The 288,358-nt window shown below is 44.8% G+C and overlaps 9 protein-coding genes across 23 annotated transcripts in view; 4 read left to right on the plus strand and 5 right to left on the minus strand.

Moving 5' to 3' along the window:
- Positions 1 to 1,053: 1,053 nt before the first annotated feature.
- LOC118506026 (serum response factor homolog) lies at positions 1,054 to 122,728 on the plus strand. The gene is made up of 5 exons (XM_036042639.1): positions 1,054 to 1,332; positions 1,809 to 3,569; positions 27,165 to 27,413; positions 121,306 to 121,921; positions 121,988 to 122,728. The coding sequence occupies exons 2-5, from the start codon at positions 3,054 to 3,056 to the stop codon at positions 122,221 to 122,223; spliced, it is 1,617 nt and encodes a 538-aa protein (XP_035898532.1). The 5' UTR covers positions 1,054 to 1,332; positions 1,809 to 3,053; the 3' UTR covers positions 122,224 to 122,728.
- A 4,180-nt stretch (positions 122,729 to 126,908) lies between these two features.
- LOC118506028 lies at positions 126,909 to 133,356 on the plus strand. Its single transcript, XM_036042645.1, has 3 exons — positions 126,909 to 127,235; positions 129,892 to 130,061; positions 130,125 to 133,356. The coding sequence occupies exons 1-3, from the start codon at positions 127,160 to 127,162 to the stop codon at positions 130,446 to 130,448; spliced, it is 570 nt and encodes a 189-aa protein (XP_035898538.1). The 5' UTR covers positions 126,909 to 127,159; the 3' UTR covers positions 130,449 to 133,356.
- Positions 133,357 to 136,307: 2,951 nt separating this feature from the next.
- LOC118506027 (muscarinic acetylcholine receptor DM1) lies at positions 136,308 to 228,692 on the minus strand. 5 transcript variants are annotated; one of them, XM_036042641.1, is made up of 6 exons: positions 228,572 to 228,692; positions 207,067 to 208,102; positions 169,758 to 170,797; positions 140,631 to 140,811; positions 140,329 to 140,516; positions 136,308 to 138,542 (listed from the first exon to the last, which is right to left on the minus strand). In XM_036042641.1, exons 3-6 carry the CDS (start codon positions 170,618 to 170,620, stop codon positions 137,726 to 137,728), a joined length of 2,049 nt encoding a protein of 682 aa, XP_035898534.1. In that variant the 5' UTR covers positions 170,621 to 170,797; positions 207,067 to 208,102; positions 228,572 to 228,692; the 3' UTR covers positions 136,308 to 137,725. The 5 variants fall into 5 exon arrangements, with proteins under 5 accessions (XP_035898534.1, XP_035898535.1, XP_035898533.1 ...); XM_036042642.1 differs by having other exon boundaries at positions 228,477 to 228,670; XM_036042640.1 differs by having other exon boundaries at positions 228,457 to 228,670.
- An 11,294-nt stretch (positions 228,693 to 239,986) lies between these two features.
- LOC118506029 (activator of 90 kDa heat shock protein ATPase homolog 1) lies at positions 239,987 to 242,666 on the minus strand. The gene is made up of 3 exons (XM_036042646.1): positions 241,476 to 242,666; positions 241,267 to 241,402; positions 239,987 to 240,864 (listed from the first exon to the last, which is right to left on the minus strand). Exons 1-3 carry the CDS (start codon positions 242,255 to 242,257, stop codon positions 240,730 to 240,732), a joined length of 1,053 nt encoding a protein of 350 aa, XP_035898539.1. The 5' UTR covers positions 242,258 to 242,666; the 3' UTR covers positions 239,987 to 240,729.
- A 149-nt stretch (positions 242,667 to 242,815) lies between these two features.
- On the minus strand, positions 242,816 to 243,687 carry LOC118506030 (pre-mRNA-splicing factor Syf2). The gene has a single exon (XM_036042648.1). The coding sequence runs from the start codon at positions 243,596 to 243,598 to the stop codon at positions 242,903 to 242,905; it is 696 nt and encodes a 231-aa protein (XP_035898541.1). The 5' UTR covers positions 243,599 to 243,687; the 3' UTR covers positions 242,816 to 242,902.
- Positions 243,688 to 244,200: 513 nt separating this feature from the next.
- Positions 244,201 to 255,376, plus strand: LOC118506032 (sex-determining transformer protein 1-like). The gene is made up of 2 exons (XM_036042651.1): positions 244,201 to 245,173; positions 252,975 to 255,376. Exons 1-2 carry the CDS (start codon positions 244,690 to 244,692, stop codon positions 254,396 to 254,398), a joined length of 1,908 nt encoding a protein of 635 aa, XP_035898544.1. The 5' UTR covers positions 244,201 to 244,689; the 3' UTR covers positions 254,399 to 255,376.
- A 157-nt stretch (positions 255,377 to 255,533) lies between these two features.
- Positions 255,534 to 256,878, minus strand: LOC118506033 (superoxide dismutase [Mn], mitochondrial). Its single transcript, XM_036042652.1, has 4 exons — positions 256,694 to 256,878; positions 256,353 to 256,455; positions 255,898 to 256,273; positions 255,534 to 255,828 (listed from the first exon to the last, which is right to left on the minus strand). The coding sequence occupies exons 1-4, from the start codon at positions 256,729 to 256,731 to the stop codon at positions 255,686 to 255,688; spliced, it is 660 nt and encodes a 219-aa protein (XP_035898545.1). The 5' UTR covers positions 256,732 to 256,878; the 3' UTR covers positions 255,534 to 255,685.
- Positions 256,879 to 257,369: 491 nt separating this feature from the next.
- LOC118506031 (protein SON) lies at positions 257,370 to 260,914 on the minus strand. 2 transcript variants are annotated; one of them, XM_036042649.1, is made up of 2 exons: positions 260,871 to 260,914; positions 257,370 to 260,802 (listed from the first exon to the last, which is right to left on the minus strand). In XM_036042649.1, exon 2 carries the CDS (start codon positions 260,722 to 260,724, stop codon positions 257,779 to 257,781), a length of 2,946 nt encoding a protein of 981 aa, XP_035898542.1. In that variant the 5' UTR covers positions 260,725 to 260,802; positions 260,871 to 260,914; the 3' UTR covers positions 257,370 to 257,778. The 2 variants fall into 2 exon arrangements, with proteins under 2 accessions (XP_035898542.1, XP_035898543.1); XM_036042650.1 differs by lacking the exon at positions 260,871 to 260,914 and having other exon boundaries at positions 257,370 to 258,536; positions 258,570 to 260,864.
- A 557-nt stretch (positions 260,915 to 261,471) lies between these two features.
- LOC118506034 (kinesin-like protein unc-104) overlaps positions 261,472 to 288,358 on the plus strand; it is a 44,614-nt gene continuing 17,727 nt past the window's right edge. For 6 of the 10 annotated variants that reach the window (XM_036042655.1, XM_036042660.1, XM_036042663.1 and 3 more), the window contains exon 1: positions 281,103 to 281,496. The gene's annotated coding sequence lies outside the window, so the exon portion shown is untranslated. Of the gene's footprint in view, positions 261,776 to 281,102; positions 281,497 to 282,598; positions 282,711 to 288,358 lie in introns of those variants that run through there. The other 4 variants (XM_036042653.1, XM_036042658.1, XM_036042654.1 and 1 more) reach the window with 3 other exon arrangements.

Here is a 288,358-nt window from a genome sequence, read left to right on the forward strand (position 1 = left end):
TATAAATCAAAGTCTTCATCCGATTAAAATGTCTAGAAGATTCTACATCGACAAAATAAATTTAATTTATTGAACAACTATTGAACGTTTTTTTAGCAATTTCCGGTGTTTTTGTGTTAGGAAAAGGTCTTAGGTCTGTAGTAAAAACCGGAACATATGATTGTTATTGACTGCCATCGAACATGTGTTTTACTATTTAAGGAAAGTTTTAAAATTATATTCACCATCTTTTTCTTCTTTGGATCGGCATCGTCAATTGGTCTCGACTTCCGTGAATTAGTTAACCCGAATAATCCTTGATAAACCTGGTACATGGAAAAGTCCTGTTTCTTGGCACTTTCTTTAAAAACTTGATATAGATTTTGTAAAATTTGGAATAGTTGCTTTGGACCAACACTTTTCAGTTAAATATTTGTCGTTATCATGTATATGCTAAGCCATCGTCTCATAACTTATATTTTCATACCCAGCCAAAGCAAACAAGGTGAAAAAAGCCTATATGAGCGACAGAGACGGTTATAGCTTTCGGGGCGTACCCAAAGCGACACTGATTGTGCTTTCAGCGGATCACATTGGCAGAGGGTGGTAATGCTTGGATGCTGCCGAGGGGTGTGTGCTTTATAAGCTGGGGAAAACTTTCATCACTCAACCGCTTCGCGATCGCATAGTCGAAGAGGGGAAATCGTAAAGCTTTACTACGGTAGTGTAGGTGTGTGAGCAGCACAGCGCTCATAAACGTAACGTGAACGAGCAGTGAACAAGAGTGAGAAAGATAATCGCGAAGTGCGTACAACACACAGGCACATCTCGCCCGAAACCGAAGATCGCGCACGATCTGTCGTCGATCGCACCAACACAGCCGCGAGCATACGACGAACCACCCCAAGCGAACGATGTACGTATGCGAACCACCCGCGTTAGTGCTCCCCACACACAAGGAACACATACGCACCCCACACGAGTGTGGCCCCCACACGCACACACCGGCCAAACCACGAGCGCACGATCGCGCCTTCGGCTTGATATTATTTTATTTTCGTAATTTTATTATATCGACAGCGGTCAGCTCGAATCATATGTCGAATGTTGGCAGGTCCACGTGGTGCGCTTCCCGGTCTCGCTCGACAGTGTACGTTGGTCGATTGGTCGTTTTGGGCGATTGTTTGTGATCGTTTTTGGTTTTGGCGCCCCCGAAACTAGTTTCGTCGTTTCTGGATCTATACTCGCCTGCTGCCCGTGTGACAAACTGCCCTCCCTCTGGTGTGCTGTTTGGCGTTTTTTTTTCGTCTGCCTGCCCCAATCGAGTATATCGTGTGCGTGCGTGTCGTTAAGGTGTGTTGCACTTGTTGCCGTTTTTGTTTTGCGAGTGATATCCGTTTGCCACCACGGTCTAGGATTCCCGGCCGCAAGCGCACTAACGTGACTGATGAGATCGCATCTGCAGTGTAACTTTAGTTTCGTGCCTCGGTGTGACGCTCCGGACGGTGACAGCATTTCGGTCTGCTGTGCAAAACTGTACGACCACCTGTCGCTTCTTTCGTTTGGTGAGAGTGCAATATTTACTCGAAATACTCGATCGAGCGTACATGTGAAAGGATCTACCAAAAAGTGACCATCCTGAAGAAATTCTACCTTAAAGAGCATGTGATACGTTCTGTTCAACGGAGGGGAAAAAACACGCACACAAAATCTGTGTAGTGTGCATCATTTGGAGAAACGAAACTGAAATGAAATTTACACCGAATTGTGCAAAGTAACACTCGTTACAAGAAATATAAAGTGATACTATCAGTTCTATCAATCAGCAGTTTCTGTCGCAACATGTTTTCTAGTTAAATCTCACTTATCGAGAAGTTAATGAAACTCGTGTGAGAGCCTGTTAAAAAATTGGAAAAAGTGAATTAGTGCTCAGAAGAGCTAAATATATCGTTAAAAATAAAAATCGTCCTGTTCCAACATCGATGCTGAAGAAGAATTGCTGATTTCATCGTCTCGTTCCTGTTGCTGTTCGTCGTGGGAATCGAACCTGGTTGCTGCGGTTGCCGAAGCGAGTTTCCTGTGCTGTTTGCTGAAGTTCCCGGTTGCTGTGGAAGCTGTTGCTGTTTGCTGTCATCGAGTGCTGCGCAAGCTGTTTTTGCTGAATATCTCATCAACTTCACCGAGGAAAACATCGTGTACCGTCGTCAGCGAGGGAAAATCCACGTGCTCATCGTCAACTTTACAACATCTTTAGAAGCAACGCAAACCGTCCCGTACCGCATCAATTTCCGCAAACACAAAACCACCACATCGGAACCACCCTGTGCCACACGCGCAATTCCACAACACCGGAGCTGTCAAACGTGCGGCGCGCGTTGACGTTTTAGAACAAGGGGTTTGTTTTGAAGTTTGATTGTTTTGGTTTCGGTACGCCGTGTTGTTGTGCGGCTCGCGAAACCGGATCAATCCGTGATTCCGGTCAGTTTCGTGTGAAATCCGCGTATCACGACGTTATCGGGACCCGGGAAATAGCGTAGTGCCGCGTCGTGGTAAGAGCAGGCCATGCGATAAAACCCTTCGGCGCTGCGTAAGACAGCGAGAAAGAAAGAAAAACGGTCTATCAAAACGCTCGTTATCGGCTGCGTCTCGTTGCGATTTCGGTGTGATAATTTCTTGCCCAAGGTGGTGTGGTGCAGTGTATCGTGTGTTCGGGAGATTCTAGTGTTACTCCCGGTGTGTGTACTCCCGTAGCGGAAACGTGTCACTCTTGCCCGACACGTCGGAAACATACGCTCAAGGATTTATCTCCTTCCTTCCGCAGTAGCGCCTTCCGTTGGTTCGCCGCGTGTGTTTTTGCGTGTGTTTACGTGTGCCCCGCTCTGTGACCGCGTACCGCGATTGCAGTACCGTGAATCGCCTCTTGTCGCTAGCTTCTTTCGACCACGCGACTCAAATCCCCGCCCGTCCGTCCGCGTCGCATCGATCGATAAAACGGTGCGAACCAACGGCAGCCCGTGCCAACCCTTTTCTTTGTGACCCCCGGTACCGTAAAAGCCGCAAAAATTTGGGAAATAATGGATCCGTCCGGTGGGCGCGATTCGCGCTACAATCTGAACTACAGTATGAGCATGATGAGCGAATCGCCAGAGATCTACGGCAACCCGAACGTGTCTCTGGCGCGCCCACCGAGCGGTGGTCTGGTCGGGCAAGTGATGTCCCGCGGCGGAACCGGCGGAACGGGCCTGATGAATGCCAACGGGCCACAGTGCGGTAGTGGTGGCGGCGGTGGTGGTGGTGGTGGTGGTGGCGGTGGCGGTGGTGGTTTGTCCCGCGGTATTAAGCGCACCAACTCGGACTGCTACGACGATCGGCAACAGATGGTCGGTTCGCAGAACATGACCGGTCTCGATGGATGCACCGTCGGGTCCGAGGTGGTGGACGAAAGCTACACCTCGCTGCAGCCGAAAAAGTCCCCACCAAGCAATGGCAAAAAGACGAAGGGTCGCGTTAAGATTAAGATGGAATATATTGACAACAAATTACGGCGGTACACGACGTTTTCTAAGCGCAAAACCGGCATCATGAAGAAGGTAAGGGTTGCGTGTTATTGTTTTGCATAGTAATACCGAGCGCACTGTAGTCGGGCTCCAGCGCGTTGGAGAAATCCGCATGACAGTTCGTGAAACAGATTTCTTTACAACTTTGCTAAAGTGAAGATTGAGATATTTGATGCTAGTTGTAAAATTATTAAATCATTCCCATGCGTCTTTGCCAGTTTACAACAGAATTAACGAAACTTGTTTTCATAAACTTTTTTTTTATTTTTAAATTTTGTGAATATAAAACTTAATAAATGTATGCTAATTTTCTATTTTACTTTATTAAAACTCGTTGTCTGAAAGTAAAATCATTGATTTATTGCAATTTTACTTTGTAGATAACAAATGACAAGGTATTCAAATGGAGCATTTTGAACTATAGCCTGGGTTCTGTAAATAATATAAATGGTAGAAAAGTGGTCAATGTTTGGTCAGAAACAATGGTCAATGATGGATTGTTTTGGTTGATTTTTCTCGTCTACAAAGCTAACTTGTTGTATCAATTTTTAGTCCTGGTCATGTTTGGGATAATGTAGGACACAGTATCCGATAGGCGAAACTCTTTCGGAACATCTTTTTAGCTAGACTAATAGCTCAATTTCGCTCATTTTGCGAGTTTTTTAATTGTTCGAAAAAGTATCTTAGTAACATTTACTCGTAATGCTAAAACCCAGTTAAAAACGTTTTTCGTTATAAGCAGTTTGGCGGTGTGCTTAAGTTTGATTATCGTAAAAACTTAGTTACTATGTTGTGAGTATCTCACGGCTGTTGGACAGGCTACGGGACTGTAATTTTCATTGGTTCATGTCTATCTTATCGAATTTCTCTTATCACTTATCATACTTAATGACCGCATTCTCTGTCGAATGCCATATAAGCACAAATAAAAGCTACACCAAGCGAGGACAGTTACCGGGGACACACTTGCAAATTAATCTGCGCAGTTACTCAAAATAAAATATTTACTGTTTTGTCCAACTAGCGGGGGTATATTATTATATTTAAAAAAACCCATTAAAATTGACATTTTTAAAATTCAACTTTTAACAGTGTCGGAGTTGTCGGAGGGGTTTTTGCATGAAATAAAAATCATCGTTGGAATGTTTATTTTAATGCGCATAAATTAACATTCCCTGCAACATTACACCACCGTTCCATTCATTATCAAAAAGACTGTTACAACAGCGCCCCCAGAGTCTGGATGAACGAGCCAACAAGTAGTAAACATTTTTACTGTTTATTCTTCGCTCGCGCATGTATCGTCATGTATCCGGCTGGAAAAGTTTCGTCCGATGGGATGAGGCTGTCAAGAAAGCTTTCACCCTGATACCGTCCAAACGCATCGGGACAAATCAGGTACTAATTATATTTGGATGTTTTTTTTTTTAAATGAGCCACACCAGCGCAATAAAACCGTCATCGGAAAGTTCCTTCGCCTGGGCCGTTGGCAGGCAGGAGAACCAAAGCGAAAAATGTAACGGGTGATGATGGTGTTGCGTGCCTAAATGATGAAAATGCGAAATCTGCCAAAACACATCTTCTCGCACCTTTCGGGTAGTTCTTTTGGAGAGTGATACAAAATATTGCAACAAACACTCATTCAGGTGTTGGAGTTGATTGGTGATATTTTTATTTGCTCGCGAATAAAAAACATTGCAAACCGGCAGAAGCCACATTTGATTGCGCTCCTTCACTTGAACTTGAAATACGTATCCCCTCCTTAGAGGTTTACTGCCGAGAATGTCGTAAAGCGTCCGAAGCTGCTCCGATCTTGTTAATAATAAAATAATTACTCTCTTGCCTTCTATCGCACGTGGTCCCAGTCACCAATCGTGGGTCCAAAGTGTTCCCGATAATTAACGACACGCTGCACCCCAAACAGTGGCGATGTCGGTCAGCATCGACTGGTTTTTTTTTTTGACAAACTCACTACCTCAAAAACCTATCCTTTGGAGAGGAAAAGGATTCCCCTTGTGTTTTTTTATAGTCTCTTGAAGTAAAACTCAGAAAGAACAGAAAATTAAGCGACAATCTTGAGGCTGCTATGGGCGGGAAGCATTAGACAAGCGGACAAGCATTCGTTCGTGTGCTCGTAATTGTGGAATGGCCAATTATTCACCCTTTCTCTTTTACCTCTGTCGCCAAACCAACATAATTTCGAGCAGGCTTCCCTGCCTGATATGGCAGTACCTTCCTTTCTGGCGTGCCACATACTTAAGAAGGGTGCTTTGGCACGAGTATAGAAAGGAGCCTCAGCATCACCCATCGGACCGTGGCAGAAGGAGGAGATTAATAAATAAATAAAACACCAATAAAATGTGTTCATTAATTTTTGAGATGCCAAGCGTTCCCCGATGAGCTGTTCCGGGGAAATCGCCCGAGAGGTGATGGTTACCAGCGTGGAAGAAATGTTTGAATATTTCAACTCATTGCACTGTCAATCGAAAGGCGCTGTCTCGTTTATTGGGTGCAGAGATTTTGACATGTAAAAAACTACAAATAAATAATTACCATCATATGCGAATGATGGGGACAGTACGAAAAAAATCTCGCAAATAACGACCTTTTTGGGGGACCAGACGTAGATGTTTAAAATTTATTGCCATTGGGGTCCTTGTGTTGGATCTGTTTTTTACTGCAGTGTTTTTGTGTGTGTGTGTGTGTTTTAGCGATAGTAGGACGAACGGTGCATCGTTAGCAGACAGCATCGGGAGAAATGTACCCTTTTGGATGGCCGATGCTGGCGACGGTAACATTCAATTACCCTTTTCGCACTTTTTGATGTGGCTCGTCGTCGCGGACGTCGTCGACCTGTCACAAGGAGGGAACACCCGTCAACGCGTCTCTTGTAAACAACACCTAGTAAAACAGATCTCGATCTCGTCATGTTGTGCTGGGTCACACTTCCAGGCTCTCACTGTCGGGAACCGTCGGGGTCGGCTGCACTTCTGGACACTTGCAGTTCCGGAACACGCTTTAAACATATACATAGACACGGCCAGATACTTTGAAGTGTTGCCGAACGCCCGAGGTCGTTGCATGCTGTCGATACATTTTTGGCCTTTTGTCGCACATCCTGGGATAATAAAAAGGCACCGTTTGGTTCGCGGACTTGGCTAAAGGTCTGCTGGTGCAAGCGAGCCTCTGTTTGGAGGTGTTCTTTTTTTTTGGAGGATTGCATCGCATCTCATCATTGCTGTGTTGTGAGAAGCATCCTTCCAATGCTATAATTTAATTAATCTTTAACCATCAACTTTTATCATCGCCATCATTATCGGGCTCGTAAAATACGTGTTATCAAGTTTGGCTGGCCCGGGTTTGGTTTCTGGTTATTGTGGTGTGGGGTTGCCTCAGGATACTGGCGGAAGGTCGTAATCAGCGTTGACGGAGCCGTAAGATGGGTCAAGAAAACGTGTGGTTCCTTGCGAGAAGTTACCTGCGAGTTTGCGTAGATCCTAGCGGAGTATGCGAGTATTTTACGGATAATGTATACTTTATACTCTGATGTCTCTGAAAGTTCGTCCACGCAGAAATATTCCAATATACACTATATATGCTTATATGTGTGCACGTGGGTGTATGTGTGATGTAATCCACTTTTAGACTAAAATGTCCATTTATCCAGAGGACCTATTTTAGATTGATGAGATTTTAAGCATAGCCTCCATCCGTCCGCATCACGTGTGCGTGTGTGTGTGCGTGAGCTAATTGTATGATTGTAATTTGATGTTTACGCGCTCGCTGGTTACGCACAAAGCTTTGGCGTGAAATGAAGCGCTAAGTTTACGCGTCGGAAAGAAGTATCGTATGTTTTTTTTTTATGAACGCCTTTGCCGCTCCGAAAAACCGGATCTCTCTTTAGTGCGTGCTTGCGTGATCGGTGGCACTTATGCGAAAAGTGTTAAAGTCCTGTGGGATGGCTTAATTTTAGCAAACGGTTTGAAGGCTCGCGGTAAACACATAGTGCTGCGCCGTCGGGCGTTGTCGTGACCGGTTGACCTGGCCGCACATAACCACGATAGCCGGAGGAGATGTACGGTTTGAAGCGTCGAACGTCCCAAATGTCACACTTAAGGTGCAAAAAACATGTTCACGAACGACTGGTAGCCATCAGAAACTGCTTCATTGAACGGCAAAGCTAGCAAGACGTTCGGTTCGGTTCGGAATTTAGCGGTTAAGCATTCTGATTATGATACAATCAATTAATAGAGGGCGTCTTGCTTTCCCGACGCTTCAAAACCTACTACAACGAGCGTCAACAATCACAGTTTACGGCACATTTCCTGCCAGCGTATTGAGGAAATTTTTGGGGAATTTCTTTTTAATGAGTTTCTTGGCTTAACTCTCTCGAGCCTGGCCCAATGAATTGCTGATCTTTACTGCACGTTGTAAAATTTTTAGCTTAATGCTCCGGTGTGCAGATAATCTGGTGTTGCAGGATGCAGACGAAATTGAAGCTTTGCGTTTCGTTTTCTTCCCGGGCGCTTGGTTGTGGTGTAGTAACAGCTGATAAAAACGATCTTCTTCGTATGTAAATCTGTGCTGGAAGGGTATTCGACAGTATCTTCGTTCGAAACAACTGGGACGGTTTCTGCAAATGCCTACCAGCTATTTCGGAAGCTATGCGGGGACTGACATTTGAGGGCGCATCTAAAGGCTGCCAACAATAGGGAGTGAGGTAGTTTCCAAATGATTTCATCATCATACTCACTGGGTCGCTTGTGTTGTGAATGAATGAGTGCTCCAGATGGTCGGAACGCGGTGGTAGAACTTCGCGGGGTGGTACGCAGCCGCTGGAAGTGACCGGCGAACAGTTTCTAACTTCTGCTGCTCGGAGGGTAAAGACGCGGTGGTAAAGCACGGGAGGGACGGCAGCGTCCGATCAACCGAAACCAAGGCGAAAGCGAAACACAGGGTAAGGCGAAAGGGTGATTCGGCGAAAGGGCATCCATCGGTTAGAGAGGGTTGTATTTTTGTGTAACTGTTGAATGGGACATAGAGCGAGCGTGTGATACAAAGCGAGACAGAGTTCCGCGAACGAGATGGATAGTGCGCGGGACGTAACGTTCCAATGTAGCAATCGGCGACCAACCGTCGTTGGTGTGCGGAAATCTGCACGGCACATGTTACATCTTCGGCCCGTATGCACGCTGTCAGTCGGAAAATGGTACAAAGTATTCGGAAAATTCATTAGAACTTGCTGGAAACGATCAGTTGGGCAAGGGTGGCCCGTCGGTAGTCGCGCGAAATGCACGGAAAAGGCCACCCAACGGGAACAGTTGTAGCAGGCAGCTGGTTGACCTAACAAAACCGTTTCGGGGTCGGTTTGATCTCCTCCGGGGCATTTCTCATCCAGGGCAGAGGCTTTGCGGGGTGGGTGGCTTTGTTGGTTCGCAGATGTTTGGACCGAACGGCATGGTGAACTGAACAAATCGCCAAGCATTTTGGAATTTAAAGGTGGACACAACACAGCAACGGGAACCGCAGTAAGGTCCGGTTGTTGTACGCGCTTGGCCCATCTGGACGTGTAGGGCTTGCTGAATGTAAGTAGTCTGTCGCCGGCATGCCTTTCAGGTATCCCTTGGAGAAGATCCTCGAGGTACAGTTGACGACGAGACTAAGCTGGTACATTGGTCTTGACCTCCCCCAAACGTCCAGTATTCAGTCCGTTGAAGTTCGACCGCTTGTTTGAAAATTTCTCCCAAACCCGAACAACAACACCGCCGCCCAGAGCCAATGAATCATTCGTGCACCGACTCAGAACAGATGGTACTTGTTGGTGTGGTGGAATTTTTCGATTCAGCGACAAACACACACACACAATCTGCCACGGCGCTATCGTCGTGCGCAACCGTCCGAAAGTCCGAAAGCGTGGAGCTGCACGGAGATTAGATAAAGCGTCAAAGCTTTAAGCAACCCGGTCGAACGGTGCGCGCCAGTGGTGGTTATCTGCAATCGTCGGAGGTGCACAACTTCGAGCGCCTTCGCTGTACGAGTCGTGTGATAAGTTTTCCGATATTGAATCACGGGCCCAGCCAGACCTGCACACCATCCCGAAGGTATTAGCATTAGTATTCTCGGGCAAAAGATGTTGATACCCCGAGGCGACGACTATCTGTTATCGTTCGCCCGCCCGGCGGAACACGACCCTTTGCTCTGTGCGTGTGTTTGTTGGCCGGTCGGTTGGCTTTAATCTAGCGAAGCCCTTCGCAGCGCTGGAGTCTATCGCGAAGTGCCGAACCTAGGGTCGTCTATCACATAATTAACACTTTTTCAATTAGATGGTCCCAGATGGAGTTTGGCCGTGCGATTACTGTTCTCGCGCCCGTCCGAGGATCTCGTTGTATCTGAAGCTTCTGCAGCCATCTGGTACGCCTTCTTTAACCGCCCTCGGTTGGAGCTAACGGAGCGCTCATAAATCTGAAAGCCAACAGCTTTTTTTTGCCCCCCTCAGCAAGTGGTGGTCGTTCCACAGCGATTCGTTCCACGTCGTTTCGTTTTGTCTCGGCAGGAGCGTATAGAAAAGTGCGGCGACGACAACGACGATGCGGTCTTGTTTCTTAAATTACTTTTAAATTGTAAACCCATTGTGCGTTTGCTTCTGGCGAGAGCTATCATTTGACGAGGGGGGGGGGGGGGGGGGGGGTTGGGTACCGTTTCAGTTTCTGGAGACGGTGGCGCTTTCGTACGGCAAGTAAAGCATGGCGTAAAGATTGGCTATTTCTTATCGCTCAAAAACCGCCCTCCGCCCTATGCACACACTGCTTCAATAATGTCTGATGAATGAGTCAAGTTAAATGTTTTGATCGCTGAGCATCGGCGGCGCTGAACTTAATCATCATCATCATCATCCTCATATCTCGCATCGATCGGCGATCTAGGAGCTCATATGGACAGATTACGATCGTGTTGGTGTGAGACATTGGAGGCAGAAATAGACAGAGAGCGAAAGAGAGAAAAACCGATCGATCGTTGGATCAATCGATTTCGCTTCTTCAGTTAGCTGCTGTCCGTTTACTGTGGTGAAGAAGTCATTAACTCGTGGTATCGCTCGCGCTGATTCCGATCCTGGTGGAGAGACAGACCGCCTGGGCCTTGGGCCGGGGAAGGCATTCGCACCTTGCGCCCGGGATAGCGGGACGGTAGGAGGTTTATCAGCTTCTTTTCTTCGTAATTAAAGGCGTAGAAAATGAACTTAACGAGGAGTCAACGAGCTCTTTTTATCGGACGATCGAAATCTTTGAACGCGTACGCGATTTGGCGCACGCGCGTCCATGCTCATTCGAGCGCTTCGCCCGTTCGGCAGCTTTCGACAGCGATCCTTGGCGATGGTTTCTGATAGGAATGCGACCAACAAAAAAAAAAACGGGCCGTGCGGCTGGCGCTCGCCGAGATAAATCATTTAGAATGAGGGAATTGGGTTTCCAGCGCCCATTCAGGCGACGGTTATCGGCAGATGAAGGGACTTAATTTTTCATCTCATGTAGATTTTTTTTTTATGACAAGTGTTGTGCCCTGGCTAGCGAAAACATTGGATGGATGTGAGTGTTTTTTTTTTTGTTCGTTGCCGGCCTCGACGTTACACGCGTGCTTTCGACATTTTTTGGTGATGTTCTATCACGCCGTAGATAACGCGATTGGCTCGCTTGCTTACGGTGGTTTTCCTTTTTTTCGGTATGCGAACGTTCCCTTAAACCATTGTTGCTTTATTCAGCATACTTTTTATTTTATTTTTTTTAACGATGGAAGAAAAAAGACACTAATTGCGGAAGATTGATTAGTGGGAGAAAGAAGATAGTGAAACGACCATTTGGTAAGGTATGTTTGACAGGGCTGTAGATGTCTACTGTTGCTTCCAGCCGTTACTGACTGAAAAATTGAGCACAGGATTAATGATTATTCTAGCAGATGGCGAAGAATCAATGAATGGGATCTTGCTAATTGTTAAATACATTGCATGAAGAAGACATCAATGAACTGGACATACCTGTTGAGTAGTATAATTTAAATATGCTATTGTTTCTAACAATTCGTATCGTGAATAAATGAATTTTAATAATATTTATTTAGCAACTTCTTAATAGATCACTGAAATGCAAGGCTGTGTTTTTCTTCAAAGTACATTAAAATATAACCGAACTGACAAGCAAACATTTGCTAATCTGGTGTTCTGGCCTTCCGTGACTTGATTCTATCCCTTTGCTGAATAAGCAGTCATGTGTACAGGGAGGCTGGTGTGGATAGGATTTGATCCCCGGTCTTGCCGTGTGAAGATCGGCACCACTATCGCCTTTGCCAGCGGGCAGCACAGACTGACTGAAGACTGAGTTGTAAATTAAGGACTGACATGGATTATTGAGTTTCTCACTAACTTGCCACTAGTCTCTTAAGGCCATTTTTAATCATTGAGCTTGATTTGATATTAATCTTATATTTTACGGTCGATGTTTTAATGTTAATTATCTTCAATTGTTAAGTTAAATTTATTTTTGTGAGTGTAATTTATTTATTTTTTTGGGGCGGTCCGGTGGCCGAGGCGACAGCGGCGCCGGTCTTCACACGGCAGGGCCGGGGTTCAAATCCCATTCAGACCGCCTCCCCGTACGTAAGGCTGACTACTTTACTACGGGTAAAATTAAGTCACAGAAAGCCAGAAATGGCAGGCCGAGACCTCTCGAGGTTGTAGTGCCAAGGAAGAAGAAGAAGAATTTATTTATTTTGAATGAAACTCACTGCGAATCTTGAAGAATAATCGAGATTTATTTTTTTGAATATAAGTTTAATCACACAAATTATCACGAAAGAATTGAATTGAAATTGAAGTCACGAAGAATTGAAAAACTTAGAAAATTCATCTCTCTCGCTACGGCATCAACAGCAGAACTCACCAAATCTCGGGCCCATTTTCTAAATAAACACAAGAATTCATCATTTCCTTATCCCAGTCCAACGCGGGAAGGCGGTGTGAAGCGAAGAATTTTTGGGGCGGGGAACCAGAAAATCCACCACCATTCATTATGAACGGACCCGCTCCATGCACCCGATCCCGCGCGATGCACCCTCGCCCCGGTGTTGGTGGTGGATCTGTTTTTGGTTCTAGTGACACGATCGCGAGCGGAAAAATAGGTTAGGCGGTCCACCCATTTTGCTCCCGATGCGAACAAGTGTGTGCCGGCGAGCGCTAGCTCTGGTCGGCCGACCACACGAACGTAGAACATTGAACGGGCCCAGGCTAAAATATCACACCGAGTTCAGTCTATTACCCTGCCTGCCGCTGTAAGGGGGGGCAAGGCGGAGTATGTGGCGCAAGCATACAGGCCGGTGTATGATGCTGCGGTACGGCGTGTGCAAGCATTGGTTCGGCAGCTCCGACGCGTAATCGGACGGCATGGCCCGGCATCTGATCCGATCCGAAAATGGTCTAAATATAGCGAGTAAATACCGAATCGGTACGCGACACACCACAGCCTGGGAAACGGGTCTCGCCGTCTCCCCGGGGAAGGTTTTTCGCGCATTAGGGAGTTTTTCACCGGTTTTGGGGTTTTGTGCATCACACACTGTTTATGTGTGTGCGTGAGTATGTGTGTGAATGTTTTCTTTCCTTCATGTTACGCAAAGCATTACACACAGTGACCCGGCTAGACGGATGTGTATTCCTGCAGCTGCAATACACTGGTTCGATACCGTGCCGTATTTATTGCGTGCGATACATATCACTTATTTATTAGGTGCGCTTCAAAGTTTGGAGCACAAAATGTTTATTAGCATTGGTCAAAATGTTCAAAATATTCCTCAAACTTTTTGGAATATTTTTTTCCTTATCCAGAATTCGATGGCTCAATACAAAAAATTGAGGATCAACGGTTATACCAATATAACATTGAGCATAGCGAATGGCGGTCGTGCTTTTCGGTCGAGTGAACGTTTCCTATACCGAATAGCTGCCAAATCTGGACGAGATACGAACTTTTGGGCAGAGCACCTTTTTACGCAAGATCTCGACTGATGTTCCCGATCGCTCCGCTGCACGACATTTGCATGGGCAACATATTTCAACTTCTATACAAACACACGCACGCGCGCGTTGGCAACCCACGCGCCGCCGACGTTCAGACTCAGCGCGGGTGTTATCTTCCGTGTCCGTCGTCCTCAAGAGATATTGTAGATTGGGCGACAGTTTTCAAAAACGACAACCACCTTCGCTTTTCAATCGGCCGCCAGCTCACATTTGAGAGCTGAAGCTGGGCTATGTTTTTCCGCTCAGAACAAGCGAAGGAGAAAGGCCTTTGGCCTGGTGCCATCGTGCCACTTGAGCCGGTGTGTAAGGAATGAGTGTGAGAGCAAGTGTAGATATGTATGCAAAACAAAAAAAAAAACAACAACATACAGACATTAAATCGTTTTTGGCCACAATGTTGCCAGCGGGCCCGGCTAAAGCAGACCGACTGCTAGAAATGTGTCTCATCGCTTTCTTGCAGCGAACGAAGCGGATGGGCATACCCGGGGGAAGCTGTTTGTTAATTACTGTTTCGTCAGCTTACGATCGATCTTTACGGTTCTGTTTCGTCGGTCGTTTTTTTTTTCTCGTACGTTTGACTCGGTACGGATTTGCGTGGGCCAAAATTGTCTCCGAATAAGAGTGCGGTTGAGAAAAATACGAAAAGGGGTACCTTTTGCTTTGCAGCTCATCGGGACCGGTCTAATCTTGCGATGTGGCTGTGTTTGGGGTGATTCCATGTGAGGTGATCGTGCTTTTAGTAGAGGGAGGGACATTTGTTAACCTGCTTTTTTGCCAATTATGATGACTCACTGGTTTATTTTTGAGAGCAAACGGTAGCTACGGAGGTAGAAGAATTTCGAGATCGACGATAGGAGTGTGCGACAAATTAGAATTTGCCGTGCCGCTATCTGGTACCACGATGGTGGTGGGAAAAATTAATGATCATTAATTCGCGGATCATGCATATTGGACTTGGTGCAGTTTGGGATGCAATGCATTTATTCCTTAAGAGTTTACGGCAAAGTTTTCTTTCGGTTTTAGATACAATTTTTAAATGTGTCTTCCCAATGATATGTCGTCTTATTCTTCCTCTCTTCTTCCTTGGCACTACAACAACCTCGAAAGGTCTCGGCCTGCCAATTCTGGGTTGCTATGACTCGGTTTTACCCGTAGCAAAGTAGTCAGTTTTTCGCATCGGGAGGCGGTCTGGAAGGGATTTGAACTCAGGTCCTGCCGTGTCGCTGGACCGGCGCCGTTGTCGCCTGAATCACCGCATCACTTCTCAATTTTATTGCGAATGTAGGTTCATTCACATAAGGCTTCAAGTTCCAATTTCGTAAAGCAGACACTCATCATTTGATATTCATTCGGAGTCATTGACAATTATTTGAAATAGATGATCAGATATTGACAGTGGTGGGTCAAGATATTTGGAGGCCCCAAGCGGAATGGCAGTTGAGTCCCCTCTAATTGTGATATTAGAGGGAAACGACAAGAAATCCTCAACGATGAGGCCCCCCTGACCGACGGGGCCCCCTAGCGGCCGCTCCTTCCCCTCTTAGGTTGATCCATCACTGGACATTGATGTCATATTAGTCTTGTTTAATAGGCTTATTTTATGGCACTGGGAATGATGATAACCTAAGCCAGTTTTTGAGATTTTTAAGTTTAATTTTGTTAATATCATTTATTTATAGAGTCTTTGGGTTTCAAGTTTAAATCATCGTAATAAAATGGACACTCTAATGAAATGTATACTTTAGAATATTGCTTAATTCTAGAATATATTGGATTAGAAAATCTACGAATTATTTAGTTTTTCTTGTATATATGTAATTTAGATAAGATTAGATTAGAGAAATATTTTATTCATTCCATACATAAGATAAAATGAGTTAGGTACAAGTAAGAGCATGGTACTTGAACTTGATTGGTAAAACCTGAAGCTGAACTCTTGGTAAAATATATTATTTGTCGAACAAGGAACGCCTGCCCAAATCTGTTTTACGTAAACTATTGCTAAAACATTACTTTTTTCCTTAAATTGGCAAAAAGTTCATTCATCTGGTTCCAAAGAGCTCCAAAGCGTTCCAGAGATCCAGGTTTCAAGATTCTCCCATTATACATAGTTCAAAACATGTTAAACGATACAAGCTAGCTTCCTATTTTCGATAGCCCCGCACTGATACGGATGATTAATTCAGGTGTGAAATATTTAAACTACACGAACCAGCTGATTGGAATGTGTTTTATCAGCTCCCAAAAAGGTGACGTTTGCAAATTCGGTTGCGCTAGGCGGTCGGGTTGCCGCTACAGCGACGGTGTCACGGCAACAGGTGTCGCTGGCAAAAGATCTGTCGCTGCCGGTCTGCTCTCATGCTCTCGCTTATTGTATTTTTATCATCCACCCCTATCCTATGCTAAACGAACGATCGAAAATGCTGCAGATCACATGCTGCATTTTGTTCGCGATGATTGTGCAAAGTGAGGTTCGGTCGATTGTTGTTTTGTTGTTGTTTGTGTTACCGTATCAAAAATACGACTGACACATTAAGGAAGCGTTTGTGTGCTTTTATGCTACACCATCAATGGATCGAATGGCATATGATCTCTATCCTGCCCCTCTTTTTCACTCCACCTTCATATCTCGGCCTAAGTTCATCTTTTTCTTCTCTCATCCTTTTTTTCTGGACGGCGCAACCCGCGAGCTCCCCTGAACGGCATTAAGGTGGTTCGCACCATTAATCATTTAACACGTAGGAAAGCATTCTTTTCGCATACCAAACGGTCCCGAAACGAAACGTTTAGAGCTGAGCTGTGAGGATGATGAGGAGGAAGGCTTTTACTATTATTATTTCTCGGGTTTGAAACGCCCGCATTTAGGATCGAGCAGTGCCCACTATCGGCACCTTCAAATCGTCGCATCGGCTTCTTAGCTTACGGGAGGCTAGAAGCAATGATGATTTGCAGCTTTTGGTGGTGAGGTTAAACGTTAGTCCCCCACTCCGGTAGTCGAGTGTCCGGGGGTGGGGAGGTGCCAAGCAGAGCAAACACACATTTACATACAAAACTTTTTTCACGGGGGTGTACTACCTCCACCCGTGCCCCCGTGGTCCGTTGACGCGTTGCCCGATTGTTTGTAGAAGCAACCTGCTAGCGCGTGGCCGTTTGCTTCTGCTGCTTACGGACAGTTGGTGAGCGAACGGGATTTTAAGGAGCCGTCGTCAAGCGCACAGGATTTAATGAGTTTTTTGTTGACGTTAGTTTGACACGTTCGGCCCGCGATACGGCGGGGAAGGCAGTGTCGATGTCGTGGACCGAACCTAGGAGATGGAATCCGATCGATCGATTGCTGATAGGAAAGTAACGGTGGACGTCCACAGCCGTACTCTCTATTTTTACCATTCCGTATCCTTTTTGACTTATTGCGAGATTGATGTTTCTTCCTGTAAAATTATCTCACCCGAAACCGAAGGCGTACCGGCAGCACGGGCTGGCTTGGGTGAGCCCAGGTACCTCTGTTGCACGTATGATAGCGCTCAGATCAGAGCGCAACATTAATCTTTTAATTATAAACCCATTCATAAGCGATCTTATCCGTAAGGCTGTCAAATTTCTCGAAACCACTGTCGGCTGTGCAGCTGATCGTCGGATCATTCGGAATGGGTTGCCAGTTTTGTCGGCGGGGTGGGGGCCGTTTTGTTTTCTCGCAGCTTTGGTTTTATTTTACGGAAAAGCAAACAAACATAGTGTCGAAGTGTGGGGCGAGTGGGGCCAGGGAGAGGACAGGTTGGCGATTGATTGTATTATGATTATGGATATTGGTTTGACTATTGTTTTCGGATGTGATTGGTTTGTATTTGATGCTCCGCCGATGGTGCAGGATAAGCGGATTTAATGAGAAGTGACTCGCAACAAAGCATCCTGATTTTCGGTGTTGATTGTTGTCGTACGAAACAAACGCGGTGCAGTCATTTGTCATGTTGCGTTACGTTGTCGCGGTACCCGCAAGAGCTCGTTTTGTACAACAATGGTACTGGAAGTGTATGCAACCTGCCACGATTAATGGAACCGACGACAGGTGTATCGGGTAGGTACGTTGGAAAAGAAAATTGTTGACGGACAGTTGTGGGAAATTTTTTTTTTTTGTTTATGCTGTAATTTTACAGACTTACAATATTGTTTGGTTATACACTTTGGATGGGTAAGAACCGTTGAATATCGCGAAGTTTCGGATATTTTTGTGCAGGAAATGTCCGAAATTCTGCGAATGTTGGTGGTGCCGTGACCAGGATCATGAACATTCGCTGTGTTTTGGATATTGTTGCCCAGAAAATCATTACCAAATTTTAAGTTGTACTCCTGGAAGTACAGAGTTTATTAAGGATTTTCGCCCCAATTTATAACATTTTTGTGAGTACCACTCATGCCCTACTCACTGCGCCTTCTCACCTATCACTTCTCGAATCTAACCTTCGTCTAGTTACCGGTTGGCACCTGTGCGTCAACTACAGTATATCCTGCTACGTGATTCTGAAATGTGGAATCGATCAGAAATGAAGAATTTGTTATTGAATTTTCAGTTGCTCAAAGAAGAACTAATACTAAAAAGTCTAAATTTGCGGCATCTTCAACCTTTATTTCGTTTGTTTAACAAAGTAATTGATCCCTTTTGCAACCTAAATCATTCGTTAGTACAATAAGAAATGTCAAAACCAATCGATGGACATCTCGATTACTATCTTAAAACAAATCTGGTACAAACAATGCCGATTCACGCATGTCCATAATTCTGCAAGCTTCCATTTTATGGAAGGCGGCAACGAAGCATGGTCAGACGTTAGCGATATTACTTCCGATAACAATGCAGCGAACTTCATGAAAGATACAAGACAATAAGAAAAGCATTCGTAACAGTATGCTGCTATACGATTGCTGATGCAGAAAACGCGCACTTCAGAGTTTGGTTCATTCGCACCTCGGGTTGGGATAATTGATCAGCTTACTGATCAATGGTGGCTTACTTTTTCTTAAATGTATTCAACGTCTGCTTTGAACGTTTATCAACTTACCTCTTTAGCGTAAACGTTTATTGGTTACTTGACGAAATTGATAGACCTTAGACTTTGGTTCAGAATTGTTAGGCCATTGTAACGCCATCGTAGAGCAATGACGAGCACTACGAGCTGTACGATAATCTCACCATCGTGCAGTGGATTAGACTCGTCAGGCTCCGGAGCGCTGGTCACGTCATGAGAATGACACCGGACGACGACCCAGCCCGTAAAGTCCTTTTAGGCCGTCCACACGGACAGAGGAGGCGTGGTAGGCCCAAACTGGAGATGGAGTGATGGCGTTGATGCGTCCGCCAGTACGGCCGGGATAACGGATTGGCAGACGACGGCGCTGAACCGTGAGCGGTATCGAGGATTGTTGCCAAGCAGGCCAAGACCGCAATGCGGTTGTACCACCTGATAAGTAAGTAGTAAAGTAGTCAACTGAACTCCGGTCCTGCCGTGTGAAGACCGTCGCCGTTTTCGCCTCGGCCACCGGACCGCCATCATATCACCTATAATGCTTCTTCTTCTTTGCGCTACAACCTGGAAATGTCTCGGCCTGCCATTTCTGGCTCGCTGTGACTTGATGCTACCCGTAGTAAAGTAGTCAGCTCTGCGTACGGGAAGGCGGTCTGGATGGGATTTGAATCCCGGTCCTGTCGTGTGAAGACCGGCGCCTTTATCGCCTCGGCCATCAGACCGCCCCAGTGCTGTAAGTTATTTAGAGAGTTCTTGTTGTAATTTTTGTCGCACTCTTCCTGCGCAGTATTATTTGCTTTTCTTCAATTTCCTCACTGCTGGTGCTAGGCTTATGTTGCCTCGTGCAATTTAAAATATGTATATCAGAGGTGTTGATTTTATAGCTCATATTCATAAATTTATGCCTTTTACGCCTGCAGGGCGGTGTTAACTGCGGGAGAAAAGCGTAAGCAAAACAAGTTTAAGACGTTCGCCGCCCCCCAGACACACACACACACACACCATCTCGACGGATGCACAGCGATGCAACAACGCGTGCAGGGATCGTGGGCGATGCATTCGTTACATCAGCTCGGTACGAAAGGGATGGTGCTCTCGATATTTTTTTTTTGCCGTGCGTGTGAGACGCAAACTATATTTGGTTCATTTGCATGTTTCTGGGCGCTCCCGACGTTTGAGGCGATGGGCCGGTGCTACTGTACTGTTGTGGTTGCTAATGCGCACACGCTCCGGTTTGGCGAGCTGCAACGCGTCGAATTCGCCCGCAGCTTCCGGAGGCACACCGTCATAAATAACGTATGCACCTTCGTTATTCACTGCTGGAGTAGGGTGGGATGCACCCTTGCGCTTCACAGGGTCTGTCAGCATTTCTTGGAGTGTCTTTTAGGGCTTACGGGCTTACCGTGAGCGCATTCAGGTGATCCTGTTCGATTTGTTTAATTTTGTTGCTGCGTTGAACTGGAGTATGGGGTGCTGTATCAATGTCGCCAGATGCAAACGACAGCCAGTAAATTCTGGCCCCAAAGACTCTACTATTACTGCCGAGAACAGACCGATCTTTTGTTGGGGCTTCCGTTTTTTGCTACCGTTTCGTGCTGCCGCTGAAGAAGGATTTTGTTCTTTCTTTTTGTTTGGGTTTGCTGTGAAATTGTGCTTTTGTGGCGCGCTACATGCGAAGGACCAATTCGACATCGATCGACCGAACGGTCGGTCAGCACCTTCGACAAAAAGCACAACAGATTCAGCATTCGGATTTCGTGATGCTTTACTGTTTAAATCTTCGTAGCGCTGCATAATACTGCACGTGTCCTTAGATTGAGACGGCATGGCACACTGGTTGACTTGCACTACTTTGCACCTTGTTGAAGAAATTTCTTCTGGTTGGTTGCAGCCCAGTCTAATAAATAAATATTTGAAGGTACTGTTGGGCATTTTTTCAACCATCGATCGTATCGTTTCAGGATTATCCAATCGAACAAAAGCCAAGCTTATTATTCCTTTCTTTCGGTTCGGGGTGGAAATGCTTTTTGCTGCTTTTCTGCTTATTCAGCGTTGAATAACAATTGGCTTGCATACAAATTTTCGCATGTTTTGCTGTTTACTGTTTGATGTGCCCGTACTTTGGAAATCGAAACACCGCAACGATCGATGCAGTGCCTGTTAACGGCTTATCTTTACGGGTGACGTGCCCGTTGTCGAGCGCATGTTAAACTTTGCGCACAATGATACGACCGACTTGGAGTTAAAATTCTTTGGTCAATGGACGATATAAAGTTTGCTGGTGGCTTCCTGTTTTGCTATCTGCAGAATTCTGTTAATCGTAATGTTCCGGCTCCGATATATATCAAGATGCTTATCACGAAAGGGAAGAAAGAATGCGATCCGGCAAATATGTCGGAGGAGATTGCGCGTTTCACCCGTAGCAAGTCCCCGTATTCTTCCAACGTTGTTCCTTTCCGTTGTTGTTCCGCTGTTTTATGGAATTTCATTAAAGTCCTACCTTACGATAACGCTACGATTCGAGACACAGATGTGATATCTGCTACAAATTTCTCCCATCGAAATGATGAAGTGGTTTCGGTCCTTGTTTTTTATGGGGTTTTTTTTTTGGTGAATGGAGGAGCGCGAGCGTTGTCCCCTTTTTTTCATTAAAATCTGGTCAATCAAGCGCGGCGTACGATGAAAGCCGCTTAAAACTGTTGTTGTGACATTATCGCGATGAATTAATCATTTTTATTGCCACTTCCGGTGTGTCTTTTAACCATTTCGGCGCTTAAGGGGAGAGTGGCACAGAGCGAATGAAGAAAGAAAAGCCGAGGGTGGAGACACCTTCGTAAAATGTTTAATCATGGATCGTGGGTTATAGAAATATGATGTAGCTTTTATAGTATTAGGAGTTTTAGACTTAGCTTCGCCTTCTTGGTTTATCCTTGCTCCATCTTGGTTATATCGGCCATATTTTGGTATGCTAGACTGATTAATATCACATGTAGCTGAAAAAGTATTTCTGGCTATGAGCAAACTCCTGAGCTACCGGACCGTCCTGCCAGACCTGCTTTGTTTTGGATAAAGTTCTTGCGTTCCTATGAGTTCCTGGGGTGGAGTGCGGCGATAGCGGCGTGCACGATCTGCCAGGACAGTATTGGAAATCGAATCCTGCCCGAAACTTCTCCCTATGTACCGAGTAACCGCCTTAGGTATAATCAAGCCAAGGAAGTTGAAATGGCAGGTTGAGACCACATGAGACATGGCTTTAAAAGTGTTTGTTAGTTTTATGGTATCCTAGACAAGAATAATTTAACAAATAAGGGAGAAAAATATAAAATTCAATATTTTTTATGAATGACGGCCTTGGCCGCATTGCTTGAAACTCATGATTTAGCAACCGTTAAAAGTTGATATCAACATTGAAAAACATGGTGAAAACGTCAAGATAGTCTGAGTAGCGTACCGTACAGCTGAAAACGCTTTTGGCTATAACTGGTCTACGGAAATTCGGTTGAAAAATGTTTGAGAATTTTTTACGGATCAAAAAGTAAAAAAAATAAGTAAATAAAAAAAATCATTTTTTTCGAGTGGATAAGTTTTTTAGCGTTGATTTTCAATGCTATAAAATTGAAAATATGTATGCAGCTGTTAAGAAAACAGAATCTTGTATAAAAATATTTCCTACCAAACTGAAATAGAACAACAAGAATTTTTCATACGGCTCATTGCACAGTTCGTTTCAAATTCAAGCAATGTCCTCTTCTTCTGTCCAAACAAAATCAGTTTTGGTTTTGCCACAGGAGAAAGAATGAGTCCGCCACACGCACGACAAATGTCCAGACCCTTCACACGTTCCAATTTGAACTATCTCATGAATTTTAAAACTATTTGTATTGCGCCGATCCTGCTTGCTGAAGTACGGAAAGCTGTTGTCTGCCTCTGGCTCCCCCCTTCGCCTCCTTTCATTCTGCTTACGAACAACGGGCGGAATTTCGCGTCGCTTAAACCCTTGTCTTGCCGAACGCTTTATGGATGCTTATGTTTAATCATCATCCACTTCTATCCAGTCCTGTTGTATCCAGTCGCCAGTCTCGCTGTTGGTGTTGTTGTTGGGAGGCTGGGATTGGGAATGAGTGTAAAGTATAAAGCAAAGTGTAGCACTGTACGGCAAAGCCTAAATGGAGGCTAAACCGCGTCCGGAGATCGAAGTCTCTGCGATTCGACGCAGTGCGGGCGACTGACGGTGGATTAGTGTGGTGGAATGTTTCCATTTGCTTCTGCTTCTGCCAAGGGGCAGTCTTCGCAACCCCCGATCCCAAGGCTCATTATTCTGAAAGTACCCAGTTTTACCGGGCGCAGCACTTGAGCGGGGCATCGCACATATTCAGTGTAAATTGTTTCGGGAATCTGTACCTGAGTGATTTTATTATTTATTTATTTTGCACCTTCTGGTTTGTGTGTGTGTGAGTCTTTGTGTTTGTGTGCATTTTGGTGAATCGATTTAAAGAGCCGGTGAACAGCGGATGAAAGATCGTATCGCTGTGTGTCCGTCGCAGCATTCCTCCATTGCTTTCATTTGTACCGACGACGAAACTCTCCGGCTAACGTGCAGCATGAGAGCCAGCGCGCGCGCGCGCCGTAAAGTCTCGTGCCACGTTTGTTCACACTTTGGTGTCGGTATGTAGTTCGGTATTGCGGGAGGTTATGCTAATTTCGCGCACAATTCGCGTACTCCTCCTTCCTCCGATACCTCGCCCAACGTTTGCCACCCTCCGGTTCGCGGGGATGACGTTCGGGAAGAAAATCGGCACATGAAAATAATGCTGCTTGCGAAAGCGAACGCTTGGTCTACACGTCTGAGGTGTATAGTGGAGTGTGTGGTGTTAAAGATATGCTACTGTCCGGCGACGATCTTAAGCTTCTCGAAAACGCATTGTCTTTGGCGGCGTGGTGTGTGATTGTGGTTGAATGCGTTTTTTTTTTGTTGCTTCGTTTGGTCCGGGACACAGCCCTGTGCTGTGTGGTGACAAGGCTCTGGTAGAAAACTTAACACCTTCACCTTCCGGTTTGTCGGGTCGGCTTCGGTCTTTTGGTTTGTAGATCGTTTTTTTTGTTGTTGTTGTTGTTGCGTTTTGTTGTCTACCCTTTGGAAAGCGCAACCATGCCGCGCTGTTGTGACTAAGTTACCCACCCGTCCGTTCAAGCGTGATGCAAAAAGGCCGAAAAACTTGAAAGCGAAACTCTTCTACCAAAAAGCGTTCCGGCGAGCGGCATTCGAACGACGAAGCGGTTAAAGTGAACGCGAATTATTCCTGGTGAAAAAGGACGAAACACGGGCAGAGAAAATGGGATGGGAAATGGCTGGTTTACTGTCCCTCTTCTTCCTCCTCGCCCTGCTCGCATTCGAGGAATGAAGTACGGAGAGGATGGAAAACATATGTTCGAACATAAATTCACACTTTGGAGGTTACAAATGCAATGCCAAAAGAATGGCACCGACACGGATCTGTATCCGACCCGAATATTCGATTAAGTGTCTTCTTGCGTTTCGGGTGCGGGGTTCCGGGAAACGCGGTAAAAGGCACGTGGAAAAGTGGTCGCTGCAAAGACAATCGTCGGGAATACGAATAAGATGAGCGGCTGGAGCTCCCATGGATTGTGTTTCATTTTGTGTAAATTTGTTAATTGCGATCGTGTTCGACCTGGGATATTTAGCTATAAAAGTCTATCTTGTATAAGTAAACAGTTTTTGTTATAATTGTTATAAATGTTAAGGTTTTTATTTGATAAAAAAAAGCTTTTGCATATGAAGGAACAAACTACTTTGCTGATTATCTCTATCTTCTTCTACCTCGTTTACAACCTCAAGAGGTCTCGCATACCATCTCTGGTTTCCTGTCTGGGCCAGGTAACCTGTCGGGGGACTTGGTTTTTCCCCTAATTGAATAACTACAGTCCTGCGTATGAGGATGTAGTCTGGAAGGGATTTGAACTCTGGTCTTCCCGTGTGAAGACCGTCGTCGCTATCGGCCCTCTCATCGGAACGTCCCACAGTGACATAAATACGTCAGGAAGCTGGAGCTTCCCACACAGCCTCTAAATTGAAGTTTAAAGACCACAGTGTCTATTTCCAGCTCGGCCTAAGTTTGCTTTAATCCAAACATGTTGATTACAGCTGGTTCATTATCACACTTTAACATGAAACGTATGTGTCTTTAAAGTTGCAACACCTGTGCAAGGTCTGATTGAAATGAAGATGAAAGTACTTTTGCCTCAATTTCAGTCGAATCATCAAGGTGTAAGCTATTTCGAATGTTCGAGGCTTTGAAATCGGGCTGATGATGGGGTAAATCGAACATCGGAGCGTACGTGCAATGGTGGTGTGAGCTGCAATAATTAATCGTCCAGTCGTAACCATCGCTAGATTCATATATTTTGAAGTTAGTGAGACTTCACCAAAACTGTCCAGCTGGCGTAGATGTTAGTGATTTATGATCACGGCAAGGCAGAACAATTTCCTGAAGTAAGAATTCTAAGGGCACCTGCGCCTCGTCCAAACCACACACCACACGGTTCATTAGCAAATTTCGACACGATCTTAATGATGGACGTGATCGGGTGCCCATTACAAGATGATCGTATCGTCTTTGAAATTACCGTCTAATTTTGTGGGTTGGTCGAAGATCTGACTAAAAAAAAGGAAGGAACAAACGGCCTCATGTCACAGTGGAGCTCTCGCGCACGTGCGCGTTTAGAAAGCACAAAATCGTCGATAAATTCGATGTCGGTCAATCAGCGTTCGTAGATATGCCGATGACATCTGGAAGGAGGTGGCGCGTGTGTGCGTGAAGGAATTAATAGAACTGTCCCCTGCGGCTAGCCAAAGGGTTACGCGTTGCTCTGTTCCGTTCGGTGGTCATCTGTGCGTAATATGCAAATTATTTAATCAACGTGTGTAGCAAATGAACGCCCCCTTCTGGGGGCTAGGTGTCATAAAGTTGATTGAGCGGAATGGTGGCTAGCCAGTGAGGGGGAAAAAAACCCTGGTGAAGTAAAAGCGGTAACAGGTGCGCGTGTGGGTTTTTGTTTTAGTGATGAATTAAATCAAATAAGAGTTTAAAGGATCGATCTAACGTGAATGAAGAAGATACGTGTTAAGAGGGTTTTGTTCCACTTTTTGGCATTGAGGAGGTCTTGGTCTTCACTTTAAGACTTCCTTGACCTATACTTCGTATTTGAATATCCACATACTGCGTAAGGAACAACGTTCCGAATAATATTATATACCGCTTCTGTCGTACCCTTGGGATAACATTAAATTTTGGGGATGTCTCGGTTCACCAAGACCGTCGAGAGCTGGTGCAAAAAAGTAAACGAAAACACTCACCAACATCCGATATTGCTCGGGATCAGTTCGCTCCATGACGACACACATCCCAAATTAGCATGTTTGCTTGTGCGTTGGCTCCGATGAATCATAACCGGTTGCAGTGCCGGCGAGGAGTTTCACGAGAGTTCCTCGCTTGCTGCCCGCTCAAGTCATTCGTTGTTCCGCCGATTGTTTAACGTCTCAGAGTTTCAGGCAGTTTCGTACGAAAGTTGCGCCCAGCCTTTATGCGTGTGGAGTGAAGTTATTGAACCGGTGTTGATGTTGCTGTTTGGTTTTCTTATGATTTTTTTTCTTCTTCCTATTTTCCACACGAACGGACCTGTTCGTTTGTTTATTGAGTTGTGTTTAAGCATGGGCCATTTGATTTCATTTCGTAGACCATCGAAGGGGATGTTGGTGGGTTAATTAATAGCTTAAATGCTCATTTTAATATGTTGTTTTTACATTGAATCAACTCCCCTGACGGGCAAAACGCAACATGTTGGTCTACGTCTGCTATTCAGCCCACACACGCTGGCGAGTTTATGAATAGGTTTTTGTATCAATTTCGATCGGTTTTCGAACTGATCGTAATTTTTCAGCTTCAATAACAGACGCGTGCTGCAGATATAACTATTATAAACACACTTAAAGCCGCTCGCCTCATCTCTGTCTCTCCTATGCGATTCAGTACTTTGTTGTTGATTGAATAATTTATTGCTTTGATTTGTAATGAATAGCAGTTTTTTTTGCTGATGGCTTACCCTCCATGTGGGTGTAGGCAATCGGTCTCAAGCGGGTTTTCAGTTTAGAATAAATGCGTTTTTGCTAAGGTTTTTGTTTTTGTTCACATTACAACGTTGGAAGGTCGCTCGTGGGTGGTTAGTTGAGGCGTTGCTGCTGCCTATCATCATCCTGTCCTCAGGCTCGTTTTCTCTGCGTTGACGTATAATGCAATAATTATACGGTTTCTGATTTCCGACAGGTTCGGTTGAAGGTCTAGACCAAAGCTAAGGATGATGTAGAAACAGGTGTATTATGATAAATCTGATTCGTATTAAACAGTTGATTTTAATTGTTGGAAATGACGCAGAATTAAATTTGACAGTTTTATATGCATTTTACGTTATTTGTTGTACCCTATACTAATGGTTTGAATATCTTTCTCTCTCTCTCTCCCCCACTCTTTGCAGGCTTACGAACTGTCAACGCTTACCGGCACGCAAGTGATGCTGCTGGTGGCCTCCGAAACCGGTCACGTGTACACATTTGCGACACGCAAGCTGCAGCCGATGATCACGTCGGAGGCGGGCAAGGCGCTCATCCAGACCTGCCTGAATTCGCCCGATCCGCCGACGGGTTCATCCGGCGACCAGCGTATGTCCGCGACCGGCTTCGAAGAGACCGAGCTCAGCTACAACATCGGCGACGAAGATTCCAAAGTAAGGCAATTAGTGTACGGCCACGGCCACCACGGGCATGCTCATTTAGGTCACCCACAGACCGGCCATTACGGGCTCGACCAGGGCTTGATGCAGCAGCCATACCCTGGCGGCCAAGGTTCCCCGCTCTCCCACGCCCAATCCTACCCGCCGCACTCCGGCCACACGCACCATTCCCACATCCCGCACCACTCCCACACACACATGACTCATGCGCACGCGCAACGGTAGTGTCTTCTGATACAGTGTTTGATGTCCGCAACTATTACCGTGTGTTGCACTATTTACGCATACGCCAGAATACGAACTGTTCTCACCATCCTGGACACGTTTTGTGTCGTCCTTTTGCACCGCTCATGGATCGAATGTTTGAGTAGTGGTAGGATGGGGTAACGTCAGTAAGATGTTGCCAAACCGTCATAACAAGCTTCCATTTTCTCCACACTCACTGTGTTGACCTCAAAGAATGTCTGTTAATTATTGTGAAATGCGTGTGCTGCTACGGGAGAGTCAATAAGGCTCTAAAGGACCAGCAAAAGCTACGGGAAGATGAGCATTGCTCAGCAATTGGTCATGCCTCCATCCCCAAAAGCAAAGGAGCCCAAGCAGCTGCAATGCACATCATTGTCAGTGCTTGTGGAATGCGAAATAAAGAAGCCAGCGCTCTCTTCCCGCCCGTGTAGCTGCTGCAATGAATAAATACAGTGTAATAATTTATAAATAATCTTAAACAATTTACACGACGATCTCACACCACGAGGAAGATTTAAAATAATAAGTCGGGTAGGAGAACGGGGGAGAGGACTAGAGAGAGAGGGAGCAGACATATCCAATCACCAAACTCACGCAGCTCACAGTGGGCGACATTTCCTTCCAACTCAAACCCGCCTCTCGGGAAGCCTCGAGAGAGTGTTACTTTTTTCCTACAGAAGCAACGTCAACTTTTTTGCTGGATGCAAAATGTCTTTGAATAAAAAAAAAAAAAACAGAAAAATAATAATAAAAAGCGCTCGCTTCTGGTCGGCGTATGTATCGACTGGAGATCGTGAATTGCGAATTCCTATGGATGAGTGTATTTTTCGTACAATAATGTGAAATTTTGGCAATTGTATTGATTTTCACTTGGTTGCCTTTTTACGAGTTTATAGTAGTGATGGGAACTCCGGAGTGGACTCAGCAATCCGCTCCGACTCCACGTTTTAGAAACCGAGTTTAAACGTTTTAAAAACCGTTTTAAAAACCGAGCGTTTTAAATTTTGACCAATACTAGTTCATAGTGTTTTTAAGTCCATGCGGCAAGTGTCTTCATGATTAAAACAATAAGCGATGTTACACATATGCTTTGCAATATAAGTTTTATCGCTGTTATATCTGGAATTGCAACTTATTTTAAACATAGAGACACTTGTACTGCGATTTAAAAATACACTGTATACGCGGTTTGATAATCTCATCTTGAGCAACAGAGAAGGAAATCCTAAAATGATTAATGCGCCGGCTTTGTTGCAATTTATTTTTAATTGGAATAAACGTTTGACAAATTTCGATCAACCCCTAATGCATTACCAGTGTGTTAAATTTTACCGTAAACCAGACATCTGGTTTTCCCAAGGCTCTTGCTTTAAATCTACCGGCCCGCTCAGTCAGGCATATTGACAGGCGCTCACTTTACGTGAATGTGCGAAAAAGTTTACACGCAAAGCTGCATACTGGCGGTGCGGTGTGTTTGGCTTTTGGGCTGCAACTTCAAAGCCGGCCAACGCCAAAATCCGGTGTGCTAATTGACAGTAATTTACTCCTGCCGGACCGAATCGAAAACAGTCGGGAGAAGCAAGCAGTGAGTTGCATCTCGAAGACGTCTCCCGAACAGTGTTGTTGGGGTTTTAAATAGTTTTGTTGTAGCTCTTGCTGCTGGCAAAGAAAAAACAACCTCTTGCACTCAACAACCTACAATGCACAAAGGGATCGCGAACCGTTTCCAGACAATGCCCGTGTGTGGAGTGTTGACAGTAGCGTAGCAGAGAAGTTCGTGTTGCTGGATATGATGTTGCACTTTCGCGTAACGGAAGGCTACCACTACCAATGTCTGTGCGTCTGTGCGTGTGTTCTTGTGTGGCTGCCACACTTTCTTCCTCAACTCCGAACCGTATCCTTCCACCACACAATACCTCCTTAGCAAATCTTTATATGACATTCCTCACAAAAAAAAACAACCCCTCTTAAAATGAAAATAAAACCACCCCATGTGACCCATAAATGAGTATGCCCGATCGTACTGTTTGTATGCGCGCGTGTGTGTATATGTGCTTGTGTAAGCGTTTGCGTGTGTTTTGTTTTATATTTTTGATTTTATTTATGTGTATTTCGTTAGTGGCGTTCGAAACATTTCCCTCTCCCCATTTTATATCCTAAGCTATGCTTTAATTGTTTCGTTGTTCGTTGTTTTTTCCTGATGTTACATTTGTATGCAAGTTTGAACAAAAAAACACCCCGCGCATGTGTACAACAAAAATGATTGTACGATAAACGAAATTTGTGAGTTGCGAAAGGAAAACAAAACACACATATATATGTATTGTATTATCAAGTATTACGTATCACATTGCATAAATTATTGAACACCTAACATCACACGAATCATGCAGCGTAGGTACATAGTGGCCTAGCGACTATGGCGACGCGAGTATTTGATAGTCCCAGCTATGATTGAAGTTAGGTGTAAGAGTTTGTTGTTAAACGTAGCATTCGTAGCTCTTCGCTAGCTCTAGTGTAAGTAGAATAATCAAGCGTAGACAATATATATACGTATAGGGTAGGTAGCAAACTGTAGCACGTTACGGGACTGGGCGGGACAGTAGCGTCGACCCGCACAGCATCAACACAAAGAATAGTGAAAGATTTGTAATATTGTTGCGATTAAATCGAACACCTAGACAGGAAGGAAGCCAACAGTTGGGAGGGGCAGCAGATAGAGTACGCTTAAGAACTATTTATTTGTTTTTGAGCATGATGCGCTTCTTGTAAATACGAACATTTTAAAGAAAATTTTGTTCATGAGCGAACCGTAGGAAAGTAAAGGGAAACTCGGACCCGCTAAAGACATGTGCTTGTCCGTTCTAGTGAATGGGGTAATGATGTACAAAAAAATACGAGCGACACAGAACAGAAAAACCATTGCCAATCGCTGCTGGTTATAGTAGAATTTAAGCTAAGCAAATGGAAAAAACAAAACACTCAACACGTATTAACTTATTTCAAATTAGTAATTTGTTCTAAATTGAAATGTAACAAAACGTAATGCAAAACAAACAAAAAAAAAACAACAAACTTTATTAAAAACCCCTGATCCATTAATATTAGCGTAATAAACGAAAAGAGTAGATAAAAGGAATTTTCAGCAAAAGTATGCAAATGATATGAAAAAGAAGTTAGGAATGAAATCCATGAAAATAAAAGAAAGTAAATGATATAATGAAAATTTCAACGACAGCTATACTGCATCATCAACAAAATTTACGAAAGCTACAACAGAGTACAGCAAATTACATGAGAAAACAACATTCTTACAAACCGTGAAATTCTCGACACTCGACAGTGCCATTTCGTATTGCAGCAAAAACTACATAAAAATATTACAACTTGAACATGAAATCATACTTAAACAGTTTAGTCAAGTATTTTATAAAAAACGACTTCATTTTACAAGCTGTGTTGCTTAAATGTTTGCTGTTTTGGTGTGTTGCTAATCTGGCTCGATAGTTGCATGCAGCTGAACGATTGTTTTTTTTTTTTGGTGTGAAATTGTTGTCAACTTTATGATTGTGTCTTACAGCAAAGTTATTCGACCATGGTAGGTGGGCGATATTGGTTTGTGTATACTCATTTGCAGTTGTGTGTGTCTCATATTATACTATCCAGGTGTTATTCATGTTATCATCGTTGTTCATCTTATCCATATTTACACTATTTCTATACGAAAGGATTTACACAATAATACAACAGCAAAACACTGGATGCAGCAAGCAAACAACTCGCTTCGACAAAACTGTTGAAATATCGTTGGACAATAGTGAAATTCGTTTCTACTGAAATGAGCCTTCTTTCAGGTGTTCTTATAGTCCCAAACCAAAAATGAAACGTTAAACTCCGTAAAAACAATCGAAATATTCCATTGTCCTCTTTCCCATTATCAGTTTTTTCGCCTGCGACAGAAGTTCTCGATACCGCTCACGGTTTAGCGCCGTCTTCTGCCAATACCCTTATCTCACTGTGGACGTCATCACCTCAACTCAGTATGCCTCTGTTTAGATGGACTAAAAGGACTTTATGGGCTGGGTCGTCCGGTGTCATTTTCATGACATGACCGGCCCAACGATGGTGAACACACCAGTTCGAAGAGCTCATCATTGTAAAGGCTTCTCCATTGTTCTTCCATACATACAAAAATCCTTCTAAGCATCTTCCTCTGAAACGCAGCTAACACGTTTTCGTCAGTTTTGGACAGTTTTCATGTCTGAGAGGCTTCGATTTATTTCGGACGACTCCAAAGGTACGGTTACCTATCTGTAAATCACTCCTGATGGTGTCATCATCATATTGGTTTTCGCCTTGTTGATCTCCAATTCGAGGACTAGCTCCGCTTGTTCGATCATTTGATAAGCCTTCATAACACAGAAGTACCTCAAACCTATAATGTTTACATCATAAGCGTATGTCAGGATTTGGATCAAATTAGAGAATATGGTCTCCGTAGTTTCCTCCTTCAAGTCACGGATGGGACTCTCTAGAATAGAAGAAATAAAGAATAACTCAGTTGCATGAAAACCTGAAAGCTGTAATGCAGAAAGACAGCAAGACTAAAATCTTGTTATTTATCTATAACAATCAGCTTTCCACGAATACTTGAGTACTTTTAATCTGTTTCACACTCTGCACCTGTAATTTGATGTACAAAAATCAGGCTCAAATCAATGGGGAGAACGTTTGGCACCAGTCCTTCACCAGTGATGCGAACACCTATCTATCATCGGTATTCGTTACAACTTGGTACTGCACGTTCTGAACCATTTCCGTTGGCCGTTCGATAAAAAGGAGGCCACACGCTAGAAAGCGGAAACCACCGGAAGACAGACCCTCATCACCTAAGTACGTTGGAATGCACGGCATCCATTTCCTTCCTTTCCTCGCGAGTGGTCGGAATTGTAAAATTCCACTACACAATTCGCACCTCAGCTGCGAAACTACTTACAGTTGCGGTATAATTGAGAGTGCGCGAAAACAATTAGTCTCGTGGTGCGTAATCGCATCAGGGTTAGCTTATCAGGCGGTGCACACCCCTCGGGTGACGGATATATAGGTGAAAAGAATGTACAAATGATCGTGGCTTGCCACTAGGGCGGAAGTTATCGACGAGCAGCTAATTACTTATTCCGGTGTGACACTCCGTTCGGAGCGCGTGCCTCGATTGATTGATTGATGCAGTTGATACGCTATTTATGCACGTCTGTATGTGTTTGCGGTTGTGCAGGGCATGGGTGTGATCGTTATCGAACGATTAACGCATGGACTGGGTGTATTTGCATAAATTGCTCAAATGCTCGCAAGATGAGTGTCCGCTCGGTCGGTTCGATAGGATGCGGCGACAGCTCAAGTCAATCGAGCGCGTACTTAAAATTTATTGATTTGGAACTATTTGCATCCCGTAAAAGCAGCTTCAAACTCCCTAAAATCTGCAGCATAGTAAGCGTAACTTGACATGTGATGCAAGTCCAGTTTATTCTTTACAACAGTTTCAACATCTTATGCTGCATAAATCCTTCTGTAGGTTGTGATTTACGTTTTACGCGTACTTGAAACTTCAATATTGGTTTCAAAAAAAAAAAGAAGTTTTATTATTAAAAATTGAACAAAAAATATCTTTGATAGTTTGAAAAACGAAACAAGGTAACAGTGAAGCGTTCTGGTGAAGGCAAACTTTGTGGGCAGTCCCAGTTTTCTTTTGTCTGTCCTAACAAAAACACTTCTGGACTCGAGCAGTATTGACAGAACCCCGCCATTCAGGCACGTGGGTGGTTCATATTTGGTTTTATTGAGCTTCATCAGCATTTTTGACGTTTCTGGGTGGTAAGAGTCATTGTAAGTGTCCGTCCGCTGTTGAAGATTTCCGTTTCAATGAGTGCCGTACGCCGTTAAACTTTTATGGACGACAAAGTACGTAGTGGCAGAAATTATGCGGCAGTTTTGATTTTTACCTTTGTTTGCTTTCAGTGCCTGCCGGTCATTAGGTTAAGGCGCACCTTTTGTTCGTATGGGATGTGGGGTAGTGTGTTTTGGGCGGTCACTATATTAAACAAAATTTGACCACCATAGGTGTAGTGGAAGTGAAAACTTCACAGTGATCAAAACACACACACAGTGGTGAGGCGACGTTGGACGACGTGATCGGTACACAACTTCGCTTTTGATTAAAAAAAGTTCAAAACTTCTTAAACTACAAGCGATCAGAATAGATATAGCAAATTTTAACATCAATTCTGCCAGCCCGCCAAGAATAGTTATAGACAGCGTGTTAAACCACTGTCCCGCCGACTGCTTGGCCTACTAATGCTTCACGTCCAAATGCTTCAGCATCCACTCGGAGAGTCATAGAGAGCGTACGGTCGTGCAGGGGACACTATGTCCGTGGCGTGTAGTGTTTATTTTTGGCAATTCACATTTTCTTCCCGCTTTGGGTGTGCTCAGCTTCATTCATAAAACCGTCGAACCGGTATGATAAACATTACCTGATCCGGAGGAAGTGTGTATATCTCTGTTGGGTTTGAATCTCGAGCGCTGTTGGAAGATTTCCTGTCGGATTTGCGATTTCTTGGTGTGTGTGTGTGTGTGTGTGTGTGTGTGTGTGTGTGTGTGTGTGTGTGTGTGTGTTTGTGTGTGTTAGCTAGACGTGACGATGCAGTGGGAAGTGGCGTCACGATACAACAACTGACCCTATTTGGAGACCACCGTGTCGTGTAGTTCGATCAATGCGGCACCAACAGTTTCTTATGCCGGTTTGGGACGGTACTGCAAGCAGCTGTTGAATGTGACTAAATATAGATTACTATGCCGGTTGTTTATTAGTATGGCCGATATGTTCCAACACGAACAGTTTGTGATCTCCGAAAAGTGCTAAAGAAGTCAGCTTTTTTTTTTTCGGAGCTCAGCTACGTAACTTGTAATTTTTAACCTTCGTAGTGGTTGGGTTTCTTTTTTTTTATTTTTAGTCTCGAAAATAAAAACGATTCTTGTAATGACTTCTTCACAAGTACTTATTTGATTTATATTTGTCGATAGGGCACGACCGTTCTATCACTGGCACATGCTAATCGTGTGTAAATATTCTCCATTAAAGGCATATATGCCACATACCAGTAAAATCCTCAACCGTACTGCTTTGCAACAACACGTTTGTGAATGTGTAAATATTTCACTTTACTCCGAATGCTTTTCGCTCTAATTAGCCATAATGTTTCTTGGACGTCTCCCCCGGTGACTCAACGGATGTATTTTCAGCATTCATTTCCCTTGTCAGGGGGGAAATCTTGTGGTAAACGTTGGAAGGAGCTGCAAATCCGACTTCTCCTTTGCAAGACTTGAATTTAACGCTCAATATGGTTTCCCAGAATACGGCGAGGGAAAACATTCTGAGCGATGATGTAAACGCACGGACCCATCAACACTCCCAGTCGCAGCAGTCGTTACACTCACGTATACGATCGTGGACGCGTTTCATCGCGCTAAACGACGTTACATTGCCCGGGAGGGGTGTTGGGCTGGGTAAAAATTAAGTTTTATGAGTTTCGAGGCGTCGATGATTTACGAATCATCCAACACAGATTTTTGTTTCGCCGTGCTTAACTATGCTCGGAATTCTATGCTTTTGTAAAATAGAAAACGATCCACCCGTGGGCAGCAGATGGACTGTACGTTAGTAACTGCTGCTTGCTGTTTAACGCAGTGTACCCCTTTAGTGTTGTGGGATGGTTTTGCCGGTAATGAAACATAATGGTGATATTTTTTTTTTTTAAATGACGCTCGTAAAATCTGTCATCATGGACACCGGCACTTTGAGATTGGGTTGTATAAATGGTGCTGTTCATTAGAGCTAAGGGGTAGCTGTAGTGGAGAAATGGGTTCGCTTCTTGGTTTATATGACTATACGACTTTGATAGAAAAAGTTGTATGACAATTGTTATAATTTCATTATTTTTAATGATTTTTTTTTCATAAGCTGTTCATTCTCTCGAAGTTATGTGACCTGCTATTGGGGTCTATGATGGGGAGATTACCGCCCCTTACGACTTGACCGTCCCCAAATTTCGTTTTTAATAATTTTTATTTCTTTATTTTACTCAACAAGGATCCGAGTCCTGGTCGTTGTACTTGAAGTTTTAGTTCTAACGAAATTAAAAATATAAAATTTGAATTTACGTAAATCTTGAAGAGTTGAATTAGTTCTTGTAACCTTCTTCTTTCTTGGAATAACGACCTCCTAAGGTCATGCCTGCCATTTCTGGCTTACTACACTTATTGTTACCACATAGTTGGATAGTTACTTGGGAGGAATCGGCTCATATAGGATTTGAACCCCCGCTGTCCTGCCTGCCGGGTTTGAACCCTCGCCGTATGAAGACCGGGGCCGATGTCGCATCTACTACCGGGCTACCCCTTGTAATCTATATTTTTATATTATTTGCTAGAATCTGTTTTCATAGTCGTGGATTATTGATCATAAAAAATTTTATTTGGCTCTTCAACCTCAAGAGCTCTGGTCCTGTTGGATTGCTGGCTTCCTTTGATAGTCAGTCCAGCTAACGAAGAAGGTCCGGACGGGATCCGAAAACAGTTCCTACAATGCTAAGATCCTTATCGCTATCGCTTCACATACGTACCGGATCTGTAGAACAAACCTCGCAAATATTGGTTCAAGGCCGTCCTGTATTGAGTTTTACCCAGTAGTATGACTGGCTGAAATTTAGCTGCTGATTTTTTGGTCTGTTTAAAAAAATAAGAAAATATAATATAATGCTTGATTTTCTCTCCATCAATGACCGCTCATTTATCATAAAAATACTCATCATTAATAATGGCACACAATTACAAAGCCCACGTTAACATTAGCATACCAATCGTGGCAGTCCTGGGTAGAAAATCGCAAACTGTATACACATAAAAATGGAATTGGATGCTTCCGGCCGTTGGAGAGAGCTATTGTTTTGCAGAACAGCCACAAAAGCTGGCATCAATTATTTCAATTATACGGCCAGATTCAAGCCGTTCGACCAATCCTTAAAACTCTTCAAAATCGCAGGTCGAATAAAAACTTTACAATCCTCATTACCGTCCGGCATGCGGGGCACTCTCGTGGTAGGTCATCAGGCGTGTCAGGTGCAATAAAATGGCATACTATATTCATCATACCGGGGAATGACCGCACCCCCGCGGCAAGCAGCACGATGATCCTTGCCGGCCGATGATCGTGTAGCTGTGCAGTGGGATCTTGCTGCGGTTCGCGGACGCATGCCATAAATGTCACGATGAATCAGGCCGGACAACCGAACAAACGGCCGTTAACGGCAGTAAAGGGAACAGGCTGCATCGAAAAGGCGCTTGCTGGCGAAATGTGTTGGCGACGTAGCAGCACGCCAACCGATGGCCCCGGTAGAGTGGATCGAAGCGGAATAAAACCGTGTCGCTGGCGGTCGTAAAGCTTTCTAAGTTATAGGATTTTAAACATTTCAATACGTTTCTTAAAACGTAGTCCTTCTCCCGCGTGCGATGCCTTTCTTTTGCCATCCTGCTGGAGGTATGATTACAGTTTTTTTTGGAAAAGAATCGCACCATCATAAAGTCATTGGGAAAGTATCGAAATGTTCATCAAAATACGTCCATTTTCTGCCGCGTGTATTATCTGCTGGGATGCAAACCTCGAATGGATCTTGGAGGTGGAAGGATCTGTGTTTTAATGCAATCGTTAATGAATGAACAAAAACATTGATATTTAAGAAAAAAGCTACTAATTTCAAATGTCCAGCGAAAGTAATCGTGCATACGGTGTTAATTTCATATTGTGATGAGACCGTTCACACCGTTGTCAATGAATCATCAGGCCAGTTTCAGTTTCGTACGATCGCAAATTGCATTCGTGGGTGTTAAGTTTATATCAGTGTCTCATTTGCATACGGTACACTTTCCTCATCCGCCCAACTCTCACAAATCAATCAACATCTTAGGTTTCTCAAGAGATGACGGGTGATCGAAAATAAATTAAAAGCAAAAGGTTGAGAATAGCCTCATTTTGGAGGATCTGAATTTCTGCAAAGAACGATCATTATCTAGCCTGTCTTACTTCCAATATTAGCACAGTAGAGTTGCCAAAGAAACGGTGGACTGCGCGGTGCGTAAACTTGTGGCTATAAAAATATTTACAGTATAGATGTATCAACTCTACGACGGCTGGTGCGCAAAGGCACGTTTTGGGAAGTGGAACTGATAGAGGTAATAGGATGGCTCGGATGGTTCGGGTGTCATTTTTGGAGCAGTTTTGTTTGTATTACGAACAACGGTGCCTCGAGTGCCTCGAAGCTGAAGTGTGGTCCAGAGTTTATGTGTGTTTTGATACACCCACGCGACTTAAAGTGACCACCCTTCCCTACGGCGTAGAGAGATGAATTCCACCTTCATGTTGATCACCTGGTACCGTGCCACAGCACTCCCGCTCAGCACTACGACTCTTGGAGAGTAGCAGTGTTTATTTCTGTTCAATTCATTCATAGACTCTGCAAGCTTCGATTGAACGTTAATTCAGAAAGCGTGCTAGTACTGGTAGCGCGCGTCACGGAGCGTGTCAATGTTTACTTGTTGACTTTCGGCGATGTGTCTATAGATTTTGGAATACTGGACAACTTAAACTTGATAAGTATGTGCGTTACGAATGGATGTGACCTCAATGGATGAATTAAATGAACCATTGATGAGTTTTGGAGGCCTGCTAGTTTCAAAGATTTAATAACAGTGGATTTATATATTGATAAGCTTAATTTTCTTAGTTTTTGTAGTTTGCTGGCGGTATTTGGAGATTTACAATGTGCCGAAGTCCTACTGCGGTATTGTGGTGACAAGATCCAGCGGTCAATATCTCAATTTAGTTAAGTTGATAAGATTTGCACCACGTAATTGGATAGTAAGTCCTCACTACAGGGAAACGGTCAGGATGAGATTCGAATTAGTGATGTGTAAACTGAATCAGAATGAGTGAATGACTTAAATATTAGCAATTAAATAGATGCTTTAAATCATCACGAAGAGTTATTTCAACTCACCTTTGATTTAACTCTCTGTATCGACTAGCCACTCAGTCCCTGCGTTTTAACTCACTCATTGGTGATTTAACTCACCATGCCGACTAACCACTCACTCACCTCGTTTTAACGGCACGGAGAGTTAAATCACCAATGAGTTATTTAATTCATGAGTGAGTTAAAACGCAGTGAGTGAGTGGCTAGTCGGCACGGAGAGTTAAATCATTATTCAAGAATAGACTCTTAAAGAGTGAGTTTAAGATGTAACTCACTATTATAACTCATTAATTCTGATTTAATTCACGCTACTGAGTGGTTATTCCCATTTCGAATACCGGTCCTCCCGAGCGATGAGTTAAGTCGCTCTCGCCTCTACAACAGGGCCTCGGAAATACAATATTTCAAAGGATATTCAAATAAAATTTTTAAAGGATTATTCAAACTTTAAATACTGATAACGAAAACTGTTTGAACAACAAAATATATTTGAACTTTTATAACATCATGCCTAACAAAATGGCTTAAGTTGAACTTAATTGAAATCGAAGATAATTAAGTTTCTTATTCGTTGTTTGTTTTCGCTCTTTCTTGTCACAATAAGGTGGTAATAATTTTTTTATGGTTATTCCTTACCGCCTAGTGGCCCGGATCAGTGCATGAACTTCACGTCGTTTTAAGTTTTAATATTTTAAGTACTCGGTGTTGCGTACTTCCATTACTAGCGCTTAACGCCATTACTACCGTTGTCGGCGGAGGCGTTGCTGTTGACCGCGCGCTGGTCAGGAAAATGGAACTTGGAGCTTTGGAAAGTAGCACCCGAGTAGAGGCGGACGCATTGGGACATATTAAGGTTTTGTTCGCTCGACAGCTAATAACATAATTTACACCGATCCGAACCGATAAATTACCAACCACCTTCGATCGAAGGAGGATTAAATGAAATGTGAAATAGACTGGTGGCGTTGGGTGGCGAACCGAAGCTAAAAGTGTACACGGAGGTTGACAGATACGCAACGGCCCGGAGAGACAGGGGGTTATTACATCCAAGCTACCCTTCAGTTTAATTTTAAATTTTGAGTAGATTTGGACAGTAATGTAGCCTACCCTGGTACTACCCTGGACGGGAAGTACTTCCGCGGCTTATATCGCATATACCACTTATTAAAATGCTTCACCTTTACATCCACATATCATCACTTGTTGCTCAAACTTGTTTAAAGAAGGAATAAGAGGAAAGGGGAGGGGCCCTCTCAGTGGAGCACGACACTTATCCCGAAAGCGTTCCCTCCGTGAGGAATCGCATTAAAATCGGAAATAAATAAAATAAAGAGCATATAACTCAACATTAATTTACTTTTAAGAAGATTTATTAGCCCTATTACGAGCGGCGTTACCGAGCGTATGCCTTTGCCCCAAAGCTTTTTGCTCGCTTCCCTTTCTTCCCTCCCCCCTTCCCAACGATGCGGTGCATCGTTGCAGGATGTTGTTTTTCGGTTTGTTTCACTTTTTTTATGTCCCAAGCAAGTAGAACAAAAAAATGAACGGTTAAAAAAAAAACGGAACCGAGAAGACACCGTTTCTCGCTCTCACCGATCTGCTTATGCCTCCCAATCGCCCATTGCCTCCATTATGCTGATGTTAGTGTTGTACGTTGTCGATGCTGCCGGCTTCTCAGCTGCTGTTGTCTCCGGGCTGGACTGGTTTGGTGGGTGAGATAGAAATTTGCTTGCATTTCGAAACGTGCGCGTGTTTGTGCATATTTTTTTGTTACATTAATTTAAATCAAGCGTCAACCTCCGAAAGCAAAGCCATGATGCATAGGACGCTTGATGCCGTTCTCGACTTCAAGTCCTTATGGGTGGTGTGTACGCTTGCGACGCGTGCGCGCTTTTGACCACCTCTTTAATGTGTAAACAAACAACACACAGTGCAGCATACACACACACACTTTTATCCGGATTGCACCAGAGGTCGAGAATCGAGATATTGAGGCTGGAACACTGATTCTTGTACACTGATAAGATTTATAGAGACAATCCAGGGCAAGCATTCGCGAGCGTACGTCGCCGTGAGGAAGATTTATGCACGCATCGAACGGTGTGGAGCGTAAGAATATACTTGGCGAGCAGGATCGTAGAATTGGGCATTAACGATCGTTGGATATTTGGGAGAAGTTGGTTCTGGTTCTGGGCTAGGATTTGGTGTCTTACTCACGCGTTTTTGGAGATTTTGAGATGACAGTAGTGACTTACTGCTAATGCTCAACGAAAGCTTATTACTTAATGCTCTCTTTTCAAAATAAGTGTAGTCACTGTAATGCTGTGCGTTGCCGAATGTTATGAGGCATTTTATTGCACAATCTTTATTTTAATAAAGATTTAAACCAATGTAGTCATTGAGTCGTTCAATCCTTGAAGATTGTGAAAAATACACAAATCTTTACCAGACTTTGCATATTCGGCTGAATACGAGTGACAGACAAACAGGACGAAAAAAAAGAACGTTTGCGTGGATCAGCAAATGGCACAAATAAATGTAATCGGCACGCGTTCGCCCGAGGCACTTTCTCGTGAATATTATTTTGACAAGCCTCTCCCAAGCTCAGAACACGGCATGGCTGGTGTGGAAACAGGTGAAAAGGGGAACCGGCGTAGAGGGAAGCAAAAAAAAGGCGATTGACTTCCAGCTGGGGCTTATTTATCTTGCGATGGCTCTTAATTTTAATATACAGAGGGGGTTTTTTTTTTTCTTCTCCTGAATTTCATTTTCTGTGCGTAAACAGTTATTTATTTTTGGTTTTATGCGCCTGGAGCCGAGCGTGAAGCAGGATGTGGTGAGGGTATTGGGCGAATCGCGGCTTCCTGCACACGCAACATTTGCCTCGCTTGTTGCAGACATTGGAGAGGCATAGCAAAAGGATCAATTACGGAATCTCTGCCAGTACCAGTAATGGCTATACCTTGCATAATGTTTTTTTTTCGTGGTCTTGTTGCTCTCTCTCTCTCTCTGTCGCTGCTTCCTCTCGGCGAAGGAACGGATCATTTAAGACGTCGCAACAGCAACGCTCGATCCACCGATCGAATCACACCGATAAAAACAAATGCTTTACAATGTGTTGATGTTTCCGCATGGGCCGGATAAAGGGGGGAAATTTCCTTCCCCGGGTTGCTTTTGGGCCGTACGGTGACTTTGCATCCCTGGCGCCAACGGAGGTCCAGCGAGGGCCAAAGGTTGTGCGTTACCTTCTCCCAGTACATAACCGGAAGCGATAAATAAAGTGTTATTACACCCGTTTCGATACCTGGGCGATCGTGGAGGGTATGGTCCGGATGGTTTCTTATTTTTCGGGCTCAGCCATTCGGGCCAGCTGATGTTGGGTTACTTTCCCTAACCGAACAATATTTACAATAAGTAGGGGCATGGAAATGTGCAACACGCATCCGTTGTAGCTGTGCAGAGCGGAAATTCATCGTGCTTCTTGTATCGGTGCGATAGTATGGAAATGACCCGAAAGAGTTCCATAATGCTAAGCTGGATAAGCTCACGCAAAACCATAATGTTGTGGTTCGAAAATGCGCTTTAAGAGAACAACGCATCGCCCTCTATCTCTCACGAATAGTCCACATTAATCTTGTCCAAATTGTCGTAGAACATAAAGTGCCACAGAAGCTCCCTTTCACACTCGATACGACTGCCTTTTGGATGCAAAACGTGCGTAATGTTAGGCGGCTCAACCATAAAGGATTCCGCTGACTAGAGATGGATGGTTTCATTCATGCATTCGCTGAAGTGGTTTCCACCTTATGCACACGCGGTGGTCTGGCCGGAGTCTGCAGGAAGGCGCCTTCACGGGCCTGATCTGCAGTGCAACGGATCCACTTAATACCTGCCCCAGAGGCAGGTGTGTGACACTCTCGATCATGCAAAACCGAAACACCGTTCGTGTGCCGTGACGGTAAGGAGTCGCTGAACAACCGCACAAAGTAACACTTGGGTAGGCCTTCTCAGACCTTGGTAATGAATTTCCAGGCCGGTTAGCCGACCATCGTCGGTGCTCGTGTGTTTCGGTGTTTATTTATCACACCACCACCGCCACACGATGGCTGGCTCCGTCGTGGGAGGCTGCGGAAGCGTCGAGTGGTTCAAACGCGGGGTTTGAAGTAGAGGAGGTGGTTCGTTCGTTCGCGGGTTCGGACTGTGTCGCGTGGGTGATCCTTACGCGATCGCATGAATGGCACGCGTAATAACCAACACCACCAAGCAGCTGACGTGGCCCGAAGGCAGGAGAAAACCTTGAAGCTTGAGGTTGGAGCTACACAAACGTAGGCCAACACTAGCAAACACCCAAAGTAGCGCTACACGATAATGTAATTTATAATATCGGAGTATAACAATTCTTCACCAACCGTCTCTACACACCCCAGCACGTGCAAAACAATACTTCCTCGCTCTTGTTTTACTGGAAGTCCCCCTCGCTGGGCAAGGGTTGTGCGATCCGTTAACCGCTCCGGTTCGCGGTGAGTAGATTGAAAGCTTGGGCAACCGTGGTCCGTAGCTCGGTATGACGTTTGCCTTTGTCTCCGGTCCGTCAAGGTCAACGGGGACGACCCCCTACGCAATGGAAATCAAAAACTCTCGCCTCCGCACACAGATGATATTCATTCTGGTCGGGTTGGTCGGGTCCGAATCACTGGTACCTTCCGCAAACATTACCATTAAGCTCCAGGAGTCGTCGGAGTCGGAGGGAACTTATAGCACGGGTGAGTGTCTGTGGCGTAAGCGTGAAGGCCTAGATGGTGCTGCCTACGAGATCAATACAGCTGGTTCTTGTATCAGATCATCTGCAAGCGCGTGGAGGTGGGTTAATTCACGTTGCTTGGGGCTCTCGATTACAACACAGAAATCAACGACGGACATCTTAGTCGGTAGTGTATTTGATGCCGATAGTACGCATCATGTGTTGGGATTGAGTTGTTAGTTGCACTACTTCAAAATGACGAGTTAATTATTGATCCCATTGCTTAAAGTCACAATACTGACGAATGATTTTGATAATCAATCAATGTTCCGTTTGCTGGCTGGAAGCTAATTGGGACATCAAAGCTGACGACGAGACGGGTTAAAAATTTACGATTCTTCACCAATATTGCTTCGAAATCCTTGCATTAAACTATCTATTAGCAAGCTCGGTCAAAAAGCGAAGTCAAAAAACAAACTTCAGAACAATAAAAACGCCATAACCAGTTCTTTATGTAGGCGTTTCGATAAGCGATCGTCACGCCTAACTTTCGGAAAAAGTTTGGTCCGGTCCGGCACGCATGGTTGCATCCGCAAAGCCGCGAACGGTGCATGCATGGATAAAGTTTTCATCTTGGCAATAAATTTAAATTCGTGAGCTTTACGACCTGCTGTCGATCGGAGCTGGGCAAGGTAAGGTTGCGCTTGCGGCGTGAGAGGTACCGTTTGCGCTGATGTCCTCTATTCCGGACGACGGTGTGTTTGGGAAGGTTCAACCTGTTGGCCGTGATTGTTGGCTGGGCGAAATGCTGTTACATTACGCGCGGCACTCAGTGGGGGTAGTTCAATAAGCCGAAAATGAGCGAAACTTTGAAGGAGTACGTATGCGAAACGCGCGAGTGTGTTAAAGAGTTACCTCAACCAGGCGGACAAAACCTGGTCGCGGCGGGATGACGAATGCTCGTGAGGACCTTCCGCAGCCGAAGGTGCAGCAATCGGCAGCAGGAGGGATGGAGATGGATCCTCGTCATTCTTTCCCATCCTGTCGAATATTTCTCGCAGTGACGCCAATTAGTCAATTTACTGTTAGGTAATTTAAACTTCACCTCCGTGCTCCTTTCGATATGGGACCGATGGGTTGTTATTTTTTTTGCTGTGCGTGTTTGTAAGTTCGGAGTTTGGGTTTTTTTGGTTGAGCTGTTGTGCTTCCAAATTATTATACCCTGAGTTGTGTTTCTTTTTGTTCCGTGTATAAATTTCTTCCACTTGCCTGGTTGATCAGTTGATTATTGAAAAAATTTCTTGCCAATTTCTTCGCACATGTGCGCTCCCCAATAACCCTCCCGCCAATCCGGGAACAGCCGACGGCTCGCAGCATCATCATCACCGTGTCCACCATACCATCGCGCTAGCCGGGTCGGATGCCAACGGGAAAGTTCCCTCCCGGATGACGTACGACGGATTCGAACTTCGATCTTTCCCTCTGTCAGAAAACCACCCTCGCACCACCGCCTTCCCACACCCCGTCCGTGTCTCTCTCTCTCTTTCTTGTTGCTTTCTTCATACAAGATTGTAAGCATGAAGTGGCTTTTTTGTTGCAGATTTTTTTGATAGTTTGGAGGTTCGTCGCTTGTCTTGTATCACTGTCGTTTAGGAGAAGATTTTGCGGCGTACTCCGAGCGAGGGATGGACGAATTCTCCCGTTGCGCCCGCCCCGCCACACTAACCCTTCTGGTACCTTCACTTCCCCTTTCTCCGTGTGTATGTTGTCATTAACGAAGAGGAATTATTCACGGAATGGGACAATGGTTATAAAGATAAGATATTGTTACCTTCTTTTTTTTTTTGGTTGTTGTTCCACTCTTGGTCGTCAGTGTCCAACATTCAAAGGTGTGTACCCCTTTTTTGCCTTGCCTTCACACCCGTTCCACGTCTTCGCACACCCGAACCAGTCGATGCTGGGATGTTAATCAGCAGATTACTGGAGCTGATTTAAACAGGTTTGGGCATTCTGTTGGTGTTAATTTATCGGACGCCGTTGATAAGAAGAGAAAGATTGTAGACGGTTTTTGGGAGGTTTACAGCACTGCAGCAAATATTTATATCTGGACTGTTTTGTGTATGTGTGTGTGCGTTGGGGCTTTATTGCGATAAAATTGCTCACGCGCGTTATCATGAAACCTGACCCAGTGAGGGAGCTTCGAGATAGGCTGCATTCGAGACTTTCAGACTTCGAGAGACGTTTCTAGTCACTTGCGTGAGGCTTTCTCGAACGATCCATTCCAATAAATTCTTGGTGAATATGGGCGGTATGTGGGCCGAACTTTGTCTCGTAACGAGTGACGGACAGGTGGATTACTACTGCACTTTACGGGGCGAGCTTTGATGGTTGCCGCCAGATGTTTTGTTTTGGTTGAGGTAAAGTTTAGGTAGCGGAAAAGATAAATGACGCCATATTAAAACCATTTCATCTTGCGTTTACTGTCGGCTTCCTCACGCACTGGAAAAGAAACCAGTAGCGTCACTTGACAAAGATCGCTAAGATCGCAACCAAAGTCAGGTTGCTAAGGACTGTCTCGAAAACGTTTTGGAGCTCTATCATTCATTATACATAATGTGCGCTTACCTTTAGTGTGCTCTGGGCTTGTTGCTGCATTCCTTTCAACGGTAACATCGCGGCAGTAAGGCGCTAGAATGCACACCTCAAAAAGAAACACCAAAAAGCCTCCTCCCTGAGAGCTCCCGGTACGGCCACCGGCATTGATATTTATGTATTCAAATCAATTAGGAAGCCGTTTATGATAATTACACATCACAACGTCATCGCGCGGTCCGGTCAGAGTGATGTGACGCACTCTGGAGAAGACCTCGAAGGCGTTTGCGCCACCGGTCGGAGACTGTCTTTACTGGACACCCCCTTGCCTAATGGACCACTGTAATCTTTCACAGGAAAGTCTAAGCCCTGCCCTCGCACTTCAGTTCGCATCGCACGGTCTATCTACTGAGCGTTTAGTTGAATGAATGTTTCGTTACTGATGTCCATGACAAGCAAAAAAAAAAAAAAAAACAAGCCTGAATAAAGATTCACCCGTTTCAAATTGTCAATCGAGCGCTAATCGAACGTCAAAACAACAACGGCAGCATGATTGGTAGATTGTGCTGACGCGTGCTATTGAAGCGTGAGTGAGTTCTGTTCTTCGCCCCTTCGCTTTGCCCTTTAAACCAGCATTAAAAACCCCTTTTCTACGAGCTTTTGTGAGTGAGACACATTCCTGTTTACCTCTTTAGTGCTAATCGATTTATCTTGGGTCAACGGTATCCGCTGTCGGTGTGCTGCCAGGGCTCTCTCCCGATAGCAGAGAGTTACAGTTTCCGTTGAAAGGAATGGACGATGGTTCTGGCTTAGTTAGCTACTCATCTATTACGCTTGGCCAGTCTGCGAGTGAGAAAGATCGGCAGAAAGAATGTGAAAATGATCGATAATCATTATCACCCTAATTAATAACACCTAATTAACATAAACAAGATGAGCTCTGGCGGTGACGATGAGGACGCTTCCGTTTCACTTGCCCCGGTTGGTTGCTTTTGTTTTCACTCTCATCCCTCATCCTGTAGCGTGCCTGCACAGGTCATGAGAAAAACTCAGCCTGATTTAGCTTGATATCGTTCACCACGGAAACAAATAAGATAACCGCTTCGCGCGCTCGCAGAATCCAACATGACAACGGCCCGATCGCTAGCTGCATGCACCCGCTTTCCGGGCAAAGTGTTTGAAAGGAAAGTGTTGAGCATTTCCTTCACGACGGCAAGTGATAACAAGCATGCAAAATCGCTTACACGGAGTATGTGCAAGTGTCACTCTAAATGATACCTTCGGTTACACTTTAGCTACACTAATTGGTTTTGTGCACGTGCTGCTGGTCGGATCCGAAAGGCTGATTTAAAGACAGGTGTGTAGTGCGCCTGCGGGGAAGTGTTCCGTATTTCCGTGCGGTAATAGGTACTCCAGGGATTGCGATTACTCGCGCAAATGGTTATCAGGTTCGCGATTTGATGATTATGTAGCAGGCACGCGCATGCATTTATTGGCTCATCGATGTAATGTGCGGGAACACGCATTCAAGTAAAGTTGCGCATCTACCGTCAGGGATTGATGTAAGATGTTTGGAGTAGTGGTATTGCTGTTCTGAGTGTTAGTCTGAGAGATCTGAGCAGCTGTACTACATTTAAAAGTGCTAAGTTTTCGATAAGGTTCCCACGCTTCGATAGATAAATTGCTTTACAAATAGAACTTAAGATACCACACATACTGCTCGAGTCGATTGATTCGATTGGCTAGAAGCTGACGATAAACTTCTTCAGGGCGGTCATCATCATCAAATCGGCAGCTAGCCCCAGCATATCAGGGTGATAGAGGTGCACGGGATGCGATCATCTCTTTCTCTATCCCTCTCTTTCTCTCTATATTGGTTCGCTAGTAGTAAACTGGCAAGTGCGGCAGTAAAATAGCAACATCCTGCTCGAAGTGTCATAAATCAGATGTAATCGACTTAACGATCTTTCAATCACCTTCCGCCCGATCAGTGTGGTCGCTAGGTGGTGGGCTAGCATAAACTCGTCATCGGCAGTCCGCCGACTTGCGTGTGCCGCACGCTGGTGCGTCAAGCCGTTGGAGCTCGTGCTTTTCAATTACCCTGACACATCGCAAGGCAGTCCGCTTCTCTCCCGCGTTACGTTACTGGCTCCGGTTTTTGCAAAGTGAAGTCTCTGCTGTCGGTTGCAACCCGATCGGTTGGGGGAGAAATGCAAGAAATAGTGAGCAATGATTATGATTTTTTTTTTGCTGTTGTACGGTGCACTTCTGTTGCATCGTCTAGCCGAAGGGAGAAAGATGATCATCAAAGCTTCATCAGTGTGGCACGTGCTGCTTTGACATGCTTGTGCCTTTATTTCCCCGCGCAGAGCTTCGATGAACAAATCTATTAGGTGCACTGTTTTGCATTCAATCATAATTACTGGCTGTTTATTGCGCCCGGCACGCACTCGTGCCGCATGTAGGTAACAGGGTGCTTCGTGTACAGTGTGAAATCTGTAGATCTTCCTGTAGATCTTCCTGTTTTCCGATGTGGGAAAGTGGCGTGGCGCCCGCCGTGCAGTAAACTGTGCAGGGCTTCGTCTATCGGTTGTAAACTACTACAAACCAGGCAGCAGCACGTACTGCTGTGATAATCCTCCGTGGCAATAAAATGAAAATAAAAGTTGATGTCGACGCTCGTTAGGTTCGCACTCGGTGATGGCATGTTTGACTCTTCTTGTGGAGCTAGAGTGTACCCTCGGGGGGGCTAGAGCGTACCCGGCCCGGTCATCACAGGTTAGTGTTGGTTGTTGGGCGATGGCTGCTTTTTTTTTCGCTACTAGAAGCCACCACCGAACCATTGCATACACATGCAACCGAGAGAGATGCTGACAGGGAAGCGGGAAGGATGATCGTAGTTTTGCGAACCTTCATCCGTGTCAATCCAATGCGACTTGCGTTGGTCTCGAGCCTTTACAGCCTGGGGGCGTGGAGCAGGCAATAAAATATATTATAACTCTATCTATAATTGGCTAATGATGACATCTGGTAGTTGGGAACCGTTTATTGTTGAGCTCAGTAACAAGATCTTGTACATGTGCGTCGAGTAGGACGAAATGTACGTGGCAGTAGCTTTGGGTAGTGAAAGCTGGGACGCTTCACTGACGTTAATGGGATGTTTTTGGGGAAGGGGATAACAACCGTAGATTAGCTGTATACGACCGACTAACGACGATCGACTTAATGTACATCGTTTAGGAGAAGCTGGGAGCAGTTGCTTTGACAATTGGTGGTCATCAGGAGGCACTGTAACGATCAACTAATGCTTTACGGCAATATGTCGCCAGTGATGAAAGGGTACTCCTTGAGCTATACTTTAACGCTTTGTATGAGCTTGAGTACAATCTTCACGATAGCGGTAATGTTTTATTTATTGTTACGAGAAGTCTTACTTACATGGATTTAATCAAATAATCTCCCTGATACTCCAACTAATTGATCACCAGTATTGCGTGATACTCCCCAAGCAGAAAATAACTCTACCAAGCTAAAATACATCACGGGAACATCCTCATCCGCAATCTGGACATCCTGCTTTCGAGGTCGTAAGTGGCATTTCTTTTGCATCGAATTCCAACCTCACACCCTGGTCGATGGTAGAACAGGTTTGCACCCCATTCAAAGCAGAACGCAGATTTTGGCGGATCTGCTGTCGAGGTTTATAGGTGGCTCTGGAGGGATGCCGCTCATTTGAGCAAAAAACAACCACGCGAGTGGGAGAGAGCGAAACACCCGAAACCACCTTCCCTGTGCGGGCCGGGGGACAATAAAGGAAACGAAAGGCGGCAGGCTTCCTTCGCAAGCGTGACAGAGGTAAAAGTTGAAGCTATCACGTTTTTTGCTCGGCCACCATAACTAACCCGGACTGAAGGGAGGCACACAAAAAGTTGGGTTACAAATCCTCCCGGCTTCAAATGGACACCATTGCATTCACCCAGGGGCGCAGATGGGTCACAGGAAAAAGGCAGGGAAAGGCAGGGAAAAAAACAGATTAAGAAAGTGATGAAATATGACAGGCTCCTTTTATCGAACTACGGGACAACAGGTGATCGCGTGTCCCCGTTAATCAGTGCCTGGTGTAGAGGAATTTTTCAATTTGCGCTACGAAATGTTCAGACCGCCGAGACCCGTTCGGCGGCGGCGGCAGCGTCTGTCCGGTGGAAGGGCGCGGTTTTGCTGGATGATCATCGGTGGAGTTCGGCGTAGGCAAATGAGGCAATAATTAGTCAGAAATTGAAGTCCCACCCATTGAAGTGTGGAACCCCTAAGATCGTGGCGTGCTGTCGATTGACGCGCTCGCGCAAGCGTTGGTAATTATCAAATAACAAACATTCAGTCGAGCCTGCCGTTGTGGCGTTGGTGAAGCAAAGCACACGGCAACCAATGGCATCGCCGGCCTCCGGTCGTTGTTACCTACCGGTTCCTGTATGTATCCCTTTAGCACCGCTTGATGAGCACCGTTTTGGAAGGGACGGGACGGTTAATGGCCAGATCGGCTCGGGCAGTAGGGGTGGGCAAAGAAAAGGCTTGGAACTGATGGGGCGAGTCAAAACCACACTTTGTCATAATTATAAACAAATCAACCGCTTTTCTACACCTCTCGGCGGGGGCCGTTTTGGCACGTTCGACGGCCCCAGACCAACATTTGCAACATTGCTGCTAAACTTCGCGTCCCGCAGACCTTAAGGAGTCGTTAATGCCATTGGAATATTTCTTGAGGGTTTAAAGTTGGTTTAGCTTAGTAACAGTATTGCATAAACTATTTTTTGTGCTTAAAAGTGTGGTCTTTAGAATATAACGACGCATAATATTATTTGCTTTTTATGACGAGACCACTCCCTATCGATCGAAATCTTAAATATTGGTGAACTTGAGATATTTAATGGACGCAAAGCAGAGCACCTTAATAATGGACCAAACAATGTCCGAAATCCACTAGCAGCTACTAACTTTAAATCATTGTCCAAGAAAGTGATAATAACGATCGTACCTACCGAAGTGCTGCCTGCTCCAGGCACCTTTACCTGAGCACGAGGCACGAGGCACAGGGCATTATAAAGCTTTTCCAGCTTTCGGGCTAGTGAGCACCACAAAAATGGGTTCGAACATTGGTCAGCAACCTTGAGCCAAGGTCTGTGCTGGGTACGGAAAGGAAGGACGTATGGACGCGAGAGAATCCATAAAAATTCTCGTCTCTAACGGGCATAAATTGGTAACGCGTGCGGACGATTGATGGACCTACCGAGGCGAGGGACCCTCTTGCGTTGCAAAATTATGCCCGATCGATGATAGATTTATTACGTAATGGTGTGAGGCATAATCGTTTAACGTGTGATGAGTCGCTATAACACTTACGCTAAGGATGGCGAATAATGGTGGAAGGTGAGAAGACTAGCATTAAGGAAGGAAAGTTGGGTCCGCCTGTTGAATACAAATTATACATATTGCATGAGCTGCAGTTCTCTGGCTTTTGAGTCTTTCGCGGGAAGGTATTTATTCTCGATTGATGGTTGTTGATACTAAGATGTGGAGAAGGACGAAAGCTTTTTAACGGTGTGATCGATTTTAATCGTTCTAATTGTTTACATCAACCTGATTGATGATAAAGTATAGTTGGGATTTGCTAGCTAAGAAAGGATAAGACTCATAGCTTCCAAATAATGGTTCTTCTTCGGCTATTGAACAATACTTCCTTTATCATTGACCATTCTTAAGCGTTTCGTCTAAGTGATCACATGATACTTGTCCAGTTCCGAGATCTGGTATTGATGTTCAACTAGCTAGATACCAACGTTGCAGAGTCACCTACCAGGTGACTCTCTGATCAAAGTCTCTTCCATTACCGCTGCGCCCATCTGTTCCATGTGGAGTCAATTAGTGGAAGCTGGTCCAACAACTTGATGGACAGCCTTCGAGCCTTCATAAGAAATAGCTTGAGAGGGGATAAGCAAAGGCTTTGCACTCCAGAAGTATGTTTCTTGGCGCCGTATGCTCGAAAAAAAAACGCAGTAGAATGGTAGAATGTGTACGTGAATGGAAGACAGCTTTTAGTTGACCATCTAACCATTTCACCGCAGATATTACAAGTTACAAAGTCTCTGCAAGCCAAAGAGATGCGCCGCAGCGATCAGTAGTGATTTAAACTCTGGTTTAAATTCACATTCTCTACCGTCCAATCTCGCATCCCACAAATTGATGGGGCGTTAGAGATGGTAAAATGTTCTCCTACCGGCGAGCTGATGAAATCTTGCTCGTCTTGCGCGATTGACGCTGATGCTTTACAGCGCTTCCCAGTGAACTTAGCCGTGGAAGAAACGTGACTGTAACGCGTGCTAAGGATCGTGTGGCTCAGATGGCAGCTTGTGCCATTCGCCTTGGGATAGTTGCACGCTTAAGGCGCGATGTTGTGCAACGAAATGGACGGTGAATAATAAGTAGCATAACCGTGTCATAGTTTGAAGGGCATCAGGAAGCTGTTGCCTGATGTAAATGTCGTATTGAGTGCTACGCTGAAGTGTACTAACACGTCACAATAACTTCTGTTTACCAGCGTTCAGTGTTGGCGTAACTGTTCCAGCTTATCCAGATAATATGCTAGTGTCCAGATAATAATGCTTATCGATGATTATATGATTGATCGATTACCTCATTATTTGTAGTAAAGAACGCTGTCTTTTAAACCTTCATTGATGAACTTCTATTGATATTCACACATTTTCGGCCACATCTGATCCAACCTATGATTATGAAGGCTTCATAATCTAGCCTTATTGCACCGGTTGGAATGATTAGACGCACACTTTCCCTCACGCATTGACTTTGGCATTGGCAGATGAAAAGGTGATAAATGGTGCATCCTTAATCACGTTCTCGCATCGGTCGCATCGATTCTAAGCACCGCAGTTTACGCTGGGCAAGGCGTTCACGATTGCCTTGTAGCAGCAAATGAATCCCCCGCCAACAGCTCTCACCAGGTGTAAAGAGGTGCCTTTTCGCTCGTCCCGTTTCTTAAAAGGCGCCTGACGACGATGAGTACCCCCAAGGTTACCGATACGGATCGCGCGACCATTAATCAGCAGATGGCTCGGACTTTGGGCGCATCTTTCTCGCGCGGGATGAGATATCGTCGGTTGCGGTTGCTATGCTACGCTCCACTTCCCAAACGAGCCTTCCCCCACGACCATGAGAAATCGAAATGAATCGACAACGAGATGCAGAGAAACGGCACCGCAATAAAAAAAAGAAGATAGATCCATCAACGAAGTCGAACGTGCAACGAGAAACTTCGCACCGCTTCTTCGTGGTTTCGTCATAGCTCATCTTTGGTGGTACCTACTCCCGAACACCTCACCAATTTTCCCATATGGTTGGGTCAATGATACGTTTTTTTTTCCCGCCCTTCTCTGTTTCCCCCTTTCCCTTCCGCAGCTCAGACCCGGCGCCCGGAACTCGGAACCCTTTGCGAAAAGGGAATGCATTGTAGCGTTGTGTGGAGCCGGCCAGACAGACGTTTGTGTACGCAACAGGCCCCTTTACTTCGGTCATCGGACGCAACGGTACCGGTGTAGCATGTCGCCAAAAAGATACCTCCCCCCCCCCCCCCCACCTCCGCCAGCGGAGACTTCCAAGCACCAGCCCCGGTTCACCCATTTCGACGACGAAGCCTGGTGCTGACGTCGCAACAATCCGTCACAATCCGGTGCGCGAAATCCCCGAACGCCGATATTTCGCTCGGCCCATGGAAACTGGCTGGCTAGGGTTAATTTAACAACCTTCCAAATAAGGATCCACATGTTTGAATACGGGCGCGATATTACGTCACCTGCATCCTGTACGGTCCATTTCACTCCGCTCTCGGTATATTTCCGCCGCAAACGGAACGATTTCGCTGCCGGTGCGGTGCAGAAATGGTTCGGAATTAGATTAAATTAATGTTCAAATATCAGATGGTTCTGGGTTCGGTGTTTTTTTGTTGTACCGTCGGCGACGTACCTTAGCTCCAAACCGTGCGTGCTGTTTCGGTCTTGCCAATGATGTGTGCTGGTAGGCCGATCTCGTGCTCTCCTCTTTCTCATTCGTACGCTCGTAGCCAACAGCGCCGCATCTCACAGCGCCACATAAAAACAGAGTGCGGCGACTCGAGTGGTGGAGGGTGATCTTTGTAGCTACTGTTGGAGCGAATGAGACAGTTCCACCGGTGCGAAACAGAGAAGTGTAAGACGCTGAAGTGTAGTGTATCAAGTAAAGAGCAAGCAGGGAATGCGGGAAAGTAAGTGAGCCGGCAAAAGAAAACGAAATCGATCGAACCTGGAAGCTGGGTAGCCTGACGGGGTCACTGTTGTCCGTTGGAGAGCTCGAGCTGTCGACAGACTAGTCGCGCTAGTAGGTTGATGCGAAGGCCTGCGAGTGAGCGAAAAACAGATATTCATTGTTGTTCTCCAGGCATTATCATAATGGTGCCGCAGGCCAAGAAGCACGTTTTCGCTGCAACGGTAGCATCAGCTGATGCTGGACGGAGCTCCCGGAACTCGAGTCATAGCGATGTTAAGGGTGTCATTCGGTAAAATCTAAATCTAGGAGCAATAGGTGGGAGGTGTTGGAAGCTCTTGAGTGCGAGGCTCCAACGTTGGGCGAATGGATTAAAACGCTTCCAAATCTCTTGTCGCTGTCTTCGTTAAGTAGATATGTTGATCAAAGTGTTGAATGTCCCAAGATTAACGATCTTCACCGACACCTATTCTTACGGTGTCAATAGTATTGTCCAAAAATGACTGACAGTTTGTGTGGCATTAACTTGACTAGAACTTCACGGAATACTGCCACTAGTGAAACTTCAAATTAAAATAGTGTGTAAGCTTAATGTAATAAAGACATATGCCGGTCGTTTATGTTTGTTTTAAACGTGTCATTATTTTGAGCTTAAAATACTTTTCCTTGTAAAGTATATGGTGGTTGATAACGCAGCATGACGCATTGGATACACTTACCGACGATCGCGCCTTGGAATATAATCTCGTTTCATCAGTAAATACCTGTTGACTGCTGAAATTTGCCAACGTCACGAAATCGAAACCAGTGCCGTACTCTCCGTGACGCTGCAATCAGGACTTAAGATCCAAGTGCAGTGCCGAACTTATAATGTATTTATCATACCGTGTGTGCCGGCTGTACGGTTCTTTGAAAATTCACTCAACCAAACCGGGATCGAATAGCGATAATCGAATTTCAGTGCACCGACCGGTTGATTCCCCACTGTCTGCACATCCGGCAGGGCCGGCACATCGTCCGACGGCCACTGCAAGGATATCGATGATGGGCATATCGATTATTGATCCTGTCAGTCAGCCAGCTAGTCAGTCACTCAGCACCAGCGGCAGCAGCTCGACCCGCTGAGGGCGAAGCTCGTTTTGATCCGTTCCGCCGATAGTTATCGCCTACGGGTTAAGCAAAAGGGGGGAAGGATTATTGCAGCTGCTTTGCGTTGCGTTTTCATGAGCCGTACAGAGGATACTCTTGATTGACTTCTCCAAACGCCGTACGATACCCTGCCGAGTGTGCGCTGTGCTTATAATTGACAGGGAAACCAGGACGAGGGATGGTGTTGCAATGGAATGTGAACGAGAATTTCGCACACAGAAATGCTGTGAAAGTGAAGATTGAAATGTGCCGAAACTGATGGATGATGGCTTTGTTGTGTTCCGTATGTGTAACGGTGGCATGATCGCGAAACTGAGCTCATCTCTAGCGTATGATCTTTATTGCAGAATCGAATGCTTATTGTTGGTAGTAAAAGTAAGGTAACATTACTTGGAGCGTTTAAAATTTCAACGCACACACACACACACACACACACACACACACACACACACACACACACACACACACACACACACACACACACACACACACACACACACACACACACACACACACACACACACACACACAATCGATTCCATGCTGTGCCACCCGTTGAAACACGTTCTCGAAGGAATCTAGCGTACTCTTATCGCGTGTCATCTCGTACTCGTTATCTGTTACGCTAATAATCGGCCCCTGATGGATTTCTGAGGCAGAAGGTGAAGAAACACAAGACGCGATTTGTGGTACGGTTCCAGTGCAACCACGTCTCATCGACACGCTGAACATGAGCCTGCACCAACGAGCAATGCGTTACAGTATACGACAGGTTTGCTGCCGGTTACACCTTCACGTTCCGAGCGTGATGAAGATGACGTGTCGTCTCGGTTGGATATGTTGACGACAGCCCAATCACCGATCCGACCAGATCGTTTGCGCTGCCAGCGCGCCAGCTAACCAACTTCAGACACGATAATTAGACTCCTAAATCTTTACAACTTGACATCCGACGTGATATCCTGCGTGTCCTGCGCGTGTGTGTGTGTGCCTTTCTGCCTATTGTGTGCGATCGGGGTCGTAGGATGTCGCGCCGTTGACGAACGACAAGTGAAATATTTTTCAAATGCTATTTAAAATTCTCTTCCTCATTAGAGCGACTACGGACGCTCGTACCTGCAAGTGCCTCCGGTTTGCACCGCTGCAAAACCATCGCGCTGTATCGCTGCAGTCTTCTGCAGCCACGATCGCAGCGAGTATTCTCGATCCGTTCGAACCTGTCGATCACGCCGATCAAATTGTTGATCGGTGCGTGTTCCGCTAGGACGAGGTTCCCCGACGTCCGTGGGACGTCTGTACGTGATCTTGCGACGACAGTCCACGGTTTCGATTGCCACGGTTCGTATTCTACCCGTCGGAATTACCATTCAGTGATATAAATAAACCTTTTTCGCGCATATACGCTACCGTACGCTGGCGGACTGCGCTACCGATCGAGTTATCGTGCAAAGAAGTGGACATTTCTTTGGCACCGTTGAACTCTATATTCCCCACTTTGCCCGGAATGAGGAACGTTATGCCTCCGTGCTGTTGTGTCAGCAAGATCGTTTGAGCTTCTTCACGGTTTCCACGGTTTGCTGCGGCCCGCGTTGCGAATATTCAGCGGCCGGTTGGTGTGAGATACGTGATGGGGCTTGCAGGTTTTGCTCTTGCTCAGTTGTTGCTTGAGTGTTTGGACTGACTGCATTGCATTACATTTAGGAAAGAATTTGATGAAACCACTTACATCTTTTTAAAAACACTGGCTCAAGAATATCTTTATTGTGCGGGGGTAAAACTCAACCTCGAAACCATTAACCATAGTTGACTAACGTTTTGTACTCGATGAAGCTAAGCTGAGGAAAACTGCAGGAAGTTCGGGTAGTTCGTAATTTTATTCACCTATATTGATGTTTAAATGCCTAATAGCATAGTGATGTGGTTTCGGAGTCAACGGACACGGACAACGGACAACGGAGTTGGAACTTTCTAAAACACATTTTAATTGAAGTCTTAATTTCTTTTCATATGGAAATGTGAATTTAAATGCTATTTAATAATGCGCCAGGACTGTCCAGTAAAAAAGTGTGTTGATGAGGTTTGTAGATATTTCTGGCGGTAATGGCACTTGTATAGACGCATCGTTTTGCTCTTCGTATGATGGTTAGTCCTGCATTCCCGAATCACCGTACTCTTCAAGTGCATCGCTACGGGAGACCAAATTCGCATTTTTTTTTCTGCCAAACAGTGGAATGCAGCAAGGGTACGGGGTAGAGTAGCGTAACTTATCAACGTCATGACTGATCGTAACCGTGGCCCGCATCCGTTGCGCACAGTGCATGGTATGGATCCAGTTTGAAAGGCACAGTGGCACAAAACTGAGCCAACAAAAAAGCGATCATATCAACCAGGGCACAACAACGTCTTCACCGGAGTTTGTGAATTTTACGCAAAGTTTCACATTTTTCGGGAAACCACTTAAACCGGGACGCGTGAAACGATTGTTGCCGCAACGCAAGCCTCGTCGTGCGGCGCGTCAGGATGATTACCGGTAGAGTGCAGCAATGCGCCAATGAAAGCTCGCTGACAAGGGGCGACAGTGGCCGCGATGTTATAGCGTCCCAAATATTTGTCCCAAATTTTCTTCGAACCTTTTGCGATCGATTGCTCGCTTGCGCTACCGTGCGCAGGAGAGTGGCAAAGATTTATCGGGTCGATTTAGAAACCGCGATTTGATTTGAAATTCAGATGACGGGCAAAGGCTCTGCGGCCGCGCCCTTGTGCTCGCGCTTTCTGCGATTCGCGGAAAAACGCCCCAAAAGCAAACGACCGAGGGGGAAATGTGTGTGTGTCAGTGTGCCCCAATCCATGGCACGGGCTTGGCGATTTATGTGTTCGTTGGTGGAGATTTATTCTACTCTTGTTCCGACCTGCGGCTTTTTTTTTGTGGGTGCAGAAAAGGCAGCCTCTACGCTGTTGAAGGCGGTGGGAAGAGACCCGCATAGGATGGCTACTGTTTCTTATTTATTTGTGCAGAAAACCAAGCAACCATCGCAGCCACGTTAGGAACCATAAACTTCCCTTCGTTTGTGTGTGTGTGTGTGTGTGTGTATGTGTCCGTGCGAGTACAGAGTTTTTTGTCTGAGAATTCTGAGGTGATCCTTAGGGACTTGAAATATGCGAGCCATCGACTTAACCGCCAGGCAAGTCACCTTTGCAGAGTTAGAGCTGAAGCATCATTTTGGAACTCAACCGGTTATCCCTTTTGCCGACAGGACCCTTCAGAGGCAGTTCAAAGAACTATAATTAATACATCACTTTTCTCACGTGAAGCGCTGAACGGGATCTGAACGTTACGCGTAGTGAGCGCGAGCTTCATCTTAGATAAGCGTGACCACAAGGTCTGGAACGCTTTACCTGGGGGCGCGTATGATGTGTGATCGTTCGATACGGTATCAACCACCGTTTGGCCGGAGGTCTGAATCTGCCCAGAATCTGTAGACAAAAACAAACCCTTGCGCAGCCAGCCAATATTTACACCACACCAATCTCTCGGCGGGCACCAGATATCAGCACGCCGCACGCGGCGGCTTCTCCATCGACATAAATATTTAAATATCTTGCTTAACGTATCAATCGATCAATTCACACATAAATCATGCATTCGATATCGATATATCTTTCCACCCGGTTTGTTTGGAACCATAGCGTACTTGCTCGTCGTAGCATTTTTTTTTTGTCTCTCTCAGTTTATCATGTGTAGGGGGGCCATACTGCTTGGGTGCTTCGGTGTCACTTCCTACAGCAACCCTTTTTTTTTGCTCTTGGACCTTTCTTTTGCTCTTCCAGATGGCCTGCGAAGTTTATTCTTCAGGGTTAGGGAGATTTCAACGTCCGCTAGCTGTGGTTGGGCTCTAGCTTGGCGTGGTGGACGCATCGCACAGATGAGACTCTCCACGCGAACACTTCAGAGTTCATGCACAATCTATCAAAACATAAACAGATAAATATTGTCCTCTTTCCTGCTCACTTCTTTGCATCCTGCCCAACGTACGTTTTTTCCTGCGCATAGCTGAACGACCGAGTTTATGCTCGCACAGTTATAAACGAGATGTAGACAAGCTGGCCGGGGCACTCCGACACGGCCACTTGGTACAGGCTGGGCCCGCCAAACACGCGCCCAAAGTGTTCCGTTTTAATAGAGTTGGCTAGATCTGGCGAGCGATCTGGAGATATATGAGGTCCCGAAAACGAGGCTTTCCCCACTCGAGCGCGCGGAAAGGGGAGCGGAAGACCTCGGAGATAATTTTCTTAACGTATTTATTATTTTTTATTACAAATCGTGACTAATAGATAAAATATGAACCTTCCTTCGTGGAGGTACAAAAAAAAAATCAAAACCTCCAATATTCTGCGCTGTGTGGTACCGCCGTGACTCGCGCATTCTGTCACATGTGCTTACGGGGTACCCATGGGGACGATCGGGGTTTTTATTTTTCGCTGCTTCCATGAGGAAGTTGTGCCTTGAAGCCTAGCGCACGCGCCTCTGACGCTTGATCCCGGGGTCAGATCAGCTGATGCTGGAGTATCTGATTGGCCGGATTGCGGTAAAGTGGACTTGAGCTTCGGGCTTTCGAGACGCTCAATGACTATCGATCTGGGATGTTTGATGCTGGGTTTAGCAAGTGTACCAAATCAATGTGAGATATGTAAGAATTGCTTTAATTTTCACAGATATGCTGGCAGAAGTTGCATGACAGTAGGTTTAGTGATGGCGGAGTAGATTGCTAACACGTAAGGATCGGTATCGATTCCCATCCGAACTTTCGGAGCAGAATGAATATTTAAGGCCAACCATCAATTAACTAGAATCTTTAAGTACAAGAACTTGATCCAAATGTTCTCAAAATATTTGAAAAACCTTTAAAGTTTGAATTTTGAACCAATCCAATTTTATGTATCAAGAGGCGATTTATGTATTTGATCCTCAAAGCCTCATTAAATAAACAAAAAAATGAAGTTATTGTCCATATACCTAAGAGCAATTTGCACCTGGTATGACACTTTGCTCGTCTCGGCATGTTCACACTATCCAGAATCAAATACACACGACAGAAGCGTAGCAGAAACCGCTTCACATTGCAATATGAATGGTGCTATCGTGATCTCATCAGCAGCATGCTAGATGCGTCCCGAAGCTCTCGGCTCTATAAACGATTTGTTTTCCCACCGTTTTACGAATCGTCGAGCACAGCCCCACGGGCTCCTCCCCAGCTTAACAGACCCGTACGCGACAAAGCTTCTGGGGAAGGCTTTTGTGTAACGAGCAAACAGTCTGCCGGCGGGTTGTCATAGTCACACATTTTTTCGAGCAACCCGAGCCTCGAACTTCTGGATCCCGTTGGATCGCAGATAAGATCGGGGAGGGGTTTGACTTTGACAACTCTTTGATTCGGAACAAAAGGCGAGACTGATGATCGCGATCGTGCGCGGTGCTTGTCCATCGATATCGAAACCCGATCCCTGGTTTGCTATGCGCCTTGAAGCGACTAGTTTTAGATGCGTTCGTTCGGCAGTGAGTCATGAATAAATGTACCAGAAATGGAAGAATTTCCCACCAGCGGTATCGCAAAGCGAGGAACCGTTGCCCTTGGGATGTAACGACGCACATACGTCGTTCGTCTCATATCGATCATGTTTTGCCTTTCTGCTGATGTCTGTCTGAAAAGCATCGAAAACTTGCCAGCCGCAAATGGAAACAATGGTGAAAGTGCGTACGTAGAAATAGGAACATTGTTGAAATTTTATCCGATCAAACGAAGGATTTAAAGGCATGGGGCTTAAGATAGATTTTAGAAAGCCGTTCTAGATCTTTTAATGATCAACGATCATTCAAGAAATATTTAGATGAAAGAACTGTTCTGTAAAGCAAAATCCTCAATGTCCTATAGATTTGTTGAATCAATCAATAGAATTGCCCCCCTGTCCTGAACAATCTACTCAATCGGCTGATGATAACGAATATTGATTATTCATCGATTATGTCAAAACCGTATAGTTCATAAATATTTCGCATCGTACAGCGACGGAAACTCTCCATTGAATAGCCTGTCCTGTTCTTCGAGTTTCGAGATCGTTTCTGTGGCGGGTAGCCGAAGCAGCGACAGCAAGAAGGTATGATTTTATGATCAACTTAGGCTGGATTGCTGATGGGCAGAAATTTGAATTCAATATACGAGAAGAGTCAGCTGCTCCGTGTGTCGTTCCGTCTGCTGGCTGGTATCTGATTATTATGAATATTGCTGTATTGTGCCGCAGACGCGGATTTAATGTCCAGTTCATGATAGCTAGTCTGTCAATCCGAACCAATACATTACGTACTGCGCGTTCAAGAAGCTTTACCGTTCGGTGAATATTTATAGTCCGTGGCTAAGCCATTGTTAAGAAGTTTGGACGAATTTTCGTCTGTAATAATCGTATGATAATGCTTAGAATTGTCCCGGCGGGCGGTTGGTTGTGCTGTGCTGTGAAACATGCCCTGTGCGGGCTGAGCTTCCACAAACCGGACCCCAGCCTGTGGGGGACCAGTTTCCGAAACAATGTTTAATACACTCGTACCTCGTCAGTCGAGTTATTGGCCACTGGTTGCTGCTGCGGCCGAGTACGCTACGGGTCCTGTTTTCACGTACGCATTTTTCCCGCCTGTGGGAAACTCGGGACCTCAGCTCTAGATACCGACAGGCAGTGGAGTGTTTTGGGGGCGGGGGGCAGGAGAGCTTGGAGGTTTCGCTGGTGAAGGGACGAGTCACTGCGTATAATGCGTCTGCCTGGGTGTAAGGGTCTGCCCCCAGGATCGTCCGAAGATCGACGATCTCACGAAACTGAGATTGTGGAAATTGTCTGTTGTAGAAGCTGCCGGTTTTACACACACCGCTCGAAAAACCGGTTCACGGTTCACTCGCGTATCATTGTAAAAGGCTGCCTCTGGGAGCATAGGGATACCGATCCGCGCCCGTCCGCCAGCTAGCCCGGCCACCGTACCACACACTTTCGGCACTCCGTACTTCTTCCCTTTCTGCGAATGTGGAGCAGCTATTCGCGATCGGCATATACGAATAACACGGGGCTACAACCTGCAACCCGCGATGATGCTGCGTCGTTAAGCACGCGTTGTCGCGCAAAACGGTTCGCGCAAAGAATGCCGTGTTGCGCGGGAACGATTGTGAGGCTGGCAGCTCGTGGAGATGCGCAACCGAACCACCACCATACGGAGGGCCGTGCCGTGCGGTACGCTCCAAAAGAGTCGACCGTCGATGGAAAATAACAAACGGGCAGAACCGTTCTGAATTTTAAATTAGATCACTTTCGGAGCGGCACACGGTGCTGGTAGCGCGCGGACGACCCGGAGGTCCGGCGATGAGGAGTATTTGCTGCGTTTTTGCTTTGTTGGTGCTGCTATCAGTTTGTGGTGCGTTGCGTTTGGTTTTGTTTGCAGGGCCAACCTTTCTTTTGTCTTATGAAGGTTGGCAGGCAGCACTTTTGTGCACCCTGGGACGCGGGTGAAAGGTCCCATCGTTCGGTTGCGGCGAACCAATTGCCGAGGGCCGAGAAGATGGTAAACACAATTAACGGACGGTGTGGTATGAAAGTAAAGGCATGGGGGATGTGTTTTATTTGTAATAAATATTATTTCTTGTGCTCTTAAACAAAAGTCGACGTAGAGCAGACAATGTTTTTGTATTAGTTTTTTTTTTATCGGTAAGATAGATACAATTTGAGATTTTGTTGGAAGTGTTGAAAATTTTCACCGGCCATGAATGATACCGATACCATTGATGCTGCTCTCGTCAACACTCCGGCTGGCGCAATTAACATGAGTGCTCCTTTCATCGACAGTGATATCGTTTTATCAGCCCTAATGCAACTAAAGCCTTCCTTCTACCGTGCTGAAACGCTGTCAAACGACAGTAGCACCTATCCTTGCAAAAATGTTCAATGCGTCGCTAGCCAATGGCTACTTTCCCAAAACATGGAGGAAATCTTGGATGGTTCCCATCTATAAAAAGGGCGACAGGACAGATGCCATCAATTACCGGGGTATTACATCTTTGTGTGCCATTGCCAAGGTGTTCGAACTAGTGTTATACAAAAATCTGCTATATGCATGCCGCAGCTACTTAAGCCCGTATCAACATGGATTCTTCCCAAAAAAGTCGACTACCTTGAACCTGGTTGAATTTGTAACCTATTGCACTAGCCAAATTGATGCCGGAGCTCAAGAAGATACAATTTATACAGATCTGAAAGCAGCATTTGACTCTCATCCTCACGCAATTCTTCTCGCTTAACTCGATAAGCTAGGTACAGTGGCTTAAGTCTTACTTTATTAATCGCATATACATCGTGAAAATTGATAAGCACACGTCCAAAGAAATAGTCAGCAGCTCGGGTGTGCCACAAGGAAGCAATATTGGCCCGCTTCTCTTCATATTGTTCATCAACGATGTTACCCTCGCCTTACCGCCCAACAGTGTCGGTCTGTTTGCCGACGATACAAAAATTTTTGCGCCTATTCACAACACAGGTGATTGTATATTCCTGCAAGACTGCATCGAAATCTTCTGTTCGTGGTGCAAGCGTAATGGACTGCCTATCTGCATCGAGAAATGCTTCTGTGTGTCTTTTAGTCGATGCAGGAGCCCAGTTACTCGTACCTACTTCATGGACGGCACTGCAGTTAATCGACCAAATCATGCCAAAGACCTGGGCGTTCTGCTTGACTCTAGTTTGAACTTTAAACAGCAAACCGATGACGTTGTAGCCAGAGGAAATCAATTACTTGGCGAGGTTATCCGGACAACTAACGAATTCCGCAACCTCATGTGCATCAAAGCTGTCTACAACTGTATTCGTTCGTTCGGTTCTGGAATATTCGTGCGTAGTCTGGAGCCAAACTACTGCTTCTGCAATAGCTCGACTTGAGGTGATTCAACGTAAGCTCACGCGATATGCCCTACGTCTACTTCCCTGGCAGGATCGCAATAATCTTCCTCCGTATGCTGCGCGGTGCCGTCTTCTAGGCCTAGAGCCTCTTTCGGTTAGATGACGTAATGCATAGTGTTCTTCATCGCTGGATTGCTAAATGGCTCTATCGAATCATCGCATTTGTTGCATCGAGTCGATATCTATGCAACATCCCGAACACTTAGGGCTAGAGAAACTCTACGGCTCGCTCAACCCCGTTCCAGCGCTGGTCGGTTTGACCCTATGTTCCGCATGTCGGTTGTCTTCAACACTGTTTCGGAATGCTTCGAATTCGACATCTCAACTCAGTGCTTCAAGGAACGTCTCCGGCTTTTGCCGTGGCCGCAGTGAATTGCGATGAATATCTTGTTTTTGTTATGTATTTTTTTAGTGAACTGTTACACCTTAATTAGGCCATACGGCCCGTTGAAGATTAAAATAAATAATAATAATAATAATAATAATAATATAGCTTTTTCAATAAAATAATCAAGATAGTTGTGGTATTAATTTTAAAACGTATTAATAAAATCCTACCAAAAGAACACTGCTTTTGCCCGTCATCGTATATTACTTACTTACTACTTAGGCGCTACAACCGCGTCACCGTCTTGGCCTGCTGCGACAATCCTTGATAATCCATTTTCGGTTTAGTGCCGTCGTCTGTCAATCCATTTTTCCGGCTATTCTGAAGGACATCACATCAACGCCTGCCTTCCATTTCCAGTTTGGGCCTACCACGCCTCCTCTGGCCATGTGGATAAAACTTCAAGGACTTTACAGACTGGGTTGTCCGGTGTCGTTCTCATGACATGACCAGCCCACCGGATTAGCCTGGTGAGCCTAATTCTCTGCACGATGGAGAGATCATCGTACAGCTCGTAGAGCTCGTCATTGTATCGGCACCTCCACTGTCCTTCCATACGTCTTCTCCTTTTGGCCTCGTCGAGAGGTATCGGTCTGCCATTTTCCCCTTTCTGTGACAGGATTTTACACGTAGCATACGTATACATACGGGGACAAAAATCCTTCTGAGCATCTTGCTCGCGAACGCGTTCAAGAGACACTGACAAACACAGTTTGGGATGACAACCTAGGATTTTAAATGTCCTTTTCATCAATATTTTATTTACATCTCCAAAGCATAGTAAACTAATTGAACCTTAAAATTGTTAACCTATGACCTGCATAAATGGTAATTATAAAATTGGTATTTAAAGACATACGAATCTTTGAAATGGAAAAGTCTTAATGATTCAGCAGTTTAATTTAAAATTCATGAAAATATTTTTCGATTACAGCCATGTTAAAGCGTTCAAATGCATAAACACCGTACACCAATTTCAACGCTCTGTCGTGAAATCAGCTTTCCGCTTCTACCAATTGCATTGCAAACCATTTCGCCTTTCCATCCGAGCTAACCGAAAAAAAGCACCAATCTCTAGGCAGCAAGGACTCTCTACCAACGGCGTGCAGTGTTCCAGCTAGTGAGGAAAATCGAGTTTTCGATTCGCCCACAACGTTTCCCCTTCGATTTGACGCCAGCCAAACGCAACACGGCCGCACTCGGATTCGTTTTCCACCATCGAATCAGACGGTGCAGGAGTCCTGCGCCCGGTCCTGCTCGCCCGGTAGCGAACAATTCCTTCAGCAAACCTGTAATCATCTTTGCCAGTCGATGGTACTTCCGGTGCACTAGTGTCCGCTGACTGGACCGGCCGTGAATGGGTGTTTGTCCAATGGGAGCAAATAAGCGCTGTCCACGTGCCAGTGGTAGCGTCGCGAGCTGTTGCCGTGTGGTGAGAGGCTCATAGGGTTGAACCTCCCTAGGAGTGAGTGGTCGGGGTCTGTTGGAACAGTGTGTGGTGATACCTTTCGTTAGTGCAGAGCAAGGGCTGGTACCCTGGTAGTTATTTGTCGCTTGAAATGTGCCTGTTGCCATTTTCCGGAAATGGTTTCGCCAGAACACATTTCCGACACACACACCGAATGGCTGAAGGTCCAATGGTTTCACGATGCTCTTGGATTGGGCTGTTCGCTTCCGCGTTAAACACTGTTGTCAAATTTCAAAGTTCCATTGCGATTCTGATTCCCCAAACGGTATTGGATACTGGTAAATATCCTGATTCGCCTGCCAACAGCAGTGTGTGTTTCGATGGGGCGAAGAACATTCAATTTTACAAGGGGAAAATGTTTACTCAACGCTACGTCCTGCGCAGAATCGTTTTGCCCTCTTCCAATGCGAACCGTGATACTGCAAGGGGAAAAGTTAAATAAGAAACATTGAATCGTACATGGTTGGTTCACCGTGTTCGTTACACTTCACTTGAACGGCTCGGTGCAGGTTCGGCTTTTGGGGGAGAAACATTTGGAGGATCATTCTGATTGACCCGATTGATTGGTCCGAATGTCCGAGCACAACGGGCAGAAAACTTTTCCGGTCGGACTGCCCACTGTCCGTGCTTGACCGGAACCCTGCACCATGGTCTGCTCTCCCAATAACTCACTCATTACTACGGATCTGCTAATGAAAGGCCCGGAACACCGATTCCGGGATCGGATTTGCAATGTTGGGAATCTGTCGGTAAATGATTCTTTGCCGTTCTTTGCATGCCGGAATTTGAACTGAACGCTTCTGTCCCAAACTAGTTTGCTGCGGGATGCGCAAGCAAAGCATTTCCGGTTATTTTTCCGCTCCTGCTCAACCTGATCACGATGTTGAGGATTTCGCCGGCTGTACGCAAATGCGAAAAACTTTACGATTTGCGATATGAGCATAGCTGATCCGGGACATTGTGTGGCTACGTAATGATTCTTAATTCCCCTTTTCTATCTAATGGAAAGCAATGGGCAAACGTCCGGAAGACCACGAACGGTTGGGTTTCCATTCGAGCAGATGTGTGTTGGCACGAGTGAAACGGCTCGGGCAAATCGATATGTACATCTGTCACGCTCGCTCAAATTTTCGGGCTTCGATAGCTACTACCAGCTCCGCTTTCCTGCTGCGACCTGTTGTGAAGCGGTTCGTGCGTACGACTTCGGTTTGGGCTTGCTCAGTAGCATCGTTTCGTTGTTATCACACACCTTTTTTTTCGGGGGTAAAACCAAGCAACCGACCTGCTCGTATGCTGCCCTGTCTCCTAAGGTCGATATTTCTTTCATGTTCTGGCGCCGGTGAGTGATAAGCGAGCGCGAGGCTTTCGATTCGTCCTTCAAATGTGTCCTTCACCTCTAAAATTGTGGCCGAGATAGAAAACGGCTGCCCCCCAAAAAATGTTTCCCCAACTGTAGCTGGGGTTTCGGGGAGCCTTCTCTCCGCACCGAGCGATGTCTGTACTTCTGGTATCGAAATTCCAGCGAAAGAAAGCTCCAACCGTTTTGGGTGCCGAAGCAACAGGTGGCTCCAGCCTAAAACGTTACCCAATTTTGGCACTTTTTCGGGGTGTGTTGCTCGCTTTGCTGGGGATGGTATTTGTTAGCCAAAAATGCGTGCTTGGCGTAGGTTCACCTCCGTGCATCGCTCAGTGCCTGGTAAAATTCCTATTAACATCCACAAAATAAATGATAATTTTTACGTTACACATTTTATTGGAAATAATATTTTGAGCCTGTCTACATACTGACAGACGGGAGCAACATTCTAAACATGTTGAACGTGTCTATCAACTGTTATGATTTAAAAATATTTTGTCTAATGTTAAATATTTTTACATTGGCATAAAAAGTACTTGAAAGTATTTTAGAGTTAACAGAAATTTTAATAATGTATGATCATGCTTGTCGTTTTATTTAAAATAGAAAAAATCTAAATGCATTTCCATGTTTCCATCCATTCTCAAAAAAGTATTATAACACCTATTTAAATTCAAGCTTTTCTGAAGCAATACACTTGATTTTATGTACAGAATTCCTAGTCTAAATTTATAATATTTTATTTACAATACTACAAAAATACATTTTAATTCATTTCTTATTTTCAAAGCTTTCAGTAAACGGTTTAAATCCACTTCAATTTTGTTGTGCTTTGCGCTCGGTCTGACGCATCCTTCAACGCGCTAAAAGCCACTCTCCAAAACAGCCCATCAAACAATGTTACACTTAACATAATCAACGTTGAACACCGAAAAGTCATAAACGATGGCATCAAACGCAAAGTCCGTCACTTTTGATGTCCACAAATGCGAACAAGTACGCAGGACAGCAGCAGGAAACAATTCTGAACAATTCTGTCCACCGTTTTTTGAGGTTGAGTTTTTGCCGTTTTTATTGGAAGGCAAAATTGTGTTAAGAATTGGAAAAACAGAACCCCTCTTGGGGATTCGGCTTCGAGTATAAACGACAAAAAAAAAGGTCAAGGACATGCGCAGTTCTGTGAACGCAGCTATGAGGCCTGCTACCGTTGCTGTTGGCAACTCTTGGCTGGTTTGTGCTCCTGTTACTACGAATATCGACAACCACGGAATGAATTGATAAAAAAGTATTAGCAGCATAAATGGACGTTCAATTGCTTTTTTTTCTCTGAGGAAGTACTCGTCTTTTGCGGGCTTCACACCAGCTGATCTCGTAGGGAGTATGCATGGACAATGAAGTTGGTTGCAGTGTGGGCTTGAGGTAATAGAGTTGAAGTTGTGAAGTTTTGGGTTTGGTAGTTTTATAGAACAGATTATTTTAACTATTTACTAATAATATAAAAATATAATATCGTTGACAAAGAAAGCAGCATTACTGGCAGGATTGTTGATTGCTCCTCGCTGTGAAGACCATAACCATAGAACGAATAAAACGCAACCAAACTGTAACTTCAAAATTGTTACGAAGATATTTGTTCTGGATATTCTTTCTAAATTAGGATTTCGACTAACGCGTAGTTTGGATAAACTAATTGTCACCTAGCAGTTATCATAGGTGCTATAATCTGGAGTCTAGAAATAAGAACAAAATACGACAAAAATTTGACACTCCCCATAGGTACATATGGAAGAAAATTGAAAGAGGTAGAAAGAATCTAACACAGCAAAGAAAACTTCCGCCTGTGTGTCTTTCCACACATATATGCTTCTATGTCCCCGAATGACCATTCCAGCGAAAGGCGAATAAAAGGGCGGACAAAACTTCTAACACGGCCGAAACCCAGCATAGAACGGTACGGTTAAAATGGCTCAAACCGTGGCCGATATCGCCGAGCAATAGCGACGGTACGGTATGGTGTGAGCTTATGTAGGTGAGCGTCCGAAAAAGATACCAATCGTTCGTCCGACGTGATGTTGTTGCTGCCCCCGCCCCGGTTAGCTCTTTCGAGAAGGGACGCATCCATCGAGTCTGTCGAAATATCCTAGCTTCGTTCGTCGGCGAAGAAAGGCACTGGAGTGGCATTCTTTTTCTCACGTTCGTTCTATTCCAACCAAAACGAACGGTTTTGCTGTCCTGCTGCGTGGTGCGAGATAGAATAAGCTGGCAAGGAAACCGGACATTCAGGCGTTGTCCGAGCCGAAGGATTGTGTTTCCGCTCGCCCGGGTAGACAATCGTATCGCACCGAAGCGGCACGGTGGGTCTTATGTACTTCGCAACCTTGTTGCACGGTTTGCTCGCCCGCCCGAACTAAACGGAAAGCGGTTGCGTGACTCGATTCCCAGATGTTCCGGGCTTATGGTGTGGAGCGATGGGAAGCAAGAGGTGGTTGTTTATCTGCCTTTCGGTTCAGCCGGTAGGCTACATCCTTGCGCTCCTGATCTCCTTGTACTGGCCTTATTAACTCCTCACGATAATGAGATAATTTAGATATATTTTCATCCCATTCGCGCTCGCGCCGGCGTTGCTCTGTATCTTGGTGTGTAGGAGCACGGTGCAAATCTACATACAAACGGGTACGGCACACAGCTAAATGCTGGAACGAGCATGGTGCCGAGCTAGCGAAAGCTCGGTTTCGGGTGGTGTAACTTCAAGACGGGCTTCACACAGACGTGAATCGGATGCTCGCATCCGTTTTTTGTTGTAGACGTTTCGCTTCATTAGGATCTTCTCATTCGGATGGAATGACTGCTCGAGAAGGCAGAACGTATTCAACGTTCGTTCGTTTTGCTGTCGTCCTTGGTAAAGTTTTCCGCAGACACAGGACGACGCAAAAGTCCTGCATTGGTAAGCGCTGGGAATCATCGTACCATCGTTCGTTTTTGTCCTGCCTGTGAGCATGCTGTTTCCGCTGGTTTCCACCATCAACCCGGATAACACACAGTTTTCCTTTCTTGGTAGGATGACGGGATGTGCTCGGCTGTTGGTCGATGTCCTCACGCTTTTCGGACGCTGACTTTTCGCTCGTTTTTCCTTCCACCTTTCGTTACCTAAGCTGCATGTCGGTGGGTGTATGTGTGTGTGTGTGTTGGTACACTGTTGTATACTTTCTTTTCGCCGCTGTGATCATCCTGATGAGCCCTTGGACCTGTGTTGGACTGTGTGAAACGAGAAGCGAATCTAGTGAAAGCATTTCTCACACATGACCATGGCACCCTTATCCATGTCGGCTATCGTCGTTGAATGGGTGAGGTTTGTCGTGGTTTCAACCTCCCCCCCCCCCGACCAAGACAGCTTGGTAGGTCGGTGTGTGTTATGTTCTTGTGGACGTTTTGTGGAGGGTTTCCTTAGCACCTTTTTTCCTTTTACCAGCTGTGGACCGAATAAGGCGCAATGATCCTTCTTGGGTTAGATTGTCCTCCTCGGTGTGTATGCTTTCTTGGCAACTTGTACTATATTAGAATAGCTAGAATAGTTTAGAAGCAAAGGTTTGGTGAAGATGTTTGAGGGTGTGCGGTATCCGCTGCGGTCCTGTAAAAGCGGTTTGCAGATAACTAAGGAATGTATCGAGAGCAAACCAGCTGCTCACCGACTGAGTAACGGGGGCATGGATAGTTTTTCCGTCAAAACTGTTACTTTCAGCAGCTGGAGGTAGCCTAGTTTTGGGGCTAAGAATGTGTGTCTCAATGTGTGGGTGTGATCAAGGCACCAGAAGGGTTGGTGTGTACATATGCACGCGTTATATACAACCGTGGTCAGTCGGATCCCTCGGTTATGTAAAAGGAGAGATGAAAGAGATAAAACTGTCTTGGAACTGGCTGTAAGGCATAAATATTTGATCCTGATTTTTTGTGTTGATTTCCACCCAACGTAGTGTGATATTTTTTTGTTTGTTTTGTTCTCCAAAATACTGATTTTTGTCGCACGAGGATTGATGGATCAGAAAATAAAATCTATCGTTCGTTCGTTCGTTTTTATTTTGGCTTTTATATCTGTTGAACCTTTCAATGGATTCGATACTCGATTGAAGGAGACAACATAGCACAACGACATCCCACATTTTGCATATTAAAAAAATGCTTCTTCTTCATACCTATACCTTGTTTTCCGATGTGTTGTTGGTCATCAACTGTGACTCATCTACTCGACATGAACCCACGGCAGGAGGCTTGTGTTGGATGCAACCCACATCTTTTTTTTTTTTTTTGTTGTAGTCCGCTTGTACCGCTTGAGGATTTGATGGACAAGGTAAATTCGTCTGGACAGCAACTGTATTTTTTAACTGCAAATTTATTGCTTGCTTTAACCGAAATAAACTAGACTCTCGCTGTAAATTAACACATCGCGAAAAACTGTTAAGAGACATTACTATTACTTGCTACTATATCTTAAAAATTATAGCTTTTTAATTATAATATGTTAATATTTAGTTATTTTCGAAACTCATACTCTCATCAACAGCAGCGATTGGGGCGGGTGTTACTCTTACTGCAAAATTTGACATCGTTTAACTTGGACGAGTCTTCTCTCAGCAAGATGAACACGACGAAATAAAAATACACTACTCACACTAATGCCCCCGTATGTAGGTGTCAGTTCCGGCCAACGAAACCCGAACATTTTGCGGGGTAGGAATTATTGAATTTTATAGCTCCGGTGGCGTTACCGAGCGGCCGAGGGCCACGACCACTGCTGCCTACACACAGAGCCGCCGCCACAGCCGCCCTCGACGGCGACATTTTGACCGACGCAAAGACCAACAACCGGGCAAACTGGGGAACGCGCGCACCCACGACCACCGAATACATGGACCGTCCGCTTCAAGACATTCGCTTGCGATGATCCATCTAATGGGAAATAAATTTTCTAAAGTCCAAAGATTGGGACACATTCATCTTTACAATGGCGTAGCAGAATCGTGGGCATTTGGGCGAAGAAAGCGTACAAAAGCACACACACATACACACATGCTGGGCAAGAAAATGAAGAGCACATCGCTTTAGGATCATCTTTGTTTGTGCCGCTGGTGGCTTTGCGACGACTGGTCGAAGACAGAGCTAAGCACTGATGAGATTTGCCCGGACCGCGAGTGGCCGAGGACGACCCGCTGACAGTGTGGACAACGATGAGCGGTTGATGTAATTTATTGGCATTTTGGCAACCACCTTCCCCTGCTGGTTGGAAGTGGTTGGAGATTTGTTGGTTCAGCTTAAATTGCAGGAAGCTTGAAGACATTCGGTGCCCGGGTGATATAACGTACAAAACATCTTTTTTTCTGAATGCTTTTTTCTGAATTCTTGGAAAAATTGCCGAACTGATACTTAACAGATTTTTTAAATTACTTTCTATTATCGTTTTCTATTGTCGAAAGAAATACATGTAAACTATTCGGTTGTTCATCTAAAACAACACAGCAAGATGTTCAGTGTGTAAATTCGCGCTCGAACACATGTGCTTTGGCAAATCTGATTAAAAATGTCCGTTAACCTTTGTCACCTTCTTACATGGGTCAAAAATGTTGTCCGACCTGTAAAAGCAATCAGGTCAAGAAGAAGAAGGAGGATAAAACAAAAACCGTCAAAGCTAAACATTTCCTGGAAACGCCCGAAGAGAGCGAGCGAGAGAGAGAGGGAGAGAGAGAGAGTGAGGGCCACATAAATCATAATCAAATCGCCCAACATTGGCATTCGATACTGTGATCTGGAGGTCGACTGTTCACAATCAACAAGCAACCCAATCATAAGTCGGTGACGTCTCCTTAGCATGAAGTATGGATGATGATTGGTATTGATTTGGTTCGTACCTTTACGAGGGGGAACCTGTTGGCACGGGGGAACCGCACCAAAGGTTTCGGGGGTGCAGAATAGTTCATGTTAACACAGTGTTGTGCGCCACTTACCGTGCCGTGGCGGTGCGAGCTCAAAATACGTTTGAGAGAGTGAAGTTTGTGTGTTTCTTTTTTGCCTTTAGAACCCTTTGGTTATGACGCTTGGTACGTAAAGGTACGTGTAGTCTTGAAGGGGCAGTTGCGAAGAAGTCATGTTGTTTTCAATTTCTTTTTTTCTTGCTACGAGCAAACTCTCTCTCTCTCTGCCACTGCCTGTCTCACACGCAGTTTTGAGCGACATGACACATTGGAATGATTTCGAACAACGAATCACGACAATGGCAACCTTGCCACGCTGCGAGCAATGGTTGATGGGCATGAAGTTGACCGAAAGCACTCGCGAACTTGCAAACTTGCCCGCTCGAAAACTCGAAACTCCACTTATCAAAAGAGTCCCATCGGAGAAGCCCCATGATGTCGCACCATCCTCCCGGAGCATTTGTACGTGACTAGTTGCAAGCTGTTCGGGTATTGTCCGCACTATACCAGTTGGAAGCCGGTGGGGGGGGGGAGGGGATACCCAGAAGTGCGTGGTATGGGTGAGGTGACGTGCAACTTCATCATCGTCATCGAGTAGGAACATAAATAACATAAATTTCATAAATGTTTATGTTACTTACGGTATGATAGATGTTCTTCGCCCGATTCGTCCACTTTCCACCTACGGCTACACCACACGGTTCGGACGAATATTCCGCACACGGTTCGATGAGTTAGTGGAGGAAATATTTTCGAACTTCGGCCAAGAATTCATAAATATATAAATAGGGAGCTCCACAGTGAGGTCAGTTTCGTATGATCGTCGGGATATATGTTTCGCCCGCTGCGATTGCTTCCCTCACCGACTACCGCGGTGACTTCGGTGGATGTTTTTCGTTGGCCACGCCACGGAGCACGGAAGATGCGTCCCAAAGTCTCCGACCATTGTTATGACAGTTGCAGTTCGATCGATGGAAAATGATTGAATACTGTTTGATGGATCTCCATCTCGTTCGTCTGGCAGTCCGGAACTTCGCGACGTCGTGTCTCGGCCACGATAAAAGTGCACCGAGACCCGGGACACTTTGCCAGGCCGAAAACAATGGGCATTTAAATGCGAAAAATTTCATCGCATCTCCTATGGATTCTGTGGAATTTTAATTCATACACCGATTTTTAACAAATTTAATGCTCAGAGTGGTCGTTGCATTATGTATGAGCAGCGATGTTTTGGAAGTTGCACGGTTCGCACGGGCAGAGCTGAATACCGTAGTCAATCGTTCATGGGCAAGCTGATGGGAAATTATGACAAGCCAATGGCCAACTCGTACAGCAGGTTCCTTGCTGGACAACGGTGTGTCCTGTGCTTAAGAGTGTAACACCTAGGTTAAGAAGAGTATACTGGAAGTGAGTCAACTGACCAAGGTTGATGTTATGTGTTATGGGATATGCCTCAGAACACATCATATCGTTTTTATTTCCTTATCAGTACATTATGTAGAACTCGCCGAGGGATACTTTCGCTAGCTACAAACAAACACCCTCACAGGTTTTCCTTAACAAATTCGCGCATCACACAGCTGGACAAAGGGAAGAAGTTGGATTCTGATTTCATGTCGACCCTTTGCTGATGGTAGAAAAATTCGGTCATCTCGTACCAGGCGTGTAGGACACTGTTGTGTAGTATGTTCTTGGTAAAGTTTCTTTCCGTATAGTATGTTTCCAGTTTTTTGTGTGTTTGTTCGGCGTCTCGAATGTTTTTTGGACATTGGTGGTGTGAAACTCTTCCCAAATAACTACAGTCACTACTACACATTAGTTTTAGAAAGAGTTAACCAAGATGTGTTCACCAATACTATGTCTAAAACGGTTTAAAGCTGGAGATTTGAAAATTCAGCGCCTAGCACCGTTTAGCGTCCACTTGTACTTGTTTGAAATGTTTGAAATAAATTGCTAAACTATTCTAGCTATTCTAATATAGTCAAAACTCACAAGAAAACATAACTGGCAAGGAGGATAACCTCTCCAGACGACGGTACCAACCGTTTTGCAACCTTGCTAAACCTTTCGAGAAAAGTCCCAATCGAGTTTTCGTCCACCGCCAATGGTCTGCGTATCCTTAGGACACCCCACCTTTTCAAGAAATGGTTGTCCTTTTTTACCCCCCGACACATAAGGAAAACATGTGGAGGGCAGCCTTGGTTAGTAGCAAATTTTCGTATCCTTGCTATCCGTCCAGCCGTTGGTAAGGATTCTGGGAAATAGACACACTCATACATACAGAACGATACGAAATACAGGAAGGGAAAAGAAGGGCCAAACAAGGAAAGGACCATCGACCTTGTGTGGCTCGATTACGTTGACATGCATCGCGTCGATGAGTAAAAAAAAACATTGAAGAAGAAAGAATTGTTGCTCATGTTGCTCAGGAACTTTAGTGGCGAATTAATTTTAAACTGTAGAAGACACTCAAACCAGGATGGGATGAACTTTATGATCCCATCTTGACTAGAAAACTTCTTAGTCTGAAGGCAGTAGTTAATTGTCATTCAATAGTATGCTATATAAATTTTAAAACTATTCAACATTATCCTAAATTTCTGTGTAAGTCTGTGGCAGCAACATAACTTGCTTTTCCTGTAACTAATGTCCCCTACTTATGGCACGTAATACTTCCACACGGACGAGGGTTCCATACATTGCGTACCCTAGTTCGTAGAGAACAAAAAATACTTTAATGGCCCTCCCGAGACTAGCACAACTACCCGTCGAATCTTTCGCATTCACGGAATCCCCTCTCGTTCAAAAGGGGACGATTTTCCCTTGGTTGTGTATTCCTTTCAAACTATATCCTTTGCACGGGTCAGCTGGTAGCGAGTTTAAGGCAAACCGAAAGGGGAGAAAAATCTCGCCCGTGCACCGTGTCTCTGGATTATGCTCTCCTGGTAGGAAATTATTAACTTATCAAATTGTTAGATTGTTTATTAGAATATTTGGAGTACATTCCATCTTTTTTTCTAGTTTCCATTTTTTTCCTCCATTTTTGCTGTTTGTCTATGTCTGTATGTGTTCACGAGAATAACCTAGTTTCTGCCGGTCTCTAATCAACACTATGGCTCCTTGACCGTGACATTCGTAGAGGGGTTTCCTGCGAGATTTCGGACCTGCCAGCTACCGGTGCTGAGACCCTGCTGTGTTCTTATCGAAATCAGTGAAATGTATCGTACCCGTACCGGACTTGGTAGACACCAAGACGCCTTCGCGATTATGAGAAGGTTAATCCGTGGTAACTGGCGGGGTTTGGGAAGTTTTACAGGACATTTGCTTCGCTGGTAAAAATACCTGCAAACCTGGTAATAGTTTCTCGGTCGATCTATGATGGATGCTAAGACGGAACAAAAACTTTTGGGAGTATGTATTTGGGGCTCTGGAGTTCTGTTTCCAACGTTTTTTTTGCTATCATATTAAAATAAAACAGTCTGGCCGTACTGGTTCAGTATGTTTCCTTTTTTCAAATTTTTATATTAAACTTAAACACAGATATTAAATGATCTTGTGTAATTTGACGGTTTTTCAGTAAAAATTTTTTAGAAATATGTGTAATGTAGAGCATATTTTTGAAGTTAAAAAGTACGCAAAACATGTGATTTTAAAAAACTTTTTATTTATTATAAACTGCTATAATTTAAAATATTTAATAATTTACGTACTTCTGCCTCGAATCATTTTTCGCATTTTTTGAGCACAAAATAAAAAATTTTGTAGAAAAAAAATAATATATCGCTACGGGAACGTTCCACTGTTCCAAGCTATTGCGCATGCCAGCTGATAACGACCATCCCGCTGTCCCAGTGTTTTCCCAGCGGTAGATTTTCCTCCACAGTACCACATAAACAAACAACCTCCTCCAGAACCTGCTTGCCGAGTGCTGGGAAATTTCTCTTTTTTGACAACGGATTGATAAAAAAGCTGCATGTGACGACGGTGCTATGTTTTGGTGTGGATCTGTTTTTTTTTTCTCTCTCTCTCGTTCTTGTATTGATTTTGGTTAACCGAATTTACACGCATGCTGCATGCGATCCGAATCCATCGGCATTCCCGAGTACGCTTATGCATAGCGCGCGCTGGATGCATATCGAAGAAGTGGGCATAGTATTTCCCCCAAACTCGTACATATTCCTTTGCACTTGAAACCAGCTACAAGAATGCATCCTCATATGTTGTAGATTGTTTGTACGATGCCAAAGTGAATGTGTATGTCCAAGCTGCTGTGCTTTGGCTCCCGCTTGAAGCTTGTACGAACCACAATTTCCCCTTGACGGAAAAAAGGTGCAGAAATTTCACTCTCAGCAAGCCGAGCTTTTTCTTCTGCAATGCGCTTCGAAGCTCAACAGTCTTGCTCTGGTAAGATATAATGCATTGTGCTTGTGTTAGAGGTTTCTTTGTTAAAATTTTTGCTCTAAATAGAAGATTATACCTGATTTTTTGAAAATTATATTTTATATTTATAACATTACTGAGCTCATTATAATCAGGACTAATGAGGTACATACCAGGCTCGCATATAATGCGAGAAGCATCAAACCGATCTGTACAATATGCATTTAAAATATCAGTCCAATTATGCATTCTGATGTGTTTCATATTACCGTGCACTGTTGTCGGCACATCAGTCTTCCTTATTTTGGACGTCTGAAATGTATTGAGCTGAAAGGATTTTTTCCCTTTTTTTTTAGTTCGCTTTGATGAATCAAGTATAAACGCTTTATTAAACATATTGGAAATTTTCATAACGAAAACGATCGTATCACATAATTAGCATCATTAACATAAATTTTGCACCAAAAAAAAACTACCTCCTCAATTACGCTTGATCCGAGAGACAGAAAGTTTGAATTTTCCCCTTAAAATGTCCCTCCAGCGCTGAAGATTTCATTTTTCTTTCTTTGCCTTTGGGAATCTTTTCTTCCGGGTGCTTTTTTGGATAGAGCATCGTACACACTCGAAGGCAAGCCTGTAAATGTAAATGTGAATCCCGGTGTAGTGTTGGTGAGATCGGAAGCTTTCGGTGAGGGTAAAGTACGTTCAAAATCGTTCCTGTTCCACAAACTGCATACTAAAACAGCACGGACGATGTGTAGGGTTGTATGAGTGGCAACTACTCATGTAGTCGAGTTTTGCTGGCACAGGACACCAGGCTGATACTTGGCGCTGCTGGCGAATCAACTGAAACGTTCCCTGCTGTTTCCTCCTGCTTGGTATGGTTTTTCCAAAGGATGAAGTGTACGATACCAACCGCTTGCGAGTCCGATGGAAAGGACGTCGATAGCTCCACCCCTTGCTAAAACCACGTTTTATACGAAGGGAAGAGAAAAATCACTCAATAATGGTATATTTTTCTAGTTTTCATTACATATCAGCAATAGTCAGCACCCGCAGTAGGTCACCGTTTCTGGCGCCAGCTCGAAAAGTCTACACAGCTGCTCGATTCTGTAGAATTTCCGCCGGATATGGGTTCCTTTGCAGGAGAGAATATTTTCCAATAGCGAGCCAACATTCGCGCGATTTGATAAATATCGTACATTTCGTAGAGCGCGCGTATCGAGGATGTTAATAAGAATTGGAACCGGGTCGCAGCCCACAAGAAGGGTTCCACGGGCAAAGGTAATAACCATCCCATTGGGCGGCTTGACGTTTGGTGTGTTCGGTCGTGGCCTGGTACATACACCAACGTATATGCATGAGGCGCATGCGCCAGATTTTTATCAATGGCACGAATAATGCTGGCGCTACGTCACGACTCACACGTGTTTCGGGGTTCGTGCGGTGGCATATGGTGTGGCTTGGCGGTTGTTTACAACTCAAGCAACAAACATAGTGTACTGTTTGCCCGAAAAATTCTAGCAAAAACAAACCGATGGCTTAAGAGAAGTGGTTCCATTCGATATGCCGATGGGAATGGTCAAAAATTTACACATTCCCGATTCGTGCGGTACCGTAAATGGGGGCTAAGAGGTTCTGAAGTATTCCGGCAGTCAGTACCGAGGTGAAGGTTAGCGAACGGTGGAATTGAGTTTGGAAGTATCGATTTTCAATCCCATCATAGCGGATAGCAATGGAATCATTAGTTTATTAATTAATTTTCACCATAACCAGCTTTTTAGTATGACCTCAATCAGGCGAGAGTATGAGCTTAAAAAGAAGAACCAGTGTTATAATCGAAGGATTAGTTTTGTTAATGGTTGTCTTGAGTACAAGTTGTCAAGGGTTTCGATAGAACTGACTGAATAGCGACAGGATCTTCAGTGTCGAATAGAGTTTCATACCTCAAAGTCTTTCTACTTACCGACTTCCCGACCGACTATCAAGAAATATCTCCCATGTTTAAAATACTACAAACAAGAAATGGCTGCACTGTACAAAGAGGGGAATGAGGTCTCTGAATTCCCAAGGCTCTACATTTCTAATAATACTTCTAATAATTAAGATCAAACTACTTTTTTATAATTCTCTGTTGGATATTCAGTCCAACGTTCTTGCGTTCTTGGCCAGTCCGGCTATTGCGCTCCAAACAATCGACTTATTCCAACTCAATTTTAATACCCAATATTCCCGATTGATTGAATTCCAAGCTTAACTTCTTTCACATCTCAACTTAGTCGAGTGTTGCGGTTTTGCTGTACATGCTATCGAATGTTGCATTCTTCAATGGTGACAGCTATTAATAGCTACATCATGCAGCTTTCATTCATAAATCTGAACCGTTTTCTTTTCTGTTTGCCGTGGATCATGCACATGATCACTGCACCACATCGCATCGCATCGGCCGCCGGATCCGTGTTGCCAAATTTGGTTAAAAAGCGCTTTCACACGCTGGATGTTGATTGCGTACGGGGGGTGTATACGCTAGAGCGAACTTATCAATGAGTCTGTAAACACGTTTGCTATTTGTTTTTTTCTTCATACCGATAGGAGAAAGAGGCTGGCAGTTAATTGAGCTAACCTAATTTGTAGCCCTGTTTTCGTCGTCCGCAAAACGATGCACTTTCCCATGCTTATCAAACCCCTTAGGGATTGGTAGCAGTGCGAGAGAGTGTGTGTGTGTGTGTGTGTGTGTGTGTGCGCATGAATTCCAGTTCCGTACGTGAGGAAAATGATGAATTTCAAAACAACTCCAACCGTTCAGCGTACAGCATCTATTGGTCGAATGAGAGGGGGTTTCTATTTGGAGGCCTGTAGCGTGTGAAACATTTCCTTGAAGTTCGAGTCTTTGACGCGGAGATGAAGTTCTACGTAGGAGCGTAGCGTCGATCTCTACTGGCCTTGAACGTCGTCGTCGTCGATGAGTTGGGCTGCTTCAGAAGCTCGCAAAGTGTAGCCGAAGTGTTTTTGGGGGGCACTCGAGCCGTCATTCAATTATTGCGTGTCTTACGATAGATTCCGTCAATGAAACTGTCAGCTTTTGCCATGGTCACACACGATCGCAAGATCGGGTTCGATGGTGGAGCGCCAGTGGTAGGTCTGATCGCGATCGATTAATTGGCGATCGCTCGATAGATCATCACATCAATTGGTCGAGATAGAAAAAAAAAGGTCGATGAGAAGTAAGTCGGCCAGTCTGTTGTTGTGGTGTGAGTTGCGTGGACGGTGCATCGTTAATGGGAGCGAGGGAATGCATTTAGCAAGGTGAGGAACTACGCGCGATGCAACGTGCATTGTCAATAGCAATGGGGAGTGTGTGCATTATGGTGGGAAGCAAACTGTTGATACTATTGGATCAATCATTGCTATGGAAGCGTTAGAGTTATTTAGAGTATTTTAAAAGCAATAAGTGTCAGTAGATGTGGTTGACCGAAGAATTGTATAATATTTTTCTGTTACTTTAATTACTTTTATTATTCAATTTTGTAAAATTCAATTCGTAAAAGATAAAATCACACAAAAAACTGCGTAAAGATTAAGCAAACACAGCTAATCGCCGGACAGAAGAGAACTCCACGTTCGTACCGCAAAACCATTCAAACGCTGAACACGCGTGAGAAGGTGCGGTTTACTGGCTGGAAGATTGTGAACGGTGACAAATCAGGACTGGGTGAGTGAAGCGCTTCGGCGGGCCTGAAACGTGAGCGATTAACGTTTTATTAAACGACGCCGTGTGGTGCATATTCAAGTGGTTGTTTTGAATTACCGCTTGTAGCTGACGTTCGGCCCGTGGGAGAAGCCATCGGAAGGCTTCCGTTAAGCTATATGATTCATGGGTGCTTCAACGTGAACTTTTTCTGTAGTTTTCGTTGTTGTAAGTTTGTGCGGTAGTCAATGTTAGAGGTAGTTATGTATAGAATGCAGCCAAAGAATCATTATCGCGATTGATTAACCTCTTTTGAACCGACGGAAGTGATGCTTCTAACAACATGGGTATTATGTATCTGGGAAGCCTCCAACCAAATGGCTGTCAAACAATGCTAACGTGTGCTGCATTTTGACGACATCACCGGAAACTAGCAGCGACTTCCGACTTTCGGTCGGTTCCAACGGGATTTGTAGAAACTGGTGAAAGGAACGACACTTACGTTTTGTTCTGAAGAGGAACAACATTCACCCGTGTCATGAATTTTGCCAGCGGGTTTTTGGCCTGCGTGGACAGCGCTGCCGGTGAATAATTTATCCACTTCCTGGCATTATTTTGCGGAAATCATGAGCGGGAAGACACATCAGTACACTGTTCCGTAAAACCCATGCGATCGATGGTCATTGGCCTCGCGGTAAGGGACATGAACGCTGATGTTGTACTGCGCAGCTGGAAGTGGGGATTTTGGGAGTGGACTTTTTTGATTCTTCTAAAAAGTTTTTGAAAGTTGCTTAATGAAGAAACATTTTTGTGAAATATTGTAGCTTGTAGTCCAAAGTCTTCTTTGGCTCTACAACTTCCGAATGTTTTTAGCCCAATATTTTCGAATTATAAGATTATAAACATTCGTGCAATATATTTGTATTATTATCGATAGAAACACATTACTGCAAAACAAATCTAAAATGAATGAACATTGCGAAAAAAAAACAGGACAAACAAGTAAAACTCGTTTCCCGTTGATTCCCCATTATCCAAGTTTTGCCGATTATCAAATGTCGAACGGTTGCGAACCTAAACGAAACATGATACATTCACCTGCTGCTAAAAGAGCCACACCAGACATGAACCTGTCATACGAAAGCGCACGCTGATCCTAATTAGGAGTTGTGTACTATCCGATGCGCAGAATCCACCAATTGTAGTACCTCCCGCATTCATTCTGCGTCCATCACAGGGAGGAGAGATAGAGCTGGTTAGAGCTGCAAACAGTAGCTCTTCTTCCGCGTTGCTATGCGCCATTCCCGTGCGAAAGCTGTACGAAACCTCCTTGAGACGGCAAGGTGCCAGGCGTAATTTTCATGTCAATCAAGCGTGCGCGCATCCGTGAAAGAGTGCGAATCTAGGATCGTGTAGGGACAGTAGAAAGAGGGCCAGGAGATGTGTTTGAGGTTTTCTTTCTAGTCAACTACCACTTGACGCGAGGTACCGTACGTTCGACGCTGGGTGGTGGTGGCTTCTGCTTCTTCGAGCTGTCAACGGTGCCGTTGTCCGGCTGTCCACATGTCCGGAGCGAATCAAGTGATGGCGACGAGCGTAGTACTCCGGGAAAAAAACGGCAACAATCCCGCAAATCGCTAGATAAATCGAACAAATGATTTTGACACCTAAATAGATTTCTCTTGCGTTGAAACTGTGCGCGGAGTGTGGTGGTAATATTCAAAAGGAATTCCATACGTTCCGTTGACTCCAATTCGGTGGAGTGGAGTGTACAAATTTTACTTTCTCAGAATTGAAGCACAGCGAACAACTTGGCCACCGGCAGTCCAACATCTTCCTTGAAGTATTACAAGCAATGTCGACCGTTGAGCTCCTGGGTCGGCCAACTAGCTTTAGTAAATAATACCGCGGTGAGGTAAATTGAATTATTTATAGCAAATTCAATTGCACATTATCCTACCACCGATTCAATGATTCATCGAAGATGCGCCGCGTATAGTCCGAACAGTTATGAAAGCGGGAACGGATAGGTGGACCTCCTTGTTGGTTGAACCGTTTCCTTCTATTAGCTAGATCACATCAATAGCAGATAAGTTCGCTGCTGCCTGGCACCCGGCTCGGCTACACGCGCCTCTATTCTGCTGTCGTCCAGCGGGATTTCGATTGAAGACAGCGTACATTCGATTACGTGCCCTCTCGGAACAACTCTGTGTGTCTGCACTTAAACCGCAACTTCTCTCCAGGCTGTTTCGTCCTCCACAGTTTGCTCAATGTTTTTGGACCGGGATCGTGGAGCTACCGCAAACGCTTCATTGTTGGTTGAAGAAGAGATGCGATCCCCAGGCCTACAATACACCTTCTGCCTTTTTACGCATGCTAAACCGAAACCCGCCACCGACTCCGTGTACAGCGCAGTTGGGCTAATTTTGTAACGTATAAAAATTGCCATTGTGTTAACGTTGCTGACGATTGTTTTTGGCCGTGCCAAAGGGTTCCGAAATGCATGTATGCCTGCCCGGTATGCCTGCAGGCGAACCGTTTCCGCAGTCGAAGTTCAACGGCCGCCCGGGAATGCTTAAGGCTTGCTCCGGTTTTGCCCGCACAACCCATTGTCCTATCGAGATCCATTAGTAGCGGAAGATGATTTCTTTGGCTTCGTTCGCTGCATGAAATCTGTCGCTGGGGTGGTTCGGTACGTTGCGCGCTGTACGTTAGAGATAATTTTCTTACAACGTCCACGATGGCGCTTCCTTTGCGTTGTGCAAAGTTGTGAACCCATTTTTTTGTAAATGATTAAGCAACGAGCATGACTTCGGTACGCTCATTGATTTGGCTCCCGTGATTTAACAGCCCAAAGCAAACCGATCTTTCACCCGTGCGGCTTCCGCGGGTTCCGTTCCGAGTGTAGCTCATTCGACGAGATTTTGAGTTGCCGTATGTTATTGTGCAAATTCACTCCCCATGCAGACGGTTCACCCGAACGGCATATGAACATGGCAAGCCGGCGTGCCTGCTAAAAGTACAATAAACTCATTAAAACACGAATCGAATCGTTGCGTTTGCGTCGAGAAGATGCTCTCAGCTTTGTGCACCGGTACAGGCGGCAACCCAACAAACGAGACCTCAGAAGAAAGTCAAAAACGAAAAGCAAAAAAAAAAGGAAGGTTACCTTACGGAATATCCATCCCTTCGCTGTATCCTCCACCGTAGAAGCTGTGCCCGTGCGCGGTGGTGAGCATTAAAAAAGACTTATTGTTGTTATTGTCCCGTAACCCGTCGCCGCAACGGTTGATAGCTTGTCGGTGGCGCGTAACACACTCATCCCAATCAACCGCTGGGCAGCGGCCAAAAGTTCAGCCAAACTGCAGGAAAAATAGGACATCTTTCTTCAACGCGCCTTTCCAGCGCCCTGGACCCTGGATCCGCTCTTTGCAAATTGTGGAATGATTTTTCATACGATGCTCGGCCGGCATCGTTGTCATGTGGCCGTGGCTGCAACTGCGTTAAATCGCCAAATTTATTTGTCAGTCTGATGGCCTCACCCGAACGATGAGTTATATCGTCAAAGCTGGCTGGTATGCATAACAAATGGCGACACAGCCCATCCGTAAGATCACGCTCATTATCGGGACATTTCATCATCGCGGCGGGGGAATCTGCGGGTGTTACCATGCGCGCGCGCGGTGGAACTCATCGGTGGGTGTGCAATCTATATCTTGTTTTTTGTATAAAAGTGATATTTAATTTCAAGAGCGCACAGGTGGTGGCGAGGCTGCGAGGATCAGATCAGGTAATCGTCAAGATGGGAAAGCTTTTTAGTAGCACTTTCTAGTAGCCTGGCGGTTGGGACACGAGTTGGTATTTCGCTTGTGACGGCGTAAAAGGCGTTAATCAGTTCGCCCGACACCGGTCCGGTGGAGTGGGATGCAAGATGTACAGAACACGTATTCAACTGTATCGAGGTCAGCGTTCCGGCGCGAAGGTGTCATCCGATCGTTCGCGCCTCGGCTGGCCATGTGTTCCGGCCCCAGTCGGCCGGAACGTATATCACCGAATGGCCGACAGTTGAATATGTCAAAAGTGCATCATAAAATCGTACTTTATGGCAGTGGTTTATTGGTGGATTTTTTTTTAAGTTAGCTATCAATAAAGTATTACTAAAGTCTATAGTGGTGGAGGACGGCGCTTACGCTACAGGACAGGATGGAGTGTCGAATCCCTTCCGAACCTCAGATCTGATCATCTCGCCAAGGGGTTAATCAAGTCAAGGAAGTTAGCAATGACAGGACTAAAGTTTCCTGAGTTGTAAATTGTATTAAAAAGAGTTTAAGAAAGCTATATTTATTATAAACATTAAATATTATTAAAAATATGTATGCAACTTTTGATATCTAAAATCGAATATGAAATTTTTCATCTGACAATTCTCTTGATATTCACAATATTTTTTTATGTTTTCTTGAATCTTTTTTGATTGAGATTTTTTCTCTAAGTTCACCTGACCTTTTTTGTATTTACATACACCAATTCCAATTGTACATACATCATCCCAACCACACTCTGGTGAGACCGCCGCTGCCAATCGGCTTATCACAATTAGTGTACGTTTAATTTGCAAATGTGTATCATAAAATTTAATTACTGAAAATCATGCGTCCGTCCGTCACAAAAAAGGCTTCCGACGGACGAGTCGTGCCGGTGAATGCCGAAATCTTCACAACAAACTGTCATCGAAGAACGTCGGAAGGGTTTGATGGCCCAATAACAGCGATGGGTGCAAAAAATAGCGCTTCTGCTGGCAGCTTTTTTGAACCCTTTTTGAAAAATGGCTGGAAATGGCCCCGAGGCCACGCCGAGGCCGGCAGTGTGTTAAAGAGGAGAGAAAGAAATTTCGTCTCAAGAAGCCGATCTGACGATTGCATCTCATTAATCGTGCTTGTGCAGTCGCATGCATCAGGTGATGCGCGAGGTGTGTAGAGGTTATGTTTGTGTTCAGTGAAGCATTCATTGTGGACGTGCACACACACACACACACACACACACGCACCGTCTGTTTATCAGCGCCTGTCATCCCTTTTTATTGAAGTCGAACGATCCGATGTTTGGGGATACTCATCATAACAACATTCTGTGAGATGATTCCTGAATATTTTTTGTTTGTTTACCTTTTAGTTCTGTAGTTTTTAAATCTGGCTTTTGTGTAGCAAGCGGCAGTGAAAATTAAATCAGGATGAAGTATGCTTCTGTCTTTAATTAAATTTTTGTTCTTGCGGGTCGTATCAGTTTACAGCTGCGAGGATCCAAGTGGTACCTACTTTGCTCAACTTTGACTTAATCTATGTTTGATTGCTAGGAAAATTAAAATTTTGAATACGTCTAAGTCTGTCAGAGCTTTGGACTTTCCCGATCAAATCGCATCTGAATTAACTTTAGGAAAATGAAAAGAATTTAGCGAGAGTTATCTTATGTTCACGTGGATGAAATGCAAATAGATTTTTTGACAGGATTTTTGCTTGACGTATGTTTCGTTGCCGTGTGCCAGTAGCAGCATAAAAAACTTGTGAAGAAACATGAATTTTCAATATAATTTGTATTTGCTAAGCTGCATACAGAAAGTCTTATCCTATAAAGTTTATTTCCTCACATAAATAAGGCAAAGCTCAACACGAAACCCGCCGCCAACGAGGACGGCTGTTGGCGATAATGGAAGCAATTCTTCATCCACTGTAAGCCTGCAGAAAGCGCACGAACGGCCGGCGACTGAAGAAGTCATCATTCATGCGCAACGTCCCGCAACGGCGCATGCATTTAGCCGTTACGCGATGTCCTTCGGCTGGGAGGATTTTTAGCAGAAATGTCCCGTACGGATGCTCGATAATTCTCCCCGAAGCACGAATGCACTCTCCCTGAACCGTTGCTGCTGCTGTACATCGTGGCGGCGTAATCTCTCGATCGCGTTTATTGATTTGTTGTATATTTATGATCGCGCTTCGGCTCACTGTAAGGGATCGACAAAACCCGAGAATATCTTTGAGGGAAAATTTTTGACACATCGTGGACGATGGCAGCCAGCACTAGATTGCTATCGCATCGCCTAACCGTTCACCTTTCCTCGGTGTAGACGGCAGCATTTAACCACCCCACACTAAAAAAAAGACGACACAAACGCTAGCGATGGAATCATTTTCATCACGGTGGTCGTTCCGGCGAGTTGTGGAAACCTTTCGCACTCTGTCAACTGCCACCACAGCTATAGTGCATGCATGCATGTATCAAACGCCTGGAGTTAGGCGGCGCCCGCCAAATGGATTTCGTATACGGCGCCGAGCTTTCAGCCTTTTTCCTACACAGCACAGTCGATCGAGATTGAAATTGAATTTCAATTTATTATTCACTTCACCTTCAATGTTTTCTTGTGAGGTATCTGCCCGTGTGTGTGTGTGTGTGTGTATTCTTTTTTCTCACGTATGTATGATTGAAACTTAGAGAGCCTGGTAAAGCCGCTAGGACCCACATGTCCGTTGGTGTTGGACAACGTCGATGAATGATTGGGGCGCGAGTTTGATTTACTGGTCGATTCGAAGGGCAATCATGTTCGTAAGGGGTTGTTTTTTCTACTCAAATCAACTTTTTTGTTTTTTGAGGAAATAATGAGATATAAATAAAATAAATAAAGAGTTTTTTTTAATAATATACCTCATCGCGCTAGTTTAATGGTGGATCGTTCCGCCTAAAGAACCGCTACCAAGTCCAACTACAGGCCTTATTTCCTTACGATGTCCTGATTGTCCAACTACTAGAAAAATAATACGGCAGTCGTCAAGATCCTTTTGAATATTAGCCAATAATAAAAGGTTTTAAGACATTGTTGTCGCACCTTTTCCTGAACTTTATGCTGAAGCTTTAATTGTATCTTCAACATCAAAATGTTACAATAAAAAGATCACTTTCCTCGCTAGCTAGTCACATTGCTTGCACCAGCTATCGACAGGATCCACATAACATTTACGTATCCTCAGGTGAAGGTGTTCGTTCACTGCCTCGTAAAAATTGACTGTGCTCTCATTACACCGCAAACCGCGCAGAACAAATACAAAAAGAATGCATGCGTTGGACCTCGGTGTTGGTGCCGGAGAGCGGTGCGTTTCGTGGCTCGGAGCACGGTATCGAGCGGCAACAATAATCGCCACCAAAGTAATAAGACATCAGTCTCACGCACGCACAAATTGCTACCCAATTCACACCGAGTTCTGCCGCGGTACGATTTCTCCTCTGTCATTAGCGCAAGTGCAACTTTACTAATGGATGATAAATACAGATCACACCATTCGGACGGTGCCGCAAAGTGGCTCGTTTTCGTCACCCGCGGTTCCCGTTACAGGGAAAGCGACGAGTTTATTCTGATTTTCGATGTTTCCGCAATTCCGGCGACTGCGAGGGCTGTCAGGACGTCAGGACGTAAGGGTCATCATGCCACTTGGGTGGGGGGTGTGAAATTCAGACGCTGGATATCCCTGTCCATTGCTTCCCTTTCACTAATGGTGCAGGTTGAGGTGAGTGAGTGGAATTTCATAGCAAGGAAACACGGCAAAACACTTTCCCTGAAGAGGGCGATACCTTGGTGAAGCTTATCAACTGAAAGGTGGAGTACGCGATCCACACAGCAACGGAACATCAAGTATTGAAACTGGCTGAAAAGAGCATTCAGATTATCGATTCCTTCTTCTTATATTTCTCTACCGCTTCGAATGTTTTCGACGTGCCAATTTCTAGCATCCCGTGACTTTATTTCGGTCAGAATGGGATTTGAGCTTCAGTCCTGGCGTGTGAAGATCGGCGCGGCCATCGCCTCTGCCACCGAACTGTGGTTAATAAATTTCCAAAAGCTTTATGCAGACATAAACGAATTTATCTTAAATCATCGACTCATTATGGCTAAATTGATAATAATATGATCAATTTTCTTTACTACCCCAGCACGAAATTAGCTTCATATTCCTGCATAAATAATTGATCCTTCGAACTCGATCAAATTAATTTTCGATCTTGTTTTCTACTATCGCAGCTTGATAATCAATCGTTCAGCTTGTCGCGCGACCGTTCCTTTGCCAACCAACATACGGCAGTACATGTGATAAATTAAGTGTTTGCGATTTAGCGGCATTTACGAGCTTCGCCCATTTACAGCTTCCTTTGCAGAGCACGGGACGTGCGAATCGCGCAACTCACTTCCCTTGCTCGGTACGGTTTCCTCCTTCGGGAGGTGTAAATTTAACATTAATCGTTACGACAGCTATCCTCTACCAATTCGCACACTCCCAGGGAATCGCGGTAGGGATTCTTGCCTTTGCAATAGATCTTGACCGGGTTGTGTTGTAGCTCACGTAGCCACTAGGCGAGCGAAGCGAAAGGGTAGCCCTGGAGGATTATAAAAAACAGCACATAGTACACGCGATACAACGGGAAGGGTGTTCTTCACGATTCACGTTGGTGATCCCGACTGCTCGGACTGCGGAACTTAATGCCATGCTAGGTTTGCGCAATGACCAGTAGCATAAAGGTGATTAAATTACTCTTCTAAGCACCGCACCGCACACGATCATCGCCCACGCCCGTGAAGCGTATTTATTTATATTCCCAACACACACTCACACACACACACACACACACACACACACACACACACACACACACACACACACACACACTCTGCATTTATTTCGTTCTTTGCCTTAACCACAAGTGCTACCTCTGAAGATCCACGGCTGGTGTACTGCTTCCGCGGTTGCGGGAAGAAAAACACACATTTTATTAACTCTTGCCTGGCAAACGGCTAGTGTTTTGCTACCGCCAATAGTCTATTGCTCGCCCGGGGAGAAAGAAAGATTTATATGGCAGTCGCACTATTTAGCTCTGCCCCGTAAGCAGCAGCGCTCATCAATGCGACCGGCGGCAAATGTAGCCGCAATTTATGGCCACACATAAAACGCGCTTCCGTTTACATCCACACCATTTACGGCACGGGAGTGATTAGAATAAAATCTGCTTACTGAAGCGCGGCTGTTGGGAGCAAAATTGAGCTATTGAATGCAAGAGAGATGTCGCGGTTCGGTACTTTCTCTTACTAGTGCAGCGAGTGAAGTGTAGCAATAGCTTTACGTTTTATTAAGCTAATTGTTGCTATTCTATGCATTTAGTTAATTTATTTACATAATGATGAGCTATTTTATTTTATTTTTAATTTTTTAGTGTATGTTGTTGTTGTGTTATTCCACAAAAATAACATCGCAAACGGTTGCTAACGATTACTTTGAATTAAAAGACTGTAAGCCCGTTAAGCGACGAACCGAAGTGTTTCGAAATATTTAGACATTGAATCTATTTCTTCTTTTTGCCTTGAATTATTTTTTTTTCAGTTTCAAAACATGGATTATTTAAAATAATTAATTAAACTAAAATAATTAAATGTATTTAAGTCGAAGATTCACCCGTTTCATTACCAAATATTTCTTTTGGTGCATTCCTTTACTAAACGAAGCTTCAAACGAAAATTTGTAAATAAGTGTGGTATAAGCATGGTTCACTTCATTGCTCTCCCTTTATTTCCTATTCGAACTCAACATCCCAACATTTCTGCCGTCTGGCAGAACCCTTTACCCGTTCAAGCTTCTCATGCCTCAACTCTACAACACCTCAACGACTTGAATCCTTCTTTTTGCCGTTTCAACTCGTTCTCTTGCTCATCGATTCGAACAAAAAAACAATCAAACATTGTATACCAACGCATACATGACCTTAGTGTTATGAAGAAGCATAAAAGGAATGCTGCAAACGGTGGCTTGGGAATGGACAAAATCGAGACTCTTATTTCGTAACTAATTAGAACATTGGTTATCAATTAGCTCATTGGGCTGTTTGTCTGTGTACCGTTCGCAGGCTTTATATTACCACACGCGGTATATTACCATCAAAAGGATATCTGTAACAATAAAGTTAAAAATAATAAATTAAATTAATATTTTATAATTATTTCAACTCAAACAGGGAAAAAAGAGACCCAAATAAGATTAAATGCTATCAGCATTTTGTTAGACAAACCTACAAGCTTCCACCTGAAGACATAGCTGGATTTATTTGCATATCATTATCTACGGCGCTGCTGTGTTGGTAGCTACGCAAAAGATCTTGTTTCAATCTACGCCGGCTCCTCGTGACAATGCCACCAGCGTTAAAAATGTTTAGAAGATCCTTTACGCGTTGGATTTCTGCGCCCCGCACTATCACGAAACAAGCCCTTTTTTTCTCCTAAATGTTAGCCAACCGGCGGCCATACCATGGAAAGACGGTCCTGACCAGTGCAGATGAAACAAATGGTGGAGAAAGACGGCACAATAATCAGAGAAAACAACACAGCGGATAGCTGCTTGACCAGCGTCGGACCAGCGGATCGATCCGCGGAGTTATCCGTCATAAGCAATCAACTCGAAAATAAATAAACATGGTTTGATCCGTTGGCTTGGGTTTCGGTTGCTCTGGTGTTGTTGCGGTCCGGTGTGGTTGAAGCGACGGCGGGCTCATTTCACTGCTAAAAGCCTCAGGAAGGTGAAAAGCTGAGAGAAAAAAATGTGTAGCTCCCGGTAGCTATGTGCCGGATAGTTTCCGTAATGAAGTAGATGACTTTCGACCACCGCTCGACCGTACACCTTCGCCCGCAAAGGCTCTTCACGAGCGCTCCGGTAACGAGGAGCGCGCGCACAACCGAAAGCAAAAGAAATCTCAAATATCATCATTACAACTCATCAAATTATCAAAATAAAATTAATAGCTAACACGCTATCCCCCCGACTCGCGAACGGTTTTGTATCTGTTTAGGGTGTTTGTATGCCAAGCCGTGAGTCCCGTAGGCGGTGAAACTGTTGCAGAATCTGTTTGAGAGCTGGTTGATTTTTTGGGGTCATCTCTGTGAGTACTTTTGTATTAATTTTAGTTTCAACTTCTTTGATGCACATGCAGTATAAGAAAATAACAGATAGTCAAACATTAAGCATAAAAAAATAGTCTCTCCAAAATGCTCCACCGTGAAGCTCAAAACACGAGGACAACATCGTTTATTTTACTTCTTCTCGTTAAGCTGTAATCTAACCATAACGAATTCCACACGTTGTTGCATCTCCAACGGAGAAAATTGTAATTCATCATCAAATTGTCAAAGGTAACAAGGAAGCGATAACGGAGCTGTGAGGAGAGGTTCACCGAAAAGCGGAGTTCTCTGTAGGGATTACTGGGCGACTGGTCAGCATATGATGCTGTTAAAGTAAACTATCCCGATGACCCGACACCTATGGGGAGCATAGTGCGTGCTATTGCAAGACGCACCCTTAAACTCTCTTTATTGCAAAACAATGAAAAAAAGCTTGACACAGTGCGAATCACCTAAAACACGAGATAAACCATCACGGAAGATGGGTGCAAAAAGTGAGAAGTGAATTATAAAAGTTCGATAATATTGAAAACCGAGCAACGGTTGGAGCACAAGTTTTGCGTTTCACTCTGCATGACGTATGACTTCCAATTCTTCGCTGCATTGTCTCTCAACATCCCCTGCCCATCGTTTCATTACGGGGTGACCCGTCAGCATCCACCCTCGTTGAAATTGACAACAAAACCAGACGCAGCGACAGTGAGAAAAGGAGAGAGAGACCCGGCGAGAGAGAGAGAATAAGCGAGAGAAGTGTCAGCAAAGAAAACAAACCACCCCGAACGAGATCCGCGAACTAGATTTTGTCGATCGTTTTTGGAGACCCTTGGAGGCACCGCGCGTCTGTGTGTATGGATTTTGCTTTCTTTCGTGTCTTTTTTTTGTTGTGATCAGTCGTGGTCGTTTGTGTCTGCGTTTCACATGATTTTCGGCCGAGAGAACTTTGACTGACTCCCCAAGGCATGTTGGCGGTGGCATGAGCGCACCGACTCCAAACGAATCGGTGTTCGGGCCTCCGCGGGCACGTTCACACACGCTCACACGCGGTTCGCGCGATCCGTAACCGAAAACACGCAACGGCGGAACAGTGAAACCGATCCCATATGGTGTGTTTTCCGCTAGTTTTCCACCGGAAAAGCGAACATTTTCACGGTGATATTGGTATCGATCGGAAGAGGATGAAGAAAGTGATCGAATGATGGGTTAAGGTCCTGGTTGGGGTGCTGTGTGATGTGGATGGCCAGTGCGAGATGTTTGGACGACCAATTTACGTAAGATCAGCTGTTTGCTATAACCAGTCGCTCCAACACATACATCGCTTAGGCACCCTCACAAACAGTTAGCAGCTTGGTGTAGGAATCAAGACATTCAAATTTAAAATTGTCGTCCCAAACAATACGTAGATTACATTTTCTTATCAGGATGGACTAAAAGCAAACCCAAATCTACTCACAGATCATGTACGATGATCATCTTTATCAGTACATTTTTTGGCGACTTGACACGTCTCAGAGAAGAACCTGTCCTGCCTTGGTCTGGGCTAAATGAGCTAAATAACCCCCTTTTGTGTGCTATGTCGACACTTGCTGCTGCTTTCGCTCAGTCTCAGGCGCCGGCACGGTGACGAAGCACACGACTGAAGCACGATCGTTTAGGTTGGTGCGCTGAATGTGCGCTGATCGCGAGGTCCCACGTGCATCTTCGCGTTCACGCACACAACCACAGCGCGCACCGAGCAAGCTTTGGTGGTGGGGGGAAAATGTGCTTTTGGATGTGATTGTGAGCTTTTTGGCCGAAATCAAGGCATTGATGGTCCGAAGCGAGGAAAACCATCAGTTGTCTTCCTCTAGCGGCTCGGCGCTTGAACACATCTCGAATGGGGCGGAGCTATATCTGCACCATGTGCTCCAAGGAGGCTTTGCTGCAGATAATGCAGCTATCAAGCAATCATTACTGCATCTTGGGGAAAAAAACTCAGTAAACAGTGAGCAGCATCTGCGGGGGACTGCGCTGGTGCTTTCGATGGGTGGAAGTCTCTCAACGATAAACCTGCACCTCTATCTGCAGTACATCAAACATTACCTCTCTAGATTACCCCGGCAGGCACTCCCAAAGGTATCGACCAAACGGGCCACTATCGGTCAAGGCGTTCGGTGCTATCCGTGCTGCCACCCTCCCTCATCGAGGGGTACCTCGCCCAATGTCTAGAATTCATTTGGGGCAGCTACTGGCGCAGGCAAACGTAGCTTGGAAGCGAGAGCGCGCGCGCGCGCGACATGCCTACCATATTTGGTGTGCTCTCCAAACATGGTGCTGCAGAGCTGGCCAGACCCGACCCTCGGGCACGGTGTCCAAACAATCGATCGGTGAACTTGCCACTTGTGGCTGCTACCGTGTGGCTGCTACCGTTTTGTTCCGTCGTACCGTCCGGCTTGGCCTCTCGAGAACTTGTGCGAAGGTATCACAAAGTTGCTCGTGTGCCAAGTGTGTCGTCGGAGTGTCTATTGCGTAAAGAGTGCCTCTAAGGGCGTCCAATCACATGTAGAAGAGCACTTGAGCGGTGTTCGGTATACTCCAGAATTGCCCAACTTGTAGGTAGGGTTTTTAATACAGGAGGAGGTTGAATTCGACATTCAACCCTGCCTGCTGGAGATAGCATTCGCAAATAGCGCCCCATTTGCATTTCTGATGAAGCCGCTCCGGGACGTTCGTGGGACACAATTTTCCCTATCCTACAGCATCGTTTCAATTAACCGATTAGCACAAATCATCCGCCAGTGGCCACCGGCGAATCACACACAGACTTCCTACCGGCGGCGGGCCGGGTATCGAGATACTCCGCACCGGGCCCAACGTGGGTGTTGGGCCGTTTGCTAGTTGGGCGGAATTGGTTTCGGATGTGCCTGACCATTTATGGTCCGGATTGCTGCCGGGTGACGGCGTTCGGACCCGGCGCTGATGTGTTTGAGGAACGTCGCTGTTCGTTGGTAATCATCTAGCCTGTCTGAGGACAGAGACGTTGAAAACATTGGCCATTTGTGCGCGAGAGTGCATTGACCTTAGAAGTTTTTGGGGTAGGTTTTTTGGTAAAGCTTTTTGCCTTTTTTAGAGAGACACGCGCTTGATTAGAACTAATGTTTCCGTCCGGGCTATAACTCAGCCGCGATGATCTTCGCTGCTCAATGTAGTGATGGTGTTGAAATGGCAAGTGGTTTGTTAAACGATGAAATAAACCACTTATCGCACATTATCTTGAAAACGTTATGAAAAACGTACGAAATATTCCGTCGATGAATGGAATATTGTTTTGAATGTAAATGTTGCTCCCAAATAAAGATTTGGCACATTATGACACCGTCGAATAAATCATCGCCCTCAACGTCTGCGTGTAACCTTATCTTGATTTATTAGGTCGAAAACAAAATTATTCTTTAGAGAGTCTTCGATGTGTTTTAAATTTCCCCAACTCAATTAAACAGCCATCAAAACGATAGATTTAGTTTGTATCAACCAAGGTAGATGCTTCCCCTTTGAAGTCATATTTCCCACCGAGTCAACTTTCACCACCACACAATCCAATCGGTCATCGTTATCGGCGGACTTCCGACTTACCAAACGTGGAATAACTGTAGCACTCCAAGTACTTCACCGCAGCTTCCTAGCACATAAAGCGGCACAATGGTACAAGCGGTGGACCTTTTAGACTAAAGAACCAACTGGACGCCCGAGACTCCCTGGCGCGTTACCCGTTTTGCACACGGCGAACCGATAAACAGTGCTGGGAAAATAAATTGGCCCGGGTGATTATGCATTAATGCATTGCAATTCGTGCCCGTGCACTACCGGTTTCGCGGACGTGGCGTCGTAGATAATAAACTATCGCCCCGGTGCCGCTGTGTGAGGTGTTGGTGCGCATATCTCCGCTGGATATGTTAGATTTCGCGGCCGCTGTTACCACCGCCTGGTCCGGCGTTTTAACAAGCGGCCTGCGAAACGGTACGATTGCCTGCTGAATTGCCAATCGACCAGCATAGGCGAACAATAATCTACTTTTAATATGCGCACGCCCGGGAGTTGAAATTGGCTTCCCCCCTGGCTTGTTGCTCCAGTTGATTGCGGTACAACCACAAAGGAAACGGCTTGCGCCCGCTGATGCAGTCGGGCGAAATGATGCATCTGTTTGCCCTTAGCTCGAGGAGCCATATCGTGCCGGTTGCTGTAGTTCGCATCTTGCGTTAGTTGCGGATGCGAGAAAGAAAAAAAAAAACGGATGCTTTCTGGATGATTGTGTGGCTATTGTTTTGGGGTTGCGTTTGCCGTTTTGAATGCATCGATGGGGGTGCTGTAAGCGGATTGGGACCGCTTCCGAAGGCATGCAAAGCGCGAACGACGAAGGTTGGCATTATCTGGTCGGGAGAGCTTTCGGCCTCACTGTAGTCTTCGATTGTGCGATATATGTTTTCATCGCAGTTTTCCATTATGCGTGTTACGCGTACTCCGCTTTTTTAACGTAGTCGCTGTGACCTGGAGGGATGTTTCCTGAATGAAATTTTATTTTAACAATCGATTTAACTATTTCAATTAATTTAATTTACTTCATTTTACTCCCTCTTTTTATTTAATTTCGAAGCAACTTTTTAAATGAATAATTATGCTTAGTTGTCCATCGTGACTGCCTATCCACCAGATACCTCCGCCAATACTCTTGGTGGATACATCTTTGCATCCCTGAATGCATAAACCATCCCACACATCGCAAGCCAGAAGCTGGCTCTGCACGTGCAATCTTTCAATTGAGCATAGCGCGGGCTGATAAAAAGAAATCTAGCAACCATACTGGATGCACGATTGCCAAAGCATTCCGATCGCTTCCGATTCGGTGGCGGCCGGCAGCTTACGGATACGATACGCCGGCCCTGATGCTGCTGCAGCTTCCTTACCGCTCGACAGCGTCGGCAAACAACGACGGCGAACGGAAAAATCTGCCACCATAATATCTTGCCGCTTCCTTGGGCGCGCGCAAAGGTAACGCGAGCCGCAAGTGTCGTTCGTTCGCGGCTGAAAGCATATTCAAGCCTGCAGCAGACGGACCTGAGGATGATACGACGCTACCGGTGATTCTTGTAGCGCTTCCATGCTACGCTCTCGGGGTAGGGCTTCGAGACAAACAAACAAAAAAAGGCTGCTTGAATAAAAATAAATGCATCCACGCACGGCACGCCGCGTAGGAGTCAAATGAATGTATCGCCGCTTGGTTTTTTTCCTTCTCTCTCTCTCTCTCTCTCACTCTCTCTCTCTCTCTCTGTACTTCTTTGCCGCATTCGATGCTCTGTAGCTCGTAGCTCCTTGCTGTTGCTTCCGAAATCGTGCACCTAAGGCGGGGGAAAGACAATCGAGGCAAAAGGGCTGAACTGAATAATAAGAATTAAATTGAATTAAATTTATTTATTAAATGAATTTAATAATAATGATAATAAAAACAAGCAACTAGCTGGTCACCTACCCCGCGCCAGGGTTCTGTTCGGATGTGCCCATCTCGAGCCCGTGAAACCAAATTGCTTCGCCGCATACTAACCAGTACACTATAAGCGAAACGTACGCTTTCTATATGGAAAAGATTTTTCCCGTGCGGCAATCGGGACCGTTGGGATCCCGGAAGGACCGGGGGTTTTACTTTTAGTGCATTTTGTCTTGGAACCTTGTTTTTTTCTGTTTTGGGTTTTTCTTATTGCGGGCCCGTAATTGCGACTGAAATTGGTTTTCGATTGTAGCCGCGGAGCAGCGCAATAAGGCAGGCGAGAGATGCAAAGTAGAACTGTGGTTAATTTAATTTAATTGACCCAGCTGCCGAACGTTACAACCATTGTTTAGTGGTGCGGTGTGTCACGTGGCTCGTTTTTAAGCGATGAAATTTAATAATTTGCATCCACTCTAATCGTACGCGCGTGCACGGCGAGGTACGCGATCGTGCCTGGCTGGTTGTATCAGTTTTATTCGCATGAATGGCGACCTTTTTGGCGATGAGGTTGTATTTATCCAGTTTTTAAGGAAGAAACATTGTAAACTAAAACATAAGCTATAGCCATACGATTGAAGTGAATAATGATTTAATAAGAAACCATTTATAAACCAGTGACGCTGTCTAACGAAAAAAAAACCTGTCCACTAATGCGCTGTGTCCTTCTCGTACCGATCATGCTCACAGTGAGCCCAGCCAGAATCTTTTCTGGCGACTTAATTGCATCGTTCAGCCGTCTATTTGTCAATTAAATTCAATCGTCAATGCCAGCTCGGCGCTCGGCCAGCGAATCGATTGAACGTGGTCGCATTGGGAGCCCGCGCGGCCGGGCCCACCACCGATCCTTGGCCTTTGGGCAATGCGTAATTGGTTGGGAAACGTTTCACACCAGCGCTGCATTTGAATTACATTGATCGACTTTCAGCTACGATCCGTCTGCGCGCGCGCACTCGGTCCGTGATGCTTTTGTTTCGATTGCGAAGGTGCAACAGCGCTCGTGCGCATATGATTGTGCTCAAAAATGGTTTCGTTTCGTGATAGATGGTTCCGATGCATATCTGCTGCTGACATTTGACGCGAAAGGTGCGATATTGATGGTTGTATGTTGGTCGATGGAATATGCAAAGGGATTTTGCCGCCTGTTTCTTCTACAAGTCGCTCTGGCACATTGTACCAAGGGAGCGGTCTGATGATCGTAGGGGCAGTGGCGCCTGTCTTTCACAAAGCAGAGCCCCGGGTATCGAATCTCATTCGAACTGTTTCCCTGTATCATGGAATATGACTGACCACTTGTTAATGTAAAAGAGCCGTTGAAGCACTCTGGGGAATATTTCAAATGAATTATGGAATATTGCAAAGTCCTTCCAAGTTGGAATAAAATGTAAAGAATAATAAAATACACATGACCAGGTTGTTCTTCGCACAAACACATTTTGAAGTAATCTTTTTATTTTTACCAGCACTTCAACCATTTGTTTTGGTGAATGCAAAATTCCTGAAAAAAAATCTTCAAAATCTTCAGCGCGGTTTTTGGGGTTCACAGAGCCAATCGGTTATCGTGAAGCTCCTGAATGTTTTCACAAATCGTCACTTTGCTCTATCGTAAACCCGTAATTCGTGACCTGTAATGAGTCACGAAAGGGTATTGCAAGAATTGAATCGGTTATAACAAATATGATATCTATCCTTTACATTTTACTTTTTTTATTTTTGGAATATTTTGGAATTTTGGATTGAATATTTACTATTAAATCGTTAAGTTAAATATATAAAAAATATAATAAAAATGAGGCTCAGGTAATAAATTACAATTCAATAATCTTCACATTCGATACGATAAGGTGGCAGAGGAGATAGCGGCACCAGTCTTCACGCGTAAGGACTGGGGTTCAAATCCCATCTGACCCATCTCCCTGTACGCAGTCAAAAGTGAATTTTTTAGCCGAAAATCAAAATAAAACGAACTGGCCAAATAACTAACTTTGTTTAACTAATTCAACCTTCCCTCTGCCATTTTGAGAGCTTAAATGTCAAATTACGGGTCTACGGTGGCAATGTGAAATTTTGTCAAAACTTTCAGACGCTTTCTTCTTCTTCTTTGGCCTAACGACCTATTGGACATGCCTGCCATTTCTGGCTTACTAGAATTTATGATACCACCAGTTGTTGGATATTCAGTCCTCACTACGTGGAACGATCCAAACGGGATTTGAACCTCGGTCCTGCCCCATGAAGACCGGCACTGTTGTCGCCCCTACCGCTGATCCACCCCTGTTCAGGTGCTTCGGTATCACTTATAAGCTATGTAAACTCTGAATTATTACATGTCACGATTACATTACAATGTTACAACTTAGAGGAATATCGAAGTTCGTTTAGTGTAAAAATATATTGTTATGAACAAAAGGGTTTATTATCTTTTGTTATTGTATTATTCTTTTTCTCTCATTTAATCAAACATTTTATTATTTTTCTTATAATAAAATCAATATGATTCATCCCCCGGTTTTCGACCTATAAATGTCTCGCACCTGTGTAGCAATTTGCACGATTTGTTTGCGATTTGCATCGTTTGCCAAATTATGCCCGTTGACCCCAAAAACGGTGCTGACAAAACAATAAAAACATTTACATGCCTCTTTTGACAACTCGTCACCACTAACAACGGCAAAGCAAGTGGCTTCCGAACCTTGGCTGCTACGATCTGTCCTTGGTAATATCTGGCCTCCAAGTAAGCCTTCGTATGTGACTTTGTTGATAAGATTTTATTTCCTCTTCATACCCATCCCAACGCCCAGAGTAAATATTTCGTGATCTTTTTCCACACTTGTTCTTATTCCACATCGCTCACACACACACGCGCACGGGTACACGTTTCTCAAGCATCATTGTAACGCTGGGGAACGTAAAATGTGTGCTCAAAAATGAACAGAAACAATTTTAATGATCATGATTCTTGCCCCAGCCGAATGGGTTGTTTGTTTTTGGCTAAGTGGGACGACGACGATTTGCAAAGGGCTCGGGATATTTTGTGAAAATGTGTAAAAGCTTCCCGCCCGTTTTCCCCCAAGCCACCGGTAGACGAGTAAAAAATGTGTCCACTTACCATTCGAGCTCAGAACGTCGGTTGACATGTGGATTGCAAACGCGCCAGCGAAGGGCAAACACACGCGGCGGCTCGTTCGTGCCGAGGGTTGCATGAATGCAATAAATGACATTGCCGAGTGAAGTTAACAACTAATCAAAGCGAATTTTATTACATTTCATTGATTTTTACTGGCCCCGGCGCTGGCATGAAAACTATTTAAACTTTTCAATTAACATTGACAATAAAGCTGGCTTAAAGCTGCGGGAGTTGCTGCTTTGGAGGGAGGATTGTGTTTTTCTTTTTCGTTTGTCCTCTCCATTAATGAGAAAGCAGTTGGAAAAGAGCTCGTTATGGACCGATCCGTCTTTCTGCTGCACGCAGCTCGCTTCAGACGAATAGTGGCTCATAGGTTGGCTTGATGCGTTCGGTGCAACAGGGGCAGGCCGTACTCGAATCCCCCTGGGTCGAGCATAAATCGGGAACCGGGAAAGCTTGTAATAGCTCCAGTTGCCAGTTGATCAGTCTCGCCGCTGTTAGATGAATTTTCTCCTTCTCGCTGGAGCTACCTCAATCGATAACACTGCATCATGTGTGCTCCCAGCGGTTCAATCATTCCTTTGATTATCTTCCCGCTCGCTCGCTCGCTAAACCGTACCATGGTGAATCGGGAAAATTTCTTTATTGCGCACCGTTTTGCAGTTAATTAATTAATTTAATTATAACACTGGTTGTCGAGCGGCACAGCGGCAAACGCGACAGTCAGCGGGAATTTGATGGGATGGTGTCGCGACGTACGCCACCAAGTGTGACTAACATGTCCACACACGGGAACCAACACCGGTAAGAATCGGCGGACAAAAAAAAGGGCCCCCGGACGAGAATCGAGAGATAGCATTGAATTTTATGATTCCACTTAGCGCGAGTTTAAATGCTCCTCTCTCTCACACACACACACACACACACACACACGTAGCTAAAGCTTATTTGCTGATGTTCAATGCGAGCACATTAGATGTTAGCAGACTGATCGTTTAGCGTTCAGGTTGAGCGGGTCGATGGAAGTCGGCGAAGACGACGGTGCTAACGACAGCGATGGCGACACCGTTGAGCTTGACGCCTGTTGCAATTTGAATAATTCACATAAAAATACTGCCCAACGCTTGGCAAGTGACTCTCGGGTGGCAAATTTTGTCTGCAGTGATTTTATTGCGGAAGCCTATGGTAGTTTCAGTTTATGAAGGACATTACACGCTGCGAGGGTGAAAGTAGTTGGATGATGAAACGAAATTACAATTAGCCTTATTACACTCGGTTACTAGCTTTTATTTTTTGTCTTGATGCTAAAGTTGAAAAATATTATTGGAGATCCTCCTTGTTGTGTATTTTTGCTTTGCTTTAACAGTGTTCACTTCCCGAAGCAACCTAGAACAGCGTAGGCAACGCTTCGTACGCCTTCGTTTATCTTAATTTACTGCTGTTAAGCAGTCACTACTTTACACTGCTTCCGTCAGCCTTGCGGCCAAAGTCTCTCCACCGCACGGTCCAATCTCATTTGTCGTGGGCAAAACAGCGTCCAACCGACCCGACCACCGAGGCAGCGTTTGCGGCATACTCCGGGGCCGCATTTATCTCCCGCTCGGTACAGGAACATAAGTACTTCCATTTCACACCCTGCCACCGTTCCTGCGATGAATCGGCAAACGCACTGCAAAACCCCTTAGCGCCAACGCGCTCTGGTGCCGCGCGAACACACTTTGCTGATAAGCCCTTCTAGCTTGCGCGCGTTGGTTTTATTGGAATTATTTTTCTGCCGATACAATTGTTCCGTCCGGCAGCATTCTGGAGCTGGAAGCAATTTGTACTATCCGATGTACACGCGGTGGACGCGGTGTAACCGGTTCGGAAGCGTCGTCGTTGTCGTCCTGCGCACGACGCCACTGCACATGTAAATGAGATGCGTTTATCGGTGCGTCTAGCGCTTTGCGTCGTTAAAACTGTTGGCGTGTCCGGTTGGATAGTGTTGGCTGGTTGGCGAGAGTTTTGAGTGGAGAGCAGCAGAATTGTATTGCGTATCATTTTTTTACGTGCTAATGAGCAATCAATACATATAGTTTTATTCCGAAAAAAAACAGTCAGTTCCGAGTTTTGGACATTATTAAAAGTTTGTTATGAGTATATAATGGTTGATATAAAAATTTGCTTGAATTCAACAATGCGAAACAATTTGTAAATTTATTGTGAATAATACTGAAAGGGGACACCGCTTATTAAAATCCAAACTTATAATACGAATAGCACACGATGTATCGAGTTAGAATTGAGTTAAATCTAACACTATTCGAGACAAATGTCCGACGAATCAATTAATAAATTAAATTATTATTCGAGTTACGAGAGTTACGTAGAGAAATCCACGTCAGTTTCATCCACATTTATCGGGAACCGTCTGAACTACTTATTTTTCAATCTTCTCGGCAAACGTTAATACATTGAAATCAATATTATGTATTCATTATCCACATCACCGGCCATCAAATCAAAAGACTTCAATGAGAGCACTAGATTGCAAGCGATGAACCCCTTCATTATTTGTTGGACTTTATATTTCGCTCTGGTAAGTGTCTTAAAATATATTATTTGTTCGTGTTTTATAAATTTAAATACGTTTTTTACGAATTATCTTACATCGAATTATCTTGAAGCCTTTAAGCAAAAAACAACAAACGGTAAAGATAATAGTTTTCAATATTCTGAAGAGGATTACACTTACTAACCCCACCAGGAACGCAGGTACGGATCTTCGCAACAAACTCAATTCAATAACCATCTCCCGCATTGTTATTATCTGCGCATCCTTCTGATTCCGATGCTGCAAACACTGCGATTTCGGGCTGTACAAAAGAAACGAATTTTCATTTGCTTTGCATTTAATAAATGGGAAATTAAGTTTAACTTACACCGACCGCCCCCCGCGTGCCACCAGCGACATCGCAACCCCGTCACGAACCAGGGCTGGCGCTTTCACGCAAATGTTCCTCCTTTCCTCCATGGCGTTCATGGCGGCTCCCGCCAATCCCGCTAATCGTGGTGTGCGACGGAACAAACGGACCGCCTTTACATAGACTTTTGCCGACTGGCTGCCTTTTACTTTTTTTTTCTGCACAGAACCTGGAACGCGTCGTGCGTGTCGCCAATTCAATTGCGAAAACAATTGTTATAGCAATCAAATAAAATGGTAAAATTTACCGGCATGCACGTGCGTTTGCTGTGTGTGTGTGACTCGCCATAGTGAGCCATTTCCTTGTCACTTGTGGCGGCTTTTTTCTGGGTGACTTTTCCTTTTCCAGCGGGGTGAAAGGCGGCATGGAATGGCGGGATAAATTCAATATTCAAATAGCTTTTATTGTTATTGTTTTAGCGCTTACGCCCGTGCTCGTACGGTGCATAGGGGAAATGCACGCGCAACCGAGACGCGCAACGCACCTTCGGGTCGGTCCGGGCCCCTTTGTACGGATTCTGCCGGTTGGAGCTTTTTCGAATGGATGTGCTTTAGTGCCAAGCGCCATGTAATTATGGATAATCGGCTACAATATTGCAGAGCAGCGAGACGGCACTGTACAGATTGCTGCCCGGTCTTGCCGGTTACATTTGGAGCGAATTGTTTTATGGAAACGGGGTTGATTTTTTCTTTGTGGAGTTCAGTTTAGTTTATCTGTCGATAGAAGCAATTCTTTGGGATCACGCTTAGCTCGGATTCAAAATCTATACCAAGTATTATCATGAGGTTCAATGGACATACAATGCTGGTTATATGAAAAAGCTAGAGTTTAATATTAAAATTAAGGAAAGTGTTAAGAATTTTAGGAGAAAATATTACAATATTACTTTTTTAGAAAGGATATTAAGATACAAAAAAGTAAGTTTTTAATGTCAAAATTTTACCTTTTCTAATCCATCGTCCAACTCAAGGTTGGTTCAATCCAGTTCGCAACCTTTAGCGTTCGCATCCATACGGCACAATCCATTTGCTTTCGATGACTTTGTTTCCGGCCACCAGCACCATTAATCAAGTTTTGCGGTATGCAAATGACGCCACAATTTGTACCAACAAATGTTTTGCCGTTCAATCTGCTGTATCGCTGCATACCCGGCGAACCCTTCCATGCGCTTGTATACCACGGAAGGGAGCGAAAGTCTTACGGGAAAGAAAGATACAAAAATATTTTCTGCCTGTGTGTGTTTGTGTGCGCGTATGGCCAGGAGAGGACACAAAGAGTTGACAGATCAGTTGGCAGGACATTAGGGCAAACACGGCAGGGGTCATCACCGTGGCGACGCCGGCGCACACCAACGATTAATGGGATGCTGAACGGTGATTAATTGATTATTTATAACTTTATTCTATCGTTTCGATGGTTCGCCAACGTTTCGGTCCCGGCCGGAGTGTCCAGGCTCGGTTCGCAACATTTTGTGCAACACATGCGCGACATGGTTGTGCGTACCGACGGCCTGTCGTTATGCGCAGTTGACATTTGTGCTCCACCGGCAAACACCAGCAAACGAATGCGTGAAAACTTACGCGCAGATAAGATTTATGGATTTCCCTGTGCTTTAGCCCCGCCGGTCGGGCAACGTCTTAAGCGCGCGGATCGAACAAACCTCTCGCCGGATATAATCGCACCAGTCAACGCAATGAGTAATTTAGAACTCAGTGTGGTGTTACGGGAAAATGTACGTGTGATTTATTGCCCACAACAGTCGCGGACTATAGGCGACGTACGCTAAGGTCGGTGGAGCACACTGACACGGGTTTCTTGGTGCCATGTCTTGGAGTTGGAGTTGAAAGACGCAGCTTTGCTACTGGATTGTGTGCCACTCCTTGTGTGCGCTGACCCAATAGATTAAATCTAACCTTCTGATCGCCAATCGATCACGTTTCAGCTTAATGGTGGCATTCAATCAGACCTGACGTGATTACATTACTTCAAAGGGAAACCTCGCGTGTGTAACCTGTCACTCTCCTATTCGATTGTGGTTATTTGCAAAAACGCAAACGAATAAAGCGCATTTAGTGCCCGGTTAGAGCCTCTGAGAACCGTTTACCATGTCTTTGACCAGCATCGTGCTTGTCTACGGTCCCAAACGCCCATCGGAACGGATATGAGAGAAATTCAAACAACATTGACGTTTGCCTTCCCATCTTTATCGATTCGATTCTGCACCCAGCTTGTCAATCTGCGGCCGGTAGTTATGCGTATGCTTGCTTGACATAATTGGACTTTCGAGAACCTTTTCAATGCAGTGGGAGATGTCATCTTTTCGTTTTTTGTCATGTTGCGTTGCGTACTGCTTGTCGGAGTGCTGTCGTCAGGACAGTGGTCGTCAGGGTTCGATACCGAACGAAGTCTTTGGAGTCGCGTTGAAGCAAGTTTCCGATGTTGATGAAGAAATTGAAGTATTATTTGCTCTAATGGTAGGTTATTTAACTTTGTCAATACGAAATGAGGTATTGGAAGTCAGTTATTAGATTACGTACTTGCTTCACTAAGCAGAAAAAAATATACAAATCGCGTTTTGGTTACAAAAACCGTGGATTTAGGCGGTTTTTAATATAAAGATGCACATCTTAGGCTAACTCGAAAAAATCTCTCTTTCTCTCTCTCTCTCTCTCTCTCTCTCTCTCTCTCTCTTTTTAATTTCTTCTTGACCTAACGACCTCTGAGGTCATGCCTGCCACTTCTGGCTTACTAAACTTAGTTGAATAGGCAGTCCTTACTACGGGGGAACGGTCTGGATGGGATTTGAACCCCGGTCCTGCTGTATGCACCTCGTTGTCCTCTCATCATCGTTCCGGCCCAACTGCAAAAGAACTCTTCTTATTTAAATAAATATTTTTTGATAATTATTTAATTTATCAATTTTTAAATAAAATTTTATTTAATTAAAAATTAAATTTTATTGTTAATAAAATATTTTGATAAAAAAATTAAATTAATTAAAATATTTTGATTTAAAATTACAAATTAATTAAACCTATCGTTTATAGTTTATTCATAAATATTGTATTTAATGTCAATAATATTCATCTGGCATTTTATTAAATTCAATCAACTTTGACTTCAGTCATCAAAACATCAGCTTTCCCACCCGTTTTTCCTTTGTTTTGTTAATCTTATGTTTGTGTCGCTTCATTCTATGTTTTATGTTGCGGTATTTGGTCGCCCAAGTGTGCGTCGTGGTATCGTGCGCACAGTGTGTGTGTGTTTGTAATACAAACTTTATTTGTTACGTTTTTCCTGCCTGGTTGGGGTTTCGGGGGTTTTCTTCACCGTACTGTTATTCTTTTCTTTTTCTTTCTCTTTCCTATTTGCAGCAGTGCACATGCAAATTGCTCGATCTCGACTTCGATCTAGATTTCCTCTGAATTGTATGCAAAGCAGTGCGCAATTGCAGGGTCCCGTTGTCAATCTACCATTGTCGAACGCAATGTCAATGGCTATGAATTTAACCGTACCACTTCCCCAACAATGCAAAACCAAAACACCCTCTACAACATCGGCCCCACACTCCTCCGCTCCACTGCACATGGGAGCACATGTATGTGTACGCTCTTGCGAAACTCTCTAGAATTCTTCTGCCCTTTGCACCCGGCTGCCCGGCCGAACGCTCAGTGTTCCGAACGTGTATGTTCTCACGGGCTTAACAGTGCTAATGCCGTAGATTGTTCTAGATCAAATGAAGAGATTCAAAATTTCAAAGTTTGATGTCACACTTTCAAACGCACACACGCATATGTAAGTAATGTATACCACTTCGCGAACGGTGACAACGTGGAAAATATTTGCTTACTTAGCTCACGCTCGATCGTGTCGTGCGGTGAGTTTAGTAAGGAAGTATGTTGTCAACGTCTAGAAGAACTTCAAACCATATTAAAACGAATGTCTGTGTGTGTGTGTTTGGCTGTGTGATGTGTAGCAATTCGTTAGAAATCTTTTGCCGTGTCAGCTTCAAGGGAAGCTAGAAAGAGAGTTTTGAAGCGTAGAGTGTACATGTAGAGGAGTGTGGCTTGCGTTATAACAGCAGCATGAAATGATAGTTTGATAAGCTTTAATTATACGCATCATGCGTGTTATAATAAGGTAAAACATTGTTTATTTTCGCTTTGCAGTTTGCAGTTCATGGCTTTCCGTTGCGACTTGCGGTGTTTTTGTGTGTAGCAAAATTATTATTTTAAATCACATTTTCATTTTCTCCTTAAATTTTCATTAGGAAAATTTGCTTCAATCATCCATTTGTTTTCCAAACCTCCTCCAAAATATTTGAAATTTTATATTATTTTCCTAATAGTGATGAGAGCTCTCAGCATTCAAATCAATCAAGGTTAGATTGAAGTCTTCAGGCACTTAGTTTAGATCGACATTTTATATGCCTTCAACCTTATTCGAGTTAAACATTTGATATCAGATGTCCGCAGCTTCTTCTGCTTCATTTTAGCTCTCTAAAATTTTGTCTGTTTTTTCTCTGACAGTAGAAACGATATGACAGAGAAAAACTTTGTAATGCGCCACTTGTTTCCCGAAGCAGGAGGCCCACGCGCGCCCATCGTTTTGCATTTGCAATCCATCATTTTCTAAAGTTTCACCTGCCCGGCATAACCACATTACTCCCACATTATATTCTTCGCAGCATTATGTTTTTACACTCAAACCTTGCAAGAATCGATAAAAAAGTGGTCTTCGCTTTGCGAGCAGCCCGTTTGTCACCCGGAAAAGGGATGGGACGAAAGAAATTGTGTATTCATGTCGTTGCCGGTCCTTCATTAGGCTTATCGGTGAGTTCTGCGGACCGGGTTCCGTCAGAGGGAACACACACACACACACGTGCCAGGCGGTTGCCAAACCGAGAGGGCAAGATTATGTCGACACACGCTTTGTGCGCTCACGCTGGGTCTCGGTGGCGATCGGGTGGATCATTATCATAAGACTTTGAGTAACCGAACCGATATTAATTATGCTGTTATGCGCGCGCTGACCCAACCAACCCGTGCAGGTTCGAGGCAGTGTGCCGAGTTCCATACAAGGTCGAAATATGTCGGGCAGGTCTTGGCAGGGTATTGTTGCGGTTGAACCGGGTCGTTACATACCTCGCATAGGTTCCGCGCCCAAAGTGGAAATCAAGGTCCCGGGAGCCTTCCGTCAGGTTGAGTTATGCTTCATAGTATGTTTTGTGTGTGCTTGTGCTGTTTGCATTGCGACATTTAGTTGGTTAGGAGTTGGCGAGGTTGTTTTAATTGCGCTCAAGAATGTTTTAATCGTGCCCGGTGCTCCGGGTAAGGATTCCCAGGGGGGCATAGTATTTGGCACTCATGACGCGATCGAACGCAATTTAAAATTGTTTGAATAGTGTAATTTAGAAGCATTTTGAGGTAATTGCAACGACATGCTACACTGAACCTAACGCATCGTGACTGAGATGATAGGGCGAGAAACAACTAGGTTGATAGTCTAAGAATCATTCAACTAAACAGCAATATGGCACCAAATATTCTATCTGACTCATGAAACAGCTGAGACGAATGCGTTCCTCCAGCAACACAGTGACCGTTGCAAGAAATGCAACACACATCCAACAAAAACAGCACCACGATGCATCATCAATAATTTAGGGCATGTTCGCTGTCACTTGCCCAGCCGATATGGTCATAAAGAACGAGAGCAGCGCTGATAGCAGTCAGCGAGAACTTTGAAACCAACAGAAAAATTACGCCAACGTTGGAAGCAGCAAGGATGCGTCTGTGGTTAAAAGCTTTACATCGAACCCAATCCAGAAGAGTGAAGGGTTTGCTTTTTTCCTTGATTCGGAAGAAAATATCACGACTCCGATAAATGCGCTACACCAGACAGAATCTTCAGCGCTAAATGGCTTTTCAACCCGTTCGAACGCTCGTGCTACTAACCATCACGGGTACGTGAGGAAATGGATACAACAACAACAAAAAACACACAGGAAACTAAAAATATTTCACTTATTTATATGTTTATTTGCAAAGTTCGTTTTTTAATTCTTTTTATTGCACATCTCAGCTTACGTTCGAAGGTGAAGAATTCCCGATCTCAACTTCAGCGAAGAATCGTAATTTATAGCGAGTACAGATGAGATAGAGAGAGAAAAAAGAGCTAAATTCAACCAGCAATAGGCTGGTCAGGACAAAAACAGCACAGCAACCCGCGACAAAAAGGCTGCGTTCTTGAAATATTCTTCCGTGCTGCATCACTTCCAATCACCGTCGGAGACTGTATGGCTGCAATTGCTGCGCGACTGGTTGCGTTTCGTTTGGGTGAAGGTGAAAATTTGACGGTTTTGCTCAGTGCGAGACGACGACGACGACGTGTTTTTCGGAGCAATGTCACCGTCAAACCCGCATGCCAAGCTGTTCGTAATGTACACCACGCCGGTGCACTGGTTGAAGGATGCATTCCGTACTGTACGGAGCGCGTTCGTCCGGACGAGCAAATGCAACTTCAGCGACCAATGGACATTGAAAATGAGGAAGAGTTTTCAAGTCCTAAATGTATTTCCAATTTATTTTGGTGATCATGACGTCTCATATATTTCAAAAATTCATTTGACATTCATGTGTCTTAATGAATGTGCTATTCACTGGTGAGACAAATTTTACAACAGTTGATAGTGAGAGTGATGCTGCTTTTATAAGATACTAATGGCAAATGAATTATCTCAAAATATCTGCAATCTCTTTCCTTACATCTTGAGTTAAACTAATTGCGAGAAATATTAATATAAAGATTCACTTTTCACTATGCAAGAAGTACATTATTTGTTGTGCTTATTCTATATTCCCTCGTGTTGATATACTCAAAGTGTTGTCGACTGAATTCGCGCTTGAGCTAAAGCTTGCAGGTAGAGTGCACTTAACGATATGTCTCAATGTCTGCTCGAAGCTTTTCCAACGGGCATATGAAAAAAAAACCCTCTTAAAATTAAAAGGACCAACTTTAACCGAGTGAAAATGCTGCTAGCTTTGATACCGATAGCCAACTCGTGTCAATCCTCGAACGGGACGAACGCTCCGTAATGGTCGGCCCCGGGCCAAACCCTTGATGGATTGTCGTTGATTTAAAATGCAGAAATGCAGTCTAAAATTGAAGTACCGTCCGGCGAGAAAACGTACGCCCGACGTCAGCAGCCCAGCGATCATGAAACTGCGATCCGTGCGCACTTGAGTGATTTGTGTGATGGACATTTTGTGACGATCTCCTCCTCCGTTGGCTCGTTTTTTTTTGCCTCTCGTGCGTTCACGCGGTGCGACACGCAGCTCGTAAAAAGGACAGAAATCACTTTTCTAAGATGTTTCCTTTCGCAACCGAAGGCATTTCGGTGGGATTGGTGCAAATCATGCGTGGTGCGTCCACCTTCACACTCGAAATGGCAACGCGCGCCCGGGTAGGGGTTTTGATAATTACATCATTTTGCATAAAATGCGTACGACAAGCAGCTTATTTATCGTGTGCTTCTCCGATGCTCATGGACGACGCGTAATTATCATCTGCACGCACGCACCTGGAATGTTTGCCGGGGCGCGTTGGAAACTTCCCGCCCCGGGTTGCGTTGATTTCGTGCTGGTCATTTTGTTTTTTGTTGCGCTGCTTTTGGCCGCCCCCTTTTGGGGCAGCATGCTGGTTCGAAGGGGCGGCGGACAATCACGTAGTGTGCCGCGGCCATTTTGAATAAATTTCCCATCCCCGTCCAATCGCCAGGCGGAGCCGTGCACTAGCGCGGAATGAGTTTTATACAAAAAACAAAACACGAATCTTACAGAAACTCGCAAGGAAAGAGTGGCACGTCGTGTAATTATTTGTGCAGCCATAGAGGACGTCCGGAACATACTCAATATGTGGACTGAGGAGAAGAGAGGCTCATGGTTTTTTTCCCTGGTGAACGTTCATAAAATTACCTGAGCAATAAACAAATTTTCGTTCTCTTTTTTTGCATTAAAATGCCACTTTTGATGTTACTTTGTCAGTGATCGTAGGGTTAAAAAAGGATCATTTAAATATTGAAGTACTCCTTTGGAATTTAAAGAGAAGCTTTATTCGTCTTAAAGCTTCTCTCTCTCTCTCGCTCTGGACGTTCATTCTTCAGACAGGAGCACGTGCTCAGTAACAGTAATCCTTCCAGTCTAGCTTGCGTTAGAAGTTTAACACCTCCTTCCAAGTTTTCAGTAGCGAAGCATTGAAACGACCTTCGATTTGACTTTTTGTCGCTTTTAACGCTACCCGCTCCATCCACCAAAGCCATAGGAAAGGCCACGTGTCAACCTTCTCAGCATGTTGTTTTAATTCTTGTTTTTCCATTTTGCAATTGACACGCAGCTTGACGCGTGCAGGTTCTCCTGTCAGTCAAGATTTGTCCTAAACCGTTGCCATTTCCAGTGAGGTTTACGTGAGGTGGGCTTACATGAAAAAGCCCCCCTCAAATGATCGCTGGTGAAGGACACTTGTTGTGGCAAAAAAAAAAAAATGCTATTCAGCACAACTGACGACGCTGAACGAACACTCGATCCGTCATTGATTGATTGTGTGGTTAAAGAAAAAGGAAAATCCAAAAAGCAGCTGAATGATTTCAATGAAGGGTTTTAACGTCTCCAATAATCTGATAATTTTTTTTGGCGATCTCGTTTTTATGAATTTTTAAGATGACTTGGCTCGTCTTTTTTTATGAGAACTTGTATGTTTACAGTTTTATCTGTCGATACCGAATCATATCCTTACAGATTCTTCATAACAAAGGATGGTGATCCTATCAATTTTATACATTGTTGACAAACTTACATGGTCCTGAAATTTACATATTTCAAAAGAACGATATCAACAAGGATAGATAAGCTTAGGACAGTATTTATAGAGAGCCAATAGAATCTCCCTCACCAACAACGTACAGAAAACCTGATGGGTGAACTCATCATTATCCATTAATTTAGACTCATATTTTTGAAATGGAGACTTCTAATTCTTATGGTCGATTACATTGACTACACCGGTCGATTACATCGGGGAAAGCTTGGAGAGAGTGTATCACGTGCCTTCTGCAAAAGTTCTAGGCTTCCCCAGGGCAATAACCATGGTTCACTGCTGTTACTGCTTTTTATCGATGATGCTGCCATATTTTTAGCTGGCTATAACGTGCTCCTGGGGTGACCCGGTGGCAGAGGCGACGGCGGCACCGGTCTTCACACGGCAGGACCGTCGTTTAAATCCCATTCACACCGCCTCCCTGTACTTAGGGCTGACTACTTTACTGCGGATAATATTAAGTCACAAAAAGCCAGAAATGGCAGGCCGAGACCTTTCGGGGTTGTAGTGCCATAGAAGAAGAAGAGATAACGTACTGCTGCATGATGTAAAGCAGTATGACGCTCTCTTAACTCTAGGTGTCATCGCAACTTATTGTCAATGTCCGTTAAAAAAAATTCAAGTCACGACATTTGCTGCAAACTTGACAATTGTTTTGTTCAACATACTGTATGTGTAAGAGATTTGGGAATCCTTTATGACTTGTAACTCAGCTTTAGACCTGAAATGATGCTAGTGCACCGCTGTAAAGACACTGTTTTATTCGCTAGTTCGATCAGAGCTAGAATATGCTAGAACTGTTTGGTGCTCATCAGCCTAGCTCAGGAAACAAATGCTACGCAATATACAATTAGATGCCTTTCATGAATTCCAAATGACCGCACGTCCAGATTATACCACTCGGTGTCTGCTACTGGGACTGGGTAAATGAACTGGGTTGATAAGCGACTTAATTGACGCACCTGCTCTCCTAAGATCCGATTATTTTTATTTATTTTTTTGCACCATCTCAGAGTTGCAGGCCACTGAAAATAATTCGTATAAGACACTATATAACAGTGATAGGACAGTCAAATCCCTTCAATGTCATGTTTAAACTATATTCAACGAAATCTACTCAATATACGAATTTGATATCTCACGGACCTTTACGTCTTTAATATACGAATTTACCTACGTCTTTAATATACGAATTTGAAAGACGGACCTTTCGTGAGCAAATACGCATGCGGCCATCATTGTAAAATTTGTCTCGTCAGTAAATAGCGCAATTCATTAGGATGTATGTGAGATGAATTTATGAAATTTACGAAACATATGAAACATGAAGTTGCACCATTCTTTTTGGCCAAACGACCTCTCATAGGTTATGACTCGTAGAAGATGGTCCCCGAGGTTTCAACCTCCGAGTCGCGGATGGCTCTCTCTAGCGCCAGGTTGAAAAGGAGACAGGCAAGCACATCTATCATGTATATGGGATAGATGATGCCAAGATTCCAATCACAAGTCATCGATTCGCTATCCTATACCTCAGTAATAATTTGATGAATTTCCTGTTCGAGTGTTACACCACCGTTTATGATCAGTTCGGCTACTATTCCGTCGGTGCCTGGTGCCTTGTTGTTCTTGAGCCGACGGATGGCCATTCGTGTTTCATCAATGCTAGGTGGCAGTAGCATTGTATCGTCTGCTAGTGGAGCTTCTAGCTGTTCGTTGAACTGATCATTTAGCAATTCATCAAAGTACTGAGCCCATCGCGAGAGGACCTCTGGCTGGTAACTGACCAGATCCCCATCCTTATTTCGACAGCAGATCACCTTAGGTGGCTTACTAGACTTAAATTGGGGAGGTGCGGCCGGTCTTCACACGGCAGGACCGAGGTTCAGATCCCATCTAGACCGCCTCCCCGTACTTGCGGCTGACTACTTTACTCCGGTAAAGTCGCAGAAAGCCAGAAATAGCAGCCCTAGACCAAGGTTGTGTTAGTGCTAAGAAAGAAGAAGAAGAAGACTTAAATTGGATAGAGACTAGAGAATGGGTTACTAGACAAAAACAAAAATCCTAAGTTTGGCAACACATTGTTTTATCGATATCTCAATCGCATCCAGATAACAATGTATGCTATTACAAAAATCATGTCTGGACTCGCAAAACGCTTGTGAACTCCAGCAGAGCAGAGTTAAAAAGCGAGACTTGCGAAAAAAAATTGGACACTTTCCGCATTTAATTTCCCTTACATACCCAGCAGGTGGTAAAGGACTTGAGTTCGTCACTTTTATCGGGTGCAAACATTGACATTCCTTCCGCTCGAATGCTCGTTGCAGACGAAATGCGCCACTGGGGAAAGCACTTGCTAATTACTTTTTTTTGCGTCCTGCAGTGCAATGCAGATGGCAACAAAAAAAAAGCATAAGTCCCTTGGGAAGAACGGTAGGACACGGGGCACATTCGCAATTGTCAAATATTTTGCCACAAAATCAAACTCGTTTGTCTCGGTAGAAGCAGCACGTTGAAGCTCACACGTATACGTGAAACAACAGCAGACAAACGTAAAAAACGCACGCAGCAGTACATCCTCGCACTCACTCGGCATATCACACGCTGGGCGGAATTGCAATTCCGATATCCGTTGGGATGGATGTGTTTTTGCCTGCTGTACTGTTGCAGACCACCCAAACCGTCATCGTGGGAGATTTTTTGACCAAAGCAATCCAACTCTTACCTTTTATGGGCAGTGTACGTTTTGTTGGTTGGTGTCCTGGTAGAGGTAAAGAAACGAGTTTAAAAAACAAATGTTTAATTCCTCTGGAGAAAATCGGCCACAGACTGGGGTGTAATTGAGACATCCGATGGAATGCGTTTTCAACGGGTTGCAACGAATTTACGAACTGGACCACCTTGCACGAAAATCGGAAAAGCCACCCGAGACACAGTTTGGCAGCAGTGTGACAGTTGTGCGGCGAGCAGGAAAGCTTCAAGCCTGTCTCCGTGGTTTGCAGTTCGCGAACCACGTTGTGACAGATAATGGAAAGATTAATTCTACTGCCACATTCCGGGACCGGGATGGAACATATTTTTCCACGATTTCACGAAGCGATAAGGAGCAGCGAGATCTAGCGAGATCGATTATTCCATCAAGCGACAGTGTGCCATCGTACCCGTGCTTGATAAGCGCACTGGATCACGTAGAAAACGATGAAAAACGACATCTGACGCTGACCATGGGTGGGACCGGCGGCATGAAGTTTGGTACAATAGGCGAGCAATCGAAGGTCCGAGGTGGCGTGCTTTTCCTAAATGGTGTGCTCTATGACAAACAACATTTAACTAGAATTAAATGTTTCCCCTGCCTTGCCTTTCATGCCTGCACCCGGGCACCGATTGCAGCGCGATTTTTTTTCGTTCCCCGAACGCATTCCAACCGTTTTTCTTATGGCTCGACGGCAGGCACGACCTGCACCAGTTGTAGCTGTAGCCGTAGATGGGCACGGTTCGTCAAGTTTGTCCAAGTGTCCGACCAGCTCCCCATGTGTGTGTGTGTGCGTCCACCCCCCGGTACGCAGTTCTATGATCCGGTCCACCATAGACACGATGGCTCTGCCAGATGCATCGGCTGCCCGAGGTCCACGCTGTCTGGTCCGAACGTGTTGGAAGGAAGCATCACTGTTGCGTCTCAGCGGTGTCATTAATTTATGCTTTCAATCGGCCGGTGTCACTTTTGGGACCGCCGGGGAATCGTGGCCCCGGTACGCGACGCAATGTGTCGCCTATCGGGTGTGCAGCAGGTGTGCACGTACACGTTCTTCCCGTTCGCAAACAAATACGCAAGCCAGCTCGCCGAGAGATGATACCGTTGGGAATTAGTGGCTGGGGCCAGTGGTTGTGAGGCCTTCGCACAGTGGTTGTGGGCCAGAATAGTGACACGGCACCGGACCTACCCTTGAACGTTGACGAACGTTCTCATTAGACCGCGGCGCGCGTGTGTGTGTGTGTGTATCGATTACCTGCGAGGCCTGTCCGACAATCGATGAACGTGACTGTGTGTCCTTTTTCTAGATCAACACCTTCTCTATACATACATTTTTTTTCCTATTAGCAATTGTACCTTTTTGTTTTCCGTCATTAAAAGCACGTAATCTTTGTCGGCTTGATAGATCGAAATCAAAGTGGGACAATGTCGTTGAAGTAGTTTTGCTATCCAGCGTGATTGTTGGTCCTTGGAAACTGAATCGACTTATCGACCACACAAGGGCGATTTGCACTTCTCTTGTACATGTTTAGGTTTTGAAACAAAATGCTTTGTTTGTTTACAGTTTAAAACCATAATTTGATTACGAGGTGAAAATTGAAAAAAAGAGCAATTTAAAAAAAAATCATGAGCTGTCCATGCGACTTCAGTAATCTACCCAAACATCCACTGTGTTTTCAGCTATTACAGACGTTTTCAGAGACTTACAGACGATTTGAAGCTGCTATGTTAGAGAAATGGAATTACACTCAGGGAAGATGTTGGAAATACTGAGGCCCTTCCTGATCGTTGGTTATAAGTGCATTGAATTTCACCACAGGAAGGTTAGAGAGCTAGGGCTTTTAAATTTAATTATTATAATTATATATTATAAAATGTTGGACAAGATGGACAGAAGCGAGGTCAGCTGGTCCATCCGCTGTTCATGTCTCATACGGACCGTTCCCCATAGTGAGGACTGAGTATCCAACTAAGTGGCATCATTACGACTAGTGAGCCATTGTCTGACCGGTATGACCTCTCAAATTGTTCGGTCCGTACGGATTGGTCAAGAAGACCAAGATAGACTTCGATTCGAGTCGACCATGAGAAGGAATGGTCGATTCGGGAAATCTCCGCGCAGATTCCTGGCCTTGTCAGAGTCGCTTGAATCAGGCGGCTAACTTTTTTTTCCTGGATAACCAAGAGAAGTTTTTAGCGGCGAACTCGCACTTCACTAACTTGGCGTGGACAACGTGATTGCCGTGGCGTGATCAGATGGTTAACCTTTTTTTCCTGGATAACCAGAAGAAGTATCTAACCGTGGACCTTGCTTGGCTTATTTTCGCTTAATTTTTCCAACGGAGTGGGGAAACACCAAAGTGCGGGGGACCAACATTCGTAGAGAAGTCAAAGGTAAAAACCTTCTCGAATCTGCAAGAGAACTCTAACAATGTAACACAAGCTTCTAGGTTGAGGTCTGAATTACAAGTCAATTTTATTCTAAAAAAATCTTGTCTTATATACTAAAACAATCCCGAAAGTTAGGTTGTTAGAATGAAAGAAAAAGTTCGAAAGAGATAGCACCTCTTTCGGCCTGAAGTAACATAAACCTATAGTGTCGGGCGTATCCCGAACCTTGAAGCGACGCTCTCTTATCTGTTTATGGTTCCGGACCGTAAGATCACGTGGCTCTGGGAAATGCATCGCATATCGTCCTATGCATATTTTGATAGGCTAAATTCATAGTGCATACGCGCTGTATGTTTATTTTCTTATTTTTGCCTGTGCGTCGTTTACTCTATTCGCGAATGATCTTTCCGTCACTGCTCTACGGATAATACGATCGTACCTTGATCTTCGCGTTGGTCCTTTTTTTGTTAAACTAAATGTGCAGCGATAATGTATGTGTTGGGCTCTAGCAATAATCTTTTCCGGTCTATGTTCTGTACTCTTGTATTGTACTCATGCCATAGTTTATTTAGGATTTCCTGATGTCTGGATAATTTCGAGCTGTTTTATGACATGTCCTGACACGTTACCATTGTTTATCATAGTTTCGTTTTTCCTGTTTGGTACGAGGCCTTTCAGTGAGTTTAGGTTTTTTCCTAAAAAAGGTTCCTACTTGCCAGTGAGAATTTATCCTAAACGAACGATATTTAGTTATTCCAAGTTTTTCATCCAACTCTAGCATGCCTGTCAGTTTAGCTCAATTTTATTTTGTCTCGTTTCGCCACAGAATGAGTTGCTGATATCACCTATCTATTTTGCCCAAGCATGCCCAAGATGCCGGATCTTGACAGTTTGACAGTAATAATCCTCTAGAGTACTTCTTGAACGTAAAATAAGAGAAAGCTGTGACTCAAGGACATTTCGTTTTGTAGTCCAATTCGCATCGCTGTCCAAAATAAGGCTATTCATCAAAACCAAATTTTATTAAAATAGGTCTATTAGGCTTTCCTTAGGATTGCCAAGGAAGAAGAAGAAGATTTGCCATATTTTTTTCGTAAAATTGTAGCTCCCACTATCCAACCACGACGTTCGTACCAGGCAGCAAGGCGCTCCGAAGAAAATACCATCAGTCCACCACGGGCATGCGTATGAGGAAGGTTTCTGAATTCGTAATTTGTCTTTACCACTAAACATTATGGTATCGTCAAGTTTTTCCAGCACCAGCATTGCACCACTCCACCGTGCTGTTGGATGCTGTGGATGCCGAGGTACGAAAGTAAACAGCGGGTGAAGGAAGGAAAAAAAGAAAATGCTACCGGAGCAATGTGCAATTGCAGCGCTTCTCTCATAGCGCGCCTGTTGTGCCCGTCTTCTACCTGCAGCGTGGATCCTTCCAAACCGGTGGTATTCGCGTTTGACCCAAAAAGGTGCGCCGTTGTCATGCATAAAAATAGAAAATATCTCGTTTGTCAGATCGACCGAGGCAGCCTCACCTAACTTGTCACGCGTGCGTCAGTTGGTCTGCGATGGTTCCGGCCGCATCCACACAAGCACTGCACTGGGAAATGCTTTCCTTCGGGCCGATGATGTTTTGCTCGCGCGCTACCATCCAACCGACGGACGGCACGTCATAATTTTGCGCTTCATTAATAAAATACACCACAGCTCGGCCCGGGTGATATTATGTTCGGGCCCGCCGGCGAGGGAAAGCCTTCAAGCGCGCGCGCGCGGGAGACTGGTCGGCTCCGGTTGGCGAAAAATGACGCACAAGTGCGCACAAGCTAGGTGTCCCCTTTCCGACAGGTGATCGTCCCCGTGCGGAAAAGATATACAGAATATCGGCGGGGGGGGACTGCCCGACTGCTTTGCGGCCAGTCCGAAAAAGGCATGCAGCAGAAGCTATCGAACTTTCCCAATCGGGTAGAGACGGTTCGCCAAATTCGGGTGGAATATTTTATTAATGAAATACCTTACCATACGCGGGTCGGGGGTTGTATCGGTTGTGAAGGGGAAGAAGCGTTGGAGGTGGTGGAAAAAAACACACCGGCGAAACTTTTGGAACTTGTCTATGCGGGCACATACCACAGGGTTCGTCACTTGTGGAGCACGTCAGTATTTGTTAATATTGAAGCTCTTACTACCAAGCGTCTTTTATTGAAGTTTGAAGATGAAGTACAACAGTCACACTTTCTGTTCTGAAATCCCATTTTTATTATATTTAAAAGCAATCTATTTTAAATAGACTAGTTATCTTAAAACTTCAAAAACTCCCTATCTAATGTAATAATTGTTTAATTATGTAGTTTGCTATCCGTTTCCACAATATCCAAGCCAATCTCTTTGTACGAAAGATAGTATGGGCTGCATCTATAAATTACGACACGTTTTATCATCCCCGTGGGCTTATATCCATCAGCGTGGAGGACCTCAGCACATCGCACCATCAGCAAGCCCCATGGCGTCGTACATCATGCATCCGTCCATCACTTTGCTTCATCTAACTTATGGCTACGATCAACCTACTACCCTACCCTATCCATACGCATTTCACTGCGCAAAACGCAACCCGATCATTACATTTGGTCAGAAACGATTTATCTCTCCCATTCCTCCGCCGCTCGCTAATCCGTTTTTGTTACAGATTGTGTAATATCTGCTGCCCATGCGCTTTTACGGCTACGGCGAAGGATGCTAGTTTTCCGATGTGTTTCGTTTGTGCTTTCCATAGATCATGTGCACGCACGCCATGTTTTTGTTACGCCAGCTTTGATACGCCATTTGTCGTACGGCACACCATTGCCGGCCATCGTGTCAAAACAAATTGCCAATAAGTAAACCTGTCGTTACTGACACTTGTTTTTTCCCACCATCTTCTTCTTTACCCTTTTCACTCTCGTCGCAGGATGACCGGTCGCCGATGTCGTCCGGAAGTGAGTCGGACGAGTATTCGTTACCGGAATCGCCCCCTCCAGGTCTTAGCAGTAAAACTAGCAATAATCACAATGCCAGCAGCAGCAGCAGTAACAATAATCATCATCACCAGCAAGGTAGCTCGAGCGAGAAACCTTCCACGAGAGGTGCAGGATCATCACAGAATGCCGGCAGCACCGCACTACCCTCGAGTGCGGCCGGTACGTCCACGACAAACGTGCTGTCTGCCAATGCGGCCACGATTAACGCAATCCAGCAGCAAATTCAGCAGCAGCAGGAAGCACTTCAGCAGCAACAAATAGGGCACCGCCAGCAGCAGTTACACCAGCAGAAACAGCCACCCAAGGCTGGGAAAGCAAAGTCCTCGTCGGTGAAGGTGAAGCAAGAGCCGGCAGCAGTGGTAGTATCGCCGACCGCTACTGTGGCCGCAACATCATCCAGTACGGTTGCACCAGCAACTGGCGCCGCAGGCGGTGCGCCTCAGATAACGAGCAGCATTATCTATCCGGCGTCGGCACTGAGCAGCTTACCCCAGGATGTGCTGTTCAATCTGCTTCAATCGGGTCAAATACAGCTGCATAGCGAAGGTAGTAGCTCTGTCTTGTACACCCATTAAACATCGCCCAAATTAACCTTGTCCTCAATATTCCCAGGTGGAACACAGCAATACGTCACCATACCACTGCCCCTGATGCCTGGTAAAACACCACCCAAATCAAACTCGTCTAATGGGCAGCAAAAATCTTCGAGTGCCAACTCAACGTCCTCTACGTCACCCAGCTCATCTGTTCCAGTTACTTCGACACGCACCGGGAGTGGCGGTTCGTCCTCATCGCGGCGAAACCAATCGTCCGCTGCTTCTGCTATTAAGACTGAAGTGATCGATTAGCGCATCACTCGTACGCTTATACCTTCGTCCCGGAACGACAATGTCCTAAAAGAGAGGTCCAAGCTCATCCGAGGTGCGGCGGAGTTATTCAGCCCGTTCGTGAGCGCAAGTGTGCTTTGTTTACGTTATCTTTCATCCTTTTTAGTAGCAAATCTTTTCGGGATTGAGGATGTACACTGTACACGCCAAAGTTGAAGCGTGTGAATACTTCAATGTGTACAGTCGGCATATTATTTTCCGATCTAAAAACTGGAGTTACAGGATTTTGTCGGGCCAGTTCAACATTGTAACACGATAAGTCAACAGCATAAACAGCTGATCCGACATCGTGTATGCATTTCGACCTCGTTAAACCTTCGCAAGGGGACAGCGGCGCCGGTCTTCACACGACAGGACTGGGGTTCAATTCCCATTTAGGCCGTTCCCCAATTGTGTGAGGACTGACTATCCAAACATGCGGTATCAATAAGTCTAGTAAGTCATAAATGGCAGGCATGACCTTACAGGGTTTCCGAGAAGAACTAACGATGTGCGAGCCATTTCTGGGCAAAGGCTAGGATGAAGTAAACAATTGCCAGGTAGAACTGGCGATGTGCTACCCTTTCTACACTATGGCCAAGTTGAACTAGACAAAGGCTAGGTTGAAGTGGAGGATGGCCAGGTTGAACTGAAATGTCAAATTTGAAACGATTGCTGAAGCGTTCGCAAACGTTTGGGGTAACGCTTGAAAAATATTAAAAAAATAACCGATAAAAAACATACTTTTTGTAATTATTTTTTTAAAGGATATTAATTGAAAGAGAATGCTTAAATTGCAACGTAGCTTGTATGTAATTATAAAATTATTATTTACTGCGCTTTGAACATGTTTCAATGCTCAAAAAGAAATATTTTTTATTGTAATGTTGTTTTTGCTTTCCAATGTATTTTTTATTTTTCTGTAAAATATGCAAACCAATAGTTAAAAGAATTCGAGTCATTGACTATAAACATGAACTTCAACTGTCATCTTCTATCAAAAGGCAAAATTTAAACAACATTACAAAAAAAATTGTTTTTGAGCACTGAAACATGTTCAAAGCGCAGTAAGTAATAATTGTATAATAACAAACAATATACGTTGCAAGCAATCGTTTCAAATTTGACATTTCAGTTAAACCTGGCTATCCTCCACTTCAACCTAGCCTGTGTCTAGTTCAACTTGGCCATAGTGTAGAAAGGGTAGCACATCGCCAGTTCTACCTGGCAATTGTTTACTTCATCCTAGCCATTGCCCAGAAATGGCTCGCACATCGTTAGTTCTTCTCGAAAACCCTGTAAGAGGTCATTAGGGCAATTAAGAAGAAGAAAAAGAAGAAGAAGAAGAACCCTTCTCCACAAAGGAAACCAAACTTTCAACTCCGTAAAATACTAACTCGACTGGACATGGAATATGCCTAGTTGACGGATGAATAGCGCTTTACGCTGTTGGCAAAGTGTTTGACGTGGCCCGAGAAACCCTGTATGGTTTATCTTTTGAATTACGATGAACACTACCTCACGCAAAGTGTAGTTTTTCTAGATCCAAACCCAATTCTCCACACATAAAGGACAACCGGCAGAGAAGGATTAATAAGAAGAAAAAAAATGCATTTCTAACGATCCCCAACCCGGGGAACAGTAATAGCCACTGTAGAGGACGTAAAAGCCGTGTCGCATTTTAAGGCAAGAAAAAACCCAACAAGCCACATACGCCTGGCCGCGTCTGTTGCATTGTTGTTGTTGTTGCTTTGTATTCTTTTTCCAGTTTCCACGTTTCCGTTTAGTGTCCTTTCCCGTTCCTTACACTTAACATTTCACCGTACCATAACCCACCTTCTTCGATAGCGTTTGTGTTTGTGATGTTGCACTCTTCTGATCGATGATTTTGCGATTTTGTTCTTAATGCTGCTGCTTAACCGAGCTAAATGCGTATAACTTATTTGTTAGCTAATAAGGCCACTGGTTCATTGTAACCATCATTATTGTGAGCTTTCGACGCCTAACTGGGCGTCTCCATTGATAATCCTTTACCATTTGTTCGCCTTTCCTATTTCTTTTGATACGAAAAATGTTTAATAAAATCAGTTAAGAATTTCGTGAATGAACTGAAAGCTTCTTCGCGCCGCAACACACAGTCAGGATGTAGCTCCGAAAAAAAACACGCACACACACACACACGAAGGTAATAAAAAATCGATTTGCGATTGGTAAGACATTTGCAACGCCTGTGGTGGCATACAAATTTTATTCTACTTCCTCCTAACGATCGCCACTTAGTACGCCGAACCGTGCAGCGATCGATCAGAGAATTAAAAGCATAAAAATGCAATTTCGTCGTTAACGTGGCGGAATATTTTCACGGGCCACCGGACACAGACTAACTATTGCGCCCACCGTACTTGGCGGTCGGTGGATTCCTTTTTCGGCGAGGGTGACCATTATTCCTCCCGCCCAACTCGTCCCCCCCCCCCCACCCCTCCCCAGTACGGGAAGCGTTTCTAATCGAAATTCAAATCGTCCGCCTGACCGGAGATTCGTGTGCTTCCGTCCGTAAATCAGGGGTGGCAATTTCGTCGGCTGGCTGCGGCAACTATCGTGATTGGAATTGATTAATTCCGCATTTATTAGCGCTTCGTTAAGTATCGGTGCGGTGAGGAGGGCGTGTGGCATAGCAAAGTGTAAGCGATTCGTTTCGGTCCCTTAATGCCGCGGTCTACTAGGTCTACTAGTCCTTGCAATGAAGTCACGAGCTGAACTTTGACTCGGAAGCAATGCTAAGGACGAATATGTTTCTGGATGGCTTATCTGTTTACTCATTAATTACCACACAAACTCACACATACACCCAGCTTATTAATTCCATCCAAATCATGTCCAATTTAGGTGACAAGACCGCCCTGTAGACAAGTTGTCGATAAAGAAGGTTCCCTCCCTTTATCCTCCGAAAAGCATCAAACCTGTGACCCACTGCCCAGTGCGAACACACTCTCGCATGCAGGAAATTGTGGTTCACACCAGGACAAGCACATTCGTAGCCTACCACACGAATTAATCAAGCAAGGACCGCAGCGTGTCAGTCAGTGTCAGTCCCTCCTGCTTAATCGATCCCTTTTCCACGTACACCAGGCAATGATGCAACTGGTAGCGTATGATACATGCAAACCGGAAGGGAAAGCCCAGCTCGTGTCAATGGACTCACCCTGTTGGGTGGCCCCCTTCCCTTTAGTACCCTTTGTAAACCTCCCCCCTGCAAGCCCCCTTTTGTGTGATAACTTGACCGCGTGCTTTAAGCAACAGTATTTCCAAAGAGTACCGACCGGATAATCACACACACTCACACCTGACTCGGACAGGGATGGTGAATAGCCTTTGTGTCACTCTAGTGGTAATCGTTGGACTATCGATTTTTGCTGTGTGTGTTGTTCGGTGCAATTCTAACTCAAACGAATTGTCCGCTTGCTGGTAGAAGTTCATTTCGATTACTTGTTTCTATTTTTTGTGTCTTAAATTGTTCGCTTAAAATTTTTAAATTTATAATTTAAATAGTATCGATTTTTTTTAACGAAATTATTTAAAACGTGACAGAAGAGCAAGAAAAATACGTAATGTTCCAACAGAATTATAGATAATTTGAATTGAAAAATTCACCTGGCTTGGACCATTCAACCTAGAGCTGCTACCTTATAGCCAACCACAAACGTCCAAGCGCCCTGTTGCTCGGAATACGATTAGCAAAGCTTGGATTATCAAACAAATTCAATCTTGCTCCGCACTACCACCATCCCCAAAAACTGAAGGTTAAGCGGTTCAAATCAATAAACACACACGTTTACCCTCCAGCTCCTGCTTCACCGTTGCGCGCAGTTCGGCTCCCGTTCAACAGGTTCGTCCAAAGAAAGAAACCAACAACACAGCCAAAAAAAATCCTCCCAATCCTTACAGTAACCTTCTGGCCCTGAACTGTATCGCCATCTTGACCTTCGAAATGGAATTTTAATAAACGTGTGACCTTTATCAAAGCGATAGGAAAACATTGAAATATGGAACCGGTGAGAGTGAGTATGGCGTCTTTCAGTATTTCATTTCTTGTTTATTACGCTTCGAAACGTTTCAAAACACTTCATAGAGAATTATACATTTTCCCACCGCAAGCATTTAACTACAGTACAATTTTCACCATTAAACATTTGGCTGTCCCCTAATGAGCTGTTCCGCTCATAAGTACCTTCCACGTGAAAATTCATCAACGACTCAGGACTCGTTTTCGGGATGTTTGCCCCGGATTGAGGGGACTTTTTGGTTCTTAAACCCAAAATTTAAGCAGGAACGTTCCTTAACCGTCCACAAAAATTCGCCAGGGTGAAGCAACCAGCACCAATCACAAATCAAATCAAACAATACGTTCCGCACCCGTTCCAACTACAACCAGAGTTTCTCAGTGTGGGGTCACAACTTGGAGCTTTTTTTTTTCTCGGGCTGCCCGTGAATGGATTGGGAAAAGCAACGCAAAAGGTGTAGATTTCGATTGTCCGATAATTACATGGTTACAACGGCTTTGCTCGTGGAACGTACCCATGGCGCACACACACAAGGAACCATGGACCTCAGTCTTTATTTTATGGGAATTAACGTTCACGACCACGACCTCAAACCATTGGACGAGCTGTTGTTGGGCGGGCTTTTTTTGTGTTTGTGTGGACTTCTAACCACGCTTAGAGTCCTGCCCGTGTCCAGTTCATCGGTGACTAGCGAGAGGCAAGGACTCGCGTACATTCGTGCCCAGTAATAGACAGGCGGACGGTTTTGGGACGAGCATGACGCAGTAGCAATTATTGGTGGTTGAACAAAAACCAAAGCTTCCTCTCTTGGACAATGTGCGGATAAAGCTGGTAATGTTCTGCGGAAGGATATCATAATGGGATGTGGACCATCGAATGCTGCAGTGCCGGTGGCGGGCGAAGGTGTTTCGACCATCTCCAAACTCGTCTATCGTAAGTGTTTGCTGGAGTTGGATGGAGAGGTTCGAAGTATAAATTTGTGGATCTCTGGACTGTGTTGTGTGCGAACTTGAAAACCAGAGCTTTCAAAGTTCAGTAAAGGCTAAAAGTGTGTTTGTGTTTACCGGTGATGCATACATTTAATTCAATTTAAGTTTGATTAAATTTGAGTGATGAGGGACCATTCGTATTTCAGTACCTTCACGTGATGTGTCAAACGATGAGTCTGTATGTAAGTGTTTGTGAATAATATTGGATTCTTAACTAAGTTTCCAGAAGCTCATCATCAAGCTTTCTTTCAGTATTGGAAATTTTTGTGATGTACCAGTATCCTTCAGACTCTAGTATCTCCCAACTCTAGTCAAGTTTTTTTCCACTTGGTGCGGATCCTTCAAGATCATTATCCTTTTTTGTCTCAAACCCCATTTGCATTCTACAGCTCAGCTGTTTAAAAGGTCAGTAGGGCTAGTAGGGAACAAGGTGACTTGAAAACCCCTCGCCATAATTATAGACCAAACTTGGTGACATTCGATTGTCACACGTTTTTTGACACTGTTATAGGGTGTTGCTAGTAAAAAGGTGTAGAAAATTACCCGTGACGAATGGGTCAATATAAGCACATCCAGGTATGTTTTATTTAAAGGCACTAAGAAAGACGAAAACTGGGGAGGACTATGCGTTCGACCAAACGTGATAAATACGGTCCGTGTGTTCGCAAGCCGGTATGTTTCATCAGTAAAATGTTCAAGGACACCTGCTTATTTACGGAACCTTCAAGGAGCAGTTTATGAGAAATAATTAATTGCTTAGTTATACGGCCTGCCAGTCGATTATCCCAGCCGTTCTGACGGACGCATAAACGTCCTATTTTCATCTCAATTTTGGCCTACCAAGTCACTTTAGTCCATCTGGACAGCCTGAACTCATTGGATAGTCCGGTGTCATTCTCATGACACGACCAACCCACCGTTGCCTGGTGAACCTTCTATGACTATAAACGTTCTATGATGGTGCTGACTGTTGACCCTAGGTAGGTGAAGTTTTAGACAACTTCAAAGGTAGCATGGTGGTTGCCATCATCATTATGGTTTTCACCTCGTCAAACTCCAACCCGAGGTTTAGTACCGTTCGCTCAGTGCTTTAGTAAGTTTCAGCTGCGTAGGAGACCCTCAAACCAATGGTGTATGTGTCGCCAGGTATCAGCATATAGTATGCCAGGATGCTGGATTGACTGATATAAGATGATCTTCGAAGTTTCCACCTCCGAGTCACGGATGGCTCTCTCTAGCGTTAGATTGAAATGAAGACAGGCAAGCCCATCCGTAGTAAATGTCGTAGCGGTTACTACCACGTCTGTTACGCACACCATTCCCTAGCTAACGGATCTCTTGTAGAGCTACGAGTTGCATGTGCAGGATGGCTAGGGCATCATCTATCTACCTCAAGGCTCCGGTTCTGTATAGAGTGTGTAAGAGTGTGTGTAGAGTGTGTTCCTTGATCCCCGTTAGAATATTTTTAGGGGACATCCTACCATGCGGGACATCTTTGAGAAATACTAAGGAATAAATGCTCATCCTATTCTCCGACGAAAAGCTCTTCAATATTGATACTGTCTCTACTGCCCGCAAAGTTCGCTCGGTTTTATTCGACATTTTTGCGAGTTTATGTTTCAAATCAAACATCCTGCTTATAGTCGTTTCGTTTTTCTTTGTGGCATCTATGAAATTTTGAATACACCGCTTTCATTTCATTGATGCTTGTGTGAAAGCAAATTCTAAATTGTATCTCAAAATTGGAGGACTGTTCAAGCGCCACGTGCTACACTGTGTGGAGCTCAACTTCTTTTGAGAAAAAATCGTGACCCTATGACATGTTGAAATAAAAATATCACACGTCAAATTGAACCCACCCAAATAATGGTTGAAAGCCATCATGCAATGTCTCTATAAGTTGTAACGCTCTTGTAGTCCTTTACTTTTTAAATTAATAAAATTGGGCGCATTTTAAAGCACAAACCTAACGTCGCATCCTTGGTGTCCAGAATCATCCGGAAGAAATCGCTAAACGAAAGCTTTGGTGTCGTCTTGAGAATGTTTATTTGTTTGAAAGGACACTCAATTTTTTTTTAAATTGTATTGTTTTAAAGTTTTTTTTTCCAAAATTGTTAAAGGATGCTCTAATCAGAATGTGAATTACTCCAATGAGAGTATCATACTAGTTTTTAAGCTCTGGAGCTTCTTCGTCTTGGCTTTACGACCTGGTAGGTCATGCCTTCCATCTCGAAAGCCATACTCGAGTTAAGCCATACTCGAAAGAGGTGAATGAGGTCTCAGAGATCCAAAGCCTCTATAAATAAACGATAAAAAAGATACCACGTGATTGTACAGACAGTCCTCACTGACGAGGAACAAACGAGAAGGCTGCTGGCCCATCCCGAGCTCACCATTTTGTTCTCGAGCTTACATTTTATTCAAAATTTATTTCTGGAGCATAATTTACCTAATAAGTTGCAACTGTTGTAGATTCCAGAAGATGATATTAAACAACTAAAACACACTACAACACATGTCATCTTTAGCCAAGCTTCGTTCCTTTATTAAAAATCAATGAGATACTCGTCACCCACCAACATAATTACCACCATTTCCAGCACGACCCGAAGCATTTGAAATTCCTCTCGGCGATACAGAAACCCCCGAGAGCCTTATCAGAAAACACCCACCACGTCGCCTGAAACGACTCGAGGAGCAATCGAGCTCGACACCAAGCATGGAGGAGTTGGAGGAAAAGCTAGCCACCGCCGAAACACGAAGACAACAGGTAACACACTCGCACAAACGCCACTTTACCAATCACAGCTCATGGTGGAATGCATATTTGCAGTTCCTAGCAAATCGCTCCCAGAAAACAACGTTCGACAAAGCCAGCCTGGACGCGACGGAAAACGATGCCAGCACGATACCGGAGGAAGGTGAAGATGACCGATCGGCGGACGGTACCCGGCCGCCGGACCACGATGGCGATGATTCGGGTTTGGAACGGTCCGCACCACCGGACGGCGATGGGCGACGTCCGTCAGCGTCCGGCACGGAGGAAGACGAGCAGGAGCAGCATGATCGGCGACGGCGCGGATCGGATCTCAGCATCGGACACCTCACCAGCATGCGCCTGAAGATGAATCAGTACAGGAAAAAGTCTCACCACTAACACGTACAGCGGGGTGGGTTGGTTTTTTATTAAACATACATTTATTAAGTTTTCAGTTTCTGGTTTCTTTAATATAGGTTCCGTTTGCTTGTTTGTTTGTTTGTTTGGTTTTGGTATTGGTTTGTCTGTTTGTGTGTATTCTCTTCTTTGCATTCTCACTTCACTTCCGTGCCCTTGTTCTTATTGCGCTCGCTATATGTTTTGTGTGTTTGTGTGTGTATATATATAATTATATAGAGTGTTTGCTGTCTCTTTTTTCCCCTTTTGCAAACTATTTGTTTTTGTTGTTGTCTGCTGTGGTTGCTGTGGTTGTTAGGTTTTCTGTTTACAACGTGTTCTTCCCGCCTCACGCCACAATCTAACATCGAATTCTCACCCTTTAGTTATGCTTCTAGCGCATTTATCTGTTTGTTTGTTTGTTTTTGCTTTGTTACTTTAATTTTAATCCATGTGCCTGCCTTTCGTTTCACGCTGCTTCAATCGTTCGCCCAACCTCTTTGGCTCATTGCTTCACACGTTATCGAGAGAAAAATCGTACATTCTGCTTCTTCCTCCATCGACGCATCGTTTCATCTCGTGTTTTTTTTTAGTATTTTTTCCCTTTTGTTTGTTTGCTTTTACTTAATAATTCATTTATATTTAGTTACTTTATATTAAATATACTTTTTGGCATACCCGTATAATACTTTTATAAAATAAACACCTCGTTAATCTAGATGTGTGAGTTTCGTGACTTTGAATCCTCGAGCATTATTAAACAATCCCATCGTGTTTAGGAGTTTGTGTGTGTGAGGGAGCGAGAGTGAGGGAGGGCGAGAGTGTTTTGCTTTTTTTTTCTTCGTTTTTTTCTGTTTTGTTTTCCTGCCACCACTTTCGTTCATTCATGCGTGTGCCTCAGTTTCATCCGTTTAATCCTTCTTTCAATGATGCTCACCTGCACTCTTGCTTTTGTAGCATCATTCAGTTTACTTTCAACTTTCATCCTTTATCATGATTTAACCATTCTGTTCGATTCCTTGCTGAACAATAGTCAAGTTCTTCTTTGTTCCGAACTTTCCCTTTCCGTCTCACTCTGCTATTACCACTCGCATACCGTTTCGTAGTGTTGTTCAGACACTTCACCTTTATGTTGTGCGTTTATGATCCAGTTGGTTTATCATTTTATTACAAAAAAACTACACATCCTCTACTGCATTGCACTAGCATTGCGCGCGTGTGTGTGCAGTTTCTACGTAGGAAAAGGGGGTGGAAAAACGTGATGGTACAGTAAGTTTCGGCGGTTTTATTTCCTTCGTTGAAGGGTGAGTTGGTGTATGTTGATCCGCTCTCATCCTGCCGAGCAAAACGAAGACGGGAATAGGCAGGCGAGCGTAAAATGGGTCGTTTATCATTTGATTCTATTGTGACATCCACTTAGCTTATGTATGATTAGTAACTATGCATCTTACTTGCATCCTGGCCGTTTGGTACGATTCCATCGTGCTGTTTGTTCTCTTCGCTCCTGTTGGCCTTTGATTCTTTACTCCTCGCTCGCTTCTTGACTACCGGTGTTGTGGAAAAAGTGCTGCAAATTGTGTTTTTTTGTTGTTGCTTTGTTTGTACTCTTAACAAATCTTTCGAACCGAACCTGGAAACAGATTCGTAATGTGTTTGCCATCCATCGCCTTCCCTGTCGTTCCCTGCTCTTGCTCATTTTGCTTGAAGTTTGTTTTAATAGGACGAAGCGTTACAAAACCTCACACGGCAGAAGGTGGAGCAGACGGGTCAGAAGCGATTTCAGATAAAAAGTTTTTGAAGCAGTGTTAGGCGTGAAAGAAAGGAATAACCAGCAGCAATAAGAGTGAAAAGCTGGCACGGAAAATCGACGTCTTCTGAAACCTATTGGATTTGCTGTTTGTTTGTTGCTAGCATACGTTCGATACGAATAAGAATATATCCCTGCTATAATGCGCCGCTCCTAACGGAAGGAGACTCAAATGCGGTACGGTACAGTGTGTTACCCTCAATTCGCGTTATTACCAAACGGCTCAATAAAGAGACACGATACGGATACGAAAAAACTGTGCGCAAATTTATGGATGTAGACTTTAAAATCTATAACACCGTATAATTTGTAATTTCTTTCTTTTTCCCATAATCATTCCATTGATTGCTTTTGTTTGTTTGTTTGTTTGTTTGTTTGTGTGCTAGGAAAACTTATCGGCCTTATGAAATATTATTTTTTGTTGCTTCTTTTCCCCATTTTGGGCTATGAATAGTAAACTTCAGTTCACAGTAGTACACAACACATTAACTCATCGACAAGAAGCACGTGCCTTACTGGTTGCCCGTTTCGTAGCCGTTGTTTAAAAACTATACCCTTTGACTTCTTGTCTTTGTATTCACACATTGCTCTCGTTCATTTTGCATTTTAAATACATTGCAAGTCGTTATCGATTTTTTATACCAATAAAAAAACTAACTAACTATGAAAAACTAAACACGCTACACGCGTGATTTTCGCGACCCTGAATCTATGTACTGTTAGGCCCACCATTAACCATCGTGTAATCTACGTTGCACGGGGAAAGGAAATTGCTCTACATGACGCCAACAAAAAAACAATAGCTCAAGGAAAAATAGGTTTTTATCACACAAATGTAAAAAAAAGTTCTAATTATTCAATTCGGGTTCCTTATCACCCGCTGTAACAAATAAGTGCAACAACTAATCGCCTGTTTTCATTTTCATTTTCATATAACTTCGTATTTTTTTGTTTTCATCCTTATCTCACACCTGTTTAGCCCCTGTTAGTAGCTTGCTCTTACAGTCTAAGTTTGATTTGTTTGCCGTGTTCGGATTCAAATTCCTTGCGTTGCTATTCGCGCCTCAACGATGCCTCCGTTACGCTACTTTACACATCGAATTTTTCTATAGCAAAAAATTATAGCAAACCAGTAACGGCTTGCTGGCGAGACGGTGTAACGCCTAGTGTAACGGTGTGTATCCTTGTTGAAGGATAAGTAAAGAGTAATGATTTGTGGTAAAGAAAATGAAATATGGGAATGTAGCAATAAAGTTGATATCACAAGTGGCTAAATGATTAAAACAATAAGCGATTTTGATACAAAACACAACTGTTGTTATATCTTTTTCATCGCACATTGTAGCATGAAACATTGAGTCACTTGTCTTATGACATGAGAAACAAGTAAGGGATGTTCCCGTTTGTTTTTAGAAAGGTGAGTTCCTATGAAAATCGCACTCGCAGTAAACCAAAGGGAAAAATCACACCAAAAACACCTCCTTATTAGTGTAGTTGTTGCTTGGTCCAGCAGCAGGTTTTGTTTCCGGTAGTTACTAGTGGTTGAAGCCAGTGCTTCCATTACACGAGCTCAACCGGCATCCCCTTTTAAATATGCTAAAACCCTATTCTTCCCCCCCTACTCCTGTATCCGCCCAAGTGTTGCGCTGCCTTCCCTCCTTTAGTATCAGTTTACAGAATTCCACTTCAGAATTTTTTTTACTTAAAACGCCCCAAAATTGGGACACTTCCTTAGTGTTGTGCCTTTGTTGGAGGATGATCGGGGGAGCGGGGGGGTGAGGGGGGGAGTTTTATTACTAATACATCGACAAAATACACGCATACGCACGCGCGCGCACACACACACATACAGATACATATAAATACGCGTACATACACACACACACACACACACTTACGGACTTACGGGGTGCGATAGGGTAAGCTCCTGCTCCTGGGAATGCGCCTATATGTAGCCAGTCTCTAGCCTATACTGTGACACCAAGTACCTAGTGTTGATTTGACTTTCGTCCACCTTTCTCCCTCTCTCCCTCAACTGTTAGCTTCACGTGTATATCTATATTATGTATATATGTATGTATATATATATGTGCCCTGTAAAAAGAACATTACCAAACGGGTGTTATTACAAGTGGTATAGTATTTCTAAACGATATTTTCTGTTTGATCTCACTGTTCAGTTTGTCTAGGGTGTTTTGTTACAGTGCGTTCATATCCTTATTGAACGATCGCCCCAACACTTTCACCTTTGCATCGCTAGTGCAATTCGCGATAGTACGGGTTTTTTTTGTGGGATGCGTGTGTGTGTGTGTGTGTGTGTGTGTTTTGACGCCCTAGCTTAAAGGTGTTATACCCTTACATATCTCCCTGCTGTACACTGCTGATTATGATTGTGATCCGTCGTGCAGCAATGAAATGCCCTCCCTAGTTCACCATCGCACCACACTGGTCTGGTAATCTCGGTTGCCACTATCTATACCAAAAAACCTAATCCTTGTCCATCGAGTTAATGGTTACTACATGCCTGTGCTCCTTACTGAAGCATCCTTCGTGGGGGTTTTCTCGCTACATTACAAAGTTAGTTAGACTTACAGTTTAAATGTATTTATTGTCTGCTGAATAATATATAACGTTTCCTTTTCTTTTTCTCTCTCCCCCTTTTGCACAATGTTATCGCCTGTGAGTGTGTGTGTTGTGGTTGTTGCTGTTAATAATAATAGTAATAGCTAATCCCAGCAGGAATTCGTTCATCGGGTTGCTACGTTGCCGTTTATGACACTGAAGCGCTACTGAAACTGAACCCGGTTGCGTGAAGCGTTACGTAAAGCGTTACAATGTTGTATGCAATGCGTGGACTGCGTGGAAAGATGGCACACAAGAATTTCAAACCGAAACCCGTTAAACACAATATTGCTTCTTTAAAAAAATGAAACAAACCGAAAACCTTACACCGTAACGATTCTCGCTTTCCCCTATTTGCATTCTGTACAAAATTGCTACACACGTATATAATTCCACGCTAGATTACCCTCCGATTCGCGACTCGCTTACTTTCGACATTTGGTTCGTTTGCGTGTTATCTACTTACTAGATTCCTATGCCGCGAGCGCGCCACGGCCCCGGGTTCCGACCGGAGCTTCCGGCTCCCGCGCCTTCCCGGGAGTCGCGGCGCGTTCGACAGCGAAACACAAGACGGTGGCGACGGGTTAGGTCGTGTCCCTCTTTTGTTTTCCCTAATCCATGAGCAATGTTTCAATTGTGTGTGTACGTTGTTCACCGTGTTTGCAGTGACTATATTTGCAGCGTTTCCGGCGGTCTGGCAGCAGCAGGACGGCAGCAGTCAGTTTGAGAAACCGCGCCCGCTACCGCGAGCTGTACCGACCGACCCGGCTATCAATATTATCGTTTTGTCTACCTCTACTAGGCAAAACAGTGTATTCGCATCCTGTAATGCGCCTTACAGAAGGTTATACGATGGGGGTTTACTAGCTTACGATGAAAATGGTTCTATTTGCCACACACTACCCGCTATCACTACGTGTCTGACTAATTACATTTGCTATTTGTGTGTTCGGGCTTCTCGGATATATATATATATATATATATATATATATATATATATATATATATATATATATATATATATATATATATATATATATATATATATATATATATATATATATATATATATATATATATATATATATATATATACTGTATGTACGGTATGCTTTAATTTCCCATCCAATATTTATACGTTCTACACGAGACGTGGTGCTAGATGCTAGATGCTTTACATAGTTTGTTTAGTTCCTGTGTTTTTGGCTACCATTTTGTTTTTGTTTTTAAGAGTTCTATAAATTCTGTCCAAAACTCAACAACAGAAATAAACCATCTCCGGCTTAACTTAACATCCAGCTCCATTTACACCTAGCTACCAACAAACGCAAGGAAAATGCAATGGCGATTGTGCACCGATATTGTGTGTGTGTAGATTGAGAGGTGCGCTCAATGTGTTGTTTGATGTTTGATGAGCATGGAGTATTTGTATGCCATGCTCACGAAACTGTACCGATACTGGGTGTACTAATTTTATTTAGGCCGTAAAACATACAATCGCCCCTTATCGGTGATTGCGGAATGGTGGTTGATGGTCGATATCATAATCCATCCGTGGGTAACCTGCGCTAAATCTGCACAACGGTACATTCGAATAAGTTAATTCCGTCAGCGCCACAACTAAACAGTTTCACAGTCCTGGGATGGTTTGCAATTAGCCTAACGTTTTCCTACAGCCCTCCGTTTAATAATAATCCAACAGCACAGCGCCCCAACATCGTAAGAAAAAGAAATTAGTCTTCTGGCTGTCCCCAACCGTGTGCCGGTGGCAGGGAAACTTTGTCTGCTGGGTTTTGTTTGTCCGTGTCCACGAAGATGTACGTTGGGATTTAATGTAATTAACATTGGCGAAACCTTCCCGAAAATCTCGCCTTATGCGTGCAGTACAGCACGGCAAGTCTTTGTGTATCTCTCTGTGTATGTGTACAGACACACGCACACGCACACGAACAAATGACGATAGGTTGAGCATTTTGCACCATCCTGTGTCGGATCGTAAGTGAGGCATAGCGCGAAAGCGTCTATGTCTATAGCAGCCGGCAAAGCAAATACACTCATTAATCTTAATTAAACACGCAACAGCCACACAAACACCAGCGCCAGCCACCGGAACGACACGCAAAGTGCAAAACAGAGCCTCGAAAAGAATCCTTCTGCCCGCCCCGTGTGGCACATGCCGGTGGAAAGACAATCGCTAGAATCCGAGTCCGGTCCAGGCGAGTGAGAATTAAATTGGAGCCTTTGGCTCAAACAAAGAACAGGGATGCAGGGCTGACACCTAGGGGACACGGTGAAAGCAAACGGTTTGACTTCCGTTTCGCGTCGAGTAGCCTCGCTTATTAGAAATCTACACACCCCGAGCCAACCCTAGCCGGATTCCCGGGAACGGGCCAAAGAGATACGGCGAGACTTGTCCCGTCACGAAAACGGATGCATCGGAAGTCGATTGATATCCGGTTTTGGGTGGAACGCTTTTTGTCGTTGTTGTTCGGAGAAGGAGTTGCAGAAACGTGCGTCCTTTCTTTCTTCTTCGTCGGGACGTGAGTTTGATGTGGGCGAATTTCGAAACGGATTAAAGTTAGATTTTTCGGGATAGGAAAAAATATTCCGAGGCAGAGAAAGTTTAATTGCCTTAACAATGGAGCAGCGCTGGTTTGAGCTTAAAAGTGGGACAAAAGCTAATGGCAGTGTTAGCCAACTCAGGAGAAAATGTTCTTCTACAACCGTATAACTTAAGCTGCTTGGACCTCAAAAGTTCTTCGTTCTATTCGATGCCGGACTAACCAATGCCAGTGTTATCCCAGGACACTTAACCAACAAACACTCCAAATCTCCCATCCACGATTCAACCTTAGTTGTACACACCGCGTGTCATTGCTTCCCGGTTGCGCGTGTGCCACTTGCAGGTCAGGATCCGCACGTAGGTCCGCCGGAACGACGCATTGCACAGCGCATAGCAGACCGGGTTGATGGTCGAGTTGATGTAGCAGAGGGCGTAGAAAAAGTCCCACAGCTCCTGCGGAATGCATTTGGCGCAGGCGGTGAGCGGCTTCAGCAGCACCAGAATGTTGTACGGCGTCCAGGTGATGATGAAGCTGAGCAGGATCGCGGACAGCGTTTTGGCGGCCTTCGTTTCCTGCCGCTTTTCCTGCGACTTTTTCTTCTTCTTCACCTGGCGTGCCGTTTGCGCGAGGTTGGCTTGGTGCAGTTGCTGCTGCTGCTTGGACAGCGGTTTCGAGATGATTTTCGCCGACAGCGGCAACCGGAAGTCGGTGGTGGCGGTCGACTGGCGCCGGGTCGCGACCGGTATGATGTAGTCCGAGTCGCGCGACGGTAGCGGCCGTCTCGGCGGCACCGTCATCGACATCGGCACATCGTCCTGTATCATTTTGATCGAGGGAGCCCGCTCATCGCCCGAACCACCCTCGGGCGGCAGCCGGATAAGGATGGTGTACACCGAATCCTGGCTGACGGAGCGCGAACCCAGCCGGTTGCTGTTCGGCAGGGAGCGCGAGTCCCGGGCACCGTGCATATCTTGCAGGTGGGCCAACGGGGGCAGCGCTGGCCGGATCGGTGTGGGCGAAATGTCCGGGATCATGCTGACAACGTTACTGCGACCACCACTGCCGGCCACGTACGGATCGCGAATCACATTCAGTGAGGTGCATCTGAAATGACAGGGGCAACAAATTGCATTAGACGCTGGTGGAAACTGACGGACAGAGCTGCATTTTTTAGCGTACAAAAATACACCAAACGTGAGTTTTGGGGGTGGTGCGATTCGTGGGAGAAAAGGTGCACCGGAACGGGCTTGTGGCTTTTTTGCGGTCTCTCCCACCCGTTCCGAAGCATCTTACCTCTCCCTCGCCGTTATCGCCCACCCAAACACAGGTAAATGTTTGAAAAAACCTTGCAATGCTAACGCAAATACGAACAAACTAACGCAATGTGATGAATGAATCAACAGGGCGGATGAGCCACATCGTTCCACAATGTGTGTCCGGTGGAGTGTTCCTCGATGAATGCTGGGTGCACTTGTGGTCGCTATATGGGTGTGTGTGTATGTGAAAAATGCATCATAACATTCTCGGACACTACACAAACACATCAATGGCATGGATATCAAGATAAAAAAAACAGGATAAACCGAGGCGCTGCAAGTACTAAAACCCGTAACCGTACAATCCCCCCCAAAAAACAAAAAAAGCAATGGCCTCGTTCCCGATCGACGCGGGCATAGTATTTGATGACGTTTGATTGACGACACACGAAGCTCGTTATGATGGAAATGGCGCGTATGGGAGGTGATTGGTGCTGTTGCTGGGAGATGTTTGGTGCTGTGGCGCGCATGGTGCACAAGAGCCAGATGAGAGCGGGGTTTGGTCGTCAGCCCATCGCCCGGCACCCGGAAGGATTCGTTTCCCCACCCGTGAATGGTGGTTTGGTTTAATCAAGCATCGATGAATAATTTATTTTTAGTAATGCAAACAGTAAAACAGCACGTTTTTGGACCGACCGTGGCCGTGCAGCAACATAACACGCCTAACAGTATGCAACTCGCATCACAGCGCGCGTAACGTTTCAGATTCAGATTCCACAGCGCGCGTAACGTTTCAGAAATCAAATTACTAAGCTTTCGATGTTCGCTACTAAATTTAACTTTAAAGCAATTTAAGCAATTTGTTATATTACAATCAATTAAAGGCAGCATCTTTGCAATACTTTAAAATCAACCCGGAAAATCTAAGAAAAAGCCACTGGCGGAAGAATTAATTCTAAAACCCATCCCAAGAACTTGCTGCACCGACACGCTGCCTTGTGGTCGAAAGCCATTTTGCTCACGCTTTCTGTTTGCCCGAGCTAGCCTGACTACTAAAACCAAAACCATTCCTTGGTTCCACGAATGCTTCACCCACCTTGCGTACGGCAAAACAAACACACCGGAACTAAACCAAACACATCGAACCGGGAGCAACAAAGCGTTGCCATGCGAAACCGGGTTCGAGCTATGGGTTGCAGCCTTCCCATGGTCCATAGCTTGACTCCGGTTTTTGGCAAACGTTTAAGAAAACTTTCGAACGCTACTTGATTGCGGGACGGTTGGAAACGGGCGTGGAATGGAAACCTAAAATTAAGCAGGAGCGGAACGGAACCGGCGAAGGAAAAAACAACGGAAAAGAACAACTTTCTTTGCCTTATAAAGCTTAACCTACAAAGCACGGGAAGCATTTGGGAATTGGTGTTCGCTGGTGTGATTGGACTGGGGGTTAGTAGGACGGAAGGGGGGAAAGAACAAGAAACAGAATTAGCTTATCACAGCGGTTCACACAGCACAGCACTAGGATGGCAACATTGAAACATGAAACACATTCGGCTTGGTTGTTTTTGAGTTTTGCTTATCAATTTGATTGTATAATAGAAAAAAGAAAGGTTCGGAGACCGAGCTTCCTCTACCTGGTGACTGAGCTTGGTAGGGGAGTTTCTATGGATACAGGTGTTGCATACCCTAAGTCCGACGGTTCCTCGACGTCATACCCGTAGTCGTCGGAGTCCTCGCGCCCGGAATGCCACCACGCGATGCACCACTCCTTGATGCCGCCGAAGAAGGTGGTCGGCTTTTTCGGGACTCCGTTCATAGTGATCTGCAAGCGTGAAAGGTAAAAAACCAACATCGATTTTCGAACGGCACAGAATGGTGCGCTGAGGGTGATCCGCGATCAATGCCTGCCACACAAAACCAGCCACCGGCTACTTACGCTTGAACGTCGGGAGAGCATGCCATGTCCGTAGGCACCGTCCGGCAGGACGGCGTTGGTCATGTAGACGCTTTCCGCGTCCGCCGAAGACTCGCTGCGCGGTCTTCGCCAACCGTCCGGGTCGGCAACACTGGCCGGCAGCACGTGACCTCCCGAATGGTTGACGGCTGTGTTTTCATCGCTGCAAGGAGAGAGGGAGGGAGAGAGAAGCATACAAAACTGTTGTAAGTGTTTCCGTTGAAATCGACAGTATCGAGCATTGTGCACGCATTGTTGTAAAATACACCTGCAACTTTAGCTTAATGCGAAGGGCTCTAACTTTACAAAATTCTCGGACCGGATCGTTGTGTAGTCTGGTGGAGGGAAAATGTAACATGGACTTCCATTTCTGCTCGGTTGACCTAGTTTCTGCCCTCGCGAAGGTATGGAAAACTGGACAATGGTTGGCGAGCTGCATCGTCCGCAGCATTATGAAGGTAGGAAAGTTTTCAGCAATGCTTTTGTGGAGCATTTTAGGGATGGCATTTTCAACGCATCAGAATGATTAGCCCGGACAAAGCACGGCAATATGTTCGTTCTTGGAAATCCCATTTCATGATCAGGTGCAAGAATTAATTTGATGTGCTTAGTAGCAGTAGTAGTAATGCAACAATTTGGGTTTCTAAGGATTTAAAAATGTTCAAAATATATACTTTAATGATGAGTCGAGGCTCGATGAAGTGTTCATTCAACGAAAGTATGCACAAAATAGAAGGCTTTCGACGATAAGAGATCACTTAGTTAACATACATAAGAATGCGCACTTGAATGTGCTGTGAGGACTTAAAGTTGGAGGACTTAAAAGTGCTCTTCTCAGCTATGCCCACACATTGACATATAAATATATACTTAATCATTGTAATAGTTGTGCGTTAGAGTTGGCCACTGAGCAGCCAAGAAGCATCTGATCCGTCTAGATAGCATCCCGTATCGTTGTCTAAGTGAGAATCGCATTGGGTTGTATGAAACCTAACGCTAACGCTGCGTTTTGAGCAGTTCTCGCAGTAAATAACTCGTTAAAAGAAGAAACAAAGTCTATATCCGATAGTTTTTACAGAACGACAATTCCCAGAAGTTTGGTGGAAAAGTATGGCAATTTGAATTGAAACCAATTTTATACTGACAAATCCTGCTCAGAGCAGGGTAGCGGTTTTGGCGTACATTACATAGATCATAGTGAGGACTGACTATCCAACTAAGCGGTATCATTAAGTCTAGTAAGCCAGAAATGGAAGGTATGACCTCAGAGATAGTGAGGCCTGGAAAGAAGAAAAAGAATCTCAAGCATTTTTTCAACTACGACGACCGTTTTGAATCTATGTAGCGGAGCTCGCTGCATTCTTTTTCGGTTTATTGATCATTGAAGTGTTTGTCGTCCAGAAGAATGTATCATTTTCTCGCAAAACTTAAGCGCTGCGGAAGCATTAAAACCTGCGAAGGCTGTTAAAAACCCCAACTACTTCACGAAAAATCTTGTTAGAAAAATCTTTCCAACTATCTCTTGTTTGGTAGCCCGGTCATTGCGGTATTCTAGGCAATGAAAGGCCAGACCAATGGGCAAAAATGGACGCATTGGAAGGTTATAGCTCTTTTTGATGGGCTTGTCCTACCGCACGAGCTCAAGAATACCCCACAGACTATCTCTGCATAGCTTGGTGCAAGAGTCTGGGGGACATAGATGAGCTTAGGAGGTTTCTATATTCGTTCACTTCCCAAGTTTCCTTGAAGTACTGGATTCATAATATCTCAGAAGATCGTGCGGTCATTCGAATGATGGGCGTGCATCTCCTGTAGGACAGGTCGTCTCCAACGCATGTGGCTGCAACCTCGGATACCATGCCAAAGAGCATCATCTTCTATGGACGACTACGAGGCTACTCGACCCTCTTTATTGGACGCAGTTTGGGACACCAGCAGATTTTCTAATGTTCCTATTCGGGATCTGCTGGGGTGAAGATGATGCCTACCCGCCATCTATTCCTGAGTTCTGCCTGAGTTTGTCCGTTAAATGTGTTGTATCTCGCATGGATGTGCGATGATGAATGACTGGATGAATATTTTGATGCATAAATGAGTGCGATAATAGAGAGTCTCGGTATGGCACAGGCGAAATATCTTGGAACCTGGATGAAGAATGTGCTACATCGTTACAAGGACGTGTTACAACGGCTAAAAACTGCAGACACAATAGAGTGATGGAGGACCACGAAAAGAGCTCTCCCCAAGCAATGGCGGGATGTGATGTCCACGCACGATACCGACCCTCGCAAACAACAATACCACGAATTTGTAAAACGATGTACTATTAACGCATCGGCCAAGTTCTCTCGGGATAAGGTGCACCTTGACGGTTCTGAGAAGGAAATGTCTCCAAACCTACAATGACTACAGCCAGGACGTGTTTAATGAATAGAACAAAAAAAATTAATAGTTTAAAATGTGTCATTAAACTACCATTACTCCAAATTCAAACAATCGGATTTGAAAAATATGGAAACGTCAACCATCATAATGAGCAATGATCACCATTTGGATCACATTGATGTTGAGCGAAACACAAATCAATTTTGAAAGCTTCAATGCCATCCTCATCAAATGTCCCTTACATGACGCAGCACAGCAATCTCCATCTTTATGTCCATCAAACCGATCCTTCATCCGCGCGTTTGACGAAGGCGAAGATCTCTGCTTTCGCAATAACATAAAATACCTTGGAGGATAACTCTTACATTAAACCGCAATTGTTGCCAAATAAACACCCCGTTAAACAGCACCTACGGTACACCTCATTCATCCACGGAACCATTTTCACCTGCTCCCTTGGTAAGTTCGGGTCGTGGATCATAAATTTGTTTTGGTTTTTCTTCCAGGGTTTAATCCAACGCTGAAAAATGAGACACATATTGAGGGAGCGAGAGAGAGCGAGAATTTTCTTCACCTTCATCTCCATCATCGGAAATCCCGAAGCCAAGTGGATTTAATAAAAAACTAATATCGAAAGGAAGAGTAAACGTAAGTTTCAACAAAAAACCTCTCGTAAAATCCTATTTGCAACCAATTCAACAGAATGATGGAACGATGAATCCTTCTTCATCCGTAACCGGCAGACCAGGGGGAAAAAAACAAACAAACATATAACCATCCCTAACCCACCTTCACTTTGATAGGGGTACCAGAACACAGATCTGAGGGCTGCCTCGATTCGGTTCGGAGAGTTTAAATCACTCGACCGCAAAACTGGGTCTTCGAGGTTTCTCCCCAAAAAACACTCGGAGCGGGCCAACAGCAACGCTCCACACCACAGGGTGGACCCCGATGGGCTTTTCGGAATTCTCAGGCTCGGGGAGCAGTAACGTGATAACCTTAGTTGGCGTATCCGTTACCCGGCCGGACCCAGGGCTTACCTAAACCGAAACCCGGCATCATATCTCGAAGTGCCATTCCCGACCTTTCCCACCGCTTGATCTTTGGTTGGGGATGGGATTTCATTTTCAAATGCCATTGGAAACACCACCCATGTGCCCAGCCGAGCCCACGCGACTTCGCCTCGTTGGTTTTTGTTGTCGAAGTTCCCCGAAACAAAGCATCCTCCTGATGGTCCGTGGTTAAACCTTTGGCCCGCCCTTGTCGACACTGGATTGCAAATTCCAACAGTTTTCCCCCGGTCTTAGCTGTTGCTTGTCTTCAAAATCACCCGTACGCGCGCGTATGTGAATGTGTGCGTGTTTTTTTTTGGGGGGGACTGAAGAGATTGGAGACGCCTATTGGATGGTGTCCCCGTCCCAGGAAAACATCAGTTTTGCGCTAGTGAGCCACATGTTTTATTTTCAATATTTCACCCACACTCCTCACCCTTTTTGCGAATGTCTTGAAGTGGGTTAACTGAAAACAGTGGTCCGGAGGGTAGAGAGGGAGAGAGGGGGAGAAGGAAAAGGAATGAAACACTCAGCACCCTCGTCTTTGTCGAATTCTGTCTGCCGGGAGACTTAACACAAAAAGTAATTCAAACACACACACGCGCGCACCCGTGTACGACTTACTTTTGACGTAAAACGATTTATTTATTGTCTGGCAGGGTGCGAGCTTGTATCCTGGATGGGCAACCGGGCTAAAACCTGCAGGACATCAGCTAGCACCACGCCCAAGCCATCGTCTGTGTGTGTGTGCTAAAATATGGAACCACTTGACTGGCTCACATAATTCAAGCCCATCGCAACCCGTACATCGGCCAGCACGGAGAGCCGTGCCGAGGATGTTCCCAAAGGGTAGTTTACAATTGTACCCTTTTAAAAGCGGGTTATCCCAAGTTCTGGCCCCAAGCATTGATGAGGTACACCCGTAGATGCGGATCTCCGTCACTCACAAACGGATAACGGGCCAGCGTCGTTTCGTTCGGCAATGATCCCGCTGACCATGAGATGACTCGACAGCAGCATCTTTGCCTAACGCGCGGAAAGAGCTGCCCGGAGGTCACACAGGAAATGGTTGATTCAATCAAGAATTATTTTTTCTTCCATTGGATAAAGTTGATTAAATTACGACACAACGTGAAAGTGGTTGCTGCCCCACTAGCATCTTGGCGGTAAGTTCGCACCACGGCGGCACTCTCTCTGCAATGGTCACCGAATGCGGCAACTTTCGTCCGGGATGCTGGCAGGTTTCTTTTCAGGCAGCAGTTTGCCTTCGATACGGTGGCAGATGTTGAGAAAGGATGACAGAGAGCCGGAGATTGTCGGAGTGAAGAAGCAGTTGATTCTGCTCATTTATAGCTTCCGCTGCTATGAGCGGGGGGGATGGATGGCGATTTTGTGTGAATTTATTTCGTTTGGAAGAGAAGAATACCTAGCTAGATTGTGCTGAGGAACATTTAATGGACAGGACTAATGAAGTCGATTGTCGATTGAAGGAGTGCATTTTGCTGAGTGTAGAGGAAAAACTTTAAAGTACAACAACGTTGGTTTTGTTTGTTATCTGCAGGCTATTGGTAGTTCAGTTTACTGTGGACACAACTACACTGATACTAATTTATAAAGCTTCGCGCTTCGAATTTACACAGTTTTTGCAATATTTTTGGATTACTCTTCTGTTCATAACTTTACCTGCTGTAATACTCGAAATTTCCGATACAATTTATATTTTATTTTATCAAATTTCAGAGCATTCGGTTGATTACCCCTTTGTGATCACTAAATGGATTAAGAGCTGGGGCTCGAATCCCCATCTGGGCCGTTCCCTCATAGTGAAGACTGACCATCCAACCACGTGGTATTCATACGTCTAGGAAGCTATTAGATATCCGACATGACCAAGGAAGAACATAGGACCATTACTTTGCCTGTATTATCTTTAAGCGAAACAATTATTTTCTATAAATTCCAGAGCATTTGGATGATTACTTAACCTTAAACACCTTTTAGGCCTAAACTTGAAATAAACTTAATTTTCTATAGTACATCTAATACATAATAAGGCCGTAGTCTCAACAAAACTTAATATTTGTACTGAGTTTAATTTAAAAAAAAACCCTCCTAAACGATGCTTTTCATAAACAATAGTTTTAGATAATGGAGGTTCCCATCCCATGAGAGCTAACAATACCTCAAATTCCTCAAAAAAAATGCAGACTACTCCATAATCCAAAAATGAAGCTTTCTAATTACTCTGGTGAATGTTTCAAATAGATACAAATAAGCTATGTAACTGTCAAACCATACAATAAAATCTTAAAACGGTAAGAGAAGATTTGCAACGCATTAAGGAACCTTGTATCAGTTGTTTGATGCTATCCTGTTAAACCCTACTGCTGTCCGACTGTACTTGTTTACATGGCTACGCTCTATCATTCATATTTGAACTGGTTTCGGAAGAACTGTCGAAAATTTGTTGGAAATCTCGTTAAAAGTTACTTACTTACTAACTTATCAGGCGCTACAACCGCTTTGCGGTCTTGGCCTGCTGCAACAATCCTCGACGGTTTAGCGCCGTCTTCTGCCAATCCGTTATCCCGGCCGTTCTGGCGGACGCATCAACGCCATCACTTCATCTCAATTTGGGTCTGTCCGTGTGGAAGGCCTAAAAGGACTTTACGGGCTGGGTCGTCCGTTGTCATTCTTGTGACGTGACCAGCCCACCGGAGCCTGGCGAATCTAAGAGCTCGTCATTTTAGCGGCTCCTCCATTGTCCTTCCACACATACGGGGCCAAAAATCCTTCTGAGCATCTTCCTCTCGAACGCGGCTAAGAGGGCTTCGTTAGTTTTGGACAGAGTCCATGTCTCAGAGGCGTATATGAGTACTGGGACTATAAAAGTTCTGTACAGTCCCAGCTTTGTCCGTTGCGACAGGTATTTAGAGTGGAGAAGTTTCCTCAGGCTGTAGTATGACCGGTTGGCAGCCAGCACCCTTGCGCGTAACTCAACATCAATGTTGTTGTCGGTGCTGACTTTTGACCCCAGATAGGTGAAGTTTTGGACGACTTCGAAGGTGCGGTCACCTATCTGTACATCATTAATCTCCAACCCGAGGTTCTGTGCCGCACGCTCGATCCTTTGGCTATTGCTTCTGCTACATAGGAGAGCCTCAAACCAATGATGTATATATCATCAGCGTATGCCAGGATCTGGATTGACTTAAAGAAGATGGTCCCCGAAGTTTCCACCTCCGAGTCGCGGATGGCCAGGCTAAAGAGGAGACAGGCAAGCCCATCTCCCTGGCGCAAGCCCTTGGTGGTAGCAAAAGACCCTGAGAGTTTTCCATCCACCTTCACCTGGCATGTGATGTTGGCCATTGTCATTCTTACAAGCCTGGTAAGCTTGGCCGGGATTCCAAAAGAGCTCATTGCGTCGTACAGCTTTACCCTGGCTATGCACTCATATGCGGCTTTAAAATCAATGAAGAGATGGGTAGGAGTGGAGCTGCTGCTCCGCCATCTTCTCCAAGATTTGCCGCATCGTGAAGATATGGTCAGTGGTTGATTTTCCGTTTCGGAATCCTCTCTGATAGTTTCCGACTATCTCTTCGACGAATGGGACAAGTCGATCTTTTAAGATTAGTGAGAAAATCTTGTAGGCCGTATTCAACACCGTAATACCCCTGTAGTTGCTGCACTCTAGCCTATCTCCCTTCTTGTATATAGGATAGATGATGCCAAGATTCCAATCACAAGGCATCGATTCGCTATCCTATACCTCAGTAAAATTCCACCAAATGGTAAAACAATACTATTATATGATTGCAAAACTCCACAGCGATCATTCATAAATAAATCCACGATTCACTTGAAACATTCCTCGGAGTGATTCAAAATTTATATGGATGGAAACTTTGGATGTTGATCGCGCAAATCAGGTTCAGTTCGATAAGTGGTTTTAATTGTCCAATTTAAACAAAGCTGTTTAATTTCTAGCTAGCTAGACTTAACGGTACCGCCTACTTGGATAGTCAGCCCTTACTATGGAGGAACGGTCAGAATGGGATTTGAACCGTCAGCTGTTTAATAAATATTAACTGTTTAAATGCACATGTGCCAACTACAGGTTAGCTTATGCTTTGCCAAATAAAATCATATCTGGACAATCAAAGTGAGTTTTTTGGTGAAAGCACATAGTCAAGGTGAATAAAGGGAAATTTCGTGACAAGAACCAGAACAGCAGTCAACAAATATTTTGAGTGGTTGCCATTAAGAACTCAAACAGAAAGAACTCAAAAGGACCAAGTTGAGACCCATCCAGTGATAAATTGCGTTGCATATCAACATCCACCGAACCAAACCGCTTTTCTACATAATAAGTTATGCTGATCCAACTGTTTTGGTCGGAAATCGTACTTTAATGAGAGCAACATTTAATTGGTAAGCTGTTTTGGGCAGGATGTTTGGATTGAAACTAAGTAGAAACATATCCACAAAAAGATAAAGGCAGAAAACTGTGGCTCCAAAACTAATGATAAGAGTACCGGTGTGTTCGGACGTGTAGTTTTGGAAAGATTTGAGAAGAATTTGAAGGCAAAACATCAAAAACTGTGGTTCATGCTATGTCAAGGACATTTTGTTATTAATTCGTAATAAGAAAACTTCTATAGAACTACAACCTCGAAAGATCTCGGTCCTGCGTTGCCTCCTGTGACTTAATTTGGAGCCCGTCTGTATGAGATATGATCCCCGGTCCACTGCCGTTTAAAGACCGGCGCCACTATCGCCTCGACCATCAGATTGGCTCTATCCTTAGCCTTAAACACTTTAAGTGCGGCTCTTGAAAGTGGTTGAGAATATTTCATAAATGAGACAAATAAAAGTTTTCACTAGAATATTTTCATTTCTTCACTATAGAATGTGGCATCTTAGTGATAAAGTGAGTAAAAAAACTCGTTCGGGTAAAGCAAATGGTAGCGAAAAATGTGTTATTTTAAAGATATAAACTAGCAAGAAAACCCCCAACAAGAAACACATTATTGCTTTCTCTTCTTTCGCAAAAATCGCATCAATCTCTTTCGCTTACCATAATCCTTCCGGAAAGCGAATCCAATACCATTTTAAAAACCATCAAAAGCCTACCAATCTCGCTCGACAGCCGACACGTGCACCTTCCGCGCTCGTGCAGGTTCAGCAACACCGAACATCCTGATTTGTTTACCTCGCGCCCTGCTATCTTCACCCGGTAATCGTTTCCTCCGGTAAGAACCCGGTCAGGTTTTGCTGTTTCGATTTGTAGACGTTTGTCTTCCCAGAAATTTGGTTCTCTCCTCTTTGCACGAGAGAGAGCGCGATTTGTACGCGAAATTGGTTCGATCTGATGCCGATCTAAGTGTGACCACGGCGGATACGTGACGTGGTTGTTATTTTACAAATTTTACGTTTAATACCGCTTCCTCACCACATCACAATACGCGGTAGCGGGGGGAGGTTTTTTTGTTGCTCCAAAATGTCTACACCTCCAAAGTTGTACGCTTATAAAGATTTTACTTCATTGTCATTGCTTATCTGTCACCTGGCTGTCTCGCTCCGGCAGCTGATAAAGATAAAGCTACCATGCCTTGCCATTTACGGTTTCCAGTAAAGGGCAACATCAGGCACATGGTTCGAACGGTCGTACGCACGCACGCACGCACTCACGCACGTACTCCGTTTTACCGTGCCAGATGGAGAAGTTGAAAAAGTTCGACAGCCTCCAGCACGACGTGAGCGACATTATAATGGAGCCCGATTCGAGCCACACCTGCTGGGGAAGTCTGGTCCTTGGAAGTTGAGTTCCCGGATGCTATTCTTTTTCCCATACTCAGGTGTTTTACGCTTCCTTTGCTGTTGATGGTAATTTTCTCTCAAACGCCAGTACCAGCACACCTCACAACGTACGTGTTCCAGCAGATGACACCGGCGTGCGGTGTTCTAGAGCACCGCCGGTCTCCGGTAAAGGCAAATTAGGTTAACTTACTTTCGAACGGTGCCGAAATTGGTTCGTAAACCCCGAACAGGCCCACTGTCCACTGGAACGCCGCGGGAGATCGTGCCTCGTGGCCTTTACTTACGCACAGACAGATCGTGGCAGGTGAGTGCGCGGGAAACAATGTTACACTCGTGACTACACGCGCTTTTGTGGGACCTCGATGGACCTACGGTAACGGGGAAGCAGCTTTGTTTGTGTAATGATTTATTACATTACCTCCCGATCGCGGTACGCTGTAATCTGTGCAAGTTTTCCACAACCGCTGTTTCGCTTCCGTTTCCCCCTTGGTGATTCCGTTCCGTGGCTGTACAAATTTCCAATCTGTTACAGCTATTTTCTTTACAAACTTTTCAATGTATTATGCAAAAACTCGGCTCGGCTGCTCGGCAAGATTGGTTTAGTGCCTGCTGATGTAGCACATGGGGAAAGCCACATACGGTGGTCGAGCGTATCAGTGGGTGTGAGGCATCGTTTATCAGCTGAGGTTATGAAGCTATGATTAAAGTGTATTAAAATGGGGCTTTTTCTGCAAGTCCTAGACTTGGGCCGTGATAATGTCTCTTTAATACTTAGGAAAAAAGGTAATTCATTGAGATAGCTTTATGGACGAGGTAAATGGATTAATAATGACTTAAGACATGTTTTTCAACACGTTTTGTACTAAAAATTGCATATCTTCAAGCGTAAAACATTACTCACAATACAGACCCTTTATGGTACTAAGAAGTCGTCCAATGGAATCTTGATTGAGTGAGGGGAGAATTGCAAATCGGCGTTGGAACTTACCAATCAGCTATGTATAGTCTATCGAGTGTTTGGTCTAACTCTTAACCTAACGTCCTCTTAAAGGTCATGCCTGCAATTTCTGGCTTACTAGACTTGTTGATACCGCATAGTTGGATAGAAGGACCTCACTAGGGGTGAACGGCCCAGATGATATTTGAACTTCGGTCTTGTCGTGTAAAGACCGTCACTGCTATCGCATCTACCACCGGGGCGCTTTCAATTTAATTACTGCTTTCTTTATTTATTGCTGATTGTAAAAATTCCATAGTATCCTTTACTGTAAGCATAGTTTTTGAGGTGGTTCGGTGGCTGAGGTGATAACGGTGACGTGACAGGACTGGGGATCAAATCCCATCCAGACCACTTTCCCGTACGCAAGTCTGACTATCCAGCTACGGGCAAGATCATGTCACTGGAAACCAGAAATGCCAAGCCCAGACCTTTCAAACCCGCTCTGGCAATCCAATATCCCCTTTCTGAGCCTTTCTGACGAACGCATCAATTCCGTGGATCCATTTCAATTTGAGCCTACCACGCCTTCTTTGTCCATGTGGACAACCTCTAAGGACTTTACGGATTGGGTCGTCCGGTGTCATTCTCATGACATGACCAGCTCTCCGGAACCTGGCGAGTCTAATTCGTTGTACGACGTGGTAATCCTCATTGTAGCGGCACCTTGAAAGCTTCTTAGAGGATTCCATCTGATTTGTACGCCATGTCTCCGAGGCGTATGTAAGTATTGAAAGTATCATCGTCGAGAAGTTATCTCAGGGCAATAGCGAGAACCAACTTAAATAGGTTTAACTTAGCTCATTTCAACTACTACCACCATCAAAAACGTTTTCGTCGAAAAGATGGTCCCCGAAGATTTCACCTCCGAGTCACGCGATTGGCCCTCTCCATCGCCAAATTGAAGAGGAAATTTCCCTGGCAAAGGCCCTTGAATGTAGCATACATGTACCACAACTATATCTTCTTTGGCACTAAAACCTCGACAGGGTTTAGCCTGCCATTTCTGGTTTCCTTTTCTCTTGGGTATATCCATAGCGAGAAAGTCGGGTCTGGGTAAAATTTGATTCAGATACTGTCCTATAAACAACCAGTCCCAGCCAGCCTTTTACTACACTCCACCCAGAAACACAAATCAAAATTGCCCAATTCCATGAATTGCAAAACTATTCGACAAACCTCCTGTGACTATTGAAACCATTTATTTTAAGTATTACAAGCAATTATACGCTAAACGGAGAGGGGAATGTTTCGCCTAATTAAGCACAAAACAAGAAACATTCTTAGAAGGCGAGCGCGTCAAACTGTCCGATACCTTCCCGGAAACGGTTCGTTACGATCACGCAAGCTTGATCTCTGCAGGTCATACTACATCGATTTACCATCGGTTTTGTTCAAAAAAGGCTCAGCTCTTCCTATCGTCGGTTCGATGACAAGCCTGTACTTTCGATTTTATCGTTTTCGGCCGACTTTGGCCGATCGTTGCTCTCGAAGAAGGAGCAAAGAAAGGGGTTTTCCCGTAATCCTTGCATTATCATTGATGGCACGGTAGCGGTATTAACGACTGACACTGGCAGTCCTCCCGGTTCGGCAGGACCAACATGAGTGTGATCAACAGCCGCCAACGTAACGCAGCCATCGAACGGGGAATGCGAATAGCTGTAGTTGTCGAGTGTGTGTGGTGAAAATGATTGCGATATGCAATCACATTGACAACCTAATCCAGTTACGGGGAGGCACGTGTTTTGTTGTGGGTGAAACCCACCCCACCCCACTCATATGCCGTGCGAAGAACAATATCAGTTGTATAAATGGTTTGCTTCCAGGGTTTGTGAAGCGACAACAACTTTCCTCCGTTGTAGCGTTACAATTTGATTTTTGAACATGTGGTTCTCGTAATAGCTGAGGGGCCGGCTGTTTTTATGGCTCACACAAACTTGTCTGTAGCACATTTGGATAGATAAAAAGTTTATAAACGAAACAAACATTTTGAGCAGCAATCACCACGACGTGAAAATGAACCAATGGAACATATCAGGGAATGTATGAAATTTTAATAACTCTCACTCTCTCTCATACATGCTCAAATACTTCCTCCCTAAGTGCAAAAGCCTCACTTTCCCCACAAATCCCAACAGGTAGTGTTTTTCTTCTCTTCTCTTGCTGTTACTGCTTTTTCACCTCGTTTGCGACATAATGCTTTCCGTCCCAACCTGATCCAACCATCGCCAACCAAAAAAAATACCAACCCTCACGTTCATACTGCCGCTGCTGACGTCATTACCATCAAGAATGAACGCGACGCTTATTGCTGCTGACTGCGGTGCGTTATTCGGGCGAAATATTTTCCGAATTTTCTGTCCCCCCCCCCTCGACCACCGGTATGCCGCATGCCGGTTGCTTTGCCTTTTTTTCCGGTCGAACGGGCAGGTTAGCCCAATGCTTCCCAATGCTTAGTTGTTGTTCATCATGCCGTCATTTCCCAGCAATCATTATCACGCTCAATGTTTTGGCAACGTTTCAGGCGCGATAGCAGAACGCTGCTATCCAGAAACAGTGCTCAGATTATTTACTGAGCACAGGAACTAATCATTTATTCCGGAGCTTTTCTGCTCCGGTACAATCGCGCTTCAAGGAGAAACATCTGCAGCTGGAGAGCTTGTGAGAGCGAGAGAGCGAGAGAGCGAGAGAGGACGGCATGATGTACAAATTTGTTTAGCTTTATGAACTTCCGGTTCCCATCCCCGGAACCGATCCTCTGTTTAGTGCCGCTTAAAGCTCCCAAATATCGTCCTACCCTTGTCAGCCTCCATGAGTTGAAGCAAGGGCCCAAAAAAAAGCAGCTCAGGATTTCTCGCTCATTTAAACATTCCCGGCGAAGCCTGGTGACACCGGCATAACGCGCTCAGGTGGGTTGAGAAAGAATGTTCGTGTCTCTGCTCGTTTATCTAGCCGAAATTTGCAGCGACATGTTGCTTGCATGATGAGTATGTTTCATGGAGCAAAAAAAAACCGAACCGCCTCCATATCAGCGATAAGCGTTACGTTTCAAGGTTAGGACAATCATTACAGCCGAACGCGTGTAACGATTTAAATCATTATGGAGAAAACGTGCTGGAGAAGCTGTTGATAGCACCTCCGCCAGCATTCCACCAGCAAATGAGACCCACTGCCGTACTCCAAAGTTAGGCAAGGGAGAGGGAGAAGCGTGAACATATTTCGCAACGCGTGGCCTCGTTGACGCCCGTGTTGTGTTCCGAGAAATTATTTCACGCTAGCCAAAAATTACGATCACACCAAATTGATGCGTAAAATCTGTACTTCCTTTCCAGCAGCTTCGGTTCGGTCGCTTTTTCTCTCCTCCCAGACTGGTGCTTGCAACATTGTGTGTTGTGTGCGGGAAACTGGTTACTAGAGCTGCGAACTTTTCTTGCCGGAACTAAAAACTAGGCTCAACATGTAGGCGAGCTTGCGAGCTCCTTGCTTCCTGCCAATGGAAGCAAACAGCGCAAGAAACAACTACTGCTGTCTTGAGAAACACTAAAAATACTGTGTCTGTTCCGCGGGCTCAAGTTCTAATTAGCATAAAAAATAAGTGGGTGGTAGGCTACACGGGGGAGGGGGGAGGAGTAGGTGAGTCTGTCATTTGCGTTCCGAGCGTACTCGAGTGTTGGAACTGACAGTTTTGGGAAAAATACTCGTGGTCCGACTCGTAAATTAATGGATGCGTTCCGCCTCTGGTTTGCTTGTTTGCGACTCGAGCAGACGAGCAGACGGATGGAATTAGCATTTTAGGGGCAGTTTAATTGAACAACACTTTACTGATGAGCTGCGAACGTTGTTTTCATTCCGGTTTGAGCGTTTTTGGAGGGGAGGGATTCCTTGTTATTTGGAAAGTTCCACAGGCACAGGAGGTGACTCATACAGGAAACGGGTGATATAGTTTTAATAGTTGTTTACTTCCTGCATTTAATTTATGCTAAATGTGGCTGTTAAGTGATTAGTCTAATTATAGTTCTGGATAGGCATGCTTGTTGTTGTGGAATGATTTGAAATAATGTCTTCCGTTAGCTTTTGCTTCAAGTCTCTCGCTCTTCTTAGGACATGCCTGGGTTACTACACTTAACGATTCCACGAACTTGCATAGTCAGTCCTCATTTTGAGGGGACAGTCCGGCGGGGATTTAAACATCGGTCCTGCCGTGTGAAGACTGTTGTCGCTATCGCTTCCATCACTGTGTCAGCATCGCTTTGAGTACTTGCGGTTAAAATGAATCAATATATTATGGAAGCCATGTACAGTGACGGATAGCAGAATAAGACCACTTGATGTTTTAAAATCGTAAAACTGAGGTTATGGTTTATATTTTTAGCGGATTGACTTATTTTTTTAAATTAAGTTTCAGCTGTTGGCTTTTTTTTTAAATAGTTTTGGACATCCTTTCTTTCTATCTTTCAACCTTCACATAGTCTAGGTATGTAATCAAAAACAAATTTGAGTCACATCTTATTACTTTATTAAAGTATTTTTTACCCAATGATTTGTGAATTTTTGTAAAAAAAACTAGAATCGAAATAAAAACTTGAGTTGTTGAGGATGCTTTTGCCAAAGTTTAGTTTGATTATTTTATTTAAGAACGGCCTGTCCATATTGCTATTAGAAGTGATCTTATTCTATTGTCCGTCACTGTATGCAAAGTGAAATATTCGGCCTGATCATGAACGTCGAACGGCAGTCGAATCGAATGGAGACGTCGAATCGAACGGCAGAAAATTTGGTATCATCCAACATATTCGAATCGACGAATGTCACATCGATTTTTTAAGCTTTTTTGGTTGTCAAACTGGCTTCTGAACTGTCAAACCGGACCCAAAATATGAACAATACTGCATGAACATTTTGTTTACGGAGAGCGATAAAGTACAAATAAAATACAGGAAAAGAAAAACTATCGTCAAATTAAAGTAAAAACGATTTCAGCGAGTAAACGCTGCAAACGAAAATGATTTCAGCATATTTCATGTCAAGCATTCGTCGAATGAAAGCTCCGGTTATTACTCGAACGGCAGCTCGAACACTGCTATGATATTGATTGAGCTTTTTGATGAAGCTTTTTTGCCGTTCGACGTTCATGATCAGGCTGATTATCTTGTGTTTTTTAAGGCAATCAGTACAATCTGTGTGATAGAATGCCTTTGGTCAGCTAGGGTTATTCTTTGGATACTGCTAGAGGCGAATTATTTTACATGTACACAATATTTTTTAACATATACACACAGGATACCTAGGTTTGTGTAAATCTGGTGTCCGGTGGAGGACTTCAAAATTCTTTTCATAACATTAGTATCATCGTTACACGTAAACAATATAGCTCTCCAAGATCCATACCAATCTCTAAGAGGGTTGAGACTTCATATACGATGGGACTTCGCTAGATTGGTTACGAAATGCCTTAATGCCTTCTCAGCTCATGCCCGTCATTTCTGGCTTACTCAACTTATTGATCGGGTCGGTCCGGTGGCAATGGTGATAACGCTGCCGATCTTCACACGGCAGGACCGCGGTTCATATCCCATCCAAACCGCCTCCCCCCGTTCATAGGGCTGACTACTTTACTTTGGGTAAAACCAAGTCACAGAAAACCAGAAATGGCAGGCCCAAACCTCTCGAGGTTATAGTGCCATGGAAGAGGAAGAAACTTATAGATACCTCATAGTTGGATAGCCAGTCCTTGCCTCGTAAAGACTGACACCACTGGCACCTCTTCCACCAGACCACTCCTCCAAGAATTGTCACCCAACTAATAGGAATTGTATTTTATCTGCAAATTAGTTCTAAACAGTAAGATGAGACCGCCTTTGTCGAATAAAAAAACACAACTTGCTGACAGGTGTTGATGTCATTTGCTGCTTCTTTCTGCCTCGAAATTTGGGCAACTTCAATAATTTATGTTGAATGATATATTCTCCATGGAAATGCAGCACGAAAGAACATATTCAACTCTGAACACGTGCACAAATCGTCAGCAACATTCAACGACGTTTGAAGGGTGTATAATCGATATATTCGTATCATCTTTCAAGGTAGTAACTGGAGATTTTAGTTCAATTTCACATATTTTATAGATTTGAATTATTCTTCAATTATCTGAACATCGAACATGAAGATTTTTTATTTAAAAATTAAAGATGCTAATAAAAAAGCTAACGTTGAATTCAATAGCAACTTTGCGAGGCGTTAAATGGAAAAAAAACCCTCAAATTTTAAAACATTCGCACCGCAATGCTCTGTAATCCGTAACGTGTCCTCAACAACCACCGCATCCATTTCACTACGGCCAACACAAGGTTCGGCCGGTCCTGCTCAAGGGAACATAGCGTTCTATTTCGCGCTAACCGCGGTACGAGGGACCAAAATCCCCAAAGCAATATCCAAACGTCATCACGTTGCCGTAAAGTTACCACCGACCACTTGGCGGAAAGCTACATACAACGGTCGAAAAGCAGTGTAAAAAACCCAAACTCTCGTCGAAAGGAATGACCTTGCCCATCGACAGTTTTCCGACACGCCATTGTTCAGATTGAGTTGAAGCTTCTTTTTTTTTTTGTTCGCTTTCCGAGCTCCTCCAGGGAAACGGTCTCTTCCGGTTTGCGGCGCTCGCTGGGCGATGTATCGTGGTGATTAGGTTTCCAATTAGGACCCGTCAGGACGCAAGCCCGAGCCCGATACTGCCGGCGTGCGCAGCGTTGCCGAAAGCCGTTGAAAAATGAAACACTTCTAATGGCCACCGGAGTTGGTTGGGCGTTGGTTTCATTTTCCAATGATTTGCTCCATTTACTCCTTTTGCTAGTTGCAAGTGCTCGCTCCTCTGCAATGGTGCTTACAGCTTTCCAGCCGTAAGCCAGGTCATGATCTCGTCACATTTTGCCATCACGGTCGACGGAGAGAGAGAGAGAGGCGGCTATTATTGTATGTAGAAGGTCAGACTGTGCACACCCGGGCACATTGATTTAAACTGATCCTTGCAAACGTGGTCATCGCCCATGCCCATTCTTCCCCTGCTTCCGATGCGAAGCCGCCCGAATTGATCGAACGGACCCTAGAGCATCGAGTAACAGAAGCTTGATTGATCTGCGCACCACATCCTCCGATGGGCTGCATTATTTCCCCGCACACAGAGTGAAATTGGAACCACTCTACCCAATGCCATTTTGATTGACGTATGAGTGCCAACCGGAACGATGCCTGGTGCTGCTGAGCACCCGGTACTGCGGCGTTATGCTCTCCCACTGATAACAGTGTCACACACGGTGTGTGTGTGTGTGAGTGTGGCCAGTGCATGGAACCTTGTAAAATTCCTCAGCACTGCTTTGTGATGAAATGTGCTGTACTATCCGATGGGTGTTCCATTCATTCTACCACACAAAAACATGCACTTCAGCTCACCGATATGTGGGCCAAACTGTTGTAACCGAAGATATTAGATGAGTTTTCAGTTTGCTCATCAATCAAAGTATTCGCAATTAGGCCAAGCTAATGGCACACCGAAATGCACACACACACACACACTCTTAGATACAAAAGTTTAATATTTGATGACATGGTACCGCAGCATCCCGAAATAGGTTTATAGGGTGTTCGTCGGTGATGGTTCGTTTGAAGCACGCATTCTAGTTCAAAGGAATCATTTGCTAAGGTCAAGCTGACAGAATTCACACTGCCTGATTATGTTCCGTTCCGATTAACTTTCCAATCAAATGGTAACGATCCGCATCAAAACATCGTTTCTGGGGCAGAGTTAATTTATTGCTAAATAAAGAACTCCTATTATCGCAACCTGTCCTAGGTCCGTGATGTGTATTCTTCCGAGTAATTATTTTCTACAAACTGAGCACCGATAGAGGACAACCTTGTTTACCAGCAAGATGTTCAACAGTAAATAAGAAAACATATATTTATAAATGCATCAAACTGCAGATAGTGCTTTCAGCTACCAAACTCATCGCTACCACTATCCGATTTACTCACAATCTAAGGCACATCCTGAGCAAACCAACAAGCTCACCCGAAGTACGGATCGATTCCGATCATCAATCATTGCTCCTGGTTTGACGTGAGTAAATTTAATCTATCGCACAATACTAAAGTAAATGGAACTCGGCTAGTCTGGACACCAGGCAAGCAAAGAATAGAACGGCCAACTTGTTTTAAGCCACCGAAATGGATTGCTCATAGCGTTTGAGGCCAAGTCGCATGAGGCGGCAGGCCACCGATTGCCAAACATTGCGGACATTTCTTTCTCGTTCCGACACTTTATTGACATTCAACAGGCGTTTTCGGGCAATTTCTTTCCGCCAAAAAGCAAACCTAGCACAAGGGGAAACTAAAGCGGTAAAATCGAATCGGCACTAAGCGGCGTTCATCATTATCGATTGTTTGACGGTCTAACTTTCTCCAGTGCTTGTTGCATGGATTGTTGCTGGTGGGTGCTAGAAGCGATATTATTTTCCGATGATGACGAAGCGGGAAAACTTTTCTCAACCCAATATGAAGATCTCCAATTACAGTTTGGAGTTCATGTAATAAGAGTAAAACTTCACAAAACAATCACTCTGCTACGTATGACTTAAATATTTCTTACAATCATTACTGTCTCGTAAAATATATTTGAAAAATATTTACAACCTAAAGAATCCTAAAGAATTCCTCACCACAGCTAGAATACATCAACCAGAGCTTCATATTTAATTTCCCACCTGTCTAGCCTACACCTTATATTCCAGTGCCACCATCTAACGTCCGATCTTTTGACAAAAACCGACACCGGAAAACCTCCAAAGCACCGGAAATCTCGATGGCGCGCATACTGCCCGAGAGGGAAACTATTCTTCCAGCTGGCTACGACCACCAGAAAGGAAGTTGTCGGTTTCCAAATTGCCTTCCGACTTAACTAACAATTTGTTCGCGATTGTGATGCTGCTACAAAAGTGAGAAAGAGAACGAGAAGCATGGAACGAGGGCTACCAATCACCCGTTTTAGCCATAAGCTTAAACGTCACCAACCGTCAACACCTGGATTGGACGAAATTTTAATACCACCAGAGCATTCGCTGGAGCATGATAAATTGGATGTAAGGAAAAGAAAAAAGGGAAAATGAAACGAAACTCGAGCTCGAGCCCGAGGTTCGTTCAAGACATCAGATACCCAAGAATGTTTTGCAAGAATTAAAAAGTAGAACAAAAAACTGTTTACTTTCGTTTCAAAGTGCTCGAATTTCGTCTATTTTGCTCTATTTTTCAACTTGTTCAAGATCTATTTCGATTTGGCTGAGTGAAGTTTTTCCTTCCTTTCTTTCGTTGGACGCACTGAACGAAGACGTCCCACCTTCTTGCGCTTGAAGATAAGCGAAAACTTTGAAAAGTGGATGGATATGAAAAGTGTCATCTTTCGTCGTTTAAATGATTTCTTTATCTTCGCTTTTTAACGTTCGGGCTTCATTTTGGTGATGTGGATGTGTGGAACAGGGGGGAGTTTGTCTAAATGGTTTCAAAATTAAATTTGATGCCTGTTTGGGCAGATTCCATGTTTTAAATGGTTTTTTAGATATGTGATGTCAAATTCATGTTGGCTCGCTGAGGCGGTCTGAAGGCCAGAGAAATTTTTCGTGGGTTGTACACACATTTTCTGATGCTATGTGCTTTGGATGGGGCGGTCCTGTGGCGTAGGTAACAGCGGCGTCGATCTTCACGCGTCTGGACCGAAGTTGAAATCCCTTGCAGACCACTGACTATCCAGCCAAAAGTATAATCAAGCCAGAGAAAGCCAGAAATGACAAGCCGAACCCCTTGCTAGGTCTCAAGGAAATCAGAAATTACGATAAAGGATTCAACACCTTTAGATGTCAGATACTCAACATTTCAATAAGTAAAAATTTGGTAAGGAAAAAGCATGTCCCATTAAAAATATTAAACAAATTAAACAAAAAAAATAAAATAAAACATTAAACAAATTTTGCACCTTTGAAGTCGTCCAAAACTTCACCTTTCTGGGGTCAAAAGTCAGCAACGACAACAACATTGATGTTGAGTTACGCGCAAGGGTGCTGGCTGCCAACCGGTCATACTGAGGAACTGAGGAAAATTCTCTATTCTAAATACCTGTCACCGACGGACGAAGCTGGGACTGTACAGAACATTTAAAGTCCCAGTACTCACATACGCCTCTGAGACATGGACTCTGTCTAAAATTGACGAAGCCCTCTTAGCCGCGTTCGAAAGGAAGATGCTCAGAAGGATTTTTGGCCCCGTATGTGTGGAAGGACAATGGACAATGGAGGAGCAGCTACAATGACGAGCTCTACGTGATGTACGATGATCTCACCATCAGTGGGCTGTTCAGGTCATGTGAATGACACCGGACGACCCAGCCCGTAAAGTCCTTTTATGCCGGCCACACGGACAGAGGAGGCGTGGTAGGCCCAAATTGAGACGGAGTGATGGCGATGATGCGTCCGTCAGAACGGCCGGGATAACGGATTGGCAGACGACGGCGCTAAACCGTGAGCGGTATCGAGGATTGTTGGAGCAGACCAAGACCGCAAAGCGGTTGTAGCGCCAGATAAGTGGGTAACAAATTTTGATCGCAATAATCGATAGGATTCACTATCCCGTTCTGATGACCTCAAAGAAGCCTTACTGATCGCATCTAACTCTCTGGCCGTTCAGAATATCTCTTTTAAATTGATAGATGCTCTGCTGTGAATATGCTAGTATAAGACAATAATTAAGAATGAATTGAGGACGTCAATTCCTTTCGTCACCTCATGCCACAACCATTCTTCTTCTTCTTCTTGGCCTAAAGAGCCTCTTAGATCATGTCTGGCATTTATAGCTTACTAGCCCAGATGGGATTTGAACTGCAGCCCATCCATGTAAAGACCGGAGCCTCAAACGATCATATGCATTGACCACATTGAGCAAATTAAAACCATTTTAGCAAAAAGCACTTTGCCTTATTGCGCTTGCATCTTCAGCACACTCACGCCTGCACTGGTCATCTAACAAGTCGTCCATTGTTTTGCTTCGGAACGACTTCCTAACCCATTCGCTACAGGATGCGGCAAAAGACCAAAGATCCTTGTCCTTGGCGATATCTTTGCCCATCTACCGCCCTATATTCTTCCTTGCTCCCGGGAGTATGCCAGAAGAACGTGCTATAAAACGTTACCTTGCAATGAAATATTCAGAGTCCCTGCAATACCTTGTATAATATCCCCATAAACAGTACAAACATGCATACACACAGCGACACGTGCACAAACACTTGCAAACAATCGGAGTGCAGCTTCCGGCCACACCGGTGATACCGCATGACGTCGACGATTCCCCGTGTGCGCTTCCATGCTCCATTCTCTGTTTCTCTCTCTGACCATTTTAACTTCATGCAACAAACCTGCCGGAACGTTAGTAAGTCAAGCAAGTAGCGACAGTTGGTTAGTGTGTGTGTGTGTGTGTAGTGCAGTAGTACAGGGTCGAATACAAAGCAAGCCAAAGAATGAACAAGTCGCACTGCTGGGCGACCTCGACCCGGTACCTGAAGTTCACCGTGCGGCTCGGTATCGGTTGGACATGAGCATCTCTCTGCCGTCTTAAAGCTTTCCCAACCATTTCCCACCGCCGCCCCATATGGGAGAGCAGCGAAACGATGCACGGTTGCCGTTATCACGATCCCTCCGGGCCATTCTTCACGTGTAACCTCAATATAATTCTTTTTACATCGAAGTTGTATCGTTTCGTTTCTTACTTTCTGTCCTCGAGCTACGGGCTTCCTTGCCCCAGAATGTCTTTCCTGCCGACCCGAAACCTTCGTCACATGCCACCGCGGCGGCTACAGGAAGGTACAATTCTGTGAAACCCATTATGTGTGGAACATTTTTTTCTCTCTTCATCTTTTAAAGACGATAATGGTCCGAAAGCAAGAGCGAGGGAGAGAGAGAGGGAGAGAGAAGAAGAGCAAGTCGCTGCTAAAGCTTAGCAGAAACGAACAATAAGCCTGATGGCGGGCAATTTGTGAGAAAAGTGGCGCACAAAGCACACGCAAATGCAAACTCAAACTAAGGGGGAATTAAGGTATTCGGATCAATCGACGGATTACGTGCAAGAAAAGGTGATGAAAAGCAGCTAAAACCGGATTAAGCATGGGAGTTTGGAATTACACTTGAGACACACGTGTAAGGCTGCCCGCATGCACTTGATTCCGTAGCCTAAAAACATTTGAACTTCAACATTGGGCAAAATTTCAATATTAAATGTAAATGTTACCGTTCTGATTACACTGCTGATTGATATTTCTAACACCGTCCAACCAGATTCCCAGATGAGAAGCTGCTGCTGCAAGTATTGCATTACAAAAGCACTATAAAATATGCAAACCAAATGCACAACTCATACCCCGAAAACCTCGTATTTATGGAGCGTCCCAAGAGTCTCCCGGTTCCCCGTAGCCTGAATCGGACCGATCGGACAGCTCGCCTCTCTTTGTTTCGCAAGTGCAAACTGCAGTTTTCCAGTTGCCCAGTGCACCTATGGCACCCGAGAACGGTCTGGGAAAAAATATTTTATTCATCTGGGGCAGGTGAACATTTCCCGGAAATGCTGCGAGGATGCCAATCACCGCCGGCTCAGATTCTTTTGCTCGACATTTCAGGGGAAAGGAAAAAAAATTAATAGGAAACCCAACACCGGTAACCCCGTTTTCGAGGCGACCAGCGCTCTGGATGTGGCCGGAAAAACGGTAAGGCAAGCGAATGCAGCGAACCACCAGCTAACATTCCTGGTGCTGAGTGCAATACTTTCTGTTTTTCTTAAACGGCAAAGTTTTTATTCAAGGTTTTGTTTGAATATAAACTTTAATAAAACCGTTTTTCTATGGCACAATCCGGCTTTTTAAGCTATGAGCACTTTTTTTTAAACACCCATACCAAAAACTGGGCAGATGTGGTTTGAATAATATCTTTAAATGCCTATTTAACTAAGAGATCTTAACCAAGGAGATATTCTTGCCTGAATTCGTTTCAATCTGACACTAGCGAGGACCAACCAAGACTCGATGGTGAAAAGTACGGGATCAATCCAGATCCTGGTATCCGCTGATAGACAACATGTTAATAAGGCTCCCTCAATGGTCCTCTCAATACGGTATCGAAATATGAGGTGAAAGTCATCATCAACATAATTTAGAAACTTATAAAAACATTGAGCAAACCGCACTGAATCTCAGTTATGTTATGTTAAAGTTGTCCAATGTTGAAGTTGTCACCTATCGAGGGACAAAAGTCCGCACTGACTCAAGGGTGAAGACTCCTCTCCCTTGAGTGGTTTTGCTTAAGGAAGCTTTTCATCGCAAAATATCATCTATGAGACATATACTCTGTGCAAAACTGATGAATATCTCCTAGCCATAATCAAGAAGAAGATTCTCAGAAGGATTTTTGCCCCTATATGGGTTGAAAATGAAAGCCTCTTAGCCGCGTTCAAGACGAAGATGCTCAGAAGGATTTTTGGATGTGTGGAAGGACAGTGGAGGAGCCGCTACAATGACCAGCTCTACGTGATGTACGATGATCTCACTGGTCATGTCATGAAAATGGCATCAGGCGACCCAGCCTATAAAGCCCTGTCCAAACTGAGACGGAGTGATGGCTTCATTGTTTCATTGACCCGCTTTACGAGCTTTATGGCTGAGGCGAAGTAGACTCGCCTGCCTCTGGGGGGCTCATGTCAAGTCATGACGATAACACCTGACGACTGGAAGCCTCCAAAAAGGCTGGGATATGTGAGCGGAATCGAGAGGTCCTGCAGCCAACACTGGCGGCCCTAAGACGAAGTAAATAAATTTAATTTGCTAAAGGCACAAGTTTCCTCAATCAAACTTATGTAATATGCAGGATCGATCGGGGTTTTAACGCGACGGTCGCCATGTAATATGCATCGCGGAGCGCACCGGTTAAGTCGGCTAGGCGACTTCAGATGTTCAGAGGGAACATCCCTTACTAGCTCGTTGGGGACTTCGAGGCCTTACCTTGGGTAGGGGGACTCTCAAAGCTCTTGAACAGATTTGGACACCAGGTTCTTAGTTGCAAGCTCAGGAACCAACTCCTTCGTTGGCTGGGGAAGACAGCTTTATTTATACCAAAAATGTCTTAGTTTATGGTTAGTTTATGTTAAATTTAAAATAACTTTTCCTATTTGTATAGTTATATTGCCTAATAGTTTTTTTTTCTGGTTGGCGACAAGAGCATAAAGCTTTTGTCGTAAAGTTTCTTTACGAAGTGTCGAATTTCGTTTGGATGGATGGACTTGAGTTATTGTTTGTTAGTTCGAATAAGTCTTGTTTTGTTTGTTGGTTGAACAGCATGGTCTAAAAATTTGTTTACATTAACGTTCCGCATGGAGACAAGAACTTAAGGTTCTTGGGGCAAACAATGTGTCGCCTTACGTTGCGCAATTTTGGTTTGATACTGGTTAGGTGGTTTGCTCCAGTTTAATTGCCGATTTACCGTTGCTGCGCCTGATACCTGTGCGCCGGGTGTTTGCTTCTGTTTTGTTCGTATCATGTTGCATTGCGTCACTCGCTAGCCGGGTGTGCTGGTCAGTGTTTGAATGTTCATGTTTTATCGTGCGTTAGGTCAAGAAAAGCTAAATCTGCATTTATAATTTGATTTGATAAAATGTAGGTTAATGGTTTAATGAATTGTCTGTCTGAAATTAGGGTATGGAGCATTGTTTGTTTCTGTGAGGCTAAGAAATGTCTCTGTTAATAAAATATTGTTAAGATACTTAGCAAGTATGCTACACTTAGAACTAAGTAATAAAACGTTCACGTTGCGAAAACCACAAGGGCTATTCAACAATTTTCGATTGCAATTTTTGCTTCTGATATAATTATTCTGCAAATTCACTACACTTATGAATCAATGCATAATCAATTTTTACCGCATCCACCATAACGCCATTAACAAATTGACAACCCTCACTACTCACCAATCGGGTGGGTGGGAAAACCCGGTGTAATCGTACATGGTACGAGAGATTGCACATCATGTCCGGCCTACAATTGCTTGCGAAAGCCTCATAACTAACCTACAAACCTCTGTTACCTGCAGGTAAGTAATGGAAGGGTGTTTTTGCACCCAAAAACCAATTAACTGACCCTGTTTGAATGTATCGAAACATAATATGAAATAACATTTGATGTACCTCCAAATTGCAATTTAAGCGGAACGGTGAGAATGGTAAATAAATATACAACCACTGTTCGAACGGGCCTCATTCGATGCGATAGAGAGGCTCGGCTTAGCTGCGGTCAGCGAATGTCACCAAACGCGGTACTGTGTGCAGCGCAAAGATACAATTCGATATGCATCGTTTGTATCCAGGACTGCGTGTCACAACTCTGTCCTTTTCTCTCCTTCTCTCCTTCTCTCTCTCTCTCTCCAGACACAATAGAGATACCTGACAATTCCCAGCCCAAGCGTTGGCGAGGATGTGCTGAACGTTGAATCATGATTGGTGGAATAATGCAATACTTCCTCCCGCAGCAAAATCAAGACTCATTAGTTCAGTAGTACAGCCCGGGTGTGGGAACTTAAATGCATGGCTGCAACAGTGATGCTCATCGGCAACATCCTACGGAAGGCGGATGTAGGCGAACCGAAGGCGATACGATGTTCATTTGTACTTAATTAGAAGAATTCAATTAAACTGTTCAACGTGTGCGTGCGATATCGGTGATACATCGAATTTTACTGATGCATCGATGCACTGGCTTGTCACGATGCACTAACAATTAACAAAGCGAATCTTTGTGAGGTTAAACTGTCTTACAAGTGGAACTCTTTTAGATACATACTTATAAACCCATATGGATATGTTCAATAGTCGAAATATGACTGTAACTGTCATGAAGTAATTAGCTTATCGAAGAGATAATTATAAAAGATTTGTGATTTGACTTTTCCACTAACCTAACCGAATCAACCAAACCTACAACACATACCAGCATTGATAAATCAATGAGGCAGCTTTCACTGTTGACGTATCATAAATCAGTCGATCGATCCATGCTATACCTCCGTGGCGGTTTTATTAGGTCGCGTGCAAAATATCTCAAACATGCTTCTTGCCTCGGCTACATTGGCCTCAATCTAGCTTCTTGCCATACCTTCCGAAACATCGATAGTGCAGCATCTGTTTGGCGCTCACGCGATAAATCAATATACGGTCATCATTAACACATGGATTCCGAGCCAAGGTCATTCTGGTTAAAGTTAAGTGGCATTGCATTCTGTAACCGTTTTTGGAGAAATTGTCGTCTAAGTGACTACGTACGTGACAAATATCCATTATTGAAAAGCCTATACCGACAAAAACCTTCCAACATCACCATCATCAAGTTACTAAAACTAAAATTGCTCCATCTCTACCTCAACGGCATCCTTGCCATTTGCAAGAGTACCTCCCAATTGCCTGCTTCAAACTAAAGATGTCGATTGGTTGACAACATTCAAAGTTCAACATGCCTCGACGGTGGCAACCCAGTAAACCGAGAACATCTTCTCTAGAAGGCAAGTGCATCTCAAACCACATACAACTTTTGGTCAACATCATCACGCCAGCTTTCTGTCACGCCTGTAGAAATAGAGTTTTATTGTTTGCCGATGGAAATCGATGCAATAAACAAGTAACAAGCATCTGTAGAGGCTACTGTTTCCAAAACCCCACCCATGTATTCCGGCACAGTGGCAGAGAGAACTTCCAAACCAAGAAACTGTGCGATAACCTGCTCGAGGGAGTTGTGTCCTCTTTCCCATTCCGCATACCGCGCACAGAAGGCACAGGCACATACCGCCCGTTCAATAAGTTAGTCGAGTGAAGTCACCAATTTGCACCCCAAAACCCCGGGTCCACACACACAAACAACAGTCAAACAACAGTGGGCTGTGGTATTTGTTTGAAAAATAAGCGGCCATGCAGTGTCGAACTTTGCCCACAGCCGCAAAAAACTGTAAAGTCACAAGAAATGGCCCGAAAAAGGGCAACTCGGAGTAAAGTCCTACCATCGATTCTATGTTCAACATCTAGGAGAGCAACTTTACACTCCAAACAACCAATTTTGTCGGTCACAATCAGCATAACGGATCACGGCGAGCTGGGAATATGGTAATGTAAGCTCCGGTCCGGTCCTTTGGCCGGGCCATCCATTCCGTACAAAGTGGTTCCATTATTCATAGCGTAAATAAATTCGCTGCAATGTCACTCGGAAGTGTGTGTGTGTGTGTGTCCTCTGTGCGCCTGCACCGGTACGCAATGGACGAGCATGATTGTGAGCGGCAAACAAGTGAAGCTAGCTTTCTTTTGGTGGTAGTTTTGCTTTAGTGTTAAAGTTGAACAAATGGAACGATTCTTGTTGGGCCTGTTGGCAGGTACGGTAAGGCTGATAGTTCTTAACAGTCGGATAGGACAGTTGTCATCCTTGTGTGTCGGTTCGGAAAGCGTTCGGAAGGGTGTTCACAGCTTCAAAGCAACACCGATAATGTTTGAATAGTGTTACAGTTTGAATCCAATTTATAAAATTAATTGTACACTTATCTCCGAGTTCATCTTCAAGTTCAATCTTGCAAGTTGTTTAAAACTTTAGTGATAATGCTACAAGGCGAAAGAAATAGTTCAGTAGCTGCCCAGAACTGAGATAAAAATCAGGAATAAAATTCCACGGATGGTCTGTCTTAATTCGTTCAGGTTACTGCTCATCATCAAGCTTCCGGAGTTGCTTCTCACAACTAGTTTGTGAGCAGCGGTAGCTTCCGGAGCAACCGAAAGGAGTTGCTTCTCACAACTAGTTTTGTGTTTGTACACTGATACTTATTTTTATTGACGTAAAACGCAATAATAAAAAATTAAAACAATTAGAAGTGAACGCTAAAACAGAAGTAAAATATGAGGCCGCGCGCGAGCCACGTCTATCCCGGAACCGTGATGAGCAGAGAGTGTGTAAGGATCCGCAACATCCTTACTTGCGAAACTTCCACGCTCTTAAAGCTCATCCACGATCGTCGCTACCGTGAGACCGTGATATCCGCTACACATCGGATGCTGTCAACTCCCAGACAGCATAGAGCGCATGGTTAGGCTATGTTTTAATCAGGATGCAACAACTAGGAAGATAGTACATATCTCTCCCCAATAGACCATCACTAGCAGCATCAACTTGATGCCTCATCAACTTCATGCTACAGCATGTATCATATAGACTTCATCGTTTCGATCCTGAAACGCTTAATCTGACACTTGGATGTGTTCGATGGCCATATTGTTTAACCACTTTTTCAATCTGAAACTGTGACACTATGACTGTAAAAAGGATCGCTTCTCTTCTTTAGCGCTGCAACCTCGAAAGGTCTCGGCCAGCTATTTCTGGCTTTCCTCGAGTTGAATATACCTGCAGTTAGATAGTCAATCTAGGGCACAGGGATGTAGTCTTAATGAGATTTGATACTCGGTGCTGCTACCCACCGTATAGTTTGAAGCAAGTATATGTATATAAACAACATACTATAGGCTTGGAGGCCCCTCGGAGATTAGCTTGAAGACACCTTAGATAGACTCAATCGTCGATGAAGAGAAGTGTGTACAATAATCATCCTGTGTTTTAAGTTTATCAGTTAAACCTTGCAGTGTTTTGAAGGTTGTCGTTCCAATATCAATGATGCAGCTGCTCAACAGTTTATCACTGCCACTAGTCTGGAGACACAGCATTTTCTGAAACCGATCAATCTTGATACTCATTTCACTTACCTTGAGTTGGACCGCTTGGAAGAATCCTTTTTCCGATCACCGGTCAGATTTTTCAGCTCCTTCTGCCGCTTCTTCGTCTCACGCCATATCCTGTAGTAGAGGAAGCACATCACGGTGACGGGCACGTAGAACGCGGCAATCGCCGTACCGAAGGTAATGTAGTGATTGGTCTCGATGAACTGTATGTAGCACTCCTTCTCCGGTACCGTCCGTTTGCCCTCGATGTACGGCCAGCTGTAGATCCAGGGTGGCCACAGCAGCAAGCTAATGCCCCAGGCCGCCCCAATCATGATGGCCGCCCGGGTAGTGGTACGTTTCGCTCGGTACGTCAGGGGGCGCGTTACGCTAAAGTACCGATCGAAGCTAATGATCAGCAGGTTCAGCACGGACGCGTTCGATGCGAGATAGTCCAGTGCCAGCCAGGTGTCGCAGATGTGCGGTCCGAGCGGCCAGTAGCCTAGCAGCGTGGTTACCGAAAACAGTGGCATCGAGATGAGCCCGATCGCGAAATCGGCAATCGCGAGCGAAAACAGAAAGTAGTTGCTGATCGTTTGCAGCTGTTTGTCGATTTTGAACGAGATCATCACCATGACGTTGCCGGCCACGGTGAGGATGCTCAGCACGGTCGCGATGATGCCGAGGATGATGATCTGCGCTAGCGAGTAGGTCGGCTCCGACTCCTCCACCAGGACGTCCAGCGTACCGTTGGCGGTAGGCAGCGAGTCGGCCGACGGTGTAACGTTGAAGAACAACAGCTCCTCCACGGCCATGACCGTCGTCGTTGCGGTCGGTATCGATGTCTCCGTCGTGTAGCGTGACAGAAAGCTGTCAACCGTCGTTCGCTCGAACGGAAAGCCACCCATCCTGCTGTCGTTGATGAGCGTACCTCTGTGCGAGCTATTTTTACTATCTTACCTCTGCTGCTGCTGCTGCTCCCGCGTTTCTGTCCCACCGTCAGGAGTTCTATGGTGCCCGTGGAACGGCCAGTGACACCCGTTCCCTTGGAATCGTTCGAAGGCGCCCGCTGCGATACCGTTGGCCTGCGGAAAAGACAACCAAACAACAAAAGTTTAAAATCATGGCCAGCTGTGTTGCGTGATGGGGGCTGTGCAAGAACAACTTTTTTTTTCATCTTCAAAGATGTTCCCACCTTCACGCTGTTGAACAACTTTATTTTAGCAAACTCATGACGCAAACTAATTCATGTGCCGGCTGCCCGTGCCCTGGCAATGTCATTTCTACGCCGCCATCCAGCAGCCCTCGTCAAAATGGGGAGCCCGAACGAAAGGACGCAGCAGTGAGTGGGGCTGCAAACGGTTCGGTATTCGTGATAAAACAAAATGCTGTCAGCCGTGACAGTTCCGTCCCCCGTGTGTACCGATACGAGAGGGTGATTCTTCTCCGTCTTTTCTCAAAAGTCACTGCTTGCTGGGAGGACGCTGTGTCGCTAGAGCTTTCAAAGCACTTTTATATGGTAATGTGCACTTGTTTCTGGGTTGTGGCCCCGGCAAACGTCACTTCACATTCCGATCCATTAGCAATAGAATAACGGACGCGAAGCGAACGGTAAACAAGCAGAGAAAACAAATGATTTTAGGACAGATCGGAGAGTGGATCGATGCATTCGACGTTCCATCCGGATGAAAGCGTCCGTTTGGTTTTGATTCTTGATTTTCGGTGGGTATTGAAATGCCTCAAAGTTCCCATCCGTCATCGGCTTCGAATGTCGCAGGATGGATAATGAATATTTTAGCGAGCATATTAAGCATTCAGATTTTTGCATCAATTATTACTTCACTGAAGAGAATTGCAATTCTTAGTGATACGAAGCTGATCGTTAGCTGTAAAAAAGCTCAGGACTCTTGAAGCTTTATTATCCTTCAACGCCAGCATCTCTTTAGTTTGTTATCGCTTCATCATATTGGCTCGTGCCGTTAGGTCCGAATCAGAAAATCAATTTCCCCCCCCAGAACTATCTCTTGATTGTGTTCTGTCGTCCTAAATTTCATTAACCAATTCGAACTGACCAACATTGCGAGTCGAACTGTTCCAGTTGCTTCAACTGCAACTGGTCTGTTTCAGAGAGACCATAATCGAAAAAGTCTACATCACGACACAATCGGGAGAAAAAAAAACATTCGCTCATGTCCCTCGACAGCACGACTTGACTACTCTGCACACGGTTCATTCTCGCCCCTTAGCGGCCCGGAAATGGAGACATGGAGCCAGGAGAAAAAGGTAAAACGAATCAAGCGTACGTCCGGTTACCGACCGGGATAGCTTGATTGTGCAGGAATGTTTCGATGAAACTGTACCGTGGCGCGTGTGCGAAACACGAGATTACAATCTCGTAACGTTCCCGGCGAGGCAACGGTTGCGGGGTAGAAAAGGCTGGACCGAATATTTCGCGCATCCTTAAACCCATCCACTGGACGGGGGACAGTCCGCAAGGGTGTAGAAAACGGAGAAACCCGGAACGGTAAACGCCCAGTAGAAAGAGAGAGAGAGAGTGTATAAGAAGGAAAGCACACTGGAAGCCAACCATCGCAAAGCGCAGGCAATATCAAGTCGGAAAGCAGCCACGTGGAACGTGAGCGGAATTCGATCGAACGGAAATGAAATTTAGGATCTCTGACACTCTTTCCCTGGTCGCTCGTAGCTCCCTGTCGTTGCCAAATGCATGATGATTTTTTTACTTTACAGAACGGTTTGCTATGAAGAGTGTATCTGTAAAACGATACACATCCACGGACTTAAGTGCGAGTAGAAGAGCAAGCAAAAGCAACTCACAGGAACTTGGACATCTTTAAAATTCCATGAGAGTTGATTTCTTGGTAAAGTGTAATAGAGTAAAAAATCTGGAAAAACATTACTCAGAATAACCCCAATATCCCTCAGTATTGCCAGAGTGCCTCGGTGAGAGTATTCCAACATATTTAAATATTATTTGACATGGCTATCGTTTCGCCTGTTTTAAGAATTCTAATTTTCACTACGTTTTATACAGTAGTCTAAACTAAATCTCTTCCAATGAAATTTATGCTTTAAGCTTGTTGCTAGAATTGTAAAGTTTCAACCAAGAACCAAGAAACCAACCAAGAAACCAAGTCTCGCTCTCAAATAGTGTCCTTACGCTAGAATTGTCAAGCCTTACTCTCAGCTGCTTCTTACGGTCAGACTTGAACAGAAACCTCCACTCCAATTCCCAGAAATGTTTCATCCTGTCTAATCCTTATACGACACTTTGCCACTAACGAAAACAAATGCCTATGGTAAGTGAAATTTACCACCACCCTGTCTCCTTGGGAACTTCAAACAACATCTTCCGCTGCCACACCCGAACTCTCGGCCAAAAATTTATCGGATGTCTAATCAGAGGAAATGAGCACTTACTTCACGAGCACACGCACCGAATGCGGTTGGCAGGCATACCAGCGCTTCCACATGCGTCTGATCCGGTGGGGCGTCGTTTACATGCAAGAAACGATGTGACGAGACGTGCGTAACTGAAACGAACCACAAACCACCCGAAGGCGAAAGGGATGGGACTGACTTGACGGCCTATTCGGAGCTAAAGCGCTCTGATCGGCTGCCAAAAGCCCTACAAGACGATGAAGCGATGCAGAGTGAAATATTGTGAGCAAACTGTTGCGATCGCCATTTCGCTGGGTGACAACTGATTGCTCCCAACCTAACCCTTTTATCGGACCAATTATATGGGGGGGGGGTGATTTTTTGTTGCTGCTTATCAAAAAAAAAATTTTAGTTGATTGATAAAGTCAACGATCATCATGTTAAAACGGCACAAAGCTAAGGGGTATTACAATTTGTGGAAGTCAGTGAAAAGGTCCGGACATACCTTTTAAAAATCTTTTTCCAGAAATACCAATGTCTTTGCAGAACATTTTTGTTATAACACCTGAATCGGGACACATGAAAGCAATAATTGGACGATTAAAATAAAGTCATCATCATCATCATCAACAAGAACCGTTCAAGAATCGTTAAAAGAGCCGTCTTGGACTATTTTTAAATAGATTAGTCGACAAATGGAAATCAGCTTCGGATCCTTGAGCGCTACACGTGTTCATCGATTTTCATAATTGGATCTCCAGTTCAACATGTTCCATTTCCGAAGGCTGGTCTTAGCAGTTGCCTACCTTTAACGATTTACTAGGAGCTTAGATGTTTATAGAATTTAGAAGAGACGGAGCGCTGATTGTTCCAGTTTAAGTTTTGTTAAGGAATAATCACCGTGCCGTTATTCTTCTGTGACGTAGGAACTTTAGTCCAATTAGTTAAAATTTAGTTGGATAAGTTGTGCAAATAGCCTTATTGGCCCACTTGTCCTAGTCTGCCATTTCTAGAAACCCAGTGACTTGATTTTACCATTAGCAGGATAATCAGTCCTGTGTGCGGAAAAGTGGTCTGCATTGGGAACCGCTATCGGCTCAGCCGCTGGACTTCATCGTGAGGACTACTTATACTCCCCTAATGAGTCTTTCATATATTGTAATTGGTCCAATATTCTGTTCCGATCACACTTAATTACACGACACTCTAAGACCTTCTTCATTTTAGTTGTGAGGTTAGCAATTTCAGGAACAAGCTAAAGCATCTCATCAGCAAAGACATTGGGAGAAAAGCATGGAAAACTGCTAAAAAAATGCCCAACCAAAGCAAGAAACTCTTGTTTAGATAAGTGTGTTAATATCGTGTAATGCATTCAAAAAATACAGCGTGCATACATTCCATTTGCTGCCGAGTGGTTCATACTGTTTGCATGTGTGAGTGAGATCTAAAATCAACAAGCTCAACATGCGCAAACATATTTGCTAACTGCCTGCTCGTGCCCAGAAACACTGCCACGGATAATATCGAATGCAAACGAACTCGCATGAATTTCGAATTTATGTGCAAAACAGGGGCAAACAACACACACACACGCACACACGAAACACACAGTTTCCCTGCAGCGGCACGCCGTGTGTGAACGGGGGACGATAATTGAATTTTTATTTGCTCTCCCAACAACTACTAACAAACACCACTACCTGTGCATGAGTGCAAGTACCAGTGCGTTGTTTGTTCTGCAAAACGGTTTGCCTCGCCAATTTGCTTGCCTGTATGACCCCCTCCCCCGGCCAAGCGTTGTAACGGCCGGAAATTACGTTTATAATTTTTGCACCATTCGCCATTACCGGTTTGCTGCATGCGACAACTGGTTCAACAAATTTTGTTGGAAAATGTACCATTCTTAACGCTCACGCTCTCTCTCTCTTTCCCTTCTCCCATCAAGTGCATTGGAAATGGAACAATATTTATGACTGTAAAACTAGCCCGATAAATGGAAGTTTGCAATTGACTTGAGATATATATTGTCTTGGGTACTGTAGGTACGATAAAGCGAAGATCTGGATGCTTGTATGAAATATTGGTCGAACGTACCTAAAGCTAGATGATTTCTAAACTACCCGAAATGCGATACTTCTTAAACTGGCCAAAACATATAATATTTAACTTAAAACATTTATTTAAAAGTGCTCTTCAAGTTTAATTTAATCTGCTGGCTTAGCGAGTTCATTTTTTCGCATTACGGTGGACTTTGTGCCATAAATTTCATTTTAAGAGTTCACAGTAGCTCGGTGCGAGAGTTTTGCGAGTGACATGTGTTATTTAATCCTTTTCCGTGTAAGTAGCAGCAATCGATTTGCCCTGGGAATTACTTTACACCAACCCGTTTTTTTGGTGTGTGTGTGTGTGTGTGTGTGTGTGTGTGTGCATAATAAGCCTCATCATCAGCGCCGGTGCAGCGCAAAACACAATAAGCTTGATCACCGCGAACACATCGCACTGGAAATTAAAAGTTCCAATCAGCGAAAACGAAGCATAATCCGGAATTGATTTTAAGCACGTTTTCCCATTTGAAATAATCCTTCTCAGCCACTGGAGCTGTGGCACCGTGTAGCGCTGGGAACCATCACTTCCAACGCGCTGGCACTGCACCTTCTGCTCAAGATAGTTTGACGCCTTAACTTCCTTCTCAGTATCCGCCCGAAGGACGGAACGTTATCGGTGCCGAGCAGCTGGTGGTGTCATGCGGACAGCAAAGAAAACGTGTCAAGTTGACTGGGGCACACGGCACGCCGTGCAGAATCACCACCACCATTTTAGACATGGGCATGAACTGGGACCACCTCCAACGCCAGTGCCAGTGTCAAGGCACGAACATGACGCGGAGCTTAGGTTTCTGTTCCTGCCGTCATGAGCATGGACCCGTCCCGCGGGTACTGTCCTCCCTTAACCGTTTGCCTGCGCACCGGATGGAGGGGAAAGGTGTTCGTTTTCAGTTCATTCATTTCCGCCGTTAGGGAAGCGAGAAAATTATGATCATCAGTTTCCCTGTGGCTGTGTCCACACGGCTGAAACCAGTCACAGTGTACGGTGGGCGTGATAAGAAAAGCGAGCTGCTGCCAATGCTCCATCCCTAAAGCGTCGCGAAACGCAGGGTGCGCCAGGGTATGTCAAGCAAATATGATTAGACTTCTACACATTCAACAGCTGCCGCCGTCGTACTGTAACACTAATGGCTATGAATTCCTTCCAAGTTGAGATGTTGATAAGAGTACATCAAGAGAGAGAGCATCAAGTTCCTTATGATGTATTCTAAAGATATCAGGAATATATATGCACAGTCTTGTCAAACAGCATGAGCATGAGAAACCCTGGACGCTAGCAGGCCATGCCTTCGGAGCATGCTGGATACCATCCATTGCTGTCTTGTCCGTACTACCACAACGCTGACGCCCTTGTGGCACCGCTGGGACTCCGAATACACCGAACCCTGCTGCTATGCTCCGAGCAACCTTGCTGGTCGTTTGTTGTCGGTTCATTTGATTCATATTTCAACCCGTGTTCTGATTGCTCATTTTTCACGTCTCTAGGGAGGTCTGCCCTGTGTTTATCTCATTCAAATGTTGACGCGCTGCAACTAAAGGCTTGCGAAATAAAACTTAAAAAAGCACACACACACACACCAACTATTGCTTCCGACCCGAAGGCGTTCCAAAAATGAGTTTTCGAGCTCGCAAGAAAAACTGTTTGGCGAAGAAAAGCCAGACAGCTGTTGAAGTTTGTGCCTGGGGAGTAGTTAATGTTTTTTTTGTTGCTTCCATCGCCGTTGCTCTCGGACCCACGGAACATGTTTCTTGCTGTGGCAGGTTTCCTGCACTTCCTTGCTTCTTTTTTTTTTTGTTTTCTTTCGTCCATCACCGTAGACAAGTGAAATATGATTTGATGCTGCACGACAACCTGATAGTATTCATCACTGGCACAGCACCCTATCCGACGGGCGGATGTAGAATGTGGATGCAAAAGCAAAAAAACATCAGCCGCAGTCTGATGCTTCAAGGAACCACGGTCTCCTTCGCTTTTGTGTCTCATGGTGAAGAACAGATTGTGATGAACGAGCCCTGTTAGCTGAAGGTCAAAAAACGGGAAGCATGTAGACTTGCAGAATGCAGATAGGGATAACAAACAAAAAATCACTACGAGTGCTTTCAACTGGGTTTTATCCTATTTGTACGTGTATGTGTGTGTGTGTGTGTTTGTGTTTGTGGAACAGAAAGACAATTCCTGGAAAAATCTATCCGGAACAACGGAATGAATATATTAATTTTCCCACCGCTCGCACCCGTGGGAAAATAGAAAACAACCGTAGCCTTCTCGTGCTGTACGTTCGAGGGAAAAAGAAAAACAGAACTATGCAGCGAGCTGCAGCACTGCAAGAAATAATGTGAAAAGTCTGCACAAACAGAGGCACCCTGCCTGAGCGGCACTATTGCACAATTAATGGCTGAACAATAAATACGAACAAAAACAAGCCAAAGGATGCGCCTCACGAAAGGCGTGATGCAATGTGGGGCAGCCAGCAAACACGGAACTGACACCTGGCCGTCATGTCAAGCTGTGCCGGATCATTGTCTCGGTTGCATAAATTCGACTTCCAGCGATCCAGCGAGCTGCTTAGCTAAAGTCTAAAGCGCTCACAATTGTAGTGCTTTTGCGATGATGTTCTTTTGGGGTTTCGGTGTTTCTACCAGTGTTTCTGATATTGAAGGTTGAAAGACAATTATGTTTGGTGGAAATTCTGGAAAATTTAGAATGCTATAGCTCCAACTAAACCATAGATCAATCTCATTGGTCTGACCTACCACATCTTGCCTTTGAATTGATGTAGTTTATTTTACCCATAGCTTTATATACGCTTACGCACGGAGAGACGGTCTGGGTGGGATTTGATTCCAGGTCCAAGACTGGTGTTGTTGTCGCCTCGGCCTCCGTACCGCCCACAGGTTAAAACAAGAAATAGGTAAATAAAGAGTCAAAGTAACTTTGAAGTAAGGCAAGACCAATCACAAAATGATAGTTTCACAAGGCATTCAGTATAAATTATGATTGGCGATGTAAAGCTTTCGTTGATTTATATAATATACTTCACTTCCTAGACAACCATACCTTACCACAGTACAACAAATACTGTGAGGCACTAGATTTCGGGGATGAACGTTTTATTATTTTAAAAAACGAGATCGACCAACTTATATTTTCATGTTCTACCGGCTTCAGTTAATTAATCAATATTACTGTTGCTTTCATTTATATTTGCAGTAAAAATCTAAACCAAACCAGAAGGAAATAAGAGAATCCTCAGTTTTTTCTTCCTGAACGCCTGTTTAACTTTCCCTCTCGAAGACAAACTCACATCGATGAACCACGTAAGCGCATGCCGGGGTGTGGTGTATCATTAATTATGGCGATGAAAGTTTTCTTATTAAATCTACGACCAACTGTGCACGGAACCGCACCCCGAAAACGTATACTGCTGCTGCTGTGATCAGCTCCGATGTTCGTGCTGTATCTCCTGGCTCAATAACAATTCCACTCGTCCGAACATTGTCCAAGCACGAGTTGGACAACAATTTGACTTGATGCGTATCGTGCCTGTCTCATAGCCGGATAGCCTTATGATTTGATTTTTTTTTTCATGACAACGTACACCTCCCGATGCAACCAAATTTGATTTGGAGTGATAAATCTTCGCATCACACAATACGGTAACAAACGGTATCTTATCCCAATTTGATCTTCACTCACACACACACACACTGGCTTGTACAAATTTTCCCTCCACAACCAATAAATGCCTATTTACTCGCTGCTCGGTCTACCAAGTTTGTGCTAGCGAGAAGTATTTTCTAGCCCTCGGGCGAAGTAAAAGGAAGCCGAACCTTACTCAGCAGCATACTGCGCGAGCAACACCCGGGAGTCGGGCCCGTTTCAAGAGCAAAGGATAAAGTTTTTTGCTGCTGTAAGTTGACCCGCACACAAATGATTGCCAGAAGCCTACGCATCGGGACGTTCCTTTCGCCCCGCTCCCCTCCCCTTCCCCGGAACGCAACCTTCCCCGAAACGAAACGTAACGGAAAGTTTTGGGAAGGGAACACTCCCCACACAAAAGCAATATTTCTACCAAAACATCCAAAACATCGCTCAACTTTCACAGGCTCAGCGTCATCACAATCATTCCACTTCACTGCAAGCGTCTTGGCTTCGAAGCTGTCAGCTTCCATCAATTGGCGGACACTGGAAACCGTTTAGGCGGGCACATCCACATTTTCACAAAACTTAAACTGCGTTCCGGGCGAATTCGGGCAAACTGTTGGCAAAACACAGCCACGCTCACCGGATGGAGAAGATTCATCATTAAACCTTGAGACCACATGCGAAAATCGTCATTTTGTTTATGAAATTCAATTAAAACTTTTACATGCAAAGCCATGATAAGGCAGAATGGGGTTAGATGGTTGGCCGTCTGCCCAAGCCTCCGGTGCGATAAACATCACGGTATGTGTTTGCCATCTGCAGAGTGGATAATCATTTTCCGAGTGATTTTGTTATCAAAACAGTATTCAACGATTCAACGAATTTCGCTGATAGGCTTAGGATACAACAGAGAGTAAACTACGGGTAAACTACTGTCTAAGAAGCCGGAAATAGCTGAGCAAAACCTACCGAGATCGTAGAATAAACTATTCCGCAATAAATTCGTGCAATATATCCGATCGAACTAGATTGCAAGCTTTCAAAAACGTATTCATTAGTCTATAGACACGGCATAAATGCACGCCCGAATAGCATTTTACAAGACATAATCTGTATTTCATGTTCTTAACGATCCCAACTCTTCCATTACATTCGTTTTCCTGGTGAAAGGCACGGAATGATCCAATAACACTGAAAAATGGCACTACCATCTCGGCTGTAGTAAAGGTTGTAAATGATCTGACCATTAATACCAGCAAGAAAAAAAAACAGAAAGCTCGAAAAAAAAAGTCGCCCAACTACATTAACACACAGCGATGGACTCCTTCCCTATTTTCACCACTTTTCAAGCTTATCATCACACGGCTGGATGGACAGATGGATAGATGAGCGAAGCCTAGCACCCCCTTGTGCGGATTTCGGATGGTCTGACATTTCCAGCTTATGATTACACCATTTCGTGGGCTCCGTCTGCTCGACACTGTCCGCAGCCGTCTGGGAGCCGTTGTAAATAATGCTGACACTGGCGGAAATAAGCCACGAACTGTTGCCACGATAGGACACAGGGAAGAGTGGAATGGTATTCTCTTTTTCTCTTCAATTTCTGCGTTGAAGATAAGAATCCTAGGCAGGTTGAACGGTAGACTAGGTCCCTAGGCACACAGAAAGGGAAGATAGAACGAATTTGACTAAATTTTGTCAAACTATCAGCTCGGAACCGGACCGTTTATTTCAGCGTATCAGTGATAAGCATCCTCTTTGCTAGAAACATTTGCCCAAAATCACTACCAAACAGCTGGTCAGGCGGTTCGTATGGACAAAAAATGGTGTCAAACTGACCGGGGACCGTACTCTTCCTCTCACTCGCGCTGCATAATTATCTCCAACTGGCCCACACTCCGGACCCAAGACCCTGCATTCAATTGCAAGCTTGGTCTGCTGCACCTTTTGCCGTGAAGAGCATCGTGAGCGATGCTGAAGATAATTGCATGGGAAATTGCAGCGCCAACGCATGTCATTTATGCGACGCTCAGTGCTTCAACACGACGCTATTTCGCCGGTTTCGGTGAGCGTGGTTCGGCACAGCAAAAAGGGAAGCATTAAAACGAAACCACTCTTGTGCGCCAAGACAACCGAGCAAGCATGTCCTCACATTGGGCAGAGGGCTTATACGCTTCGCCGCACCGTATAACCGCCTGTCGAACGTTGAGCGCACCGAGAACGGAACCGAGAGCACCGTTTGTGGCGGTGGTGGTGGTGGACAGAACGTGAGGATTGTCCGCCCACTCAACAACCCGGAACGCACGCTGGACGATGCAGAGCGAAACGTGACCTTGCGTGAAATGATTACCGGTTTTGGGGGTGGGTTAGATCATCTCGCAAGCAATTTAGTGAGCGAGTCGAAGAAAAAAACCAGGCCGAGAATAATGCTTAACTGTAATTTATGCTAAGTTGCAATCGGCACGAGAAATGTTGAAATGATATCTTTCCGTAACAGATGAGGATTCGTTGGCTATTTTTAAACTAAAGCTTAAACGAGAGAAACACTTCATAAAACCTTGTTGCTCAACTGATGAAACCAAACCAGGTCCTCGCTCTGTTTATCTTGAAGGAATGGAGGATGAGTTGGGGACATAACTATTCTTTTAAACTCACCACTTTCAGAGAACTTGAATGGTTCTCGATCTAAAAAAAAATGAGAAAAATTTGGCTTCAAAACATCTTGACAACGTCAGCTTTTATTGGACATCGCACAATAATAGAACAAACTAAAGAGGAGCTATCCCGCTCTGACATAGATATTTCTTACAATTTGCAAAACGTTGATAAGAATTTTCCAGTTATATTACCAAATTTTTATAATTAAATTTCGATTTTTGAGAGCTGAAAGTATTACAGTGATGCTATTTCACACATTTGATAAGGGAAAGGATGGAAAGGAGATCTACTACTTCTAAAGGTGTCGCTGTATTGAAACACCTAGAAATGTCTTGAGCTGTCTTAGTAAGATTAAACTTAATGAATCGTTGCTCATTGTGTGGACGTTCCATTGGGCATAATATTTTCAATTGAAAAGCCAGCAAAGGCTACAGAGTCACTGGCTTTGCAGTCCTTTTTGTATGATTGTTCGTCTATGCAAAACAATTATTATAAATTCTTGAGCTAAATTCTGGTTGTTCTGTGAAACTTTCCCGAACATTTTATTCCAAATGTGACAGGGAGGATATTATTTTTTATAGCTAACAATAAAATGGCGTGCATAAAAACAATGATCATTCTGATGTTAATTACTAAATTATAAAAACTTGTAAAGCCAAGATCGGTAAAAAAAAGGAGAATTCGGCAGTCAAATGCAATCCATATCAGGTTCATGATGCTCCAGAAAAGCATTAACAGTCATACTGAAAGCTGCTAAACCTCGTCGCACTAAAGACAATAGCCGACCGTATGGATTGGTCGGAAACCAAACAAAAAAATCCCTCTGATCCTGAACTCGTGGTTGAATGCTTTCAGGGAAAACACACAAATACGCACACACACAGCACAGCAAATGGCTGAAGAGGTAATTCTCATAGCAGGCGGGAACAAAAATTAGGCAAAGTGCAGAGAGAGAGAGCGCGAGAGATCTCTCAAGAGACCGTCGGGGTGAAGCAGGCGGCAGAAGCTAATTCCTTTATTAAATCGTGGCGTAGCTTTGATGGCACATAAAATAAAGATTTCATAAGATTTTGCCTTCGTCTGCTGCAATTCTCGCTTCGTCGCTCCCTTCAGGATCGGCTGTTCGGACCGTTCGTTGTTCCTCGCAAATGCTTTTTGCACAAAACTAACGAACCTTTATCCGATCCCCCTTTTTTTCCTTCCCCTCCATCGCCCAACAGTCTAGCACACTATCTCCTTGCAAGCCTCTCTCGCTCTCCCTCTCTCTCTCTCTCTCGCTCGCCTTTCAGCATGCTTTTAGTCCATCAAAGTAACCAGCGTTATCGTTTCGCCACTCTTTAAAGAGCATTGTTAAAGTCTCCTACTTTTCGGGGTGGGCTGCTGTCCGCCTACGCTCTCAAGCTTCATGTTAAGTCGAGCTTAGAAAAGAAGCACAGAGCAAGCAAAATGCCCCACGGCGAACGGGCATCAAATTCCACAACACAAGAAAATTAGCCGAAGCGAAAGCCCGCAGAGACGGGAAGGCCAGCGCCAACGTTTGTTCACTTCTGGCAGGCTTCACTGTTACATACGGTAAAGCATTTACAGAACGTTATTTCGTGTACCCCCATTGTACGGTGTACAAGCATTAGCTCACCAGCGCCAGTATATTTCCCATGCCTTCAGTTTTGTCCCATTCGCTTTTTTTCCGGCGTTGACCTTTACAGTGACCATCACAAGCAACAGCTTAAGAAGCGAAGAGCAACCGGTGCCCTGGTGCCCGAAACTCCCAAATCCTGTCCATAAGTTTTGCGGTTACTTTGCGTCTCCTTCGTATTTTGCCCCTACACCATCCATAATCGAAATGTTATCAGCCACATTCATGTACCAGCGTGTGTCGGTAAAATACCGGGCGCCTCCACCATACACGGGCAGTGAAACACCAGGCGCCTCCACCGTGTACACGAGCTAGTTGATATTTCAATCGACTAGCTGCAGAGGCTGTAAGACGCTGCTAAATGTTGGAAGTTACTGCCATCAACTACGATTTCATTATCCATACATCAGCAGGGCTTTTCCATCCGGGCAGCCTTTATTAAAAAGGGATTAGTTAGCACAGTGGTTAATTACTTCGGTGACTTAATAATCAGACCCGTGCATGCATATTTCATCATTGTGCGCTGCCAGGCAGCAGGCGTTAATGAACAGTTTTTGAAACTTGAAGGACGAAGAATAGAGCAGCAAGGCTAAAACGACTGTAGGGACTGACTTAACTCAAATGTATAATAATATTATATAAAATTGATTTTATGTTTTGTTTAAACATTTCTAGTGATTTATTTATTTATGTTTGAGTAGTGAGTAGTAGTGTGGATTTCCAACACCGCATGTTCTGATGACTACAAATTCGTAAAAAATTTAAATGCATTTCCTCCCGGTTTCTTCTTATTCTTTCTCTTGCTGTGTATCTATTTGCCCAAATATTTTTTTTATGTTAACATTTCATATTAAACTGTCACTTTCAACTATCGATGTAGAGCTGCCTGTAGGCTGCTGGATGAATCGACACAATTCTATTTCCAACAACGATGCTATTATCAGCACATCGTAAGCCCTAAATTATCATTATCCTTACGATTCGCTTACCAAACCCAGCCAAAATCATAGAAAGCAAAAATAAAGTCGCCCCACCGCCATTCATGCATTTACGCGTACCCTGAAGCATACATATACATTTTTCTTTCCCTAGTGGTCCTCGCGCTCTTGCTATTCTCAATGTAAGGGGAAACACAATTTTAGCCCCGAAGGCTTTTACTCCCATATTACTGCGGTTCCAACAGCCTAACATTTTATGTGATGGCATAATTTAATTCTGTCCGCATTTTCACACAGCTTTTGGCACCCGTTGTTCACCTCCACCTGAGTTTGACCGGGGATGGCTAGAAATGCGTGCCAGCGTCGTATACAATCAGAAAGCACGCCCCAACGCCTACAAAATCAGTGCCATATTCGTACCGATTTGGAACGCTCCCTAGGCAAATGTAATTTATCGCAAATGGTTGCAATTGCATTCGCTTCGCTGCCCAAGCTAGGTGTGCGATACGCCCGGGACGGGTATGGGTATGGGCTGGTGGGATTCCGCCACGTTTTCATGCTGCCGTACTCTTATCGTACGAAAAACATCACTTACCGACTGCTAATGCCGGGAATTGAATGCAGAAAATTCAATTATGCTATCCGATTTGATATCGCTTGTGTGCATTAATGGGCTTAGTCTTCCAGAGTGCGATGGTGATGGCTTGGTTTTTTTTTTAGAAATGCTGTTGGATGTGAGCTATCAAGATTTTACTGCAGAAATTGTGCAAAAAACAGAACCGTCCCAATATTACAATTTATTCTTCAACCATGACCATCTACATAGTTCAGTATACTTTTTAATATAAAGAAAAACACATCGAGCCTCTAATAGCCCAATGCTAAAAACTCAAGACATATTTGAAATAATTGTACCATACACAATCAAAGTGTCGTAAAAAACTGTTATTTCACCTATATTTGGCTTTCGAAACAATAAACAGGGAAGAAATGCAAATAATAGGATAAACTTTGATCATTTGGCATGGGTGTTTGTCAACGTGGTCATCAAAGCTCTATCCAAATCTCAACCCTTAAATCACATGGAACTCTTTTTTTAGGGAAAAAAATCCATTTTCGAATCTGGTAAGTGAAAGCCAACTTATCTAGAGATGAAAAAATTGGTAAAAAAAATGGCACACGAAACCCCAAAAGACGATCCTCTTTGCCAACAAACGAATCAGCGAAATGAAAAACCCTCCTTTCACACCATTGGATCCGTTGTCTGGGTGTGGTGTAGTCTACATCCAGGTGCTAGTTACACTGCTGTTGCTGAATCCATCAGCGTGCAGATTCGCACCCGGGACCGAACCGGTCGAAAGCGAAGTTTGGACTTTATCAACCGGAAACAGGCTGGCATTTCCTCCCCAAACGTTGGATTCTGTCCCACGGGCAAGGCAAAGCTCACGAGAACACTTACGCGAAGCGAACCTGCACACATCCATCCCTTTTATATACCACTCGCTCAAGCGTCGGATATATCGGCCCGGGCTGCATCCGGGAATCAGGCTGAGAGTGTACGGTACTGTACCAGCTACCAGCTCACCTCCATATGTGTGCTATAAAGGTGTGTGTGTGTGTGCGCTAGTGAGTAGGAAACTTTGTTTTTGTTGCATCATCACATGTAGGTCATACACATGGGATATGCTCCCCGAGCTGTAACGCTACACCAATAGTTACTGCAAGCAGTTTACATTTGTTGAGTTGCGTGCTTTTTTCTTCTTCCCTTGTATCTTGCAGAATTGAATTTGCTCCATCATACACCGTACCTTCTCGACCTTCCTGAAGTCATTTCCGCTCGCTTCGCTAGGGTACCGTTCGCTTTACAAAATCACATTCGAACTGCATCGGAACGGAAAGCAGACGTCGTCGCGGTGGTTTGTTACATCAGGGTGCCTCGTACGTTGATTTGCTGTTGGTTTCTGAGCCGCACCCGCACCAGCCTTTTGGGAAGCTGTCAACGACTGGAAATCTATCAACATCAGGCCGGCTCACAAAGGAGACAATATCATCCACATATATCCACCGCCGGAACCGGATTCGCTTGGTTTGTCCTGAATCATGCAGGCAATGAAAAGTTCTGCCCGGTTGGAGTTTTCCAAAAACCCGCTGTGTTCCCACTACTCGCCCACGAAACAACGAGTGGGAAAAAGTATCCGGAGGTTATGTTGGGAAGGAAAATATTGGCAAACTTTGCTGTGCGCAGTGTGTACCGCCTTATTGGGAAAGTACTGTTCTTATTGTTTTCAATCCATACTTTGTCGATTGGTGCAAAGGTTGGCAAATCCGCAAATGAAGCGTGAGTGTATGAGGTATTTCTTTAGTCAGAATAACACATCAGCTTATTGAGAGGAAACATTCTTGTTTATTTCTTGTTGTTATTTTTGTTAAGAGGAAGTCATTCTTGTTTTATTCTTCAAATTTTTCTGCGAGTTGATCATAATGCTGGAGCAACCTCTCTAGAGTCTGATAAAGTTTAAACTGAAATAAAGCAAACAAACGAATTCATCTTATCTTAGATGAAATAGCAACAAGACTTTAAGTCTTCACAAGGCACGACCCTCTTCTAATCCAAGAGGGGACTGACTAAAGAACTTAGCGGGATCAATACGTCTAGAAAGCCAGAAATGGCAAGCACATGAGCTTAGAGGTTGTTAATTCAAGAAAGAGGAAGAAGACGAACTTAAAGGTTTCATCATCTTGCTTAACTTGCATGCCTTTTGACAGGTCCTTTAATGGGTGGTAAGGGTGTCGAGCAGTGCTCGTCTTCACACGGCAGGACCTGGGTTCAAATCCTACACAGAACGCCTTTCCGTATAGACTATCCTGTAAAGGGAAAAATCAAGTTTCAGGAAGCCAGAAATGGCAGACCTCTTAAGTTTGTAGCGCCAAGACAAGCTTTGCTTCTAGAAAAAGCAGAAGAAGGTATGGAATTGAGTATTTTTTTAACGGACATTCGGAGGACAACTGACAGCGCTCATGCTCAGGATAAAGTCTGACAAATAAGCCAAATTCGTATAGCGCTTTGCTAAAAGTTATTTTCATTTTCATTTTGACAGTTCAGACCACAAATGTACGACCAAACCAGATCACACACATTATCTTCTATTACGAATCCACCATAGTTCAATGTACCCTTTTTCTTATGACGCCACTATCTGTACAACTTATCTTCCTTCAGAGCCTCGCGGATTGAGCAACACAAAAATTGACACACCGATTGAGATGTAAATCGGGACGATTTTATTCATAGCTTAACCGCTTCAAGTGGCTGCTTGAATAGCGCCTCGCTTATCACGATGATCGGCACGTCGGCACAATTTTGTACTCCACTTTCCAATACATGTTCGCGTAATCAAGCGGCAAAGGACGCACACTCTACATCGAAAACGCAAAGCTTGAAGGATTTAAAGGGAATCGGGGAACGACCCATTTTAAGTCACGATTGTCCTGGTTGATTGAAGTATGCACTTGCTCGGATACCGATAACGAACAACGGCGGATGCCAGATTTGTGCCGAGTGAAAAGATCTTGTTTAACATTGTCCTGTGCTCGATTTGCTGTGAGCCAACGTTCACAGCGATACTCCACCGATTACATTTATCCTTTCAAGTTCCAAGATTCTATCCAAGTTTTGGGACTAACAGCAGAATCAAAAGCGTTATGATAAGTGTTAGTATTATTACAGCATTAGATATAGATGGAGTTTTATTCGTAGAAATTAAATAAAGCTAAACAACTGATTCCTTCGGTTTTGAGAACTTGGAAGCTTTTAAGGATCCATGCTTATGACTGGAAAGGGACCCATGTGAGTCAGAATGACTGGGATTACTATTTACGTCCTCCAAATCATATAGATATTGTGCTAATGACTTTTTGTATTTAGAATTTTTAGTTTGAATTACAAATAACTACTACAATAATATATTAAGCTAGCATACGTCTACGCTTTTCGGACAAAGTCCAACAGAAAGGACTAAATTTATTTTTGGAATTAAACCACATCGCACATTGCAGCTAACCAGTGAATACGCAGCTCGCATTCACTCCTTTGAAACTGCTACATATTATGTCCGCAGCACACACAGCGCCCTGTATTCATGTTCGCTGTCAGCTTCATTGCCGGCATAAAATTTGATCATTTCTTGTTAATCTTCACGGCGACGCCGGGGACTAAACCCTTCCAAGGATTCTGGCCGGCCGTGGTCAAAACCGAACTAAACACGGTGGTCAACGAAATGGTGGCCAGCTGTTACAGCATTTCGAAAATGTGCCCTCGGGGAACAATTCCACCACATCCGAGCACCACGAGCAGGCTTTGGCTGTCCTGCTGCCGGTCCGACGGACTGACCTCGAATGGCCACGGGTTTGTGTGTGTGTGTGTGTTGTAGCCGTGTTGTGCGATACAACATTCACAATGTTAATATTTCACCGTGTATTAGGGACGGGAGAAGCTGGTGCGGTGCGGAATGAAAATAAAATAAACAATACAAGCATACACTCCATCAATTCAATCAAAACCACACCAAAATCAATACCGGAGGCAAGGATGATCCATGCCTGAGCATCTGCAATCGAGCGCGTTGGTAACAAAATAACTGACAAAGATGTGACCTTCCGTCGGACGCGCTCGGTAAATAGTGGCTAGAAAGATTGATCCTTAGCAGCAACGCACAAACGCGTTAACGTCTTTGCCGGATGATGAATGTTGAAGTGTAGTTTGCCTACAGTCATAAATGTAATACATTGGAATGTGTTGTTTGATGATGTGATTCGTTATAAGAGGCGACATTTTTTTCACACCTTATGAGGAGATATCGAGGAGTTGAGCTCCAGCCAAACTGATTAATTAATTTAATTAATTAAATTAATTAAAATTAAATTTAAAAATTAAAATTAAATTGATTGTAAAGTTCTCCTAAAAATAATCAAATGTCTGATGTCTGAGGCGATACTTGAGGCCGATACGAACTGTTCTTCCATAGCAAGGATTGAATCTCCAACTACAGGGTATAAACATGTCTAGTAGACTATTGTATCGCCACCACGACCTTAGGGATCAATAATCTAAGAAGAAGAAGCAAATTGTATGCGATAGTAGGCGTAAATCGCATACTCGCATGGGGCGATAACGGCGCCAGACTTCACATGGCAGGACAGGGGTTCAAATCCCATCCAGACCGTACGCAAGGCTGACTACTTTGCTACTATGGGTTAAAACACACAGAAAGCCAGAAACGGCAGGCCGAAGTTGTAGAGCCAAGAAAGAAGAGGAAGAATTAGGCTATTTTATGGCCGTCATGACATGACCTTGGGAATCATTAACGTAACCCTAAAACACAAGTATAATGCAACTGCTTCTATACATTTATTCATTCAACGAAACTGTTCTATTAGTCTCCAGGAAAATCAACCTGCAACACAGAGCTCACTAGTAAAATTTTAGGTGGCCCATTTTCCCTGATCTGTGGTTAAGTCATTTTGGGACTTGATATATACCAAAACTATGCAGCCTGCGACAGGTTCAGTAACCGGTAAGGCCGAGCGTTTCGCTCCCAACAGCGCGCTGGTAATTATGGATTCATTAGTAATTTGCATATGCCACACACGAGCCTCTGACCTCGTTCTGTACGCTAGTAGAAACTTTTAGATGGCATATTTATTATCTGCCAAGCTTTTGGTCCTTGCACCATGCCCTTGCAGTGACAGCCTTATTGGCATCTTCAACTCCAAACTCCTACGCAAACAAGGTCTACTGTGGGCGAAGTTAATAAATTTGCATTCGTGCTGTCCAACACATACTTGAGCAAGTGGTGAACACAACATTACGTTATTCTCCTAGATGGAGCACCTGCAAAGGGCTAATGTTTGTTTAACTGCATACCTCGTGTATACCTCATGCGATTCTCAGGCCCCTGTTTGCTTATTTCTAACGATTGCATAAGTAACCGTATGGCAGACTTGTCGACCAGAAGCTGAGCAGTGATGCAGTTTTTTGCTGGTTGAATAAAATGTTCTTTTCGGCGAGAGTGTTCTCTAAATAGTTAAACTGACAGGAATATTTTTATCTTTTCCTGCGGTCTGTGTTGAAGGCTCCAAGCTTCAAGACGATAATTGTAGCGTCACCAGGTAACAACTGCTAAACATTGGACCTATCTGTGCATACCATGAAATCTACCGACGCCATCATGCATAACACTCTCCCGTTCCTGAGCTTTGAAAGGATAGGAGAATACAGAGAAGTGTTTATATGGTTAGGTAGAAGACTCTTGTAATGCTTTATGAGCTTCCAACAACGCTCAGACGATTTTCCAGTTTTCGAACCATGGGCATAAACACTTTCTCTCTCTCTCTTTCGTATTTTTCTCTTTCTACTCTTTCGTTGTTGCTCTCTCAATAACATATAAAAAGTGACAAAAATACTAAGTTTATTACAAAATGTCTCCAAGTCTCATAAACGAAGCATGAATTATATTATTCTTCAACGTCGTCTCGCTTGTACAACGAGGTACCCACATCGGTTTGTTAAAGTGATTGGATAGTGAAGCAACAGCAACACCAAAGAGCTAAAACCGTGGGACCTTAAACGGAAACACTGCCACTTAACGAACTCGGGCAACACTCAGCATTGACAGCACCAGCGAACATCCTTTTCTGCCTTGCTGCGTTCCTGCGATTCGGTAGCGCTCTCAAACCTGTACTGCTGCTTGCGTGCTTCAAACCGATGGGCAATTTTCCTTATCCACTCGAGTGTCCCCGTCCGGCAAAAGGCTTTTCCGCTTCGGGCTACACTTGACAGTCAAAACATTCTGTCACACCGGGAGTACAGCACCAGAACTCTCGCGCAAGCACCAAAAGTCCTTTTATACAATACGGACGATCCCTCGGTGGATAGCATTCTAAGATTTCTCCCTACCGTAAGCCGTTCGCTCGGAAGTGGTTCGTTTCGTGTTGGACAGTCGGCTGTGGCTGGCGAGATGTGTGTGTGTGTGGGTACCGGGGATAGTGAATTGTTTCCGCCAGCCGTCTGCGTGTGTGTTCTCTGCCCGTGTGTAAAGGGTGTAACCGTCGATTTTGTCTTCACATCAGCCACTCGTCGTCAGTTATTTTTGTGCCGCTTATTTTATCGCTTTGAGGGATACGGATTTTCTCTTCTGGTAAGCGCCGCGAACAATGCGAGTTCGGGCTGAACAATGCACTTGAGATGTGTGCATCTTTGCAGCGGTATAAAATGGTTCAAAACTTGGGGTTTTAGAGCTCTTTCAAACATGGCCAACACTTAGGTGATACGTGCGTACGAACAAAGCGAGTGAAGAACTTGAAGAAACTTGTAAATTTGATCAATTCAAGCATAATGTTTGATACATTTATCAAGAGATATCCACTTTAGCAATAATTGCATCTTTACACAGTTTGATCATTTAGTTGATTGACGATCCACCCATGCTCTAAATACAACATCAATGATATTATCCTCTGCTCTATTTCAAATAAGAATTTCTTAAACTTCTTCATGAAATTTTATGCATCAAACATCAAAACGAACCTCGATTGTACTTGTGTTTTTTATTCTATAGCTCGTACACATGGCCTCAAACGAGGAAAAAAACACTCATTGACTACAACAGTTCATGCCAGTATTGAACTATGCACCGTACGAAACTTCAACAAGCTTTTTTTATCCTGGCTCGAAACCCCGCCCGGAATTAATGAGCTATGCAGAGCCCAAAATAAAGGCACACGTTTCGGCCCACCCGGGGTGACAATGACCCGTTGCAGCATCAGCACCTCGCAATCTCGCCGCAGGTCGCACAATTTATCGCGTTTCCTAGTGCGCTTACACATCGGGAAGGCACATGCAGTTCTGCAAACGTCACCGCTAGCGAGCAAACCGCTTCGGGTGCCCGCCACTGGTGCAAATTAATTCGATATTGTTGAACTCGCACATGCACTTATCATCAATTTCCGGCTGACAAAACATTGCACCATAAATCATAACGTCGGTTTTGACCTCACATTCAAACCCTAGCGGTTTGGCGTTTGGCTCCAAACGCTCCGAATGAGCGGCTAGTTTGTGGGCTAGGCCGGAAGTGGGTGCGAACGGTGTGGTGTGGGAGTGGAGGCGAACAAGAATCCTGTTATCATGTGACAGTGACAGACTTTGGATTCGTTGGATTCCAACTGGGCGGTGTTCCTATTGTCGGTACACCGTTAACTTTAGGTGGTTTGATTTGTGTGTTGATCGAGACAGAGAGAGAGAGAGCGAGAGAGGCTCAGTATGAGGTACATTTTCGTATTTTTAACGTAACTGCATCAAACTACTTAAGTAGAACACTTCGTTTAGCTACGATTATTAGACATCAAGCATTGTTTGTGGATATAAAGATATGCTAACTGAAGCTTTAAGAAATCTGCGTTTAACGAAGAGTTCTGGAATAAAATCACAAATAGTATGAATCCTTTAGATGCTTTACAAAAAGTACAAATAAAGTATTTATCCAACTTCAAACAAGCATTTCAAGGTTATCAATGACTAAAATAATTTTGAGGATTAATACAGCACTAACAAGCTCTTCCGTGCATAATGTAGTGTGGATAGAACTAAAATAATCATAACTAGCAAACAGGATCTTCAGAATTTTTATCTTGATGTAACTTACTTATCCATCTCCAGTTTGAGCCCACCACGCCTCCTCTGTCCGTGCGGACGGTCTAAAAGGACCTTACGGGCTGGGTCGTCCGGTGTTATTCTCATGACGTGACCAGCCCACCGGAGCCTGACGAGTCTAATTCGCTTGCACAATGGTGAGATCATCGTACAGCTCGTAGAGCTCGTCATTGTAGCGGCTCCTCCATCGTCCTTCCACACATACGGGGCCAAAAATCCTTCTGAGCATCTTCCTCTCGAACGCAGCTAAGAGGGCTTCGTCAGTTTTGGACAGAGTCCATGTCTCAGAGGACAAACAAATTTAAACAAACCAATAATTTCATAAAATTTTGACAATTTATGTGACAAAACTCACTACCCAAATGTTGCCAACATAACACTTAGGCTATGCTCTGTCAAGCGTCAAACAAGACAAGTTCGATTGGGTGCTCTGGAATCTGTCTGTGGTTTTTTGGAAATGTTTTTCGTACCTATATATTTGGCCAAGCTATACATAGTATATAGGTGGGATACCGAACATTCCGATCAATATCAAATTTATTTATTCGATGTCCTGTTCGATGTTTGCTTCGAAGCTGGCTGACCAACCAGCTATACATTAGCTCAATGGGTTAGAGCATAGCCTTATGTACAGAATTACCCCTAACAATAACATCAGCGAGAAACATCTTAAGAATCGTTCCGATCGACTTCTGCGCAATCGGAAGATGTCTAAATGCACTTCAAGTTGTAGCCCATCATTGGTGTATCTATGGGACTAACTATCCAACCAAACAGTGGCAGATCAAGGTCTTTGGAGGCCCCAAGCGGAATGGCACTAGAGGCCCCTCTAATTGTGACTCGGTTATAGGGATGGGCGCTCCGGTTCGGAATCAAGACTCCGATCCGATCCAGCATATAAAAGAGTCCGATCCGATCCGAAAGAATGATTCTGACCAGTTCCGGACTCGTTTTGATTCCGGACTCGATTTGATTCCGGACTCGATTTGATTCTGGATTCGTTTTGATTCCGGACTCGATTTGATTCTGGATTCGTTTTGGTTCCGGACTCGTTTTTGATTCCGCGCTCCAGATTCCCGTTCTGCTGCTAATGTATGTCGTGCACATTGTTCTGCGTTATCTCCTCTCTTCTTTGTCCTTTCCAGACACTTATTTATTTATTTTATTTATTAATTATGACGGTCCGATGCCGTATTGTCACCACCGCATGTGGTGACTGTGAATTACATTCACGCAAAAAACAATTAACAAAATTAACTAGGCATTTCCTCCTAGTTATTTGCCATATCCCGGGCATGCTCGGTTCTTTCCAGACACTTGCTTGGTAAATTATAATTTCCGGGTAGAATTTTGAAGGCGACGGGGGTTTCCTCGAATCCGGCGGTGGAGCGCTCCGGGCATATCCAATCCGGCAAATGGTCGGATCTACCCATCCCTACTCGGTTGTGAGTAAGACCAACAGGATTTTCCGCATCGACGAGGCCTTCCCAACTGACGAGGCCCCGAACGGCCGTTCCTTTCGCTCCTAGGTTGATTCACCACTGCAACTACGTGGTATCAATAAATCTTATTAACTTTACTTATCAAGTCTTACTTACTTACTTAAACCGCTTACGGTCTAGCGCTGTCGTCTGCCAATCGATTATCCGAACTTTTCTGGCGGACGCATCAACGCCATCACTTCATTTCAATGTATGCCTTCCTCTGTCCATAAGGACATCCTAAAAGGACATTACGGGCTGGGTCGTCCGGTGCCATTCTCGTGACAAGACAGCAACCTTCTAGACTCCTGGCGAGAGTCAATGGCCTGGAGGCTAATTAGCTCGATGGTCAGATCACCTTACAGCTCGAAGCGCTCTTCGTTGTAACGGCCCTCCATCGCGCTTCTATACATACGGGGCAAATATACATCTGAGCATCTTCCTTTCGAACTCAGAGGGTTTTGTCAGGTTTGGACAGAGTCCATGCCGTTTTTGAGTTCTGGGATTATAAATATTCCACACATTTACTTCCTACTACATAGAATGATGCCAGTCTTACATATTCAAGAACCTTTTTGAGTTTTCGATTTAAATTTTATTGATTTATTACAATTTTTGGCAAAGCTCACTGCACTTCTTTATGCACATTGAAGGACGTTATGGAAGCTAATTTATTATCAATTTAAACTTTCACCTTCGCTCAAAAATGTGACTGTTTGTACACATAGATGAGATTTCCACCTAATAGGCTTAAAATTGTGGCACATGCGATAAAAAAAGGCTGTTTAACAAAGGTTCGACTTCATCGGTTTAATTAGCAAAGCTTAGTGTAATGAAGCAATAAAACATTTTTTCCCAGCTAACCATCCATAAAATCATTCGCTCTACAATAGCAAATTGAAATTGACGGCCCATTTTAGAGTGACATTTATTGGCCGTACGGCCGTCGCAGCAGGAGCAGCTGAACCCTGCGGTCAAACCTGCAAACATAACCCCGGACCTCGGAGCAGGAGCGCAGCCGAGGAGCTCATCCCGATCAGCAATGTCAAAGTTAAATCGACCTATTTCCTTCGATTGTGGTGATTTTATTAACATATTCATAACCGGGCTGCGTGCTATTTCGCCTGCACGCCAGCTGACAGTCTGCTGAAGCCCGTCAAATGGCGATGAACGTAAACAGACCGTTGTTGTCCCGCTTGTAATTTAAATGCATTAAAAGGCCCCTCCCACGACCTCGAGTCCTATCGCCCCCACACTGTGGCCCCCCTCCCAAGACCAGCGAGAAGGCCAACCGGCTGTGGTCTTATTTAAACGGATCATATTAAATGCCAACCTATTGACCCAAAGCTAAACCCATAAGCTTCAGCTCTTCCGTTATCTGGCCGGGTCCATGCAAACAACCCGAAACAAACCCGTTACAATGGTTTGCAAGCAAAACCCCTTTCGCGGATTTGGGTCCGCAGACACTCGGCGTTCGAGGACAGCAGTTGTTGGAAGGCGTTGGAAGGGTAAAATTTAATAAAATCCCTTTTTCCGGTTCCAGCAGGACCCATCTCGCCGGTGTATCGGTTCTCAAGGGGGATGACGGAAGCGACCGTACACGGCAAAGGTTTCACCGAACGGCTAAACAACGGTTCGGTCAGCCGATGATTGACAGAGCTATCTCATTTTAACAACGTTACCAACGGGGTCCATCAATCGGCTCCTTGATGACAACGGTTCACAACACAATGCAAGAAAGAGTAGAAAGCAGAAAAATGGACATAAAAAGGTGAACGGAGAGTGCTGTCAGTCGTATGCGTGCGTCCGAAGAAAAATCCGATCACCATTGGTTTCGGTTTCCAAGGAGAGTTGTTTTTTTTTTTCTTCCAGGAAGTTCGTTGGACTTATCATTTTATGAGCATTTTTTTTTCTTTCTTTTTGGCTGTCTTGCAAAATTCTTTCTTCTATGTGAAATGTTTATTTTTATCTTCATTCTGAGATTGAAAAACCTGAGTTGACTACGATGAAACAACAAGATAAATCACGTACCGAGGCAGAAGAATTAGAATACTTCGTAGAAACTGTTCCTGCATTTAGATGTTAGTTTTCTTTTTGAAGTTCAAAGGTTTGATTTGGAAATGAGACCATTTTGTCTCAACGATAGTGGCACTCCTAGTGGACACAAAGCGACCTCCGATGAAGGCGTGTTATTAAGAGAAGTAAACACTTAACGCTCAAATTTCCACACAATTTTGTTATTAGGAGAACATCAACATTATTGAGAAGACATGCAAGAGGAGGTTACCTAAATCGACTGTTGCGCAAGTGATTAAAAAGTATATGGAAACTCAGACGACTGCCCGTTAGGTGTAAACTAAGCGTCGGACTGGAGCCGTTTGTCGTCAACTGCTAATGAGACAGAACAGAATTCGACTCCAAAAAGGAGGAGGTAAACTCCGAGGAGATAAACAGCCCAATCGAAACCTGAAACAACAAACAAAGGACAGAAACCTTGCTAGAAAGCTGTACGATCCGGTACTGACCAAACTGCATGGCTGCATTTTAATGGACTAAGTGAAAGCCGACTTTACAGAAATTCTGGGTGTGAAATGTTATAGTGCGTATGCTCACGGCAATGTCCCTAAGCGATTCAAATTTATTTTTCGTTGATAAATACGCAAAAAATATTTTTTTGCAATAAATCTGTTCAAGTGGTAAAAAACCTAAATTTTTGTCACAAACAGTAACATTAATTCTGAATTGTATAAAACAGGAGCACCTCAACAATAAAGTCTACCTTTATTAAGGTAATAATATGCAATAACGGTGGTAGAAGCGATAACGGCGAAGGTCTTCATAAGGCAGGACTGGGGTTTAATCCCATCTGAATCGATCCTCCGTAGTGAGGACTGACTATCGAACTATGTCGTATCATTAAGTCTAGTTAGCAAGAAATGGCAGGCATATGCCCTAAGAAGTCGTTAGGTCAAAGAGAGAGAGAGAGAGAGAGAGAAAGCGAGAGAGATGGTCCAGTCATGTATTGGCCAGAAAACAATGACTGGAGGAGCTGTGCACGGGTTGATGGTCAATATCAACTGTAAAGTTCGATAATTTCTTCAACTTCTATCCATCGTTTGATGAGTAATGTTAAACGTATTTTCATTCATAGAATGTATATCATTTTGAATAATGGTATTGGCTCAATAATCCTCTTTCTTGGCACTTTAGCCTCGAGATGTCTCGCCCTACCATTTTTGACTTTCTGTGACTTGATTTTACCCGAAGCCTCTAGATCTAGATGAGATTTCAACTCCAGTCCTGCCTTGTAAGACCTGCGCCATTATCGCCTTTGCCACCAGACTGCCCTGAATACTTCAAGTTCAGAGTCCTAGAAATCAATTTTACTTAAGTCCAACACCTTTAAGACAGTACTATGATGTTCGAGAATTGCCCAGCTTCAATCCATAGCCATCTTACAACAACAGCTACATACAACAGCTACCTGAAGCAACTCACTTTTGAGCGTTTATTCCATTACAAGAACAGATCTATTTTTTTCAAAATTCTGCCACGTGCGGCACACCACGAAAACAGGGGGGAGAGAAATCTTAATACCCGATCTCTTGTAAACCATACGTTTGCAGCGCTATCAAATGCCCTGCGGGGCATCTGGGCCCGGGTTTTTGTGTACGCTGCGTGTGAAAGTAAATTTGCTTTAAAATTATTCACCAAACATTGACTGTTCATTTTCAGCCCAGCTAATCTTACGCCCCAGAAGAAGAAGCGGAAAAAAGAGTGTGGCGCGTGGAAAGCCGGCTCCGGCTAAAACGGTACGCTGCAGAAACATCGTCTAGGCTTGGCGCGTACAGCGTACGGCCAGTGGTGATCACGCCTTTTCAATGCATCGCGTACTACTGCTACATACTTTTTTTTTTGTTGCGCGAACCCGGTTCTGCAGGCACCAACCGTATGCTTATGCTAAGCCGAACACAATCACCACGGGCCCGCTTCCTTTCGAATGCAGTGACGAGCAGGTGGCAGGCGCACAGCGCAGAAAATGTGTGTGCTTCGTACCGGTGTGCTGTCGCGAACAAAGGCATCGTTTATTCTGCCACGCTGCTGCTATATTGTTGAGCTGCCAAACTGGTGTACATATGTTATGCGACGCCATTTGTGTCGTTTGCGGAACAAAACGGCAACCAAACATGACCTAAAGATCGGATGATTAAGCATCGCGATGTACGACGCAGAACGGTGTGCAAGCGGGAGTAGTTGTTTGCAGTTAGTTAAGGCTGCTTGATTGATGATAAACAAGTTTCGGCTTTTGAGTGGTTTTCTATCGGATTATTATTAGTGAGCTTCTCTGTAGAGTTGGCGATCCACAAATTTTAAATTCGTGTGGTTCCATTTCACTGTTCAGAGGGGAACTTCTGGACTGGTCGAACACGTTTTGGGTTCCAACCTTGTCTATATGTATGATATTTTGCTTAATCCTAGACCTTACACTGATACTACTACTGCCGTTTTCATTACTGACTTCTCTTAGCAACCTAATAGCTTGCATTTAGGCGTAAACGGGCTAAATTATCCTTTAAAGCTATTGAAACTAACGCATCCTGGACTGCCGACGTGAGTAGAACAATGCCATAGGGAGATTTTATTTTTGTATCCATCCCAAGCTTTTATAGGAGACTAGTTGATAGAATAGCGCTTTTGGCTTTGACCGTTGCCGGAGCACCTTGTTCTTATTAAATAATTAGATTAAATTGCTTTCAATTCAATCATGAGAACTGCAGATCATTCATTTGCTTTTCTAGTTAACATTATCTAACCCAACCACATTTAATCCATTATGTATTATTTTTTCCTGCAATAAATAGCGAGACCGACGGTAAAATTTGAAATCTTGCTTCTCCAGTGCACTTGCGTCAAACGGGAAACTGTAAGTAAGTAAGTAAGTAATGTTTTATTTATTGTTTGTGATAATAAGTATACAAGTACATTTCAAGATGTTTATACAGTGGGTTCGCTTTAGTGCTTTCCTCAATATTAGTAACTTTTATATAGCTTTGCTGTTTGCTGATTCTACATTGCTAGTTGGAAAATGGGATGGGAAAATTAACAAAACCCACCACAGGTAAAGAGAAAAAAAAAGTTTTATGTTTTATGTGTTTTTTTTTGTGTTTTTTTATATTCATATAAAAAAATTCGACAGGTTACGAGAGAAGGAAAAAAGTTAAAACGAATCTTAATTATCCAACAGTGAATTTCGTTGGAGAGGTAGAGGGTAGGATAGAAAGAAGTTGAGGATTGGTAATACAATTATAGTTATGATCGGGAGAGCGATTCCAGTAGTATGGGGTTAAGGTTATTATTAGTTCGTGATGAGTAATTGGAGTTCAGTTTGGTTATGAATATTTCGAGGGGTTCAATATTGCAAGTTTTGTGGATGTAATTAGTTCTATACCAAAAAGGGACATTCAAGAAAGTTTTCAAACATCTATGTTGAATTCTTTGCATTTTTAATTTGTGTGATTTAGCGCAGGAGTGCCAAACTGGAGATGCGCAGGTTATTATAAGCCTTATCAGGGAGGTGTACATGAGGATTTTGTTTTTTAGACTTAGTTTTGATGATCTGTTCCAGAAACAATACAGGCTTCTTAGTCTTTTTTCACATTTGATAGTAAGGTTTTCAATATGTTGTTTGAATGTAATGGATTTATCTAAAATCATACCTAGCTATTTGACATTGGTACACCAGGGTGTATTTACTCCATTCAATTTTAGATTGGTAAAGGTATTATACGTCGGCTAGTGAAACGGGTGAAAAATATTGCTTCTAACTTGTTAGGGTTGATCTTCAATTTCCATCTGTTGCAGTATTTCTGATAGATGAGTAAAGATTTGTTTAGTGTTTTAGCCGCGGTTTTCGTTAATCTACTGCAGGTGCTAATGCCCAGATTGTCCGCATATTGGTATTGGGTACAGTTTGCCATTTTAGGTATGTCAGCCGTAAAGATGTTGAAAAGTATGGGTGAGAGTACACTCCCTTGTGGCACACCCGCAGGGGGAGAGTAGGTATTGGAATGCGAATTGTTGATATAAACAGCATTAGATCTATTGGAAAGGAAACTCTTGATCAGATGGATTATATAATTTGAGTAACCATACTTGATTAATTTGTAAGTCAAATATCATCATGCCAAATGGTATCAAACGCTTTTTCCGTGTCCAGTAGTACTAGGTCGGTGGATTTTTTGTAACTATGTAACTGATGTGTCGTGGAAAGGCCGGGTTGAAAACCAAACTGAGAGTTTGGTATAATATTACAAAGTTCAGAGTATGTTCGTAATCTTACAGCGATAATTTTTTCAAAAATTTTACTGATGCAGTTTAAAAGACTAATTGGTCTGTAGTTGCAAGCTTGTTTCAAATCTTTACCGAATTTTGGAATTGGCACAACCTTAGCTTGTTTCCAACTATTGGGAAAGTGTCCTAGTTTTATGCAGGCATTGAAGATTAAGGTAATGTATACAATAACCAAATGGGAAACTGTCAAAATGGTCAGTATACCGCCACCGGATCTCCTAAAATACGCTTTATTTATACCTAAATTTTACATTTGCCTGAATATTTGATTAAACAACCAAATCGAATAAAACGTTTAGTCCCTTTATTGTATCTAACGCTCAAAATTGTTGCACCCAAAAAAATTCTTTCACACACAGAATCACTCCCGATTCCTTCTGAAACGTTCAACGTATTAAGCAATACATAAATGTAAAAAGAAACTCACATTCTACAACTCTTCAGGAAAAATGACTGATTAAATGAAACAGCAGCTCGTTGAGAAAACGGCAAGCGGAAGGAAATTGAAGCTGAGTGACTGAAAAGACATTCTGCGCGCTGCGCAAAGTATTACAACAATTTCCTACATTGTTGTTCGCAGACACAAAAACCAAACAAACAAAAAAACAAACCCCACTCGCGCTATGTACATCCATGCATCCAAGCTTTGGTTGTGGAAACTGTGTCACGAAAATTGAGCGGTTGGAGAAGTTAAAGTACATAGTCATCGCAGCTACACACAAAAAACACTAGAGAAAAAAAAACACCCGTCAACATTCATGTAGCATTCGCTTAAAAAAGGCTACATACAAAAAAGAGTAACAACAGCGGCAAGGGCACCGAATGGAACACCGGAAAAGATGTGCGATACTTCGCCAACTGCCTGTACAGCAGTGGCGTCGGTAAAGATCCGGTTGGCTCAGAACAAAAAAAATGAAAGAGGAAAAAGGCATCTCGCACAGATGAAAGCTCTAAAATGGCTTGGGAGAGAAAATTCAGTATTCACATTTTTTGAAATCCTACCGCACCAAGTTAACATGTTACTGTAAACCATTTTTGAATCAACACAAGGCACACACGGAGCGAAAGCACACTTGGAACCATGGCACCAGTATCTGGAGCATATGGCTCTCACTCGTTTACTCGGGGCGCTTTACGCGAACACCGCTACTCGTGTATGCTCGTCCGCGTTTTCCTCACCCATCAACCGGCAGCAACAACAGAAAAAAGTGGATGGAATGAGCTTCTCATCATGATTTTATGCTGTGAAAGTTGCTGTCACTTTCAACGGAAAAGGGGTTTTGCTGTTGCTTGCTGCTAAACTTTTGCTATTGTGCAGAGAGGGAAAGAGAGAGAGCAAGAGAGTGAGAGCGAGAGAGTGAGATAGTAAAAACGTACACGTGCAAGCACAGCAACCTGTGTAAATACTCAAAACAGTTACAGGTACAGTTTGTAAAGTGTAATATATTCTTTCTTGGTGCAATGCAAAAGTTGAGTTCAAAAGTGACGAACAAAACGTATAATGTGCCAGCTGCAAACCTGCAGGCATTGTGCCTTTTTTTTTTGTAAAATGTTTTACAGTGTTCAAAGAGCTTAAGGTGCATCCATCTTAACTTTATTAGTTCTGTAACTCACAAAGCGATGAAATGCTTTTGTGTGCTATGTCTTCAAAATTGAGCTTTGAGTCTAACTTACATTCTTTTTTCAAGAGTAATTGTTGGGTATTCGACTGTAACGAGTACAGCTCACTTTGGTTTTGGAAACATTTGCTCCTGCAAACCTTGAAAGGACGCCTCATACCGGGAGAGCTTGGGCGAAGACTTGTTAAACTTGAAAACAAACAGGCGCTGACACTGTTAAGCGGTCTTGGACTGCTGCAACAATCCTCGATTCCGCTCACGGTCCAGCGCCTTCGTCTGCCAGTCCAATGCCATTTTTGGTCTACCACGTCTCCTCTGACCATATGGATGGCCTAGAAGCACTTTTTGAGCTGAATCGTCCGGTGCCATTCTCATGACATGTCCAACTCACTGGAGCATTGCAAGTCTAATAAACGCGATGATGCGATCCCCGTAAAGCTTGTAGAGCTCGTCATAGGAACGGCTCTTCCACGGTCCTTGCACACATCATATTTCGGCAGAGTACATGTCTCGGAGACCTATGTGAGTACTGGTCCCAGTCAATACAATCCTAGTTTCGTCCGTCGCGGCAGGTATTTTAACCAGAGCTGTTTCCTCAGGCTGTATTGTCAGCACCCTTGCGCGTAACGCAAAAGCTATGTGAAATTGGTGCTGACCCTAGATAGGTAAAATTTTCAACGACATCAAAGATGCGGTCACTTATCTGTACATCACTCCCAGAGTTGTTTTAATCAGTGTTTGTTAGCAAGAACGCTGGTGGTTCCTCGATCAAATAGGTTTTTCGCCTCGTTAAACTCCAATGAGGCGGTCTGGTGGCCGAGGCGAAAACGGCGCCGGTCTTCACACGGGGCATGGCCGGGGTTCAAATCCCATCCAGACCGCCTCCCCGTACGCAAGGCTAGCTACTTTACTACGGGTAAAATTAAGTCACAGAAAGCCAGAAATTGGCAGGCCGAGACCTCTCGAGGTTGTAGTGCCAAGGATGAAGAGAGAAGAAACTCCAATCCGTCGTCTAGTGCCGTTCGCTCGATGCAAAGCTTCTGCTACATAGGAGAACCTCAAACCAGATTATTCCTAAGAAATAGTAAAACTTTGGAGTGACTCAATCCATAGATTATATATGTCATTGTTCGACTAACTACACACTTGTTATCTATTTCTTTCGGCCGATCTTCATACGGTAGGACCGAAGTTCAAATCCCATCCGGACCGTTCCTCAGTAGTGAGGACTGACTATCCAATTACGTGGTATCATTAAGTCTAGTAACGCCAAAAATGGCAGGCATGACGTAGGAGCTCGTTAAGCCAAGAAGAGAGAGAGAGAGAGACATTTCTTTCTAACCTCACTAAAAGTTAAATACAGCATTATAGGACCTACGTTCTCAGTCCATGCTCGTATAATATTTTATGCAGAAAATGTTAGATTTTCTTACAGCAGAATTATTCTTCCACAAATTTTATACACAACTACGGTAAGCTTGTACTTAGCTAGAAGATAAAAATAAATTGGAAAAATGAATTTTACCTTACCGTTTCAGTCTACAAGCGCTCAGTCAACGGCCTAATTAAACAGATAGCTCCGGAGGCGTAACTGAACGTTGCATATCTCTACGAAAATGCTTTTCCTATGTTTTTCCCTTTTTTCGACTTATCTCTCTCCTAATTATAATACCATTTAATGACGCAAAAAAAACGCACACACACCCGCACACTTTCGGAGAAGATGTTAAGCAGCTTTCTCAAACACTCTGCTCGTCTAATAGTTCCAATTACTTAGAAATTACTAGCGCAGAAATTACTCGCCACACAAAAGCACATCATTCTCACTGGCGCAAGCACATTAAGGCAGCATCGCCCCTGTCCAGCGATCAAGCGATGCTCCATCGCTGCAGCATCATCATCGACGTGGCCCGAGCGCAACGTCCAATTGGGTGACTTTCACTTCACCGACACCATTGCCATTGTGTGTACCAATTAATCTTTCATGAGTTCGATTTTTTCCTCATTCTCTCCGTTCGTTTTCTTTTTACTGGTTTTTTTTTTGTTGTTGGTTTGCACCGCACCCCAAAGCCTGGGCACCGGAAGCGAAACCACATCGAAGAAGAAGAAAAGAAAACCGGTGCTGCACATCCCGCATGTGAAAAGCAATAATTTTCCATTAATTTCCATTTCTTTTTCGTTATTTAATTTCTATGATAATGAGCCTGTCCATCAACGCCCAACGTCTGGTGGGACGACAAGAAGGGGAGAGGCGTTGTGGGGGAAGGACGACATAGCATGGAGTAAGGACAGATCCGTCCACGTTGCAGCATGAACGTCAAACGCACACGACGACAATGCACGACCCTTGTGCGCGCATCGGGTATGATAACCTTCAACAATCAAGGACGGGAACGTCCGGACATTCTCATGCCACCGGTACAGAGTAAACGCTGCGCGCACACAAAGCGCACTGTCGGACCATCCTCTCGGCAAAGGATGCATTAACACGTACACGGCCCTTTCGCTTCGTCCACGTACAAACTATTTAGCACAGTGAGTTTGCTCTTAGGAAGATATAAAAACACGTTACATCAGCAATTTTCGCGAAGTTTTGTGCACAAAGCTCTTACCAGCTGGTCGGTGCAAAAAGGGTTAATTATCATAATTTCCACTGCGAGCACGAGCACATAAATTAATGTGGTTCAATCAAGCCCCGGAGGTAGACTTTAAGCTGTTTTATTACTATTAATTATGGTCCGGTGAAAAATTCTGGTCTGGTCAGTACTGTCCAGCTGTCCAGGTCTGAGGTCAAATCTTAGTTGGGTTGTTCCATTCCCATAGACAACACGTTCATAGTTCAGCTCTATATTATTTTAAATTACCTATAGTCAACCGCTTATACGCTCGGGATCCTCACTCAACGAAAGATATAGTGATACAAACCTAACCTCACAAAATCATCGAGGCTTGAGCATGCAAAGAGTACACATACACGCAAATTGTTTCAGCTTTCGTTTTATGATACATTCCCATCTCTTCTCATAGCACTATTGATTGGAAGAATCAGTTCTTGGAATCCTTCAACATAACATTTCATTCATTCCGATATCATTTGCCTTTTGCTATCAGACACATGACCGGGATTTACGTCAAGAATTCAGAGTATTGGGTGGATAATCCAATTATACGATTGATTCGTTGAATATTTTTAGTAAAATAGCTTCCACTCTATATAATGAATGAGTCAAATGCTGTAAACAAACAGTAAAAAAATTGCATTTTCATCCTAATTCTTTCCTAGTCCTAGTTCTTTCAGATTGTGAGATCCAGATTAAATACAGATGAACTAATCAGCTTTATAATTGTTTTTATTATAATATTTCATAGCAATGTTATTACCTTAATTAATCGGATAACAGCTAGCAATTGTTTTCGTACATTTTTATCAACCAGTAAAGCTCGCTGGGGACTAAACATTTTTCGGAGCAAAGGACTGTGGGAGTACTTGTGGGATTAGAAATGTCCTGTATATTCTCAGCTTTGTTCTTCATTACTTGACATTTAGGCAAAGAAGTGATCACTTAATTAGTAAGTGTAAATCAGTGTTTGCTAACAGGGTCGCTGAATTTGAGATACTTGCTCGGCGCTTTGATAAGCTTCTGTTACCAGGAGAGTCTCAAACAGTGCCTATGTCATCAGCGTATAGTAAAATTAGAATTTACGTGTAAAAGACAAGACACAAGGATAAAGAGAAGGCAAGCAAGACTACCACGGCTCTAAGCGTTTAACAACCACTTTAATTTGACACAAGCTAAGCAAGATCTGTCAGGACTTGAAAAACTGGCCATGCATCTTGCGTAGCTTTGAACTTTGACTTTAGATAAAGCAGGAATGCAACTTCTGGTCTGGAATATTCGTTATGATTTAAGGGTTTTTTGGGATCTCATCTTATACCGGGCAGTCTGATGGGCTAGATCTTGGCGATGTGAAGCACTGAGATATGATCTGATATGTAACAGTCCGGTAGACTAGGTCTAGGCGGTATAGAACGGTTTCTGTCTTCACACGACAGGTTCGGATTTCGAATACAATCCGGACAAATCAAGTTAAGCTATCCCATTGCCCCAATTAGCGCTTCCACGTAGTTGAGGTCACAGTCTTCACACAGTCCCGCCTTAATATTCACCGATGAATCGATACATTGCTAAACAAGGGTGCCTAAAAGTCGGGGCCCTACACATTGTTGGCGTTGGGAATCCTCCAGATCCAGCACCTGGCATATCTTCAAACATCCAACAACACTACCAAAGGCCTGCGACGGATGATAATCGACAAACTTCCTCACGCCAAAGTAGCAGCCTGTAAAAACGTCTCTTACCACAGTCACACTGTTAGTGCACAACAACGTGCCACAAGGACTGCTGCTGCACAGGATGGATCATGTTCCTTCAGCCTGCACAGTCTGCTCCCAGTTGGAGACTCTGGAGCACATGTGCTCTTGTCTATTCTTATCTACGTCATATAAGCATGTTTGAAAATCAAACAATTTTTGTATAAAAAAGGAAAATTTGATCGCTGTTCAAGATGTTTTGAGGTTGTTGTGCTTAATAAGCAGAATGAGAAGTTCATATACCATCAACATCAGAATTGTGTTCATGATGGCATATCAGAGAATAACAAAATTGCTATGATTCGGATAACAAGACCCACGTCATGTTCATTAGCTGCTCGCAAGCGCTCACAAGTGTTCATTATTGGACAATTACACCATACTTATCATTTAGCCTGGTTCAACGTATATTACCCCCCCAGAAAGCAGCTCCATCACTTACCTTATCGTATAAACAACGGCTTCAAAGGCTCTCCGATGTGATTCCATCGCGTAAGCATTCTATCCATCATGCCGCCCGCTCACTCGAACGGGTTGTAGCCTTTACTCTAGTCGCAGGCTGCCTTCAACCGCTCACGCACGTCGCAATAGTGACCGACAGCGCAACGATCCGAACCGCCAACTCACAAACACTCACACACACACGCTCACTCAGCCACGTATCAACAAGCATCCCTCCCCCTAGCAAGGATCGCAGATCGTGACCAGCTTCACACCGTTACCCATTATTGCAGCAATCTTTGTTGGCGGCGACATTCCCTTCAGCGGACACATTATTAAACTTTTATTTTAATCCCATCACACGCCTCTTCCACTCACGAACACGCTCACACCCTCATGCAGATGCACCCCCACACACACCCACACACACTGGGGTACACACTTTTCCTGTGCCTTCTAACACCGTGCCGAGCACATCTGTAACCGCGGTTAATTGCTGCCAAAGTGAATAACTTCACGCGCGTTCGCCTTCCGCGAAGGTGTTTATCATTTTCCGGAAAAACATTTCCATCGTTTGAAATATATGGCCGGTTACGTTCGGTAGCAGTTACCCGGTGGCACACAGTCGCAATTGGAATTCGTTTCCTTCCCAGCACCACGATTTGCACACACACGCGCACACACTTCAACCGATAAAGCTTTTCCCGGGGAAGGAAAGCAAACCACTCTCCACCGCTAGGTGCGGACGTTCGGTCTCGAAATGAATTTTGTTTTATGTTTGCATTTTTGAGCGCGCGCGCACGCTTGCATTAGTGTCAATGTTGGTCGCGTTGTAGAATTTTCATTTCGCTCGCTAATTCGCGTTTTGTCAGTTCAGTTTTCATTTCCTACGACAACGTGAGATTTTCCGCTTTACACGCCCGTATCAGACGGCCGTTTTTGCCCATTCCAACCAACGCAAACATAGCCGAGAGCTTCACCGAAACCCGGCCAACACTGTATCCAGACGGTGCGTGGGATTGGTAGATTGGAATTCGCTGGAAAGAGAGAAAAGAGAGAAGACACATTCTTATGAGAATGGGACTGCCGTGCTTAAATGCTGTCCACAACAGGCAACGGTAACGAAATGTCCGGAAAAAAAACAGCCAAGTCAAGTGAACCGAAGGAGCACGGATCACAGGATGCAGTGAAAATCCTCGTCCCACCCCGCGATAGCTATCTATCTCACCCAAGTTGCACGCTTCCGTTCTCCTTTTTTTATTGAACCGGAAAGATTAATATATATTCTATTTGATGATGAAGTATTTGCTTTCCCTGAGCTGCGGCAAACTGTCTTCCTGGCCTCGGATCTCCTTCAATGTGCCTGGGACCTGTTTATCCGTCGGTCGGCCGGTTGGTATGATACAGCATGTGCTTGGTAGATAGTAACCGATGAAAGGGGGGGACCTTCGCAAGTGAGCATATTGATACGCATAGGTCAAAGCGAAGGTCAACGACTTTCGTAACAGTTCGAAAAGCCGCCGACCAAAGGTGACGCCACATACGCTTTTTTCCACCTTGTGCAGCACAATGAGGACACACCAGAAGTATCGCAACGAAAGAACAAAAAAAGCAAACAGCTCAACAAATAATAAACGGAAACAACTTTTGCCGATAGCGACCCGTTTTGGGGGATGAGGATTAAGCCGGCAAAAAGGGAAAAACAAACGAGTTTCCATCGCTCCAGCTCAAGCAAACCGGTCAATTTATTTGTAGCTTCACGCCGAGTCCGAGTGCGGTTGGAAGTTCGCAAGCGTTGCGTTGAAAGTGGTCCCCGCAAGCCGTTTGCCGTGTAGCAATGCGGTTTGCTGCTCTGTTATTATTTATTTAGGGTCAAACGTGTGCGCGCGTGTGTGTGTGTGTGTGGAGATAGAATTTAAATTGTTACCAAAATATATTGTATGCAGCCCAGGTTTGGCAGATCTTGAAGCACAGTTTACCGGCTATTTGTATGCTGGTGTGAAGCGAGGAATAAATCTAATAGCACCGTGAAGAACTGGTATTCTTCACAGGGATCTAGAGAGTCACTTTGGTTGGACATTTAATTGGAAGAGCCAGAATCGGTAAGATTACCAAACAAGGCCCTTAAAGATTATCAAAATAAAGTAACAAAGTCTTAGGTGATCAAATACAATACTTATGTTTACGCAAGAAAGCACAACCGGAGCTTGTTTAGAAATTCCGAGAAAAGCGGTCACATTCCCGAGTTCCCCATCGAAAAGCCCCTACTTTGTTCGTACCAGTAGCTCATCGACTCCATCATACGGATGGACGATCGTTAGGCTCGCAACTTCCCATGCTCATCATCATCATCGCCCATCATTATCAACGTCTCGACTAACATCAACGGTGGGGCAGTGGGTCTGTTGCTAGACCGGCGTTCGTACACACACACTGAGTACCGGACCCAGAGTCCATTCGACTACCGTCATTAGGCCAACAAGTAGAAGATGAATATTTAAACTATGCACTGTGCTCATGAAAAATGTAGACGCAACCGAAATGAGAAGATGAGACCACCGGCAAACCGTGGCGTGCAGAGTCTTTGCTGCCTGTCAGGACCTCCTCACTAACGCCCACCGGAAGCCGTGTACCGAGCGATGGGCGAGTACGGGTGAGCGAGCATGCGACCGGATGGGGAAGGTTGATGATTTATCGAATTATTGAAATGAGCCGTCGACCCGGTTACCCGGAGCGAATGGTTCGTCATCCATCGGTCGACCGGCAGCACCCACCGTGCTGCTGCTCTTCACGCCGTGAGCCTTGGAGTTTTATCGTAACTTCCGTTCCAGAGCCGTATCGTGCCGTAACCGTAACCGAAACAAGCCGGTACACATGGTACACCAGCGGGACTGTCGGGTTTGCTCTATTAGTCAAACTATCTTGGTCCGTGTTTTTCGGTCCCGTTTCGACACACGCCTCGAACATCAAAGAGACGTGGGGCAGTGATTTTTCTGCACGGGGCACGGTTGGAATAATTTACACGAGGCTCAACGCCACACTCGATATAGTGGGTGGTTATTGCAACAAAAGAGCACTAGCACGCACGCACGCACGCGTGTGACTTGTGTTAGTGGTTTGATAAGATTATTATGCACCAGACGTAATTAATGCGCTGGTGAGAGTGAAGAATTTTGAACCATTTTTGAAGAATGTTTGCGTCATGGTGCAGTGAGACGCAAATTTTTGTTTGTAGAGCGAAAGAGGCGTTTCTGGTAGTCGTAAATTCGATCTAGTCTTATGGTCTAACGAATGCAAGTGAATTGAGTGGCTTATTAAAGAGTGAGAGATTACCTTAAGTATAGAGCGACATAATATCTGTGTGATGATGGATGAACAAGAAGTTGAATTTGCAAGAAACATGTTGACTATAAACAAAGTACAACATAATATTTAATAATAAAGCAAGAAATATCTAACTACTACACGACCAACGGCATTCTGGTGATATATACTCAAGAAACAAGTGTATAGTATAAGTATAACGTTTCCTTCTGAGTCCTGTTGTCCCTCAAGGTAGTTTCTTAGGGGAGCCTTGTTATTTTTTTCTGTCCTACCTCCTGATTGTTGCCTGTGTTCTGCCAACGATGTTAAAATATTTTATCTCATCCTCACTCCCGCTGCCTATATCCTTTTCCAAAACATCCACAATATTTTCTCCTCCTGGTGCTCTCGCAACAGTCTTGTACTATGTCCAGATAAATTTGATATCATGTCGTTTAGTCGCTCTGGTGCAGCTATCCTTTATCCTTCAAATTAAATCGCGTTTCAATCGTCAAGTATCTTGGGATACTGGTCGATAGTTCACACTTCACATAGATTCTGTAGGCAGAAGAGTACGGAGGTCGCTCGGTCTATTCAACCGGGTAACTCGAGATTTTTTGTGGTCCAATCATTTTTGGAGAAGCGCAGAGGTTGTGTCCAGATTTGGTATATCAAAGCTACTTGGAGTTCTGGCCTCTGCAGTTCTTTCCTATCAATCCAAATGTCGGTTACTCGGTCCCGGTTACACTGGATGACTGCCGCTCCTTTGTCCAAACTTCCTTCATTGGCTCCTTCCTTCTAAACAGCATCGTAGCTCACGTGCCTTTACCCTCGTTCCTATTTTATATCCCCTCGCTTTCCCATTGCATTCGTCCTCATTTTATAATTTCCTCTAGATGAACTGCTGCTGATCGTAATGACCCTCTGCTTCGAACCCTTTTCCGATTTAATTCGTCCTCTAGACTAGACTAGACATGTCAGTCAAATAGTCAGTCCTTTCTACGGTGGAACGCTCTGGATGAGATTTGATTCCGGATCTTACTGTGTGTAGACGGGCGCCACTTTCTTCTCTTTCAACAAACCTTTCCTGTGTTATAATTTAGACGATAGGTATAATTTAAGACATACGACTTGAGCTAGTTCCAGTCAATTCTGGATTTTTTTCTAAATTAAGTGGACGAGGAAATGGTAAGATGGAATCAGTCCTACGTTATGGACCCTACCGGAGACAAAATTGACTATGTTTCCTTTGAAAACAGATAAAAAATTATGAAATTGATACGACAGGAAAGGACTCGACAAGACTCCAAAAGGCGAATGTGCTCTCAGAGACCCAAGACCCTTCTCTTCTTCTTCCTTCACACTACAACCTCGAAAGGTCTTGGTCTTGGCGGGCCATTTCTGGCTTTCTGTAACTTGATTTTACCCGTAGCAAAGTAGTCACCTCTGCGTCGTACGGGGAGGCGATCTAAATGGGATTTGAACCCAGGTACTGCTGTGTGAAGACCCGCGCCGTTATCGCCTTGGCAACCCGAACGGAAGGTTTATAAAGCTCGCTAGCGGTAGACCCTTATAAAGTCATAATTATCCAAGCAGGACTCGCAGGATGTGTCAAATATCATTCAGGCTTTTCCACCATGTGCTGGAGTGGCTATCTGACTACAAGGTATTAGTAAGTCTAGAAACAAATCCTGAAGCCAAGAAGAAGAGATAATAAATTCTACGGGATATTATATCAAAATATTCAATGCGGATCCACTCTTCAATTATTATTCCTCCTACAAGCTTGATCAAATTCAATACGCTTTCGATTGAAATAAGAATAAAACGCGAAGAATCTTTAGAACATTGTTGTGCAATTACAAACATGAATCCATTCCTCCGTGTACCATTTCTAACTTTCTTTAGAGTACAAAGAACGCAATCACCTTCAGAAGCTTGCCGCCAGCATTTGGCGCTAATGAAAAATATATCCTCTCACCGCACACGCACAAACAAACAAATAAATACATCCCACAGTTAAAGAAAATCTCCATCACCGCAAACATGCTCTTCGATAAGCCCTCTCTATTGACAGCACCTTCAGCAGTGCGGTGAAGTGTTTGTGCTCGTGAAGCGAACGGAACAGTACTGACCAGCAAAAGCACGAAACCATTGTCAGGAATGACCTGAAGGAGAAGGGTTCAATATTTCCATTTCGTAATTTCCCTTTTGCTCCATACAATGGCACCACAAATCCTGCCGGTGCACCGGGAGCCGCCCAAAGTACACGGCGACGTGTCGAAGTGGGTTTGCGGATGGATGCTTTTTGATAAGCCTTTACATTTGACAGCGTATTAAACCGCACACAAACACACACTTCATACGAACCGCCTAAGCCGGAGGAGCCACAGCCACCAAAGAAACAGTGGAAAAATGGTCCTTGGCCCTGGTTGCTTTGTTATGCAAAAATGTTTCCCCGAATGAAATTGGAGGCCTTTTCTCCCTGCGCTTTACGCTGTTGTCCATTATGTAGATACCGTAGGCATCGCGTTAATGCTGCCATTGTTGAAGTTGCTGTATGTGTGTGTGACCGTCTTTCCTTCAAGCCGGTCCTCGTAGTCGCTTCAAAATTCAAAATTTCAACTCACCCGCGCCTTGCGTCTTAGCTAACACGCACATACACACCAGCAGCATCAAAAGCTTCCCGGGGACCCGTTACTCGAACAACAACGGTAAGGGAGAAAAAAAAGCGAACGCTACACACCGATGAAAAATGGGCTACAAAATAAATTCAATTCGTCCTTCTTCACCATGTACAATGCTTCGTGCCAGTGCAGTGAATCTCTTTTCAACTCTGTTCTGTCTGATTTTCTGCTTTTTTGCGAGATTTTCTCTTTTTCCTCTTGTTTTGCCTTCAACAAACTTGTAACAGACCTTCGGGTTTGTGTCTTTTTAAGGGGAGGAAGCTTTTTTCACGCACACATCCTCGGGCAAAATTCTTTCTAAAATATCCTCCGAGCAACAGAACCGTTGCTGACCTCCAACTGAACCAATCGAATTCCTCATTTGGAGAGTGCTCTCGGACAACAGTAAACAAGGAGCACCGGGAAAGAATCGATGAAGCGAAGTTGATATGTTTCATTATTCGCCCCTTTCGCTCTCCACCGTCGTCAGTGCGGGTTGCGTTTAAGTCACTTAGACAAACACAATCAGAAAAGTTTAAGCTTGTGCAGACCGAAACAAATTATGCAAAGCTTTTTTTCTCTCTCTCTCTCTCTCTCTCTCTCTCTCTCTACTCCGCTGCTGCTGTTTTACTTGCCTTGGGTTGTCATTAAAACCGAATATTGGGCGAGTTCCGAATATTGGTATTGGTAGTGAAACGAGCAATGTAATTAAAGTAAAACAAAAAAAATCAATAAATGGGTAAGATTGCTGGAAGGCGAAAAAGTGCTGTAAATAACCGGAAAGTATCGCAGAATTGGTTCAGAATATGTTGGTTGTTTGAATTTTGCCGTACTGTATAATGATTGGTTATGGAAACAAACATATTTTTATAGCTTCGATTTTTCATTATCTGTTTTGACAGTATTCCATATAATTTTAGTTTTAATCAAAGTTCTTTTGACGGTTTCCCAGATATTTTAATAAATGTTAGACGATCACTGGTCGCCTGCGGATGTGGTAGCTTAGACTGTAGGCATCTCAATCTCTTTTCTTGGGCTAACGTGCTCTTAAGGTCATACCTGCCATTTCTGACTTACTAGACGTAGTGATACCACTAAGCTGGACAGTCAGTTTTCACTACGTGGGAACGGTCCGGATGGGATTTGTACTCCGGACCTGCCGTATGAAGGCCCATCTCATTTAGATCAAAATGGCAAATTTTGGCTGAAGGTTTGGGTCCGAAAATACTGAGTTTTCGGCAGGTTCCGCGTTTGCTTACAATGCAATGCAAACCTCTCTTCGCATTAGTGATAGGTTCTTTAGAATACAACCATGGTTCCACTCTGAATCCGACCGGTTTATCTCCTCTTCCGATTCCGAGAATGTGGAATCTTCGGTTCCATGGAAGTTTGAGGAACCGTCGGAACCATCAGAACCAATCGAAACGGTCCGGAACCGTCGGAACCATCGGAATCAGCGAAACCGTAAAACGGAATCATAGTCGGCCAGAATTAGCGAGTATGTGCCTTGGTTAATGGCCAAATGATTGGATGATAATTTTAGTGAAGCTTGACGTTGGGGACTGTATTGCTAGCGAGACGCATAAGAAAACAGAATATTAAAAAATGACACACATGCATGTTTTCCTACTCATGTTCCAGAAAGTTCCAGACGGTTCAGCAGTTCCATCGGTTCTGACAGTTCAGGATGATTCAAACGGTTTCGGCCAATTTCAACGCCTGCGACGGTTGTGGAGTGTTTATTTGCAGCTACCTTTTGGACTGGCTCAAATTTGTTTTTTTTTTTTATTTTTACCGGAACCTTTTCCGCTTTTTTGCCAATTATGCCCATCACTAGTTCGTATGCGATTTTCTGAGCAATATCTGATGAAAGTGTTACATCCTGCTATTTTTTTAATATTGTTACAACTAAAACAATTTCTGGAGCGGTCTGGTGGTCGAGGAGCCAGCGGCACCGGTCTTCACACGGTAAGGGAACGGAGTTCAAATCCCATCTAGACCGCCTCCCCGTACACAGGGCTGACTACCTTGCTACGGGTAAAATCAAGTCTCAGGATGCCAGAAATAGCAGAGCCAAGGAAGAAGTTACACCCAAAACAATCCTTGGTGCAAATATTTCTGATGGTCGCTTTCATGGTGGGGTAATAAAGTTGGACCTTTGGACCTAGTGCATTGATCTTAAGGTAGACTAGACTGAGCATTAACGCATAGACGCATTTATGGTAGGGACTTAAACAAAAAAATCTGGAAAAGCGATAAAAAACCCTGGAATACTGTGTGTAAGGTATCCTTAAAAGTGCTTGTTATTTAGATGAGCTAAGACCTCGAAATTGGATGCCTTGGCTGTGAATCAAAACTTTGAATTGGAACCATTAAACAAAAATGCCTAACATACATTGTATCAGTCAGTTTCTGTGCCTCATCTAGCCCAATCCAGTACAAAAACACAGTTTAAAGTGTTGTTGTTTATTTAACACTCTTCTTATCGCGCAACTGCATCCGTGATAAGCCTAACTAACTCTTGCCTAAAAAGCGAGCTTAAGGTGCACAAAGAGAAATCCGATTAAGATAGCAATTATCGTATCCCCATCTGTAAGGGACATGCCAAATATGGTTACAGGCAAACACTGTATCGTAAAGTGCATCCACCTTTATAGAAAGCAAACTAAGCTTAAACAGATTACATGAAGGGATCGTAAGTTTTTTTTTTGTTGGGAACTCTACCCAAAGACTCCTACCACCAGGTAGTGCGTACCCGTGCGTTCTTGTGTAGTAGAGTTGATTGATTTTATCGACAGCAGCCCAGGATCCTAGCAAACCCCTAATCGAACGAGCAGTTTAGCTAAAGTGCGCTCACAGGTGCGCTCCAAAACTGGAAACCATTTGCTTGGTTCGTTGAAACCCGTCCAGACCGGGTGGTCCTAGCCCGTGGTTGGTTCGTTTTGATCGATTTTGGGACTTCAGCCAAAGAAGAAAACCCGTTAACGGTCCTACTTCCGAGAACTAGAGAAGCGTAAGAAAACCGCTTACCAATCGGAAGCTTTCAGTTAAATTAAAATTCCTTCATCATTAAATCGTCCTTTAGTTGATGGCCCAAGGCCCACACTCACACACGCACACACACTTTACGATGGTGTGCAACGGCATTGGTGAAACGGTTAGCGGTTGGCGTACCATTTCAATCAGATTGTGCTTTGTTGTTGACGCGTTGAAACAAACGTTCGGATGGCAACGATGGGTGAGCTCAGGGCAGGGGTAAAAATTCACACACCCAAACTGCTGCCAACCTTTTTTTTCCCCCCCGTGGACCGAACCGGAATAATCTTTTATCTCACAAACACTCTTCGTAACGTGCAACATGCATACACACGTACGACAAGCCACCTACGCATGAAGCATGAACAGGATCCACCCGGCAGATGGACTGGGCGAAGATTAAAAACCTCGATTCTCGACACGAAAGCTCGCGTTGGGAACGGAACGGCATAGCTGAAGCAACAACAGCAAAAAAATGTCATAAAATGCCATGGGGAGAGAAAATAAGGAAGCAAGGCAGGAAAGAGCGAGTTTTTCTACACCACAATGGCGTTGTCGGCCTCTGAACAACATAACAATTTCCGTTTCAATGGACCTAGCTTTTCCGGCCACTGCTCGCTACACTTTTGTGGGACATTTTCCTTCTGTTTTTTTTTTTTGGTCTGTTCTAAATTTCTGTTCTGTTCTAAATTTTAAAGAAAAAGAGGTAAATAAGGCACTCAGGCTCCGTCCGCCGTTTATCCGGGTGGGAGCATCATCTGCCGACGTCCACCGTGGAATGGGCTAGGAAAAATGGACAAAACGGTTTTCTCGGAATCACTCACGGCCGGTTGTTGGCATGATCCTGGCAAGGTAGCGACTGACTAGCACAATATGACACAAGGCTGTTGAAATCGTAAAAAAGCGCACCTACGAATGACCCGAGACACTGCTGTCCGTTTTTAATAATGGCAGGCGGACCTGCCAGTGCGCATCATTTTGGTCTAATAAATAAGCGCCCAATACATACACACGCCTGTAGCAAAACGGGCCGAAAACAAGTACCAAGCAAAGAAAGGAACCATAAAAATAGGAAAGCATCCAAATAACACAACTTCCTTCCCCTTCGGCTGGCTGTTGGGCTCTTTTCATTACTTTCGACCTTCATTTCTTTTCCAACACCTTCCAGACACCCACCTTCTGCTGTGCCCGCCGGAGTCTTCCCGGGGTCCAACACATTCAACACCCTTCTTTGCGTTTTCTTTCGATTTCCTACCCGGCCAACCCTCCACTTTCCGTCCCATTCCCGTTGGGTGGACGGTTTTTTTTCGTTTTTTGTTGGCCAACTCAGCAACAAAAAACCTACCTCGAAATCGCGTTATTGAGGAAAGCGAACCGATTGGTTCAGCCGTCGGAAGCAGCCAGTGCGACAGGAAAAAAAGGGAACAAGAAGATACCGGGGCTGGACTCCACTCCAGCAAGCAACAAAGCAAAGCACACACACACACACACACACACACACACACACACACAAAAGGCAAGGGGGCCAAATTCATCCCCATTTTTTTTTCGGCCAACCCCAGGCAGGAAGGCTGTTTTCGATAGAATCTTTAGCCGATGGTCGAAATCCATTAGCAACTTCTTCGAAACCAATCGGACGATCCTTCCTGACCCCGGGAAAGCCGGGAGAGGATGCTATCGTTTTTCTTCTGCTTCTTCTTCTGTTGTCGGTGTGCCTGCGAAAGGTACATTCCGGGAGACTGTCCCCGAAGCGTTTCGTTTCGATCTGCTAATGGTGTGTGCGTGTAGTTGGTTGGAGCGATTCAAAATGCCGCTGCTGCTGCTGCTATATGTGTGTGGGGCGCATGATGTCTTTTTTAAAGTGCAGCACAGAATAATTGGCTCTTTTTAAAACTCTATTCATGGTCTAAAACGACCACTCAGGTCTGTTCATATATCTGCACAAATTGCTAGGGAGCAGCCTAACTTTTAGTTTTACTTGTTACTTATCGAAAGTGATGTTCTCCTTTTCTTTTTTTTTGCTTTCTCTACTGCTCTTTCTCACTCTCTTTTTGTAGGATATCTTAACAGGACTTAATGTTACATGACTTTGTTAACGAAATTCTTGAGTAATAAAATTGTTCTTATTATTATTTGTCTTTATAACCTCACGAGTTGTTGGACTAGTATAAACTTAGCTGGATAGTAAGTTCCTCGGATGGAGAGACGGGACTCGATACTTGGTTCTACGTTTTATAGAATGGTTCACAGTTAGCACAATTCAAATTCAGAACTTATTTGTGAGTGGTTGCAAGATTTCAAAAATACTAAGCTGAACGGAGAAAAATTGCATTACATGTTGAGGGCTTTTCATTCTGCCTCCAGCTTCCGTGGCGATTAGACGTGTTTCGCTGTGGAGCGCCAAACGGATCATTTGCGTACGGCAGAGAGTGGTCATTGTCCTCGTGTGCGATTGCGTAATCAACGTGATTACCCGTATCGCACTAATCGGTGTCTCCGCCTTTCTCCGGCATTCGCTCGGAGTTTGTGTTGATCGATCGTGTGGCGCCTAGCCCCGATCAACGTGTGTTCTTAGTGTTGTGAGTGTGTGTATCTGCCGATCGTTGCGATAAGCAAGCGTATCGACGCTGCATCGTCGCATCGATCGTGAACTGTCTTGTGTGTGTGTGAGTGTGTGTGCTCGTGCGCGCGTGTTTGCTTATCGTGTATATCGGTAAGTTTGTCTTCCCCTACTTCCCCCGTTGTCTCCGGTCCTGTCATGGGGACCGACTTATCGGATTCGGAGAGAGAGATAGAGCCGAATGTGAAGCGTAAGCCTGGTCGCCCTAAGGCCGCTCCTGCCACCAAAAAGGTGGCATTGGAAGAGAAGCCTTCTTCCTCGAAGGCATCGAGTGCCCCGCCGACAAACAGTTTTTGTGCCCCGCTGGCGAAAAATAATGATCAGCAATCTGAGCATCGAGCTCGTGCTTACCCGGTGTCGTGGGAGGGTAAGCCATTGGTGTATTTTATGCCACGCACTAAACAGCTCGACGTGAGGACGATCGCGGCATCGTTATTTAAAAAGTACCCGGGCGTTGCCGATGTGTTTCGGATGCGCCCTAATAAGATCAGGGTCACCGCAAAGGACCGGGCTCAAGCCAATGTAATTGCGGCTGATCCAGATTATACGGAGCACTACCGGGTTTACATCCCTGGTAGTCTGGTTGAAGTGACCGGCGTGATTGAGGATTTTGATTACCCGGAGGAGGAAATTTTGAACTTTGGGGTGGGAGCTTTTCTAGCACCAGATACTCCAAAGGTAAAAGTTCTTGAGGTGAAAAAGCTTTTCAAGCTAGACCCATCAACAAAGGACGAAAAAAAATATATTCCGACCTCCTCTCTCCGGATCACGTTTGAGGGAACGGTACTTCCGCAGGCCCTCATCCTAGAAGGCCTCCGGATACCTATCAACCGGCCATACGTGCCAAGGGTGGCCACCTGTTCGAAGTGCAGCCGGATTGGACATGCCGATCCGTTCTGCACTCGCAAGATTTGCTGCGGAAAATGCAGAGGGGCTCACGCTACCGAGGAGTGCAAAGCCCCATCCCAAAAATGTTCGCATTGTCGGGAGGAGTGGCATGAGGTTGCATTGTGCCCAGTGTACCGGAAACTGCAAAGGGAGCAGACCAAAACGGTAGCCGAGCGGGCACGCGGCTCATACAGCGATGCTCTAAAGGGAGCAAACGCATCGAACCCCTTTGCAGTGCTGGATAACACGGCTGCAAATGGCGAGGCCAATCCGACTGCACTGGAACATGTGCCACCGAGATCGGTAAAAGCACTGAGAGTACCTTATAAAAAGGTACAACGGAAGGTCTTAAAGACGAAAAATAAACCATTGGCACCACAGCGCCTCGCTAAAGTTTCTCCTCCCGTCCCAAAACGTGACGCTGATCCCAAAACTCCCGCCCCCCAAATTGCCAGGAAGCAGCCCAAGAAGAAGCGATCACCTCGGGCCGAAGTTCCTTTGGAAAACCTAGCTTTTCCAACTGAGCCCAAGGGCTTCCCGAGGATCCCTACACCGTCCCTTTCCGAGATCCTAGAATCCCTCCTCTTGACCCTAAACCTCCCGCAGCATCTGCATATGATCGCAACTTGGGCCCTTCCTTTCCTGAAGGGGATGATCAAACAGTGGCTGGCTCAATGGCCATGCTTAAGTATGATGGTCCGTTTGGATGATTAATGGCTCCTACGGCTACTATCATACAGTGGAACTGTAGGAGTTTACTTGGCAAGCTAAACTCCTTTAAAGCATTAGTGGGCGAACACAACTGCGATGTGTTTGCCCTCTGTGAAACTTGGCTATCGGATGAAATTAAATTAACCTTCCCGGGATATAACATAATCCGTGAAGATCGCGTTACTAGGGGTGGGGGGGTACTGATTGGTGTCCGAAAGAGTCACACTTTCACCAGAATACCTACCCCTAGACAAGAAATGATAGAAACTGTCGCAGTTAAGGCAAAACTGGGCGTTCTTCACGTGACAATTGCATCCGTCTATATCCCCCCGATAGCCAATAATGAAAAGGAAAAAATTGAAAAGTTCAAAGAGGATCTTGGAAATTTAGCAGTGGTCTTGCCTGGACCGCTTTTGATCCTGGGAGACTTTAACTCCCATGGTACTGACTGGGGGTGCGATAAGGATGACATTCGCACTCCTATCATCCGAGATTTCTGCGACAGATTTGGGTTTTCAATTCTCAACTCAGGAGAGGCAACTAGGATGCAGACACCTCAAAGTAGGGCGAGTGCACTGGACCTGTCTCTAAGTCCATCAGCAATGGCCCTGGATTTTAGTTGGAAGGTGATCCAGGACCCTATCGGCAGTGACCACTTGCCGATAGAAATTTCCTACATCAAGGGAGGATGTCCAGTAGAAGGAATCCCCGTTAAATGTGACTTAACGAGGAACATCGACTGGACGAGATACGGCGAATTAATAGCCGCTTCGCTTTCACTTGACTTGGAAGATTTGTCTCCTGTCAAGGAGTACGAAAAACTTGTTTCAATTATAAACAAGTGCGCCCTTGAGGCCCAAACAAGGCGCTCCCACCAAGCAAGGACATTTAAAAAACCTCCCACTCCTTGGTGGGACAAGGATTGCCAAGCGGCTTTCACCAAGAAGCGTGAGGCATTTAAAGCCTTCCGGGACACGGGCTCGAGGTCCTTATATGAAAAATATAAAGGACTGGAGAGAACGTGCAAAAACCTGTTGAAGGCGAAGAAAAAGGGTTATTGGCGTAGATACGTCAATAATCTAGACCCTGCCACTTCACTTAATTCGCTTTGGAGAATGGCTAGAAGGATGCGAAACAGCAACAACATCAATGAGAGCGAAAGCTTTTCTGGCGAGTGGCTGTATGAATTTGCCCACAAGCTTTGCCCCGATTTCGTTCCTGCGCAAAGCTTTACACAACATGCGCCTGGTAGTGACCCTAGGATGGATTCACCGTTCACAATGGTAGAGCTATCACTTGCTCTCCTATCAAGCAAGAATTCCTCCCCGGGTCTGGATCAGATTAGTAGCAAATTGCTTCAAAATCTGCCCGACATAGGGAGGAAGCGTCTGTTAAGTATTTTCAACAATATGTTGGAGGTCAACAGCGTCCCGCAAGAGTGGAGAGAAGTGAAAGTTGTCACTATCTTGAAGCCTGGCAAACCGCCATCAAGACACGATTCGTATCGGCCAATATCGTTACTGTCGTGTCTGAGGAAAATCCTTGAAAGGATGATTCTTTTCCGGTTAGAAGAATGGTTGGAATCGAACAACCTTCTCTCAAATACCCAGTTTGGTTTTCGTAAAGCCAGGGGTACTAATGACTGCTTAGCCCTTCTGGTAACAGAAATAGAGCTTGCTCGTGCACGCAAGCAGAACATGGGATCTATTTTCCTGGATATACAGGGGGCTTTTGACTCAGTATCACCATACAAGCTGAGTCAAAAACTAGAAAATGTGGGGCTGGGTCCAAAGTTGAATAACTTTCTGTTCAACCTTTTGTCGGAGAAAGCTATGAATTTCAACAATGGTCATGTTCAGCTAAAGCGGACCAGTTTCCATGGACTAGCACAAGGGTCCTGCTTGAGCCCCCTGTTATACAACTTTTATGTTAGCGAAATAGATTCTTGTCTAGCTCCGAACTGCAGCATTAGACAATTGGCTGATGACGGCGTCATATCTTTTGCAAGCAGGGACGCCGCCGAAATACAACTGGCTTTACAAACCACTTTGGACAACCTTTCCGAGTGGTCTGAAAACCTTGGTATCAAGTTCTCTGCAAAGAAAACTGAGATGGTAGTCTTTTCTCCTTTCAGCGACACGCCGAAAAACAAGGAGAAAAGACTATTTGACCCGAAAATTGATGTCTTTTTGTACGGTGAAAAGATATCAACTACCGACAATTTTCGATACCTTGGTGTTTGGTTCAATTCAAGGCTAAACTGGAGTACACACATCACCCATCTGGTGCAAAAATGCAGCAAAAGAATCAACTTTCTAAGGACAGTCACAGGATTCTGGTGGGGCGCACATCCAACAGACGTCCTGCGACTGTATAAGACAACGGTACTATCCGTGTTGGAATATGGCAGCATATGTTTCCATTGGGCATCCAACACGCATATCCTCAAACTAGAGAGGCTACAGTATCGTTGTCTTAGACTCGCACTAGGGAGCATGAAATCCACACATAACATGTCCCTAGAAGTGATGACCGGAGTGATGCCGCTAAAACTTCGTTTTGAAATGCTGTCGCTTCGCCTTCTAGTCCGTTCTTCAGTATCAAATCCCTTGATCGAAGAAAATTTTAAAGCGCTTCTAGAGACAGGTTCTAAGAGCAAGATCTTGAAAATCTACGAAGATTTTGTTGCCCTACAAGTGCATCCTAGCGCTCCACAGGCATTAAACCGTGCTGCCCTTCCTGAGACCTACAGTTCCCTTTTAACAACGGATTCCTCGTTGCACGAGGAAATTAAGACCATACCGAATGATCTTCGCCCGATGGTAGTTCCGGGCATTTTCAGGGATAAGTATGGCCATTTAGACCAAAGTAGCCAGTATTATACTGATGGATCATCTTCTAAGGAAGGCACCGGCTTCGGCGTTTTTAGTGAGTCCGCCGAAGCATTTTTCAAATTGCGGGAGCCGTGTAGTGTCTACACCGCAGAACTAGCCGCAATCTTGTACGCACTATTGATTATAGCAGCGAGACCTTCGGATCAGTACTTCATTTTTACAGATAGCCTTAGCGCTATTGAAGCACTAAGATCCCCGAAGGCTGTTAAGAGCCAGGATTTCCTTGTCATTAAAATCATAGAATTGCTTGGCTCCATGTTCGACAAGGCGTTCAGGATTTCGCTAATTTGGGTACCTTCTCATTGTGGAATTCCCGGCAACGAGAAGGCAGACTCACTGGCCAAAACAGGCGTCCAACAAGGCGCATTTTACGACCGTCCGATCTCGGCCCGAGAGTTTCTTCGTCTACCACAGCAGCTTTTCCTGTCTCGCTGGCAGAGCATGTGGGAGGCGGATGATCTCGGGCGATTCCTTTTCTCGATCTCTCCGCAAGTGTCCCTGCGGCCTTGGTTCGGTGGGCTCTCCGTAGACCGGGCGTTCATACGCATGATGTCTCGACTTATGTCGAATCATTTCGCGTTGAATGCTCATCTACAGCGTATAACTCTGGCCCAGACAAAGGTGTGTGGCTGCGGTGACGGATTTCACGATGTGGATCACCTTCTGTGGTCCTGCGTGGAGTTTGAAACCGCAAGACCCTCCTTGTTGGGCGCAGTCGAGAGCATCGGCAGACGACCGGGCATAGAAATTAGAGAAGTGCTGGCGACCAGAGACCTCGCATACATGAGGCTCATCTTTCAATTCGCCAGAGACAACGGCCTTATCCTTTGATTCCGCATCCCCATTATCCTACCAAACCATATCCGCGATTCCTTTTTTGTTATTCGTTGTGTTGTCTTTGTCGTAAGTGTTAAGAGTTTTTTTTTTTTGTAGTGCCACGGGTGATCCGTTGACAAAGCAACAGCATCCGGGGTCAAAGTCGGCACTGTCGTAAGAAGGGAGGCAGAATTTTCTGTAACAGTGTTCTTCATCTCTGTCTAGCCTTGATGGGGCGAGCCCGGCCTGGCTGGCGTTGGGTTCGGAGGTGGTCGGCGGGTTCAACCCCGTAATTAGCAGAGACCCTGCTGTTACGGGATGGAACTCGCCGATAGCTTCTGAGTTCGGTGCTGGCTTGATCGAGCTTGGGCTATCACTGCTGGGCAGTTTGAGGAACACTGTACGCAGGCAAATGTTTGTAATGTCCCGATTACTGTTTTCTTTTTGTTTTTGTAACAGTCTAGATCCGCTACACGGAAGGATGTTCCGTTCCACACACCACACTACCACCAACACAGCAACAGAAAGCAATAGACCCGGACCAAACCATCAACACAACCTCCACAATAGACATGAACAACCACACTGCAATCTCCACACACCGACAACCGAGCATGCCCGGGATAAGGCAGAATAACAGGGAGGAAATGCCTTGTTAATATTTGTGAATTTGTAATCGTCAACACATGCGGTGTTGACTATACGGCGTCATGCCGTAATACTGGAATTATAAATAAATAAATGTTGAGGGCTTTGATCTTTTTGAATACTATACTACCTTCATTAGGGCGGCCACAGTCGACTCACCGACAACGGTGCCGGTCTTCATACGGCAGGACCCCGGGGTTCAAATCCTATCCGGACCGTTCCTCTGGAGTAGAACTACGTAATATCACTCAGTCTAGCAAGCCAGAAATGGCAGGCATGAACTAAGAGGTTGTTAAGCCAAGAAGAGGAAGAAGAACCTTAATTGATCCTTAAGGTGTAACTATCTGACAATGTAGAATAATAAAATAATTATTATTATTAATAAAATATCAATGCTTCCTAAACTTGAAAATTGTTCAGAAGCCTTGTACATAGTATTTTCTGCATCTTCTTCTTCTTTCTTGGCCTAACGACCTCTTCGGTCATGTCTGCCCTTTCTGGCTTACTAGATTTATTGATACCACGAAGTTGGATAGTCAAGCCCTCACTATGGGGGAACGGCCGAGATGGGATTTGAACCACGGTCCTGCGAGTGAAGAAAGGCACCGCTTTCGCGTCCACCTCTGGAACGCTCCTGCATGAATGTACTAAACCTTCTTCTTGTTCTTCCTTGGCACTACAACCTCGAATGGTCTCTGCCTGACATTTGATTTTACCGGTAGTAAAGTAGTCAGCCCTCCGCCGTACGGGGAGGCGGCCTGGATGGGATTTGAACCACGGTCCTGCCATCCTGAATTTCCTGAATGTCATTTCCTGGTCCTGAATGTGCTAAATAAATGATCTTAATTTAAAATTTTGGTGAAATTCTGGTTAAATATAGCAGTGGTTTAAATCTAAAATATATTTAATAAGTACGGTCATGAATATTTTGCTAAATAAACCCTTTTTAATAAAGTAAATAATATTTACTAAAATAAACGTCAGAGGAAAAAGACAATTTTGAATATCCAGTTTGTAATAATGTAGCAAACAGAAGAAATAAATAAATTAATTTAAGCTTTTTCAATTCAACTTTAAACTAGTGATGAGTCATACGGTTCTTTTCACGGATCGACCCGGAGTCAAGTTCGACCCGAAGGTGCAACGAGTTTGGTTCGACCCGTAAGTGCAGCAACTCGTTACATCTCCGAACTCGTTGCATCCCCGGGTGGACCCAAACGCGTTGGAACTACGAATACGATCCGAACGATTCCGGATCGTCTATGGTAGGCTCCGACCCGGTAGGTTCCCAGCACTACTTCAAAAGATAACTTCTATTTCTTATTACTCATAACTTGCTGAAGATAAATGCGGGGTCCGACGCAACAGCGGCGTAGGTCTTCACACTGCAGGAATGGAGCTCAAACCCCATCCAGGCTGCCTCTCCATACGCAGCACTATCCTTTGCTACGAATGAAATCAAATCTCAAGAACGAAGCAATGGCAGCACGAGACCTTTCAAGGTTGTAGTGCCAAAGAAGACGATGATCAGTCCTTGATGCAAATTCGATCCCGATCTGTTACCGATTTGCTCGTGTGAAAAACTAACCACTAGCAATCCTCCGGGCCACCTCACTATACTGCGCGCTCCCTTCAATCATACAAAGTAAATTGATGGATGGTAAATTAAATGTTTAAGGCGCGTGGCCGCAAGCCGAGGAGGTTTAGTGTGATTTATTGATTTGATGGTAAATTGATTCTCAAGCATCCAGTGAGGAAAGGAAGCAACGAAAAAACGACCCGGTTCTCCAGTAACCTCCAGCAACCCCAGCCAACCTTACAATTACGTCAAATGTTGGTGAAAAACATTCTACTATTACTGCACACCCGTGTAAGGTAACTCGCTCTGCGGGATTTTGCTGGCTGGTTGTATCTTGTTGGTGCGTGTCTGTGTGAGGTTGAAAAGGGAATAAAAATCATACATTAAACCAAAACCACACATCCCGCCATTGGCCATTGCCATCCATCAGAGCCACTTACTCGGAACGATCCTGGCCCTCTGATGTTTTAAGCTGTCGGTGAGCAATGGATGCAAGACCCGCAGCAGCAAAAAAATCACACTCCGCTATGATCCTTGCCAGCGGTGGTGTACTGCCACCACTACTACTACTACACCGCCAAAGAGGGTAGGCAACCGAAAGTCCGTGCGAACGATGGAGATACAAATTGTTATGAGTTCATCGTAATTATTTCGTAACATTCGCAGACCACGGCTTTCACTTGGGTGGGTGGGCCGACCGACCGACAAAGCTCTTGAAGCTTCATGTTCGCATGTGTGTGTGTGTGGGTGTAATAAGATCTACTCACACCACCGCAAACGGCGCGTATATTACAGAGCAGCAGCAGAAAGCTACGCACACTTGTGTATACGCCGGGGGACATACTAGAATACGGTGTAGCCTAGGCAACCCCACCGGAGTAGCAGCAGATGGAGAAAGATAGAGCAGCACACGAGATAAGAGTGAGAGAAAAATTTGGTGAGCAAAGTGAAGAGACCGAGCTGGAGGTGGAGAGAGAGATGGTGAGAGCGATGCTGAGAGTGGTTCCAATTACTTTCCGATTGGTGACATCCTTAGACTGTGCTGTCCGAGACCTGGCTGTAGGTCAACACAAATGACGGTACTTTGGCACAACTACAACCAAGTTGGCGCTGCTTGGTAGCTTGCAGATTACACGAGAAGCAGTAATAAAAGGGCATATCAGAACTAAAATGTAATAAAACCCGAAACGAAGTTTAAGCACAACTTTAACTTTATCCCCCCGGATGTTGACCGCTTGTTGGTCAGCGGTCCCGTGCGGTTGGATGTCAGTGAACCAAGAAATGAAGAGCCAAAAAATCACCTCCAGAATGGTTCAAGAAAAGGTTGAAAGTCAAAGCGGAACGAAACGCTACACTCCATTGTTGGCCACATTCGATGGGTCAGAACCGTCGCGGCAAACACTACAACCCGAATTGAGGTCAAGGTAGAATGAACCGCTGAAGATGGAACAAATCGCGAGCACCGCACTACAGTGCCAAACGTAACGTAACGCTTTCACTCAGACGTTTCCTGTACACTTTGCGCCATGTAATTTCCGGCGTGGATCGTGGATATTGACAGTTATAGAAATTTTCGCAACAACGACGGCATTCGGAGTACTTCCATTCACTTCATTACACTTGTAGCTGCTGGACACTGGTTTTGCTGGCTGGGGCTTCCAGTGGGCAGTAATTAGACACTGTTGACAGATTGAAACCATCCTGTCAAGTTGTATTGATCAGCTCACCAACTCACTGTACCCACACACACGCATCCCCACCACTCTAACCGCTGCCAGCCTGCCAACTGTCACGCTCTCCTCCTTCAACACTCAAGCTCCAGCTTCTTCACAGTTGATTTGATGTGCTCGGCTGCTCGTAACAATCTTCACTACACCGAATAACTTAAATTTCACCACTGCCGTCGTCAGATATCGTCTTCCAACAAAAACGGCCTCCACAATGCCTCGAAACCACACCAGAACACTACACTCGGCCCGTGAACAAGCTCCCTATGAATTTGTGTACGTGTGCGTGTGCCTCGAAGACAACTATTCACAGCTGTGTGGCAACTCACAAGCCCCAATGCTCCCAACGCCAGGCGACAGATGTACTGGGACGGCCGCAAACCTTGCCCAGATGCACGTCCTGTTCACAACTGCTTGCCAGGGGTGTTCACACACTACCCACCAACAAACACATTATGGCGCTTGAGCCTTTCGGACCACATAACTAGCATCTTAACACTGACCCGTTTCAAATTCGGCGAACCTGCTGGCGATGCTCCACCGTATCCTGGCACCAGGCGCACCAGAGTCACCAGCGCATCCTGGGTAAGGGAGGCAAAAAGAAAGGAAAATACATACACCGACCCGATGGCCGAATTGCACACTCAGCGGGAGTTCACCGTTACAAGTCTCGTCCGGGACTGACAGCTTGGCCCGTGTTGCAAACTGTTGTGCTTTTGGTTGGGCCGCTTTTGCTCTCGCTCAGATGCCACCAAAGAGCGCTCCCCACACACACGCACACACACACACAGACCGACATTCCTACGCAACGGGAAAGAAAGCGACTAAACAATCGTTGCCAATCGTCCGTCCAGATGGGTTGTGCAAAACAACAACAAAAAAAAGGGGAGAGTTTGGGAGAATTAATAGCCTACAACAGGACTTTTATTACTACATCTCACGGCAACTCCCCAGCATCCAGCATCCGGAGCGGAGGCTTTTGATGTTACTACCAAACATGCCATGCTGGGGGATTCTTCTCCAAGCGCGGCCGTTGCTCAGAGCAAACTCGCGCAAAACCGTACCCAGAACCTTCGCTTCTCGCTCACACACGCCCGTGTACGCTACGGCCCACAGCATCTTCGGCTTTCTCATCGGGGCGCGTCACGCGTGCGCATCTCATGGTGACATTCTAGCCAAGGGTTTTTGGGAGATACATCCATCTCCCAAAGCACACAGCGCTCTGGAACGAATGGTAAGCGCGAGCAGGATAGGGCAACACATTACGGCGGGCGTGTAGAACAATCCCCGTCACGGGCGACCCCATCAATGATGATGATGTAGCTGGTTGTGGGGGGAGGGGGGGGGGTTGGCTGGTAGTAATAGTGAGTCAGCTTTACTATACCGTCTAGGTTGCCCTGGCCAGATGGTACGATATTACGGAAAGCTACTACGGATCAACAAATCATTACTGGTGGTACGTTTGATGATTGATTTCGTTGCACGAAGAGCTGCTAATAGCTGCCGCAAATGTATTTCTATGTGTCCCCTGGTAGGTGATTGCTGTAAGAAAATATAACTTGTCGCCGCCTAAAATTTGGATGCTATAATTTAGCGAATTAAAGGACTTTAGTGTTAAATTTGATCCATGAAGTATTTCCTTTCATGAACTCTTCCGATTCTAGCAAATCAGATTGCGAATCTTTCTGATTTTCTGCTTCTGATCATTATAAAGTCTTTAGCAAACTAAACTTTCACCAAATATATGCATGGGCTTCACATTTTACACACGCGCCTGAAGGAAAAATTCTACAAAGTACCGGGCGCCTCCATCCACATATTCATGCTTCATGCCCCACAGTACAGCGCGTCGCAGTAAATAAGACATTTAATGTTGCATATCGCCACAGCCACAAGGGAAGGAGGTACCGAGTCCGTTCCCTTCCGTACCGTTTGCTACTTCTACAGGCGTAGCCCGTCCCCCCCGGGCTGCGCTTTTGGGCTGCCCGTTCGGCCCCGAGTCCTTGGCCCATTTGTGCCCGGTGAAACACATCCTCTCACACCGGCGGGCTTTTCAAGCGAAAAATCCCTTGTGGATATAATTTTTAGATCACCAAGAAATAACGTCATAAATCCGAGCTTTGAATTCGATCCCGTCCTGCTACGGTGGGGTTTTGGGGTTTACGAATAAAAAGAATAATAAAAGATCACCAACGCGCCATGAGGCTGGAATGTGGGGGACCACTCCCATCCCATCCCCGCTCCCCACCAAGGGACCTAGCGTGGACGCTTTCTATCTGTGATGGATTAAGTTCTTCGTATATTTGTCATCTTTGGAAGCTTGCGGCTTCACTCCCACCGTTGCCTGTAAGAACCAACACTCGGGAAGGGAGAGGAGGGGGGGGGGGGTTGTCTCAGCCTGAAGATGACTATCTGGAGAAAATATTCGATGTAACGTACGCCCGGACTCACGTGAAGTGGATTGAAAACAGGCTTAGATTTAAACAAGGATAGGCTCAAGCTGTATACAGCACCAGCACGATACGATCGTTTGTTGTTGTTCATGTGCTTTGGGTGCGTTTTTGCTTGCACACAACAACCACATCCCGGAAGCGTTTATAAAATCAGAAGATCATAGGCTTTGTTTTATTACCTCTTGCGCGCTCGTTGCGCTGATGTAGAGCATTTTCGGCGTCGAAATGATTGTGGTGAAATGTTATGTTTTATTAGCTGCTTTATGCACAAGAAAGGCCTGAAACCTCAAATTCCAGTTGGAAATTGGAAAAAGAAATTTATGTGAATATAATATCAGGAGTGCAAATAAGTTCTTGCAATGTGCGATTGCAAAATGGCGTCATTAATTCAATTCTCTTTCGTCAAATCAGCTCGACGCTGCCATTTTGTGCAGTAGCTGTCGTTTCCGTTTGAATGTAAAAGAAAACAAAATGTATTTTTTAAATAGAATGACAACTTTTCTTTCAAGTCAAAGGTTTTTAAGGGGAATTCTGCAACATTCAAGCTATCAAGCATTATTTCAATCTAACGATAGCCATGCAACCAGCTGGCCGAATCTGTCAGAAGGGGTCTGTACGGTTAAGAAATAGTCATCAGTGGTTGTAGCAAAATATAGTTTTACAACAAATAGTTGAACTTTACCGATTTACCGATTCGCCACCGAGACAACGGTCCTATCCTTTGATTCCGCATCCCTATTATCTTTCCAATCCATTTCCGCCATTTCTTTTTTGTAATTCGTTGTGTTGTCTTTGTTGTAAGTGTTTTATGTTGTGCAACGGGTGATACGTTGACGGAGCAATTGAATTCAAGGGCCATTTTCATACTGCCGTAAAAAGGAGGCAGGCTTTTTTTCTCTTGCTGTAGTAGTGTGCTCCAAGTCAGTCCAGCTTTGGTATAGCGGGATCGTCTGTGTTGGCGTTGGGTTCGGAAGTGGTCGACGGGTACAACCTCGTACACAGTGGAGTCACTCCTGCTGTTGCGAGATGGAATCCGCCGATCGCTTTTGAGTTCGATGTTGAATTGGTCGATCACGGGCTGTGTCATGGCCCAAATGTCAAAATTCATTTTTGTCCAAATAACTGTGCTTGTTTGTTTCAGTCCAGTCACTGCACAACCGAGCATGTCCGGGATATGGCAAATAACTAGGAGGTAATGCCTAATTAATTTTGTTAATTGTTTTTTTTTTGCGTGAATATAATTCGCATTCACCACATGCAGTGGTGTCAGGATCAAAAAGAAAGATCCTTTCCTCGTTCTATCGACCGTCACTCCACACCACGTCATCCTTCGCTTCGGGTCCGTCCGTCGATGTCGACCGAAGCAACGCGCTCCCTCGCGGCCGGTAGCACAAGCTGACAATAGGCGCACGTGCCGTCCTCCAACGATCGCGTCGTTACCATAAAGTAACACGCATATTGACGGAAGATTACAATCATCCAAAATATCATCCAACATATGGACACTCAAGGCCATGCCTCATTATCGACAGTCCAGTCAAATTTTAAAGATTCGAAGACCGTTTTGTGTGTTTGGTGACAAAGCTGATTGTGGCCTCAGCTGATGAGTTCGTGCGATTCCGTTGGTGAAATTCTCTAAAAAAAATTTTTGTTAAGTTAGGTGGATTTGAACTCCAGTCCTGCCGTAAGAAGACCTGTACCTTTGTCGCCTCTCACGACGGACAAACAACCTGCAAACTATTTATTATGAAATAGGTAAGTAACACATTCTTTAAATATTATTAAAAATAGTTAAAACCAGACAACCATCGAGGACCTATTGATAAAGTATCAGAAAGCAGATCCCATCCCGATCTTAAATCTACCCGACTCTTAAAGATAATTAAAAAAATACACATGGAAAAATACTTCAAGTATCATTTCAGAGTTTGTAAAAATACAGGAATTTTTTAAAATTAATAAATGAAAATACCTTATAGCTCCGGTTTGGCATACGAATATAAACATAACGACTCATTGTATGAAACATCAGCCAACACATCACGCGTACATTGACTGATATAATGACTTCCTGTTAAAAATGGAATTGATGTTATAAAATGAAAATAATTTCGCTTCATTGGTCTTCAAACACACATTGACCATCCACAAGATGATTTGCAAGACTAATAGTTATTTTCTAAGGATGAATCAGAAAAGCGCTCAAACATTTTTTTAAGATTTTTTGCTTCTTCTTCTTCTTTGGCCTAACAACCCTCTTCGGTCATGCCTGACATTTCTGGCTTGCTAGACTTATTGATACCTCATAGTTGGATAGTCAGTCCCCACCATGCAGGGAACGGCCCAGATGAGACTTGAACCCCGGTCCTGCCGTGATGACCTAGGTGAGCGCTGCTGTCTCATCTACCACTGGGCGGACCTGATTTTTTGCTAAGATACTAACAGGTTCGTGGGTCATTCTGACATCAATTTACACGTTCAAAAGTCTTAATAGACCGCAATAATGGATAAATAAAAATAACTACAATCAGTCCGGTGCTATTTAAGCATCATCACAACTAGACTCCAACGAAGGGCACTGAAGTCGGAGCATTCTTCCGCTCGAATAAGTCATACACGCTGCCCGACATTTGTTTCGGACATTTCTTACAGCATCTCTTTTCTGGCACACAAATCACACAAATTTCCACCCAACAACAGAAGATGCAACATGAGCTGCTACCAGCGGCTCATGAATATTCAAAACAGACCACTCGAAACCATACAGTTGACCGATCGTAAACACTGGAATGGGTGGGGGGGGGGGGTAAACACTCTAATTTAATTGTTTGGCGACGATAGCGTGCCAAAGAATTAGAATCTGTCTTCGGCGTTGTCGGAAGCCGAAATTTGTTCTGACGCGTCTTTGAATATCCACGAGAGAGAGAGAGCGAGAGAGCGAGAGCGTACACGGCCTGTTGATGGAGGCGCCTGGTCGTTCAAACGCTCGCCGGGCAACAATGGGCCCACCCCCGGTAATGGCGAGGTAACTGTGTGGCATTATCTGCATTTAACCGATGTTAATGATTGCCATTTTGAGGTTTTGCTAGCAGGGTGGGTGCTAGCGAATGGTACGATAATAATGTTGATGACGAGAGGAACAGCCCACACACACACGCTTTCACGCCTGACGGGAGGGATGTGTCGCTTGTGTGTCTGTGTGTGTGTGTGCCGGGCTGTTTATCTTACTAGATAGTTCGGAACATACTTTGAAGCCTCATTCCAGCCGGATTCCACACCCGCCGGCAGCACAACGAAGCGGACCAGGGCAACAACAAAAAAAGTGAAGAGAGAAACGCTCTCACCGAAAACCGCAACAACCCACACGGTAAGTGATAATTATTAAGACTCTTACAAAGTTTAATTAACGTATAATGCATAAGCCCCTCCTCCCTCTCAACCCGTCTTTGTGGGCTACCCCAAACCCCAGCCCCTACCGCTTCTTGCTCACCCTTTCGCTTGTGCAAATAATTTACCCCCCTTTTCATTCAAAATGAACATATGATGAAGAAACCGCAAGTCAAGCTTTACCATGAAATTGAACCACACACACACACACAACTGGTTCTACGCGGAAAAGCGCCCTACTCCACCATTCGCTCGCATTCGCTTCCACACCTAAGTACCGAAATTGCTCGTCTCACTATAATCCTTTAAACTATTAGAGCACAACACGCGCTCACTCGCACATGCTTACGCGGCCAGCACACCACGCTAAGGCAGCGCTACATTTAGGCGGCTTATGTTCGCAGTGTGGTGAGCGAGCACACACCCCAAAAAACAACCCTCGCCGCTTAATTTCGCCACGGTCCTAATCTTAGGTCATCCGTTCCGTGCCCTGCTGCTGCTGCTGCTGCTGGAACCGCATTATCGCTACGGTATACGGTGCCCCTTCGAAGTCGTGCAATCGTGAAACTTTTCTTCCCAGCATCACTCCACCCCCAAAAACCGGTAGGGGGGGAATGGGGGGGGGGAATTTTCAACCCTCCCCTTTTTCGCCAGGTATGCTGTTCCCTCACGCACACGCCGCGTCCTGGACGCTGCGAATAAAGTGATTAAAACTCGTGCACCCTTCCCAAAGTTTCTGTACCGGCTACCGAATGTGGCCGTCCCGTCGGTGTGCTGGGCGCAAGGGCACCGGAAATGCCGGAAAGCTCGGCTCGGGTTGGTCGGCGGGCGGTTGAAACAAATTAATTAATAACTACCGGGGCCGCTTCACACGGTTGAACAAGCGAATAAGATGGTAATAGTTTTTATTGCTCTTTGATAACAGAGAAACCCCCCCACCTTTTTCTGGCCGCCGCCGCCGTGTGCCTAATCGACTGGCAAGACTGTGTGTGTGTTTTTTTTTTCTACCACGGAAAGTTTTGTTCAAACGGCGGTGCATTGTTTAAATGGGAGCAATGAAATGTTGTAACGGGTTTGATGAATGAGAAAGCAACTGGGCGACTGTTTTTTTATAAGGCAAGGATGTGGTTCACTTTGGAAAAGGGAAAATTCGCAGATGGCAATTACTTAAACGAGAGGGACATTTTTTAAAAAAAAGACTAATTCTTCAGAATGGTAGATTAGCGGACTTTGTGCCCCAGTACCCCTCCCTCCCAACGCCATCACTCCATCTTAATTTGGGACATACCACGGCTCCTATGTTCGTGTGGAGGGCCTTAAAGGACTTTACGCGTTGGGTTGTCCGGTGTCATTCTCACCAGCGCACAGAGCGACCCTAGCGACTCTTAATTGCTACAGGATGGTGAGATCGATGTACAGATAGCAGATAGCTTATCAACTGCCCCTCCATTGTCCTTCAGCGTCATCCTCTCGAACGGGGCCAAGAGAATTGCATCAGCTTTGGACAGATTCCATGTCTCAGAGGACTCTTTACAATCTCAGATCTGTCCGCTAGTTTGACAGCTAGGCGACAGCTAGTTTGAGTCGAGAAGTTTCCTCAGGCTGTAGTAAGACCTTGAGGCGGTCCAATCGCAAAGGATATAACGGCGCCGGTATTCACACGGCAGGACCGGGGCTCTAATCCCATCTAGACCGCCCCCCAAGTACGTAGGGCTGACTACTTTGCTTCGGGGAAAAAATCAAATCACAGAATGTCAGAAATGACAGGCCAAGGAGGAAGAGGAAAATGTAGTAGGAGCGAAATTGGCAGCCAGCACCCTTGCGCGAGTTACCGTATTCAACATCGGCAACATACAACATCATCAGCGGTACTCGACGACGATGTAATCCAACACTGCCTCGACCATGGGACGATCAACATTTCGACGCCTCAGCATTCCGGCCGGCCAACGCTGCTCCGACCGTGAGACCAGCAACCCGACGCCGGAACATTCCTAACGTCACGTGGCCGAACCAACTCCTTGGTGTGACCGTGACCTCCTCCCCTTCCATACCACTCCTATATCCATAACTGTAAACTTGTAAACATAAAAATAATTATTAAGTCAGTCTTAATCGGACCCTCCAGCAAACAAGAGGCGAATAAAGCGGATCATCCCCAACATAAAAACATTTTTGAGTTTTAACTCGCGTACCTCAGCATCCATGTTGACCAGTAAATCCCTCTCCTGCGTTAATCAGTAAACTGTGCCAGGAGCTGGATTAACTTACAGAAGATGGTCCCCGACGTTTCCACCTTCCACACATTGAAGAGAAGAGCGCCCATCTTCGTAGTGCATACCCTTGGTGGAAGCAAACAGCCCTGTGAGTCATTCGATCCACCTTCACCTGCCATGCGATGTTAGCCGTTGTCATTCTTACAAGCCTGGTTAGCTTGGCCAGGTCAATTCCAAAGAAGCTCATTGAGTTGTATAGGTTTCCCGTCGGGCAATGCTGTCATATGCGGCTTTACGATCAATGAAGAGATGGTACAAGTGGAGCTGCTGCTGTTCCGCCATTATCTCCAAGAATTGCCGCATCATTGTGAGTTTGTGTAGATTTTAATGCTGAGCTAAGAAATTTAATAAAACATCTGGCGTTTCCTGACGAAGAAGAACGTCAAACTCTCGTGCCCAAGACGCTGGAGAGTGAGAAGCAAGTATGAAGGTAGCCTAATGCAACAATCCCTAAGATCTGACCCAGCGCACGATCAACCGTGTTTCGCTGGCGCAAATTCGTAAGGCGTATGGCTCGTTGGTAGAACTACCTCAACGACCCAAAATCGACTCCACCGGGTGTCCTTCAACGTATTGCACGTGACTTTGCTAATTCACTGCATTTGTACACAGAGCGGTGTACTGTTTGCTGGTTCAAGTCTTTCCTGGAATACTGTCAAGTAATCTGGTTTTCCATCGGCTGGTAGCCGTATCGGTCGTATCTTATTAAATTCCTTTGCCGATCTTTCTTCCTTCTGCTCGATTAGGAGTCTAGATCGTTGGTCACACTCCCAAAACATATTTGTCCGTACTCTCTTGTTTGATTGTATCCCTTTTCTTTGATTGAAGACTTTCTGTGGTTTGCTGCGATTGTTGTTTTGATGCCGGTCTTCATACGGCGGAGTTCAAATCCCATCTGGCCAGTTCCGCCGTAGTGAAAGCTGACCATCTAAGTCTAATAAGCCAGAAGGCAGGCAGGCATGACCTTAAGAGGTCGTTGGGCCAAGAAGAGAGAGAGAGAGAGAGAGGTAGTATGTATTAAACCAGAAAATAAATCATTGGGAAAGTATTGCTCTTAATCGAACATCTTTTACAGCGATGAATCAAAACTCACTGCTCATCAGCTCATTTACTGTATGACTCTTCTGAGGAATCGGCTTCTCCGAGCGAAACTCGCTGTCCATTTCTTAGACTGTACCTGTCCTCCAAGGTCACACAATCACTTGGAATAATCCGGCTGTAATAGGGTGGACCTCGTTGGTAGATGCGACATCGGCGCCAGTCTTTACACGAGAGGGCCGGGTGTTCAAATCCCACCTGTACCGCCGTTCCCCCGTAGTGTGAGGCCTGTGACTATCCAACCGCGTGGTATCGTTATGTCTTCTTCTTCTTCTTCTTCTTCCTTGGCACTACAACCTCGAGAGGTCTCGGCCTGCCTTTTCTAGCTTTCTGTGACTAGATTTTTTTTTTTGTTAACGGGGAGAGAACCTTCAAAAAGTACACCGTCACGGTGGCACGTCACGGCATGACAGTGCTCCCCGATCTGGGTTATGTGGGATTCACCGTGACACCAGGCCCGAGAAGCGGACTTGGCAACCGGTGGGACCTCACGAAACCCCTCCTCGACCTGATCCGACCCCTGCCGATGCGCTGAAGTGCGAAGTACTCCATGTAGGGACGTGTGCGCGGTGCTCCCTTGCTGTTGCCGTCGTCCTAGTTGTCTGCGCTGCTGCTGCTGCTTCGCCTCTTCCTTCTGCCAGTGCTGCTCCAATCCGCTCGTCCGTTGCCCTTAACTACCGGGCAGGTTTTTGCTCAAGCAAGGGCTCTGGTTACTCGTCGCTGCTGCTGCTGCTTCCAAATTCGATGTGTTGTGGAAAAGAGGAAGTTAGTATTGCCCAGCTTGCTCTCTCGTCCGCTGTCGTTGTTGTCGCCGTCGTCTTGCCGTTGGTGGACTCTCCTCATTCCACCTCAGTTGAAGTGTTTTGAAGATCGTCCGAGCGACCATGTGACCGCCTCCCATGTGGCACTGCTGTTGCATCTCCTGCTGCGCCCGAACGAACCGTGGACAGTGAAACATGACGCCCCGCTCGACAACCTCCACGGTGTTTTCACACACCGGGCCACCGATCGTCTTCCCCCTCTGGCTGCTGGCAGTCGCGGCATTGTAGCGTCGCACGCTGTCGACATTGCCTGCGTCAGCTCGTCCGCCATTAGGGTACGGTCATGAATGTCCAGCGACCTCATGATCTCGACGAACAGGTCCTTGTTGAAGAACCGAGTTGCCCATCTGCTCTCCGTTGCCTGTTGCTGTCCCCGACCAGTGCTTGTCTGTGCCGCGTTCCTCCCAACCGTAAACTTGATGGTGTTATGGTCCCTCGGATTTTCGTCGCAGACTCGCCAGTTGTTGTCGCCCACGAGAGACCTGCTACAAAAGGTTACGTCGACAATGGAGCTGCGGCCACTGTGGCTGACCCATGTTGGCCGGTTACCCCGGTTCAGCAGGATCAGTTCAAGCGAAGCCGCCGCGTCCGTCACGATTGCTCTCCTGTGCGCGCTCGCTCTCCATCGTTGTTCCTACGCTCCAGACCAGGCGTTGACGTCTCCGCCGATCACGGTGTCCCGGTTGCGTGGAATCACAGACGCAATTTCAGTCCATCTGTGACTTGATTTTAAGCGTAGTAAAGTAGTCAGCCTTACGTATGGGGAGGACGAGGCGGTCTGGATGCAATTTGAACCCCGGCCCTGCCGTGTGAAGACCGGTGCCGCAGTCGCCTCGGCCACCAGACCGCCCCATTATTAAGTCTAGTGGGCCATAAATGGCAGCCATGATCTTTAGAGGTCGTTAGGCCAATAAAGAAGAAGAAGAACCGTCCGTAAGTGCTTGTGAGAAATATTAACAAGCAAACTCTTCGTTTATCGAAGACACTCCCCATACACCAGAGTGGCGTTCGATAATTTTATTCTGAAAAAAATTTCTTTAGGACATGTCTTATCGATCGGAGATGGCTCCACAGGAACAGCAAGGGTTAAAAAAACGAATACGAATATTATTTGCACTAACTTTGCCAATGTCCCAGATAAGTATCCAAAGGCCGCTTGGGAAGGAGTATTTTCTTTTCTTTTTTGTATCGCTTACTGTATTTGAAAATTGAGCCAATTTCAGTACATGGAGTTATCTTTAATTTTTGGAGTTTTTCTTTTATTACCTTCCATAATTGTGCTTTTTCTCTAAACTTTTTCTCCTAAACTTAACGTCTTTTGTAGATAGCTTTTAATGTCAAAATTCCCGGATCTAAACGCCGAAGTGATCGTATTCAGACGACAAACCCTTTTCTCACTACCGTGATTGAGATTTGCCTTCAGTACATTCGCAACAGTTTCAATGTGACCTAATGCGTAGCCGTAAGAACCGTCCTGAATGGATGTTATATGAACTGTGGCGAAATCCAGTGCGTTGATGAAATTTATGAACTGTTTCTGAACTGCGCTCGTTATCTCCCATGTACGCAAGCTCCGTACAACAGCGCAACAACACGAGTGCTTACCACTTTCCCGCTGTCCACTTGGACAATAAAATTATTTATGTGGAACGTTCGCCTTATTCTTTCCACACTCTACTGGCCATGCTACTAGAGCAAGATTTGAGCGGTGAATTGAACCAGGATTACCCGAGCATAGCATAGTCCTCCCGCCCAACAGCGGACCAACTTAGCCAGCAATGACATTTTTCCCGAAAACTTTTCCACTTGCGCCGAGAAGTTATGATGTCCAGCGGACGAAGCTGTAACGATTCCGGGGCGTCTGGTGTGTGTTCCAGACAGTACTTTTGCTTAACGGCGTGTGGTTTGGTAAAACCGTCTTTGCTTTCCCCACCCAGTACACTGTATTGAGTTCGTTCTTAAGATAAAAAAGAAGGTCATGAAATAGAATCAAACTGGTTCAGTTAGTTAGTGTTGCTTATTTACTTTTTATTACATGAAAAGTAAAGTCTCCTCACATTGCAATGCCACGCGCTATGCTAAATCGGTCCCCCCAGCCTGTCCATCGTTCCTCGGTTTCGCTATCGTTGTCGCTACCGCGGCACACCGTAAAGGGAACAGGTGGCGGTTGTATTTAGGCTAACATAAATTAAAGCAAATGCAACACCTGGGATCTGTTTCCATCGGTGTTGCTTAAGGCGTACGGTCTAACCTAACTAAGAGCCAATGGTATGAAATGCGATCCAATTGCTACCGTAATGCGTGGCACCGAGCCAATTGTTTCTATTTCTCAGTCGCGTGAACGAAATTCAAAAAAGGGCTACAATTTTTCACTATCGCTGTATTTCAAGAAATGGGACCGTACCGTACTCAAATGAAACGATTTTTGCATACGAATGTGTGCCTGCTTCCGAGGAAATGTTAAAATACTAATCGAATCGAACCGCGCACTATGCTTTGTTCAAACTATTTGTTGCCAAACGGTTTTTTTGGTGCAATCCTCCTCCTCCTTCTCCTTCTCCCAGCAACAGTTCACATTTGGGTATGTATCGAAGCTAAAGATAGCAGTCGAAGCAAGCCGCGATCAGTATCAATCAGCTCCTGGCATAGTAGGAATTGTAGGAGATAGTGTGTGCCAAAGGGATTTGCGTCGTTGTGTTGTGGTGCGGTGCGAGTAGGATCATTCCATCGAGATGCATTTCTTAGCCGAGAAAACTCCCGAAACCGAAAGCAGTTCGAATACTATTCCAGTAGTAGCACTTCCAGTTCTGTGTGATTTTTTCCGACTCGGCCTTCGGAACCATAGTTTGCGTCAGCTTCAGGACTGTGTGGTCCACCTGGAATTGGTTGACAGAAAAAAAAATTAACAAAAGCGATATTACTTAGCAATAGCATTAAAAGCAATAGATTTAGGTAAAGTAGGTTGCAGTTCGTAGTACGGAAATATGAGCTGCATGTTGCACTACAACCTCCAGATCTATTTAACTAGATTTTATCAGCAGCTAGATAGTTTGTCCTTCAATTGTATCATATTTGCTTCGAATAAGTAATGCCCAAAATGATGGTTTCGTCGGAATCGATTCCGGAACGCTCAGAATTTTGCGGAATCGATTCCGAAGAGTAGGTCCGGATTCGGAACCGGTACCGGAATCTGATCCAGCATCGTATTCAGAATCGAATCTAATCCCGAAAACGGAGTCAGACCCAGATCGTTCCAATTCTGAGCAGCCCATACATACCTCTTCCTCCAGCTCCATCGTAACATTAGAATAATGCCCCGAAGGCCACTCCTTGTATCGCCAGGTTTGTACAATTTTCTTATTTTGTACAATTTCTACAAACTTTCCACTAATGTTGCCTCCAAAGTAAACGAAGCTAAAATAAAGAAAACATACAAACGTTAAATAGAATGCCTACAAATTGAAGAAATCGAGCGTCGTTCACTTACTCTCCGCCCTTGAACAGCTCGTGCTTCACGTGGCCCCGGGTGAATGCCGTCACCATGTCCTCCCTCGTAAGCGCATCGAACAATTCGTTCGCTCGGCACTGGAACATCTCGGTCATTTTAATCGTCGTCAGGTCCAGCTTGCATCCGCCGACCTGTTTCGTGGGCTCGGTTGCGCTGGTGATGGTTTGGAGATCTATCTTCTTCTTGTTAAACCCGCTGGCGAACACCGTTTCCTTGTCACTCTTCTGCGGTGCAGTCTCGGTACCGTTGAGCTCGTCCTTCTTCGGCAGTATCAGACCCTTGGCAAAGTCGGCCTTCAGCTGGCGGATGTAGGTGTCCAGCTGCTTCCTTAGCTTATCCCGCCCGACGTTGTACATGAACTGCTTCATCCTCTCCGCGGCCGGATTCGAACTGTCCAACGACACCGTTAGTTCCACCTCGTCCACATCGTTCTCCTCGGACAGGTTCGGAATGGTCACTTTGCCCGTCACCTCCTCATCGTTGTACCGGCCCTTCCACAGCAGCACTATGTTCCACTCGTAGAAGAATATGAGCTTCCCTTTCCGGTTGTTGGCCGTGGCTTCGCCGTCCAGCTTGTCGATCTTTGTCACGGTGCATTCCAGTCCAGCGTCGGCAATCACGAACCCGTCGAGCAGGGCCTTTAGCTTATCCTTCGACCACGGTGTTGCGTTTTTCTCTGTCCAATGCCAATTGTTGACGTTTGTCGCATCCGGTCGCTCCTCCACAATCCAGCGTGGATCACCTTCGCCCCATTTAGCCATGTTTGCTCCGCACTAGGGGAACGGTTTACTTTAAACGCGGGCCGAAACAGGGACCAAACTCGGCGTGGATCACAGATAGTTTTGCCGCGAGGCCGTTACTATGTGATTATTTAACGCTGTAGGTTTTTCTCGCTTCTCTCTCTCGTACACGGCGTGCGACTGAGAAAAACGTGACTTTTCTGTGCGCAAATGGAATTTCTAGAACGCTGGGATGCTAGTTTCGCTGGACAGCTGACTTTAGCTATTACGACCGTTTACTGCGGACAGTAATCTGGTGTGGTTTTCATTAACAAACACAAGCCGAGCGAACGCAAAAATTTCAAGACTTTTCTAGATTTTTCGGCTTTTGCATGCCGAGCTGAACCAACTGTCAAATCCTCGTTGCACAGCTGTCAGCTGGACAGCATGCACAGTGGTCGGTCTCCAAACAATCTGCCAGCATTATTCGATGTTTTGAAATTCTGAGTGCTGTAAATGCACTCGATGTTATTCACAATTTTGGGAAATTTATAACAAAACGAATAAATTTATCACCCTATTCGAAGTGAACTGAACGAATTGCTATGAGAATTACGTTTGTCCATTTATTAAATATTTCACATGCGTTACACGTGATTTGTAGTATCTTAAAAATAGCAGCACACTTTAGATAGCTGTACCACGTTCCAAATTCTGTTTGATCTCCGCCGTATGCTCGCCATAGAACCGTTCCAGTTTCTTGTTGAACCGGGCATTCTTCTCGTTAATGTAATCAATATCGGCATCATCGTTGTGGGTTCGTCTACGGGAGAACTTCTTGCGCTTGGCTATCTGCCCTTCCAAATCCTTCACCATGTTGTCGATCGCAGCCGGAGTATCTTTGTGGAGCCCCTGCAGTATAACGTTCGGTCCACCGTAGAACGCATCACCGTACTTCTCCTTCTGCTCTTCGTACTTGACCAAATCTCTGGCCGGCATCGCTTTAACCAACCGACTGTACTGCCGTGCCGTTTGTGCCTCGTAGTCCGAGAAGCCCGGATCTGCGTTCCGTTTCTTGGCCTTCAGCTTGTCGATCCGATCTGCTTCCGCTGCGGACACGTTAAGCATCTTCACCCGATTGTAATCCAGCCCCTTTTCTTCCGCTTCCGTTCGGGCCTTCAGATCGCCCATCAGCCATTCTGCCTGCCGTGTTCTGGCTTCCCAATTTGCTGGCAGCTTCTTGCGCTCGTGTTCCGCGATGACCTCCTGATGGTTGGAGGCGCGAGCTTCGTTACGCTGTGTGTGTAGTTGCTTCAATCGAGCCATCCGCTCGGCTTGCTTCTCGGCAAACGTTTTCGATGAGCTTGCCGCGGTTTCAGCCATTCTGATGATTTTGTTAAGCAAAACAAGATGAAATTCCTACTGCGCTGTTTACTCCAAAACTATTCTTTGTAAACAAAACCAAGGTAACTAATTGTAGAGGTAGGTACTTCCGAAGGTGACATTTGACATTCACCAACAAAATTAACTCACTTGGTCAAAGTGTTTTGGTTTTGTTTTCGTTTAAAAAAACTTGTTTTAATTTCAAAACACGTTTGGATGATGTAGAATTGTAATATTTAGTGTATTTGGCCCTAAAATGTAAGAATTATACAGAAATATGATAATTCGCCATTTTTTGACAGCTTAAACGATCACTTGTAGTTTGACAGCACGACAATTGACATAAGAGAGCAGATTTCATTTGAAACGGCAAATATACGAGTGTGTTATTTGTATTTTTACTGCTTTGCAAGCTTAAAAACTAATTGAAAATAATATCCATTCAAGTTTAAGAAAACTTATCCGTTTAAGAACGCAAAATGGCTCCTAATGTACCCAATCACTGTCCCCATGTCAAAGTACAATCGATCCTAAATGTCAAACAACTCCGTAAAATGGCGAACTATTCATGCTGTTGACTGACCAGTCCAAGAGCTGCATCAATTTAAATGCTATTTCCCTAGAACGCACGAAGGCGAAGCATCGTCAGAAAAATAATAAGCACTGCGTTGTCTGGACGCGTGAGATATCTTTTTTTTTGCTTTTTGTCAAGACACACCGGCCATAGGGTTATTCGTCGGTCAGAAACAACGTTTATATTTTGGCTATAGTTGTGAAGTGTGGTTTTCACCAGACAGCGAAAAGAAACGGTGACGAAAAAGAAAACGCGTTGTTTGTGTGTGCAGTTTAAAGCTCTCGACGCAGCGGCAGTGAACTAACCCTCGCCAAAAGTGATCCAAGTGACGGTGAATTTACGTGCGTTTGTGTGGCCTTTTTGTCTGGCTGGTTCCGGTGTTTTGAAAACGGTGCGTAAACGTGAAAAAGTTATCAACGAATGGCTGCAAGGGATTAAAATTCCGTACGTCTAAATCCACGATCGTATTCGCATCGATGTGTCTCCGTGCTTTCGGCATACGGCTACTTCCCTTCCAATGGCCCTAAATACTCCCAAGCGCCTTAAGACGGCTGTGCCGCCATGCGCAAACTATTTAAGCACACCACCACCATCGGTTAGCATCGGTTCACCGCCACCGATCGAGACACCGTCGTCCGCCGCCGCTAATGGCCAGCAGCTTCAGCTGAACACGTCGGCGCACACGCAACACGCCTCCTGGAACCAAAACAACAACTGGTTCAGTGATGCCACTAGTCCGGCCTCCAGCTGCAGCTCACCGGACGGGCATCAGAACCGTAGCTACGGTGGGCACAACTCCTCTGGGACGCCGCACACCTGGAACACCTCCAGCAGTGGGTCAGCCGAAAAGTCGGAAAACAAACGCGGCCGGCCGCGTTCCGAAGCGCTGACGACGCTCATGGTCGAGGGTTCGATATCGCCGTCCGCTATTAAATGCCGCTTCTGTAATCGAGTTTTTCCGCGAGAAAAATCATTGCAGGCCCATCTACGCACACACACAGGTACAGCGAAATCTCTTTATTTTAATGAAAACAATAATATTTCGACGAATTTGTGAAGCTGGCACAGTTGATCTTCGTGCCACATATCTTACAATTCCCCAACGCTGAATAGTTTGTTCTGCTTACGGAGGGGACAATACAATGTTTTTTTTTTGCATGCTGATCCACTAAAATATATAAAGCTAGGAGAGTGTAAAACATTCCGCGTAATTATCACCTGCTGTAAGGTTGTTTGAATTCTTATGAGGTTTATGAGAAGATTTCATGCTTATGGGACCTTTTTTTGTGGGTCAGGTGATTTCGGTAAAATAAAACAACAGCAGAAAAAAACAATGCTCCACGGCCGGCACCTGCTTCCAATTTATCGCATTCTTCACCTGGGCTTGTGCGCATTTATCGCTGTTTCTCTACGGCATCCTTTTTTCCCCCCCGTTTTGTTCAACATTTTTAAGCCGCTGGCTGCGAGCCACCAAAATATAGTTTTTTTTCTCCGTCTTTTTAATATTGGGGCATAAAGAATTCTCCACCTTGTAATGAGAAGAAAGAGCCTACCCGTCCGAGCAGCATTTTATGAGGATTCCCCAGCATCATCATCATCCTCATCGCCTACTTTGATGCAATATGCAGCGACAAATATCCTGATGGAAAAATGCCACCTGATTGCACAGGTTCTCGCTCATCACAGCTGGCTCTCTTCAATGGGGCTGTCCTTTCCGTTTTGCAGTAAAAAAAAACCAACACCACTGCCAGGTGGAACTGGAGAAATGATGCTTCTTCTCGATGTTCCACCGGTGTTCTGTCAGCTCCCCGAAACGTTGTTGTGGGGAGAAAAGTAAGCAATGGATGATGATAATAACGTATGAAATAATTTCCTTTCTTTCTGCTGCTGCTGATGATGCCGACGATGACCGGCGATGATGATGGTGATCATCAACAGCACGGGATCACGATCATTTGGTTGGTTCGCTGTTGACGAGCATAGCGAGCGCTATCCCCAGCCCTTACGGGCCCCGCAAAGCAGACCAAAAGAGCGGAATGATTCGCATAATTCCGGGCCCAATACACGCACAATCCGCGGAGGTCGTGTGTCGGATGGTGCAGGAACGCCACCAACAAAACCGAAGGAGAAGAAACTGTTTGCTATTTAAAAGCTTCCACCGAGAGACCGATCATCGCTTCACGCTCGGCAGTTTGGTAACCTGTGCGTGTGTTGGTGCGCAAACGGATTACATTTTTTGTTTGGTGCGGAAATCCACAGCAGTGGGTCCACGCACCGGCTACTTGAAAGCGGTGGTGGCGGTCGGACACACTTCGCTCGAGACATGGTCCACTGGTCCACGATATGGGAGCCGTCAACACAGAGAAACCGACCTGTTGCGCATTGCGTTGCTATGCATTCCGTCATGTGTGTGTGTGCCTGTGCATGTGTATTGGCACACACTTATGTTTGCCTGTTTCTTCGGCCGAACGTAGCAAGCAGCGCTTATGTTGCCTTTCTACGCTCTTCGCCACATAGCATATTTAACCACACACAGACACACACGTACTCACACCAAACATTTTAAACCTTCGCCTACTATGGTCCCAGGTGTGTATGTAGTACGCGCCCGATGTATCGGTTGCACGCTGTTCACGCGCACGCACACACAGACACATCCAGTTGGCTTAGCTTCATTAAATGGCTTAAATAGCAGTTCGGCGTTTCTTTGCCTTCTTCTCATTTATCATCTTTCTTTTTAACCACCTTGCACTTTGCCGTTGTTACTTCTTCCGTTTTCTTTTCTCTTTCCATGTTTTGCGGATTTTTAATTTTTCATCGTTTTTTTTTAGATTTTCTTTGTGTTGTCACATCCTTTTGAATTACTCTTACTGTTTTCTTTCGGTTATTTCTACTCGATTCTTAAATTTCCGCTTTGTTTTAGCTGTCCTTTCTTGAATCTTCAAAGCAGCAATCTTCCCTTCTCGCAAGCGGCTCATTGGTCCTTCTTTGCCTCTGGTGTAAGCGCAACATTGATGCACTTGTTCATCCTTTCCCATTTCCAAGGATGCTGAAGCAGCTCAAAAAGCCCGGCTAAGCAACTGTTATGTTTTCCTCTTCTTAACGTGTTTCTTCTTTATGCTGTTTCATCGTTCAGTGTCAATCACAAAAAGGAAAACGGCTAGCCTTTTTCAAAAATCTTTGCTTTAAAGGGCTAAAAGCTAGAATTTTTTAAGCGGAAAAGCAATGCGCATGAATTGCGCAATCAACTTCAATGATGCATCTTTTTCTTATGTTTAAGCTTTACATTACCAAACCAAGAAGACCAAGTAATGCTAAAAACCTACCACATTGCATTCACACTTCTTGTACAAGTTTTTAAAGGCACCGACGATTGAAGAAGATCAAACGCCGTCATGCTATAGGATTTTGCGGCATCTTCTCACCCTCGTTCGTTTCTAAGACGGAAGGCGAAATTACCGGAAAACACCCAGACAAAAGTCACGGAAGAGGCATGCACACTGCCCACTTGGAAACCCGAACAGCAGAGAGCCCGAAATACTCTCTTTGGGTGTGTGTATAATGATTATCCGTAATTACGCTGATGGGGGCTAGATGTCTGTTTCCGAAAAACAACGGGCCAAAAAGGCATCGGCCAAAAAAGCAACAAAAAGCAAAAAAATCGCCCATCGATCGGTTTTCCAGCCTGGCTGGCGAGATCGAATGTTCCTATTGGCCAACAGTTTCATCGGATGAACCCGGGCGTTTCTTGTACATTACCGCGGCTACTGATGCTAATATTACTCCTACAATTAATGGATCAATGAAAGCAAGGGAGAGAAGAAAAACGAATGAGCGTTTTTCCCCCCAGAAGCATAAATAGGACCCAGGCCTTTTTAGTTTTGCCCTGGTTGAGTATCTTACGGCCAATGCAATGGGTTACAGAGATCCATAGATCGTGCTCGGGATTTTCCTTGATTCTTTCGCTAATTATGCATTTGCCACATCCCACCCCATCAGATTGGTTGTAAAATGAACAAAAAAAAAAAACATGCACCAAGCGGCATCGCAGCGCAGAGCCCTAACTGACCATTGGCTCCTCCAGAGTTGTTTTGAGCAGTTGAGCTACTAATTTGGAGCGGAATTTTGGCAAACGAAACAGCTCAATTTGCTGTAGATTTTCCAGCACAGCTCATAGTTGCCCACGGCACAGCGCACAAACGGTAGAACAGTGAATTGATTGAAAGACTTTGTTCTAGTACTTCTTAATCCGCTTTTTTTGTTTAGGATTTGATTCCAGCTCAATTCTTTCGCGAGTTTGTGTTTCATCTCCACTCCACAAAAGAAAATAATCCACCCCGAGGACTCATTTAATGACGAATGGAGGAAGTTAATTTAAGAAGGGTAGAGCACCTCACAAATATTGTTCAATGTACTGAAATGATGTATGCTTCATTTCGTCTCTTCTAATGGCGCTCTGGCCGATCCGGCGCGAGCAACGTCTTCGCTCATCATAGCACCGTGTGTAAGCAGGTCAGGACGCGGGATTTGGGTGTCGATGGGAGTCGGAGGCGCTGTGGTGTAAAAGGAGTGTGCAACGAAGCAAACTAAGAAGAGGAGGTGGTCATTCACATCGCGCAAAATTTTGGCCGATGATGCTCGGAGTTTCGATCTCTCCCTCTGCTTTGGTCAGGTTTTTGGTCAGTGCTGTTGCTTGCCAATGTGCGCGAATCCGGCGCGAAAAGAGGCTGAGAAAGAAAGATTTTTAAATTGGGTGGTTTAAATTGATTTTGATTAGATCCGAATCGAGGTGCGCGAAATGCAGAAAATGGAGCGCTCGCACTCCCACATACCCACCGGCTGGGAGGCTCATTGGATTGGAGCAGTTTTTACTGTGTACCACCAAACCGGCGCAGCGTTATCGAACCAACTCATCCCATCCATTCGGCGTTAAAGATTGCTTTCCTTACTTTAAACATCCTCAGCAGTGGTTCTCTTTTAATTTCTGCGACCCGGAACGATGTCGATCATTATACGATGAGTGTTGCTCACCCTCTTTACGGCTTTGGGTGGTTTTAACTGCGGCTGCACCGACAGCCAACGAAAGAGTTGCGCGTCGATTGATGTTGGAAATGGATTTCATTTCCCCGGTTTTTCGACATGCCTTGACAACTTCATTTTTGTCCAGCGAGCTTTGTTCGTGCTTTGTTTTTTTCGGCGGATGGTGTAATGTCGAACATTAAGTTAATCGGATCTTCCGCAACAGCTTGCGCGTTTGTGCTAGCGTTTAGCAATGCTCATTTTAGGTGTTGTAGATAATGCGTGATTAACAGTGCATTTTAATGATCCATCGAACGGATGAATAAATGAACAGACGGAGGTGTCGTAACGCTTGTAATCACAAATATGGTTTGCAGCCGTGCACCACATTCTACTAATTGGCGAATGAGGAACAGATTAAGGTGGCTGGCTGTGTATCGCAATTCATTTTAAAATGTTATCCAAAGCCTTTACTTGTTATAGACGTGGTACTCTCTCAGGTAATATCTATAAATGCTATAAATGTTTTGTTTCGAATCGAATTTTTAATTATTTGGATGCGTTTCGATAGCCTTCACATGGCAGGAATGGGGACAGATTCCGCCCTGAGGTACGTCAGCATTCAGTATTCGGCTACGGTTAAACTAAGTCAGGGATGGTTTTAGAGCTAAAGAGCAAGCAAAGCAAGGCTTTGGAATTGAATTATTCTATAAACATCCACAATTCTGACAGTTAACACTCAAACAATTTAGTTGGAAGGTGCTTGGGGAGCTGCTTTTATTGGCCAGTAGGGGCGATCCGGTGACCAAGACGATAACGGTGCCGGTCTTCACACGGCAGGACCGGGGTTCAAGTCTTATTCAGACCGTACTGGCTGACTACTTTCTCTTCTTCTTATAAGGCGCTACAACCGCTTTTCGGTCTTGGCCTGCTTGGCAACAATCCTCGATACCGCTCACGGTTTAGCGCCTTCGTCTGCCAATCCGTTAGCCCGGCCATTCTGGCGGACGCATCAACGCCATCACTCCATCTCCAGTTTGGGCCTACCACGCCTCCTCTGTCCGTGTGGACGGCCTAAAAGGACTTTACGGGCTGGGTCGTCTGGTGTCATTCTCATGAAGTGACCAGCTCACCGATGGTAAGATCATCGTATTTAGAGTGGAGAAGTTTCCTCAGGCTGTGGTATGACCGGTTGGCAGCCAGCAGCCCTTGTGCGTAACTCAAAATCAAAGTTGTTGGCGGTGCTGACTTTTGACCCCAGATAGGTGAAGTTTTGGACGACTTCGAAGGTGCGGTCACCTATCTGTGCATCACCCCTGCGTGAATCACAACCTTCCAAGGTTGTTAGCGCCAAGGAAGAAGAAGAATACGAAGGGAGTCTTCGCCATTGACTATGCCTCCCACCAGCGCCAATATATTTTTCATAAACCAGCCTCTCATTCAAGTGAATGACACGTGGTCAACATCGTCCCATATATGGACTCTCTCTCTCTCTCTCTTCTTGGCCTAACGATCTCTTAAGGTCATGGTCATATGCCTGTCATTTCTAGCTTACTATACTCAATGATAACCACGTAGTTGGAACGGATGGGATTTGAACCCTGGATTAGAACGGGCGCTGTTGCCGCCTCGACCACCGGGTCGGTCCAGATTTGGACTGTTAGGCTTATATAAGAATTTCCATCTTGTTGTGAATATTCGTTACCGCTTATAAGGATCCATGTTTCACATCATAAAAAACACCAGACAATTAAGTCTTGATATCGTAGTATTTTTTTCTATATTAGAAGGGTCCAACAACTCTGTTGGGTCCACTTTTAAGGTGTTTTGCTCATACACTCGATGTGAGATTCAATGTGCCGTTTTTCGACTATTTTGAACATTGTGTTGCTCCAAAATAATCGAAAAAACAAAAAAAGAAAACAAATAATAGGAGGATTGCGAGAGAACATTGGACTATCGGTTTGGAAAGGGTCATTCAGGAGGAAGCAAAATCTTCCAAGCAAACTCTCCACTCTCCAGGGATAATTTAATATTAATTCCAGCATCACCCGAACGAACCTCCAGGTGGAAAATTTAAATCACATTGTTCTACCGCAATCGACGCGCAGAAGGGATCGAAATCGTACCTAGAAGCCTTCCCCTACCAACTCCTTTCATTAGAATCGTTTCTTGTGGCCATTCACTTAAAGGAACACGTGTGCCGTCCCCGTCTGGCCCGTTTACATTTCGCCTGCAAGCAAACAATCGCTATCATCCGGCCCAGCTAGCTAAGGGGTGGTCTGTACCACTAGCAGAAGGACGCGAACACAAACCCCTCTGCGTGTGCGCGTGATGTGTCCTTTTGCGCATGATGGTACGCGCGCACCCTCCATCGAAATTTCGAATTGCGTATGCCGCGAGTGGTGCTGCACGAAAGATTGCACGTGTTCCATCCTGTTGTGCGTTCGGTACAGGAGAGCGAAGAAGCAGAAAAAAAAACAGGGATTCCTGTACGCGAGTTCCCGTTTTCCCTGGCGGGGTTTGTTTCCTCCTGATTTCCTGTACCTTTCCTGGTGGAATGATTTTTTTTTTTGGTTCGTCCTTTTTCCAGTAGATATGAGTTTTTCTTTTTGTTCGCTCGTCGCGTTCATTTCTTTTAAGCCAAAGCATCCTACCATGGTGCGTCGTTTGTATATCTTTTATTTATCGGTTTAGAAGAAAAAAAAACGCAAGCAGTGCAGCAGCGGTGCCGAACGCTTGCTAGTTGTCCTTGTTGCGCTTGGAAGGATAGTTCCCCTGGGCGTAGGGAAATTTCCCCTCCCAAAACTGCCACTTTTCCGATCATTCATCCGCAGGAAGGCCTCGAGGAACGTCTAAGCTGCTGCGCGTTGGTTGGTCCTTACAGGTAAAAGGGAATTGCAACACCGAACGAGCACATCACCCTAAGGAAGTGTCTAAGCGAAACCCATAGCTTACGTTCTAAGCCTACAGGCCTACAAAACGTGGCGAATGTAGGCTAGCGGACGGATAGATTAGCAATTGGATGGGTTCATGTTCTTTTTTTTCACCCTCTTTCCTTTTGCTTCTTCTTTTTTTTGTCCCCGTCCTCTGCTGCCCGTGTTTGCGATTTGGCAATTGATTTGCTTTGCAAACTTAGCTGCCTGCATGTGAAAAGAAATTATTCAAACCGGTATTTGAAATTACCACTGAAAAAGATTGTAAAGATTTGAAGTTCTAATGCCTTCGCATGATCGTACCCTCTCGCGGCGGAACCGTGGCATGCTGGGTTCCGTACATTCGCCGATTTAAAATGGAAGGAAAAAAAACAGCAAGGGATGCTCGTGTTTGTGATGTGCGTAGAAGCGATTCCGGTTGCGGGACAACAACCCGTTTTGCTATACGGGACAAACAAGCTGAAACCCGTCCGAACGTGTGATACTGGCGCGGCGGGCCCGACGCAAATTATTCTTTTTCTTCGTTTCGTTTGGCTGCGTCGCTAGCTGGGAAGAGCGCTGTTGAATCGTTTGTGTGTGAAAGGTTTGGCAGGAGATTTAAACGCTTGTTCCGTTAGAAATCAATGTCTCGACAACGGGTCGATGTGTATGGGTAGGGAGTTAAAGAGTCGAGCTGGTGAATGGTGATTCGGGACAGGTTCGGGCGGCCGAGATTTAAAACACAAAATGTTTATACGAAAATACTCGAGTGTTATGCTCGAAATATTTATTTAAATAAATTAAGCTGGTATAAATAAGGTTTTGAGAGTTACACCAGAGTTTGTAAATGATTTATCTCCATTTTCAGGCGAACGTCCTTACCCGTGTGACTATCCCGGCTGTACCCGTGCCTTCACCCAGAGCGGCCAATTGAAGACGCACCAGCGGCTCCACACGGGCGAACGGCCCTTCATCTGCTCGGTCGCACACTGCGAGATGCGCTTCACGCACGCAAACCGCCACTGTCCCGACCATCCGCACGATACGCTCAAGCGGTGCGATGATTTCGTCATACAGACCGTGCCGGAACAGAACATCGAGGTGCTGAAATGGTTGGAGAAGTATCGTGCCGAGCGGGAGGATCGCACTCCAACGCGCAAAACGCCCAAACGCAACAGTGGCGCATCGAACGGTGGCGGTTGTGAGAATGGAAGTGGCACCACACCGGGGGGCAGCACAGCCCAAAATGAGAATGAAAACCGCCGACCATATTTGGCACCGCGAACTGCTAACAACGAAAACCATCTACCGCTGAGCGGCGGTAATGGGGCCGCTAATGTGGGCGGCGTGGCAGATTCCAGCGGTAGCAATGCCGGGATCGACAACGGTCAGCTGCTATCGTCGCCCGTTACACCGATCAATGCGTACAAATCGAGCCGCAAGGGGCTGATGGACATGAACGCGTGCATGAGCCTTACCAGTCCGGTAACGGCAAAGTCGAAGTCGAATTCGCGCCCGAAATTGATTCACTGGCAGGATCCCACCAGCCAGGAGGAGGATGAGTCTGGCGACGAGTGTTCGGCACCGTCCAAACAGTCGACGTTCAACCCGAAGAAGAAATGGTTGCGCGATGCTTGGCAGGACGATCTCGCCAAACCGCTCGAGCCGAGCCTGATCTCGCAAAAGCTCTTCTCCTCGACGACCTCCACCATGGCGCTGAAGCAGCAGTTGCAGCAGGAAAGTGTCACCACGCTTTCACCTGCCAAGCGGCAGCTTCTCGGTGTGACGGGCCACAGCAAACCGTTGCCGCGTATGGAAGGATTTAGCAATGTGCCTCCTAGCATGCCGGTACCGGCGCTCTCCACCGTTCTCCCCGTACCGTCGCCGGTGGAAGGGCAGCCGGAGCCTTCGGTTGATCCGAATCAAACGCGACCCACGGTGCTGATGGTAGCCAGCAAGGATTGTACCCGGCCGCTCACTGATAAACCAGCGGCAGCATTACAGCACAATGAAACCGTTGCTAGGTATATCGACCTAAACACTGCCGCGCCCGCACCCAAACCGGAGGAAACCAGCCGTAAGCTACAGGGCGCACTGGCGTTAATACAACTCGCTGCCAAGGATGAGCTGCTGCGCGATTCGTTTGACGTGCAGCAAACATTGGTGGCCGAAAGGTCTACCCTATACGGCAACGAAACGGCCCACTCTTGCGCAGTACAGGAAACGAACGGTCACGCAATGCTGTCGGAAGAATTTGCTGCCGAAGTTAACGGGCTGGGTCGATATTCGTAGAACGACAGTTAGTCTCTTCTTGCCACCGCTAACGCATTGTTAAACGACGTAACGTAGGTTCCAAAGAAAATCTTCCGATCTTATGGAGATAGAAAAGACACAATCTTTAGAGGCTTTAACGGGATGGCACAAAAAATTACACGCACGGTTGTAGGGTGAGAGATGTAAAGGTGGAATGTGTAAAATTATATTTTTAATAACGTTTGTGGTAATTAACGTCCCTTAGCTAGATTGAAGACCACATACAAAACCAGAAACCATATATATCATTTTTTGTCCCCCACTTTGCTCTTCGATAGGTGTACAGAAAATTGAAATTGTACAAGAACTAGGTAGGATAACAAGCAAGAATTCAAATTTAATTTAACTGAATCGGTATCTCCTGTTTGGACTACTACTTCATGCATACACAATCGCTTATGCACTTTTTCCCTTTTAATTTCGACAAATGTTTTTTACTTAAATTTAGCTGTTTAACATCATAAAACCGAGTTTTTTTTCTCTCCCAGTGAGCTTAAAAAAGTGACGTATATCGGACAAGTTTCTCTTTTCTTTTTAATCCGTTTCAATTGCGAGGAAATACGGTTATAGAAGTGTTTGTATTTATAATTATCCTTTCTTAAGAATTCAAACTAACGGTAGAATGCGCGCTGCTATGATAAATCCTGCAAAGAGTTGAAGATTTATTTATTCTATATATTTTGTTTCCCCCCCAATTATTATTAATTGCTTAGCCCGTATGTGTTTGGTGTTGCGATACGATACGATGATAACATTACTTTCATTTTCTTTTCGTGTACAGGAGCTATGAAGATGTATCACACAAGGCCTTTGCCTTTTACGGTTTCATACGCTAGAATTGTGATTGTTAGAACGAACGATTCGGGTTGAACTTGTTTGTTGAAGCATTGTGTAAATATTGGAACGAAAAGGAATGTACAATAAATGGATGTATCGAGATGAGATAACAAAACCGAACGAACGCATCGACTGTATTCGCGAGGGCTGATATAGCCGAGGTAAGTGCATTTGAGGATCAGGTGATCAGGGGACTTTACTTCAACATTAGTTCCTAACTTCTACCCACTTTCGAACGTAGAAATCAAAGTCAGAACACACACGGCGGCATTATTTCGCAATCATAAAGGCATGGGGAACGTGATAAAGCTGAAAATTTTATTTCGAATAGCTGTCGACTTTTGGATACAATAGTAAAGCCGTGCAAAGCTTGCCCGCGTCGATGATTCGAATGCTTGGTACCCGTGGGACTACAGCGGGCCGCTATGCTTATTGAGCCTTTGCCAACCGTTCGGACACATCCTTCCAGTTGACCACATCGAAGATGGCATCGACATAGTTCGGTCTTAGGTTTTTGTACTGCAGATAGTAAGCGTGCTCCCACACATCGATACCGAGCAGCGGGACGAGACCTGAAAGACACAGAATTAGTTGATGATTGTGTTTGATTAAAACAGGAAAAAAAATTGTTTAATGCTCACCAGTGGTCGCTTCCAATGGATCCTGGTTCGGGCAGGCTGCAATCTGAAGCAGCTTTGTCTTCTTGTTGTAGCCCAACCAGGCCCAGCCCGATCCCTGCACAGCGACGGCTGCCGCTTTCATTTCCTTCTTAAAGTTGTCCATGTTCTGGAAATCACGGTTCAGCGCTTTCTGCAGCTCGGCCGAAGGATCGCTCCGATCCGGGGACAGATTTTTCCAGAAGATCGAATGATTAATATGGCCACCACCGTTAAACTTGATCGCACTGCCGAGCTGAATGATCTTGGAAACATCCTTCTTGGCCACCGCATCCTGCAGCTGTTCCTCGGCAGCGTTCAGATTCGTGACGTACGCATTGTGATGCTTCTGGTGGTGCAGCTGTAGAAGAAAAACGACACATCCATGACCACCCGGCACTGTAAAGGAATCCATTTTGTGTGCGCTCCATTTTTCTTACCTCCATGATTTCCCGGCAAATGACCGGTTCCAGTGCTCCGAAATCGTACGGCAAATCCGGAAGGGTGTGCTTGCTTCGGCATCCCAACACGGCGCTGCAGTTCCTGAGCGGGGAGGTGGTAGAGGAAAATTGTTTATAAATACACACCTACATACTCGCCGCCGTGTGTTATCAACAAATTGTTTGAGCTATTTTGACAGCAGATCCGGGATGCAATCGTTATGCTTTTACATAACAGAAGCAGCGATAGGGAACAAGGGAAACCGGGAGGTCTAAAGCATTTTGGAAATGTTGTCTTCGGACGATTCTGCCAATACCGTTAAGCTGGTGGAATTACTTACTTTGCCGTGGAAAAAAGTGCACCACGAACAGCCAACATGGTGTTAGTACAGGATACACAGACCTATTGCACCACGAAAACACAGTACACACAGTCGGTTGTTTTGGGATTAAATGTACAGCAGGCGACGAAATGTGTTACCACGGAACCGGCAATCGCTTTATTATTCCAATTTATTATTATCTAACTTTGTTGCTTGTATGTGTGCGTGCGAGTTTGACATTTTCGTGGGTCGATGGTCAAATTTATACGCTGGAGTTGGAAACTTCACAATGCACGTTCGCACGTTCAACCATTCGAGTTGAACGTTAAGGATAATTTAAGAAGTTAAATATTACTTTTAACAAATTTATCAAGCATTTATCATATTCCTAATGTTCTTGATCATCATCTTAGTCAGCTTATTCATCAACCCAAAATTATTAAGTCTTTACTTACTTAAGAAGGGCTCCAACGCCTTCACGGTCCTAGTCTGCTGCAGGATGCATCGATACGGTTTAGAGCTGCGCATCTTTACAGGCCTATTGCACGTGGTAATTGTGGTTGGAATAATCCCGGAAAGTCTTTCCCGCTATGGATCATTCGGTCATATCTTGATATTAACAAGCTTTTTCTCCTAATGCAAAGATGCTAAGCACGTGCCATTTGGGATGTATGACACTGCAACACGAAATAAATGCGGTTTGTTGCAGTGAAACTTGGCATTTATTTCACTTCGATTTCGACACTTTAGAGAGGCGCAAAACGTTGTGTACAGATAATATTGTTGAACAGACGTGGCCAAGGCATTAACCGCTCAACTAGCTCGTGGTTCATTCCCCTACTCCACACATTGCATTCACTAGTTAGTTCCATGAAATGGAAATGTCTTTGCGATATGAACAAATGATTATTAGCCTACACACAGCAGTAGTTCAGGTTGTGAAATGTAAAACCGAAGACGTAAAAAATTTAACGATGAATTCCATCCCTTCTCTCGATACTGATTTGACCTAACGCGTTGGCGCTATATATTGCAGCTACGTTCATCCTCTAGTCAACCATCTAGCCCTTACCGCTGTACTAATACAAAAAGCAGTCCTAGCTTTAAGTAATCATCACGCCCAGCTGCTGCAGACAAAACTTGGCCGCTGTTGCCTTCGCTTCCCTTTTGGTGTTGTTAGGGATTGCTGGCTGATATTCGAGTCCGTTCACGAGCACTTTAAAGATGAAATTCTTCGCGTGTCCTGGGCCACTTTCGTGCACCAGCTCGTACATGGGTGGATTCCATTTGTGTTTCGTCGCATACTCGCACAATATCGAAACGGGATGCTTACCGTCTGTGTTGATCTTTAGGCTCATAAACCGAGACCGTCCATCACGGCGTGGGAACGGTGGCATGGGATACGGCTGATGCGGTCTCAGTTTATTTTCGCCTTCGCCGAGCCCTCGCTTATCCAGCTTTACATCCAGCAGGAGGGGCTGTAACGAACCGTTCTTCTCCTTGCCCAAACCCTCACCCGGCTGCCAGCCCATCTTCTGTAGCAAATGCATTCCCATCCCGCCGGTGACTGGTGCTGTGTGTTTCATCATGTCACGGGTAGCCCAAGGCTGATAGCCTTCCGCCAGTTCCCGCTGGCTAAGACAATTGACACCGGTGGAACCCATAAACTGTCCGGGCATTGCCTTCGATGAGGCCCACGTCGACATGTCCTTCTGTGTGTTGTACAGCATCTGTCTCGCGTCGGAATCGGACGGGTTTTCCTGCAGTCGACGCATAGCGTTCAAACGTTGGCTTACGATTTGTGACACATCGATAATCGGTGCGTCCGGTTGGGTGTTAAACACGTTGTCTGGTCCCGGGCCTCCATGTGAGTGTGGATGCAAGGGTCCGGGGCCTCCATGTGAGTGTGGATGCGAGGGTCCGGGGCCTCCATGTGAGTGTGGATGCGAGGGTCCGGGGCCTCCATGTGAGTGTGGATGCGAGGGCCCGGGGCCTCCATGTGAGTGTGGATGCGAGGGTCCCACCGGACCAGGTGGGAAAAGTGGTCGTGGTGGTGCTTCTTGATGCGAAGCACCTACCATCGCATTAATGTTTGGAGGGGGTATGCTGGTATCGACGGGAAGATTCATCGTTGCATCCGGTGTCGCCATATTGTTAAACGGTTGTACGTGGGAAGGCGTCGGGTGCGTGGACAGTGGCATTTGCGGGTTAACCGGTGGATGGTACGACGATTGGTAGGGTAAACCGGGATCGTTAGCAGGGTACGGAGAAGGGACAATCGGTGCTGCAGGCATTTGTCCAACATTTGGTTGCCTTAGGGGAGTGTCCGCTGCTGGAGACGGAGCAGGAACTAAACATGGGGGCAGGGGTTGGGGTAAGGAAAAGTCCGGCACAGCGTTCTGCTGCGGCACAAACGTTGACGACGGTGGTAGGATAGGTTTCGGTTTGGGTCTGTTGCCAAAGTTGGAGCCACTACCAGATGCCCCCGCCGTGTCTACGGTCGAGGCAGGTTTGGTGGGTGGCACCGTCTTTTTAGGCTCTACAGGAATCCATTCCGTTTCCGTGCTGCGGTGTTGTGCTCCCGACGATACAGGAAACTGCATTAGGAGCGCTTTTTTCTCTTCGGCCGATTTCGGCTGAATCGCGGTAGCGTTGCGAATGTTCATCACAATCGGTGCCGCTTCTTTGAGCTGAAATGGATGATGGAAAGCTTTGCTGGCTCCGTCCGCATCATGATCGCTCTCATCAGACGACACGCTGGACAGATCGTTCGCATTGTCCTTGTGAGAAATCTTCTTGCAGAATGCGGTCAGCTCTTCGATGCTCTTTCCGCTGGCGTGCATCTTTGAGATCAGCTTTGCCTTCGACTCACCGTCCAGATTCTGTGCACCGGGCAGTGTACCCTTCTTCAGCATGCTGATGGCATTTTTGCGAGCGATTTCCAGCAGCTTCTGCTTATCTATCTGCTCCGTTGACCGGGAGCGTGAACGAGAACGAGAGCGGGAACGCGAGTGGGAAAATGTATTCGAACGGTGCCTTCGTGCACGATCCTCACTGTGCCGGTCACGCTTCCGGTCGTGCCTTTTTCGTTCATTTTCCTCCTCAAATCCAGCATAGAAAGAGTTGTACTTCTTTTGATAGAAATCATAGTACCTTCCCTTTTTGTTTTCCTCATCGTCCGACAGCGAGAAATCGGTCTCGGACGTCCTGCGTTTGCGTAGCTCGCCCCGGGACGACCGGTGCGATGAGGGTTTGTCCCGCTCGAGATGCCGGTCATGGTGACGCTCCGTCGGCAAAGGCTGAGAACCAGTGGCAAGTTCCTTGAATATGGCGCTATCCTTCAGACTCTTGATTTGTATCTTTCCCTTCAGCGGTGGTTTTGCTTCTTCCGACTTCACTTCCTTCGGTTTACCGTTTTCTTTCAACTTTCCATCGTCCCGTTGTTTCGCAGGTTTCTCGACATCATCCAACGGTTCCTGCTTCACCGTCACCAGCAGTGTTTCGCCAGTCCGGTGTTTACTCCGCTTGTGCTTTTCGTGCTTCCGGTCACGGTCCTTTTCCTTCTTGACTTTCTTCTTCTTCACCCGCTTCTCACCATCTTGCTCCACGGCATGCTCTCCCGGCTCCTCAGCCGAATCACTTCCGCTGCCCTTTTTCTTTTTGCTCTTCTTCTTGTGTTTGTGCTTTTTCTTCTTCCTTTCCTGTTCCACTGCATCGTTCGAGTCATCTTCAATGATTTCCGGCGGTGCAGCATTGAATACTCGAAATAGCTCTGTGAGAATTTCGTTCGACGATTTCAGTGGCTCTATCGCGGGCTTCACGTCCACCTTTTCAGTGCCCTTCTCCGTGCCACTGCTGCTGCTGGTGATTGTGGTGGAGAAAATGTTTTTTAGATTCACGTCAATGGACAGTTTGTCGACCGTTTCCGATTTGCTCGAGTCCTCGTAGCTCGTTGTTTTCTCCTGCTTTATCTTGATGTTGAGCGGAAAGATGTCCTGCGTCTTATCACCATTCTGCTTGTCTGCGGTTTTATCGTTGGTCTTACTCATGTTGCTCGTCGGAACTGCTATTGGTCATACATTGAAACTGTGGCCACTAATGTTACGATTCCATTTCAGCAGCTTTATCTAAAACGAAAGACGAAAAACTTTAGCAAATACCACTTTGGGATGCACCGTTTTTGTTTTCGTCGGACCTTATTTTGACAGAAGGCGAAAATAGCTGACAGCAAGAACTCGCGCATTATCACTATGGATACCGCACAGGACATATATACAACATATTTATTATGATTTTTCGAAAAGAATAAAAACGATTGCGTTCCTCGGTAAATGGTTTAAACGAAAAAAGCTAATGTGAAACTTATACAACGCAATTAAATATTTTTGTAACTAAAATTTTACATCTGCTAAAAAATCGCACAATAGTTCGCCTTTTTACTAGGACAATAGCTTGGATGACAAACTTACTTATGTACGTCTGTTTGAGAGAACCTTTTTTTTACAACCTTTTTTTTATGTTGAATGTAGCATAGGATTGCCTGAATTATTAAAGAAATATGTTTTATATGAGTAAATTTCATTGCCAGTATTTTTGTTGTTATTCTACCATATCAAGATCGTCTTTGAACACTGATGTCTGTTCTTAGTTTAAAATAGCAGGGACTATTTTTCATGCAAGCAACATATTCTCCAAAATGACACACCGTTGCAAACGTACAAGTCAACCCGTACTACTAAACAGGTTGTATTATTGTTTTGTATTTGTCTCCTTCCGTACCACCCACTTGTCCTACTGCAGGTGGTTGGTTGAGTTGTTTTTTGGTCCGGGACAACCCACAACCTGTAGGGAAAACGCATAGGGTCAAAGGAAAAGGCGAACTTTTCCCTTACTCACTGTCGTCACACCTACAGTGGCAGAAAACGGTGAGAAGTGTGTGCTCCGTTCAGTGCTGCCAGTGCGTGTGTTTGGGTGCGTATGTGTGCTTGACTGTGAATCATTTTCAAGGCTCTGGTGGTGCTGCTGCTGAAGTGGAGTGTCTATCTGAAGGATTCATAGCTACAGCTGATTTTTGGAGTTATCGCACCTGCTTGTATTAAGGTAAGTGGTTTTGTTATAGAATCCATTTAAAAACATGTTATATGAAGTGAAGTGAAAGTGAAGCTTTGAAACTCTATTTGCCAAAGACAATATTGAACAAGGGACACTCTTGCCATCGGCTGATCGATCGTCCTTGTCTATTTTATTCCAAAGTAAAACGTAAACGAGAATTATGGATTCATCCTGGGAAAGGATGTGTGAAGAGCCTGAAATACAAGTGCTGCAGTTCATACAGAGCGCTGATGCACTTCTCTCAGTACTGCAAACGCATTCACTCATCATCCTTATTGCGCAAGGACCCTCGAAAACTATACATTGTTATATAACGTAGTTCTGAGTGATGTCTAATTTACGGCCCCTTCTGAATGGATGAGGCTATTACATGTGGAACGTTTGAAGTGCCATTGCAGAAATGGGCAATATTTTGAGAATGCTCCGAATTGTCCGATCGATCATTGGAGCGGGTGTTCATGCCTCAACTACACCTACCTGACGAGCTTTACCAACGAAGCTTTCCACGACAAGATGCTGGCTTTGCTTGGAGAAGCATGTTTTCGCTCACCCGTTCCTGCATCTCATTTATTATTCAATCGATTTAACGATACTCTCACCACATGCTGTACCAAGCGGAATCTTGATCAGCTTACGAATGTAAATGGAGTACAGTAGAATTCTGTGCAGGGTTTGTATTGGAAACATTTCTTTAAAAACTCCACCGTATATTTTTGCATTGAATGAGCGTTTTTGCTGTGTTCATAATGTCCATGTTATCCGATAAGTTCAATCGCATTTAATCTTCTATCCATACTTCCCTTGCTGCAGAAGCAAGACTAACATTGTGGCAAATAGACCTCCGGAGCGTGTCCAATTGCGATGAAAACTTGGTTGCGTGATACAATCAACACGAGCTGGAAGAAATTAGAATTCAAGATGACTCTATTAGCGATGCTGCTACTGTACTGCGCGTCTTCGATCACATTTTTTTGCTGTGCTGTGCTAGAAGTTTTTTTTTTTGAAGCAAAAGGACACACCTTTTTGGCCTTGGCGTTTGCATTGTTGATTTCTTTCTTGTAACCCAGTGATGCAGATAAAGCTGATAAGGGCTGTATTAACTCGCTTTTCTTTTAACATAATCACGCAGGACTGCTAATTTATTGAGGCATTAACAATATTATTGTACAAAAATGTTGTCTTAGTTGAAATAGTAATTTAAAATTAGAGTAGGACATTAGTTTGAAATCATAGGCCACATTCTGGCATCCGCTCCTTATTTGAATAACCATTAATCCTGGTCGGGCTGGTATGACTCAGCGTGTAATTTTTCATTCCCGCAGTCGCAAAAGCGGGACAGTTTGGCACCAGCGTTGTACTGTCGTCGGTTTGGCAGTGCTGCATGTGAACCATCCAGACAAAATCGATAGAGGAAAACTGGCTTAAAAAAAGGCTTGTTTTGGGTGTATGTCATGTAAAAGACAAGGCTTAAGGCATAACATATGGCAGCGTTTGGAATGGAATGGAGTTCGTTTTCCGAACTCAATGGAATGTTGCACCGAATGTTTACACTCTAGCCGTTCGTTGATTTTAAATTCCCATTCTAATCCCGCTGAACTCGAATCCTGATGCAGTGGTCGCTGAGCCGGATGCAGTATATTACTCTACTACGGTCTTCCCTTTTTGGCAGACTAGTCAGCGTTTTACGACTGTTGTGCTACGAGTTGGTGCCGTTTTTCGGCCTCAACTAGGAGAATGGTTGGTACGTGGCATTTTAAAACCATGATAATTCCTTCGGTGTAGTTGTGGAAATGGTAAAAAAAAGACTAACGTGAGTTTATGAAAATGTTATAAAAGCTGGCTGTAAAAAGGATGAATTTTTGAAATTGTGTTCGTTTGTGATGGGGTTGCGATTCGATGGAAGATGAAGTAGCGACACCGGGCTTTACACGGCAGGCTCGGATATCGAGTGACTCTACCCAAGACGACTCGAAGTGATAGAGTTAAAGGAGAAGTTCATTTACAACATTCCATCCTAGAAATTGTGTTCAACATTAAATCTATACAATTGTTCAAAACGTCTGAAATAGATTATAAAATTTATGTTATAGAAACCATCATTACGACCATACTGATGTTTGTATAACTACGATTATACTACGAAAAACTACGATTAATGTCATCCCAGTTCGGTACAACGTGCTTATGTTTTGATAAAAATTCTACAAATTTTGGTAAATCTTTTTGTTAAAAAGGAGAAATAAGATGAAAATAGAATTTCATTTGTTGAACGAATAGCAACTTGTAGACGTTCAAAATTGGAGTCTTGGTGTGCCTTGGCACACCTTGGCAGAACTTGGCAGCTGTGCCAGTTACTAACACAAAAAGGCAGCTATCGAATCCCATTCAGAATGTTTCGTTGCATGTCGTACTAAGTATCCTGCAGCTTCTCCTTGTTCTTTTTGGTCTGCGGAGGGTAAGGCACGTCTAACAGACATGGCCTGGTGTCCAATCCGTTTCCAGGAAACACGTCCCATGGCTGCATCCGATTTCCCTCAGGTCTGACTCGCTGTGCTTCTCTACGCCTAGTGCAGAACGGATCGCTGACGAGTACCTTCTTCATGGGGCATAATCCTCATCAGGAACCCCAGCCATCGAATCCTTCTGCGCTGCCAAACAGCTTACCCAGATCGTAGTTCATTCTAGTAATGCACACATCGCCAAATATAGTTCCTTAGTACCAGTTGCTTGAAAATGACAAGTACATTGGCGTGCTCTGCCAGCATAGTCCCCCTAGAGGACTAACGTGTTTCAGGAGTCTTCAAAATCGCGGAGTTTGTGAAGCCAATCATAATCATGATGGCGATAGCGGCGCCGGTCCTCACACGGTAGGACCGGGGTTCAAATCCCATCAAGAACGCCTTCCCGAACGCAGAACTGATTTTACTATCCAGCTACGGGTAATACCAAGTCATAGAAAGCCATAAATGGCAGGCCGAAACCTTTCGAGATTGTATTTTTTAAACCTTAAAACAGCATATTGAGCACCACAGCACCAATTTACATCACAAGCGCACGTGAAAGCTTTCCCATGGTGAAATGAATAAAATTATCCCGGCTTTGATTTGCTTCCTTCACGCACTTTACGATTGGCATCACGAATCGATACCCTCCCGCAAGAAATCTCATTATTTTCAAAATGATAAATATTCATATTCACCGAAGGAAACGGGATACAAAAACCACCAAAACCATCCAATGTGCAATCGTCATCTGCTGCTGCTGGGAACGGTTCAAAGAGCGGCTTCGGAAGGGATTTCCCGGTACCTTCCATTCCAATGTCCGGTATGCCCTGCGGTGAAGGTGGTTTTTGCGTACAGAGCTTTGATTGTTACGTGCACCAGTCGCTACGACCGGAGGAAGCATAGCAGGGGGGATGGTTGGATTACAAATTCAAAGTACTCGATTTTAATGGATTTATACGGCTGCCGTTGCGTACAGTGCTTACCTATTCGTCGAACCATCGCTTCGGTAATGATGATAGTGTCATCGAAAAAACGGGAGAAATAGATCCGGCCAAAGGGAACGATAGGAACCTTGCCTTTACCACACACACACGCACATATGACGCCGTGAGGTTTGATCCTTGTTTATTGAAGGGATATTGGAAGAGGAAACTCCTGCATTGCAGCTGAGTGGGGCTTTGTTGCGGTTTCGTTGCATGGATGTCCGGTGAAGGGTTGCGAAAGGAATACTCACCCTCTGGAAACTGGTCGTTTCTTCTGTGGAATAGACTGGATTGCTTCGTTAAAACAAATAAGGAAATTGGGTATTTTAGCATCATCAATGCTAATTCTTTTCTTAGCTTATAGTGCGTGTTAAAAGTTTTATTTAGTCTCAGTAGCTTATCATCACCTCCACGAACTAGCTCCATGTGATCGATCCACTTGTGATATACATGCACAAGTACCGCATTTTTCCGCAGAAAGCAGTTCTCATGATACCTTCACATCTTTTACCACGGATCATGACAGGCCCGTTTGGCGAGATGGATTCAACTCGTACGAAGCAAGTGGTTCCGTTTTTCCTTGTCCCAGCTACCCGAATCGGTACCATCGAAGAGCTTACCATGCTTCTCGCATGGGACATATCGCGTGCCTTCTTTCTCGTGGAAAATGAATAATGTTTCCGAGCAAGCTGCTTCATCGTCTCGTTGCAGTCCGTTTTGTAAAGTTCCTTGACGCGACTGAGTACCCCGGGACGAAGAAAATGTTGTTCACGTTTTGCACGTTTTTCTTGTGATCGTTCTCCGTTTTGCACTTGCCCGAAGGGAAGCGCAAATGCGCGTGTGTTGAGTTCTTTTTTTTTTAAACAGTTTTTGCTGTTGGTTTTTCCATCGGCCCATGACCGCGCTGACCACGGAAAGCTTCAACCCGTTTCACATGGTACGGTGGGCGAATGTTTTTGTTTTACTCTGCCGATTCCATTTCCACACGAACGAAGCCTTTGCGAAAAACGCGACCCATGAGCACGTGAGCCAATGAACGGTTGCTGTACCAGTAATATGCTTTGTGCATCGGTGGGAATTGTAATGTAAACCTTCCCTCCGGTACCGCTCGGCATCGGGACGCGGAATTTGGCCGGAACACACTAAACCTATCTCGTTATTTTGTTTCGTCCCTAGGTTTTGGCAGACTCCACCGAGTGGATTTATCCGTATATGCTAGAATCACGGCTCGGGTTGTAAGGAAAAATTTTATGTCTGCCCACCCGTAGCATCAGGACGGCACCTAGCTATATAACCAATATCATACTAGCCCGCCGTGTACCGGTGGGCTTTGGGAAGAGCCTCCATCGAAACCCGTTTGGGAATATCAGCAGGAAAAAGTTTTATCAGATTTTCGCCTCCCGTTTTGGGCAGTTTGATTTTGGCGAAGAAAACAATACTGCCCGCTTTCCTGGAAGATTCAAGCCCGTGTAAAATGGGGGAAGGGTTCAAAGGCGCGCCTTTGCCCGATTGTGGAGCATAAAAATTGTGTCCATATACCCCATTACAGTGCAAGAAATTCGCGAACGGGTCACGGGTTTCTCTGCCGATGGTGAAAGGTACGGTGCAATGAGCGGTGTAGGAAGCAAACAAGAATACAGTAAACAGATGTCGATCGGAAATCGAATTTTCCGCCATCTGGGAATGGTGTACTGTTTGTACAGGTGGAAAATCTAACATTGGCGAAAGCTTTGTTTCTTCCTAACGCTTCAATGTCGGCAACCCTCATAAAGTGCTGCGAACGATAGGGCGAAATAAGAAAAGGTTTGCGTTCGGGTTTGAAAAAAAAAAGAACAGCGATGACAATCGAATTAATAAGAGAGCAGTGAGGAGGAAGGATTCAGTGTTGAGAAACTTAACCATGTCCCATGGCTAATCGTAACGAACCGTGCATGTTGCCCATTAAGTTTAGAGCGTGTGTTTGTTTTCGTTTGTAGTATTGTTTTGCAATTATAAAGTTTGTGCCGATCAGCCGAGCGTGTGATTTGGGTCTTTGTTTAGAACGAAAAGGATACTTTGGAAACGGGCTATGAGTGGGCTATTGTTTATAAAGCAAATAAGAAATGTTGGGGGGAAAACTTCTTTCGATTAACATCCGTATTTTAATACTTTTTGTTTGAAGTTTGATTACTTTTTCTTATTCGTAAGGGACTGCCTGTCCTGTCCTGACATTACTGATAGCTTGATTGATTTGTTGTAAGTGAATTGATGGGACACATTTTAACGCTGCTCCGCACACAAGTCACAGTCGCGCTTGAATTGTATAGGGTGCTGGCTGTCAACTGGTCATACTACAGCCTGAGGAAACTTCTCCACTCTAAACACCTGTCGCGAGGGACGAAGCTGGGACTGTACGGAGCATTTATAGTCCCAGTACTCACATACGCCTCTGAGACATGGACTCTGTACAAAATTGACGAAGCCCTTTTAGCCGCGTTCGAGAGGAAAATGCTCAGAAGGATTTTTGGCCCCGTATGTGTTGAAGGACAATGGAGGAGCCGGTACAAAGACGAGCTCCACGACCTGTTCGATGATCTCACTATCGTGCAGCGAATAAGACACTCCAGGCTCCGGTGGGCTGGTCATGTCATGAGAATGTCACCGGATGACCCGGCTCATAAAGTCCTTTAAGGCCGACCACACGAACAGAGTTCTAGGTGTGGGCTAAGCTGAAAAGGCGTGATGGCGTTGATTCGTCCGCCCGAAAGGCCAGGATAATGGTTTAACAGACGACGGCGCTGAACCGTGAGCGGTATCGAGGATTGTAGCCAAGCAGGCCAAGACCGGTTGAGCAGACCGTTATTCATACAAAAAAAAGTTTAAGTTTTATCGTTCATCGAAAATATTTATTCTCTTCATGAACTAAATAATTATATACACACAGGATAATACATCGACCCAACTACGTTCAAGAGTCTTGGACTATTAAACCCTTCAAATACATGCACTGGCCGTTCGTTAGTCTAGTTGAGAGATGCTACAGACCTAGCGACAACCATCGACTGACGTTATGTCTTCACGACTCCAGGAGAGAAGAGTAATAATGAATCTCGTTGCTGTTTTTTTTGTACAACCTCAATTCGCTGATGCCAAACCAGAGTAGAGGGTTACAAAGCAGTTCTACTATATTACAACTCTGCTAAGACTGAAGAACAATAACTCTTTCTTATGCAATTCTGGTCTCGGAACTCCTTAGCGACTCTGGATGTCAGTCATGTGCGGCCTATAAAGCTATGTAAGTGTTTTGTCGAGGAGTATTCCCGGAATGTATTATTCTTGACGTGGTAGTTGAATTGTATTGAATTTTTGAACTCCACGAACGACATAACTTGATCATCAATCGATGGCAGCTTTTGAGCGCACCGGGGAATGGGGAATATCTAGAGCTTTCAGAAAGGATACACATTCATTTGCATGACTGCAGCGAAAAGCTTAACATTATCAACGTATATCAATATCTTCTGCTAAGAAAGTAGTAGATTGACATCATTTACGCAGAGAAGAAATAACAGAGGTTCACGATTGCTGCCTTTCTCTCACGGCTTCTCAACCAAAATTTGCTGCGTCCTTCCATCTTCAATGTGGTCTAGCCGACCGGAGAGATATGTTTGGTCCATTTAACCATATCTGCGGAAAGATCTGGTTCACATATTTACACAACCAGGAAGAGTTTGGGTTGCCAAGTCAAAGGCCGGCCTGACATCACTGTAAATAACGTCGCACTGGTTAAGGCGACTTTCGAAATAATTCTTCACTCAGCTGTAATGGCTTTCAAGTTACAAGCTACATTTTTCGATTACATAGCTAGCAATTCCATAACAGTTTTTCTCAGATGATAAAACAAATGCCTTCATGTTGAAAACAACGTGAGCTTAAAGACATAACAACATTAAGACGTAGATTGCTTAAATTGTGTGTTATCCCCCAATCCCCCCTATACCCTAATTGTTTTAAATATGAATGTAATTGTTGAATGGACTGAAAAACATTCTACATCAACGCTATTTGTATTTGGTGTCCAACCCTTGTCTTCTACTTGCTAAGTTCGGCTCCTGTAATGGTAAATCTCCCTTCAACCACCCTAAACTGAACAGCATACCAATCTAGCAAAAAAAGCTCGTTAACCTTGAGCCGCTTGCAGCCATTAACCGACATTGCGCTGCGAAAGGAGATAAGCTTTCGAGAGACGGTTGCTTCGCTATCGACCGTGACACGCGGCCACGTCTTTGTGTCATCCGAACGACAACGCCGAGCAAAGTTCGTTTACATGATTTCGTTTAGCACAATCCACAATCCTGATCCCCGGGCTCATCCTCGCCCGTCAAAGTTTCCGTGTGTTTACACCCCCATAAATTATACCGATGCCGCTAAAAGAATGCATAATAAACGTCACGATGATTAATGAAGCACCGCTTCAGCCGCTTCAGCGGTACGGATGGTTCTGCGAATCTTTTACGTGACCTACAGGCAAGTTACGCGAGGAGCTATCTGCGAGCGAAGGGTGTTCAAATTTTTGGGTGCATATTTTCATGGACTGCAATTAGGTGCGCGTGGTGATCGTGGGAGGCATGGCGGATGGTTATCGAGCCCAGGGTAGGCGTCGAAGAGGCGCGACTAATCGTGTTGGCTAGCCTTCCAACAGTAGCAGGGAAGTGACGTGGTGTAATAGCTACAAAATACAACCGCCTGTTTAAACATCTTCATTCGGTGACTAAATTAACGACACGCCGGATTCATGAAGTCATAACACACCGCACACCGAGGTGCGTTGGATTGGGGAGGGTAGGCTCAAGGTTTCAATTTACTGTACGGAAGATCGTTTGGAAGGTGCTCCCACGGGTGAACCTCGCCGAGGATAGAAGCCGTTCAAGATGATGGGGACAATATTGCCTGCTACAATATTTACACGCAGGCAGGCTTACCTTCTTGCCATATATTCCTTCCGGTGTAGAGTGCTATCAACCCCGGTAACCTTGCTCAACGCTGAGACGTCCCCGGTCCGCTTTCCCCGTGGTGCCGTTGTACGGAGGTGAAAAGGTGTATAAATAAAGATTATATTTTATTCACAAGAAGACCTCGGACGTCGGTAGATGGAATGGCCCACTGTAAGCGGAGGAAGGCCACCTTTGCACACTCACCGTAACTCTCACGCAGAACACATTACGGTGAAGTAACAAGATGTTGGGCGCCACTGGCACGAACTCATTTGCAAAGGCCTATGAGCCCACACTACTGTGTAAGGTAGCGGAGTTTGAGTGCTCTGAAAGGAGCATGCGACCGTTTGGTGACTGTTTCCGCCGCCTTCACGCACCGGTGAAACAACTACCAGCCTCGGAGAACTCCTCCCCGGAGGGCTGACGAGCGAGCAATGCACTAAGCATGAAATATTCGAATTTAATCTCTCAATGGCGCCGTCGTTTAGGAACACTTCCTTAAAATGATATTTTATTTCCACTTGCTTGGGTCGGGATTGTGTGTTGGGGACATCCCAAGCAAATAGTATAAAAGCTCAATCAGGCTAATTTTGAATGGCTATTTTTACCCATAATGGAGAGTTGGTGGAAAACCGGTGTGGCAGCCCATGCGGATGTCACTTCTGTTTTGTGTGCTGGCAGGTAATTAGTGTAGGTAATTGGAACCCGTACCGGTTTCAATCAAATTACCATCAATCAAATGGGGGGTTTTTTTCTTTCGAGAGCGAAAAAAGTGGTAACATGAATGGTGATTTTCAAGTGCACTAACGCATAAAGGTTATTTAATTATTGATTTTTTGTGTGTTTAGATGTGTAACTCATAAACTGTGGCATAAATCCACGCAATACCACATTAACTGCAGTAAAATAAATTTCCTATTCATTTCTCCTACTAGCGAGGCACGGCACGAATTGCAATCAACCCCCCCTAATTGACAAGATACCTAACAGGTATCAGAATAATGCGGTAATCCGTTTACTGCCATTATCAATATACGATTGTTTGCCATCCCCGGCGTGATACGATTCTGTGCGGCGCGGCCTGCGTTGGCGCCAGCGAAATTGGAATTGAAATAAATAATTCAATTTTAATTAAAATGTACAGCACACTTCTCTCGGTGCGGCTGAATACGTGTGGCGTTCAAGAATCTCCTGTCTCCGATGGACGGGTCCGAGCGGTGGCGATACTTCACCTGCGTAAATCCCTGCCTGAAGGGTAGGAAGCCGAAAAAAGAATGCGAGCACACCACCGCCACTGCCACTGGGATCGGATTTCGTGCGAAGAAAGGCCAAGCAACAAGCAACAGAACAATATCTCGAACGGGGTGAGCTTACGCAATTTGCCGGATGAAAATGCTGCTTGAAGTGTGCCCAGACGTTTACAGCGTTACAGTGGATGTGCGCCTGATCTTGTGCTGCGTCTTTGCCACACCTTGAGCACCGATGCGCCACAGAGAGGGATAAAACCGAACGGCAAGCAGAAACCACCATTTGCTGCTGTACGGCCAATGAAATCGTCCTACGGCGGCTGGTAGTGATTTTCCACGCCATCATCCTACGCACAGAAACAAATGGCAGGAGCTCAGCTCAGCGATGCGAGGTTATGTTACACCTAGAGCGTTAGTAATCGGATCATTCCCCGGCAGCAGCGAAAAGGTTATCATACCGGACACTAGTTTATCCAATTTTTCAGGAGGAAAATGTACATTTGGAGTGTCTCCTTTGCTTCTCACAAATTGGTTCACAAACTGTTCCCCGAACCTTTCCTGATGCGAGCGAGTGGATTGTTTTGTCATCGCTTCCATTTTCAGTGTTAAGTCCGGGGATAGTTATTTGTACATATTTTTTTATTGCTCACTCGATACAATTTCTGGTGTGAGAAAGCTTGAAGCCGTGTTCAAGGAAAGAAAGAACGACCACCAAATATTTTGTCCTCCAGTGTCCTGGGGAACGCAGCGTACAATGGCTGTAGGAAAAATTGGACAAAGCATCTTGAATTTGTGACAAAAGCTGTAGGTCTCTCTCACTCTCTAGTGGCACGTAAAATTTGCCACAAGGCACCGCAAGAAAACAACTTCACTCGGGCGCAAGCGAACACTACACCAGTTTGGTGCAAATTGAAGACCATAAATTTTAGTTATCTGTCATGAGTGTTCCGACTTCCTTCGGTCGGCCGGTCGGTTCCGTTTCTCCGACAATGCCGGTCGAACCAATGTTCGATTTTCCATTATACCGGTCGGGTTGCTGTTGTTGTATTAAATCGCACGTCATTAGTTATGTCTCTGTGTTTGATCGTTCATGGGGAAGTGAGAATGAAACACGCGAGCTTCGGTGGACAATAGGATTTAGGTTACTTAGAATATTGGATGTGATAAGGTACATTGGACACTTTGGGAACGGTAGCATAGTTAATCGAGATCGCGTTAAATGTATATTAACTTCTAACGCTTGAAGATGGCACGAGGAACAATGTGTTGATTGTGTTTCCCTCAGTTGGGTTAAGAATTATGATTCGACGGGTGATATTATGCATCACTCAAATTATTGTCTTTTTGAGAATTCCCATAGGTATCAGAGGCACTTCTTATCAGGCTCTGTACTTCTCTGATAGCAATACATAAAGGTTATATTATTATTAAATATCACACCGTACTAAAAACAAGCAATAAAATAAAGCGGCTGTCCCTTTCCTCAAGCCGCATCAGTAGTAGTTATATTATAAAATTTAGTTACTTGTATTTGAATTATAACAAATAAGCTTAATAATACCACAGGCATTTGTTCACCATAGGGAACATAATTGCTGATTACGGTTCTCTAACAGACAAACTCTCAAATAAACCTGATCACATATCGAGTTGATCGGTATTATGACTACGAGTTAGAGCAGTCAAACTCTCGTCAAGCTTTTGTTTTTTAAAACTCAGCTGTCAAAGTGATAATTTCGGTTCGAAGGTGTATACAAAATATAAACAAATGCAATTGCAGCTCCAACCGGTTTCATTGAACTTACGGCTAGTTCTGAAAATGGAATACAATTAAATGAAATCTATATCAGCAATACTATCTGCATTAGGAATATTTGGGTACATCTTCAAAAAACACTACATCTTTTAGACCTGTTGGACCCGATCTGCCGATACTTCTTATTTTTCTTTCTGGTTTCCATAGTTGAGGAGGTGTCGAGCAAAATGTGTATCACAATCCCATACACAATAAATCCAAGTCCACATAGCAATAAGGCCAGGCCGTCTTTCACTCAATAAAAAAAAATCCAAGTCCCCAAGTCTGGACGTACTGTAAAATGTTATTAATATTAGAGAATCATACCTCTTCTCCGATGATAAGAATAAAAAATGATAAGAAAATTTATCATTTGATATAATTTATTATATTTAGTGTAATGCAGTTGGTGTCAAATCCAAAAAATAAGGAACTGACAGTAAATACTTATTTTTTTTTATTTGTTACCGAGTATCTCCAAATTTACTGTTTCGATAAAAGTTACATTGTTTGAGTATAAGATTTTCATAGACTTTTCAAATAAGCTGGAGGCGGCGATGGAGAATATTCGTTTTCGAGAGAGAGAAATTGTTCCATACTTACTTACTTACTTATCAGGCGCTACAACCGCTTTGCGGTCTTGGCCTGCTCCAACAATCCTCGATACCGCTCACGGTTTAGTACCGTCGTCTTTCAAGCGGACGCATCAACGCCATCACTCCATCTCAATTTGGGCCTACCACGCCTCCTTTGTCCGTGTAGACGGCCTAAAAGGACTTTACGGGCTGGGTCGTCCGGTGTCATTCTCATGACCTGACCAGCCCACCGGAGCTTGGCGAGTCTAATTCGCTGCACGATGGTGAGATCATCTTACAGCTCGTAGAGGTCGTCATTGTAGTGGCTCCTCCATTGTCCTTCCACGCATACGGGGCCAAAAGTCCTTCTGAGCATCCTGCTCTCGAACGCGGCTGAGAGGGTTTCGTCAGTTTTGGACAGAGTCCATGTCTCAGAGGCGTATTTGAGTACTGGGACTATAAATGTTCTGTACAGTCCCAGCTTCGTCCGTCGCGACAGGTATTTAGAGTGAAGAAGTTTCCTCAGGCTGTAGTATGACCGGTGGGCAGCCAGCACCCTTGCGCGTAACTCAACATCAATGTTGTTGTCGGTGCTGGCTTTTGATCCCAAATAGGTGAAATTTTGGAAAACTTTGAAGTTGCGGTCACCTTTCTGTATATCATTAATCTCCAACCCGAGGTTCTGTGCCGCACGCTCGATCCTTTCATAAGCTTCTGCTACATAGGAGCCTCAAATCAGTGAAGTCTATATCATCAGCGTATGCCAGGAACTGGACTGACTTATAGAAGATGGTCCCCGAAGTTTCCACCTCCGAGTCACGGATGGCTCTCTCTAGCGCCAGATTGAAGAGGAGACAGGCAAGCCCATCTCCCAGGCGCAGGTCCTTGGTTGCAGCAAAGAGTAATGAGAGATTGTTCCATACATTCCCATAATATTCCATACGTTTTCCTTTAAACTTCTTCTTCCTTGACCTAATGGTTTCATAAGGTCATGCTGGTCATTTTTGGTTTACTAGACTTAATGATTCCACGTAGTTGGATAGTCAGCCCTCACTATGGGGGAGCGGTCCGGATGGGATTTGAACCGCGGTCCTGCCGTACGAGACCGGCGCCGTTATCGTCTCGAACACCGGCCCCTTCTCCCCTTTTAAAATTAAATAAATCAATAAATACATTTTGAGTTCATACATAATTACTAACACACATAATCGGAATCATTCGGAAATGCTCTAAAATCTGAAAAAACTGTAAAACATCTTTTCCCTAGCTCTCGGCTGATGGAGTTCTTTTTTTTTGTTAAAGTCATGTTTCCGTTTGGCAACCGTAATGCGAATGTTAGGGTAAAAGCTTACGATAAGTTTCAAGCTCTTTGCGCTGTTTAACGGATAGTCGATTTGTCAACCATAACGCCGTTTTCTCGATTTAGAGAGCTTTTGTCAAACAATCGAGTTTATTAATAAGGACTTTAATATGGTTGACAGTTCACCAAAACGAGATAGTAAATTTAGTAGAGTCTAAACTGCTTGGTTGTGTTTTGTGTTAAATGAATGAATGAAAATAACGTTCACCACTGAGAAGCTTCTTTTTAAAATGATTCTCCTATGGGTAAAACTTGCCAATGAACAGCAATACCCAAGAGACGCCTTTTCTCGATAACATACCCTCCCTGCCTGTCATATATCAAGCAAACGTGTGACACTCTAATAGGCATCCATTACGTACCTACCAGAAGCTAAACGCTTCCTTTCGAGCACACTGAAAGATACATTTTCCCCATTCCACGTTGCATGTGGGTTTTTCGATTTGTGCTTCGTTTCTAAGAATCCATGGCACCGATGCATAAAACAGCTAGTAGTTTATTAAAATATAATTGACTCACCACAACTGGAAAATGTGTTGTGTGTGTGTGTACGTCTGCCAGTTTGGTTCGGAGCGGAAATTTTGCGGATTTTTCCCGGATGCTGTTGTTGTTGTGCTTGCCACTTGGAAAGGCCACAGTATGGCACGTGTTACAAAGGATTGCAATGCAACCACTTGCGTCGGTTGGTAATAGCAAATCCGTAGAGCTTCCCCGACCGTCGTATGCTGCTGCACGATCATCTTTGTGCAAAATTCGCTCTCCTTCTTCCTATCTTGTGACTGAGCTCTCCACCCTCCCGGTGGAAAAACACAAGCTTTTTGAACGAAATGCAGCAGGGAAATGTTGATGAAGTCTGGTGGGTGCGCGGAGAAGGTCTGGAAAAATCGATAACCATTCGTTACGTCAGCTGTGGTGACGCAGTTTGTACGCTTCGCACGGGTCGATACGTTTTCGGGCTCATGTGGCATGAACGCTCGAGCAGTTCAGCTAGCAGTTTGCTAAATTATTTTGTGTATTACCTGCTCTTGGAGGTGGTAGCCTGCTAGCTGCTCATTCAGTGCAATAATCGATGTATCTTTAACAAAGCCGAAACATTCATTGCACTTTTATCTCTTCGGAACTAAGTGGGATCTCACATTTTTCTCACGCAAGCTCTCACAGCCATATTGAAGCAAATGAATTGTGTAGCACGATTTAGACGATGCCCTCCTTCCTGGATGTCTTTCTGCATCGGCAGGCACGGACAGACAGATCGGCAGGCACGGAGGGACAGAGGACGGTACTGTTTGGCAAACGACGTCAACTAAAAATAGAAATCGCCACATAGCCATTATCCCGCTTGTGTCCTTCGAGGTTTGCGTGTGCACATCCTGACGCAAGCTCAAACGCGGCTCGCAATTTTTACAAGCAGATCGCCCCGTCTCGCTTCGGTGCAGGGCGAAGCGGGTCGAACGGTAGACATCTTGATGAATGTGATTCACCGCATCTACCTACACACTTCGATGCCACAGCAGACAGCATAACGAGTGGCTCGCCGGAAGGGTGAAAGATTTCTTGTAGCTCCTTAAAGAGACGCGCTAGTGGCGCTTTTCCTATTAGCGGGAAGATACATTGAATCTGCGCTCTTGTTGCAATCGTTATTTCACAGTCAGACGTCAGTTATTGAAGTAAGTGTTACGTTTCAAACGATAGTTGAAGTAGTGAGATCGTTCTAAGCTGATGCTTTCAATGGTTTCTCGGACACTGATAAAGTGTTCCAACGAATGTGGTCTTGGGTCATCGTGTGGCCCCCTTTCTTAAACCATCTGGCTATGTATTTTTCTTTTGAGACCTTTTATATGGAATGTCCGTGCGGTGTGACCTTTTTTTTTTGCTGCTGCTGTGGTTCAACACCCATCGAGCCATCAGGCGGAGAACGACAAAGGACTATCGGCACAAATGGCAAATTCCACCGGCACACATTTTGCTCGACTACAATTTCCACCTCCATCCTTATTTGCTCCACTAATGACTATCTGGAGACCATTCCGTTTTTGTTTTGCTGCGCTAGACTACAATCTAGCAGCCTTCGCGTAACGATGGTTCTGTGAGGCTGATGACACGTCTAGTTTATTGCAGCCTGGCATGAGAGACGTCAGTGAGAACGGTTTTTACGTATTTGTTTTTTATATTACTGAAGCTGCGAAGGAGAAGCTTGCCCCGCCGGTAAGGATATTTGATTACACTCAAGAGTGTACGCAGCACATACCAGTTTGCCGTTCGCTCTACGCACCCAAGAATAGCAACAAATAGTTTCGAGCAACGTGTGCGATCGATTTATTTGCTGAACGGAACGCTTCTGCTTGGGTTCAAAAGTTTCAGTGAACATGCTTCAACACGACGGTGTGTGCGTGTCTTCACAACGGATGTGTCGAAATACAGTTCAACGCAAGTCCAATTTGATCTACTTATCTGTAGTTCCCCAAAAGTCTGAAACTTGTGCTACGATGTGTTAATCTACTACATTGGGAGTTGGGTTCCCTATTGGATGCTGAGATAAACTTCATTTAAATTGTGACCAAGAAAAAAAAACTCAAGAAGAAACCTTAAACGTCTGAAATGTTTCACGAGCACGTGCGAATCGTGCCAGTAAGCGGGTTTCACAGAATTGTGTTGTAACTTAGCTAGATAAGCTGGCTTTAATTACACAAAATTGAGCAGATTACAAGCTTCTGATTGAAGCCCTAAGACAACTGAAGAATCAAATAGGGAAAAGTTTATGGCCCCGGCGAGTCGATCCGGTTGTCTAGTAATCCCGCAACAAACAGCCTCTGGGCGTTGCAGTTCCGTTGGTCCAGCGATTCGAGGCCCAGCAGCGCACAGCGTCCAGCGTAGTCCACCTCCAGCCTCCAGAAGCGCAGAGCGAACCGAGTGAGTTTGCGCTGGATGGATTCCAGCCGGGCCATAACTACTGAAGCGTATTCCAAAACCGACCGCACCAAAGAGCAATATAGCATTTTGATGTAAACCGGATCAGAGTGAAGTCACGAGCTATTTGTTTTAGTAAACCGATCAGTTGGTTGCCCTTAGTGACGACGTGCTCCAGCTGGTCTTGGAAGCTTAACTTCTCGTCAAGGAGCACTCCCAAGTCCCTGACACAGCTATTGCGCTCAATGGTAGCACCATTTAACGCATAATCGTACACTAAAGGGCACCGCTTTCTCGCAAACGTAATGACGACACACTTCTCGACGCACAATGCAAGACCATTCTTCGAGCACCAGGACCTGGAACGGGCACAGAGTGGCTTGAAGGCGGAGTTGATCTGACCGGTTGTGGATCGGTAGGAATAGCTTAGCATCGTTCGCGTATAGTAGTAGGTGGCTGCCAGCAGGGAGCACCGTTACGTTCGTTAGGTCGTTGACGAAGATGACGAACAACAGCGGTCCAAGGTTACTTCCTTGAGGCACCCCCGAAGAAGCATCGATGCGGCGAGACATATGCGATCCCGTTTTTAACGCGATATGATCTACCGGGAAGGTATGATTGCATCCAGCCCAGCAGCTGACCGGGTAGACCAAGCGTCTGGAGCTTGGCGAGCAGCAATGAGTGTGGGACGCAGTCAAAGGCAGCTTTGATGTCCGTGTAAACCGCGTCGATCTGGGATCCGGCATCGATGGTTCTGTAGCAGAGGCTGACGAATCACCAACCAGGTTGGTGGTGGTTGAGCGCTTAGGGACGAACCCATGTTGACTAGCGCTGATGTACTTCGAAAACCAACAGCTCGAAAACCTTAGCGCAGGCACAAAGCGCAGGTAACGCCGCGGTAGTTGCAGGCGTTTGACTTGTCCCCCGTTTTTGTGCACGGGGACAAGCCGCGAGGTTTTGCCCAACGAGTCTCGAAAGATCGAGATGGGAGCAACGGTGACAGCACAACGCTTCAGTATCGAAGGTGGGATCCCGGCCGGCCCCGGAGCAAAGGATGGTTTGAGACGATCGATCGCTTTCACCACTCCTGACACATCGATCATCGGCATATTAGGGCTCATGGCACCCAGAGGTGTATGTTTGCAAGCACGTCCGATATTTGCTCCTCATCAGTGACGTCCGGTAGGAAAGTGGCGGCGAAGCGAGAGGCAAAAATTTTACAAACTGCAGATGGAGAGGTGCTATGGAGTCCATTGTAAGCTGATGCAGCTAGGAAAACCGGATGATTTTCGCCTAGCGTTGACGAACTTCCAAAGTGCGCGAGGGTCACTGCGCGAACGCGAACCTACGCACCGTACGTATGCCAGATAACGGTTTTTATTATCTCTTCTACCTTGGCACTACAACCTCGAGAGGTCTCGGCCTACCATTTCTGGCTTTCTGTGACTTAATTTTTACCCGTAGTAAAGTAGTCAGCCTTACGTACGGGGAGGCGGTCTGGATGGGAGTTGAACCCCGGCCCTGCCGTGTGAAGACCGGCGCGCTGTCGCCTCGGCCACCGGACCGCCTCGCGCACTCCGGACTCGCACCGGACCGTCGAATATTATACCTTCCAATATTCATCCGACGCCTAGTTCTTGAGTCACTTTGGAACGCAACAATGTGGTAGGTTTCACATTGCACTTAATGCCCACGTTCAGATTTACACAATACTGTAGGTAAAAACTATCAAACTTACATCAAGGTTGTTCTGAGCCGGGTAGGTCTAATTTAATAATTTGAAAATAAAAATGCTGGCTTTTCTCAACGTATTACGTGCTTATTACAAGTGCGAAACACCTCCAGCTTTCTTCCAGGTGACAAGTTTTGCTTCTGCGTGTAATAACATAACCCACAGCAAAACTATAACGTCTACCGTTTCATTCATGTGCAATTTTATTTTTAAATCCTAAGCATTACCATCACACCACAGCTCTCCACCACGTTGCTGTCGATGATGTGTCCTGTTCGACCGAAAGGACTTCTCAATTCGTTTCTCAAACAACCGCAAACGGCCGCCTTTTCACAGGTTACCCATTACCCTCCGGACTCCCCGGACAATTTTCCCACACTTCCTGCAACCCATCGGGACCGTGACACGCGACGGATCCTGTCAATCAGTGTTTCCGCAAAATATTTTGCCAACAAACAAAAATACAAAAAAAAAAAACATCAAACGGCATGTGCGGTTAAGGTAAGGTTGGCGGGTGGAACTCGGTATGAAGCCTTTCGCTATTATGGCTTGCGCGCGCACTCCTACCACGGTAGTGAGACACGAGTCAAGAGGCATTGGTGTTCGGGTTCGAACCGCTCGTCGACGGTTCGCTTTCCATACACACACACACACACTTGGCAGCGTGACGTTTGTGGAGGTCCGCTCGCCAATTTGCCCTCAGCATTTCTTTTATGCCGCTCAAATTCTTTTCCTTTTATGAAGCCAAAATGCTGTGGCACTTACCGATATCAAGAAGGTGATGTGTGTTGCTCATAAATGATAAGCCACTTTATCGGTACAATGTTGGAATGTCGGTGTTATGCTGCTCGTTCTGGCCCGCTCAGGCTCTTGATTTCCTACAGCTTGAGCAGTCTCTTCATATAATATCTCTCTTTTTTTTCGCAACCGTCGAGATATGTTGTGCATTGGAATCGATAACGATAAAGCATCTCCATAAGGTGCCAAGGTGCGTTTACTGCGCATGCACCAGGATGTGCCGAACCCTCTCGCACTGTTTCTATTTTTTGTTTTTGTTCGCTCGGATTGTGCTCAACTTTAGTCAGCGTTGGTGAGCATAAAACCACATTTGAGTGTACGCTCCAAAGAAAATGCCACCACATATTGCACACAATGTACCGCGTTTGCCCGAGAGCTTTGGGCCACGGGTAAAAATGGCTGGAGAGCGAATCCTTGAGAGTATGTCCGCCTTGTTGGGCCACACGGTTCAGTTCCAGACTTGCCTTCTTCCAGCATGGATTGAAAAACGGAACGGAACGCAAACCCCCCCATAAAATTCGTGTGCGGGTAGTACTGTGAATGTGTGTGTGTTTGTGTGCGTGCGTGTGAAGTATTGGAAAGCCAGAAAATCAATTCTAACCGCAAAGCAGCAGTAGCAGCACCCCAAAAACGTGACTAACGCGACATCCAACAACCCTTCCAACGGCGAAAACACACGCGTACCGTCCGGGGGCGTATGTGTGTGTGGGCGCGTGTTTAGATTAGCAAAGCGGTCATTTGCCAAGCGGTCATCTTTGCGTGGCAGGTGTACCGAAGGAAAGCACCCGCTCACCAGGCATCGCCAAAAAGTTGGCCACCGTTTTTTGTCCCTTCTGTAAGTGTGTTATATAGTCCTGCGTCACATGTGTTGGGGGTTTCGGTTGTGCATTTCTTTTTTTTTTTTTTTGCTCCAACTCGAGGTCAACTATTCGTCCACCCTTGTCATCCGCAAAATGGGGGGGTGGCGTAGTGAATCATAGATTATTCATGTTTTTGGAAGTGAAAAAACGCAAGTTAAACTGGGTTTGTGGAAGGCGCGTTGCGTGAAGGAGAAGCGAAAACCGGATGGGGGGGTAGGAAAAATGGTCTCTTTTAATGATAAGCAAATCGTCTTAATTACCAACTACGACGCACGCACCCACGGGAATGCTTGTTAAAGGTCATGTCCGCTGATGGCATGCGTGCTTGTACATCTGTGAAGGTGGATGCAGCTGTGCGCGCGTGTGACGAAGTTAATTGTGCATATGGTGCATTGGTGAAGGAATTTCCAAAAGAGCAAAAAAAGGTTTCATTATGCTTCGGATACACATTTGAAGCTCTGTATGTAGTGTTACATAGTGTCCGCTTTCTGCTGCTGTAGGAGAAGGAACAAAAAGTATCACTAAATTCGGGGCTATTGTGAAAATGCATCGTTATCATCCTTACCAGGAAAAAAGGACCCGATAAACAGTGAAAAGAAGCGAAATGTATTGCAAAACTGTGAGAAGGAAAATTCTGCAGCGCCATTTTGTGAATTTCTAAGTGCAATTTTGTGCTGGGAAAAGATTTTCCATCCAACTCGCCATTTTTCTTCTCCACAGCTCTCTCTCTCTCTCTCCACCTCTCGCTCTCTTTTTCTCTTCATCTCTGTTGCTGGTGCTCTCTTTGAACGGTGGAAAAAACATATTGAAGCTGGTCGTTTGAAGGAGAAAAGTGTGAGCACACATTCGTGATTTCCATGCGATGAAAACTAAGGATATTGGTGTTGTTGGACAGTGAGTGAGTGAGCGAGCGAGCGAGCTGAGTGCGAAACGAGTGGGTTCTTGTGAGTGACGACAGACACAGCTGTGAGTGCGACATGGGAGCAAATTCTCTTGACGTTGTCTTTCCTGAAGACATTGGAGGAAGTTTCGGCATAGAGGAAAACTTACTGTAGAAATTTATCAAATCTTCAACAGTTTCACGAATACGTACTTTAGTGGAGTGTTCAAATAGTTTTAACAAAGAACCGTTTGAATATAGTGTGTGGTAAAATATTTGCCTTCATTACAACACCCAAGACAGTGTCAGGTATTTATAATAAATTTTAAATATCGCAGCAGTATTCGGTAAGGTATCAAGATTCTCCAAGTACTTGAGATATCATCCCCAAGAATCGCTCCATCTGGCAAAGGTACTCGTTTGTTTGTTGTTGAATGACATCGCACTCGAGGCAAACACGAGTGGATCCTTGGGTCTTCAGGCTAGGCTACTTCAGGCCTCATCTGGAACGTGATCTGTCACGAAGCAGATCGATGATTATCTGCATCATCCACTCAATCGGTAGCGGGAACGATGTCACACACACAAAACAGTCCTTTTGTACGCATTGGAAGTGTTGGCCCGAAAATGGTAGACCATTTATTGTACCCATACTGCCCATACTGGTACTGGTGAGCACCTTCGCGATGAGGCAGAGAATGAGTGCTGGCTATCGATTGAGGCAAAAGCCAACCGACAGGGCAGAGAGAGTGAGCAGATGTGTGCGTGGACAGGACGCAACTCGGTCGGAAAGGAGACAACACTGCCACTCACACCAACACGCAGGGCTGACCAATCTAGCGTGGGATAATCTTTGGCCGCAGGTGGCAGCGGTGGGAACCGAGCGATGGGAAAACACTGTATTGATTTTTCCGACTAACACACTCGCATTGTAGTTGGTAGTTGCGGAAAGATGATGCTCTTTTCTAGCACTTCTACACAAAGAACAAAACAGCTCCCACCTCGTACCATGCTCAGAATCAGCACGAAATAATAAGAATGAATAAATGAGTAGGAAAATCGAGCACACCAGGATGAGTCATCTATTTCCCGGAAGCCTAGTGGCCTGGACGTTGTGCTCGAGGAAGTACACAATATGAATATGGCCCTTTGTGTGTGTGTGTGTCTGTGCATGTCTAGCGGCATTCCAATTCTCCCGAAACGCAGGCCAAGGAACGGTGGCGCTATTAGCATGGCTCACATTTTCCACATTTGGCAGCTGATGCCCGCTAATGGAGGCGCCCGATTGTCCATACGGTTTGCCTCGTGTGTACGGCTTGCAGCAGTATGTTACCTTGAAAATTTTCCATCCCCTCAACAGATAGAATGTGTTTTTGTGCAGTAACACTGGGAAACACCCTCGGGTGAAACATGGTTGCCTGTGCTTGCCTGCACAATGGACATTGCACGCGCTGGATTGGTCGATGCTGCAGCGATGCATGTGAGGAAATTGTTTTGTTCGAGAATAAGCAATCAATACTGGTGATTCAGAGGGTGTTGACCTGTGACCTGTTAGTGGAGTCATCTGGAATTAGATTTATTCTAAATGAGGGGGATTAGAGACAGTGGGAATGAAAAGCGCATCAATATGCCGAAGAGTATTTTTCAGCATTCAGGTGAAACATTATTTAGATTAGATAGTTTAAAACAGTACAGTACAGTAAACTGTATTACTTTTTTAATAACTTAAAACAGAACAATGAAGCAATGAATTTCCCAGTAAAAAATATAGGACCGTTGAAAATATAGCCTACACTGAGATATATAAAAGTATTTACTATGTTCCTTTATATATTACCATTCACTCTGTACTTTTTCCATGTTTTCCTTTATGTTCTTTGCGTTGGATCAAGTTACTTAGAAGCTTTGTGTGCTTGCTGGGGGAATTTATTATTTCTATAGCGAATGTGTACGTGCAAGGTTTTGTTGACAGTTGTCTGTGCAGCGCTAATCGTTTTTTTTTTTCATTTTGCTCCACCATAATGGACTTAATAAAAAATATGTCTTAAACATATAAATTCACTTTGGTAATGCTTGGAAGAAAAAATCGCAAACACTAGCAAACAGCCATTAGAAAGACAAACATTATTGGGCAACCAGCAGAACTGCTTGCAGTGAAATGTGATACGCCGTTGGCGAAAAATCCACCATCGGTAAACGGTAGAATATGGAGCTGTGTTGTGGTCGAATGTCTCGGGCGATATGTTTTTCGCCAAAAGGGACGGGGAAACATTCCGAACCATCGTAAGTCTACTCTAGCTTGATATGGTTCGTTGAAATAAATGGTTTATGGTTTGGAGTTTGCTGCCACCTCGAAACCCCGCGAGAAGCAGGAGCTGTACAACCTCCAAAAGGGAACAGTAGAAGCAAGCGGATCCTCGCGCTTTGTGGCCGACAGGCGATTACGGGCAACATATTTACTATGCTTGTAGAATGAGTCACCAACGGTTTGGAGTTACCTTGGACTAGCTCCAGCTTTCCACTGTGTGTGTGTGTGTACATTGCAAGCAAGCTATACTGGTGGTCGGACGTTAAAAGACGCCCAGAAGTCGCGACTGGATCCTGCGTTTGTGATTCATCGTGTTTTTCTTTGTGAATGTTTGTCCGTCGGTCGTACGCCATGGATCGAACGTTACCAACCGTTGCAAGGTAGTGTGCCACTAATACCATTACGTAGCGGTAGCTTAACGTGGGAAAGCTTGGCACCTACATACGTGGGGCAGGTTTTTCCATCAAGTAAAAATCCATATCCATTTCACCGCTAATACTGCTTCGTGAAGCACGTTCCTAGGAAATGAGTGTCGAGGCTCTCAGCCCAGTTGCAACTGGGCACATAACCCTAAAGGTGTTACCATTTTAGCTTGGCGCTGGTGCGACGGCAAAGCTTTGTAACACATTTGATTATAAGGTCAGCAGGTCAGCCCTTAATGATAGTGAATGATAATGCGTTTCTACAGCTGAAGAACGGCGAGTTGCACGTTACTCTTGGGTCATTTAAGTTAACAGAAATTATTGTTTGAAATAAAAGCGACTTAAAAGTTGCATACTACACGTCTCGGATATATAACCTGTGGAGTTGTATTAAAAAATATTCCAAAAAATCGTTTCCAATTTACTTAATGAATATTTTTTACTTAAAAAATCATGTTCTTAAAACAAATGAAAAAGTAACAAGGTTCATGGCGTTCACTTTTTTTTTTCGTCGTTCGAGGACATCGCAGCCTGTGGCCTGTTCGCAGCTCTATTGGCCTTATGCGATCAAATCGTGAAAAAAAAGAACCCCTCCATTAGGAGTGTTGTCGCAGGCAGACATCTGGCGCCCGCCTTGGCGTGTAATGATTAGCTTTGCGAGAGGCACTGCTAGCTCAAACACATTTTTGCACGCTGGCCAATGTCCTTGTACCGCGAGCTACTCCAACTCAACCCATCTGGCCGGGGTATTACGATGGATTCCGTGTAGTTAGGATAAAAAGTCACACTCTCAAAAAGAAAAACTGAGGCTACAGTATAGTAACGCATTAACTTGGTCGATAAAAATTGCTTAAGGTTTTAATACTTTTACTGCCTTTTTCTTACCCCCCGTCCCATAGCAGCGAGTACACGCGTTTCCCCGGGTCACACTGGCGAGATGGCGTTCTCCCTGTTGCTTGCGATGTTTGCGACGCTGTTTCATATTCCTCCGGCGGTATGCACTTAGTTATGGCACTGTTTACTTATGAACTCGAACGTGTCGAACACGCACCGTTCTTTCTGCTAATCATACCGCTTCGCAACATCCTTCCTTCCTTCGTTCCTACATGTGCCACCAAACAGCTTGCCGTGACGCGCATTTTGCCAAGCATATTTATGACGCTTTCCCGACCTACGATGATTGCACTTAAGGCTATGCGTATCAAAAAGCGAGGAAATGGCAACTTTTGCGACTGAACACGCGTGGTTCCACCGTTACGAAGGTGAGGTTGCGTGGGCGATATTCAACAAATTGGATAGCGTGTCGTTGATTAATTAGGCACGCAAGCTTTTGCCGTGCTTACGCACAGTAAAACAGGCAGGGAGAGAAAAGATGGCAAACACACGCCATACCGAGCGGGGATGTAGTTTGTTTGCTAAAAACGAAGTTTCACTTGCCTTTTGATTGGAGCGTAAAACTATTGTGAATCACATGCACCCTGTCACAAGCTCAAGTAGATGTATAAGAGCCGAGATTTCATTTACTCGGTACTTCTACGAACTGAAAATTGTTCTAGGTTTAATGTGTTCTGAGTAATCGAATTAATCTGATCTGATCTGGAAGACTTTTTCGATGAATGAATACACTTTTATAATTAATTCCTCCAACTTATTTGAGAATAGAGAACGTACTACGATTTTGAAATTAATTTTCCCATTCCTTTTCTACGAACCTCCAGTACGATTTAAGCAGCAAATAAATCCCTCTTTTTCCTAGACAAGAGTATTTAATCAATCGCCGCCCTTTTTTTTCTACAGCACTATACCCCCCACAAACAATCGTACTGATTTTCTTCACTGGAGGTTTTTCGGTTGGAGCTCACATACGTTGGTGATTAATTTGCAACTTCACATCAGTTGCACGTACCGTCGCCGTCCTTTTTAGGTCTTAATTACATATTGAAACAATGAATCCTGCTGTGGTTCGGACGTCCTGCCGGGCATTGGTTCAACCCCCGGACCCGGTTTGCCACGGAGACGGTAAAGACATTACCATGAAAATCCATCCACTAAAAAAGGCCTTCGACTCCACGAGAGCCACGAGATGTGATCCTTGTTTTTGCAGTGCAGGAACATATTCGGTGCTCTCGTACACGAAACGTTTTTCGGAGTGCCCATGCACCTTGAATGGTTGTGATTTTAATTATCGTTTCTCAGGTGGGGAAGAGCTGTTTGCCAGTTGGTAGATGGAAACTTTTCGAAAAATGTTTTATTCGCAACGAACAGTGCTCGTACTCCTGTCTAGAAAATTCTGTTCGGGTGGGTTTGTAATCCAGCTAGGATTTTCAGATGACAGTTCTAGCAAACGCCCCGCATTTAATGTGTGATTTATGTGTCTGGCTGTAAATCCACCCTCTATTCGCTAGTTGAAAATTAATATCGGTAAAATGCTTCGTTGCAGGATAAATCTGCATCTGTAGCTGGTTGTGATTGTATTTGGATGAAAGATATACCGCTTCGTTACTAATGCAGAAACTACTTTTAAAAAGGTGTTTGTATAGCAGAACCGATCAACTTAACCTTTGTTTTACGTTAATCTTCATAGGAAAGTTCTTAAAAATTTAGCTCTGTCAAATGTATGGAATTTCCTTTTTTTTACTTGGATTATAACACACTCATGCCAGACTCTCTCAATCCAGCAGTTTCAAAGGTTTGTGAAGTGTTAATTTTGGGTTTTCATTGCGTGGTTCAATTATGGAAATAAACCATAAAATAAGTTTCCTCGCACAAGTTCCCTTCCATTTGAGTGGGTCTTTTTTGCCTTTTTCAACTGTTAATGGTAATCTCCACGTAGGAAAGTTTCGTTTTCAGCTGATTATATTATCCCTTTTTTCTTTGCCTTCTTTCACCTTTGAATAGAAAGTTGCTAATGGTTGCATTACATTGTTTATTTTTAATCGGGTGAAAGTTTTCGGCGGTTCATCTCTTTATAGTATTTGCGGGTGGGTGGGTTAGCTTATCTAAAAATAAATTGCTGCCTTTTTTATATTTCTTGAATGCTGGTTTACCTATCGAATAAGGTTTAGAAACAGATTGTTTTCTTCAAAACAGTACTGCATTATTGAAACGTACTGGGCGCCTCCATTGAAAAAATTGTTTGAAATAATCGTTTCTAGAAATCGAATATGAATGACCCTGGGACATTCAAGTATCCAACAACAAAAAAAAAAGCTCAAATTATATTCCAA

Source organism: Anopheles stephensi, chromosome 2, assembly GCF_013141755.1.
Source record: "Anopheles stephensi strain Indian chromosome 2, UCI_ANSTEP_V1.0, whole genome shotgun sequence".
In the NCBI taxonomy this organism is placed as follows: Eukaryota; Metazoa; Arthropoda; class Insecta; order Diptera; family Culicidae; genus Anopheles; species Anopheles stephensi.

Bases quoted from the DNA above. Each gene is read 5' to 3' on its own strand.
- LOC118506033 (XM_036042652.1), bottom strand. From the start codon at position 256,731: ATGTTGGCTGTTCGTGGTGCACTTTTTTCCACGGCAAA. The intron at 256,456-256,693 runs GTAAGTAATTCC...CTCCCCGCTCAG, and splicing joins GCACTTTTTTCCACGGCAAA to GAACTGCAGCGCCGTGTTGG. The intron at 256,274-256,352 runs GTAAGAAAAATG...TTTCTTCTACAG, and splicing joins TTTGCCGGGAAATCATGGAG to CTGCACCACCAGAAGCATCA.
- LOC118506031 (XM_036042649.1), bottom strand. From the start codon at position 260,724: ATGAGTAAGACCAACGATAAAACCGCAGACAAGCAGAATGGTGATAAG.
- LOC118506028 (XM_036042645.1), top strand. From the start codon at position 127,160: ATGGGATGTGGACCATCGAATGCTGCAGTGCCGGTGGCGGGCGAAGGT. The intron at 127,236-129,891 runs GTAAGTGTTTGC...CACCATTTCCAG, and splicing joins CATCTCCAAACTCGTCTATC to CACGACCCGAAGCATTTGAA. The intron at 130,062-130,124 runs GTAACACACTCG...GCATATTTGCAG, and splicing joins CCGAAACACGAAGACAACAG to TTCCTAGCAAATCGCTCCCA.
- LOC118506027 (XM_036042641.1), bottom strand. From the start codon at position 170,620: ATGGGTGGCTTTCCGTTCGAGCGAACGACGGTTGACAGCTTTCTGTCA. The intron at 140,517-140,630 runs GTAAGTAGCCGG...TCACGCTTGCAG, and splicing joins TGCTCTCCCGACGTTCAAGC to ATCACTATGAACGGAGTCCC. The intron at 138,543-140,328 runs GTAGAGGAAGCT...CTGTCATTTCAG, and splicing joins CTACCAAGCTCAGTCACCAG to ATGCACCTCACTGAATGTGA.
- LOC118506030 (XM_036042648.1), bottom strand. From the start codon at position 243,598: ATGGCTGAAACCGCGGCAAGCTCATCGAAAACGTTTGCCGAGAAGCAA.
- LOC118506032 (XM_036042651.1), top strand. From the start codon at position 244,690: ATGGCCCTAAATACTCCCAAGCGCCTTAAGACGGCTGTGCCGCCATGC. The intron at 245,174-252,974 runs GTACAGCGAAAT...CTCCATTTTCAG, and splicing joins CCATCTACGCACACACACAG to GCGAACGTCCTTACCCGTGT.
- LOC118506026 (XM_036042639.1), top strand. From the start codon at position 3,054: ATGGATCCGTCCGGTGGGCGCGATTCGCGCTACAATCTGAACTACAGT. The intron at 27,414-121,305 runs GTAAGGCAATTA...CTCTCGTCGCAG, and splicing joins TCGGCGACGAAGATTCCAAA to GATGACCGGTCGCCGATGTC. The intron at 121,922-121,987 runs GTAGTAGCTCTG...CAATATTCCCAG, and splicing joins AATACAGCTGCATAGCGAAG to GTGGAACACAGCAATACGTC.
- LOC118506029 (XM_036042646.1), bottom strand. From the start codon at position 242,257: ATGGCTAAATGGGGCGAAGGTGATCCACGCTGGATTGTGGAGGAGCGA. The intron at 241,403-241,475 runs GTAAGTGAACGA...TCTTTATTTTAG, and splicing joins GAGCTGTTCAAGGGCGGAGA to CTTCGTTTACTTTGGAGGCA. The intron at 240,865-241,266 runs GTATGTATGGGC...AACCAATTCCAG, and splicing joins CGATGGAGCTGGAGGAAGAG to GTGGACCACACAGTCCTGAA.